Genomic DNA, 288,358 nt, shown 5'->3' on the forward strand with positions numbered 1-288,358 from the left:
AGAAGGGAGAAAAAATGGAGAGGTAGAGGGAGAAAAAGATGAACAAAGGAATAAAGACAGACATATCAAGAGACAGTGAAAATAATATGCCATGTTGACTTTTGTGCACAGACATATAGACCTGTGCCTGTGCACACAGTGATCCTAGAAAGGCAGATTCACGCAGAAAGATAGACTTTAATGGAGTTTAGGGTTTGTTATTAAAGGCTTCTAAAGTCATTTCTTTTTTTCCCCAACTACAAGATATAAATGGGAATAACAACATCTGGTACTTGCAAAGTGAGCCAAGACAATTAAATTAAAAGTAGAAGGTTAACCATCCTGCCTTGGAATGTGCTCTTTAGCATTGAAAAACATTTCAAATTTTAGATTTTTCTTAAGGTAAAGTCTTTCAAATTACTTTTCAAGATTACACCTACTTAGAAGATGTAACAATGTGTTCGGATATCATGATGTCCTTGCATGAATCAAGGAAGGTAAGATTTAAATAATGTTTTTAAAGTCATATATGAGACATATAGGAAGCAAGGAGAATAAATTAAGAGAATTTTGAATAATATAGAGAAAATTGAAACTAAAATTGTGCTAAAGTCCCTCCATGCCTGCCCACACCTCCTTTTGAGGAATCTGCCCTGCCCACCTTTGCTGACCAAGTGGCCATGTTTTATGCCACATGACCCTGCCTCTCCACTTCCACCCCGGTTGATGATGTCAAAAGATAGCATCTGGCCTAGGTACTGCCAGTTCAGTGACTTGATTGTGGTGGATAGAATGTAAACTCCATGAGGGCAGACATGTTTATCTGTCATTTTCACTGTCTTTACCCCAGCATCTAGATGAGTCCTTGGCACATAATAGGTGTTCCGTGAATATTTGATAAATGAATGAATGACTGTGGCTTGGCCCAAATAGATGAACTGTGTCAATTAGAGTTCTCCCTTACGGATCTGAAATTTGAGAAAAAGGAAGGACATAGTGAGGCAGAGTAAAAGGACGTCAGGGACTTGAATGATAGCCAAAATTCACAGGCAAGTTACCAGGAAATTGAAAACAGATGGAGCTCAGCGAAAAACACTACAGCACGTACATAGAAAGATGCCACAACATGACAAGAGATGAAAAAGCTGCTCTGTACCAGCCCCATTTCCCATGAGGCTTCCTGTGCTTGGATCACCACAGGATCACTGCAGTGTCTTAAAAATACTCACAGCCGCAGCCCTTCCTTCCCTTGAGTTAGCTTAAGTGATTATCTGTTCCTTTAAATTACAAAAGTCCTGACTTCAGCAATAATGTATTTGATACAGTAATGATGCCCCAAGATAAGGTTATTATAACTACTTATACGAATATCAAAAGAAAGATGCTAAACTGGTATACATAAATGATTAAATCCTGTGAAAATAGAAAAATAAGATGGATAAAATGAAACCAGCCCAGGGGTTAAGAATACTAAAAAATATTTATTCATGCAACAAAGAGAGATTGTTAAGTGTTTGTTAAGTGTTTACTAGGTGCGGGCATTGTGCTGGGGCTGGAGATGGCAACATAAAAAGACATGATCAACCCTCTTTAGGTATCAAAGGTCTAACAGGGACACAGCAAGTACAATGAAGAACCATAGAGAAGATGCAAACAGAGTGGGAAAGGAGCATGTGAAAGGGGACATTTTGAACTGAGATGTGAGGAGTAAGTAGGATTTTGCCAGCAATGAATGAGAAGATTCTGCAGAAAAATTGTACTAGAGATGCTGAGTGGGAGGAGGACAGTCTAGGCGGGAGGAGTAAGTGTGCAAATGCAGAGAGGCAGGAAGAAAACAATCTTGGAATTATGAGTCTGTGAAGGGCAAAAAAGAGCCCGCAGAAAATGAAGCTTGCTGAACAGGTAGGCAGGGCCAAATGGTGAAAAACTTGAGATTTTATTCCGTAGGTGACTGGGAGCCATAATGCATACCAAGCACTGGGAAGGCATGGTTACATTTGCCCATGGGAAATTTCACCCTGATGTGAGGGTGGTTTGATTCGAGCCTAGCAATAGCTGGGGGAAGGGAGTGAGGGGGTGATGTGGTGGTGAATGGCAATGGTTCCTGTAGAATCTACGGCAGCAGAGGTGGGATACAGAGAAGAGCTGGATATGAGAGTTTTGGAGTAAAATCATCGAGACTTAATAATTGATAAAGTCAAGATTGATAGGTTTGTATAGACAAAAAGGAGCAAAGATATGAAAAACCGTCATTAACATTTGGAAATTACTGTTCCTAAAGAAAAGTTACACACTTTCACTTAATCATCACTGTGGGAGAGGAAGAGCTGCTGCTATTATCAAAAGCTCCCACTTTATAGAAAAGAATATGTCTTAGAGAGCTGAATTGGCTTGCCCAAGCTCACTCCTACTTAAGAGGCAGAGCCAGAGTTAAAGTTTAGTTTCTCTAACTTGAAGCCCACTCTTTCTTTTTCTTTTCTTCCTTTCTTTTTCTTTTCTTTCTTTCTTTTTTTTTTTTGAGACAGAGTCTCGCTCTTTTGACCAGGCTGGAGTGTGCAGTGGTATGATCATGGATCACTGCAGCCTGGACCTCCTGGGCTCCAGTGGTCCTCCCACCTCAGCCTCCCAGGTAGCTGGGACTACAGGTACATGCCACCACATTCAGCTAATTTTGTTGTTGCTGTTGAGACAGGGTCTCATTATGTTGCCCAGGCTGGTCTTGAACTCCTGGGCCCAAGCGAGTCTCCTGGCTTGGCCTCCCAAACTGCTGGGATTACAGGCGATAGCCACCATTCCTGGCTGAAGCCCATTCTTTTTCACTCATTTGGGCTGTCTCTAGGAAAATCAGATGAACAGACAAGAGACCACATAAAAAGATTTCTCAGGGTAGCTCTATTATTGAAAAGGAAACAAAAGGCCCGGCACGGTGGCTCACTCCTGTAATCCCAGCACCTTGGGAGGCCGAGGCCGGTGGATCACCTGAGGTCGGGAGTTTGAGACCAGCCTGACCAACGTGGAGAAATCCCGTCTCTACTAAAAATACAAAAATTAGCTGGGCATGGTGGCGCATGCCTGTAATCCCAGCTACTCGGGAGGCTGAGAAGGAGAATCGCTTGAACCTGGGAGGCGGAGGTTGCAGTGAGCCGAGCTCGCACCATTGCACTCCAGCCTGGGCAACAAGAACGAAAACGAAACTCCGTCTCAAAAAAAAAAAAAAAAAAAGAAAAGAAAACAACAACAACCATAAAGAAGAAAATAAAAAGGTGAAAACGTCTGTCAAAGTATTTTTATGTCATTAAACTTATTTTGTATTTATTCACTAAGACGCTGAAGGAACTAAAACATTCAGGACTCAGAACTTGATTCTTTTGTATATTAATTTTGTGTTGAAGTTCAGTGTTAGGAGTCTTAATTTTTCTTATTTTCGTCTCTTTGAAGAAAAATGACACTTTATAATTTTGTGAGCAGGGCTATTTGTCTTGTTATGATTTTATACTCTATTTTAAAAACGGCATAGAGTACATTTCATAGTGCCCTTGTAGCCAGTTTCGCGTGATACTGAACCAAGTCTTTATATAGCACTACTCTTCTAAGGAACATGATATTCTTTATCAACTTTCAACTCACTAATCTTTATGATGTCCCTGGCATTTCAACAGACATAAAAAATTTTCATTCCTTCCTTGCAAATAAAGAAACTCAATCTTAAAGTAGTTAAGTCTGTTTCCAAGAGTTTTACAAAGTAGATCAATGCCATTCTCTTTAATCTACTAGAAACCTCAGACTCCAACTGAAAAAAAAAAAGTGTTTTCTTTTTCAGATTCATAGTCATACCCATTTAACCCATTTTGAAAGCCTCCTATGGGTTGAGTACTATGTAAGTTATTTTGTTTAATCCTCAGGAATTCTCTAGTCTTTGATCTACTTATATGATGATTAATGACATTAATTTAGTTGTACGGTAATGCATCAGTAAATTTGTTTTTTCATCTTAGGGGCAGAAGCCCTGAACCTTTTTTTCTTCACTTTTTATTGAAAGTGAGTTGCATTTACAGAAAAAGGAAATGCAAAAATTTTAAGCGTACAGCTAAAAGACACGATTGCTAAGACGAAATGTTAATTCTTATCTGAGAAAAATAATTTTTCATTTACGTGTGTTTTCAAAAATTGTAGTAACTTCACAAAAAGCCTTACTTAATTTTTTACTATTTTTAAAATTATAATGCCTAAAATGTTTTGCTCAGGGATTTGAGAGGCAATAACCACCATTTTAAGCTGGTTTCTCTAGTTGCAAGACCAGAGGGGAAACCACTAGGGGGCGTGCAAAACTGTCATTTCCAAAAGTATTCTGCAATTACTGAATCGGAATTTTAGAGAGGGAAGTGACCTGGAGGTCATCAAATCAGAACTTCATATTTTTTGGACGCAAAAACTGAGATTCCATGAGATTACCTGATTTGCCCAAGATCACACAGCCATCTGTAAATCTATAAGAGACAGTTTAGAGGGCAAGCTTTTTTTGCACCTGTCCAGCTCATATTCTTCCTGGTAGTAGTGAGATTTCAGTTCTTTCTATAATATCACTTGTCGAATATTTACCATCACTTGGTAAACCACTTCACTGAATTTCCCATCCTTCCAGCTTTTGCTTCCTAGGTGGAAAAACCTAGAGACTTGTTTTAAGTGTCTTGGAATATCTTCTTGTGGGGCTGGTGATAATAATAATATTTTGAAGCCAAAACAGTAAGCACAGCATGAGCACTCCCTATTATATCATTATTCAGCAAGGAAATCATCATCATCTTAAATACATGTTCTGTGAATATGGTAGTTTGGAATTGCTTTGAATTTTTATTTTTCATTGATTGATTGATTGATTGATTGATTGAGATGAAGTCTCACTCTGTCAGCCAGGCTGGAGCGATCTCAGCTCATTGCAGCCTCTGCCTCCCTGTTCAAGGGAATTCTCCTGCCTCAGCCTCCTGAATAGTTGGGACTACAGGTGCACACCACCACGCCCTGCTAATTTTTGTATTTTTTTAGTAGAGATGGGGTTTCATCATGTTGGCCATGTTCAAACTCCTGACCTCAGGTGATCCATCTGCCTCGGCCTCCCAAAGTGCTGGGATTACAGGTGTGGGCCACCGTGCCTGGCCTGATTTTTTAATATAACTATTTTTCCCCATGGATATTCTCTCCTCCTTCCCTCCCTCACTCCTTTTCTCCCTCCCTCCCTTCCTTCCTTCCTTCTCCTTCCTTCTTTCCTTCCTTCCTTCCACCACATACAATCATTCCCAATTTCTTTCTTTTCTTTCTCTTTCTTTCTTTCTTTCTTTCCTTCTTTCTCTTTCTCTTCTTTCTTTCTTTGTCTCTCTACTAGCAAGTAAAAATTGTATATATTTATGGTATACTACATGATGATGTATTGATAGATATATACATTATGGAATGACAAAATCAATCTGTTTAACATAGGCATCAGCTCACATACTTACATTTTTGTGGTGAGACACTTAAAATCTACTCTCTTAGCAGTTTTCAAATCCACAATGGATTGTTACTAACTGTAGTCACCATTATGTGCAATAGGTCTCTTATACTTTTTCCTCCTGTCTAACTGAAACTAATCTATTTAGATGATAATTAAACTCTCCACTTCTAGATTTATACTCCAGAGAAACTTGTGCACATGGACACCAAGAAATGTAAATAAAAATGTTTACAGCAGCATTGTCCATGAAGAGACAAAACACTGGAAATAGCCCATTCGTCCTTCAACAGTAGAATGCAGAACTAAATTGTGGTCTACTCATACAATGGAATGTTACAGACTAGCAAAAGTGAATGTTACAGCTTCATATATCAATGGTTGATGAATCTCAGTAATGGTGAACAAAAAAGCAAATCACACAAACCTAAATATGTGTGATTGCATTTATATAAATTGCAAAGCAAGTAAAATTAGATAACATATTTCTTAAGGACACACATGTATCATAAAACAATAAAAGCAAAGAATGACTAAGAAAGTTTCAATGTATGGTTACCTAGGGGTAGGCAGGAAAAGGGACATAATTAGAGGCATAAAGGAAACTTCTGAGGTACTGGTAACATTCTATGCCTTAAGATGGATGATAGGTGCATAGCCATTCTTTTATTATTCTTCTTTATTATTCTTTTTAAAATGGCACATACACATATATACACCCTTATGGTGGTATGATATATTTCACAGTAAGAAAGTTTCAACAAGAAAAAACTAATAATTTCTGAATTAACTTGAAAATTCTATATTGCAGTTGCAAAAAATACATTTTAAATAACTTTTTCATTTAGAATCAAAGCCTGGTTTTAACTTATATCTCAGAACATACTGAGAATTAAACATAGTATAAAATATTCCAATTAGGACCATGTTTTTGAGCAGTATGGGGGCCAGGCATGGTGGCTTATGCCTTAATCCCAGCACTTTGGGAGGCTGAGGTGGGAGGATCTCTTGAAGCCAGGGGCTCAAGATCAGACTAGACAACATAGTAAGACCCTGTCTCTACAAAAAATTTTTAAAAATTAGCTGAGAATGGTGGCCTGCAGCTGTAATCGCAGCTACCCAGGAGGCTGAGGTAAGAGGATCAAGGCTGCAGTGAGTTATGATTGTGCCAATGCATTCTAGCCTGGGCTACAGAGTGACAACCTGTCTCTAAAATAAATAAACAAGTAAAAACTGAAAACAAACAAACAAAAAATACACTTAGTAAAAGTGTATTTCTTAAGGATATACTCAGATTGGGTAGGTTAAATATGGCCAGGTCTGATATTGTTGGATAAAGCTGTATTTATATTGGGCCAAAACATCTGAAAAACTAAACATCCTATTTTCATTGATGTTTCAGGAAATATGCTATCATGTCTAATAAGCCTTACATCGAAAATGAAATAAACTTGGTAATTGTTTGTTTGTTTTAGGCATGATATTATAAAACTGAAGTTGTCAAAAAGAACAGTAGAGCCAGGTGTGGTGGCTCATGCCTGTAATCCAAGCACTTTGGGAGGCTGAGACATGTGGACCACTTGAGGTCAGGAGCTTGAGACCAGCCTGGCCAACATGGTGAAACACCGTCCCTACTAAAAATACAGAAATTAGCCAGACATGGTGGCGCGTGCCTGTAATCCCAGCTACTCGGGAGGCTGAGGCAGGAGAATCGCTTGAACCTGGGAGGCAGCGGTTGCAGTGAGCGGAGGTCGCGCCACTGCAACCTGGGTGTAATGAGTGGAACTCCTTCTCAAAAAATAAAATTTAAAAAAAAGAAACAGAGAATTGCTTCACTCTTCAGCCAAAAGGCCTTGACTTTACTCTTGCAGATTTTAACAAAATGCTAGTGAGGACTAAGCTCTGATTTTTTTTATCTTGCCCAAATTCCTATCTAAGGAGTCCAGGGAGTCATGCCCCACAAACCATAAATTCTCATCAGATGAGTTTTATTTGACCCTGTATATTGTGACTGACTTTTGAATCTGATTCTGGCATAACATTATGAGACAAGGAAAAAAATCAAAATATTTAACCCCAAAATATATTTCCTTGCCATACCTTGAAATTTCCCTGCAAAGTCTCTTGTGGGGAAAATCCACATCCTATAGAGAATCCCCTTTCCCCTTTGTTTTCTTTCCTTCCTTTCCAGATCCAGGAAATAATCAACTAAGAGCCAGGCACCCTTTTAGGTCTGATAAGAAACATTTTACAACCTGCTTTCTCTGAAGTCTGCTATCTGAGAGCTTCCTCCTGCACAATAAAACTTGGTCTCCATAATCCTCTATCTTAATCCGAACATTTCCTTTCTACTGATCCCAGGCCTTCAGATAAACTCAACCAATTGTCAACCAGAAAATGTTTACATTTACCTATAGCCTGGAAGCCCCTCTTTGAGTTGTCCCACCTTTCTGAATCAAACTAATGTAATTAATGTAACCTCCACCTCCCGGGTTCAAGAGATTTTCCTGTCTCAGCCTCCCGAGTAGCTAGGATTACAAGTGTGCACCACTATGCCTGAGTGATTTTTGTATTTTTAGTAGAGACGTGGTTTCACCACGTTGGCCAGGCTGCTCTCAAACTCCTGATCTCAAGTGATCCACCCATCTTGGCCTCCCAAAGTGCTGAGATTACAGCATGAGCCACCACGCCTGGCCAGCAATTCTCTGTTTCAATTCCTAGGGGAATTGGTAGATCCTTAGGAAATGGGACCTGAGAGGATAGGCTCTGGGAATGAGGTAACAGATGAGGGGGCTGGTCTCTCTTTCTTTTGATCTAGATTTTGACTGCAGACATTCTGGTTATTCTACCATGGATTTGGGATTTCATATCAATCTGAAGCTAAATTAAATTCTCCATAGAGTCACCTTATATCTGTCCCCTGTGAGATGCCAGAGTGTAAGCAGTGTTTTATGTACCCCTACAGGGGAGGGGGGCACTTTAAAACCCACATATCAAGGTAAAAGAGCTTGGCATGTGCTCCTGGAATCAGGAGGAATCAGGAACCTGTCATATGTCTGAAAATGGCTAAACAGGAGGAGGCTCGGTGAAGGGACATGTGGTGGCAGGGTGAATAGACTTGGTGTGATGGTTAATTTTCCATGTTAACTTGACTGGGCCACGGAGTTCCCAGATATTTGGTCAGAGATTCTGGGTGTGTCTGTGAGAATGTTTCTGGATGAGTTTAACATTTGAACTGGTACACTAAGTAAAGCAGATTGCCCTCCCTAATGGATGGGTGGACTCCATCCAATCAATAGAAGGCCTGAGTAGAACAAAGAGATGGACCCTCATGTGAGTAAGAGGGAATTCCTCTTATGTAATTGCCTTTGAGCTGGAACATCAATTTTTTTCCTGCTATTTGACATGAACTGAAACTTTCCTGGTTCTTGAGCTTGCTGACTACAGATCTTGGAATTTTTCAAGCTCCATAATTGCATGAGTCAACTCCTAATAATCTCTGTCTCTCTCTCTCTGTCTCCCTCTCTGCATATACATTCTATTTTTTTTCTGGAGAACTCTGAATAATAAAGTTGGAAATAAGGGTCTGTGGGACAAACACACGTTTCCTATGGGATGCATGTGAATTACATCAAAAAGGGCTAGATTCTGGCTGTCTTAAAAGGGACTTCACCAAAATGGTCTTTCTAAAGAGTAGTGGTGGGCCATCTGAAGCTTCAAGCTGAGGTAATGTGGTTGGGGTGAGAAGTGGCAGAGAAAGCAGTTGTCAGCATGAATCATTTTCTATGAAAGGAAACTGGAAGTAAGAGGTCCTCAGAAATGGAAACTCAGAAAGTCTATTGCATCAGTCACAGAACAATGTTCTTGTCTTCTACTCCATCTTCGACATTGACTAGACCATAGAAGAGCTGCAAATAGCAGCTAGAAAATACAGGAGGTGGATCTAGGAAGAAACAATACCCCTACTGTATTAGTCTGTTCTTGCATTGCTATAAAGAAATATCTGAGACTGGGTAATTTTCAAAGAAAAGAGGTTTAATTGGCACACGGTTTCACAGGTTGTACAGGAAGCAATGCAGCATCTGCTTTTGGGGGAGGCCTGAGGCAGCTCTTACTCATGGCAGAAGGCAAAGCGGGAGCAGGTGTCTACATGGCAGGAACAGGAGCAAGTGGGTACTGGGACAGCAATGCCACACATTTTTAAACAACTAGATCTCACTCACTAGAATAGCACCAAGGGAGATTGTGCTAAACCATTTATGAGAACCTGCCCCCATGATCCATCCAATCACCTCCCACCAGGCCCCACCTACAACACTAGGGATTAGTTTGACATGCGATTTGGGTGGGGACATAGATCCAAATCATATCACCCACTTTTCTGCCACTTGCACACATCCACCCTAGCCTTTCCCTTTTTTTTTGGCTTGCAAGTTGATTCAGGCCTGTGGACTGAATGAGGGGGAGTGAGGGCCTAAAAAGAAGTGTTGAATCAAATGAGAATATAATGTTTTGCTATAAGATGGTACCAGGCTTCTTTTTTTATCATTTATTATTTTTTTCTTTTTTTAAAAAACTATTTTTTTTTTAAATTAGAGATGAGTTTTTGCCATGTTGCCCAGGCTGGTCTCGAACTCCTGAGCTCAGGCAATCCACCTGCCTTGGCCTTCCAAAGTGCTGGGATTACAGGTGTGAGCCATCACACCCAGCTGGCACTGGGCTTCTTAATTTTTGCCTGTGACCAGAAGAGCTAGGATCTCTGCCTAGAATTTCATCCAAGGACGGATAAGAATAATTTGACAGAAGGTTTAAAAGAGCAGTAGAGAGAGTTGCTTTCATTTGCCTCTGACTGAGTCCAGCCCATTCAATGAACCAGTTACATGCAGTTAGCCAAAAAAGGAGCCCTGGTTATACTACATTTTTGAAGTGCCGTTGCAAAACTTCCATATAACTGCCATGACTATTGTATTCCTAAAATTATAATGGAGAGCTAAAAGTTCCCTTGAGATCTAAGCCCTGGGGAATTCTCTTTCTTCTTTTTTATCCTTCAATGACTCTGCAATAGGCCAGTGAACTCATTTCCTGAGCCAATTAGATGATTCAAAGTTTCTCATCTTTCCCTAGCAAGCAGACTCAGATTAGAAAAAAAAAAAAAAACTTTATCATCTCCAAAATAGAGTCTTACAATTCTTTTATTTATTCATTTGTTTCTTTTTTAGGCTACTCAAGTGAAGCAGTGGGAGTGGAGAAGGAACAAAGAAATCTGTAATAGGTTGTGATCAATTACTTGTAAACATCACCGTTTACAAGACAGACCTGCAGCCTAAAAAATTCTGTAAGCAGAGGTTGGGTATTGTAGCTTTGTATGTATCATTGTAACAATATATGTATCAAAATGACGTCAAGACTTAATGAACCAACAAGGTATGTGATTAACTCAGGGTGGTGGAAGTCCCTTCAAGAGAAGGCAGATAAAAGAAAAAAAAAAGAGGGCAGAAGATGTGTTGGCAGTAACCTAAATCCCTTTTATCAAGTGAAAGAGACTTCCTCATGAGATGTAAATTCGTTTGTCCTTAAGGAAAGTGAAAGTTATAGGGCTATAGCTTTCAAACACTGCTCCTGTTTCCAGACAACAATACCTTTACCCCTAAGTATTCATAACAACCTCTCAGCTTTAGCAACTCACTGCTTTTTGCCAGTTAGCAAAGTTCTCTGATAAAATGTCGTCAGATCATCAACCCACAAGCTATAAGCCACCTACCCACCCGCTCTGTTCTTCAACACCAATTTTCTTTTAATGTTGGTTTGTTTGGCGGGGAGGGGGAACAGGGAGCTATTTTTATGATTTATAGCATCTGCTTGATCTCCAAGATTTGGTTCGTTTAAATATTGAGTCTGGAATTCTGAAAGCACTTGAAATATTTTGCAAAGAAGTGAATACCTTTTTCTTTAAATTGAATACCTTTTTCTTTAAATTGAAATGAAGTGAAAACCTTTTTCTTTAAATTGAAATGAAGAAGAAACTGAAATGGTTTCTTCTCATTTGCCTGTAAGTGGAGATCATGGAGAATCAGAAAACATCAAAAGGGGTGGAGCAGGGAGAGGGTACCTGTTATGCCAGCTTTGATTTAAACAGAGTATAAAGCCTCCTTAGAGTAATAATCTAGTTTTGGTTTCCAAAGCAGCCTCTGCAATCTCCTAATGAATTGTGGAATTTCAGGACCACCAGTCTCATCTTGAATTTTCCATAGGACACTACTTTTGTATTTCCACACCCTAAATCCTTTTTTTTTTTTTTTTTTTTTGAGACGGAATCTCGCTCTGTCACCCAAGCTAGAGTGCAGTGGCTCGATCTTGGCTCACTGCAACCTCTGCCTCCTGGGTTCAAGCGATTCTCCTGTCTCAGCCTCCTGAGTAACTAGGACTACAGGCCTGCGACACCACACCCAGCTAATTTTTGTATTTTTGGTTGAGACAGGGTTTCACCATGTTGGCCAGGCTGGTCTTGAACTCCTGACCTCTGGTGATCCACCTGTCTCAGCCTCCCAAAGTGTTGGGATTACAGGTGTGAACCACCACGCCCAGCCACACATCCTAAATCTTTGCCCTTTAAAGGAGAGCTTCTTTGCTCTGCCTCCATTCTCCTTTTTCTAGTCACAGGTAAACTTCCCTCTTAACTTCTCACATGCGGATAAAATGCTAATTGTTGCAAGCCGAAAGAGTGAGGGTCATGATCAACTCAGTATACCACTGGAGGCTATATGAGTAAACAGCAAACTGTTCTCATAAATGCAGAATTTTGGCAAACTGACAAACTGTGTCTGCCGCCCAGAACGAATGCTGAGGGCCGTCATGCCCCAAGTGCAGTGTTGCTTGTGATTAGGCACATCTGAAGCCTGTTAGCAATAACGTGAGCCTGTGATCAATTAAGCAGCTGACCAATCTTTACCTCCTCCTCCTTGCTCTTTCTATCCAACAAATACAAAGGGCTCTAAAAGCTTAGGGCTGCTGCCTTTACTCACTAGAAGCAGGGAGCCCTCTTCTTCTTCCCTGGACCCCTTTAGAACAGTTTCTTTTGTCTTAAGTTTTCATTTCTATGTTTGTCCCCCTTCCTTCTGTCCTGTAAGGATGGTCTCAAGTGGTAATAGTAACAGTAGTAACTGTCGTAGTGAGGGTCTCAAGTAGTAGTAGTGGCAGTCTGTCACAGCTAATGTCTTCTGGTTACAAGTCATTTTTATTTCAAAGTGGAAACATGAGAACTTCAGAATTATCAGTCATAATTGAGACCCTCACAAAGAGCTCAGTGGGCATTTTCTTTTGCATATCAGAAGCCAAACGCCTGGTTAGTGTACGTATTATTTTATCTCTTAGGGTCATATACTATATATACTGTAACATCATTATACCTTGCAGTTCTAGCCCAGTGGAGCTGAAAGAAACTTTTATTTTTGCTTGCTTTTGTTTCAGTTTAGACAAGGGGTCAGTAACCTTTTTGGACTAAAAGACAACAATGTAGCTATTGATGAGTTTAAGAGGTAGGCAGAGAGAAAAATGAAAAAGCAGAAAGTGACTTAAGTGAGAGTAAGAGAAAGAAAAGCAAGTAAAGAGGAACAGAAGAACAAGAGAAGGAAAAGAGAAATAGAGATGGGAGAGGAATTTATATAGAAGACTGGCATGTTACTGGTATCACATGCAGGGGTCAGGAAAAACTCACTTTTGCCTTCTGAAGGTTCACGAAAATTAACTGAGAAAAGGCAGATTAAAGGAGAAAAGGCAGCTGGGTGCGGTGGCTCACGCCTGTAATCCCAGCACTTTAGGAGGCTGAGGCAGGTGGATCACTTTAGGTCGGGAGTTTGAGACTGGTCCGACCAACGTGGTGAAATCTTGTCTCTACTAAAAATACAAAAGTTAGCCAGGCGTAGTGGCACTGTAATCTCAGCTTCTCAGGAGGCTGAGGCAGGAGAATCACTTAAACCTGGGAGGCGGAGGTTGCAGTGATCTGAGATCCTGCCACTGCACCCCAGCCTGGGCAACAGAACAAGACTCCACCTCAAAAGAGGCATACAAATTTATTGACATGTGTGGGGGAAAAAATCACAGTGATTATCCCAAATTCCCAGTGGGGTACAGAAGCTTATATGCCTGTTCTTTTTTTTTTTTTCCTTTGAGACAGAGTCCTGCTCTGTCACCCAGGCTGGAGTGCAGTGGCATTCTCTCGGCTCACTGCAACCTCTGCCTCCCGTATTCAAGCGATTCTCCTGCCTCAGCCTCCTGAGTAGCTGGCACTACAGGCATGTGCCACAACGCCCAGCTAATTTTTTGTATTTTTAGTAGAGACAGGGATTCACCTGTTATCCAGGATGGTCTCGATCTCCTGACCTCACGATCCACCCACCTCGGCCTCCCAAAGTTCTGGGATTACAGGTGTGAGCCACCGTACCTGGCCTATGCCTGTTCTTGATAGGGGAAGAAGGAAATGGAAAGTGTAGACAATTTTTTTGAAGGGCAGTAAATGATTATTAGGAAGAATAAATGGCCCCAGGAGACTGAAATTAACTTGTAAATTATTTTCTTTGGAATTTGAAGGAGGCTGAGAGGCAGGCATTAGCTTGTAAAAAAAAAAAAAAAAAAAAAAATCCAGGTGAGGTGGCTCACGCCTGTAATCCCAGCACTTTGGGAGGCCAAGGTGGGTGGATCACCTAAGGTGAGGAGTTCGAGACCAGCCTGGCCAACATGGTGAAACCCCATCTGTACTAAAAATTCCAAAAATTAGCCGAGCATGGTGGCAGGCACCTGTAATCCCAGCAACTTGGGAGGCTCAGGCAGGAGAATTGCTTGAACCTGGGAGGCAGAGGTTGCAGTGAGCCGAGAGCGTGCCACTGCACTCCTGCCTGGGTGACAGAGCGAGACTCTGTCTCAAAAAAAAGTCCATCCTGGTATGGTTGTATTCCTCAGTCTTCTTTTTCAAAGTAGATAAGACTTTAGAAAGGAGTAAAAGGCAATTGTTTCTTTGGTAAGATGCTTTCTTGGTCAGGTTAGGAAATTTCAGAGTTCCTCCCTGATCTTGGAGTGGGAAAAAAACAAGACAAGGTTAGGAGGACTTTGATTCTGAGCCTTATTTCCAAGGCCTTTTTCTTTTTCTTTTCTTTTCTTTCTCTCTTTCTTTTTCTTTCTTTTTTTTTTTTTTTTTTTTTTTTTTTTTTGTTGAGATGAAATCTCTCTTTGTCACCCAGGCTGGATGGAGTGCAGTAGCATGATCTCGGCTCACTGCAACCTCTGCCTCCTGGGTTCAAGTGATTCTACTGTCTCAGCCTCCTGAGTAGCTGGGATTACAGGCAGGCGCTACCTCACCCAGCTAATTTTTGTATTTTTAGTAGAGACGGGGTTTCGCTATGTTGGCCAGGCTGATTTCAAACTCCTGACTTCAGGTGATCTGCCCTCCTCGGCCTCCCAAAGTGCTGGGATTACAGGCGTGAGCTGCCATGCCTGGCCAGGCCTTTTAATTTTTAAAAGCACTCAGCATGCCAAAGTGCCATATTTTGGGGAATTATTTTCTGCTTCCCATTACACACATGCCAGGGATGACCCATTGCCTAATTTTAACTAATAAAATCATATATATCATACAAGATTTTTGCATGTTTCATAATGTGGAAATCACCAGAACATTTTATTTTCCTTGCTGCATTTGATATTTTTGGCCTCAGTCATTTTATTTTTGGAAAGGGAAGAGATACATACTCTTGGTTGTGAATAAAATCACATGAAATGAGTAAATAGTGTGACCCTAAAGGAAAAAACTGAGGCAAAATTAATATAAGTAGAAAGTTTATTTGGCCCAAGTTTGAGGACTGCAACCCAGGAGCATAGATTCAAGTTGCTCTGAATATATGCTCCTATTAGCAGCAGTTACAAATGATTTTTCTTTTTTCTTTTTTTTTTTTTTTGAGACAGAGTTTCGCTGTTGTCTTGTCACCCAGGCTGGAGTGCAGTGGCATGATATCGGCATACTGCAGCCTCCACCTCCCGGATTCAAGCGATGCTTGTGCCTCAGCTTCCCGAGTAGCTGGGATTACAGGTGTGTGCCTGGCTAATTTTGTATTTTTAGTAGAGACAGGGTTTCACTATGTTGCCCAGGCTGGTCTCGAACTCCTGGCCTCAGGTGATCCACCCACCTCAGCTTCCTAAAGTGCTGGGATTACAGGTGTGAGCCACCGCACCTGGCCACAAATGGGTTTTTAAAGGAAAAAGAAGATGCAGTTCCTAAGTTGTTTATCAAGAATTTGTGTTACAATCACAAGCTATTGGTTGGCTATACATTGTTCTTTGTATCACAAATTCCAGGAACATGAAGATAGCGGGTAAGGCAGCTGTCAGAAATAAAATGCTTTGAAATAATTGCCCCTGGCTACTAAAAATACAAAAATTAACCTGGCGTGGTGCTGCATACCTGTAATCCCAGGTACTCGGGAGGCTGAGGCAAGAGAATCGCTTGAACCCAGGAGTGGAGGTTGCAGTGAGCTGAGACTGCGCCACTACACTCCAGCCTGGGGACAGAGCGAGATACCGTCTCAAAAAAAAGTATTGCCCCTGGGAATGGGTGCAGTGAGATGTGACAGAAATCCTATACTCCTGTCTCTCCGGGCCTGATGAATTTTGCATACTTCACATATCTTAGGCTGCTCTGAGCTATTTTTCTCATTTCCTCCTTTTGATCAGAATGGTTCTCTTCTGAAAGCACTAATGATCAACATTTTAGATGTAAGTTTGTCCCATGTTGCTGGGAAGACTCATTCCCAGATAATCTTGTCCCATGTCAGAGGGAATGAGCAGAAGTACTATGGCTTAAGAAGTTCCAAGTCTGAATCAGTTGGCAAAAATTCAGGGATTGAATTGAACAATAGAGGGTCAGAGTAATAGGATCTTAGTTGGGCCGTTTACTTACACTGGAGTTGAGGCATGTTAGCTCATTTCTAAGCATCTAGCTATCATGATTAGTTTTTTTGTTATAAACTTTTGTGGTAGACTTTAGACATCTAGAAATACAAAGCATAATTAATTAAGGCATTTAAAATATGACACAAATAAGGACAGTTATCAACAAAACATCTTGAAATACAAATATGAAAAGTATTCCTATTCCTGAAGATAACCAAATGAATATTGTAACCTATTTCTTGTCCTGGTCTAAAGAACAAAGTATTGGAGATCTCCACGAGGAAGATGTCCACTCAGGCAGGGCTGCCTAATAGTGTCGCTTCTAATGTAGTTGCTGGAACAAGTCCTTTATTTGATAGCATTTTCTTTTCTTCCTTCTTTCCTTCCTTCCTTCCCTCCTTCCTTCCTTCCTTTCTGCCTTTCTGCCTTCCCTTCTTTCTTTCCTTCCTTTCTTTTCCCCTCCCTCCCTCCCTTCTTTCTTTCTCTTTCCTTCCTTCCTTCCCTCCCTCCCTCCTTTCCTTCCTTCCTTTCTTCTTTCTTTCTTTTCTTTCTTTCTCTCTCTCTCTTTCTTTCTTTCGGCATTTTCCATTAAACAAAATCTCCAGGTTGGAGTCCATGATCTTTGATGTTTTTGTCTCCTGCTGGGAGCTTGCTGTTAAAATAATCCTTAATTAATTTAGAATTTTCAGTGAGAAACTTATAAGGCCTTGCAATAATGAAGAATACCACCTTGTTAATGGAAAAACCAAGCTCTGTAAAATATTTTCAAGAGTTTTATTCTGAGCTAACATGAGTGAACATGGCCCAGGAAAACACAACCTCAGGAGTCCTGAGAACTTGCACCAAAGCCTGGATTACCGTTTTGTTTTATGTATTTCAGGGAGGCAAGAGTTATAGGTGAAGACATAAATCAATACATGGAAGGTATACACTGGTTCTGTATGAAAAGGTGGGATATCTAGGCCAGCGCAGTGGCTCACGCCTGTAGTCTCAGCACTTTGGGAGGCTGAGGCAGGAGGATCACGAGGTCAGGAGATGGAGACCATCCTGGCCAACATGGTGAAACCCCATCTCTACTAAAAATGCAAAAATTAGCTGGGCGTGGTGGCTCACGCCTGTAGTCCCAGCTACTCGGGAGGCTGAGGCATGAGAATCGCTTGAACTCGGGAGGCAGAGTTTGCAGTGAGCCAAGATCATGTCACTGCGCTCCATCCTGGCAACAGAGCAAGACTCCGTCTCAAAAAAAAAAAAAAAAAAAAAAAAAAAACAGAGAAGAAAAGGTGGGATGTCTTAAAGCAGGGGCTTACAGGTTAAGGGTGGATTCAGAGATTCTTTAATTTGCGTTGACCAAAAGAGTAGGGCTCTGTCTAAAACTTGAAGTCAGCACAAAGGGATTTTTTTTTTTTTGAGATGGATTTTTGCTCTCTCACCCAGGCTGGAGTGCGATGGCACGATCTTGGCTCACTGCAACCTCTGCCTCGCGGGTTGAAGTGATTCTCCTGCCTCAGCCTCCCAAGTAGCTGGGATTACAGGCATGCACCACCATGCCCTGCTAATTTTGTCTTGTAAGTAGAGATGGGGTTTCACCATGTTGGTCAGGCTGGTCTCGAACTCCTGACCTCAAGTGATCTGCCCACCTCAGCCTCCCAAAGTGCTGGGATTACAGGCGTGAGCCAACACACCCGGCCAGAAAGGCACGTTTTAAGTTAAGCATGCTATGTAGCAAGATCGATGGTTTGCAGACATGACTTAACCCTTTCCTTCCATAGTCTTAGGTCTTGTTTATAACTTGATATCTTATTGCCACAAAGAGTCTGTTTTTTCAGTCTTATAATCTCTATTTTAACATTAATGCTGGTCAATTGTTGTGCCTAAACTCCAAAAGGGAGGGAATATAATGACACGTGCTTGACCTCTCTTCCTGTTTTGACTGGGAGTTCATTTTTTTTTTTTTCTGATGGAGTCTTGCTTTGTCGCCCAGGCTGGAGTGCAGTGGCGTGATCTCGGCTTACTGCAAGCTCCGCCTCCCAGGTTCACGCCATTCTCCTGCCTCAGCCTGCTGAGTAGCTGGGACTACAGGCGCCCGCCACCACGCCCGGCTAATTTTTTTGTATTTTTAGCAGAGACGGGGATGGTCTTGATCTCCTGACCTTGTGATCCGCCTGCCTCGGCCTCCCAAAGTGCTGGGATTGCAGGCATGAGCCACCACGCCTGGCCCTTGGGAGTTCAGTTTTTAAGGTTTCTCTGGGGTCCCCTTGGACAAGAGGGGGTCCATTCAGTTGGTAAGGGACTTTGGATTTTTAGTTTACAACTGTTTTTGTTTTGTTTTGTTTTGTTTTTGAGATGGAGTCTCGCCCTGTCGGAGTGCAGTGGTGCGATCTTGGGTCACTGCAACCTCCGCCTCCCAGGTTCAAGCAATTCTCTGCCTCAGCCTCCCAAGTAGCAGGGATTACAGGTGCCTGCCACCACGCCCAGCTAATTTTTGTATTTTTAGTAGAGACGGGGTTTCACTTTCTTGACCAGGCTGGTCTTGAACGCTTGACCTCGTGATCCACCCGCCTCAGCCTCCCAAAGTGATGAGATTACAGGCGTGAGCCACCATGCCTGGCCCAACTCTTTTTTTTTTTTTTTTTTTTTTAGACAGAGTCTTGCTCTGTCTCCCATGATGGAGTGCAGTGGCACGATTTTGGCTCACTGCAACCTCCTCTTCCTGGGTTCAAGCAATTCTCCTGCCTCAGCCTCCCAAGGAGCTGGGATTACAGTTGCATTCCACCACACCTAAATTTTGTATTTTTAGTAGAGACAGGGTTTCACCATGTTGGCCAGGCTGGTTTCGAACTCCTGACCTCATGATCCACCCGCCTCAGCCTCCCAAAGTGCCGGGATTACAGGCGTAAGCCACCACGTCCGGCCTAGTTTACAACTTTTAAGGAGAGCTGGTTCATAGGCTCCTTTATCCAGGTGCATGGGTAGTCCTATTCCCATTTCAAAGGCAGAAAGCTGATGTTTTCCAAACAGGGTAGAATGTAAGTTAAGCAAATGGAAGATCCTTAGGCCAGGGAAAGTTAAAATTTTCTTTAAGCTTTCAATTGACTTTTCATTATTCCGTGTATTCATTCTACCAGTCTGGAAGATTGAGTGATTTGCACAATGGAAATGCTAATCCATCCAATCTCAATCATCTTTGACCACACAAAATAGTATTTCTGGCTGGCATAGTGGCTAATGCCTGTAATCCCAGCACTTTGGGAGACTGTTGTGGGAGGATTGCTTGACCCCAGGAGTTTGAGAGCAACCTGGGCAACATAGTGAGACCTCATCTCCACCAAAATAATTTTTTTAAATAAAAAACCAAGATAAGATTTCTATAAACTTCTCATAACCACTTACTTAGAATTTTTCACATTCTCTTTCTTTAATTTTCTGTGTTCATGTAGTTTTATCCATCATTCTTTCTTTTGTCCTTTCAACTTAAAACACCCTTTAAAAGCCTCTAGACAAAATTAGTTTTCCCTTAACAAAAACCTCACTCTCATATCTTCTTTATAACCTTCTTTACCAAAAACACATCCTATTTTTCTTACTCACTCTGTATACGGAATGGTTTCTCTTACATCTAGTAGTTTCAATTGCATATATGAACTACAATTTTAACTTTTAGCAACCTGAATTTCTGGTGGAAAACTTAGGAAGTAATTTTGAACTGTTTTATATCAATACTGATAGACAGATGAAAACCATTTTGTAATTTTTAGAAAGATATCTCAACTTATTTTTGTTTATTAACAGGCCTAAATATATTTAGCTTTTCTATACCATATAAAAATAAGATATCAAAGTATATAGATTTAAACTTATATTTAATGATTAATGTTTTAGTATTTTTACTTAGAGATGGCTCAGACATTTCATAAACATCTACTACTTAATTATAACATGACTTTAATATTAATTTACTGAAGCTGGGCACAGTGGCTCATCCTGTAATCCCAGCACTTTGAGAGGCTGAGGTGGGCGGATCACTTGAGGTCGGGAGATCAAGACCAGCCTGGCCAACATGGTGAAACCCCGTCTCTACTAAAAGTACAAAAATTAGCCAGGTGTGGTGGTGCACACCTGTAATGTAATCCCAGCTACTTGGGAGGCTGAGGCAGGAGAATCTCTTGAACCTGGGAGTCAGGGGTTGCAGTGAGCTAAGATCGCTCCACTGCACTCCAGCCTGGGTGACAGAGCAAGACTCCACCTTAAAAAAAAAAAAAAAAGGTTAAGTTACGGAAAAAGATTTTTGAAAAGTTCATTTATAAATTTCTCAAAAACTCACTGCTACACAAATGAGTACACTGATAAACTTTTGTTTCTATTCATTTAACTTACTCACTTTTAACAATTATGCTTGAATTGTTCATTAAACAAAGCTAGCCATCATTTCATGTTATTTCCGTGTTAATCATTTTTACAGCCTGCAAATGTTAGGCAGTTGCCACCTAAGCAAAAACCCTAAAGTTAAATACATGGGTATTTTGCTGATCCGAAGACATAGCTGTTTTCATTAAACCAATAATATTAAAGTGGTCTTCTTTATTAAAGATTTACTCAAGTCATATGAACTGAACATTTTAGTTAGTTTCTATTTTTCTGATAAAGTATTTAAGTGCTTACTTTTTTGTTTTTTTTTGAGACGGAGTCTCGCTCTGTCACCCAGGCTGGAGTGCATTGGCACGATCTCGGCTCACTGCAACCTCCGCCTCCCGGGTTCCAGAGATTCTTCTGCCTCAGCCTCCTGAGTAGCTGGGATTACAGGTGCGCGTCACCATGCCTGGCTAATTTTTTATGTATTTTTAGTAGAGATGAGGTTTCACCATGTTGGCCAAGCTGGTCTCAATCTCCTGACCTCGCGATCCGCCCACCTCGACCTTCCGAAGTGCTGAGATTACAGGCATGAGCCACCATGCCCGGCCAAGTGCTTACTTTTTTTTCTTAGATCCAATTAATTGGAGCTCTTTTGTATATTTTGGTAGTGAAATATCCCATACGCATAATATAAACGTATATACGTACAGATCTTTTTTTTTTTTTTTGAGACTGAGTTTCCCTCTTGTTGCCCAGGCTGGAGTGCAATGGCGCCATCTCGGCTCACCACAACCTCGGCCTCCCGGATTCAAGTGATTCTCCTGCCTCAGCCTCCCGGGTAGCTGGGATTACAGGCATGCGCCACCACGCCCGGCTTATTTTGTATTTTTAGTAGAGACGGGGTTTCTCCATTTTGGTCAGGCTGGTCTCGAACTCCCAACCTCAGGTGATCCTCCCACCTCAGCCTCCCAAAGTGCAGGGATTACAGGTATGAGCCACCGCACCTGGCTGAAAAATCATCTTAAACAAAGGTAAGGCTTATTACATAAACTTTAAGCCAATGTAGTTTAGGTGCAGAGAGGGAGATGTTCTTAAAAATGGACATTTCCTTTATAGATGTAATTATCTTTTATTTATTATTTCTTTTTTTTTCCATAAGCCTTTTGCACTCCTAAATATCTTTTACAAAAAGTTTCAAAATAACTAGCTAAATGTCAGAAAGTTGCATTTTGGAGACTGATTTAGTTCGATGGGTAGTCTTTTCAACTTAATGTTTCTTAATTAAATTACTGACTTTAGGGTGGAGCCCTTTAATGAATAGGGCAAATAAAACATTTGTTGTTTTTAGGGCCTAATATTTAAATATGTAAAAAGCAGGCATAGCTGGAAGGCAGAGCATCTAGATCTCCAGAAATCAAGGATTCCACATTTACTTTGAATCCCTGGTTTCTTCCAAAAGGGAAATGCCACAAGACCAGGCCCTGCAACATTTCCGCAGTGCTCCTCACTACAAAGACATTCCCCTAAGGCTGGTGGGCAACTCAACACTCAGCTCACTATGTGGTCAGCTCATCCTCCATAGGAGCCTTATGCCTTGGTGGTGAGTGTTTCCACAGCTTCCAAGTGTTCAAATAATATCTCTTTTACCTAAACGTGCAAATAAACAAGTAGCTCCCTGCAGTAATTACCATTCACTGCAGCTGCTGTCAGCCACTTCTGCAGGTTTCACCAGTGACTTGGCAGCTATTACACAAAGATCAAGTTCTCCCTCACAGTATAAATAACCCTTGGCATTCCCAAAGCCAAAGAGAACAGAAAACTCAATGCAGAAGAAAGCAAGGCTGTAGACCTGTGAGAAACCTGCGTATGACTTTTGAGACTCCATGAGAGACAGAGGATCCCCCAAAAGGGGAGAGGGTAGCACATTTTTGTGTGTTCCTTGAGTGGTCTCAGGGCTATTAGGTCTCATACATGGTATTGAAGATGGCAAAAGGAAGGAGTAGCAGAAGTGGAAGGAAGTGAAAGAACAAGTCCTGGAGGACCCAATTGAGGGAGATTTTTTTTTTTTTTTTTGAGTCGGAGTCTCGCTCTGTCACCCAGGCTGGAGTGCAATGGTGTGATCTCAGCCCACTGCAACCTCTGCCTCCTGGGTCCAAATGATTCTCCTGCCTCAGCCTCCCGAGTATCTGGGATTACAGGCATGTGCCATCATACCTGGGTAATTTTTGTATTTTTAGTAGAGACAGGGTTTCATCATATTGGTCAGGCTGGTCTTGAACTCCTGACCTCAGGTGATCTGCCCACCTCGGCCTCCCAAAGTGCTAGGATTACAGGTGTGAGCCACTGCGCCCGGCTTGAGGGAGATTTTAAGCTATCTAAAAGGCCAATGAAGTTTTACAGTTTTTTCTCAGCAAAAATCATGCCAACAAAATAGGAAACAGAGGGAACCCACCATTTTTTAAAATAAAGTTTTTAGTATATTAACAACAACAACAAAAAAACCCAGAAACAGAAAACAAAAGAGGAAAAGCAAAAAGACCTTCTTTATTTTTCACAAAGAAAGTTGTAGTCTGAATATCAGTTTTTAATTAAGCTAACTTCTAGCTGTTAGAACTCTTTAAAAAATATTTTCAAATCTTTTCTTATCAAATTTCAACCATGACAAACAATAAGTATGTCTTTCGGGCCAGACGTGGTGGCTCACGCCTGTAATCCCAACACTTTGGGAGGCCAAGGCAGGTGGATCACGAGGTCAGGAGTTTGAGACCAGCCTGGCCAATATGGTGAAACCCTGTCTCTACTAAAAATACAAAAATTAGCCAGGCATGGTGGTGCATGCCTGTAGTCACAGCTACTTGGGAGGCTGAGGCAGGAGAATTGCTTGAACCCGGGAGGAAGAGGTTGCAGTGAGCTGAGAACGCACCACTGCACAGCCAGGGCAACAGAGCAAGACTCCGTCTCAAAAAAAAAAAGTATGTCTTTCATTCAGTTTGTCTAGTTCAGCTTTTCCCAACTGTGGACACAAATGAATTATTTTACGCATTTCAAAGGATCCCCCCCCATTTCAGCCATTGATGCTTATGACCATTCCAGGTTATGTGGGTCAATTTTCTTAGATATTTACAAGAGGATGCCCCATAAGCATTGTACCTAAAACCAGCTAGTGTTTCTAAAGGTAGCTGTCCCTTTAAAGAGTGCTCAGATTTTGAAGCTTGATTTCCCATAATTTAGGAACTTTTCAAAAGTGATCAAGGCCAGAAATATATTTTGGGTCAAAGTGTGGTGCTTATGAGCATAAATTATCCGTATGCATGCTTTGGTTTGGAATCAACAGAAACTGGTCACAAATGAAAATACAAGCCCAAATTATAAGTAACAGAAAGCAGCTGCAGTTTTAAAAGCATGCTATAGAATTCTAGGCCAGAAGTGGTGAAACCACTGGGGCTAGAGTACCCATATGATCTATAACTTGAACTTTTTGTCATGAGGTAGAGGCAGAGAAGGCAGAAGTCCTCTGCATAACTTCTTGCCCAACTGTGAACTGAACCGTCTGCTTTGAGGCCGAAGAACTGTGAGGAACAAGAAGAAGGCAGCTCTCTGCAGAGCTTTTTACCTGAATCTCCTATCCAGGGAGAGAGACTAAAGCCCTCATTCTTAAAGGAAAGAGATGGTTTGCAGAACAGCTCAAAATCTAGACTGCAACTGAAAAGAAAGGAAGGTTCAGATTCAAAAGAAGTCACCCCCAGCATGTGGTAGGACCTCCAAAAATGGAGAATGCAATGGGTTCATGCTGGTACCAAGCGCTTATTTCAGAGGGAAACACCAGGTGATGGTGGGAAGTCACTCTGAATCATGCCAACCTAAAGGAAAAAACTGAGGCAAAATTAATGTAAGTAGAGAGTTGATTTGGGCTGAGTTTGAGGACTGCAACCCAGGAGCATAGATTCAAGGTGCCCTGAATATACGCTTTGCTTAGCAGCAGTTACAAGTGGGTTTTTAAAGGAAAAAAGAAGAGGCAGTTCCTAAGTTGCTTACCAAGAATTTACATTAAAATAACACAAGATATCGATTGTCTGCCACATTGTTCTTTGTATCTCAAATTCCAGGAAAATGAAGATAATGGACGAGGCAGCTAGTCAGGAACAAAATGCTTTTAGCCAATTGCCCGTGGGAGTGGGGGATAACGGAAGTCCCATACTCATTCCCTCTGGGCCTGATAAATTTTGCATACCTCACATAGCTCAGAGTGCTCTGAACTGTTTCCTCTTCTCAACAGTAAATAAGAAATTTAGTCTAATGCTTGTTGTACAGTAAGTGCTCAGTAAAATGTTAGAGTCCCTTCCCTTTGAAATGATAGATACAACTTTTCCAATGGAAGAAAAATGAGCAGGAGAAAAACAACCACCACCAGCATAACAAATGGATAAAATTTATAAATAATTATGTAACCTTTATCTATAGATATGAAACTCTTTCTCTACCATGAAACTGCCATTGCAAAATTATAACAGAATATAATTACAGTGAAAAAAATCTGACCAAACTGACTTCATCTTCCTTCTAACCTCCAAGTTGTCCTTGTCCATTCCTGGGCATAGGCCAAACTGACTTTGGGAGAAACTTAGTTTATAGTTTTAACTTTTTTTTTTTTCTTTTTTCTGAGACAGAGTCTTGCTCTGTCACCCAGGCTGGAGTGCAGTGGTGTGATCTCAGCTCACCACAACCTTCATCTCCTGGGTTCAAGCAATTCTCATGCCTCAGCCTCCCAAGCAGCTGAGACTGCAGGTGTGCATCAGCATGCTTGGCTAATTTTTGTATTTTTAGTAGAGACAGGATTTTCACCATGTTGGCCACACTGGTCTTGAACTCCTGGCCTCAAGTGTCTAGTTTAACTTTGAAACAGAGACAGTAACAGCCCTTTCCCAAAACAAACCCCCTTCCTGCCTGGGGACTAGACTGCCTTTGTGGGACTAACAAAATAGCCACAAGATTAGATATTATGGTTTAGGAGTCATGCAGCTGGAAGCTACAAGATTTTGACCCTCCCCAAATTTCTCATGGAGATAATATCATTATTGTAAAACCTAAGATCAGTGCTCAAGATATTTTGTAGACCCTGCACTTGATAGATCAGCTGGCACCACCCAGATGGATAAATTGGCTCATCTGATCTTGTGGCCACCACCCAGGAACTGACTCAGCACAAGAGGACAGCACTGTCTCCCTATGATTTCATCTTTGACCCAAGCAATCAGCACTCCCAACTCACTGGCCCCTACCCACCAAATCATCCTTAAATACTTCAATCCCTGAATTCTCAGGGAGACTGATTTGAGTGACAATAAAACCCCAGTCTTCAGTACAGCTGGCTCTGTGTGAATTAAACTCTTTCTCTATTGCAATTCCCTGTCTTGATAAATCAGCTCTATCCAGGCAGTAGGCAAGAAAAACCCACCGGGCAGTTACAAATCTGGGGCTTGTCCAGGATCACCCTTGTGGCTACCTGCCTGTGGCTCAGTATCCAACTCTAGCAATGGATCCAGAGGCCAGCCCAAATGGCCACTTAGTTCTGGATTCAGGGCTGACTCTGGTACTGTCTCTACTAATGGGATGCTGCCGACCCAATACACATGGATTTAATTGCAATGGAGAAATAGTACTGGGGAGACTGATTTGAGTAATAATAAAACTCTGGTCTCCTGTACAGCTGGCTCTGCATGAACTACTCTTTCTCTATTGCAGTTGCCCTGTCTTGATAAATCAGCTGTATCTAGGCAGTGGGCAAGGAGAACCTGTTGGGCAGTTACAAATTTGGGGGCTCATCCAGGATTGCCCTTGTTTCTACCCACCCACAGTTTGATAGCCCCCTACTGGTGACTGATCCAGAGGCCAGCCCAAGCAGACATCTAGTTCTCTTTGACTCTGGCACAGTCTGTATTGGCATGGCATTACTGACCCATGGTGCATGGATTTAATTGTGATAGAGAAATAATCCTGGGGAGACATCCCATAACTGTAGCCTCATCACAGTGTGTCTGTCTGTAGCTCCATCATGGGGTGTCTGTAGCCCCATCACAGGGTGTCTGATTAGATGAGTATTCTAGGTGTTGCTAACAGCCCCTTCCTTCTCCTGATTTGTTGGCCTCAATGAAAGGGCTGCTATCTGTAACCCCATCATGGGGTGCCTGTCTATAGCCCCATCATGGGGTGTCTGCTCTAATTGGATGGAGAATAGGGGACTTATCTGGAGGAATACTCTTGGTTTGTGATTTAATCTGGAATCTCTGTCTGGAAGGACTTCTGCTTGACTTTTTTGTTGTGTGTATTTGCATGTGTAGAGGAGATCTCTGAGGAAATTGCTGATGAAAGTCCAGCAGGCTCTTCTAGTTTGTCTGGTCGGTCACATTTGCTGAAACCTGGAGGAATTGTTAGTGGAAGCTCAACAGGCCTGACTCAGGGTGACTGTCCATTCTTCTGGAAGCTGCAGAGAAAAGAAACCTGGAAACCTTATATGCTGACAAAAAGGGACACAATTGGATATGATGGTTATTTTACCAAGGTTTTGAAATGTTGTGCTTTCAAATATAAACAGACTGCTTTAAGGAATCAAAGTTGACTTATAGAGCCAATAAAAGCCCCACAGGAAAGCTGTCCTCATACTTTGTCTACACAGTCTCTGTACAGGGTTCCTGACCTGCGGTAAGTAAAGAATGTCACCTTCTGAAAGTCCAGGGATCCCAAGTTATCTTGGGACCTGGAGAGGAGGAAAATTCACCCAACACATACAGGTATATTTGCAGCCATAGATAAATCTGTGGATGGGCTCCAAGGCTTTAAAAAGTATAATCTGAGATTCCTTATGGAACAAAGTTTCAGCAAAGCCAATTTTTTATTTATTTTATTTTATGACAGATTCTCGCTCTGTCACCAGGCTGGAATACAGTGGCTCAATCTCAGCTCACTGCAACCTCCAACTCCCTGGTTCAAGCGATCCTCCTGCCCCAGCCTCCTGAGTAGCTGGGATTACAGGTGCCTGCAACCATGCCTGGCTAATTTTTGTATTTTTAGTAGAGACGGGGTTTCACCATGTTAGCCAGGATGGTTTCGATCTCCTGACCTCATGATGCACCCACCTCAGCCTCCAAAAGTGCTGGGATTATAGGCATGGACCACCGTGTCAAGCCTCAGCAAAGCCAATTTTAAAAGGAGCCTATATGGTAAATAATTATTCTTGCTGCACTTTATACAAATAATCAGGCCATGCATAATATGACTAAAACTTGTTTTGCTTTAATAAAAATGGGAACTGGAAAGAGAAAAATTACATTTCAGAAAACTATAGTACACCTATTGTTAGTTGTTCTCAAGTTTTTATTATTCTCTGCAATTTGGACTAAATCCTAAATTCTTTGTTGGCTACAAGTCCCCAAACTAATGCTTTCAAATCTTTACTCCTAAAACTAGGATTTGCATTTCTTATCCTAGGACTCATTTACCTTATAGTATGCTACTCACTAAAACTGTAGATGAGAATACTGAAGCCTTTGTCAGGTAAGCCTTGGAACCCCAACCCAGTCCCTATGCTCAGACAGCTGCAAAGTGGTTCCACTCCTCTCACCTTGGGGTCAACTCCTACTTTCACTATGCCCCCTGGAAGAAACCAGTGCAGTTTTTGACCCTTTCCCATCTTCCTAGACACACCTTACGAATAAGGTCTTATAAAACCCAAACAGAGGGATTGAAATCACCATTGCAAAACTATAACTAAGAATATGATTACAGTGAAGGAGATCTGACCTAACCAATTCCATCTTGCTTCTAAACTCCAAGCTGTCCTTGTGCATTCCTGGGCATAGGCCAAACTAACTTTGGGAGAAACTTAGTTTATAGTTTAACTTTGAAATAAAGACAGTAACCGCACTTTTCCAAAATAAACCTCCTTTCTGCCTGGGGACTAGACTGCCTTTGTAGGACTAACAAATTAGCCACAAGATTAGAAATTATGGTTTAGGAGTCATGCAGCTGGAGGCTACAAAATTTTGACCCTACCCAAATTGCTCCTAGAGACAACATCACTTATTGTAAAACCTAAGATCAGTGCTCGAGATATTTTGCAGACTCTGCACTTGATAGATCAGCTGGCACCACCCAGATGGATAAACTGGCTCATCTGATCTTGTGGCCTCCACCAGGAACTGATTCAGCAAAAGAGGACAGCTTCAACTTCCTATGAGTTTATCTCCAACTCAACCAATCAGCACTCCTTACTCACTGTCCCTTACCCACCAAATTATCCTTAAACACTCCAAATTCTCAGCCGGGCGTGGTGGCTCACCCCTGTAATCCCAGCACTTTGAAAGGCCAAGGCAGGCCGATCACGAGGTCAGGAGATCAAGACCATCCTGGCTAACACGGTAAAACCCTGTCCATACCAAAAATACAAAAAATTAGCCAGGCATGGTGGCACGTGCCTGTAATCCCAGCTACTTGGGAGGCTGAGGCAGGAGAATCACTCGAACCCAGGAGGCAGAGGTTGCAGTGAGCCAAGATCATGCCACTGCACTCCAGCCTGGGTGACAGAGCAAGACTCTGTCTCAAAAAACAAAACAACAACAACAAAAAAAACCCCCTCCAAATTCTCAGGGAGACTGATTTGAGTAATAATAAAACTCCCGTCTCCCATATAGCCCGTTCTGCGTGAGTTCCACTCTTTCTTTATTGCAATTCCCCTGTCTGGATAAATCAGCTCTGTCTAGGCAGTGGGCAAGGTGAACCCATTGGATGGTTACAACTACTTCTTTTTCCAGCTCTGTCAGCTAATAACAATATTAACTGATTTGAATTTTTCCTCTTCTGCTTCCTCTAGAAGAGGTGATATTTATTTTGCTTTGATGGGAAAGAGTGAGGTGTTTTGAAAGAACCATTGTATGCCGTGCTAAGGAGAGTGGACTTTACTCTGCAGGCTGAGGAGCCAACAGTGTTTTTCAAGTGGGGGAAGGTGGGAAAGCCTTTTAATTTCAGAATATCCATATGGTGTAGAAGTGGAGAATAATAGAGTGAGGCTCTAGGCTGTAAATCATTTATTTACTCAATAGATATGTACTGAATGTCTACTCTGTGTTAGGCACTAGAAATACCAGGTCTCTGACCTTTTGGGGCTGACTGCATAGGAGTCTGTAGTCTCACACATGCTTCGGTAAATGCTGTGAAGGAAAAGAATAGGTCTTATGACTCTCTGAGGACATGATAGGTGGGCCTGAGAGTAATTAAGAGTAAGTTAGACAGAGAGGAAATAAGGACTCAAGGAAAGACCTCATTCAGGAAGGAGACACTTGAGCATACTTACATGCTGAAGGGAAGGATGAGGTAGAGAAGGAGGAGGAGAGGAGTGAAAGACAGATAGCAAAGAGGTGATCATTCATGAAGCAAGAACCCTCAGAGGGTAGAGGCAATAGGAAATAATTAGCCTTGGGCAGGAAGAAGGTTACCACTTGCTCTGGGGTAGGATGAAAGGAGGGAAAATGGAAGCAGAAGTTTATAGATGAAGAATAAGGTATGGAAGAATTTTCATGTAATGGTCTCATGTTCTCTGTGTAGTAGGAGAATAAGTAGCTGCTGGATATCAGGGAGTTGAAAGAGTAGACGGCTTGAGGAAAGTGGTATATGGGTTGAAGTGGCTCCCGAGGGAGACCAGAGGGAGCCACAGCTGATTGGTCTGGCTCTGTTCCAAAGGCTCTTATGATTCCTCTGAGGGATGCCCCCATAGTGTTTCCTTTCTGCCTTTAATTATTGCATTTTCCAAGGGATGCAGTAATGACAGACAGCAGCGGTGAGGACAAGCATAGGAGAAAGAATTTTCCCATTGCACCTGTGCCTCCTACACAAAAGAAATAATACATTTATGCAGGCCTGCTTTCATCCATCCCTTAAATGAAACCTGATAATGAGATTGGCAAAAATGAAAAATCTGACAATATTGAGTGTGGGTGTCAATGTGGGCAAAAAGGAACTCTTGTAAGTTGCTGGGAAGTGTAAATTGATACAAATACTACAAAGAACAATTTTGCAATATTTTGTAAAGTTTAAATTGCCACAACCTGTATATGAGTACACATAGAACTTAGAAGACTGTTTTGTAAACTACAGATGGAGACCCCAATAGTGGGTCTAGAAATCAATTTAGTGGATGTCAACTAGCAATTTAAATAACATAGATTTGGCCAGGTGTGGTGGCTCATGCCTGTAATCCCAGAAACTTGGAAGGCCGAGGTGGGCGGATCACATGAAGTGAGGAGTGCAAGACCAGCCTGGCGAACATGGCGAAACCCCATCTCTACTAAAAATACAAAAATTAGCTGGGTGTGGTGGCAGGTGCCTGTAATCCCAACAACTTGGGAGGCTGAAGCAAGAGAATCCCTTGAATCCAGGAGGCAGAGGTTGCAGTGAGCCGAGATTGTGCCGCTGCACTCCAGCCTGGGTGACAGAGTGAGACTCCGTCTCAAAATAAAAAATAAAAAATAAAAATAAAATAGATTATGATGCACAGCTGTAATCCCAGCTACTGAGGAGGCTGAGGCAGGAGGATGGCTTGAGCCTAGGAGTTTGAGTCTGCAGTACACTATGATCACCTGTGAATAGCTACTACACTCCAGCCTGAGCAACATAGTAAATAAATAAGTAACAGATTAAAAATATGTAACATCAAAGGCCATTTCTTTGTGGAAAGAATAAGTACTTTCGCTGGGCACAGTGGCTCACGCCTGTAATCCCAGCACTTTGGGAGGTCGATTCGGGTGGATTACCTAAGGTCGGGAGTTCGCGACCAGCCTGACCAACATGGAGAAACCCCGTCTCTATTAAAAATACAAAATTAGCCAGATGTGGTGGTGCACGCCTGTAATCCCAGCTACTTGGAAGGCTGAGGCAGGGAATTGCTTGAACCCGGAAGGCGGAGATTGCAGTGAGCCGAGATCATGCCATTGCATTCCAGCCTGGGCAACAAAAGCAAAAAATAAAAATAATAATAAAAAAATAAGTACTTTTCTCATGAAACTTTGGTTTCATTTAAGTATATATAACTGGTCACAATGAGATATAGGTTGGTCACAATGAGACATTTCTTATGGGCTGGGTCAAAATATCTGAGAAACAGCTCTAGAGAAACTCTTGCACATGTGCACAAGGAAACATGAATGAAGTTATTTGTTGTAGCTTTGATTATAATAGTGATTTATAATTTAGGAAATAATCTCCATCAATAGATGAATTTAAAGTGGTGTATTTATACGACAAAATATTTAACTAAGTCTAAATATATCAGCATACACAGATCTCAAAAACAATATTGAGTGAAAATGCAACTTGCAGAATATGTATGATACCATTTATGAAGTTTCTTAAAAATTCACAAAATAATACTATACATTATTTCACTATACTTACGTGTATGTAAAATAATAATTTTTAAAAGACGGGAAAGATATGTCATACAATTTGATAGTTGTTACCTCTGGAGACTAGGAATAAAATTGGGACTGGGCATAAAAACAAAGAAGATTTTATTTCTAATTTTTTTTTTTTTTTTTGAGATGGGGTCTCGCTCTATAGCCCAGGCTGGAGTGCAGTGGCACAATCTCGGTTCACTGCAAGCTCTGCCTCTCGGGTTCACGCCACTCTCCTGTCTCAGCCTCCCGAGTAGCTGGGACTACAGGCACCCGCCACCATGCCCGGCTAATTTTTTGTATTTTTAGTAGATGTGGGGTTTCACCGTGTTAGCCAGGATGGTCTGGATCTCCTGACCTCATGATCTGCCTGCCTCGGCCTCCCAAAGTGCTGGGATTACAGGCATGAGCCACCATGACCAGCCTATTTCTAATTTTTTTAATTGAAAATGTTCCTGAGAAAAATATAAGGTAATAATTTCACTGTCAATTTGGGGCAGTAAGTACACTACTATGTGTTATATTTTTCTTTCTACTCATTGTGGTTTAAAGATATATTTATAAATTCTGGCCAGGTGCGGGGGCTCACGCCTGTAATCTCAGCATTTTGGGAGGCTGAGGCGGGTGGATCGCTTGAGGTCAGGAGTTTGAGACTAGCTTGGCCGATATGGTGAAACCCCGTTTCTACAGAAAATACAAAAAATTAACCAGGTGTGGTAGCAGGCACCTGTAATCCAGCTACTCAGGAGGCTGAGGCAGGAGAATCACTTGAGCCTGGGAGGGGCAGGTTGCAGTGAGCTGAGATCATGCCATTGCACTCCAGCCTGGGCAAAAGAGTGAGACTCTGTCTCAAAAAAAAAAAAATAAATAAATAAAAATAAATAAAAATAAAAATAAATAAAATAAAAGATATAAATTATTTGATATTTCTCTCCTTATAGATGGAGCTTAATTTCCCTCCCCTTGAGTATGGGGTGGACTTGGTACTTGGTGACTTGCTCCTAGCAGATAGAAAATGAAAGAAATGATGGAATGTCACATCCAAGATTAGAGGAGTGGATACACCTACAAGATTAGGAGACTACAGCTTCTGTGTTGGGTTCTCTCTTTCTTTTTCATATTCTCTCATTCTGATTTCTCATTCTGGGGACCAGCTTCCAAGTTGTCTGAGGAGCCTTATGAAGAGGCTCACGTGGTGAGGAACTGAAATTTGCTGAATAAGCTCAGAGGGAGATTCTCCAGCTCCTTCAGATGACTGCAGCCCTGGCCAACAATCTGACTATAATCTCATGAGAGAGTCAGAGATGGAACCATCCAGCTAAGCCACTCTCAGATTCCTGACCCACAGAAATTACGTGAGACTAATGCTTGTTTAAAGCTGCTAAGTTTTAGGATAATTCATTACGTAGCATTAGATAACTAATATTAGTTCTTCTCTGTATTTAAATTTTTTCCCAAAAAAAAAGAGAAAAAGCATCTCTACGTAAACTTATTAGTCAATAAATCTTAAAAATAAAATGAAGTAAAATAATTTAGAAAAGAAGTCTCCTTCAAATATCAACAGTTATCAGCCAGGCACAATGGCTCACACCTGCAATCTTAAAATTTGGGAGGCTAAGGCGGGCGGATCACCTGAGGTTAGGAGTTTGAGAGCAGCCTGGCCAATGTGCCTCATCTGTACTAAAAATACAAAAATTAGCCGGGCCTGGTGGCAGGCGCCTGTAATCCCAGCTACTCGGGAGGCTGAGGCAGGAGAATCCCTTGAACCCTGGAGGCAGAGGTTGCAGTGAGCCGAGATCTCGCCATTGTACTCCAGCCTGGACTACAGAGCAAGACTCCCTCTCAAAAACAAACAACAACAAAAAACCCAGTATCAACAGGTATCAATGTCTGCTTCATGGTTCAGCTAAAAGATTAAATGAATCAATAAATACAAATCAATTAGAACAGTGTTTCAACATAGTAAGCACTTTATTACATGCAGCTGTCATTATTATTGTTGTTTGAATGAAAGGGACCTTAACAATGATCTAATTCGGCCAGGCGCCGTGGCTCATGCCTGTAATCCCAGCACTTTGGGAGGCCGAGGTGGGCAGATCACGAGGTCAGGAGATCGAGACCATCTTGGCTAACACGGTGAAACCCCGTCTATACTAAAAATACCAAAAAGTAGCCGGGCAGGCTAATTAGTAGTGGCGGGTGCCTGCAGTCCCAGCTACTAGGGAGGCTGAGGCAGGAGAACAGCATGAACCCAGGAGGTGGAGCTTGCAGTGAGCTGAGGTCCCGCCACTGCACTCCAGCCTGGGTGACAGGGTGAGACTCGGTCTCAAAAAGAAAAAAAAAAAGATCTAATTCAATTTCCTCATTTTGCAGGTGAGGAAAGTAGAGGTTTAGAGAGGTGACATCTCTTGGTTCAAGGTCTCAAAGTTATTTCCTTCTTGAAATGTTATATCCATGAGAATTTTCTTTTTTTCTCCTTTTACCTCAATTACATGCACTAAGCGTCACAATTTGCAAGGATCTCTGTTGGCTTTCTTCATGTATATTGCCTCGTAAGAATTATTAAGAATTATAGGTATTTTTATTATCTCAATTTTACTTAAAAAAACTCTGAGAGCTTATCACTTGCTCACAGAACTGGTCAATGATAAAGCCGGAGTTCAAGCTCAGGTCTTTTGAAAACAATATTAGTGTCACAAATACTTCTCTTCTCTTCTCTTGTCTTCTTTTCTCTTCTCTTGTTTTTTCTTCCCTTTCTTTCCTTTCTTTCTTTTCTTTCTTTCTTTTTCTTTCTCTCTTTCTCTTTTTCTTTCTTTCTTCTTTTTTTTTTCTTTTTTTGAAACACGGTCTCATGCTGTTACCCATGCTGGAATGCAGTGGCATGGTCATGGCTCTCTGCAGCCTCAAACTCCCAGGCTCTAGCAATCTTCCTGACTCAGCCTCCTGGGTAGCTGGGACTACAGGCACACACCACCACACCTGGCTAATTAAAAAAAAATTTTTTTTTGTAGAGATCAGCTCTCACTGTATTGCCCAGGCTGGTCTTGAACCCTTGGACACAAGTAATCCTCTTGCCTCAGCCTCCCAAAGTGTTGGGATTACAGGTGTGAGCCACTGCATCAGGTCCACAAGTACTGTCTTAACCACTTGGTGTTTTATAGACTGCTTTGTTGATAAAGGTCCTATAGACTTTCCTGCCTATGACCTTATAGAACTCTAGGGCAGGCATTTTCTTTGCATTCTTTACTGGAGATTATTATGGGCTGTTCTCATGTTTTTTCTAAGGATGATCATATCTGGGATCCTCAGTTCATTCTTCCAAAGAAAGAGATCTATTTCCCCATAATGCACTGGTTTATTTCAATAATATTCTTCTACTTGGTTCCCTGTTATATATTCAAAAGAGGAACATTCCAATCAACCACTAAAATTTTGCATGCCATCTAATGAGATTTAGCAGAATATGAAGAGGCTGAGGAAATACTCTTATTCTATTAAAATGAAACAAACTAATCTGAATCAACCATGATGCGTTTGCTTCATTACTTGATTTTCACAACAGTTCTATGAAGCACACTGAGATGTTTTCTCCTCTTACAGAGGAAATAACAGAATTTCAGGGAGTTAAAGTGACTTGCTTAAAGTCACACAAATTAGAAATCGCAGAGTTAAGACTGGAACTTGCATCTTCCTGAGTGTCCTTTTCAAAACATCACAGTATTTCCTCCAGTAATTCATCTGGAGCTGTAGCTTACAAAAAACACCAATTGTGCAAAAAATATATATACAAGAATATTCACTGTAGCATTGTTCATAAAAGTGAAAACTTAAGGACTACCTAAATATTCAACCATAGGAGATTATTTGAATAAATTTAAATAAATTATGACATATCCATGTTATGAAACACTAAGCAGCTATATAAAACAACATATATAGGTATACACACACAGTGACAAGGAAGACTATATTGTTCAATTTAAAAAGCAAGTTGTAGAAGAATATGGAGTATAATTCTATGTTTATGTGTTAAACACAAACTGGGAGGCTATTGTTTTGGACTGAGCTCCTGCACTAGGCCCCAACAGACCAGACCAAACCAGAATGGAGTTGTAACCCATAGTCCCTGGGTTTTTTTTGGTTTTTTTTTTTGAGACACAGTCTTGCTCTGTCACCCAGGCTGGAGTGCAGTGGTGCGATCTTGGCTCACTGCAACCACTGCCTCCCAGGTTCAAGCAATTCTCCTGCCTCAGCCTCCCAAGTAGCTGGGATTACAGGCACCCACCACAACGCCCAGCTAAATCTTTTTTTGTATTTTTAGTAGAGACGGGAGTTTCACCATATTGGCCAGGCTGGTCTCAAACTCCTGACCTCAGGTGATCCACCTTCCTCGGCCTCCCAAAGTGCTGGGATTACAGGTGTGAACCACCGCGCCCAACCGTCCCTGGGTTTTTGAGTACACACGGTGAAAAAGTACCCCCTTGCAACTATTGCACGTTGAGTTCTTGTTTCAAAGAACAAGGAAGAAGCTCAGCCCTGGCAAAACAAAAAAAAAACACTTAGATCCAGAGATACCTGAGTTGGTGATGAACTCTGGCAATCTCTCCTCATTACCATACTAAAAACTCCACCCAGAAAGGAGCTTATTCACCATTGCTTAAACGTGCGATGTATGAGGTCTGTAGAAGCATGATTGGCAACTGTATGGTGCTGCCTTTACACTGCTACATACAATGACTCCGCTAACCAGCCTAATATAAGGCCTGTTTTCCACTTTGTGTGGGGAGGGACTGCTTTGGGGAATTATCCCCAGTGTTCTTACTTGTTACAAGTAATAAAATCCCCTTGGAAAGACCTCGTCAGTTGTCGCCATTGGACTGTCACCTGCCAAGTCATGGAACCAATCCAGTGTGGGTAACAGAGTCACTCATGTTAAATGCCACATAATCAAATCGAAACTTAAAAAAAGAAAATGGATCCCAAAACAGACCACGTTTCCTTGAAAATGTGAGATTTCAATCTACCTAAGTTAATATAAGGAAATCCCCTCTGCTGTAAACCTTATGGAAAAAAGTAACCTGATGTTAACCAATCAGCTTTTTTCTATTGTTTTTTACCTTGTTCCCACCTTCCGAAGCCCACTGTTCTGCCATCGCCCAGGGGGAGCTTTCATTCTATTATATAAAAGAGACGCTGACCTGATTTATGAATTACACATAAAAGCCAATTAGCCTCAGCTCGGTGGCTGATGTCTGTAATCCCACCACTGTGGGAGGCTGAGGTGAGCGGATCACCTGAGGTCGGGAGTTCAAGACCAGCCTGACCAACATGGAGAAACCCCGTCTCTACTAAAAATACAAAATTAGCCTGGCGTGGTGGTGCATGCCTGTAATCCCAGCTACTTGGGAGGTTGAGGCAGGAGAATCGCTTGAACCCAGGAGGCGGAGGTTGTGGTGAGTCAAGATCGCACCACTGCACTCCAGCCTGGGCAACAAGAACATAACTCCATCTCAAAAAAAAAAAAAAAAAGCCAATTAGATCTATAATTAAATGCATTGTAATTTTTCTTTTGACATATACAAGGAAAAAAACTTACAAATTAGTATGTCTGTGCATTAAAAAGTCTGGAAAAACCCACAGCAAACTTAACAATGACAATCCTTGGGTAGGATAGTTGAGAGTGGGAGAGAAAAAGGTGTGTAACTCCAACCTACACTGTTTACATTTTTATAACATTATACATTACTTTGTACGTGAATCAAATGTTTTAAGTTGAATTACTAAAAATTTTTTTTGAGTTGGGGTCTCACTCTGTTGCCCAGGCTGGAGTGCAGTGGGGTGATCTTGGCTCACTGCCACCTCTGCCTCCCAGGTTCAAGCGATTCTCCTGCCTCAGCCTCCTGAGTAGCTGGGATTATAGACACAAACCACCAGGCATGGCTAATTTTTGTATTTTTAGTAGAGACGGGGTTTCACCACATTGGCCAGGCTGGTCTCGAACTCCTGACCTTGTGATCTGCCCGCCTCAGCCTCCCAAAGTGCTGGGATTACAGACGTGAGCCACCATGCCTGGTGAATTACTAAAATTTTTTAGAAGTTAGGCCAGGCACAATGGCTTACACCTATAATCCCAACATTTTGGGAGGCTGAAGTGAGAGGATCGCTTGAGCCCAAGAATTTGAGACCAGCCTGGGCAATGAGTGAGTCCCTATCTCAAAAAAAAAAAAAAAAAAAAATTAAAAAGTCATTAGCCAGGCATGGTGGCACCTGCCTGTAGTCCCAGCTACTTGGGAGGTTGATGTGGGAGGATTGCATGATCCCGAGAGGTTGAGGCTGCAATGAGCTATGATCACACCCCTGCATTCCAGCTTGGGTGAGAGAGGGAGACTCTGTCTCTAAAAATAAATTTTTAAAAAGTTTATTGAAACCTTGTTATGTGTGTGCTCCGCACTCTGCCAGGGGTTAGAGAACTCACAAGGAAGTTCTCTTGAGGAACTTGGTATCTGGTTAGAGAGAAAAGCAGAACTTAGAGAATGATATAAGACAACAGCTGGAAAAAATGACCAAAAAGTGTCAGATGCCTTGAATAAGTTATTACATTTTCTGTTGTAATAAAAAATGAAAACATCCTTACATAGATTACATTCTCTGCGGGAGTTTTTTTACAATGCAAATTGTCTCAGGTTCCAAATTTTCTCACACTGGGACCTAGTCCAACTTTGAGTATCAGTAAAAATCATAAATTGCTCAGTATCAGTTGGGCCAATTAAGCTGGAGTAATCTGTCCTCTACTGTATATCATTTATAGTTCTCAAAGACAGAATTTGGCTTGTCTGATGTCACTTGACAACAATAAGAATGGGGCTACTGGAGAGTAATTGGGTGAAGCTGAGGTATGAGGCAGGTGGGACTTACCTCTGGACCAGATTGAAGGCTGGCCACAGCCAGGAAGAAGCGCCTACCAGTGCCATGACAGTTTACCCTTGCCACGGCAACACTCGGAAGTTACCGCCCATTTTCTCACTATTTCTGAACAGCCTGCCCCTTAATTAGCATGTCATTAAAAGTGAGTATGGCCAGGTGCGGTGGATCACCTGAGGTCGGGAGTTCCAGACTAGCCTGGCCAACACGTTGAAACCCCATCTCTACTAAAAATACAAAAATTAGCTGGGTGTGGTGGTGCACACCTGTAGTCCCAGCTACTCGGGAGGCTGAGGCATGAGAATTGCTTGAACCTGGGATGCAGAGGTCGCAGTGAGCTGAGATGGCACCATTGCACTCTAGCCTGGGCAACAGAGCAAGCTCTATCTCAAAAAAAAAAAAGGTGTAAGTATGACTGCAAAAGTGCCCCTGGGCTGCTACTCTAGGCACACTCCCTATGGGGAAAGTGCCCCTGGGCTGCTACTCTAGGCACACTCCCTATGGGGAAACTCTCCTCTGCAAGAGCAGTCACTGAGCTCAGCCTCAGTAAAGATGTTTTCTTCTAATGTCTGCTTGCTCTTGAGTTCCTTCCTGAGTGAAGCCAAGAATCTGCCCTGCATCAAAGCCACCTCAGAAGCACTTGGTATCTTTTTTTTTTTTTTGTATAATGAGGCCTGCCTGAAATTATGTTCACATTACTTTGACTGGATTTTGGGTGCTTGCAAAACTTTTTTATTTTTATTTTTTCGAGATGGGGTCTCACTCTGTTGCCCAGGCTGGAGTGCAGCGGCACTATCAGGGCTCACTGTAGCCTGGACCTCCAGGGCTTATGCGATCTTCTGTCTCAGCCTCCCAAGTAGCTTGGGACTACAGGCATGCACCACCATGGTCAGCTAATTTTTGGTAGAGACAGGGTTTCCCCATGTTGCCCAGGCTGGTCCTGAACTCCTGGACTCAAGCCATCCACCCACCTTGGCCTCCCAAAGTGCTGGGATTGCAGGTGTGAGCCACTGTGCCCAGCCTTGTAAAACTTTTTTTTTTTGAGATGGAGTCTCGCTCTGTTGCCCAGGCTGGAGTGTAGTGGTGCGATCTCGGCTCACTGCAACCTCTGCCTCCCAGGTTCAAACGATCCTCCTGCCTCAGCCTCCCGAGCAGCTGGGACTACAGGCGTGTGCCACCACGCCTCACTAATTTTTTGTATTTTTAGTAGATACAGGGTTTCACCATGTTAGCCAGGATGGTCTCTATCTCCTGACCTCGTGATCTGCCTGCCTCGGCCTCCCAAAGTGCTGGGATTATAGGTGTGAGCCACCGTGCCCGGCCGCCTTGTAAAACTTAAATCACACATTAACTGAAAAATCTCTTAGGATTTGTAATTTCCAATTTTAAAGAATTTTGTTATTATACATAACATACACATTCATTATACTAATAAATGAACACCAAAGGTACCCACCCCCAACTTAAGAACTAGAATATCACCAGTATGTCCCATTCTCTGTTTCTAGACTCTCTCATTCCTCTCCTTTTCTCCCTTTCACCCATGGGTGTCTGCTACTCTGAGTTTTGTATTTATCATTCCCATGCTTTTAAAATAGTTTACCATAAAAGGATGTATCCTAAACAACAACTTTTTTAGTTTTGCATGTATTTTAAGCCTTATATAACTGGGATCATATAGATCTTTTCTCCTACATCTTATTCTTCCCACACTCAACATACAGGTTTATAAAGTTCATCCATGTTGATATATGTAGCTGTAATTTATTTTCACTGCTCTATTGTATTCTCTTTTACAAATAAAGCACAATTTATTCATTGAGTTTCTTGTCAAGGAATATAGGAGTTACCAGCTTTTGGTATTTGAAGTAATGCTGGCATTGACATAATTGTACATCTCCTGGGTGGGAATTTCTTTTCTTTTTTTTTTTTTTTTTTGAGTTGGAGTCTCACTCTGTCACCCAGACTGGAGTGCAGTGGTGCGATCTCACCTCACTGTAGCCTCTGCCTCCTGGGTTCAAGCGATTCTTCTGCCTCAGACTCCTGAGTAGCTGGGATTACAGGTGCCCGCCATGACACCTGGCTAATTTTTGTAGTTTTAGTAGAGACAAGGTTTCTCCATGTTGGCCAGGCTGGTCTCAAACTCCTGACCTCAAGTGATCTGCCCACCTCGGCCTCCCAAAGTGCTGGGATTACAGGCGTGAGCCACAGTGCCTGCCCAATAATGTATAATTTCACCAGAAGTATTTAAGAGCTCTCATTGATCCACATCCTCATCAATACTTTATATTGGCCTATTTTTACATTTCTGCCAGGGATTTTATAAATACATTCTACAGACAGCTGAACATATATTTATATTTTTATTTTCCCTGATGTCATTTTTGGGTTCAACTTTAACCTCAGTTTGAAGGTATCTTTTTGTCATGTCCTTATACACCTACACTTCTTATCTATCATTTTAAATAAATCTACTTTTCAGATGCCGAGTAAAGTGCTGTATGATGTTTAGGTTGATTGATTAATAACATTAATGATTCACCAGCATGGTATCATCTGGGTAGTGCACTGGTACAATTCGTTGTATTCAGCATTCCTTGTATCCCCTTTCCCTCAGTTCTATTTATCCTCCTCCCCAAAACATCAAGTTATTTCCTGGAGGATCAAGCTCATGTGACTTCCATGCTGCATTATCTAAAAGAAACTGGCCGCCAAAGTTTAAATATAATTTTAATATCAAGATTTTTTTTTTGGTATGTGTTTAGAATTTGGAGCCACTCACTGAATTCTGCAATTGCTGAAACTAAAATCTAAAAATTCAACTCAGCAATTATTTCTTTTTTTTTTTTTGAGACAGAGTCTCACTCTGTCGCCCAGGCTGATTATGCAGTGGCGCGATCTCAGCTCAATGCAACCTCCGCCTCCTGTGTTCAAGTGATTCTCCTGCCTCAGCCTCCTGAGTAGCTGGGACAGGTGTGCGACACCACGTCTGGCTAATTTTTGTGTTTTTAGTAGAGACGGGGTTTCACCATGTTTGCCAGGATGATCTTGATCTCTTGACCTCGTGATCCACCCGCCTCGGCCTCCCAAAATGCTAGGATTACAGGCGTGAGCCACCGCACCCGGCCAACTCAGCAATTATTTCTTTTTCTTTTTTCTTTTCTTTTTTTTTTTTTTTTTTTTTTTTTTTTGAGACGGAGTCTTGCTCTGTCGCCCAGGCTGGAATGCAGTGGCAGGAGCTCAGTTCACTGCAAGCTCCGCCTCCTGGATCCACGCCATTCTCCTGCCTCAGCCTCCTGAGTAGCTGGGACTACAGGCGCCCGCCACCACGCCTGGCTAATTTTTTGTATTTTTAGTAGAGACAGGGTTTCACCGTGTTAGCCAGGATGGTCTGGATCTCCTGACCTCGTGATCCACCCACCTCGGCCTCCCAAAGTGTTGGAATTACAAGCATGAGCCACGGCACCCGGTCCAACTCAGCAATTATTTCTTAGAGACCTACTTTATCAGTGTAATGCTGAAGTCCAACTTCAGGTTCTCTCCTTATGATAGCAACCACGTTGTTCAGGTACACATTTCACAGTGAATAAGAGAATAATTCCTACTTGGTGATTGTATGCATATTCACAGTTTCACTGGAAAACAAAGGGTCTGGTAAGTTTTTTTGTAGGGGGGCTGGTGGTGGGAGTTAAGGAGTCATGGGTATTAGTAGTGGTTAAGGCTAAACATAATAATACTCAAGAAAAGATGAACTAGGTCTCTGAATTGAAATTCAACCATTTTTAATAAGTACTATTAAATTCTTATTAACACAGTATTAATAATACTAGGTATTCATGATTAACACTAAATTCTTAATAAGATTAAGAATGTGATCCTCACAACAAAGAGGTAAGTACTATTATTATCTTCATGTAGATGAGGAAAGGGAGATGCAGAGATGTTAAAAGTAACTTGCCCAAGGATCTGGGGCAATGGCTGCAATGATATAGCGAATATAGAGATAAAATACAAAGGCAAATAGACTTTTTGTTTTTGAATGATGTCAAGACTTTGAAGTTCTTTTTCTTTCCTTATTTTATTTTAATCACATTTCTATTTTCTGTAAACCCCATTCTAAAGCCCTATTCTTAGATTTCTGGCAGCTTGGACATCTACCCAGATGATTGGTATTTCAGTCTTTTTTCTTTTCAAAGTACTTACTTGTAGGTGGCAGTGTTAGTTTCAAACTCTGCTTTGCATTTTTCTGGGGAAGATTAGAAAAAGCCATCTGGTTAGCATCAACCTAAAAAATTCTTCTCTGAGTGGAACTTCCTTAAGAAGAAATTGTAAGAGAAGAGAGTGTGGTATAAAGCTAGGCAGAAGACAAATAGAAATATTTAGAAACAGAAGCATTAAATTCTGATACCTGACCATGGAAGGTGGCTCACGCCTGTAATCCCAGCATTTTGGGAGGCTGAGTGGGGTGGAGCACCTGAGATAAGAGGTTGACACCAGCCTGGCCAACAAGGTGAAACCCCGTCTCTACTAAAAATACAAAAATCGCTGGGTGTGGTGGTGCATGCCTGTAATCCTAGCTACTCAGGAGGCTGAGGCAGTAGAATCACTTCAACCTGGGAGGCAGAGGTTGCAGTGAGCCGAGATCGTGCCATCGCACTCCAGCCTGGGCGACAAGAGCGAGACTCCCATCTCAAAAAAAAAAAAAAAAAAAAAGAATTCTGATACGTATGAGAATTACCTTTCTGTACAATTAATTCATTCTTCTTCCAGTGCTTTTCTTTTGTTTTCTTTTCTTTTGAGATGGAGTCTCGCTATGTTGCCCAGGCTGGAGTGCAGTGGCACGATCTCGGCTCACTGCAACCTCCACCTCCTGGGTTCAAGTGATTCTCCTGCTTCAGCCTCCCAAGTAGCTGAGACTACAGGCCCACGTCACCACACCCAGCTAATTTTTGTATTTTTAGTAGAGATGGGGTTTCACCATGTTGGCCAGGATGGTGTCAATCTCTTGACCTCGTGATCCGCCTGCCTCCTAAAGTGCTGGGATTACAGGCGTGAGCCACTGTGCCCAGCCCAGTCCTTTTCTTCACTTTATCTTTTGAGGAAAGGTTTTTTTGAATGAAACCTTGCTCCTTGGTAACATTTTTCTAGCTCTTGAGGTTTAACCTTGTTCACATACAACTTGTTTCGTCTTGAATTTTGGGCTTTCTGCTATTTTGCTGTCTTTTATATTCAGGTTTTCATTACTGCCACCTCCACCTCCCACATGGTGATATTCTTGATGTAGCTATTGGCATAGACCAGAATCTGGCAAATTGGTGGTGTTCGGTCCTAAATATCTGTTGATCGACGGAATGAATGAATGAATGAGTGAAGACCTTCTCAGGAAAAGAAACAAGATAAAAGCGAGTAAATGTGAAACATCCTTACTGATATATTTTGTGTTTATGATATTGATTTTATTCTTTTACATAACCCTAGGATTTATTAACCTTTACATAATCATAAAAAGTCTACAGATTCGTATAATTTCAGGACTCAGCTTAGGAAAATCAAATGCTAACCTAAAAGGGACTATTAGTTCAGTGAGAAGACTTATTTTGGTCAAACTAACTCATTTAATTGCAGTTATTCTTTTTTGTTACCTTTATTAATTGCAGTTATTCTATCTAGTTATTTGGAACCTACCACTAAGAAAGATTTTTTTAGATTCTCACTGCCTAGTAAATTACTCTTCTAATTGCAGAATTTGTCTTGTACTCTGAATTCTTTAGAATACTATCTTAAATTGTATGATTCCTTACAGTTTTCAAAGTAATAAAAGTTAAGAACTGTGATATTATTCTGGGCCACATTGAATCATATGTTCAATAAATATCCCTTGATGACAAAAAAAAAAGAACGAAAAATTGGGATATCAATTTGCATTTATTTTGATTCTTTTTTTTTATTTTTATGGCTACATAGTAGGTGTTTGTATTCATGGTGTAGATAAGATATTTTGATACAGACATACAACGTGTAATAATCATGTCAGAGTAAATGGAGCATCTACGACCTCAAGCATTTATCATTTCTTGTGTTACAAACATTCCAACATACTCTTTTTTTTTTTTTTTTTTTGAGACGGAGTCTTGCTCTGTCGCCAGGCTGGAGTGCAGTGGCGCTATCTCGGCTCACTGCAACCTCGGCCTCCCGGGTTCAAGCGATTTTCCTGCCTCAGCCTCCTGAGTAGCTGGGACTACAGGCATGTGCCACCATGCCCGGCTAATTTTTGTATGTTTAGTAGAGATGGGGTTTCACCATGTTGGCCAGGATGATCTTGATCTCTTGACCTCATGATCTGCCCACTTTGGCCTCCCAATGTGCTGGGATTACAGGCATGAGCCACTATGCCCTGTCCCAACGTACACTTTTAGTTATTTTAAAATGTACAATAAATTTTTGTTGATTGCAGGCTGGGTGCGGTGGCTCACGCCTGTAATCCCAGCACTTTGGGAGGCTGAGGCGGGTGGGTCACCTGAGGTCGGGAGTTCGAGACCAGCCTGAACAACATGGAGAAACCCTGTCTCTACTAAAAATACAAAATTAGCCGGGTGTGGTGGCGCATCCCTGTAATCCCAGCTACTTGGGAGGCTGAGGCAGGAAAATCGCTTGAACCCAGGAGGTGGAGGTTGTGGTGAGCCAAGACCACATCATTGCACTCCAGCCTGGGCAACAAGAGCAAAACTCCGTCTAAAAAAAAGAAAAAAAAATTATTGACTGCAATCACTCTGTTGTGCTATCAAACACTAGTTTTTATTCATTCTGTCTAACTATAGTGTTGTATCCATTAACCATCCCCACTTTCCTGCCCCCACTTCCCTGTCCAGACTCTTTCCTACCCATCATTATCATTCTGCCTCTATCTCCATGAATTGATTTGTTTTAATTTTTAGCTTCCACAAATGAGTGAGAACATATGAAGTTTTTCTTTCTGTTTCTGGCTTATTTCACTTAACATAATGTCCTACAGTTCAATCCATGTTGTTGCAAATGACAGGATCTCTCTTTTTTTTTTTTTTTTTTTGGCTGAATAGCACTCCATTGTGTATATGTACAACATTTTCTTTATCCATTCGTCTGTTGATGAACACTTAGGATGCCTCCAAATCTTGGCTCCTGTGAATAGTGCTACAATAAACATGAGAGTGCAGATATCTCTTCGGTATTCTGATTTCCCTTCTTTGGGGTATATACCTAGGAATGGAACTGCTGGATCATATGGTAGTTCTTTTTTAGTTTTTTTGAGGAACCCTCCAAACTGTTCTTCATAGTGGCTGTACTAATTTACATTCCCATCAGCAGCATATGAGGGTTTCCTTGCCAGCATTTGTTGCTGCCTGTCTTGGATAAAAGCCATTTTAACTGGGGTAAGATGACACCTCATTGTAGTTTTGTCTTTGTCTGATGATCAGTGATGTTGAGCACATTTTCATATACCTGTTTGCTCTTTGTATGCCTATTTTTTGAGAAATGTCTATTGAGATTTTCTGTGTATGTCGTAATCGGATTATTAGATTTTTTTCCTGTAGAGTTGTTTGAGCTCCTTATACATTCTGGCTATTAATCCCTTGTGAGATGAATAGTTTGCAAATATTTTCTCCCATTCTGTGGGCTCCCTCTTCACTTTGTTGATTGTTTCCTTTGCTGTGCAGAAGCTTTCTTAACTTGATTGATCGCATTTGTCCATTTTTGCTTTGGTTGCCTGTGCTTATGGAGTATTACTCAAGAAATCTTTGCCCAGACCAATGTCCTGGAGAGTTTCCCCAATGTTTTCTTATAGTGGTTTCATAAGTTGAGGTCTTAGATTTAAGTCTTTAATCCATTTTCATTTGATATTTTGTACATGGTGAGAGATAGGGGTCTAGTTTTATACTTCTGCATATGAATGTCCAGTTTTCCCAGCACTATTTATTGAAGAGACTGTCCATTCCCCAGTGTATGTTCTTGGCACCTTTGCAGAAAATGAGTTTGCTGTAGATGTGTGGATTTATTTTGGGGTTCTCTATTCTGTTCCATTGGTCAATGTGTCTGTTTTTATGTCAGTACCATGCTGTTTGGTTACTATAGCTCTGTAGTATAATTTGAAGTCAGACAATGTGATTCCTCCAGTTTTGTTCTTTTTGCTCAGGATGACTTTGGCTATTCTGGGTCTCTTGTGGTTCCATATAAATATGAGTATTATTTTTTCTATTTCCATAAAGAATGTCATAGGTATTTTGATAGGGATTGCATTGAATCTGTAGATTGCTTTGGGTAGTATGGACATTTGAACAATATTGATTCTTCCAATCCATGAACATGAAATATTTTTTCCATTTTTTGGTGTGTGTCCTTTTCCATTTCTTGCATCAATGTTTTCTAGCTTTCATTTTAGAGATCTTTCACTTCTTTGGTTAAATTTATTCATAGGTATTTTATTTGTAGCTATCGTAAATGGGATTACTTTCTTGATTTCTTTTTCAGATTGTTTGCTGTTGGCATGTAGAAATGCTACTGATTTATGGCATGTAGAAATGCTACTGATTTTTGCATACTATACTGATTTTCTATCCTGCAACTTTACTGAATTTGCTTATCGGTTCTAATAACTTTTTTGGTTAAGTCTTTAGTTTTTTTCCAAATATAAGACAATATTATCTGCAAACAAGGATGATTTGACTTTTTCCATTCAAATGTGGATGCCCTTTACTTCTTTCTTGTCTGAGTGCTCTAGCTAGGACTTCCTGTACTATGTTGGATAACAGTGGTGAAAATGGGCATCCTTGTTGTACTCCAGGTCTTAGAGGAAAGGCTTTGTTTTTTTTTCCCCTTTCAGAATGATACTAGGTCATATATGGCTTTTATTGTGTTGAGATATGTCCCTTCCTCATCCGTTTTTTTTTTGAAGAATTTCATCATGAAAGAATGTTGAATTTTATAAAAGGATTTTTCAGCACCAATCGAAATGATAATATGGTTTTTGTCCTTCATTCTGTTCATATGATGTATCACAGTGGCTAATTTGCATATGTTGAAACATCCTTGCATCCCTGGGATAAATCCCACTTGGTCATGATAAATGATCTTTTTAATGTGTTTTGGAATTTGGTTTGCTAGCATTTTGTTGAGGATTTTTGCATCAATGTTCATCAGAGATATTGGCGTGTAGTTTGTTTGTTTGTTTGTTTTTTTAATGTGTCTTTGTCTGGTTTTGGTATCAGGGTAATACTGGCCTTATAGAATGAGTGTGGAAGTATTCCCTCTGCTTCTGTTTTTTGGAATAGTTTTAATAGGATTGGTATTAGTTCTTCTTTGAACATTTGGTAATATTCAGCAATGAAGCCATTAGCTCCCGGGGTTTTCTTTGCTGGGAGAATTTTGTTATGCGTTCAATCTCATTATTTGTTATTGGTTTTTTTCAGGTTTTGGATTTCTTCATGGTTCAGCCTTAGTAGGTTGTATGTGCCTAGGAATTTATCCATTTCTTCCAGGTTTTCCAACTTATTGGCATATAGTTGCTTATAGTAGTTTCTAATGATCTTTTGAATTTGTTTTTTTTTCTTTTTTTTTTTTTTTTTTGAGACAGAGTCTTGCTCTGTTGCCCAGGCTGGAGTGCAGTGGTGCAATCTCAGCTTACTGGAACTTCCGCCTCCTGGGTTCAAGGAATTCTTGTGCCTCAGTCTCCCAAGTAGCTGGGATTACAGGCATATACCACTGTGCCCAGCTAATTTTTGTATTTTTTAGTAGAGATGGGGTTTCATCATGTTGGCCAGGCTGATCTCAAACTCCTGGCCTCAAGTGATCATCCTGCCTCAGCCTCCCAAAGTGCTGGGATTACAGACATAAGCCATTGCACCCGGACTGAATTTTATTTATTTACTTTTTTTCTTAATGCATTTCTGTATTTTCCAATTTTTCTCCAAGAAGACTTCATTCTTTTTACAGTCTTAGAAAACAATAAATTCTATTTAACCCCCACCCCACCTAATCAGCCATTAATCACGCCACACAAATAAGTACTCAAATTTATACTTTATTACAGTAATTCCTGACAGCAGTAATTTCAACTTGAAATTTCCAGAGATTCTTTCCAGGTGAATGAACAGAGAACTATGTTCACAGTATAGTCATGTAGAATTTGCAATTGGCTTCTTTGATTGTGTTGTCTACTCTCAGGCAATATCTAAGTTGAAATTACATGCTGACATACTTAAAATGATGTAGTGCATATTAATTTATTTCCTTTTCTATCTTTAATACATCTTTTTTTTACATGTAAAATGAGGAGTGCAGATAGTTGCCAAACTGTATCTTAGCTCTTATACTCTATTATCATTAGCTGAGATTGTTATATAATAAATTCATTAGAGATAGCTTGAATTCCTATGAACACTTTTTTTTTTTTTTTTTTTTTGAGATGGAGTCTTGCCCTGTCACCCAGGCTGGAGTGCAATGGCATGATCTTGGCTCCCTGCAACCTCCACCTCCCAGGTTTAAGTGATTCTCCTGCCTCAGCCTCCCGAGTAGCTGGGATTACAGGCATGTGCCACCACACCTGGCTAGTTTTATATATATATATATATATTTTTTTTTTTTTGACGGAGCCTTGCTCTGTCGCCTAGGCTGGAGTACAGTGGTGCCATCTCGGCTCACTGCAACCTCTGCCTCCCAGGTTCAAGTGATTCTCCTGCCTCAGCCTCCTGAGTAGCTGGGACTACAGGCGCCTGCCATCACGTCCAGCTAATTTTTTGTATTTTTAGTAGAGATGGGGTTTCACCGTGTTAGCCAGGATGGTCTCGATCTCCTGACGCTGTGATCCGCCTGCCTCGGCCTCCCAAAGTTCTGGGATTACGGGCGTGAGCCACCGTGCGTGGCCTAATTTTTTGTATTTTTAGTAGAGAGGGGGTTTCTCCATGTTGGTCAGGCTGGTCTCGAACTCCTGACCTCAGGTGATCTGCCCACCTTGGCCTCCCAAAGTGCTGGGATTACAGGCATGAGCCACTGTGCCTGGCATTTTTTTTTTTTTTTTGAGACGGAGTTTCCCTAGTTTCCCTCTTGCTGCCCAGGCTGGAGTGCAATGGCACGATCTCGGCTCACTGCAACCTCCCGAGGCTGAGGTTGCAGTGAGCCGAGATCGTGCCATTGCACTCCAGCCTGGACAACAATTCAAGCGATTCTCCTGCCTCAGCCTCTTGAGTAGCTGGGATGACAGGCACCCACCACTACGCTTGGCTAATTTTTGTATTTTAGAGACGGGATTTCGCCATGTTGGCCAGGCTGGTGTCGAACTCTGATCTCAGGTGATTCACCCCACTCAGCCTCCCAAAGTGCTGGGATTACAGGCATGGACTACTGACGCTGGCCATTTTCTTTTCAAAGACTGTTTTCAATTGCTCTGAAGGGAGCCAGTATAACTTGGTAGTTAAGCAGTTAAAAATAACAGGCTTGGAAACAAACAAACCTGTTTGTATCCTAGCTGTAGCTTTAAACTATTGTCAGGCCTTGGGCAGTCTACTTTATTGTTCTTATCTTCAACTTTGCCATTTGCAAAACAGGGGAAATAATGGAACTCCTTTTGTAAAATTGGTTGTGAGGAATAATGACATGGGTACATAAAGTGTTTTGCATCCCATTTGGTCGAGCAATGTTTATGGAGTACCAACCATGTGGCAGGCATTGTGCCAAGCTCTGGCTTATCTCAGGACTGTTTTCTTTTTTATCTCAAATTTTCACCTAACTTCTACTCTTCAAGGAAAGGTTCTCCTGAACCCTCTGAGTTAGTTCAGTTAGTTCAGGTTCTCCATGAAGTGAATGCCAAGAAGAGACATGGACATGTGAATGTACCAGTGCGCACTCATGCACAAAGGAAGTAGAGCTCCCAGATCTTGTTGTAAATTCCTTCCAGTGTTCTCAGTGGGTATATTCTTTTACCTTCTCTCTTCTGGGCCAAGAGAGCCCTGTAGGCTGGTGATTGTCAGCATCTCTCTAAACAATCTGCCTACCCACTCCTATCTCCTTTTGAAAAAGCAACATTTTCAGCAGACATAACAGAAGCATGTTGGGTATATGGGAATAGGGATGTAAATTAATAAATCCAGGATGAAGGAACCTAGAATTAGCTGTAGAATGACTGCAAATCACAGAAGAGCTCGCATGCCAAATACAAAATTAAAAATCACAAAAACCACATCAAAAGTCCCCAAGTCCCTCACTACTACCCTTCTTTGCTGATTCTGCCCCAAGGTTTGGGGTTGAGTGTGGGAGGAGGCTACACTCTGCTTGGGGAGAAGGCATGGAGCGCCGGAATCAGGCTATTGCTAGATTCAAAGCTTGTCTTTGGCATTATTTGTGGGACATTGAACAAGTTGCTTGGCTGGAGATTCAGTGTTCTCACCCATAAATTGGAGATAATTATAGTAGCTCTATTAGAGGGCTGTTAATCAGATTATAAAGGGTAATTGATGTAAAGTGCTTAGCAAGGTTCCTGGCATATAGTAAGCTCCCAATAAATCTTTCTACTATCAATTTTTTCAGGGCGTCTGCAATACCCTACCTACTTAAGCCATTTTCAAAATGTGATCCACAGACATTTTCAGGGATCATGATGTCAAAAACTATATAAAAATACTTAGAACTGGCCAGGCACGATAGCTCATGCCTGTAATTTCAGCACTTTGGGAGGCCGAGGTGGGTGGATCTCCTGAGGTCAGGAGATCGAGACCATCCTGGCCAACATGGTGAAACCCCGTCTCTACTAAAAATACAAAAATTAGCTGGGCGTGGTGGCTAATGCCTGTAATCCCAGCTACTTGGGAGGCTGAGGCAGGAGAATCGCTTGAACCAGGAAGTCGGAGGTTGCAGTGAGCCGAGATCGAGCCACTGCACTCCAACCTGGTGACAGAGTGAGACTCTGTCTCAAAAAAGAAAAAAATAACACTAAGAGTTTATTTACTGTTTTTTGTGTTAAAATTGGCTTTGATGGTTCAAAAGCAAACAATTGCAGATCACAATGTGATATCACTCTACAACTACCAAGACTGCTATAAGAAAAAAGACAATTATAAGCATTGATGAGGATGTGGAGAAACTGAAACACTCACAGGCTGCTGATGTTGATGTAAAATAGTGCAGCCACTTTGGCAAACAGTTTGGTAGTTCCTCAAAAAATTAAACATAGTGTTACCCTATGACCTAGCAATTTAACTCCTAGGTATATACCCAAGATAGTTGAAAACATGTTTAAACAGAAACTTATACATGAATGTTTGTATTAGTCTGTTCTCACACTGCTATAAACCTGAGACTGGGTAATTTATGAAGGAAAGAGGTTTAATTGCCTCACAGTTCCACATGGGTGCAGGAGCCTGAGGAAACTTACACTCACGGTGGAAGGTGAAGGGAAAGCAAGAGCCTTCTTCACGTGCTGGCAGAAGAGAGAAGAGTGAGTGGAGGAACTTGCCAAACACTTATAAAACCATAAGATCCAATGAAAACTCACTCACTGTCACAAGAATAGCACGGGAAAAACTGCCCCCATGATCCAATCACCTCCCAGCAGGTTCCTCCCTCAACAACTGGGGATTATAATTCAAGATGAGATTTGTGGGGGAAGGAGGGAAGACTAACCATATCAATGTTCATAGCAGCATTATTTATAATAGCCAAAAAGTAGAAACAACACTAATGTCCATCACCTGATGAATGGATAAACAAAGTGTGCTATACCCATATAATAGAATATTGGGCTGATAATACTTTTCGGTGGGAGGTGGGGGCACTGTCCTATGCATTGTTAGGATGTTTAGCAGAATCCATGGTTTCTACTCATTAGATGTCAGTGGTAACTCTCTCAAGTAGTGATAGCCAAAAATGTCACTGCCAAATGTCCTGAGGACAAAATCACCTCCAGTTGAATACCACTGATACAAATTAATAGTCCTTATATTCTTCACTGCCATTCACTTGCAGTTTTAAAAAACTTCCAGTTTAAGAATGTTCTTAATGAAGCAATGAAAATTGCAAATTGGATTGTCTTGACCCGCGAATACACATTTTTAAAAATATTCTGTATGAAAAAAAGAAGCATTTATAAAGCACTTCTGCTGCATACCAAAGAACTCTCAAACAAGTGCTTTTCTCTAAGCACTTGTGGGAATGAGTTGCAGGCTGAACTCACTGATTTTATCATGAAACACCATTTTAATTAAAAGATCTATTGACTGACAAGCTGGTTATTCACACTTAGGTACCTGGAAAACATTTTCATGAAAATAAATAACATCTATTTGTTGACATTGATATAACTGAACTTTCAAGCAAAAATAACAATTTGGTAAAGGTTGCATCATCACTGTGATCTTGATTGCTTCCAAATACTTACAGATTCTGGCCGGGTGTGGTGGCTCACACCTGTAATCCTACCACTCTGGGAGGCTGAGGCGGGCGGATCACCTGAGGTCAGGAGTTCAAGACCAGGCTGGCCAGCATGGTGAAACCCTATCTCTACTAAAAACACAAAAAAAATTAGCCAGACATGGTGGTGCACACCTGTAGTCCCAGCTACTGAGGCTGAGGCAGGAGAATTGCTTGAACCTGGGAGGTGGAGGTTGCAGTGTGCCGAGATCGTGCCACTACATTCCCCACTGTGCGACAGAGTGAGACTCTGTCTCAAAAAAAAAAAAAAAAAAAAAAAATTAAAGACTCTTCTTCTGATGAGATTGGAAGTGATATTAACAAATGTGATGTGTTTGATAATGTAGGGTAAAATGTGTCAACATTTGGAAGATCTGCATAACTCAGTGAACCAATATTTCTAAATGATGAGTGTAACATGTCACGAATCATGCATGGTTTGAGAGATTTATTCAAAGTGCAACACGCGGTCAGGCACGGTGGCTCGTGTCTGTAATCCCAGCACTTTGGGAGGCTGAGGCGGGCAGATCACCTGAGGCCAGGAGTTTGAGACCAGCCTGGCCAACATGGCGAAAACCTATCTCTACTAAAAATACAAAAATTGGCCAGGCTTGGTCGTGGGCACCTGTAATGGAAGCTGAGGCAGGAGAATTGCTTGAACCCAGGAGGTGGAGGTAGCAGTGAGCCAAGATCGTGCCACTGTACTGCAGCCTGGGTGACACAGTGAGACTGTCTCAAAAAAAAAAAAACCAAACCAAACCAAACCAACACAAAAACCAAAGTGCAACATCGACCAAATGCTTTTTTTCTTTTTAACAGCTTCTTTGAGGTATAATTGAGACATAATAGGTTGTACATGTTTTTACATATAAATACACAAATGAAACTACTGGAATAATCAAAATAATGAACATGGGTATCACTCCTAAAAGTTTCTTTGTATTCCTTTTATCTCTTCCTCCTGCCCTTCTTTGTCCTTCCCCGTCCCCTACACCCTCATCTTCCAGGCTGCCACTCACCTGCCTTTTCTCACTAAGGATTTGTTTGCATTTTTTGGAATTTTATATAAATAGGATCATATATACTTTTTAAAAGATCTTTTTCTTTCACTGATTGTAATTACTTTGAGATTAATCAATGTATCATTGCTTGTACAATAATTTATTTTTATTCTGAGCAGTATTGTACTGTATGGATATACCATGAATTGTTTATCCATTTACTTGGTTTTAATTTTCTTTTTTTTTTTGAGACGGAATTTTGTTCTTGTTTCCCAGGCTGGAGTGGAATGGCGCGATCTCGGCTCACTGCAACCTCTGCTTCCCGGGTTCAAGCGATTCTCCTGCCTCAGCCTCTCGAGTAGCTGTGATTACAGGCATATGCCACCCTGATCGGCTAACTTTGTATTTTTAGTAGAGACGGGGTTTCTCCATGTTGGTCAGGCTGGTCTCGAACTCCTGACCTCAGGTGATCCACCCGCCTTGGCCTCCCAAAGTGCTGGGATCACAGGCATGAGTCACCGTGCCTGGCCTGGTTTTAATTTTTATCTTAAATTTATTTTTAGTTTTGTTTTTAGAGATAGGGTCTCACTCTGCTTGTAGTGGTAGAATCAGAGCTCACTGCAGCTTCAAACTCCTGGGCTCCAGTAATCCTCCCTCTTCAACCTCCCAGAAGGGAGGAGCAAGTTTGTCCAAACCTCAGTCCACAGGCTGCATATGGTCCAAGACAGCTTTGAATGCAGCCCAACACAAATTTGTAAACGTTATTAAAACATTATGATATTTTCTTTCCAATTTTGTTTTTTCTAGCTCATCAGCTATTGTATTTTATGTGTGGCCCAAGACAATTCTTCCAGTGTGGCAGCCAGAAGATTGGATACTCCTGGTATAGGTAGAGATGGGGGTCTCACTATGTTGCCAGGCTGGTCTCCAACTCCTGGCCTCAAGCAATCCTCCCACCTTGGCTTCTCAATGTGCTGAGATTACAGGTGTGACCACTCTCAGCCCATTTGCCTGTTAATGGGTATTTGTGTTACAGGTCTTTTTTTTTTTTTTTTTTTTTTTTTTGAGACAGGGTCTTGTTGTGTCACCCAGGTTGGAGTGCAGTGGTGCAATCACAGCTCCCTGCAGCCTCCACCTCCTAAGCTTACACGATTGTCCTTCTTCAGCCTCCCTAGTAGCTGAGATTGCTATTTATTTTTAGTAGAGACAGGGTTTCGCCAAGTTGCCCAGGCTGGTCTCCAACTCCCGGCCTCAAGCAATCCTCCTGCCTTGGCCTCCCAAAGGGTTGGGATTACAGGCAATTACAAATACAGTTGCTATGAACATTTGTGTACAAGTCCTTCTGTGGACATGTGCCTTCATTTCTTTTGAGTAAATACCTAGGGATGGAATGTCTTAATCATATGCAAATAAATATATGCTTACCCTTTTAAGAAACTTCCTAAGTTTTTTTCCAAAGTGGTTGTACCATTTTATATTCCCATTAGTAGTGTATGAGTTTCAGTTGCTCTATGTTCTGACAAATTCTTGGTATGACTAGTCTTTTGGAATTTACCATCAAATAGGTAGGGTATGTTGTTAAGGTCTTAATTTGTATTTTTCTCTTAATCTGTATTTCTTCTAATGACTAATGATGTTGCGTATCTTTTCATGCCTTTATTTGTCATCCATATATGGCTTCTTTGATGAAATGTCTCTCTTGAAATCTTTTGCCCATTTTTTTGGGTTACTATTGAGGTATGAGAGTTCAAAAAATAGACCCTCTGGATATAAATTTTTTTTTTTTTTTTCGTGGACAGAGTTTTGCCCTGTTGCCCAGGCTAGAGTGCAATGGCATGATCTCGGCTCACTGCAACCTCTGCCTCCCGGGTTCAAGTGATTCTCCTGCTTCAGCCTCTCAAGTAGCTGGGACTACAGGCGCCTGCCACCATGCCAGGCTAATTTTTGTATTTTTAGTAGAGTCGGGGTTTCACCATATTGGCCAGGCTGGTCTTGAACTCCTGACCTTGTGATCCGCCCACCTCGGCCTCCCAAAGTGCTGAGATTACAGGCGTGAGCCACCTTGCCTGGCCTGGATATAAATTATTTACCAGGGCCCAGCATGGTGGCTCACACTTGTAATTCCGGCACTCAGAGAGGCCGAGGCAGGTGGATTGCTTGAGTTAAGGAGTTTGAGACCAGCCTGGGCAACATGGGGAAACTCCATCCTCTATAACAAATACAATAATTAACCAGGCATGGTGGTGCACACCTGTAGTCCCAGCTACTAAGGAAGCTGAAGTGGAGGACCACGTGAGCCTGGGAGGTTGAGGTAGCAGTGAGTTGTGAGCACGCCACTATACTCCAGCTCTTTTGAGACACAGCAAGACCCTGTCTCAAAAAAAAAAAAAAAAAAAAACCACACACACACACACACATTCTTATCAGATATGTGATTTGCAAATAGCTGCTTCAGTTTTTGGCTTGTCTTTCCATTCTCTTTCTGGGGCTGCAGTGAGCTATCATAATGCCATCATACTCCTGGGCTCAAGTGATTCTCTGCCTCAGCCTCTCAAGTAGCTGGGACTACAGGTCCATGCCACCATGCCTGCCTCAAATATTTTTGATGCTGTTGTAAATGGTATTTTAAATTTCAATTTCAGATTGTTTATTGCTAGTGTACTACAAATGCAATTGACATTTGTGTAATGATTTTATGACCTGTAGTCTTGGTCACTTACTTGATCTGATAGTTTTTTTGTAGATTTTGTGCCAGAGTTTTCAATAAATAAAACAAATAAAACCAGTTTTACTTCCTTCTTTGCTAATTTGAATGCCTTTTTTTTTTCCTTGCCTTATTGCACAGGCTAGAATCCCCACTACAATATTGAACAAAAGTTGTCAGAGCAGAAATTCTTGCCTTGTTCCTGATCTTAAGGTGAAAGCATTGTTCTTCACCATTAAGTGTGATGCTTTTTATAGACACTCTCTATCAAGTTGAGGAAGTTTCCTTGTAATCTTAGGAATGGATACTGGATTTTGTCCAATGCATTTGCTGCATGTATTGAGATTATCAAATGGTTTTTCTTTTTTAGTCTGTTAATATGGTAAATTACATTGCTTGATTTACCAATGCTAATTCAACCTTGCATTCCTAGGATAAGCCCCTGTTTGGCTATAATGTATTATCTTTTTTATATATTTTTTATGTATTTATATATTTATATATCTTTTTTATATAATCTACTCTTTTACTGCCTTGTGTCATGTAAACCTGTGTAATTTCCCATTGGGTCCACCTTAGGAAACAGTCTTTAAGGTTTTCTCCGTAAAGCAAGTACCAGTATACTCTTTTATGGTCAATACAATGCTAATTGAACCTTGCATTCCTAGGATAAGCACCTGTTCGGATATAATGTATTATCTTTTTTATATACTGTGAAATAAAAGTGACTAGAATTGTGCATATTATGTTTATGAGAGATATTGGTCCATAGCTTGCTTGTTTAATATCTAGAGTTTGGGTATTAGTGTAATGCTGGCCCCACAGAATGAGCTGGGAAGTATTCCCTCCTCTTCAATTTTCTGGAAGAGTTTATCGAATTGGAATTATGTTCTCCTCATATATACCATGTTAACACCATACAATAGAAAGCCTAAGTAGCTGTAATACTATCAGACAAAATATATATACTTCATAGCAAAGAACATTATCAGGAAAGAGGAGGGTCATTTGTAAAGTGGATAATTTCATAATAATGAAACTTTCATAAAGGATAAATTCATACAAATAAGAGAATAACTATGTTTATGCAACTAATAGCTGAGCTGCAAAGTACATGAAGCAGAAATTGATAGAACTACAATAGAAAAAAACCAGTAATAGTCAGAAATTTCAAACTCTCAATAATTAGTAGAATAAGTAGACAGTAAATCAGAAAGGATATAGATTTGAACACTAATATCAAACAACTTGACACGATTGACATTTATAGAACACTCCATGCAACAACTGCAAAAAACACATTCATTTCAAATGCACAGTGAGTATTTACCAAGACAGACTATACTCTGGGCCACAGAACAAGTGTCAATAAGTTTAAAATTATTAATAGTGTACAAAGTACCTTCTCTGATCACAATGGGATTAAATCAGAAATCAGTAACAGGCAGCTACCCGGAAAACTCCTCCACATTTGCAGACTAACACTTACAAAAAACCCATGGTCAAAAAAAGAAAGCAACAGGGAAATTACAGAGTATTTTGAAATGAAGGAAAATGAAAATACAATATATCAAAATATGTGGAATGTAGCTAAAACAGTATAGAGGGACACTTATCACACCAAATGCCTGTAGAAACAAGAGACATCTAAAATTAGTGGTCATCAGTTTCTGAGTTAAGAAACTAGAGAAACAAAACAAGAAATTTAAAAATTAAAAAATAGCAGAATAAAGGAAAAAATAAACATAAGAGCAGAAATCAATAAAATAGAAAACAGAAAACCAGTAGAAAAAATCCAAGAAAGCAAAAACGGGCTTTGAGATTTGAGATCCGTAGACCGAGAAGCCCCTCGCCAGATCGATCAGAAAAAAAGATGACACACAAATTACCAATTTCAGAACCTGAGGGGTCAGATTTTATAGACATTAAGTGGACAATAAAGGAATACAGCTAACAGATTTGCATTATTAAACAATTTAGACATTTCTACAAATAATTAAAGCTCACTCAAGAGGCGATATCAATAAATACTGGTTGAATTAGTGAATATCAGCTATTACTACGGGCAAGGCGCTAAGTCCAGGCTTTAGAGAGAAACAAAGCATTTTTTTTTTGAGGCACAGTCTCGCTCTGTCGCCCAGGCTGGAGTGCAGTGGCACGATCTCGGCTCACTGCAACCTCCGCCTCCCGGGTTCAAGCGATTCTCCAGCCTCAGCCTCCTGAGTAGCGGGGATTACAGGCGCGCGCCACCAAGCTCGGCTAATTTTTGTATTTTTAGTAAAGATGGGGTTTCACCATGCTGGCCAGGCTGGTCTCGAACTCCTGACCTCGTGATCCGCCCGCCTCAGCCTCCCAAAGTGCTAGGATTACAGGGGTGAGCCACCGCGTCCGGCCAAAGAAAGCATTTTCCTTCCAAAGAAGCTCTCAGGTTACTGGAGGGGCAAAAGAACAGATAAAGTTTAATGTTGCTCCGGGGGAGAAGATTAGGGGAACACTGGTTAAAGAAAGGCTTCTCTGGGGACAAGTCACTCGGCCAACACACGAAGGACCCACAGAAAACGTTTGTTACAGCTAGAACGGCTGCACGTGAGTTCACGCAAAGGGCCCAGAGGTGGCCCTCCGGCGACTGCCTGCTCCACTCCTCTTAGTGCAGTCCTAACCTTTTCCCAACCGGTGCTGGCAGCAGTTAAGAAACTAACTCCTTCCAAATCCGGCTGTCTTGCGCCTGCGCATTCAAGCAAAGCGCTCATAGGCCGGGGGGGGGGGGGGGTAGGGGAGGGAGGCGGCCGCCGGAAGTGTGACCTCTCGCTCCCCGCTGCCTATTCTCATCCGGGGTCACGTCGATCTTCCGGGTGTCTTTGACAGGGTTTTCTACGCCGCTTTTTCGGCGACTTTTTGCTCTTCCGCTTTTTGCCACCGCCCCCAACTTTCTACATCCTTGCAGCCCCTACCTTTTCTTGTGTTGCTCCTCCCCTGGCAGCCGTGCGGGGGGTTAGATCTCAGCCGGAGCGGGAGCTGGGCCTAGCTGTCCCACGGGCCACCACTACCTCCTTTGGTTCGGGAGAAAGCTACGACTGAGTACTCCCAGCCGTCCCCGCTCGGGCCTTGGAACTTCTGAACGGGCAGTGCGGGTAGACCCTGCTTAGCCCTTCCCAGAGGACACCTGTGAGTTTAAGGGGTTTCGGAGAGGCCGTGTAGGCCCAGGTTGGGGGGCGGGGCACGGGAAACTTTTCCGAAACGGTAGCGTTTTGTTTTGCGTGGGAGGTTCCAGCAGTATCTCTTGGTTATTCCAAATTTATGGGCGGCATCTGGGCTGCTGTACATTTTGAAGAATCTTAGGACCGCTTACTTTGCTTACTCGTTTTTCTTCCTCGCGTACTGCCTCGTCCACCACTCCAGGACCAAAAGAGGAAGATAGTCTTGGGACCCCTGCATGGTGTTTCAAAGGGTGGTGAAGAACTAAGGTAAGTAGCTGGATTAATTAAAAAATTTAAAAGGCATTTATCTTTTAAGCCTTAATTAAATGGCATGAAATTGCCTCAGCTTTTCACTTTATAGGAAGATGCACAGGTTAAGACTGATGTGTGCGTTTCTTTTCTTGTTCAGCCTTTGTAGAAAGGCTCTTCGTCTCTCGAGGTGAGAACAGGAAAGGCTTATATGTCTCAAAACTTATGGATTCTCTAAATTACTTGTCTTATCTCTTTCAACTCTTTGTTTAAAGTAGCAGATATTTTTCATCAGGGTGAACAGAGAAGAAGCAAAGGGAAACTAAAACACAAGCCAAATAACACATGTGCAGTGTATGATTTTGTGAAGAAAGAGATTGTAACTGACCACTAAATCTGTGTTTTTATATTACAGGTAACATAGTAACTTTTGTAAATACCTTCATATTGTATGGTTCAGTACAACCAGTCTTCTAACACGTACTGATTAACAGCCATAAGGCTATTAATTTATACTGATTAATAGCCAGTAATAGTGATGTTACTTTGTTGGTGTGAATAGCCCTAATTATGTATATTCTGGAAATGTCATGTAACAGGTTCCATGTGAAACAGGCCATTTATGAGTTGTTTAAGAAATGCTCATTTGGAGCCATGTGACTAGATTATTTTTTTGAACACTTGGGTGTAATTTAATTCTTAACCAAAAGGAATATCCTGTTCAAAACCTGGAAGTGGTTTTCACAGTGGGTTGGCAGGATTTAGGAATTGGATTTTTCGTATTGTGGAGAAAAGAAGTGAGTTTGAGATATCAAAGGTATTTGGACAAAATGGACAGTGTCTTGGTTTAGCCAGTACAGCTCTGGTTTTCATACTAGGTATATCCTTTCTGAAGAGTCCTGGTGAAGGAATTACATATAACCTTGAGTGTTCTCTCATTTGCTGGAGGAGAGGTCAAGTTGAGGACACAAATTCCAAGTTGCAAATTCCAGGATCAAATACTTTATCACGAGAAATTACTAGGAATTAATCTTTTTTTTTTTTTTTTTACAAGATGGAATCTTGCGCTTGTCACCTAGGCTGGAGTGCAATGGCACTATCTTGGCTCACTGCAGCCTCTGCCTCCTGGGTTCAAGCGATCTCCTGCCTCAGCCTGCCGTAGCTAGGATTACAGGCACGTGCCACTACGCCCAGCTAATTTTTGTATTTTTAGTGGAGACAGGGTTTCACCATGTTGGCCAGGCTGGTCTCCAACTCCTGACCTCAGGTGATCCATCCGCCTCGGCCTCCCAAAGTGCTGGGATTACAGGCGTGAGCCACTGTGCCCGGCCGAATTAATCTACTCTTTTACTGCCTTGTCTCATGTAAACCTGTGTAATTTCCCATTGGGTCCACCTTAGGAAACCGTCTTTAAGGTTTTCTCCGTAAGGAAAGTACCAGTATACTCTTTTATGGTCAAGTACAGATTGTGGAACTGATAACTTTTAAGGTAAGGAAAATTGGATGTTGCCAATATCTGGATTTTATGTGTCTATCATAAAATTTGTCACATAGGAGATGGTAGAAGACCATAGTTAATGTGGAGTAATGTTTTATATAACTAATCTCTACTTACTGAAGAAACCTTTCATTCAGAGTATGAAGAAAATGATTTAAAATTTTGTGGAGGTCCCCTTATTTCTGTTACAGTAATAGTTTTATTGTATTTTATTTTGCGAAACTCTACAGTCAGTTTAAAAAATGATGTTGTTTATGATAATTGTTTTGATGTCATTTTTATTTTCATCAAAATCAATGTGAAATGTATTAGAAAAAGGCATAGAAATTGATGGGCGTTTCATTTACTTCCTTAACTCTAGATGTCTTTCAGAATACCTATATTGGTGAACATAGAATGAATGCCTCAGAATGATTTTCCCCTACTTGAAGCCTACCTTCTTTAAGATTGAGCCTGACTTGAGGGCCAAAATTCATACTGAGGAGAGGCTGACAGATCCTTTGTTTTGCAGGGGCTCCAGAGCTTGATATATTTCTGGGAATTTGGGATAGGCTAAACTAGATTGCTGCCCTAGACTGAACATCTGGCTGTGGACTCATTCTAAGTTTTTAAGCTGGGGATAATTTGGTCATTAACTTGGTAGAGTAATTCTGAGCCACAAGTCATCTTTAGACTTATTCTTAGTTTGGATTTGGCTGTGTAAGGGATGGAAACAAGGTGAGGCCTGAGCTCTTAATGTCATTTTGCGTCTTCAAATCTTAATATACATGGACCTTACTCAGTTACAGAGGAAAAACAGCATATTTTTTATAGGTATAAACAAAAGTATCTAGGCTTTTTGCTATGAACCGATTTAAATAAACCTGAAAGTACAAGATTTTAATTGTTTTTCTGAATACTTATTTCTTCTATTCACTAGATTTGTAGTGTCTATTCCAACAAAATGAACTATCAAGCAAAATTTGTTACAGTGAATTATATTTAATATCATTTTCTCATAAACCCTATGAAGTAGGATCCTATGTTTTACGGGAAATTAGGTTAGGGAACCAGAGTAAAAAAGGCCAAGAAGGAGTGTGAGCCTGAGCAAAGGGTGAAAAGTGTTCGTTGCCAGTCTTGAATCTGGCAATCCAAGATTTTTCTTTTTTCTTTTTTTTTTGTTTTTGAGACAGGGTCTTGCTCCATTGACCAGGCTGGAGTGCAGTGGCACAGTCTCCTCGGCTCACTCCAACCTCCATCTCTCTGGCTCAAGCGATCCTCCCACCCCAGCCTCCAGAGTAGCTGGGACTTCAGATGCAGACCACCACACCTGGCTCATTTCTGTTGTGTCTTTTTTTTTTTTTTGAGACGAAGTCTTGTTCTTTCGCCCAGGCTGGAGTGCAGTGGTGCGATCTCCGCTCACTGTAACCTCTGCCTGCCGGGTACAAGCGATTCCCCTGCCTCAGCCTCCCAAGTAGCTGGGATTACAGGTGCCCACCACTACGCTAGCTAATTTGGTATTTTTAGTAGAGATGGGAATTTGCCATGTTGGCCAGGCTGGTCTTGAACTCCTGACCTCAGGTGATCTGCCCACCTCGGCCTCCCAGAGTGTTGGGATTATAGGCATGAGCCATTGCGCCTGGCCTAATTTTTTTTTTTTTTTGAGACAGAGTTTTGCTCTTGTTGCCCAGGCTGGAGTGCAATTGCGCGATCTTGGCTCACTGCAACCTCTGCCTTCCAGGTACAAGCGATTCTGCTGTCTCAGCCTCCCAAGTAGCTGGGATTACAGGCATGTGCTACCACACCTGGCTGATTTTTTTTTGTGTTTAGTGGGGATTTCACCATGTTAGTCAGGCTGGTCGTGAACTCCTGACCTTAGGTGATACATCTGCTTCGGCCTCCCAAAGTGCTGGGATTATAGGCATGCAGCCTGATTTTTGTATTTGTTGTAGAGATGGGGTTTTACCGTGTTGCCTAGGCTGGTCTCTAACTCCTGGGCTCAAACAATCTGCCTGCCTCAGCCTCCCAACGGATTACAGGCATGAACAACTGCCCAGCCCAGGATTATTGTATGTATTTTTACTAGGGGATTCCCTGGAATGCTGCTTAGTTCAAGATATTTGTCCATTTCCTCTGAAGAAGCTAGGGTGTACAGGTGAGGAAATATGACAGGATTATTTTCTTTTTTAAAAATCTCTTGTAAAAAAGACATAAGGGTCTGCTAAAGAAAGTTGACAGACTCTTGTTTTCTGGAGGTTAACCTTGTCTGTGGTTCAAATTAGAGTCAGGCATTTGGGATGAGGTCTGATGATGATTCATAGAATTTTGTCCACAATCTGTTATGAACCCTGGACTGGTGAGCCTTGTTATCTGTGGCCAACCTAGGGAATTTTAATCTTATGGAATTGAAAAAACAAGGAACAATGTTTGTGAGGGATTTATTAATTTCTTGCCAGATTTTTCTTTTTCTCCCGTGTTGTCTCTCATAGTTTTTCTGGCCCTTCTAGTCAAAATCCCCAGAGGCAGCTACTTCAATTCTTCTGGCTACCTAGTTTTATTTTTCTCTGTTGTTTAAAAAAAAAAAAAAAAAAGAATAAAGCTTCTATAGTTCATTCTTTTGATTTATATTTACTGAAAATGAGAATTTAGCACTTTTTGTACCCTCTGTCATCCTCCATATAAAACTTGTGATATATAAACACAAGTGTATAATGTAGTGTCATATATAAATAAATAATATATAATAAATTTTATATAGTAACTCAGTTTTTAAAAAATCAGTATATTCAATCTTTGTAAGAATCAGGTAACTGATTATATTGCCTTTTTTATATTACCTATTGAGTGTTTTTTTCTTTGGTAATATATTTTTAACTAGCTACTTTTCTGTATTTCTAAAATTATTTCTACTCTGTTAACAGAACTTATCTCTATGGTCAAATACATCAGGTAATCTACCAGTTGATTTTTCTTTTCTTAGATATCTTCTTGAAGCCCTGCATCCTCCCATTCTAATTTGAACTGTTAGCTTCCCATCACTGTCGTCTCGGGTAATTTACTTTGTTTCTGCCCTACATCAGATCTCCCTTTTTCTAGATTCCAGGTTTTCTTTTTCTTTTTTGATAACTTAAATGTCTAAGAATGTTTCTAGTTGCCCTTGCATTGATAGTACGGCTAGGTATAGAATTACAGCCGTAATTCTGAGAGCATTTCCGTCAGAGATTTGAAGTCATGAGTCCATGTCCTGTGCTATTGAGAAGTCCAAAGCCATTTTGATTTCTTGCCCTTTGTTTATAACATTTTCCCCCTTTGAATATTTTATAAACTTCCTTTTTTGTGTGTGATATTCTGAAACTTCAATATAATATACGTTGACATGTAACTTTTTTACTGTGCTTTGTACCCTTTAAATCCTTTCAGTCTGGGGATTGGTGTCTTTCAGTCTTTGGCTTTTTTTTGTTTTATTTGTTAGGTAATGTCCTGTATTTTTTCTGTTCTTCCCGGACCTTCTGTTACAATGTTAGATCACATAGTTTAATACTTTTTTGTTTTCTCTTCTGTTGTCTTGCCTCCTTCCTGCCCCTACCACCTTTTCCTTTTCGTTCTTTCTAATACATTTCCTCAAAGTGATCTTTTAACTTTCTGCTGGGTAGTTCTGCTTTCAATTTTATAATTTCCCAGAGCCTTTTTATTTTATTTTTTTGAGATAGGGTCTTGTCTTGTACCCAGGCTGGAGTGCAGTGGCATGAACATGGTTCACTACAGCCTTGACCTCCTGGACTCAAGCAATCCTCCCACCTCAGCCTCCTGTGTAGCTGGGACCATAGGCACACACTACTGTGCCTGGCTAATTTTTTTTATTTTTTTTTTATAGCGACAGGGTCTCACTTTGTTGCCCAGGTTAGTCTTGAACTCCTGAGCTCAAGTAGTCTTCCCACCGTGGCCTCCCAGAGTGCTGGGATTCTAGGTGTGAGCCACTGCATCTGGCCCCTTTCTTTTTAAATAGCATATTCTTGTTTTATATATGCAATGTCTTTTCATTAATCTGAGATTTTTTTTTTGAGTGTTCATTTGTTCCTGACATCGTTTCTGTTTATTCCCAGGTTTTTTTTTTTCTTCTGGTGATCCATGGATGCCTATTTTAAGTGAGAATATCAGGAGTCTGATTAGAAACTCTAAAAGTGTGTGGGGTAGGGCCTGTCAACTAGTAGGCTTCATGTTAAGTTGATTAGTTAGCTACCTTGACATTTTCTTGATGGACTACCAAGAATTATTATGTTCTCTTGTTACTATGTTACATAGTTTCTCTCTCATTTTGTTTTTTCATAAAAGAGTTTTCTAATTGCTTGCTTTGAGAAAGTGGGCTGAGGGGTCCTATTTTTCTTTGTAGACTTTACCTGATGCTCATTTTCAGTTTATTACCTTATCCTATCCTTTGCAAGACTACAGCCTTGATATATTGGTCATTGCAAAGAATAAATATCTACTCTCCTCCCTGGATCAGTGAAGGATTCTGATTGCTTTGTATAATTTTTCCCTATTCCTATGGAACATAGCCCTCTTTTATTGGAGGTCTTTTATATAAATTATGTAGACTTTGAGGTGAATCTCAGAATCTTATAAATTGTTAAGACAATATAAAATCCATTCCTTATTTGATCAGACCTGTAAGATCCAAATTCTAGGAATCAGGATGTCATGTGATGGTTTATACCTTTGTATAAATTAGTTTGAGAATAAATGTAATAATCTGTGGGATTTTATTAATGTCAGGTGATAACTTGGATTTCTAAAAGATTTGTTGATATGAGGGTAAATGTATTAGGGTAAATTCATCAGAAAATTAGAAATGTGCATATATCTTGCTGTTTGAATTATGTTAATCTTAGATTTGGAATTTATTATTAGTTTTCTTTTGTTACCTACAGTGGCACTTAGGAGACCTATTTAACTTTGCAAATAAAATTTGTAACTTGATAACTAATTAAGTTAGTGGATAATAGTTATCAAAGTGTTTAGTATCTTTAAGCTATGATAATTTAATACTGTCTTTTTAAATTATCCTAGGTAGAAGAATACATGTTCACTTCCAGTGAACAAGAGCATGTTCCCGAACTCAATTTTGGGTCGCCCACCCTTCACTCCAAATCATCAACAACATAATAACTTCTTTACCCTGTCACCTACTGTTTATTCACACCAGCAGCTTATAGATGCACAATTCAACTTTCAGAATGCAGAGTGAGTATGGTGATATTTTGGCCCATGTTGTTGGTAAATTTCATTTTCTATTTGACATAAACCCTTTTTGTATGAAACTTTCGAACGCGGAGAATATGTCGTCACATTTTTTTTTCATAGGGATGTATTTAATGTTTTTTCAGAGATTGGTTTTGTTTTTAAAGAAAAAAATATGTATAAATTTCTGTTCTTTTCTTTGATTTTGATAGCTTGTCTAGAGCTGTGTCATTACAGCAGCTGACATATGGAAATGTCAGTCCAATACAGACCTCAGCTTCCCCATTATTTCGAGGAAGGAAGTAAGTACTTCTTAATTATTTTAAAAGAATATTTTTGCATTTCTGAGAACTCTGTAACAGTGTATCTTGAATTAATATTGTATGGACCCTATGCCCTATGTTTTGTTTTCTGGGACCTGTACGATCAAGGAGTTTTAACATTTTTATGCGTTTAAAAATTTTAGGAGTTCTTTTGTTGATTTGTTCCTGCTTTATTGTATGCTTGTTTCTGCCCTACATCAGATCTCCCCTTTTCTATATGCCAGGTTTTCTTTTTCTAGAATAAAGCTGTTTCCTCAGAAAACCACTTTTTAGTTAAGATTTTTTAACTAAATGAGATGGCCTTCTGTATTCATTTGCTAGGGTAGGGTTGCCACAACAACGTACCACACATTGGGTGGCTTACACAACAGAAATTTATTTTCTTACAATTCTGGAGGCTAGATCAAGGTGTTGGCAGGGTTGGTTTCTTCTGAGGCTTCTTTTCTTGCCTTGTAGATGGCTGCTTTGTCACTGTGTCTTAATATGGCCATTTCCCTGTGTTTTCTGTGTCCTCATCTCTTCTAAGGACACCAGTCATATTGGATTAACGTTAATCTTAAAGACCCCACTTTAACTTACGTAACTTTTAAGAGGTGCTATCTCCAAATACAGTCACATTCTGAGCTACTGGGGCTTAGGACTTCAGCATTTGAATTTCTAGGGGGACACAATTATAACATTTTCTTTCTAGTAAACTTTATGTTTTTCTTTTGATTTATCTACATCTTACACAGGTAAGGTTCCATGATAACAGATATTGTAGTGAAAATTTCTGCGTGACATAAAACTTGTAGTCAAGTCAGGAGTCAATTAATTTTAATCTTTGATTAAAAGAAATTCATTTATTAAAAAATAGAACTTGAGACGTAGTTGTTAAAATAACATTCAGCAATATTTGAAAGATACCACTATTACTTAAAAACCTATATAAACATTCTATAACCTTTATGTCCCATTAAAAAAAACACTCAGTGAACAAGGTGCTGTAAAAAAAAATAACAACACTAGCTAGGAATTATTGCTTATTATGTAGTAATCATTATTCTAAGCCTTTACAATTAATGGTTTGATTAAATCACGTAACACTGAGGTAGATGCTATTATCCCTTGCCTGTTGAGGAGAAAGCTGACTCACACAAAGCTTAAGTAACTAGTTACTCAGAAGTGACATAGCTGGGATTTGAAATGTTGTATGTCTCTGAGTCATATGCTTATAAGCACTATAGGTTCTTCAAAATTGTCATTGATAAAAGTTTTATAATAATTCTAATAGTATTGACTTTATTCAGATTTTATTTTTTAGAAATTGCCTTTATAGCCAATTTGTGAATTAAGAGTGAAAATAAGCTCCCTTAGGCTGGGCACAGTGGCTCACACCTGTAATCCCAGCACTTTGGGAGGCCGAGGCAGGCAGATCACGAGGTCAGGAGATCGAGACCATCCTGGCTAACACAGTGAAACCCCATCTCTACTAAAAATACAAAAAATCAGCCAGGTGTGGTGGCACGTACCTGTAATCCCAGCTACTCAGGAGGCTGAGGCAAGAGAATGGCATGAACCCGGGAGGTGGAGCTTGCAGTAAGCCAGGATCCCCCCACTGCACTCCAGCCTGGGCAACAGAGCGAGATGCCATCTCAAAAAAAAAACTCCATTAATTTGTAGTTAAACATATTTTTAAAATTAAAATTGACATTCTCATTAGAAGATATTCAGCATATATAGCTCTAAAATACTTTTATGTTTAAAAGTATTAAATATACTTTTATGCATTTAGCACTGTATACTTTACCTGTGAGTAGGGGTTCCACTTATTTTGCAGATCTGTCAAGGAGAGGGGAATTGACATAATCCCAAAGGAGTGTTAAAAAACCTTCTATGGGCCGGGTGCAGTGTCTCATGCCTGTAATCCCAGCACTTTGGGAGGCCAAGGTGGGCGGGTCATTTGAGGTCAGGAGTTCGAGACCAGCCTGGCCAACATGGTGAAACCCCATCTCGACTAAAAACACAAAAATAAGCTGGGCATGGTGGCGGGCGCCTGTAGTCCCAGCTACTCAGGAGGCTGAGGCAGGAGAATAGCTGGAACCCCAGAGGCAGAGGTTGCGGTGAGCTGAGACCGTGCCACTGCACTCTAGCCTGGCAACAGAGCAAGACTCCGTCTCAAAAAAAAAAACAAACCTTCTATGACCCATAGAATTTTCAGGCTTAAAAGGAATTGGGCCATTTTCTGTGGCATAAAGTATTACCTACATGAACAACTTAATGTATCGATGAAGTAAATGTCTTTTTCCCAACAAATATTTACTCTTTAATGATTTTTCCCTTTTTATTTTGCAAATACTTAAACCTCCAGAAAAATTTAAAGAATAATATAGTGAATATCTGTATGCCTTTTGCCTAGAGTCATGAGTTAAAAGTTTTACATTTGATTTCTTTCTCTTTTTCTTTCTGCCCACCTGCTTTTTTTCCTGAACCATAAAAAAGAAAGTTGTTGACACCATTTTACCTCAAAACGTGTCGGCTTATTCCTCCTACAAAACAAGGCTTTTCTTCTATATAACCAAAATACATTGATTATTCTCAAGAAATTTAATATTAATAAAATACTATTATCTGAGTTGCAGCTCATTTTCGAATTTCTTCATTGTCCAATGTCTTTATAGCTTTATTGAAAAGTGTCTCTTAATTTGGTCTTTCCTGCTGATGAGTCAGAACATAGGTGTATTCAAAGAGCCCTTTTTTATAACTAGCACTCAGCTCACTTAATCGTATCTTCCTTATGTTATAGTTTGGATCTTCTTAGTAATTCTATAAATAGAACTTTTCCTACAAAGTTTTCACTACTGAGATGAAACATTGGGATAGTTCAAATACAGGAGACTAACCTCAATATATACATGTAGTTTTTTCTATCTGCATTATTACTATTTTTTTTAAGGTGTTGAGGCATTTCTTGTGCTGAACATGAATATTTTTAAGATCCATATAAAGCTAATAAAGTGACTTTATTGAAAGAATCATAATATTGTCATTATCTCTTACAATATTTTTATATATTTCATTGCTTTTTATTTGTTATCAAAAAGTTGTATCTTTAATTACTAAGGTATATTGCTTGTTTTCAGGAGATTAAGCGATGAAAAAAACCTTCCTCTTGACGGTAAACGGCAACGTTTCCATTCACCCCACCAAGAGCCAACTGTAGTTAACCAGATAGTGCCTTTATCAGGTGAACGAAGATACTCAATGCCACCATTGTTTCATACACATTATGTACCAGATATAGTCAGATGTGTTCCACCTTTTCGAGAAATTCCATTTTTAGAACCTAGAGAAATCACACTGCCTGAGGCCAAAGATAAGGTAATAATAATGTAGATTTTAGTTTTGCCTTTTGGGAATTTAGTATAAATAATGTATTAATCAAAAATATTTAATATCCTGGATTAAGTAGAACGTGCCTTTTTTGTTGCAATGTTTAAAGTACTATTCAGCCTAATTTTCTGTCTAAACATTACTTTGATTTTTGGTAGCTATTCTTTTATAGAAATGCAGCCACCAGGAAATCAGATTTTCCCTGATTTATGAAAATTTTATTAGAACCCAGACACTTTCTGCGTTTAGAGAACTATCTTGTTACTTGTTTTTACTGAAAAAAAAAAAAAAAGTTTTCATATAGCTATTGTAATACGGTGTTAGAAAACATTTTATTTTGGGATATTTGTGCTTAACATGAGGTTTTTTGAATGTCAAAAATAGAGAATCCAGGAGTCAGTGAGAAAAACAATACATTCAAAGTGATATAATCAAGAAAGATTTATCAAAAACATTTATAAAAAATTTCAAATAAGTGAAATGAAGCTATTTAAATAATAATTCTTGAAAATGGCATTGTCAGCATTGGGGAAACAATGAGTTATTTAACATCTAATACTAGAAACATATCTCTCCCCTCCCCCATATTTAGTGAAACCTAAAAAATCACTTTCTAGGTAATTGAGAGGGGTTAATAATGTAAATATCTGTATTCTCTTGGGTTGTCTGTGGTTTATACTTGCTGTTTTTGCATTTTCAAAGCTGCCACACTCTTGAGAAATAAGACATATGTAGGCTAAGGAGAATGACCCTGAAGAAAATATAGCAACTTTGTTTTACTCGTCTTTGGGTTCCTATCAACCAGCATAGGTCTGAAACATAATAAGTGTACAGAAATGTTGGGTCAGAAAAGCAACATCTGCTTCATTCCTTAGTTGTGCTGCTTTTTTATTCCTCTATTATTCTTTTGTTCTTTAATTTTTTAATTTAGTTATAATTGTACCATAAAATTCACCCTTTTAAAGTGTAGAGTTCAGTTGTTTTTAAATATATTCCCAAAGTTGTGCAACTGTACTATCTGATTCCCAAAGATTTTCATCACCCCCAAAAGAAACCTTGTACCCAATAAGTCACTTCTCCTGCTCCCTGGCAACAACTAATCTATTTTCTGTCTTTATCCCATCCGGACATTTTATATAAATGAAATCATTCAATATGTGGCCTTTCGTGTCTCGCTTTTTTCATTTAGCATGTTTTCAAGGTTCATCCATGTTGTAGCATACACATCAGTACTTCATTCCTATAGCTGAATAATACTCCATTGTATGAATATACCTCACTTTGTTAATACAGTCCTCAGTTGATGAATTTCTGGGTTGTTTCCACTTTTTGTCTGTTATGAATAGTGCAGCTATGAATATCTGTGTACAGATTTTTGCATGGACATATGTTTTCACCTCTCTTGGAATGAAATTGCTTGGTCATATGGTAACTCTGTGTTTAACTTTGTGAGGAACTGCCGCAAGTGTTTTCTAAAGTGGTTGCACCATTTTACATCCTATCAACAGTATATAGATGTTGCACTTTCTTTACATGCTTGCTGAACTTGCAAAACTTGTTACTGCCTGCCTTTTTGCTTATAGCCATTCTAGTGGGTATGAAATGGTATCTCATCGTGATTTGGATTTGCATTTCCCTAATGCCTAGTGATATTGAGCATCTTTTTATTTGCTTATTGGACATTTGTATTTCTTCTTGGGGAAATGTCTATTCATCTAGATCCCTTGCCCATTTTTAAATTGGACTATTTGTCTTTTTACTGTTGGTTTGTAAGAGTTCTTTATGCATTCTACATATTAGACCCTTATCAGATAATGACTTGTGAATTTATGCTCCCATTATGTGGCTTGTCTTTTTACTTTCTTTTTGGTATCCTTTGAAGCACAAAAACCTTTCATTTTGATGCAGTCCAATTTATCTATTTTCCTTTGGTTGGTTGTGCTTTTGGTGTCATATCCAAGAAACCGTTGTTGAAGGTCACAGAGATTAATGCCTATGTGTTAATTTTTAAATTTTATTTTTTTATTTTTTTATTATTATTTTTTCCCTGCCCCGCCTATGTGTTATTCTGAGTTTTATAATTTTAGTTCTTACATTTAGGACTTTGATCCATTTTGAGTTAATTTTTGTATATGATGTAAAGTAGGGGGTCCAGCTTTATTCTTTTGCTGTTGGTCCAGTTGTCCCTGCAGCTTATTGAAAAAATTGTTCTTTTCTCCCCTGTAATTTTTTTTTAACCATATTGAAATAGGAAAAACAATCAGGCAAAATCAGTGGGAGAAAGGAAAAAGGCAAAGGAAACTGAGAAAAGATTAACTTGGGTTTTTTAGTTAGTTGTTTTTTTTTTTTTTTGAGATAGAGTCTAGCTCTGTCGCCCAGGCTGGAGTGCAGTGGTGCGATCTCAGCTTACTGCAACCTCCACCTCCCGGGTTCAAGTGATTCTTCTGCTTCAGCCTCCTGAGTAGCTGGGATTACAGGTGTGTGCCACCACGTCCGGCTAATTTTTGTATTTTTAGTAGAGACGGGGTTTCACCATGTTGGTCAGGCTGGTCTTGAACTCCTGACCTCGTGATCCACCCACTTTGGCTTTTCAAAGTGCTGGGATTACAGGTGTGAGCCACCGCACCCGGCCTAGTTTTTGTTTTTTAAAAAACTTTAGAGACGAGGCTCTTGCTGTCATGTCCAGGCTGGAATGCATTGGTGGGATCATAGCTCATTGCAGCCTTAAACTCATAGGTTCAAGTGATTCTGCTGTCACAGCCTCCTGAGTAGCTGGGACTACCAATAGGCGTGGGCCACCATGCCCGGCTAATTTTTTTTTTTTTTTTTTTTTGAGACGGAGTCTCACTCTGTCGCCCAGGCTGGAGTGCAGTGGCACGATCTCGGCTCACTGCAAGCTCTGCCTCCTGTGTTCACGCTGTTCTCCTGCCTCAGCCTCCCAAGTAGCTGGGACTACAGGCGCCTGTCACCACGCCCAGCTAATTTTTTGTATTTTTAGTAGAGATGGGGTTTCACTGTGTTAGCCAGGATGGTTTCGATCTCTTGACCTCGTGATCCACCCTCCTCGGCCTCCCAAAGTGCTGGGATTATAGGCGTGAGCCACTGCGCCCGGCCACCTGGCTAATGTTTTTAATTTTTTTTTTTTTTTTGGTAGAGCCAGGGTCTTGCCATGTTACCCAGGCTGGTCTTGAACTCCTGGCTTCAAGTGATGCTCCCGCATTGGCCTCCCAGAGGGCTGGGATTACAGGTATGAGCCACTGCACCTAGCTGTTTTTACTCATTTTAAAGACTATCGTGTAATGCCATAATATGAAAGCCTATGTATATATTAAATCAGACCTTTGAATGAATGTATAAGAATCTTTTTGCTGGGTGTGGTGGCTCATGCCTGTAATCCCAGCACTTTGGGAGGCCAAGGTAGGCGGATCACAAGGTCAGGAGTTCGAGACCAGCCTGGCCAATATGGTGAAACCCCGTCTCTACTAAAAATACAAAAATTAGCTGGGAGTGGTGGCAGGCGCCTATAGTCCCAGCTACTTGAGAGGCTGAGGCAGGAGAATCACTTGAACCCGGGAGGCGGAGGTTGCAGTGAGCCAAGATCATGCCACTGCCCTCCAGCCTGGGCGACAGAGTGAGACTCCGTCTCAAAAAAAAAAAAAAAAATAAAGAATCTTTTACTGGTTTTTTAAGCTATGTATGCTGGTAGCCCTGTTTTCTGTGGAATTCATAATGATAAACTATTGAAAGCTCTCTATTTTTACTTTTATTTGTATGTTGTGATAGTTAACTGTTAGAACTAACTAACTACTAGTTCTGCATATGGAGTAGGCAAATTTTCAGTTTCATTAAATTTAATAACAATTCACATTAGTGTCAGCATAAACCATCTGGTAAAGTACAGTTCTGTATCAATAACATTTTAAAATTAGTCATATGGGAAGAGATACTCCTAAATATTTAGAATTAGGGATTTATCTCAGAAGGCTAAAGATAGTGTAATTGCACCAATTTCTTTTTTTTTTCGTTTTTTGAGACAGAGTTTTGCTCTTGTTGCCCAGGCTCGAGTGTAATGGCACAATCATGGCTCACTGCAACCTCCATCTCTTGGGTTCAAGCGATTCTCCTGCCTCAGCCTCCCAAGTAGCTGGGATTACAGGCATGTGCCACCATGCCCTGCCAATTTTGTATTTTTAGTAGAGGCGGGGTTTCACCATGTTGGTCAGGCTGGTCTCAAACTCCTGACCTCAGGTGAACCACCTGCCTCAGCCTCCCAACATGCTGGGATTATAGGTGTGATCCACCACGCCTGGCTGGAACCAATTTCTTTGAGTGCTACTCTCTATCTGCCAAGTTGTGGGAGAAAGAAGGCAAGCAGTTAGTTTTGTGTTTATTTTTTAAGTGAACACTTTTTAAGAAAGCTAACGTTTATTGATGTTTCTTCTAGGCATTCTATATATGCTATCTCATTTAGTCTTTTCAGCAACCCCATGACATGGGTATTATCCTAATGTTATTGAGGCTCAGAGAGCTAAATAACTTGCTCAAGCTTACAGCTAGTAAGTGGTAAAACCAAGATTTGATCTTTGCCTCTAAAAATATGAAGAGAAGGAGCTTAAGATACTTAAAATCAAGGGTAGGCAGATGACATTCTAACTCTAATACAAGGTAATCTGTGACAGTGATAACTAATATTTATTGAGAATCTGTCATTACTGGCATTGTGCTTGACTGTTTGGTTTACCTCTGTTTCCTTCTGTAGAGTATAAAGTGAATGAAGGGTTCAGTGTGAGATAAAGTGGGGCAGTGGTTTGAAGCCTTGAATGCACAGTAGAATGCTGTTGAAGGTTTTAAAGTAGAGAAATAGCACAGTCAGATTTGTATTTTTAGAAAGTCCTTGCTGTTTAGTGAGTTTGGTTTAGAATGAAGTGGGTTTGGAAGGTGGTGATCACCTTGAAGGCTGTTAAATTCACCCTGAAGATGATTGATCCCCTTGAAGGCTATCCTAATGAGAGGTGCTGAAGCTTTCAGTTATGGTAGATGGTAGTGAAAAAGATGTGGGAGATAATGTATAAGGAAAATTTAGAGAATGTGTGGAATAACTGAGTGTAGAAGAGAGAGAGTGAAAGAGACATGAATGACTTCAGTGATTTGATTCTGGGTTACCAGCAGAGATAAAGAACCTAGATTTGGGGTGTATAGTCTGATTGAGGAAATACTCGAGTTTTTTGAACTATGAGAGAATTTACTATAAAACATTTGTGCTCCTGAGAAACTTCATGTTCTGCAAATTGCACACTAATCATATAGGGCTTATGGGAAATAGGGTTGGAACAGACTACTCAAAACCTAAACAATTTTGTAACGAGAACACTATCAAGAATAATAATTGATATCTTGGGAAATAACTTGGATAGGCAGGCAGTTTGGCATGGCTACATGCTGCTGCAGGGGATATTAGAAATACACAAAATAGAGTTGAGATGCTGGCTTGTGTTGGGCATTGACACAGGCAGTTAAAAATGGAGCTCTGAGTCAGTGAGGCTGCTGTTAAGGTAGAGACAAAAGGAAATACACCAGCACAGAGCTGTCTGAGGCTAGGAGTATGCTTTCTTGAGCAGGAATCTTGGATGAAAATGCTTTTTAGTTCCTTTAGATCTGAAAGGACTCCATACGGAGGGGTTTTTTCTTTCTTGTGACAGTTATAATTCTACAGTTACAGCTCCATGTACAAATCACATACAAACCCAACTTTTATGTTATATTGGTACCATTCCCCTGTTTACCAATCACATATAAGCTAATTGGTATTATAGAAAAATGTAACTGTATTGACAGTATATGTTTGGAGTTCAGAAGTGAGGTCAGGCTAGAGATACGGATCCTTAAGAGATCTGAAACAAAAGTGACAGTTGAAACTCCTAGAGTAGATAAGATTTTTAATTTATTTAGCATTCAAATATTTGTGAGCTCTAGGCATGGGAGATACACTGTTTTGCTAAACATACATGGTCTCTACCATTTAGGTACAGCATAGTGAGAGGGGGAGCCATTAAAAAATAACCATACATAGGCCAGGCACAGTGGCTCACGCCTGTAATCCCAGCACTTTGGGAGGCCGAGGCGGGTGGATCATGAGGTCAGGAGATCGAGACCATCCTGGCTAACATGATGAAACCCCGTCTCTACTAAAAATACAAAAAATTAGCCAGGCGTGGTGGCAGGTGTCTGTAGTCCCAGTTACTCGGGAGGCTGAGGCAGGAGAATGGCGTGAACCCGGGAGGCGGAGCTTGCAGTGAGGCGATATTGTGCCACTGCACTCCAGCCTGGGCAACAGAGCGAGACTCCGTCTCAAAAAAAAAAAAAACCATACATAGGCCAGGCACAGTGGCTCACGCCTGTAATCCCAGCACTTTGGGAGGCCGAGGCGGGTGGATTGCCTGAGGTCAGGAGTTCGAGACCAGCCTGACCAATATGGTGAAACACCATCTCTACTAAAAATACAAAAAAATTAGCTGGGCGTGGTGGTGTGTGCCGTAGTCCCAGCAGCTCGGGAGGCAGAGGCAGGAGAATTGCTTGAACTTGGGAGGCAGAGGTTGCAGTGAACCAAGAGCGCGTCACCGTACTCCAGCCTGGGTGACAGAGCGGGACTCCGTCTCAAAAATACAAAAAATTAAAAAAAAAAAAGCAGATCACACTTTTATTTATATAAACGCTGTGCAGGAAATTACTGAGTGCTGAGAGAATGCATTTGAGGTCTCAGGGAAAGCCTCTTAGAGGAGGCAGTATTTGAGTCGAGATCTGAAAGATGAATGAGTTAACTGGTTAAAGAGTGGTGGGGAGCCAGGCGCGGTGGTTCATGCCTGTAATCGCAACACTTTGGGAGGCCAAGGTGGGTGGATCGCCTGAGGTCAGGAGTTCAAGACCAACATGGTGAAACTCCATCTCTTCTAAACATACAAAATTAGCTTTGTGGCAGGTGCCTGTAATCCCAGCTACTCGGGAGGCTGAGGCAGAGAATTGCTTGAACCTGGGAGGTGGAGGTTGCAGTGAGCCAAGACCACGCCGCTGCACTCTAGCCTGGGCGACAGAGTGAGACTCTGTCTGAAAAAGTAGTGGGGATGGGGAGACTGCTTTAGAGAGAGGAAATAGCATGTTTGAGGGTGTTGATGCAGAAAGGAGAATGGAGTGTACAAATAACTGAAAGGAGGTCAAGATGGCTAGTGTTTGGTGAATTGAGGGAAAGTGGTTGAAGGTGTGGTAGGGGAGGTGGGAAGAGGGGCATATTTTGCAAGGACTCTTAGGCCATTTTGATCTTTAGCCTGAGAACAGCAGTAACCTATTCAGAGTTTTTTTTTTTTTTTTAATGCAGAGGACAGATGAGTTAAAAAGGTTATTTTCACTGCACTATGGAGAGTAGATTGAAGTTTAGCAAGCATGGATGTAGGGAAGTTGTACTGTAGTATTTCAAGTGAGAGGCAATGGTACTTGAATTAGGAAATGCTAGTAGTTAAGATGAAGAGAAATTGATGGATTTAAGCTGTATTTTAGAGGTGGAATCCGTAAGATTTGATGATATATTAGATTACAGTGTCTAAGCCTCTGCAATATCGACATTTTAGGCCAGCTTACTTTGGTGTGGAGGGGCTGTCCTGTGTACCCTACTACGTTTAGTAGCCTTCTGCCACCAATCCCCAGTTTTGACAACCCAAAATGCCTATGGACATTGCCAGTCATCCTCTGTGGGGCAAAATTGCCCTAGTTGAAAACCATTGGGTTTGATTGAGAAGGTTTTGAGGATTACACTCTTAAGTTTCTGGCTTCTACAGCTGGTGGCCTCATTTGCTGAGACAGAATAGAATGGAAGAGGAGGAAGATTTATGTGTGTGCTTAATAGGGATTGACTCATGAGTCTGTGGACATGTGCCTTTAAGATGCTTTTGAAGCATCAGAGTAGATATTTAGCATTGATAGTTGAATATACTGTGTATAGATCTGGAATTCAGAGGATAGTCATTGGCTAGAAATGTGTATTTGGCCATCATCAGCGTACAGATGGTAAGTGAAGCCCCAGGAAGAGAGTCTATGTCCAAGACTCGTTGAAATAGGTTGAGGAAAGAATAGGAAAACAAATGCAAACTAAGATTATACACAACTGTTTTGGGAAATTTGGCGGTGAAAGGGTGGAGCAAAAGGTGTGAAGTTAGGACAGGCTTTTTTTTTTGTAAGGTGGGAGAAACTCTGGTCACAAGTAAATGTTTGTGGGGAAGATTCATAGAGAGGAAAGAGGTTGACCACTCTGGAAAGAAAAGAACAATCATGAATAAGATTTCCTACAAGGTGGAAGGGGAATGAGTCCTGTATATAGGTGGAGTGATTGGCCTTAGGTAAGAGAAAAACTTTTTTGAACTGGCTGATAGGAGGAGAGGATAGGTATAGATACAGGGAAATTTGTAGATACGGTAGGGAGAAGTTAGTGGAGTTTCCAGGGTTGAATGGCATCTTCCCGTTTTCTCTCTGAATTACTATGCAGGATAATCTGTTGAGACTGGAGAAGATAAAGTAGGATATCAGAGGTTTGAGAATAGTGGAGAATGTTTGAAATACCATTTACTGAATGTAGGGAATCAAACTGACCAGAGAAACAGAGTGCAGAAGGTTCGAAACATTATTTTCTGGGTAGTATAGAGGGCTCACTTAAGATTGGTAATAATGAATTCATTAATAATAATAGTGAGTCAGTCAGCTCAATCTGCCAGCTCCAGGGAAAGATTTTGTTAGAAGTTTTTTTTAACTACTTTGAGGATAAACCTAAATAATTGAATTTTGAAAATGAATACCCTCTGAGTTTAAATTTTTTCATCAGTTTTTTTTGTCTTTTTTAAGTTACTGTGTTAACAACTCTTTAAAGTAGAAATCTGAGTTATTCCTGAATTTTAACTTTTGTTTTTACTCTAGGTTTTAGAAGAATATATGGTTTTCTGCACAAAAACGAGAATGTAATCAGTTATCTAAGCCCCTGAATTCCATCTACAGTATTAAACTGTTCTTTGAAATTTCTGGTTAGTAGAAGGTATTATGTGAATTGACTTATTTGATTTTGAATTTTGAGTTGAAATGAGGTTAGGCTGAGGTTTTTCTTGGTATTGATTGTAAAATAAAAAGACGATTATTAAAGAATTGTTAAATTTCCTGTGTAATGTTAAATTTGAGAAGGGGCAAATTTTATGGAGCTTCTTGGCATCCTTGGAAGAACAGTTTGGGGATAGTTATCTTACAGATCTCTAAAGGACTCTGTCTTTTTAATTTATGTGTTTGTCAGAAAAATTAAAAAACCACTGAGATATAAATTTACATAGAACACCTAAGAGAGAACTCAGACAAAAGAAATCAAATAAAAACTTATTTTTTTCCTATCCTTCTGTTTTGGGCAATTCTTTGGCCAAGTTCAGGTAATAGTAGGCACCTAAAGTAATCAGACTTCAGGGGGAAAACAATCAGTAATCCAAACTGCCTTCTCAACCCACTAGTTTATAAATTAAGAATACTCCAGCTTTGTCTGTACACAAAAACATAGTAATTGAACACACAAGAAGTGGGTTGTTTTAGACATGACATTTTTCTGGTTCTATCTTATTTCAGAATTGGTTAATTTGATGGGAAGGGGAATTGACTGTGAAGAATGAATTTAAACTTTTATTACACATCTGGCTTTATTTTACTCAGAAAATTAATACCAGCTCTTTCTATAGCTACATGTAACAAAGATTAAGGCAGTGAGAGAGCCTGAGAAATTGCCAGTTTTTATTGCAATGTTTATATGCTGTAATGACCTGTTTTCTGGACCATAATTTAATTTTATTTCTCCCATTTTGAAAGCTCATTGGTGATTTGTGTTTGTAGATAGCACTTAGGCAAAAAAAATTTACATTGTGGTATATGATTAGGTCTTGGTATTTTCAGCTAAAAAGTTGTTTTTTTTTGAGACAGAGTTTCGCTCTTGTTGCCCATGCTGGAGTGCAGTGGCGCGATCTCAGCTCACCACAATCTCAGTCTCCTGGGTTTAAGCGGTTCTGGGATTACAGGCATGCGCCACCATGCCTGGCTAATTTTGTGTTTTTAGTAGAGACGGGGTTTCTCCATGTTGGTCAGGCTGGTCTTGAACTCCCAACCTCAGGTGATCCACCCACCTTAGCCTCCCAAAGTGCTAGAATTAACAGGCATGAGCCACTGCGCCAGGCTAAAAAATTTTTTTTTTTTTTCCACTTTCTTTTACTCAAGAGCCCAGCTATCAGGGACAGGTGGTGAACTGCTGAGAATACCATGTGAAGGTTATACAGTGTTAAATACCATGTGAGAGCTTTATGTATTGGTACATATAAAAACTTTTCTGGGGCTGGGCGCAGTGGCTCACGCCTGTAATCCCAGCACTTTGGGAGGCCGAGGCGGGCGGATCACGAGGTCAGGAGATCGAGACCATCCTGGCTAACATGGTGAAACCCCGTCTCTACTAAAAATACAAAAAAAAAAAAAAAAAAAATTAGCTGGACGTGGTGGCGGACACCTATAGTCCCAGCTACGTGGGAGGCTGAGGCAGGAGAATGGCATGAACCTGGGAGGCAGAGCTTGCAGTGAGCCGAATCACGCCACTGCACTCCAGCCTGGGCAACAGGGTGAGACTCCATCTCAAAAAAAAAAAAAAAAAAAACTTTTCTGAATCCCAGCCAGTACTTCACGAGTCCTTATGGCTTGTGTTGACTTCAGACAATGGTAATTTTATTGGTATTTAATTTGACCTTGACTTTGAGGACAGGTTACAATATTTTTTAGGAAAAATGAGCATTCACATTTGGAAGAAATATTTATTTTTATTTATTTATTTTATTTTTTGAGATGGAGTCTTGCTCTGTTGCCCAGGCTAGAGTGCAGTGGTGTGGTGTCGACTCACTGCAACCTCTGCCTCCCAGGTTCAAGTGATTCTCCGGCCTCAGCCTCCCAAGTAGCTTGGACTACAGACACCTGTCACCATGACTGGCTAATTTTTTTGTACTTTTAGTAGAGATGGGGTTTCATCATCTTGGTCAGGCTGGTCTTGAACTCCTGCCCTCAAGTGATCTGCCCGCCTTGGCCTCCCAGAGTGCTGGGATTTCAGGCGTGAGCCACTGCGCCTGGCCAGAAATATTTATTTTAATATTTTAGACTATGTATAAGTAAATTTTTTGTGTAGTGAGAAATAGACTAATTTTATAGTGGTAGATCTTGGTAGGTAGCCTAAGCAGTTAATTTTATAGTGATAGATCTTGGTAGGTAGCCTAAGCAGATAATATTGTAGTGATTTAGACAAGTTTAAGAATAATCCACTTTATATATATGTTGTTGGAGGGATTTTTTTTTTTGAGATGGGGTCTTACTAGTTGCCCAGGTTATTCATGAACTCCTGGGCTCAAGCCATGTTCTGCCTCAGCTTCCTGAGTAGCTGATACTACCGGCATTTGCCACTGTACCTGGCTTGGAATAGTTTTTTTAAACTAAAAATTAGGAAAAATTTACCCCAGAATTAAAGAATATTTTTGGAGTGCCATTATGCATGGTCAGCTTGTTATTACTTATATGATCTAAATCGTATATGATTTTTAGCCAAGGATATTTCATATTATACATTCCTCCTCTCTGTTTTTTTAAGAACTATAAGAACAGTGAACCATCTCCTGGAATATTTCTCTAAATTAAAGCACCAGAAATCTTGTTTCAGCATATATGTGCATTTCTCTTTTTGTCTCATCTGAACTCTCAATGTTTGTTCTAGGATAAAGTAATATGATTTGATAATGTGAATCCCCAAGTTAATGGGTAGATAATGAGGAAAATTCTTTCACATAAAAACTCATTAAGTCTCCATTATAGTAGTCCTTGGGAAAGAAAAAGTGTTTCCGTGCATGTAAAAAATGGAGAGGAACAAGAATATGGAATTTCATATTTTCCAAGTCATTGTAAATTTTTTAACGTGACTGTTTCTACATTAACAAGGTCATTCAGATGAAAGAACTTTATAAATATAATAACATTTCACTTGGGCATTGTGAAGGAATTTTTTTTTTGGAGACAGAGTCTTGCTCTATTGCCCAGGCTGGAGTGCAGTGGCACGATCTTGGCTCATTGCAACCTCTGCCTCCAGGGTTCAAGCGATTCTCCTACCTCAGCCTCCGGAGTAGCTGGGACTACAGGTGCATGCCAGCACACCTGGCTGATTTTTTGTATTTTAGTAGAGATGGGGTTTCACCGTTGTTGCTCAGGCTGGTCTTGAACTCCTGAGCTCAGGCAGTCCACCCTCCTCGGCCTCCCAACGTGCTAGGATTACAGGCGTGAGCTACCTTGCCTGGCCAAGAAATTTGTTTATTTTGCTATTCAACAAATACTGAGTACCTACTGTGAATTCTAGGATTATGTTGATCTGATCTGCCTGATTTTCTAGATCAGGGGTTGGCAAAAGGGCCAGATAGTAAATATTTAGGCACGTGGGCTACGTAAGTCCTCCGTTGCGTATTCTTTTTTCTTTTCTTTTTAACAATGACTAAAAGTAGAAATTATTTAGCTTGCCGCCTATACTTGGCCTAAATAGTTTGCCAACCCTTGCTCTAGGTCAGTAAAACTTAATCCTTCAAGTGTCATTTAAAATTTTATGTTAGCCACTTTTACTGGAGATCTTTTTCACATTTGTTACAAACTTGGACACTTTTCTTTTTAGCTTTTTATTATGGAAAATATCAAACCATATACTAGAGAGAAAAACGTATCATAAATCCTTATGTTGCCCACTTTTAACAATTGCCAACATACGACCATAACAATTAACAACATATGACTAATCTTATTTCACCTTTACCTCCCTCCCTCGTTAGTTTGAATCAGATTCCAGTTATTTTATTTGTAAATATTTCAGTATTCTGGTATTCAGTTGATCTTTTTTGTTTATCCTTCTGCCAGGGTCTTACTATCTTGATTACTGTAGTGTTATATTAAGTACAGAAGTCAGGTAGGTTAAATTCCCTAATTTTTTTCTCAGCTATTCTTGGACTTTTGCCTTTCTAAGTCAAATGTAAAATTCTTCTGTTAGTTTCTAGAAAGAAGCCTTCTGGGCTTTTGATTTCTTTTTCATTTCTTGTGAAACAAATATCAAATGGGCTTTTGATTTTGATTGCATTGAATCTAAACGTCAATTTTGGGAGAATTGACATCCTTAACAATAGTCTTTTGATCCGTGAATGTGGTGTATCTCTCCCTTTATTTAGGTCTTTAGGTTCTCTCAATATTTTCTAGTTTTAAGTATACAAATCCTGCACATCTCTTGGTACATAGATTTCTAAGTATTTCATGCTTTTTGCTGCTATTGTGAAGTTTTTAAAAAGTAAACAATTAATGTTTGTTGTTAGTATGTATGCTTTAAATAGTGAATTATCTTTTTAGAAAATTAAAACATGAGAGAAAAGGCCTTGGTTTTTTATATTATGTTAAAAATATTAGTTTTGTTTACACATTCTTCTGGTGTGCTTTACTGTCTGTGGAAATGTTACTCTACAACCTGGGCAAAATAGTGAGAAACTGTCTCTCAAGAAAAAAAAATTAACCAGATGTGGTGCTGCACACCTTTAGTCCCAGCTACTTGCAGGGCTGAGATGGGAGGGTTGCTTGACAGGAGGTCAAGACAGCAGTGAGCTGTGATTGCGCCATTGTACTCTAGTCTGGGAACACAGTGAGACCATGTATCGAAAAAAAAATAGTTGCTCAATTTATTCTCGTTTTTCTTACAAATACTTTGTATGGGAATTGATTAGAATACTTTCAGGCGTTATTTCTTCAATTTTTTTTCTGTCCTCTCCCATTCTTACCTCTTTTGAGATTCCAGTTCTTTCTTCCTGTTATTTGTCTTTGAGATGGCTTTTTCTGTACTACTTTCATTTTATTTTATTTCAGTGTTTTTGAGACAAGGTCTCCCTCTGTTGCCCAGGCTGGAGTACAGTGGTGTGATCATGGCTCACTGCAACCTCGACCTTCCAGGCTCAAGCGATCCTCCTGCTTCAGCCTCCCTAGTAGCTGACACGACAGGCACACACCACCATGCCCAGCTAATTTTTAAATTTTTTGTAGAAGTGAGGTTTTGCCATGTTACCAAGGCTTGTCTCGGATTCCTGGGCTTAAGCGATGCACCTGCCTTGGGCTCCCAAAGTGCTGGGATTATTGGTGTGCTCAGCCACCATGCCCAGCCGTGTGCTACTTTTATGTGGAGAGGGTTGAGCAGGCTAGCTTTGTAGCTCTAGGACTTCTCCTCTTTTGCTTTTTTTTTTTTTTGGTGACGGAGTCTCATTTTGTCACCCAGGCTAGAGTGCAGTGGCACGATCTCAGCTCACTGCAATCTCTGCCTTCCAGGTTCAAGTGATTCTCTTGTCTCAGCCTCCCGAATAGCTGGGACTACAGGCACGTGCCACTGTTCCCGGCTAATTTTTTTTTATTAGAAATGGGATTTCACCATGTTGTCCAGGATGGTCTCGATCTCTTGACCTCGTGATCCGCCTGCCTTGACCTCCCAAAGTGGTGGGATTACAGGTGTGAGCCACCACGCTCAGCCCTCTTCTGTTCTTATGTGGTATTCAGAAATATACTTCCTGAGTGCTTTTGCTTTTTTCCTTTCCTACTTTTATCTAGAGTAGAATTTTTTACCCTCTGTACTATTGGTATTTTTGGCCAGGTAATCTTTGCTGTGGTAGACTTGTCCTCTGCATTGTAGGATGTTCAGTGGCATCTTGGCCTCTACCTACTAGATGCCAGGGACCTTTCACCTGCCCTGCCTGGTCCTGTTATAATAAAAAATGTTTTCATATTCATATGTCCGCTGAGAGTCAGAATCATTTTACACCTTTCCTTTTCTCCTGATGGCTTTGTACTGTCCAGTTTATGTTTCTCTTCCTGGCAGTTTCTGCTGTTGCTTTTTCTTGGAAGGGAACCTCATTTTGTTTGGAGGTCTCTGATCTTTCTGTGGTCCCGTTGCATTTACCTATGAATTGTAGCCTATGAAGCTGCTTGCCTATTTTGGTTGTGGTACATTGATGTGGGCTGCTTAATTTGGTGAGTGAGGGGGAGAAGGTATTACCTATAAGCAATTTGATTTCTGCATGTTCTGCTTTTAAGCCTGTTTCAAATCCCATTCCCTTTTCTTTTATTGTGTCTGATACTGTGTGAATCTTGCTGCTGTTGGTATTTGTCCCACTCCTGAGTATTCATGATGAATACTCGGTCAGTCAGTTGTGTTTTATTTTTTGGCCACACTTTGGTTTGGTTTGATCTCTTTGATTTATTCTCCTAGTTGCTCTGTCTTTTGTGGGGTGGGTATTCAGAGATTTAAAAAAATGTTATGCTTCTTTCATTGCCAAATTGCCCAGAATGCCTCTGCCTTCTTAAAATGAGGATTCTAAATATGCAAAAGACAACATTTTACATGATAGGTGATGCTTTTGCCTCATTATGGACTATAAGGTAGTCCTAGAGAGGGAGAGATTAAAAATACAGGAGCAGGACTGAAAAACTGTTAGATGTGTTTGTGCCGTTAAGGTGACCAAAAGGCTTGAATACAAAATTATTGGTAGAGAGATTAGCTTTGAACAGGGGGAAAGGACGCCTTTTTTTTTTTTTTTTTTTTCCCCCAGATATGTTCATTTTTAGGTCTGTGGTTAAGAGGCTGAGGAATATCACATTTGGTATTCTTAATTTTCTTAGTAAACTTTAATTTAACTGTATTTGCTAGAGAAAGAGAAATAAGTTTAGAGGGCTTGAAGAAGGTAGTAAACATTTTGGAATGGTATGAAAAACAGAAGCGCTATCTAACCAAAGACTTGGAAGTAATTGCTAAGTGATGCTAAGGGCCAACCTAAGACTATAAACTTGAAATACTCCAATTTTATGATTTTTAATTTTTTTTTCAGTTTTGTCTCTTAGCAACTTAGATGTAAGAGCAGTGAAGGTGGTTTTTATTTTATATTGACCTAAGATTAGGGTTTTGTAGGACAAATATTAGAACATGACAAGGAGATAATGTTGTTAAGGCACTATAAGAGAGTGGTTCAAGGGATGCACTGTGTAGTATGGACTGCATAGGGAAAGAAATAACACCATTTAGGTGCTGATGGCTTGGGAGAAAAGGGAGGATTCAAGGGAATCTAGATCTCTTGTGGTTCTAGAGCAGGTATGAGGAGAGTGAGAAAGTGTGAACTGGATAGGAGATTGAAGCCAAGATAGTATATTGGAATTTAAAATTTCACAGCTAGAGCAGTTCCAGTTTATTGTAAAGACCACATTATAGGAGTGTATACTGATGAAGAATACTGGAGGAAACAAAAGTCCAGAAAGGGAGTATGTTGTGATATGTAGCCCATTTCAGATAGGGAGATCACCTATGTTGATGGCAAGAGTTGGGCTGGAGGGAAAAGTGTGAACCAGATCAGTAGATAAAAGGCTGGTAGGGCCGGGTGTGATGGCTCACACCTGTAATCCCAGCACTTTGGGAGGCGGAAGCAGGCAGATCAGTTGAGGTCAGGGGTTCGAGAGCAGCCTGGCCAACATGCAAAACCCTATCTCTACAAAAATTGAAAAATTAGCTGGGTGTGGTGGCACATGCCTGTATTCTCAGCTACTTGGGATGCTGAGGCAGGAGAATCGCTTGAACCCAGGAGGCTGAGGTTGCAGTGAGCCGAGATCGCACCACTGCATTCCAGCCTAGGTGACAGAGTAAGACTCTGTCTCAAAAAAAGAAAAAGAAAAAAAAAGGTGGTAAGTAGGTGGCAACATGAAGTTAGGGTTCAGGGCATTGTTAGAAGAATGGGACGGAGGGTGGTTTGCATGAGCCCAGAAGACCGGGGACTGGTGACATCTCTTATATTTGGTATTTGTGGGTGTGAATATTAGGGATTGGGCAAACTTCTTTAAAAAGCCAGATAGTAAATACTTTAGGCTTTGCCACTCACATATTGTTCGTTGCATATTTTTATTTGTTTGTTTTCATAATCCTTTAAAAATGTAAAAAAATTCTTTGCTCAGGGGCCATACAAATAAAGTGAGCAAGTGTTAAACAGTTTGCTGACCCGTGGATTATTTTTATTATGAAGTTTCTGTGACTTGTATATTTTACTTTGTAAAATTTATTTGTGGTTTTTCAGACCATTCTCTTCCTGTACTTGAGTAATAGTAGCTTTGTTTTGGGAAATATTAAGAAGATAATACATATTCCCTTTTAAAATAGTGTCAGTATAATTGATTTGTACTTCTCCATATAGCAATTACTTTTACATTGCTGAACAAAACTTTTACTTTTTTTTGCGGTGGATTCAAGTTGAGTCAGCAGATACTGGAGTTATTTGAAACATGTCAGCAGCAAATAAGTGATTTAAAGAAGAAAGAACTCTGTCGAACACAGCTGCAGAGAGAAATTCAGCTGTTATTTCCACGTATGTTTCCCTATTTTGCATGTCCTTTAGGTATATGCATTCCTATTTTAAATTTTATCTTTTTTTTTTAATAGGCACAGAACCATGCACCTACTTTAGATTTTAAATACTCTTATTACTTTCTTCTGTTTCTTTAGAAAGCAGACTTTTTTTGGTTGGGTCCTCTTTAAATGGATTTGGTACCCGGAGCAGTGATGGTGATTTATGCCTAGTTGTTAAGGAAGAACCAGTAAGTAAGGAAACATTTATTCCAAGTGTGTTTCTCATGTTAATGAGTTAAGAAATTTTACATAAAAGTCATTGAGGGAAAAAACTTGCTTTGTTGTGATTACTTCTTTGAATTTTGTTTACCATAATTGCAGGAAACCTAGGTAATTTTTTATTTTTAAGGCATGTGCACAATAAGCATAACAGGAAGTATAGCATTAATTTAATTCTAAGTTTTTAAAGTATGTGTTTTTTTTTTTTTTTTTTTTTTTTCAAGAGCTCTACCTCTGTTTTGAAATGTCATTAGTTTGGATATGTTATCAGGATACAGCAAAGAAGAGTATGTGGCAATATTATCTTAATATATTTCCTTTCCATTTGAATTCTCAGTGATTCTATTTTTAATCTTTACTTTTTTTCTCTTTGAAAATGCTTATTAAGGGAAAATAGATTTCACTAAAATTTAAAATAAGACTATCGTGTTTATTAAATTTACAATATTTTTCTCTATGACATTTTGCCTTTGGTTTTTTTTCTTTTTCTTTAGCAACGATATTGTGTTAATTTAGTACAGGTTGAGTATTCATTATCTAAAATGCTTGGGACCAGAGTTTTTTGGATTTTAGATTTTTTTTTTTTTTTTTTTGGAATACTTGCATTATACTTAACATTTGAACATCCCTGATGCAAATCTGAAATGCTCCAATGAACATTTCCTTTGAGTATCATGTCAGCACTCAAAAAGTTTCAGGTTTTGGATTTCAGGTTTTTGGATTAGGGATGCTCAACCTGTAGTATGTTTACCTGAATTTCCTGTTAACTGATACTCCTGTGTATAATACTGTAGTAATTGGTATTCATTAAGCTGACTTGAGGCAGCCTTTTTAAGATGCTGAGGTTTCTTCTGAACTACCAATGATTAATTAAGCTCAGTGTAATTTTAATATGCATTATTATGTTTTACATCTTTAAAGTACAAAAAATTATTGAGTGTTAATGTATATTTTTACTATTCATATTATTCCACTAGCAAAAATGACTTCTAGTTACTGCAAATCAGAAAGAGATTTATTCCAGGAAGAATGATATTTTTCTAGGCTTTGAAATCATATAAAGAGAAAGTTTTAAAAAACCTCACATTATAAACAGTGGAGAATACAAGGGTTGTAATTAAAACTTTTTCGTGCTGCTAGATTATACTCAAGCACATCCCACTCATCCTCTAGTCTTATTCACATGTCTAAATCATGTTGTCATAGCTTTTACACAAACTGAGGCACCGTAGATATGAAACTATCCTTGAGCAGCTTACAATCTAGATAGGGCTAAAATTCTGTTTATTTTTGTTGGAGGTTGCTTTTTGTACATTTATACTGAAGGGGAAAATGACATAGATGGCTATTTCAGAATTTCTTTGAAAATTGTGCTTTAAGCTTAAAATCAGGAATTGATTTAGAAATGTAGATGTGAAAGATAGCATTAAAGGTAGACTTTTTCTGTAATTTAGAAAAATAAATTGAATATACCTTGAGTATATTGAAAAATAACTCCAAAGGAAAGTATATCTTGTATGTTTTCTTTTTGTTGAGATACTTTAGCAAAATGAAACATTAAACTTAGAAAGATAATGAAAAAACACTTTATTTTTAACTTTTCAGTGTTTTTTTCAGGTAAATCAGAAGACTGAAGCACGGCATATACTCACCTTAGTCCATAAACACTTCTGTACTAGACTTTGTAAGTCTGACATGCCTCAAGTTTGTATGTCACCTGACATAACTTTACTTAAAATGCCTCTTACATTATCTTCTGGTAAGAACTGTTTATTCTGGTCAGGATCGGTATAATATGAATCCTTTTTTCCAAATGAATTTCTTTTAACTTTTGATTAAAAAGAAGAGTGATCATTTATTCAGCGTATCTTTATTGCACTTACTGCAAAATATACCACCTGCTGCAGTGGGGGGGATTCAAAGATATATAAGTTTTAGTTCTTTTTCTCAAAAGTCTATAGGTTGTTAGAGAAATTAAAGCTTGAATATAAATAGTTGTAATACAGAGTATCTGTGAAAAGCTAAAAGCCCTATAGGACTTTATGTGTGTGAGAGAGAATTTCATCTGGCTTGCAATGATATGCATCTTTACTTGTTTTAAAAATATGATGACTGAACATGAGACCTAAATGTATTACTTCAACAGAAAGCTAATTGTTGACTTAAGCCATTTTATTTTACGATTTTACTTTTTGAATACACTGACTCTAAACAGATTTTAATCCACATGTTAAGCCATCTCAAATAATTTCTTTTAAAAACTTCCATAGAATTTTATAGAAAGTTGAAGTTTATACTGTGTGCTATTGGAAAGACACTTGTTCATTTGTTGAACAGACATTCATTATGTGCCAGGCTTTGAGCTGGAAAATACAAGTCAAGTAACAAGTCACTGTCTTTGAATAACTTACATCTGTTCTAGGAGAGAAATAAATGATTTATTTCAGTGGACCTTCTGCATTCTGAATTATTCTGTAAAATAAAGTAATTCATACCTACTTGGATTTTTAATAGCTATTTGAATCAAAATATTAAAAATGGAAGTGACCTTTAAAATCATGTAATTCACATGAATTTTTTTTTCTTTTTCTTTTGGTTATTTTTAATAGTTAAGGAAACTGGTGATCAATGGATTTAGTAACTTGCCTGGAGTATAGTTTGTTGGTCTCAGAACCTGTACTTATTACTCAAAACTTTTAACTCCTAATTTTATTTTTCTGAATTCCTGCTCATAAGTTCTATTTTGAAGCTTGATATATTCTTTTTTTTTTTTTTTGAGACAGAGTCTCGCTCTGTCATGAGGCTGGAATGCAGTAGCACGATCACAGGTCACTGCAACCTCCGCCTCCCTGGTTTAAGCGATTCTCATGCCTCAGCCTTCTGATTAACTGGGATTACAGGTGTGTGCCACCTCACCTGGCTAATTTTTGTATTTTTAGTAGAGACAGGGTTTCGCCATGTTGGCCAGGCTGGTCTTGAACTCCTGGCCTCAAATGGTACATCCACCTTGGCCTCCCAAAGTGCTAGGATTACAGGCATGAACCACCAAGCCCAGCTGATATATATTCTGTAATTTTGATGGTAAAACATTTTAACAGAAAATTTTCAGGTTTTAAAAAATCCTGGTACTACTTTTTCTGTAGTTAAAAAATTAGAAAATTGCTCATTTGGGAAAGATTTTCAGAATTTCATTTTTACACACTTCTGTATTTTCCTAATTTTCTATGATAAGCATGTATTACTTTCAACTCAGTAATTTTTTAGTTTGATGGAATAAAAATATGTATGTACATTTTATTATATGTTGTATATGATATATGTATATATGTAATACATATATGTATGTGTATTTGAATTTCCTATCAACTGATACTCCTGTGTATAATAGCACAATAATTGGTGTTCGTTAAGTTGATCTGAATTTTTCACTTGTAGAGATCATGTGTATAATAAATATATGTATTTTTCACTCATAGAGATCACACTTATTGAATGCATCCAAGCCCTGTGTATCATGTTGCAAAGCATTTCCACACATAAGACTCTGTAATTATGATTTCTACAGTTACCATGATACCTTACTGTGTGCTGTACCAAAATTAGCTATTCCCTCTGCTGCTAGCCTAGATATATTTTCACTCTTACAGTGGTCTAATGAACTTCTCTATAGATATTACATTAGACCACGTTCCTGAAAATAACCTTAATATAAAGCCCCTTAAATGGTATTACTGGAGCCTCCAACCTTAGAAGAATTTGATAATGTCCTCACTTGTATTCTTTTTCAAAGACGTTTTCTTAAATTATTTTAGCTTAGTAAATACTATTTTTTAAAAAATGTGCATTGGAACAGTGTGAATTCTAGAAACATTTGCAGCTATTCACATTATCTTTTGTCTTTCAGCGGGCTACATTGAGAGACCTCAGCTGATTCGAGCAAAAGTGCCAATTGTGAAGTTCAGGGATAAAGTCAGGTAAATAATTAATGAGCTTTCTTTTTTTAGTTCCTTTAGATCATTTTTAGATACTCATCTGATAAAGATAATTAAGAAGTGTATGTTGTAGCATTACAGTTTATTTTAATCAGTTTTTAGAAATCATTTGACTTGGTGTTTGAAATGTTTTTTTAAAATTGAGCAATACTTTATGCTTTAACTGTACTTAGCTATTCTGCTTGACATTTTGAATATGTGAGACTATCTAATTTAAAGAGTACATATTTGTATTTTAGATTTTTAAATGATCTCTTGTCTTTTGGAAGTGTAATGCATTCTGAAGAACATAATTAATGAAATCTGACATGTACTAATATCAAGGGGTTTGTTTTAAATACAATTATGATTAAACAAGTTATGTTTCATGTTTATGAAAGATACATATAATACCTAGAGTAATAGATATGGAAGAAAAACAGCAAAATATTCTTGTTTCATTTCAAAATTTACATTTATATATTCTACCAGCTTGGGTTCTGAATTTCTTATGGGCATTGAATTGGGATCTTTTGAATACAAAATGTAAATAGATGTTGATTATTTCATTAGTTAAACTGATTTGTTACTGTTTTCTAAAAATAGAATTGTGACAGATTTCATAAAACTTGTCCAGTTTTACAAAATTAATACTGAAATTATGCCCCCCCCACACACACACATTGTTGATCCTTATCATTCATAGATTGTGTTTTCACGAGTTTGCCTACTTGCTAAAAGTTATTTGTAACTCCCCACATGAATATTCATACGCTTTTGCAGTCATTTCGTGGACATACACAGAGTAATGAAAATTTCAAATCACCCAATACCATGTTTCCAGCTGAGATAGAATTAGGTGACACACTGTCTTCTTCAGCTTCATACTGTAAACAACCTTCTCGCAGTCTAATTAATGCCATATTTTTCACATTTTTGTGCTTTTTTTGCTATTTAGAATAGCCCCCAAGCATAGTGTCGAGTTACTTTCTAGTGTCCCCAAGTGCAAGAAGGCTGTGATGGTGCCCTATGGAGAAAATATGTGTTAGGTAGGCTTCGCTCAGGCATGAGTTATAGTACTCTTGGCCATCAGTCCACTGTTAATGAATCAACCATATATATTAAATACAATGTCTTCAAACAGAAGCACAACGTAAAACTTGGTTACGTATTGATGAGTTTATGAAAATGTGACCAGGCTGGCAGATACCTAACCCTGTGCTTACCCTAGGAGCAATGGTATAGTATTCACTAATTCATTCTTTGCAGCAACTTTATAGAACGTAGCTACTATGAATGATGAAAATTGACTGAATATATATATTTTAAACTTTAATGCCTGGCTCAAGCCATTCCTTTATATATCTAAACATCAATCAGATCTATAAATACTTATTAAATTTCTGCCAAGTAAATTGTGTCAGATTTTCCTAAAGCAGATATAAAATATATAGGGAGATAAAACATAAAGTTATAATATTAGCTAATTATAAGTTTTTAATAATATATGGTTGTAGTTATAGTTACAAAAACAGTTTTATTCTTTTTCTATTTAAGATTATCATACAAACTTTTTTTGTTTCTAAGCTTTTTTTTTTTTTTTTTTTTTTAAGAGACAGGGTTTTACCATGTTGCCCAGGCTGGAGTGCAGTGGCATGATCATAGCTCACTGTAACCTCAAATGCCTGGACTCAAGTGATCCTCCCATCTCAGCCTCCTGAGTAGGTAGGACAACAGGCACACACCAACACACTTGGTTAATTTTTGTATTTTTGGTAGAGACAGGGTCTCGCCATGTTGCCCAGGCTAGTCTCGAACCCCTGGCCTCAAGCAATCTTCCTACCTTAGCCTCCCAAATTTTGGAATTACAGGAGTGTGCTGCTCCACCTGGCCAAATCTACTTCCCAACAGAACCATATCTCATGAATATTTGGTTATATCATTAAGTATTGTTCTACAGCATCATTTTTAATGGTTTTATAGTATTTCATTGAGTGAATAAATTGTCATTAACTTAACCATTCCCCTGTATTTGAACATTTGGTGTGTTTCTGGTTTTTAGATAATATAAATAAGTATTTTGTGCATAAATTCTTTCCATATTGAGGATCACTTTTTTAGTATTTCTAGAAGTAGTATTTGAAGCAGGAACTGTGGATATTTTTAAAGCCCTGAATTCAATTTTGGAAAAATTTTTAACTGCAGACTAGTTGCCATCTATGTGTTTTTCTTTTCTATTGAGTTACTACGTGGATGTAGTACAAATTGGCTTCAGTGTTAGAATTACACAAAGAATAACTCTATTGTTACTGTAAGTTTCCCAAAGCCAAATAACATATAATATCTGAAGTGTTAATACTACTGTCCATTTTTATTAATATGCATGGATAATGGAAAGATTGTAAGATTTCTTTTGTTCCACCAAATAAGAAAGACTGAAATGGTAGATTTCAAATTTTATACTTAAAAGCTATAATTAATATAGAAAGATTTGGTTTTTATTTTAGACAATCTTTTCACAGAAAAAATTAGTATTTAGAAGTTGGGATCTCACATGGGTATGAGTAGAACTGACTTACGTAAAGTAATCCTTAATTTTGTATGAGTTTAGCCATTTTTTGTAGATTGCATCATTATTGCCCTATTTTCTAAATTGTGAACTGCATATATTTGTTTTCAAAGAAGTAATCATTATGTGTTTGAGTATTATAGATAGCTCTTCCCAGGTATCAATAGCCAAATTTGACATGATACTGTAATTTACTAGCCTTTTTAGAGGAAATATAATGTGTAGACAGAGCTTTTAAATTATTTCCCCTGTATTTAATTTGGCTTTTTATTCCTGTTGTTTTAAAGTATATGATGCTGTAATTCCAGATTATTTGAAAATGTGTAACTTAATGGGATAACTTGCTCAGAAATGTTTTTGGTCACATAGTTTTGTTTATCTGGAAACGATTGTGAGATTTAAAAATTTTCAGCTGGATATGGTGGTTCCTACCTATAATACTGGTGATTTGGGAGGCTGAGGTGGGGGAATTGCTTGAGCCCAGGAGCTTGAGGCTGGAGTAAGCTATGACTGTGCTACTGCACTCCAGCCTAGGCCACAGAGCGAGACTCCATCTCTTTAAAGAAAAAAAAAAGGTTTAGAAATTTTATTTGGGGTAATTGGAGCCTTAGCAGTATGTTACTGATCTTTCCACTGGAATCTTATTTTATATTTTCAGTACTCATCAGATCACATTGAAATAACATACTGAGTATTTGTTCATTCTTATTTCTTTAGTGTGTCATTTTAAAAACACAGATCTATGGCCTTTGGGCCTGTGCTATTTTGCATCATGGGATGGATGAGCATTAATTTAGTTATTAGGAAGGAAGTTTTTTTGTTCTTCAGCTAAAGTTTATTGTTTTTTTTTTTTTTCTTAAATAGTTGTGTGGAGTTTGACTTGAATGTAAACAATATTGTTGGAATAAGAAACACATTCCTTCTCAGAACTTATGCATACCGTAAGTTTGTTGTTTGTTTATAAAAAAAATTAGCCTTTTTTTCTTTATTCATTTTTAAAGATGTTTGGCATAAATAGTGACATCTCTTTAGTTGTGTTTAAGTATAGTGTATCTTATTTTATTTATATATGTTGCTACACTAAAATCATATACTGTCAGTTATAGGTGAATCAAGTGGCATTTTAATAATTGATAATTTTTAAAAGGTAACTAAGGTAAGTTTTAGACATAAGACACATTTATAGTGAACAGACACAGTGTTTAATATACACGGAGACAGTGTTCTTTATTTTGGCATGGAGCTGGGAAATGATGTAAGCTTTCAAAGAAACTATAATGTCTCTTACCATGTTAAGTTTTAATTTTACTTTCAGTTGAAAATCGAGTTCGTCCGTTAGTGCTGGCGATTAAGAAGTGGGCAAGTCACCATCAGATAAATGATGCCAGTCGTGGTACTTTAAGCAGCTATAGTCTTGTATTGATGGTTTTGCACTATTTACAAAGTAAGTATAATGGGGTTTTACCCAATTTTTAAAAGTAAAAGACAGCTTTATTATGGTGTCTTCTCTGTTGACCCTATTTTCAAATAGTATTGTTTTAAAAGTTCTTTCTAAGGTCCATAAAACACATTTCCTGTTTTGTTGCTTTGGACAAATGTTTTAGAAGTGTTATTCCTTGGAAAATATTAAGAAGTTTCACTGTTTTTTTTTTATTTTTTGAAAGTTTTTCTATAGTCACTTTTGTTTTCAAAGAACTTTCACCACTGTATTGTGGACCCATTATCTTGAAGCAGACGAATGTTCAAAAGGCCTATAAAAGCTCAAGTACTATTCATCGTATTTTTAATTTTGAATTTGAGACAGGAATTAAATGATTTTCCTGTTGGTTAAAGAAGCTTTTAATCTCTGAGTTGCCCTCCTTAACTAGATTTTATCTTCATAGGGCTGTTGTATCAGATTGGCTCCCAAATTTTAATTTTGTTTGGTTAGTCATTGTTTATGAGGCCATTCTGGTAAAAGCCATACTTTTGTCGCATGCATAGTGGCAAACAGTAATAAGTGAACACTTGTAATTTGGACCATTCGTAAGATAAGTGTGAGAATTTTTACGGTATTGAAAATTTCCTAGACATGTAGGACAGACTGACTGGATCTATTTGAAACTCTTACGTTCATATTTCTCAAAAATATCTTACGTATATAACAATCCAAGAAATAAACATTAAGCCACTTTATACTTTCTGCTTAGCTGGACACCAAGAGTTGTTAAAAGATGGATGCATCTACTGTTTTGTAGTTATTAGACCAGGAGGCTGAGATGTTTGATGACTAACGAACTGAACGTATGAATATGTGGTGACATGAAGACCGAGTGAAAGACTTGGCGTGAATGTAGTAGAAGACCGTTTGCCAGGATGTCTGGGGCTTGATCTGTTCTGGGTTGGTGATATTTCCACAGTTTAGAGTCTTGGTTTCCAAAGATTAGAATAATAGGAGAAAACATGTTTTAGCATATATAATACTCATTTTTTCATTCCATGAATATGTATAGAATACCTACCAAATAAATGCTAGGTATTCTAGGATCTGAGAATACAGCAGTGAACAAAATACAAAAACAATTACCTTCTTCATGAAGCTTACATTTTTGACTTGTAAAATGTCACATTTTCATAGCTATTACCTACCAAAACGTGAATTATTAAACAACTCACAGATTACTAATAAAATGTGACATTTTTACCACCGTTGTGAATTGAGCTGCTGATAGAGCACTATCAACATGTGATATGCTCAATAATAAATTAATTATTACAGTGTAGTTATTAAAAAAAGCATATTGAAAAATATCCTTTTATTGCATTGTTTGGTGCTCCTTGTATTTAGATTCTGAGAGGGATAACAGATAATATTAGCAATTTTGTCAACAGCAGCTTGGGCTTGGAAAGTTGAGATGATCTGATGCCCTTACAGCTGTGTTTCTGTACTGAGGATACTGGGAACTGGGAAAAGAAGAAGGCACCCTTTCCTTGTGATATAGATCAGAAATGGTTAGGGTTGGGGATTACAATTTTGTTAACCTAGTTCCTGGTAGACTGGGCTTCTTTGGATAGGGATTGGAGGATGATACCCAAATTGAGAATTTCTTTATAGTGAGTCACTTTTACTAATAGGAGGATAGATAGAAGTGGTTGGGACAAAAACAAAGATTGTCTTACCAATGCCTTAAAAAAGAGCAGTTCAGGGGTAAGATTGGTTGTCAGGAATTCTCTATTTTGTTTCAGAATTATTATGTTTAAAATAATACTTAAAACGTAGTGATATTAAAATAGTTATTTTACATTTTAAAATTCATTTTGAGTAAGTTTTGTATACATATCATAGAAAATCCTGAGAATATACTAAAGTGGACAGAAAAAAATACATTTCCCATGAATTTTCACACCCAAAGATTGTTATTGTTAATATTTGTTTTATTTTTTCTGGCTTTTGTTTTTTTTGCAAAGGTTTCAAGATGTTTAGCCAAATATAAATACATAAATGTCAAGTTCAGGTCTTTTAATTCCAAAAGTTGGGGACAAATAAATAACTGTAAAGGGTGTGTGTTCTTTTTTCCTCTACAAAAACATGGTCTTCTTAAATAATGTTCTTACATTTTCTTTTACCTGTTCATTACATGATTCTCAGACTTTTAGATTTCAAGGAAGAGTAATGTCCAAAAAAAAAGAACCAAACTGGAGTTTTTATTTTGCTATGTTAAGTATTAGAACCAAAAAACTGCTACCAATCACTACCATCACTTCATAAAAGATGGTGCATAAAATACCAAAAAAGCAATGATATAATCTCAGAATAATGGACAGACCATCACAAAACAGTCTTAATTGTTACACCCTTTCCACTTTAGGCACACACACACACACGTCTTGATTTTTTTAGTTTATGACAGCTTAGTAACCTTTCCTCTATGGTGGAGAATTTGGGGAGCATTTTTTCATATTTATCTTAATTGAAGTAGTCTTAGAGCTAGCTAGTTCTCAAGAAAATCTTGATTCTACCTTTTGACACATCTTCATCCCATCTTTGTCTGGAGATAGGGTGCCATTATTTGACCAAAGTGTTTATGTTAATGTTCTTAATTTCATAGTGTGTCAACCTTGTCCGTTCTTGGTAATCAAAGTTTTATGGTATACTCCTAGGGTGAAATTGGCATTCTACATTCTTGACAGAATATAATCTTATGCTGTGTCCTGTTATTTATAAAATTTCACTTGAACATGTATTACAGATGTAGGGGATTAATATTCTTAAATTGGCAGTTTTTAATAATGACAAAATGGAATACACAGTCATGCTGAGAGTGTTGATTTGGTACAACTCTTTTAGAAAGCCGTGTTGTATATTTGTGTTCATGTCCTTTGACTCAGTTATTTCATTTCTAGAAATTTATCCTAATGTAATAATGAGTGGTGCATATATGGATGTACATGTAAGGCTATTTTTTTATGGTGTTACGTAAATAATAGAAGATTAGAAGTACTCTTAAATTTTCTAGAATAGGGGAATGGTTAAATTAATTACGATATACCCTAATATGAGATTCACATTGCCACTAACAATCATGTTTTTAATATATTTAATGATACAAGAAAATGTTCATGATATATTCTCATATATCATAATACCAATTTTATTTAAAAATAATAACTGTGTATATATATTTGTATATATACAAATACTGAAAAGGTAAGTGCAAAAATTGTATCGGGGTTATTTGTGGACAGTTTAGCAAAGTTCTCTGTACTTCACTATACTTGCAGATGTTTTATAATATATGAGAATATATTTTCCTTTGGATGCTGGTCTCAAATGATTTTTTTTACTTACCGAGAGAAACAAAATAGTTTAAATGGGCCATCATTTTATGAATCAGTCATCAGAGAGGTTTGATAATCTTCTTTAATGTTAAAGTAGTTTAGGCTAATCTTAATACATGTATTTTTATTGCTGACCAGTCTTGAATATATACTGGTTTGATGATTGATTTGCCCCTCTAAAAAATTTTGAAACATATGACATTGGCTGTTTTAGATATTTCTTTATGTGTCATTAATCAGTTTTGTCCAATTTTACAAAATATATGTCAATCTTGAACATATATTACTTTATAATATATGTCCAGGTGAACTCTAAACATTTTTTTTTCAGTGAACTCTGTTCTCTTGTGGGTTGCAGTTTACTTTCATTAAAAATGGAGTAGGATTTGTTATATATATAAAATATAAAAAATATGTAGCACTCACCACCATTCACTATTTATATTTTAGTTGTGATTTAAAAATGAGATTTGACTAAAGCATTTAGCATACATGATCATCCATAATATGTGCCCTACTCCTTAATTCTTACTGGTTACCTTAGAAATTTTAAGTTTGATTGACTTCTTTAGAAAAATGTACGTTAATCACAGATGCCCCAATGTGGTATTGAAAGCAAATTAAAAATTTTAAATTAGGGCCAGGCGCAGTGGCTCAAGCCTGTAATCCCAAGTGCTTTGGGAGGCTGAGGTGGGAGGATTGCTTGAGGCCAGGAGTTTGAGACCAGCCTGAGAAATATAGTGAGACTCCCCCATCTACAAAAATAAAAAATAAAAAAAATTAGTTGGGCATGGTGGCACATATCGTTAGTCCTAGCTACTCAGGAGGCTAAGGTGGGAGGATTTTTTGAGCCCAGGAGTTTGAGGTTGCAGTGAGCTATTATTATGCCACTGCATTTCAGCCTGATCAGCAGAGTGACTGTCTCTTAACAAAACAAAAAAATTAAACATTGCTATTTTGCCAGTCTAATAAAATCATATTAAAATTTAGTTTAGACTTTGCCAAACATTTTATTTTTGACAGAGTGGTCCCATTTACTGAAGTGGTTTGTAATTAATGGCACTGCATTCAGCCATTCCTAGGTCTTTCTTGAAGGACATCAGCTACCCAGAGCTAATGTGTAACTCTACACTGGCAAATTTAAGCTACTCCTCCCTAGAAGAAATGAGATGATTAAAATAGATAGTTGCTTTTCTTGGCAGTATCACATTATTGTGAGGGAAAAGGGCAAACAAGAGTCTGCAAGGTGTATTGAGCAGTTACAGCTCTGCCACAAAAAACTAGTTTGTGTGACTTTGGTCAAGTTATTGTACCTCACTGGCCTTAATCTCACCTGTAACACAAACAGTTGGATTAAATGACCTTTACGTTTTGTTTAACTTCTTAAATGCTTTAATATCTTTTCTGCCGTAAACAGAGAAAGGAAATAGGTCCTCTGTATGTAGAAAAGGTTAAAAAGATTAACACATTTCCTAGAATAAATTCCAGTAGTCAATAATTGACTACAGATACTTGAAAGATGACTGATCAAAGCATGAGGGGGAATTGAGAAAGGATTTTAATTATAACTTAAGAGTTAATGAAAAAGGAGGCCAGGCACGGTGGCTCACGCCTGTAATCCCAGTACTTTGGGAGGCTGAGGCGGGTGGATCACTTGAGGTCAGGAATTCGAGACCAGCCTGACCAACATGGTGAAACCCCGTCTCTACTAAAAATACAAAATTAGCTGGACGTGGTAGTGCACGGCAGTAATCCCAGCTACTTGGGAGGCTGAGGCAGTAGAATCATTTGAATCCGGGAGGCGGAGGTTGCAGTGAGCCTAGATTGCACCATTGCACTCCAGCCTGGGCAACAAGAGCGAAACTCTGTCTCAAAAAAAAAAAAGTAATGAAAAAGGTAAGATCATCAATTGGCTAGAAATAATGAATATTCATGGTATGTTTACCATATTCCTAGGCATACAGAGCTTTCCGGTAGACATTTTAAAATTGTCCTTGCAGAGCCTGGCCAATGTGGCAAAACCGTGTCTCTACTAAAATACAAAAAATTAGCTGGATGTGGTGGTGCACACTTGTCATCCCAGCTAGTGGGGTGGCTGAGGCATGAGAATCACTTGAATTCGGAAGGTGGAGGCGGCAGTGAGCCTAAATCGTGCCATTGCACTCCAGCCTGGGTGACAGAGCGAGACCCTGTCTCAAAAAAAAATTTAATAAAAAAGTAAATAAAGTTGTTCTTGCGTTTTCAAAATTAATGATTCTTAGTGTGATTGAAGATCTGCTATTTAAAATTTAAATTTTTGGTACATCTATATGGAAAGTTTATGGGTATAAATTTGTGGGGTCTCTACCAGCAAGCTGTTATGGAAACTATGGGCAAAGTAAAATTTTGTAGATTAGCTGTATTCAAGGCATTACCTATTAATCATGTACTCTAATAATGAGCTTTTGTTTTGTTTTTACTTTGCCTTTGAGAGAGAAATTTAAAAGACTGAACCTGTAGTCCAAAATTCTGAAGTTAAAATAGTTGTTATAGTCAGATTTTTCCAGAATTTACATTGCTTTGGAGTAAGATAAACATTTTAAAAACTACTAAACTCATTGAGACTAATATCAGGATATTGTTAATAAATAACTTCTGCAGTACACTAATTGCTTCTCTGATGACTAGTGTTTATAAATCTTTTAAGGTTGTAACATAAAGAATTTACTTAATGATAACGCTGCCTCCAAAAATTTCCAAATTGCTGAGTTCTAAAAGCTTTTTTGTCCATTGAAAGATCCTCAACCAGTAGCTAGTATTTGTTTTTCTCTCCTAGCATTCTAGTTATGGTACCAGAATGAGATAAAGGTTTTTTATTCTAATTCTCTATAATCTTCTCTTCATCCTTTGTTTTATTATATTTTTAGTATACTAGAGTATTGAATGGGAAAGGTATTCAAGTTTTTAAGTAAACTAATTTCTTGTAAGATTTTCCAATTTGACTTCTGTATTATAACCAAAATTACTAGAAAGCTATTAAAAAGTCTTATACAAATAGAGAGACATTTAGAATTAAAGTGAGTGGGGTTTGAGTTTACTCGGCAGGTCTTTTAGAATGTTGAGTATTTGAATGCCTCTTAGGGGAAAGGAATATATATATCCTTACTTCCTAAGAGTGATTCTGGTAAGTAATGATTGAGTTTTTTTTTTACTAATATTCTCAGTCATGTACTGAGAACATGCAGACATACCATGGAATTTTATTTTATGCCAATTTTCAACATGGGGATGAAATGTGATACATAAAGGAAATTTAAATAACGAATCCTACTTTGTACTGTGTGGTAAAAATTTATACCCTTTTAATTATAGTTGGAGACCGTGTAAGTTGGTCATAATGGTTCATTACATTTACAGTAATATATTTCAGAAGTCATTTTTAAAAGTTTTTGCTAAATGGTACATTAAAAGTGAATTAATATGCTTTGTTGTTGAGTTTATGTAGTTATACATAGTGTATTCCTAATTCTTAAATCCTTCCTAATTCTTAAATTTGAAAATGTATTACTTGTATTTTACCATACTCATGACATTATATTTTACAGTTATTTCTTATATCGTGAATGTTAGGTACTCTGCCTTTTTATATTGTTCTTTTCATATTAAAACAATGTAAAATTACTGTTAATGCATTTAATGAGATTGGATTTGTTTAAAACGATTGGTGAAGGATGACACAAATATGGTGATAACATGAGGATAATTTCTTTGTATGAAATTTTATTAATAGCAGATTGTGCCCCTAGTTTTCTAACTTTTGCTGAGCATTGTTTAAAAATGTATTAATGAGGTTAAAGATTTTTCTTTCAGTTTTATTTGATTTTTTTTGTTGTTATTTGCAGTATATCAGTTTCCTGAACGATTTCAATTTTGGTATTGCCAGTGGAAATTAAATAATAAAGGGACAATTATGAAAGAACTATTTTTATCTCCTAGTGTCATTGAACTGTATTTTTAAAATTGTAGTTTTTGATTGCTACATCCATCTTAATAATGTCTATTCAGTATCTGTAGAGCAATCCTTGTCTTGCTTATTGTGTGTGTATGTCTGGTGTTGGACAAATTATATATGTCCCTTTATTGATAGCCTATTATTCTAAAACCATGTGAGGAACATTGATTTACATAGGGATATATGTAGTTTATTAATAAAACCTTAGTTTGTCAACTTAAATATATTTTAAATACAAACTTAGGGATAAGAATTAATTTCATGAAATATTTGAAAATTGTTGAATTTTAGCATGAACCCTTATAGTCTTATACCTGGGATGTAGCTGACAAATTATTGCATTGTAAAATGAGTCACGTGAATCACGGAAGCTTTAAACTTTTTCTTTTTATAGCCCTACCTGAACCCATCCTTCCATCCCTCCAAAAAATTTACCCAGTAAGTGTTTCTTATAAATTATTATAATACATTTTATGTCAAGTGTATGTAGAACTATTATAAGTAGTATTAATGCGATTATAAAAGTAGTAAGGCTAAGTACATGATAACATTTTCTATATATACCAAGAGAACATTTAAAATGTTTCATATACTGTTTCAGAAAACTCTCTTACTTGTTATTTTGATATTGGCAGACAGTCTGGTCAGTTGTGTTAATGGTGGAATTTGTTTTGTGTGATGCTCAAGATTATCACTAATGGAGATTAAATATACTCAGTTGCCCATTTGGCTTTATTCCAGTTTTCTTCCTACTATTTTAAAATATAGCTTCACAGCATTTCTTTAGTTAGTAACTCAGAAAGTTTTTGGCCCAGTATATTTATACTTTGAGAAGCAGGGGGAAAGAAGTTGGACAATTGGATAATCTTTCTATCTTTGATCTTGCTAAGTAATACACCACAACAGGTAATATTAGTACACTATTCTTGTCTGCATAATACTATGAATCCTGCTGACATTAATTGGAAACATTCAAGAAATGAAGTGTGGCCACTAGAAAAAATTCAATATGTACTTAGTTTGAGTTTAGAGACACATAGGTTATATATGTATTCATAATCTATAAGAATCCTTGTGTTTCTTTTTCAGTTTTCATGTATTCTTTCTCCAGAATTCTCTGTTTCTTTGTTTTATATCATTAGTGTTTTCCTCCATAGTCATTCTTTTTCCTGTGTTTATTTGGAAATAATATTTAAGCTACTTGTTTAGAATGTTTGACTACTCTTCTGAAACCACATAATTTTTACATGTTGGTTTCATATACTTATAAGAAGAGCTGTCTCCTTACTAAATGGTCATATTACAAAGAGAAATATCACCAGCTTAGATGATTAATTTTCAAAAAACTTATTGTGTCACACAAAATATAACAAATTTACTTGACGTGGAACATCAATTAAATATAGTTTAATATCTGATAATTGAGAAGACCCAATGTTCTTGGTTTTGAACATAAGTTATTATTGTAATGCACACATGCAAGGTGCTGGATAATAAACGTTCATTTTAATACAGCCCTGCTGTGGTGGAGATCTCACATTCTGTGGAAGGTCATCTGCTAGGAGAGGCTATAACAAGAGCCTTTTAGAATCTTGCTATCTCATCTTCTTTTTTTTTAAAAAAAAACGAGTTTCTGCTATTATGAAGAATTATTATAATGAGTTTCCAGTATAGCTAAGGATCAGTCTTTATGGTCTCTTAAACATTATGAAAAATGAAAGAAAGTACAGAAATAGAGGTAACTTGAACTTTTTGGCCTTATTCTTTTTAATCTTTTTATTTATTCTTTTTTTTGTAGAGACGGTCTTGCTGTGATGCCCAGTTTGGTCTCAAATTCCTGGCCTCAAGTGAGCCGTCTACCTTGGCCTCCCAAAGTTCTGGGATTACAGGCATGAGCCACTACACCCAGCCTGTTGGCCTTAATTTTGAATGTTTTTCTCTCTCCATAAAGTATTGACTCTCTTGTTTGTACTGAAAGGTCGTATTTCATTTTATTGACCCAACCTCATCTTGCTTTAAGACGCAGGTGTCAGTGTAGAAAGAGCTGCATATGTTCTTTAGCAAAGGATCTAATAAACTTATCCCAAAATAATATTGTGTATTGAAAAATGCTTCTGCAGCAGTCTCACTTAAAACCCTATGCTACATGAAGCTCTTTTTACTAATATAGGAGACTGGCGAAATATCACTGTACTGTGGTTGGGGTCAGAGGGAATGCTTTTATAACACCCAGGTTCTTACTAATGGCCCCATTTTCACTTCTGTGTTCTGTTTTTCTTATCTAGCTTTCTCCCATGACAGAGTTCTGACTTCTGTTCATATTCACTACCTCTGGCCCTATGCTCTCCATCTGTTTTGCTTATAAGCTTATTTCTGTACCTGTAATGGGGAAATAGATTTAGCCCCAAGGTCTTAAAAAATACTAATAGCAAGACCTGCCAGATTAGGAATCTCCTAATTTGCATTTACATATGGTTACATTGCCATCATAAATATTTAATTAATTTACCTTTACTATAAGATTTTTGTTTACATGGATAGGGACTTATTACCTCTTCTCACACAAGATTTTTTGTTTTATATGAAACCTGTAAGCTGGTCAGCAGAACACATTTTTAATGGTCCGTTTGATGGAACAAACAAGTCAGCTTGTTTGCTATTATTAATAATAACTATCCGGGCGTGGTGGCTCACGCCTGTAATCCCAGCACTTTGGGAAGCCGAGGTGGGTGGATCACGAGGTCAGGAGTTAAAGACCAGCCTGGCCAAGATGGTGAAACCCGTCTCTACTAAAAATACAAAAATTAGCTGGGCATGGTGGCAGGTGCCTGTAATCCCAGCTACTCAGGAGGGTGAGGAGGAGAATTGCTTGAACCTGGGAAGCGGAGGTTGCAGTGAGCTGAGATTGTGCCACTGTACTCCAGCCTCGGCAACAGAGCGAGACTCCATCTCAAAAAAAAAAAAAAATATATATATATATATATATATATATATGTATATATATATATATATATGTATATATATATATATATGCATATATATATATATATGTATATATATAAAATAGCCATCGTTTATTTAGTATCCATTATATATGTCAGCATACTGTGCATTTTATACACAATTAAAAAAATCCTGAACAAATAAACTTGCAAGGTATTATCCCTCTTTCACTAATGAAGAAACTGTTTTAGAAATGTTACATGATTGATCCAAATGGTACTAACAATTTTTCCATTATACTCTTTCTTGGGGGAAGGCAAAATTACAGTAGTATTCATTAACATTTTATCTAATTTCTGTTGCTTATTACATTTTATTTGTATACATCTGATTGTTCATATACAGATATACCTGTAAGGGCAGCAGTTACGGCAGAATTTCAGCTTGTATAAATAAGTTTAAGATAAGTTAACAACAACAAAAAAACAACTTTGCTACTTTACAAAGGAAACCACAGGGTTCTTTTAAATTTTGAGCTTCTCTAATACAAAATAGGGTTTATTTTTAAAATAAGAGAAAACAATTTTGGAATGGAATAAATTTGTTCAGTATACTATGCTTTTTAGTCATTTTCATATTTTCAAAATTTATAACATTTTAAATATTTTTAAAATTGGTATATTTCAGTTCAGTTGTGATATGAAAGGGATAAGAGGCTATAAACATCATTGTCTCTAAAAACTGTATTATAGTATAGAATTACTGATTATTACTAAATTCTTATTGACTTAAACAACATAACTGATAGAGGGCAGAGTATTTATTATTCAGTTGAATAAATGAAGCTGAGAAAGTTAAATATATAAACAGATAGAGCTTATGAAAGAATCTTTATTTTAATGCAAGCATATTACTAGGAGGGTTAACTTAAATTTATGCTAGGTAGATATATCAATACAACTTGGTGTTTTTTAGCTATTTGTTTCCTTCGCTAAAAGTATCTTTGTACTCTAGGAAACATTTATGTTAATAGAGTTGCAAGAAAATAACCCTCTTCTTTTTAATAGTTGCGAAATAAAGAATTCTATAGCTTTTCTGTGTAGTTAAATGTTAAAAAAACACCTTAAATTATACATATATACATATACAGTAATGTGTTGCATAATGATGTTTTGGTTAATGACAGACCACATACATGATGGTGGTCTCATAAGATGATAATAGAGCTGAAATATTCCTGTCACTTGGTTTTTACTGTACTATACTTTTTATCATTATTTGTGAGTGTACTCTTTATGCTTATTTAAAAAACAAGCTAACTATAAAATGGCCTCATAGGTCCTTCAAGAGGTATTCCAGAAGAAGACATTGTTACATGAAATGACAGCTCCATGCATGATATTGTCCCCAAAGATCTTCCAGTGGGACATAATGTGGAGGTGGAAGACAGTGATAGTGATGATCCCGATACTGTGTGGGCCTAGGCTGATGTGTATGTTTGTGCCTTTGTTTTTAACAAAAAAGTTTAAAAGTAAGGAAAAAACATTTAAAATAGAAAAAATCTTATAGAATAAGGATATAAAGAAAGAAAATATTTTTGTATTGTTGCACAATGTGTGTGTATTGTAAGCTGTGTTGTTACAGAACAGCCTAAAAGTTAAAAAGTTTTTAAAGTAAGCTAAGGTTAATTTATTATTGAAGAAAGAAAAATTTTAAAATAAACTTAGGGTAGCCTAAGTGTACAGTATTTTTAAAGTCTACAGTAGTGTATAGTAATGTTCTAGGCCTTCACATTCACTCACTACTCACTCATTGACTCACCCAGCAACTACCACTTCTGCAAGCCCCACTCATGGTAAGGGTATACTGTTTTTTATCTTTTATACCATGTTTTTAGTGTACCTTTTCTATTTTTAGATATGTTTAGATCCACACATACTTATCATTGTGTTACAGTTGCCTACAGTATTCAGTATAATAACATGCTGTACAGGTTTGTAGCCTGTGCAGACATACCTTTGAGGTGTTGCAGGTTTGGTTCCAGGCCACCACAATAAAGTGAGTCACACAAATTTTTTGGTTTCCCAGTGCATATAAAAGTTACACTTACACTATCATGTAGTCTCTTAAGTGTGCAATAGCATTATGTCTAAAAAATGTACATACCTTTGTTTAAAAATACTTTATTGCTACAAAATGCTAACGATCAGCTGAGCCTTCATCACCAGTTGTGGAGAGTCTTGCTTTGATATTGATGGCTCCTGACTGATCGGAGTGGTGGTTGCTGAAGGTTGGGGTGGCTGTGGCAGTTTCTGAAAATAAGACAACAGTAAAGTTTGCCACATTGATTGACTCTTCTTCACAAAAGATTTCTCTATAGTGTATGATGATCTTTGCTAGCATTTTACGTACAGTAGAACGTCCTTTAAAATTGAAGTCAGTCCTCTCAAACCCTGCCACTGCTTTACCAGCTAAGTTTATGTAATGTTCTAAATCCTTTGTTTATACACTTAGAAATATTATCCCTCTTTCACTAATGAAAAAACTAAGTCTTAGAAAAGTTACGTGGTTGATCCAAGCAGTACTGGTATTTTGTTGTCATTTCAGCAAGATTCACAGCATCTTCACCAGGAGTAGATTCTGTCTCGAGAAACTACTTTTCTTTGCTCATCCACAAGAAGCAGAACTTCATCTGTTAAAGTTTTATCATGAAATTGCAGCAGTTCAGTCATATCTTCAGGTTCCACTGCTAATTCTAATTATCTTGCTGTTTCCACCACATCTGCAGTTACTTCCTCCACTGAAGTCTTGAACCTCTCAAAATCATCCAAAAGGGTTGGCATTAACTTCTTTTAAACTTCTGTTCATGTTGATATTTTGACCTCCCATGAATCATGAATGTTCTTAACGGTATCTAGAATGATGACTCCTTTCCAGAAGGCTTTCAATGTACTTTGTCCAGATTCATTAGTGGAATCACTATCTGTGGCAGTTATAGCCTTGTGAAATGTATGTCTTAAATAATAATACTTGAAAATGAAAATTACTCCTTGATCCATGGGCTGTAGAATGGATGTTGTGTTAGCAGGCATGAAAACATTAATCTCTGTGTACATCTCCATCAGAGCTCTTTGATGATTAGGTGCATTGTCAATGAGCAGTAGTAGTAGGTCTCAACAGTGGGCTTAAAATATTTAGTGTACCATGCTGTAAAGAGATGTGTTGTCATCAAGGCTTTGTTGTTCCATTTATAGAGCACTGGCAGAGTAAATTTAGCATAATTCTTAAGGGCCCTGGGATTTTGGAACGGTATATAAGCATTGGCGTCAACTTAAAGTCACCAGCTGCATTAGCCCCTAACAAGAGTCAGCTTGTCCTTTGAAACCTTGAAGCCAGGCATTGATGTCTCTTCTGTAGCTGTGAAGGTTCTAGATAGCATCTTCGAATAGAAGCCTGTTTCATTTACACTGAAAAATCTGCTATTTAGTGTAGCTGCATTCATCTGTTGTTCAGTGTAGCCATGTTAATTTAGCGAGATAACTTCTGGATAACTTGCTATAGCTTCTTCATAAGCACTTGCTGTTCACTTTGTAATTTTATGTTACGTAAATAGCTTCTTTCCTTAAACCTCATAACCAGCCTCTGCTACCTTCCAACTTTTCTTCTGCAGCTTCCTCACCTCTCTCATCCTTCATAGAATTGAAGAGAGTTAGAGTCTTGCTCTGGTTAGGTTTTGGCTTAAAGAAATATTTTGGCTTGTTTGATCTATCCAGACCAATAAAACTTTCCATATCAGCAATAAGGCTGTTTTGCTTTTTTTTAATCATTGATGGCGTTCACTGGAGTAGTACTTTTAATTTCCTTCAAGAACTTTTCCTTTGCATTCGCAGCCTGGCTGTCATTGGTGCAAGATACCTAACTTTTGGCTTGTATTGGTTTTCAACATGACTTCTTCACTAAGCGTAGTCATTTCTTGCTTTTCATTTAAAGTGAGAGATGTGTGATTTTTCCTTTCACTTGGACGGCCATTGTAGGGTTATTAATTGGCCTAATTTCAGTATTGTTGCATCTCAGAGAATAGGGAGGCCCAAGGAAGGGGAGAGGGACAGGAGAATTGCCTGCCAGTCAGTGGAGCAATCGGAATACACATAACATTTTTGATTAAGTTTGCAGTCTTATGTGGATACCATTTGTGGCACTCTAAAACAATTACAGTAGTAACATCAAATATTACTGATCACAGATCACCATAACATATAATAATAATGAAAAAGTTTGAAATACAAGAATTACCAGAGTGGAACACAGAGACCTGAAGTGAGCACATGCTGCTGGAAAAATGGTACTGCTCATAGACTTGCTAGATGCATGGTTGCCATAAACCTTCAATTTGTAAAAACTGCAGTATCTTCGAAGTACAGTAAAGTGAAGTGCAACAAAACGAGGTGTGCCTGTATATATACAGTGGGCCCTCTGTATGTGGGTTATGCATGCATGGATTCAACTGACCACACATCAAAAATATTCAGGAAAAATAAAAATACAACAATAAAAGTAATACAAATAAAAAATATAACAACTATTTAGTTGGAGTTTACATTGTATTAGGTATTGTAGGTAATCTAGAGATGATTTAAAGTGTATGAGAGGGTGTACATAGGTTATATGCAAATACTTCACCATTTCATATAAGGGACTTTAGCATCACCTGGAGCCCTGGAACCAGTTGCCTAGGAATGCCAAGGGACAACTGTACACACATATATAGCAACTTTTTCATTTTAAAAATTGACCTAATATAAGGAAAGGATCGATCAATTACCTGAAACAAGCTATAAATGAATACCTTTGAAAAGATTTAGCCAGCCGTGGTGGCTCATGCCTGTAATCCCAGCACTTTGGGAGGCCGAGGCGGGTGGATCACAAGGTAATGAGATCGAGATCATCCTGGCCAATGTGGTCAAACCCCGTCTCTACTAAAAATGCAAAAGTTAGCCGGGTGTGGAGGCACGCACCTGTAGTCCCAGCTACTCCGGAGGCTGAGGCAGGAGAATTACTTGAACCCAGGAGGCGGAGGTTGCAGTAAGCTGAGATCGTGTCACTGCACTCCAGCCTGGGCGACAGAGTGAGACTCTGTCTCAAAAAAAAAAAAAGAAAAGATTAAGAAATTTTGGTGGAGATTTTTTTTTAATGGTTATAAAACATTGTTTTAAAGTTGGCACTACTTGGATTTTGAAAGCATAGAAAAATTAATTTGGAAATAATACATGAAAAGTTTTAGGAGGTAACCACACTGTATTGTATAAATGTGCAATAATAATGATATGTGGCATATACTAAACAGTTAATAAATCCTTACAACAACCATCTGAGTATTTTTCCTTTCCTTGTATTATAAATGATGAAGCTGAGGAAAGCTAGGTAACTTGATTAAATGCCTGCAGCTAATAGAGGGGTGATGCTTCACTTCAGTCTGACTTCAAAGCTAATGCTCTTAGTCACTTCATTATAGTACCTTTACTTTATGTTATATACTTACCTTGATCTTACAGCTTGTAAAATCTACTAAAGTCAGATATAATTAAAGGAAATTTTATGGTGAATCTTTAACATACATCACCAGATTAATGATGACCTACCTGCGTGTAATTCAGATATCTTTGCAGAAACTTCAAGATATCACTTAGTTCTTTTTCTTCTCAGGCAGAAGTATTCCCTATCATGATAGTTTTTCTTTTCCTTGTAACCTTCTTTAACATACATTTCTAGGATCTCATAATTCATATCGTTAGGAAATTATGCTTAATCTCTTTTAATAACGTAAATTTCTGTTTACCTGGAGATGGAAAGTGATCATCTTTGACTTAAGCCTTTCATCATTTAAAGAACAGTTTTCAAATAGAAGGTTAGCCATTCTAACTTATTCCAGAAAGTGCTTAATTGTCCAAATTTCAGAGTTTGAAGGTAGCATAAGATATCATGGGACAGTCTCAGAAAAAAATGATGGAATCTGGCAAAAGGTATTTTTGGCATTATTATAGACAGTTCTATGAGCAGAAGTGGTGAGAGTTCTCAGATGTTTTCCAAGGGGTTTTCTATTTAATTTTTTTTAACTTGAAGAGAAATGAAAGATTACGTGTCTTCTAAAGGATCCACACTTAAAAATCATTTGGAAAATGTTTTCAGGAGTTAACAGGTTATACACTTGATTATCAGAAGCCCAGAATAAAATATCAACCTAAAAAATACAATTAATCTTCCCTCTATATAGGCACACAAGCAACAGTAAAAATTTGTAACCCAAAAATGTATTTATTAAAGAGATGGATGTTATCAGTTTAATTGCTATTCTGTGGACTGACTTTGTAATTTTAAGGCTGTTTTCTTTCTCTTTGACTTTTTGGTTGCTCTTTATGTACTTTCTAAAATATTAGTTTAAGTTCTGAACCCCCTTGTCCTATCTGAAGTAGCGTGTATTTTTCTTAAATACATAACTAAAGTGGGGAAGCTCCCTTTTAAAGAAATTCTTTTTTTTTTTTTTTTTTTTTATGAGACAGAGTCTTGCTCTGTTACCCAGGCTGGGATGGAGTGCAGTGGCGTGGATTCGGCTTACTGCAACCTCCACCTCCCGGGTTCAAGCGATTGTCTTGCCTCAGCCTCCCGAGTAGCTGGGATTACAGGCACCCGCCACCATGTCCAGCTAATTTTTCTATTTTTAGTAGAGACGGGGTTTCACCGTGTTGGGCAGGCTGGTCTCGAACTCCTGACCTCGAGGGAACCGCTCGCCTCGGCCTCCCAAAGTGCTGGGATTACAGGCATGAGCCACTGCGACAGGCCTTAAAGAAATTACTTGTTGAAATTTTAAAGCAAAGAATCTTTCTGTAATGTGAATGATCATTAAAAACTGGGGATTTCTTTCCTTTTTTTTTTTGAGATAAGGTCTTGCCCAAGCTGGAGTGCAGTGGTGCAATGATGAGCCCTCCTGGGCTCAGTTGCTTCTCTCGCCTCAGCCTCCTGAGTACCTGGGACGACAGCAGTCATCACCATGCCCAGTTAATCTTTCTATTTTTTTTAGAGATAGGGTCTCACTAAGTTGCCTAAGCTGGTCTCAAACTCCTGGGCTCAAGGATTTCATAATGCATATTGCTATGAAATTATACTTAATGTATTTTATTTGATAATAACTTAAATTTCTTTCTGTTTGCCTGGAGATGGAAAGTGATCATCTTTCACTTAAGATTTTGAAGAACAGTTTCCATATAGAAGATTAGCCAGTCTAACTTATTTCAGAAAGTGCTTAATTGTCCAAAGATTGATACTTCTGCCTTGGCCTCCCAAAGTGCTGAAATTACAAGCTTGAGCCACCATGCCTGGCTTAGGGGATTTCTTAAGGATAGATAGAATTACTGTTTACTGGTAGCTGCCTTTAGGTGTCCTCGTCTTTTTCAGTTTTGGTTTGGATTTCTGCTTCAGTTCTCCCTCAATAAGCATGACCTGACTCTCTGTGCATGATCGTGAAAAAGTACAGTGAAGCTAAGAGAAGACTGGCTAAATTGTTGGTCTCAGGTCATTCAGTATTTTAATGGAGTGGATCTCACGACTCTTCAGTTCCTAATGTCATAATTGCTGACCTTTTTCTTTAAATTACTGAAGAAAATAAAAATTTTAAAGGAGGTACAATCATTTTTAGACTTCAGATAAGAAAATGACTTCTGTTTTAGCATATTCAGTTCATAAATTGAATGCTAATTGTGCTTGGTGCTAGGAATCAAAATTAGTAAGAAGCTTTCAGAGCAGGAGCTATTAAACAGTGACCTACTTATTTGATCTACATTATACCTTTTGTTTGATTTGCCAGAAAATAACATTTAAATTTTATAATTTTAAATATTGTCACCCCAAGTTCAATTTTATACATAACAAGTAAGAGTTAAAGGGGAATAGAGGCACTGCATCTGTTCTTCCTTCTGCCTTTAGTCTTTACTAATTGAGGTTTCTTTCCTACCTCAATAGTAGCCCCTCCACTTTTAGACAATTAAAATTTCTACTTGAATCTTAAAATGTAATTAATACTACAGGTGTTAGAAATGTAAGGGGAAAGTCCCATGTTGAGTATCAACTTTATGAATTTGGTTGGAATAGAATTTTTATTCTGAGAGAAAGGTAATCACTTCATAGTAGTTAACAATTATTGATAGAATTATAGGTAATGGAACAAGGGAGGAGATATTTTTGTTTTCTTGCTCCTTTGTTTTTATTCATATTTTGGGGGCACTAGCATTAAATGATGCACTATGCTGTTTCTCTACTACCATTATTTAGAGTCTCCATTTTTTAACTTGGCATTATTTAGATGTCTTTAATTACATTAGTATCTATAAGCCCAGAGTTGAGGTAGTTTGGAATCTTAACCGTAGTTGTCATTCTGCTGCCTTAACTAATTGCTTTTTTTTTTTTTTTCACCAAAAAAAAAAAAAAATCCATTTCTATTCTGACGGCAGTGGAGAAATACAGAAAACCATCCTTGATGGCACTGTGCAAATTACCTTGCATTATTTTCTAATTAATATGTATAAATGACTTAATAATTTTGATAGTACATTTAGTATATTTGAGAGCCAGAACTTGCTGTTAATAGAGGAAAAATGGATATGAAAGTGAATGGGATAACATAGGAAAACAGAATAAGTACCCATTAGTATTCTTTCTAATAGTCATCTTTGTTCCTGGATTTCAGGCAAATAATTGAAATCTTTTACAAATATTATGGTAAAAGCTTGCTGAATATTGCTTGTTGGTATGTTTCCTATCTCATTTTCCCTGCCTTCTTTGTCTTTTCAAGCTTGATTGAGGTTGAACATCTCGCTTCTTTTCCATCTAAGATACAGAAACAAAGCAAAATTTATAAAATCTTAAAATTAGTATAAGTACTATTTCTATATTAAAGTTACTCTTACGGCCTTTGAGAGAAGTTTGAAGTGACAGAAAAAACTTACTTTGTGCTTAATATAGCCTTTATACATTAAATATAACTGCTCTTTGTAGGAATAATTAAGAATGAGATAACCTTTATGAAGAAATCTATATGGTATTGGGTAGATCTTGGTTTGTATAGTAAGGTTTTATTTATGAGTTAGAAAATCTTCTGCTAAATAGCGATCTGTTTGGTAACTGAGTGATATACTGAAGCCAAGGATTAGAATGTTAGTTTTTCAGGTACATTCTGGCCTACTGCAAATACTGGTGAAGTCTTTACTGGAAGAAAAATTTCAGGTTTCCAAATTGCCAAATAGAGTAAATTTCTTTCTTTTTCAAAGAGGAGCCTAGTTCAGGATTTATAAAGTTTCTTAGTGTGTGTTTTAAATGGCTTTACATTTTTTTCCCTTCTTCTTTTTGACAGGAGTCTTTTAGTCCTGCTATACAGCTGCACCTTGTACATCAAGCTCCATGTAATGTTCCTCCTTACCTCTCAAAGAATGAATCAAACCTTGGGGACCTCTTACTGGGCTTTCTTAAATATTATGCTACAGAATTTGAGTAAGTAAAACTTTAAATTGTGTTTCTTCACTTATATATATGTGTGTATATATATATATATGAATATGAATATATAAGTAAATGCTACAGATTTGGTCAGGAGCTGTATTTGTCACTTCTAGTGCTGTAAAGTTGTCCAGAAATGTATAGTTTATAAAATTTCCTATGTGACAATGAATTATTGGAAGCTAAATAGATTTTATATTCTTAGCTAATAAATATATTAATAGTTCAGTAGGCCCAGTTTTAGTTGATTTCAATAGTGATAGGCCCTATGTGTTGGTCCTGTGCAGGTGCTGTGTAGTTTGGAACATCCATTTTCTATACACTTAAAATGTATAGTAAAAAACACTGCTAAGAAAGACTAATGAAGATCTATTTAATACTTGGCATCTTCATAAATAGTTGTGTTAGTATGATATACAAATCGAGGAATGTGTCTTTTCCTTTTTTCTTTTCTTTTTGGAAGATGATATGTAAGCATAAAACAAAGAATGTATAATCAGGCTGGACAGAACTGAAAGTTCTTATGTGAGTTCTAAGTCCAGAGAGAATGGAGTTAGGAGTTACTTGCAGCTCTTCTGATCAATCTGGAAAAGCTTGAGGTGGGAGGAGAGAAGATTTAGGAATTGTACAGTATTAGAGGCAGGTACAGTTACCATTGGATACCACTTTGAAGAAGTTTGCATAGGGTAATAATAATAATAATAATAATAAATTGCTATTACTAGGTGGGAAAATGGTTCTAAACATATATTTATTATATTATTATTTATATTTATCATTTCATTCCGTTTACGTAATTGTTATCTGGTGTGTGGTGTATTATGCCCATTTTACCAGTGAAGCATAGAGAGGGGGAGTAACATGCTCCAAGATCACATAGCTAATAAGAGTAGTATTTCAGGCCAGGCACGGTGGCTCATGCCTGTAATCCCAACACTTTGGGAGGCCGAGGCGGGTGAGGGCGCGAGTTCGAGACCAGCCTGACCAACATGGAGAAACCCCTTCTCTACTAAAAATACAAAATTAGCCGGGCGTGGTGGCGCATGCCTATAATCCCAGCTACTTGGGAGGCTGAAGCAGGAGAAACGCTTGAACCTGGGAGGTGGCGGTTGCAGTAAGCTGAGATTGCACCATTGCACTCCAGCTCGGGCAACAAGAGCGAAACTCTATCTCAAAAAAAAAAAAAAAAGGTAGGATTTCAGATAGCTTTGACACAGAATTCACACTTAACTGTCATACTTACAAGTGTGAAAAGGTAAGAGCTTTTATTTATTTATTTATTTATTTTTTGAGACGGAGTCTCACTGTGTTGCCCAGGCTGGAGTGCAGTGGCGTGATCTCGGCTCACTGCAACCTCTGCCTCCCTGGTTCAAGCAATTCTCCTGCCTTAGCCTTCCGAGTAGCTGGGACTACAAGCACCCATCACCATGCCTGGCTAATTTTTGTATTTTTAGTAGAGATGGGGTTTCATCATATAGGCCAGGCTGGTCTCAAACTCTTGACCTAGTGATCCGCCTGCCTCAGCCTCCCAAAGTGCTGGGATTACAGGCGTGAGCCACCGTGCTCGGCCACGGAGCTTTCATTTATATTAAGATGAAGAAAGATTAAAGACTGGATGAGACATAGTACATAAATAGACTGTGAAGGTTTAATGGTTATTCTAGAGTTCTCTTTAAGATATTGCAATAACAATAGCTAATGTTTAGTGAGAATTTATCTAGTGTGCTCTAGTGAGCTGAGTGATTCCCATGGATTTCAGTTAATCCTCACAATAACCTCTGTCAAGCTTAGGGAATTTGTGTACATGAAACTTGCCCATGGCAATCTACAGCTAGATTGTGGGAGAGTTGGGATTCACTTTCAAGCTGGACTCCAAAACTACATTCTTAATTGTTAGACTGTATTGACATTGTTTATTATGTTATATAAATTAGGGACTGGGGGATGTTTGTGGAGGGGGAAAAGGATTCACAGAAGAAAGATACATTTCTCCCATGTATAGTGTAGGATTAGAGCATCTGTATACAAATACCTTGAAAATCACCTGCTTTGTTGAACAGAAACAAGATAGTAGATGTGTAGGTTTGTATGTTAGTTTAATATTAAAGGAAACTAGTCTGCTGGGTCAGATGATGCTGATGCTTGGAAAGAGGTTTCAGAACTTCACCATCTAGTACATTTATCGTTTCGTATGAGATATTTTCAGAAATTTGAATGTGGGGATCACAGCCAAGAATGTAGTCATGGTAATAAACTAGATGCTGTATAAAAGAATTATGGCAACTGTTAAAAATGTCTATAAGGATTTCTTCTGAACTTTGAGGTAATCATTTAAAAAGTTCTTTTTTCTTTTTCTTTTTTTTTTTTTGAAACAGTCTTGCTCTGTTGCCCAGGCTGGAGTGCAGTGGTGCGATCTCAGCTCACTGCAACCTCCGCCTCCTGGGTTCAAGCAATTCTCCTGCCTCAGCCTCCCAAGTAGCTGGGATTCCAGGTGCGTGCCACTATGCCCGGCTAATTTTTTTTTGTATTTTTAGTAGAGATGGGGTTTCACCATATTGGCCAGGTTGGTCTTGAACTCCTGACCTCAAGTGATCCACCCATCTCGGCCTCCAAAAGTGCTAGGATTACAGGTGTGAGCCACTGCGCCTAGCCAAAAGTTCTTTTTTCTGAAAGACAAAACATTAAGTGACTGTTAAGGGATGCTTGAGTATATGGTATAAATGTTGCAAAAGTTTTATATGGTCATTTAAAAATTACTATTTTTTGGCCGGGTGTGGTGGCTCATGTCTGTAATCCCATCACTTTGAGAGGCCATGGAGGGGAGATCACTTGAGCCCAGAAGTTTGAGACCAGCCTAGGCAACATGGCAAAACCCCCTTTCTACTAAAAATACAAAAATTAGCCAGGTGTGGTGGCACATGCCTGTAAACCCAGCTACTTGGGAGGCTGAGGCACAGGAATTGCTTGAGCCAGGGAGGCGGGGGTTGCAGCGAGCTGAGATTGCTCCACTGCACTCCAGCCTGGATAATAGAGTGAGACCCTGTCTCCCAAAAAAAAAAAAAAAAAAATTACTATTTTTCTTACCTACTTCACTCACACCTTGCTGCTGAAATACTTGTTTTATTTGTTACTTTTTGTGGGTACATAATAGGTTTGTATATTTATAGGGTATGTGAGATATTTTGATATAGGCATACAGTACATAATAATCACATCAGGGTAAATGGGGTATCCATCACCTCAAGCATTTATCGTTTGCATTACAAACAATCCAGTTATCCTGTTTTAGTTATTTTTAAATGTACAATTAAATTATTATTGACTATAGTCACCCAGTTGTGTTATCAAATATATATCTTATTCGTTCTATTTTCTTGTACTCATTAACCATCCCCACTTCCCCCTCTCCCTGCCACTGCCCTTCCCAGCCTCTGGTAACCATCATTCTAGTCTCTTATCTCCATGAGTTCAATTGTTTTTAATTTTTAGACCCCACAGATAACTGAGAACATGTGAAGTTTGTCTTTCTGTGTCTGGCTTATTTCACTTAATGTCCTCCAGTTCCATCCATGATGTTGCAAATGACAGGATCTCATTCTTTTGTATGGCTCAATAGTACTCTATTGCGGATAAGTACCACATATTATTTATCCATTCCTCTGTTGATGGACACTTAAGTTCCTTCTAAATTTTGGCTATTGGGAATAGTGTTACAAAAACATGGGAGTGCAGATATGTCTTCAGTATCCTGATTTTCTTTCATTTGGGTATATGCCTAGGAGTAGGATTGCTGGATCATATGGTAGTTCTACTTTTAGTTTTGGGGAAACCTCCAAACTGTTCTTCATAGTGGTTGTACTAATTTACATTCCCACCAGCAGGGTATGAGGGTTTCCTTACCAGCATTCATTGTTGCCTGTCTTTTGGATAAAAGCCATTTTAAGTGGGGTGAGATGATACCTCATTGTAGTTTTGATTTGCCTAAGTCTGATGATTAGTGATGTTGAGCAGCTTTGCATATACCTCTTTGCTCTTTGTATGCCTTCTTTTGAGAAATGTCTGTTGAGATCTTCTGTCCATGTTTTAATTGGATTATTAGATTTTTTCCTATAGAGTTGTTTAAGCTCCTTATATATTCTGGCTATTAATCCCTTGTGAGATGAATAGTTTGCAAATATTTTCTCTCATTCTATGGGTTTGTCTCCTCACTTTGTTGATTGTTTCCTTTGCTGTGCAGAAGCTTTTTAACTTGATGTGATCCCATTTGTCCATTTGCTTTGGTTGCCTGTGCTTGTGGAGTATTACTCAAGAAACCTTTGCCCGTACCAATGTCCTGGAGAGTTTCCCCAATGTTTTCTTGTGGTGGTTTCATAATTTGAGGTCTTAGATTGAATTCTCCAATCGATTTTGGTTTTTTCTATATGTCGAGAGATAGGGTTCTAGTTTCATTCTTCTGCATATGGATATCTAGTATTCCCAGCACTATTTATTGAAGAGACTGTGCTTTCCCTAGTGTATGTTCTGGGCACCTTTTTTGAAAATGAGTTCACTGTAGATGTATGGATTTATTTTGGCATTCTTTGTTCTGTTCCATTGGTCTATGTGTCTGTTTTTATGCCAGTCCCATGCTGGTTTGGTTGCAGCTTTACTGAATTTGTTTATCATTTTAAGATTGAGATAACTTCAAGGTATTCAAGTGGAGATACTGAGTAGACAGTTGGATATATAATCCCAGAGTCAGGAGACAGGCCACAGAACTAAATATTTGGGAGTTGTCACCAGGTAGATGGTATTTAAAGCTATGAAACTCTGAAAAAAACCAAGGGAGTGAATATATAGATGGAAAAGAGAAAAGGGCCAAGCATTGGGTACTCTAATGTTAAGAAGTTTACAGTTTACAGTTAAGAAGTTTACAGGAAATGCAGGGGATAAAGGAATATGTATTGTTAAATGACACAATAAACAGAGAGACAGACAAATGCAGAATGTAGGCATTCTGGGAAATACCTGGCCTAATCTCCTCAAAAGTCAGTATCATTAAAAACAAACAAGGCCGGGCATGGTGGCTCACGCCTGTAATACCAGCACTTTGGGAGGTCGAGGCAGGCAGATCATGAGGTCAGGAGTTGGAGATCAGCCTGACCAACATGGTGAAACCCCATCTCTACTGAAAATATAAAAATTAGCCAGGCGTGGTGGTGGGCACCTGTAATCCCAGCTACTCACGAGACTGAGGCAGGAGAATCGCTTGAACTCAGAAGGTGGAGGTTGCAGTAAGCCGAGATCGCGCCACTGCACTCCAGCCTGGGCGACAGAGCGAGACTCCCTCTTAAAAAACAAGCAAACAAACAAACAAAATGTGGGGGGAACTTTATTAGATTTAAAGAGAGAGAACAGTCATATACAATGCATGAACCTTGATTATAATCCAATTGGGGTGGGGGATCTATAAAAGGTATTTGAGTTACTGTTAATTTTCTAATTGTTGTTGGTGTTATAAAGGAGAATGGCTTTATTCTTAGGAGATATATACTGAAGGATACAGAAATGAACTTTGATGAGGTGTACAGGTTGCTAAGTGGTTCAGTTCAAAATACACACACGCAAATGTGGCAAAATGTTAACACTTGTTGAATTGTTTTTAAATTTTATACTTTTAATTTTTTTGTATTTGAAATTTTTCATAATACATAGATGATATAAAAATGAGATTGGGAATGAGAAGGAACTAATATATGAGTCTAGGAAGAAAGAATCATTGAGATAGGAGGAAATCCAGTGGAATGTGGTATCTTGGGAATCCAGAGGAGAAAAAAATGTTTTGAGGAAGGAGTGATTATCTGTGTCATTATTTTTTGATAGATTGAGTAAGAAGCTATATGGACTCCTCTGGACCCTTGACAGGAACAGTTTCTGTGGAATAATGGGGATAAAAAGCATAGCGTTATTGGTGTGGACTCAAGACAGAGGGAGAAGAATTCAAAATGGATAATGTAACTCATTCTCTAGAGCAGAAAAAAACAGGGTAAAATTAGCGTGTTAAGTGGAGTCCAGTTTTTGTTTTTATTGTTGGAGAGGAGAAATAACCCATCTTGATGAAAAATTGATGATACCAGAGAAAAGCATAGTAAATTTTTGGAAATAAACTTGTTTGAGTTAAGAATGGTTGGAATCTAGAGCACAAATAGAATAGGAGCACAGATAATTCATTAATAATGATTAAAAGTAGAATATATGGACACAGGTAAATGTAGCTAAATCAGTGTGGTTGGAGCTAGTAGGAATTACCTTTGGATTGTTTTAGGTTTTTAGTGAAATGAGTCAGGGACATGTGCAGGTAATGATTGTGAAGGTGGAAATTTGAGAAGTAAGATGAAAGTATGAATTGTCATATACTAGAGTAAAAGGGTGGATTAACTATGGAAAGACAGTACGGTTGGGGGTAGTAACATTAAGAGCCCTCTTTAGCTAAGTGATCATTAATTTAAAGTGTGATCATTCTGTATGGTTGCATCTCTCCACCCATGTTCAGCTGTGTGGGAAAGAATTGGAATAGATTTAATCAAGGTTGTGTTTCAGCCAACCAAGTTCAATGCAGCAAGCGTGGGTAAGAGTTGAGAGTATGTGAAAGGGAGTGATTTTAATAACTGACCACGCATGGGATGTATTACATTCAGTCTTGAAAATGTGGGCACAGAGATGCCTATAGGACATCCAGGTGACAGTTTCCAATAGCTGGTTGTAAATGTTAGCCTGGAACTTAATAGAAAGGTCAGAGCTGGAGAAGGGATTTGGGAAAGAAACATCAGATTATTGGAGCCTAAGGTGTGTACTCTAGCATTAGAAGATTCAAAGAGGCTGAGCCCTGATGGATACTAACATTTAAAGGTTCAGGTAGAAGGTGAGAAGCCAGTCAAAACAGAACTCTAGGATTAGAGTAAAATTTTTTCCCTACCTAAGACATTTGAAATTCCTAACAAAGTTTTCTTTCTGTTTGCTTCCCAGCCCATAACAATAAAACAAAATTATATATATTTGTTCACTTAATTTTACTAGTGTGTATATATATATATACACACACACAGCCATATGGTATCAGACTCATAATTTTGACTTTATTAGACTTGAATTTTTCTTTATGTCGCTTAAGACAGCATTTCCAGTTTAATCAGTTGCCTCAAAATAACTTTCTGTGGTCACAAAAAGAATGGGGCTGGGCACAGTGGCTCACACACCTTGGGAGGCTGAGGTGTGGGCAGATGGCTTGAGGTCAAGAGTTTGAGACCAGCCTGGCCAAGTAGTGAAACCCCGTCTCTACTAAAAATACAAAAATTAGCCAGGCATGGTGGTGGGCGCCTGTAATCCCAGCTACTTGGGATGCTGAGGCAGGAGAATTGCTTGAACCTGGGAGGCACGGAGGTTGCAGTGAGCTGGGATTGCGTCACTGCACTCCAGCCTGGGTGACAGAGCAGGACTCTGACTAGTAAATAAATAAAAAGAATGGCTAAAGAGAGTTTATTGATGAATGCCAGTCTGTTAACATTACCAAAGAGAAGAAGCAAGTACCTAACTTGCTTCTAATATAATTAGTTGTCTCAGTTTTATATTTAAAAGATGATCATGTATTATCAGCATATTTTAGATTAAATTAAGTCCCATATCTGTTCTTCTTTCTGAAACATCTCTCTTGTGTAGATTCTGTATCTTATTTTACACTTTAATTATTGAGTGACAATAACAGATTTTTACATGCTAAGCAAATTATGTTAGAGAGTAGATTAGTATGATAAAAGGCTTAGGTTATGGGCTGTGTTTTAAAGAATGAAATATTTAGGGAAGATATTTCTAAATTACCGTTTAAATTCAACTCTTGAGAAGACCATTTGAGTCCAGGAGATTGAGGCTGCGGTGAGCCATGATTGTGCCACCGTACCCCAGCCTGGGCTTGTCGACAAAGCCCTGTCTCAAAAAATATATAAATAAATCTACCTTTAGAGTACAAAGAATATAAAATTATATGTCATGTTTTAATGATTTGAAATGTTTAACAATCTAGAAATATTTAAAAGTTCTTTGAAAGTGCAGTAGATTGAATCAGTCCAAAGAGTAGTGATTCAAAATACTCTTTTTTCTTTTTGAAGCACTTCAAATGATGTAATCATTTTAATAACTGCATTATTTGGGTTTATTGTACATTGAAACTTAAATGATATCTGGTAAGGGATTATAATGAAATGAATATATCTCTTAACATATATCTCATACTGTTTCTGTGACCCAGTTTAGAACCAAGTAGTGGCATGTAGTGTAAAATCGGGATTTGTTTTAGTAGAAATACAGTGGTAAAGATAGAATTTTTGATTTAAGGAAATAAAAGTTGTAATTTAACAGCAGGATATAGTATTTCAATATTCCAAACTCTTCTGAAAGATAAAAATCAATCTATGCCCTGTAAAAATAATGTTTACAATTTTAATTCTGCAGATTTAGTTGTCCTATAATCTGTTATTAGAAAACGAATAGTCTCAAGGGAAAATTCATTTTATTAATAAATTTGACTTAACTAGTATAAAGTGAAGGGATGCAAACTGTAGTATGTAACCTTGTTTGCTTCAGGATTGTGGCTATATAACTCCCCTCTTTACATTGTTATTGTAAGGAAACAATGTAAGAAAATTGTTGGAAACATTTGTGTGGATTTTTTTGGTTTTTTTTTTTTTGTCTTTTTAAGATAGGGTCTCACTTTGTCAGCCAGGCTGGAGTGCAGTGGCACGATCACAGCTTACTGCAGCCTCAACCTCCCCTTGCTCAGGTGATCCTTCCACCTCAGCCTCCTGAGTAGCTGGGACTGTAGGCACCACCACGCCTGCTACTTTTTGGATTTTTAGTAGAGACATTTGAAACAATAGAGCAGAGTAGTCTTTCTGTTTGGGTCTGTACTAATGGAACTGCAATACATGAGGGATCTAAAACATTTTCCTGTAACCGATACTAAGTATTTGCATTTGACAACCCACTTAATTTTTAAAAAGCACAAATTCTGATATATATATATTTTTAAAGAACTTAAAACTTTCTTTATAAAATATTTACAAACTCCTCTTGATCAGAACAAAAATAAATTATACTTTCAATGTGCTTTACAAGAATAAAAATTCACAAGATGCAAGATTTTTCGTGCTTATTTAATATAGAAATTAATCAAATTTCTATAAACAAATGCCATACAGGACCTATGATTATATTCTTAGAAATTCTCTTTTTGATAAATAGAGGAGAAGTGTAGGGTAAGTGTTGGAAGGTCCCAAGCGATAATCTTTCTCTGCTTGCTTAAATGATAGAGAAAGCCAAATACTACTTAAAAAATGGTATCAGCTGTTCCTCTAATTTATTTTTCTCTCATATACAAGCTGGGTAGTCATATACTTTAAAATGTTCCTTGAAAAAAAGAAAATACTTGTAATAACCGTTAGATAAACCTTTTTTAAAAAATGTAAAGTTAGTATGTACTGAAGACTGGACAGTTTACCTTCAGGCCTGCTGATGAAATTGTTTTACTTGAATAAAATTTTACTCTTAACAGCTGCATCTGATATACAGCCATTAAGTATATTTTCATAGAGTATTAATTTTGCTTTCCTAAAACAGCTTCTACTTCTATTGGAAAATTTCAAAATTTTCTCCCAAATCATACACATAAAGATGTACCTGAACGAAAACTATTTAGTAATACAAGAAGATAACACTAGAAGATTATTTCTCTCTTAACAAATAACAGATTGTTACTGCGTTGTTAACTATGACCATAGTTGTTTTTGTTTGTTTGTTTACTTGTACTTTCTTTTCTTTTCTTTTCTTTTTTTTTTTTTATTTTTTTGAGATGGAGTCTTGCCCTGTCGCCAGGCTGGAGTGCAGTGGCATGATCTCTGCTCACTGCAACCTCCACCTCCTGGGTTCAAGCGATTCCCCTGCCTCAGCCTCCTGAATAGCTGGGACTACAGGTGCATGCTACCGTGCCTGGCTAATTTTTGTATTTTTAGTAGAGATGGGGTTTCACCATCTTGGCCAGGCTGGTCTTGAACTCCTAACCTCATGATCCACCTGCTTCAGCTTCCCAAAGTGCTGAGATTACAGGCGTGAGCCACTGCGCCCAGCCTGTACTTTCTTATTTTTCCAGTTACTTCATTTTTTTCAATAAATATGTGTTGAAAACCTGGTATATACTATGCACCTAGGTGAAGAGTGAAAAAAATAAATAACCAGTATCTTGGAGCTTTCATCCTACTTGAGGGAGACACAATGAAGAATAACATAATAAATAGTAAATGTAAGAAACAAATTCTTAGAAGATGATAAGTGTTGTGGAAAAAAAAATAGAGGTGAGAAATAGGGATTGTGGTGCTGAGGGTTGGGGCACAGGTTTCAGTGTTCCACAAGAAAATTGGGGTAGGCCTTACTACTGATACAATAAAAATAATATAAGAGAAATTATGAAAATAGTTAACATGGTTACTGTTTTTCTTCTTATAGCTGGAATAGTCAAATGATTTCAGTTCGTGAAGCCAAAGCCATTCCGAGGCCTGATGGTATTGAATGGAGAAATAAATACATCTGTGTAGAAGGTAGTTTTCTGTTGACCATCCACGTATCATCATGGTACTAAGAGAATTACTTGAGTAATTTCAGCTGTGTTTCAGTTAAAAGTAATACATTTATGTCTGAAGTGATTTGTAAGTCTTTTAGTTTAAAAATTTTAATTTAAAAAAATCATGTAAAATTTTTTAGGTATGAGAAATAATAAACATAAACTTTAGGCATTCACCCTTTCTAGCTGGTAAGATTCGAGCTGTCTTTATCCCTCTTACTTGTGGTTGATGGACAATTTCATGACTTACAGATGGAAGAAAATAGAATCTTTATGTGTGATTCTTATATTGACATAAAATGAGTTATATTCTTTTATACTTAAAATATTAGTGCAAGTTGGACTTTTATAAATAGAAATTGATTTTGCTTTAAAAATTAAATGATCTGAAAAAATTTTCTTCTCTAAAATTAATTTACATGTAGTTGAATATATCCTTGAGACATTTTGAATAGAAAACTGACTTCAAGGGATAAAATTATTCTCATAGATGCTAAATTGAAGACCTTTGTAAATCTGGAGGTTAAAAAGTATAAATAGTTGAGAATCAGCATTTGTAGAAAACATCAGATTTTGGATGTTTTAATCTTGAATTATATGCAGTATTTTAAGAGTTTGTGAATATGAAATTAAATCTCCTGCTTTGGTGTGCTAATAAATTGCACTGGGTGGGCATTATTTTAGTTACTTGTGTTCAGTTGAATACTAAACCCTGTTCTGAAGTGCTATGATGATGCAATTCGGTATAATTTGGCATATGACCTTATTCTGTTAAGGAAAAGAACCCCACAATACTGTGATAGTAAACTGCTTTTTAACATAGCCTTTCTAAGCAATAAAAAATAAGCAAAAGGAGTATTTAAAATTATGGGCCTGTGTAGATTATATGACAAATCTAAAAGTTTTGTCCTTTCCATCAGATTCCCTATTCTTCCATACTTTTTCTAGGTCTTTCCCCTCAGTTACCTTTCCTCTTACCAACAACTTCATTCTTTCTGCCTCCAGTCTTTTGCTTTCAGCTTTAAGACATATATAGGTCTTCTCATTCTTGAAAAATACTCTTTATTTGGTCCTACTGGTTCTTCTATGCATTTTTCCTCCTTTTTCTGTGCTAAAATTCTTAATTTCTAGTAATTTTTACCTACTGCTGGCATTATTTTAGACATTTCATCTCATTCCTGATGCCTTTAGTTATCCTTGTCTTCTCATTACTATCTTCAGTTTCCTCATACTCTTCTGGTTTCTTCCTATCTCTCTATGTGGATTCTTCTTTCTTGTGGGTGAAAGGTGAGTGGGATGGTGGTGTGAACATGGAAAGTATGTATATTGGAGACACACATACATAAAAACTGTTCCTTTGTTTTTTTCCTATCTTCTGTTTGCTTTTCTCTTTTTCTATTTTCTTTTTCTGCCAAATTTCTCATGCAAGTTACTTCTTTTTTCTTTTCTTTTCTTTTTTCTTTCTTTTTTTTTTTTTTTTTTTGAGATGGAGTCTCTCTCTTTCTCCAGGCTGGAGTGCAGTGGCGCGATCTCGGCTCAACTGCAACCTCCACCTCCCAGGTTCAAGTGATTCCCCTGCCTCAGCCTCCCGAGTAGCTGGGACTACAGGCGTGCACCACCACGCCCAGCTAATTTTTGTATTTTTAGTAGAGATGGGGTTTCACCATGTTGGCCAGGATGGTCTTGATCTCTTGACCTCGTGATCCACCCTCCTCAGCCTCCCAAAGTGCTGGGATTACAGGCGTGAGCCACTGTGTTTGGCCAGACTTCACTGTATCTTTTTCTAAACCATCCAGTTGGGCCATAACTCCCTGCATTGTCTTCCATTTTCTCCAGTATTGAACCTCTACCTTCAAAGGACAAATCAGCTTTTAAGTTAAAATTAAAGTTACCTTTCTGTGATATTTAACATTAACTGCCTCTCTTCGATATAATGCTTTCTTCTTTTTGATGACTTTTTATTATTTTCCTAAGGGTAGGTCTTTGACCCTCTGTAATTTTTCAGAAACCTTATCCACATTTATGATTTAGACTTAACACACCTATGCTGATGACTTTCATTTTTGATCACCCTCTCCCTTGAATTCCATCTACCTTATTAGGCAGTTCATAGTATATTAAGCTTTTCTTTATTTTTTTATTTTCTTTATTTATTTTATTTTATTTCTTTATTTCTTTATTTTATTTATTTTCTTTATTTATTTTCTTTATTAGATTTATTAGTATATAAATCTAATAAAGATATTAGGCTGACCCATCTGAAATTGCAATTTTTGTAGGTCAAAAACTGTTAACATATTGACAGCATCAAACCTAAAAAAGAAACTGTAGCTCTCATTTTAATATTTTTTTCTTTACATTTGCATTTAACATTGCAGAACCTTTTGATGGAACAAATACAGCCAGAGCAGTGCACGAAAAGCAGAAATTTGATATGATCAAGGATCAATTTTTAAAGGTAAACAATGCATTAGATCAACCCTAGAAACATTGGTAGACTAGTATGCTTTAAACAGGAAAAAATACGTGTGTAATAGAACAGAATGGTTTCTCTTCTGTGAATCCATTAATATAGCATGATAGGGAACTTATTATTTGAATTTAGTTAAACTTTTCCTTCAAAGAGATCTGGCTCTGTTTTTATTCACATTGCTTTCACTTTCATAGAAATAAGCATTTTCTCTTTTCTTTTTGAGACGGAGTTTCACTCTTGTTGCCCAGGCTGGAGTGTAGTGGCACAATCTCAGCTCACTGCATCCTTCACCTCCCAGGTTCAAGGGATTCTCCTGCCTCAGCCTCCCAGATAGCTTGGATTACAGACGTGTGCCACCACACCCAGCTAATTTTTTTTTTTTTTGTAGAGACAGGGTTTCACCATGTTGGTCAGGCTGGTCTCAAACTCCTGACTTCAGGTGATTCACCCCGCTCTTCCTCCCAAAGTGCTGGTATTATAGGCATGAGCCACCGTGCCCTACCAAAATAAGCATTTTCATAGTGACCTTATTAAATTTCTAAAATGAGTGGATAAAACCTAATGGACTCTTTTCCCTCCTTAGTATATTGGGGAATTTATTGTGGCCTTAGAAGGAAGCTGATGTCTGATCCATGCTTTTTCTAATGTATACCCCACTGTCACAGGAATTAGAGTGCTGTTTTATCTTTGTTTATATTTAGTAAAGTTAAAATTTATGTATATGTCTGTGTCTATAGTATGAATTTATTCATCAGTGATGTTGCTAGATGTGGTCTTAATCTTCAGGGACTTCCACAACACATTGTAGAAATGCCTTGATATATGTATTGAGACATGGAGGGGAGGGAAAGCTTTGTAGAAGAAAAAGATGAGAGAATTGCAAAGATCATTTTAGAGGCATACTTTTTCATTATCTACACATTCAAGTGGACTTTATTTTAATGATAATTTAAAATGCAAGTATTGAGGCATGAGTATCACTGGAACCCAGGAGTTCGAGGCTGCAGTGGGCTATTATCAAGTTGCTGCACTTCAAGCCTAGACAACAGAGTGAGAGACTCCACCTCTAAAAAAAAAAATGAATAAAAATAATGGCCAGGTGCAGTGGTTGACACCTGTAATCCAAACACTTTGTGAGGCCAAGGCAGGAGGATTGCTTGAGGCCAGGAGTTTAAGACCAGCCTGGGCAATGCATAGCAAGACATAGTTCACACACACGCACACACGCATGTGCGTGCACACACACACACACCCCCCCCCACCCCACCTCACCCCACCCCACCCCTGGGTGTAGTGGTATGCACCTGTGTCTTAGCTACTGGGGAGGCTGAGTGGAGAGAAAAGCCTTGAGCCCAGGAGGTTGAGGGTGCAGTGAGCTGTGATTGTGCCACCGCACTCCAGCCTGAGCATGAGTAATAGAGTGAGACCTTGTTTCAAATAAATAAATAGATAGATAAAATATAAGTATTCTATTACAAGCTGTCCTTCAAATGAGACTTTCTTAATTTGGCAACCAGAACAGAAAATTTGTCTTATAGAAATTCTTTAATTTTAAAACAAATATTCAAGAGAATATTTTTGTCTGTCAGATTAAATTGAGAACTCAAAAACAGCAATGCTACATTGGTGTTCTTATTGATGAGTGAGCTTTCATTTAGGATTGTTTAGTTGTAAAACCAGTACTTTTAGACAATTGAATAACTGACATGAGACTAGAATACAAAGATCTGCAGTCACCAAGTAGTGAGACAGATTTTTAGCTTGTGAACAAGTTTCTTTTCTTCTCCTTATCAATTCAAATCACCATTTGAATTTTCCAGAGGCATACATAAAGTGCCTTATTGTAAATTTACTCTCTCCTTCATAAATACGATATATTTTTTTGAGACAGGGTCTTGCTCTGTTACCCAGACTCAGGCAGCCTCAATCTCCTACGTTCAATGATCCTCCCACCTCAGCCTCCTGAGTGCTGGGACTATAGGCGTGTGCCACCATACCCAGCCAATTTTTGTATTTTTTGTACAGACAGGGTTTCACCATGTTGCCCAGGCTGGCCTTGAGCTTCTGAGCTCAAGTGATCTGCCCACCTCAGCCTCCCAGAATTCTGGAATTATAGGCATGAGACACTATACCCAGTCTCATAAATATTATTTTTAATGGAAAAAGCTAGTAAAGATGTAAGACAGTCAATCAAATAATTGAAATAATCCTCTCTTCTCAAATCCAAAGGTTTTGTCTTAATTACCTTGCTATTTTTAGATCGAATTAATCCGTGAATAAATATTAATATTGTCAGTTGTATCTTTCAGTACCACCTATGTGCCCATTTCTTTATTAATGAATTGGAACCATAAAAATATAGAGTTTTTAAATAACATTTTCTTTTCTGATGACAGAAACAATACTTACACTGTGTTAAAAACTTGGAAAATAAAAACTCAACCAGCCTGGGCAATACAATGAGACCTTGTCTCTACAAAAAAAGTTTAAAAATAGCTGAGCGTGATGGCACACACCTGTAATCCCAGCTACTCAGGAGGCACAGGTGGGAGGATCTCTTGAGCCTGGAAAGTGGAGGTTGTAGTGAGCCGAGACTGCACCACTGCACTCCAGCTTGGGCGGCAGAGTGAGACCTTATCTCAAAAAAAGAAAAAACTTGAAGGAAAAAATTATTCAAAATTTTATCACCTAGAGAGAACCAACTATTAACATTCTTTTAAACTCTCAGTCTTTTGTTCTGCATAAATTTTAGGTTTTAAGAATGATTTTTCTTTTTCTCCCAGTCATGGCACAGATTGAAAAACAAGAGAGATTTGAACAGTATACTACCTGTAAGAGCTGCTGTCCTGAAAAGATAACTGGCCTCTATTTCTTAATAAATTCTTCCAAGAAATAAAGAACAATAGTTTCATCATAATACATTATGTTTACCTCCATCATAGTTGCTTTTTTCATAGTTCTTGTTTTCATGTTTTATTTTTAAAAAGACATATAAAGATTGCATATTTTATTATGACATTTCCTAATAAAACCCTTTGATTTAAAAATGTATTTTTGAAAATGTTTACATTGATGATGAGTAATATTGCATGTGTTTTCAGGTGATCAGATAAAATATATTTTGGGAAATTAACTGAACAAATAAAAAGTTTTTGATATAACTTCAATTAATTGTACCACATGCTAATCCTGAAGAGATGTGTAGAATTTTGGAAAGGGTCTAATTCATACATGCTTAAAGTATAACCTACGTTAGATAGTTTGTTGTCAAAGTCTGTTCTAGTAAAGTGAAGATTCAAGTCAGTTGTTCAGTTACTTGAAGCAAAACGAAATCTTTCATTTCAGTCAAATCACTGCAGTCATGAAATACTGAACAGTTGCCTTAAGTCTTTGCTTGACTCACTGGGGTAGACTGAGGCTTTGGGTGTGTCTGTATTAGCATTTCATTAGTACTTCACATGCTTTTGATGTACTCTTGAGATTGCTTTAAATTTTGTATTGAAACAACAATACATTTTGCACTGTAGTAATAGGAGCACTAACTCTTACAACAGTTAGTGAATTGTTTTAAAGAATCAGTTCAGTGTAGACGTTTTGAAAAGATTGTTTCCTGTGCTTTATGATAGCTTAGTGCAATGTGCACTTCTGTTTTACTTGTCATTTTCCTGCTCTATTTTCTCTGTGACATGAAGCAACAGAAACTGAGATCAAAGTTAAGATTATATCCTGTTTGTAGTATCACATATTTTTCTGTGTACAATTATAGGATTGTAATCTAAACTGGAATTTTTAGGCAGTAAGCCACTACAAAATGTTTTAGATAAGACACAATAAAATTATTATAAATAAAAGCTAAATGTTTGTAAAAAAATCTCTTTTTTAGTATTTCTTTTTTCACGTGAAAGAAGTGATAGCTGCTAAAAAAAAGCTACAGTGTTTATTAAGGTTCTTTTTGATTTATGTAAATATTTGTAAATTGGTCAGTGCCTGTAAATTTAAATATAAAAAGTAATCTTGAAAACAGTTTTAACTTTTTCAAAAGGACTATGTCCAACATTTTTTAGACCTGCTGTAGTACAGTTTTGTACCTCTAATGTATTTTTTTTTGCAGACCAAATGCTAAAACTTTTGCTTTTCTTTGACTTGTAAAAGGTGCACATTTTCATTTTCTTCTTTAAGTTCAAATTTTTGTATGATGTCAAATGCAATAAAATTTATATATGGACATTGTTGAGGTGCTTTTTTTTTCTGTGAAAATCTTTGCTTTGAGATGAGACCGAGGCTATAGTTATCATCTAGAACTGAACTAAATCTACTTATTAGCCAGCTAACCACATCAATATCTTATGTCTCTGGCATTATGAGGAATGAAAGTTTACACATAGTGAATTTTTTAGATTCCTGATGTGTAACACTTTTTATGCATTTGAGCTTTTCATATTTTGGGAATTTTTCCTAAAATTGATACTGTGCATCTCTTAATCAGAATGTACTGAGTAGAGTTAATATTCTAGTGATGACTGGGTAATCATTATAAGCATTAGTCATAGTACTATTCAGTAATACTGTGCAACTTTCAGGGATGGGTAAGTATGTACCCTCTGCCTAATAAATGCATTTCCATTTATTAGGAAATGCCAGTATTATGACATTTCCTAATAAAACCCCAGAATTTACCATGGTGTGGGTTCCTTCACTGTCACTGTTTTCTCAGTTTTCAGTGGCCCCACCCTTACTACTGCTTCTTTTCATTTGTTTTACCACGAAAAACAGATCAAGAAGTCACTAAACTTAGACCCAATTCTGTATCAGTAGACTGAGGCCTGAAATTATGCACATGTGACTGGCCAAATATGTCAGATAAGTGAACTGTTAATATATGAGAGAATTTTCTAGACTTTTAAGTTATTAATCTCAATTATTTGTGTGGTGAGTACTAAATTATTTTCTGTTTGTGTTGATCTGTCCATTTCTGTATATAGTTGTCCCTCAGTATATTGAGGGATTGGTTCCAGGTCACCCTGTCCTCTTCAGATACCAAAATCCACAGATGCTCAAGTCCCTTATATAAAATGGTGTAGTGTTTGCATATATCCTACACACATTCTCTTGATACTTTAAATCATCTCTAAATTACCGGATACCTAATACAATGTAAATGCTATGTAAATAGTTGTTATACTGTATTGTTTAGGGAATAATAATGACAAGACAAAAAGTCTATACCTGTTCAGTACAGATGCAACCATTCTTCCTCCCTCTCCCTACCCCCTCCCAAATATTTTTCATCCTTGGTTGAATTCACATCCTACATGGATACGGAGGGCTGACTGTATTTGCATATGTTGTTAAAGTGGTGTTTAAAATGTGCAATCTGTACTACAATTCTAAATTTTAGATTGATTTGAACTAGGATCTTCGCAAATAAATCTCATAGACATTAATGTTTGTAAGAAATTTTTAATTAAATGATGGAAGGAACATAGAATGGCTACCTGTGATTTTGATTAGTGTTTAACAGATTGCCACAGCTGCGATTGAATTCCTTTTGTCCTTGGGGACATTGGGGATTACTGATGGTGAAGTCTAGCTGGTGTTAAGAGAATAAATATTGCTGATGCTAAACCTGGTTTAGTGAGCTGTGGAAGCCTTGACTCTGCTGTTTTCCCTCCTTATGCCCCACTAGCTGATGTATCTGTACTGTAATTCAACGATTTACAGTTCATTACCTCCAGACATAATGCATGCATACCAGCTAGTGTAACTGGTGAATAATCCCCAGCTTACAGTCATATTTAACAACTCTGTGACTTGCTATAATTAAAAATAAATGTTAACTCTTCTAGCCATCAAATCATTCTCATGAAATGAATATCTTTATTGTAAAGTTACCTCAATTTGTACATAGCAGGTCTGGTTCTGTTCTCTTCAGGGAGCATCCATTATATGTACCTGCTATGTGCTAGCTACTTTGCTAGTGTGTAGGCTTGTAAGGGATGAGGATGGTGGGACAAAGAAGAGTAGTAAACTTACAAAGTCTTCTGGGGAAGGAGATACAAACATAATTTGAATATAGCATTATGTGGGAACCTGGAAGAGAGGTACTGAGTTTAACTTTGGGATTTCAGAGAAAGGTGGTGATCTTGAATGATGGGTATCCTGGTAAAAATGGGACCAACTTTTGAGGCAGAAGGAATTGGGTTAATAAAGACACAGTGGAGTGACCTGACAATGTTGGGAACTCCTGACTTCTAAAGACACCTGACTAGCTGGGCGTGGGGGCTCACACCTGTAATTCCAGAACTTTGGGAGGCTGAGGTGGGCAGATCACCTGAGGTCAGGAGTTCGAGACTAGGCTAGCCAACATGGTTCAACCCCATCTCTACTAAAAATACAAAAATTAGCTGGGCATGGTGGTGCGCGCCTGTAGTCCCAGCTACTCGGGAGGTTGAGGCAGGAGAATCGCTTGAACCCAGGAGGTGGAAGGTGCACTGGACCGAGATCGCGCCATTGCACTCCAGCCTCGGCAACAAGAGCAAGACTCCATCTCAAAAAGAAAAAAAAAAAAGAGTAGACAGGTAAAACATGGCCTGTTAGGCAACCGTTACCTTTGTGAGGATGTTGGGGTTCAGTCTTTGAGCAGTGGGAAGCCATTGAGGGGTTTTAACCACAACTTGATCCGGGGAAAGGTTTGGGGCATTTGGGCCAGTTTCAGACAAAACTTAGCTTTTTGCTAACGTGGGGGAAATTGCTCCTCCTCAAGGTTTAAGATGAGTGGAGATAAAGTTTCTTGGCTCAATAACAGGGACCGCTGAGCAAGAAAATACACAGTATATTGACTTGCGATATAAAGAGAGCCGGGACGGAACACTGGTTCAAAACTGGGCTTTTGAGCATGGCACACCTAGCTTTATTTCTCATTGGGTCATTTTACTAGCAATGACAGCCTAAGCTGCTGGAGCTCTTCGGAGCCTCAATTTCCTCATCTGGGAAACCAGCACTACAGTAAAACCTTCTACAGGTACCACCGCAGAATCGAGGTAATGAAAGCGAGACCCTTAGCAGAGTGCCTGGTAGTTAAGTGCCCAGCTCAGGATATTGTTTGGGATAAAGGGTCCAAAAAGTAGCTCAGCTCAAAACCGAAAAGACTCACTCTGGAGGAAATAAGAGACGGGGCTAAGTTGCCTTTCCTCCTTCGAACCCCCTGGTGCAGCCGGAGCCCGCGCCCCTTAAAGTGATCTCCAGTTGCCCGAAAGGCCCGCCAGGGATCTGGCGAAACGGGGGCGGGGAAGGGCTCAGGGAAGAGGAGAAGCTGAGCCCGGGCCCCAGAAGGTTGGTGGCGAAACTTTGACGCCTTCTATTTAAAGTCGCGGGGCTCGCCCGTCCCCGGCGCCGGGAACCCGAGCCGCCCCCGCAGGGGCAGGGCTGGGGAGGGCAGGGGCCAGAGCAGTCGGAGGGAGAACACCAGGCGCGGCGCGGGCGGCTCCGGCTCCGGCCCCGGCCCCGGCCCCGGCCCCGGCCCCGGCCCCGGCCCGGGAGAGGCGATGGCGAGCCGCGATAGCAACCACGCTGGCGAGAGCTTTCTCGGCTCCGACGGGGACGAGGAGGCGACCCGGGAGCTGGAGACCGAGGAGGAGTCGGCGGGCGAGGAGGACGAGACGGCGGCGGAGTCGGAGGAGGAGCCGGACACCAGGTAGCGCGAGCCTCTCTCCTCGGCCCAGGGCCTGCAGGGCAGCTAGCAGCACCCTTGCTTGTTTGCTTTAAGTTTTTAAGCTCTGGGGTTCGTTTTCCTCGAGCTAGGCACTTTCTGGGTGCACTGTCGTTTAAAAGAACTTGAAGGTGAAGGTGCTCGCTGTCAGCTGGAGTGACAGGCCCGCCTGCAGCAGAGTTCATTACCCCCGCCCCCAGCTCCTTGTGACTCGCTGCTCTTGTTTATTCCTGAGGATTTACTTAGGTCCTGCCTAACTGCCGAAATGTGCTGGAACGCGTACATCTGGCCCGAGGCACAGGAACAATCGCGAAATCCTGCGCTAGAGGAGAAGGGGGTGGGGTGGAGGCGGTGAAGGCGCACTGGTACCTTCCGATAAATGGCGGTCTCCCTGGGGGCCTAGCAGTAGGCTAGGCTGCAGTAAGGTGACCTTATTTTGATACAAAGGCCCATAAATTCTGTGGGGGGAAAGAAGCATGAGTTTCAGTAATCCCTGTTCTTCAAGTCCTGGTCCCAAATATCAGTTTCCGTGAATGCAATGAAGTAATACTATGTAAAAAAGATGCACCTCCCACCCTTCCATCTCCCACCTTCCATCCCTTTAAGAAGGCCCTAAAATGAGAATAATATAAATCATCTAATCTCTATTTGGATTTGCTTCTACCTTCACTTGTTTTCCTTGAGTATGGGTTTTGGGTTGTTTCCTGACTGCGTGTCAGTCAGTAATGTCTCTTCCTCAGTCTGTTCGTAACAGTAGAAAGGCTTTGAAGGTGGCAGGTGGGTGTGTACCATCTCAGAACGCCCAGCTTACCTAATCAAAGCCAGCAGAGCCGATGTTGAAGAAGTAGCCCATAGAGGGGCATTGAGGAGGATGGATGGTCAGACAAGAAGTCCTGAATGTATGTCACCTGTTTATCAAACAACTACCAAGTGGGAACAGTCCCTGGCCTCAAGGACCTTGTGGAAAAATTTTCCTAACTTTTTCTCCTATGGGGAAACGTTTCCCTAACATGGGGAGTGTGAGACTATATAGAGGTGGAAGGGAGGACTATGGGTACTGTGCAAGGGCAGAAGAGGGAGTGTTGAGCTGGAGCTGCCTCGAAGTAGTGGGCAGGGACTACAAACAGGAAGAGCAGAGGAGAAGGCACCTGTAGGAAGTGGATCAGGGAGTAGGGGACCTGTGATCCCTTGGCAGTGTTGAGAAGGGGAAGTCTGTCAACCTCAGCTTTTATAACCTTTCCCTTACTGTTGCCTGGGATCCTCATATCCTTGCCCAACCACAATTTACAACCAACAGAATCTGAAAACTCATTTACACTAAAATGTGAGCAGCTGACAATTCACCACTTTGGGGTTGCATTGCCATTTGACAAAGGTCAAGGCCTTCAGAAAAGGATGTGATTTGTCTGCAGTAAACTTCAGCCTGTTCTGAGTACAGACAGTAAGGTGGACACCAGGGAAAGAGGTCAGAATAAATAGAGTGGAGGGAAACATGAGGGAATATGGAAAATGGAGGCCTGGAAAAAGCATCCAATTTATTTTTTATTGGATGATAAGGGTAACAGGAAGTCAGCAAAACTTCTGGATTTAGGAAAAACACATATCGACAAAAAAGCATCAAACTCTGTAAAATATTTGAAGAGATTGATTCTGAGCCAGATATGAGTGACCAATGGCCTGTGACACAGCCTGCAGGAGATCCTGAGAACATGTGGCCAAGGTGGTTGGGGGACAGCTTAATTTTACACATTTTAGGGAGACATGAGACCTCAATCAAATACATGTAAGATGTACATTGGTTTGGTCCAGAAAGATGGGAAACCTGAAGGGCATGGGGGCTTCTAGGTTATAGGTAGGTTTAAGTTTTTTCTGATTGGCAATTGGTTGAAAGAGTTAAGTTATTCTCTTAAGACTTGGAATCAGTGGAAAGAATGTCTGCGTTATGGTAAGGGGATGTTGAGACCAAAGTTTTGTCATGCAGATGAAGCCTCCAGGTAGCCAGCTTGAGAGAGAATAGATTGTAAATGTTTCTTATCAGACTGAAGGAGTTGTTCTATCAGTAATTCCAAAAGGGAGGGGGGTGTAGTGTAGTGAGGCATGTTCCATCTCCCCACCTCCACCATCACGGCCTGAGTGAGTTTTTCAGGTTAGCTTTGGAATGCCCTTGCTGAAAGGAGGGATCCATTCAGATGGTCAGGGGGCTTAGAATTTTATTTTTGGTTTGCAAACCTTCATTTTTAAAAATTCAAAAGGCACAAAGTAATCTGTAAACTTTACCCTTTCAGGTATAGTATATATAATTATCTATAGTTACCTTTCTGAATTGAGGAAAAATTCTCTTTAATTATAAAATGCTTTTGTAGTGCAGGAAAGCTCATCATTTACATACACCAACATGGATATTGGATCAGAGAACTATCCTTCTGATATATCATCCAGTGATATGAATGTGACATGTAGCATTAAGAGGCCTGTGAATCCTATTAGTTGTTCCATAATGGGCAAATCCTGTCCTCTTTGAGCCCAATTTTCTCATCTGTAAAATAATAAGAATTCCTAATTCATAAGGTTGTCATAAGGATTGCATAAATTATGTGAATGTGTGTAGGAGTGCTTGGTTCTTAGTAGGTTCCCGTTAAGGTTTAGTTTCTTTTATTCCATCAGATGACTCATTATTAGCAGGAAGGCTCTACCTTCTGCCCACCATTCAACCATGAAGGGAGAGATGGTCCCAGCTTTCAGTATAAATAATGATCCTATTTCACTTTGTATTCATTCATTCACTAAACATTCATGGAGTGCCTACTATTAATATTTGCCACAGACAATGCAAGGTGCTGGGGATACAAAAATAAGAATCCATTACTGTCCTCATGTTCACATTCTAGTTGGAGAAACAGAAGAACATAATTATGTCGTTAGCTGTTAGAAGAGATTTAAGGAAGAAAAGGTGTGTATGAAGCACCTCAAAGTCTTGGGATCCATACTACCTGGAAGGGTTGGAGAAGGCTTCATCATTGGAGCAGCGTTTTGAATCATAATAAAATGCCTCACAGTGCTTGTAGTATGTGGATATCAAAAAAGATTTTTATGTTTCTAAAACTTCACGGGAGAACTTTTGTGAAAGGCAGATTATAAAACTCACAGGATTTTAGAGCTAGCAGAGGCTTTGGAAGTATCTGTTCCCAACCGATCTGATTTTAGATTCAGAAACTGTCAGGAGTCATTTTTTGAAAGTCACACAACTTTTTTTTTTTTTCTTGAGGTAGGATCTCACTCTGATTGCCCAGGCTGGAGTGCAGTGGTGTGATCACGGCTCACTGCAGCCTTGACTAACCAGGCTCAGGTGATCCTCCCATCTCAGCCTCCTGAGTAGCTGGGACTACAGGTGTGCATCACCAGGCCTGGCTAATTTTTTGTATTTTTATAAGAGACAGGGTTTTGCCATGTTGCCCAGGCTGGTCTTGAACTCCTTGGCCCAAGCAATCCATCTGCCTCCAGCCTCCCAAAATGCTGGGATTACAGGCATCAGCCACCGTGCACGGTCAGCCACAGAAATTTTTGGAATAGAATTAGGAGTAGACCCCAGGTGTCCGGACTCCAATTTAATGTTCATTAATTTATTCATTTGGCAGATATTTATTGAACTCCTACAATGTGCCAGAGACTTCCTAGGCACAGGGAATACAGCTGTGAACAAAATGAATAAGGTCTCTGCCCTGCTAAAACTCACTCCAGTTTGGGGAGACAAATAAATAAAACATATAGTATGTCAAGTGGTAATAAATTATGAGGACAAATATAGCAGGATAAACGGATGGGGTATATTTGGATGAAGTGGTGAAGAAAGCCTCTCTGATGAGGTGACATTTTAGCAGATACTGAAGGAATGAGTTTCTAGGCAAAGGGATGACCAGGTGCAAGGGCACTGAGGCAGGGATATGTGTCTTATTTGAGGAACGCAAGTTGGTCAGGATGCTGGAACAGAGTAAGGTAATGGGGTGAGTGGTCAGAGTCAAAGCTAAGAGATAGTTGGGTTGCAGATCATGTAGGGCTTTGTAGCCCATGGTAAGGACTATGAATTTTATTCTGAGTAAAATTGGAAGCTATGTTCTGTCTACTGTACCAGTCAGGATAAAAACAAACAAACAAACAAAAAACAAGGAAAGCACAGTGATTGCAATATTCCTTTAAATAATAAGCACCTATACATTTGTATTTTCATTTGACTAATATTTATTAAACACTTACCATGTGCCAAACTCATGGTTTCCTGTATGGAGAGGAGACAGAAGTAAATAGGACTGTTATTTTTGTATTTCTTTTGCTGTAGACCAGTGAAAGCCAACTCTTTCAGCCTTTCCCACAGATCACTTAGAAACTTTTCAGCATTTTTATTTTGGGTCATTCTCTGTTGATCAATTTTCATTTCTCTATTTAAACACAGAGGATTTTTGCCACAGCAGTAACCAAAACTTAAAAATCACCTTCAATTGCAGCTTTGCCAGTGCTTCTATAAAACAGGTCTGTCTAAGCTGACAGAATTAAAATTATTAGTGACATTCACATTTAACTAGTCCTTGTAGGAATAAACCTTTTGGAAGGTGCAAGGAATTTGTAAATGGTTTTTGTTATCAGTACAGAGCACTCTGTTTCCATATATCTATTTATATGGTGTCTCCCACAGATATGCTTACCTAGGTGTTTTGACAAGTGTGTTATTTGAGCCAGCCTTCTTCTGAGGTCAGTGGAAAGAGCTCAGAATGGGAGGGGTGACTGCTCAGGATGCCAGAGGCTGAGGGAGGATAGAAGATAACAGAGTCACTTGTAGCCAGAAACTGAAGAGCTATTTAAGTGTTGGCTGCATGGATATTATATGTCCTTGGTAAGACTTTGACTCAACGAAGAGTTAAACTCAGCAAGAGTTGGAATTATTATTATTTTTTCTTTAAAAAGGCAAACTTACTAAAAAGTGTAGGACATACTGATAAAATTTTACACACAAAAAGTCCATAGTCCCTGGATATTCTGAAAACAGGCGTAATGAAAACCTTATTTTTTTTAGTCATTAAACCAAATTCCCCTTCCTACCAACATGACTTAAGAGAATCAAGTACAAGAGACGAGCTGTGGCTGTACATGAAAATAAGCTTTGATTTAGTCCAGCATTAGCATATAGAAATATAAGGTGAGCCACATATTTAATTTTAAATTTTCTAATAGCCACATTTTAAAAAGTAGAAAGAAACAAGTGACATGAATTTTAGTAATCACTTAACCCAATATCCAAAGTATTACCATTTCAACATGTAATCAGTGTACAACTTATTAGAGATATCTTACATTATTTTGTACTAAGTCTCTGAAATTTGATATTTTTTAAATACTTACAGCACGTCTCAATTCATCCTGCCTAACCACATTTTGAGTGCTTCATAGCCACATGTGGCTAGTGGCTATCATACTGGACAATGCAGGTCTGAGAAAACCTAGAAATCTGTTAGCTTCATTGGAATCTGGAGAACTGCTGCATTGGTAATAAATTCTATATGCCAGGCCCTGTGCTGGATACCAGGGACACAAAGAGGACTGGATGACACAGTTGTTTTTCCTCAAGGAGCTCAGCCTGGTGAGTGGAAGTGGTTAATTTCAATGTAATATCATAAGCACTACACTAAGGATATTAATAGAGGAATATCCAAAGACATTCTTCCTAAAATGAGATTTAGAAAGATTTCTGTAGAGTGACACTGCAGTTGGGTAGAAAGATATTCCAGGCACAATATGTGGTTAGGTATTCCTTTAGTTCCTGGTTCCAGTTCTTGTGCTGCTAATTGCTGCTGTGTCTAAACTTTCTTGTTATTATCCAGAATCATCTCAGGATTTTTTAGGGTTGAGAATATTTGTTGATTGGATAAGTGAATGGTGTGAATAAATAAATGAATAAATGAGTGCGTGAGTAAAGGGCAAGCCTTCCAGACTTCTACAAGAAGCAAGTTTAGTTGGAATATTGAACTTGTTAGATCAGGTAAGATTTTTGTTGGTTGTTGACAGCTCATTTACCAGGGATTGACAATGCCCAGTGAATGTGGAAAGTCAGTAGCTTGGAGGGAACAGTGATAAGTACTGAAGGATTGTTCAATTAAGGTGTCTGCAGTCATCAGTGCCCCCTTCTGTGACTTGTCAGAAAGCCACCCCTAGACTGACCCTTCAGCCAGATCATAGATGGAAAAATAAGAATAGGCTTTGCTTTTTGCTCAGAAAATTTTTCTATTAAGACAAACAAAGTGGATTCAGTTCCAAAATTCTTCATCCTAATCTGATAAAGTCCAAGATATGTGGGAAGATTAATTGATGCTACTGTTCAGTCCACCAAACTAAATATTCAGAGCCCTCTCAGGGAGCTGTTAATGTGTTTTCTTCCTGTTAAGTATGCCTCCTTTTAAGAAAAATTCACTTGCTAAATAGAAATTTACATTCACTGTTGTATACCAGAAATATGTACAATTTTGATTTAAAAAAACTTTTAAAGAAATTTACACTCACTGCAAATTTCCTCCTAATGGCTGATTTCACTAGGGCACTTAAATTGTTGGTTTATGAATAAAATTAATTTCTTCCATTTAAAGAAATGTTTTTATTGGCTGGATGCGGTGGCTCATGCCTATAATCCCAGCACTTTGGGAGGCCAAGACAGGCAGATCACCTGAGGTCAGGAGTTCAAGACCAGCCTGGCCAACATGGTGAAACCCCATCTCTACTAAAAATACAAAAATTAGCTGGGCGTGGTGGCAGGCGCCTGTAATCCCAGCTACTTGGGAGGCTGAGGCAGGAGAAGCACTTGAACCCGGGAGGTGGAGGTTGCAGTGAGCTGAGACCGTGCCATTGCACTCCAGCCTGGGCAAAAAGAGCAAAACTCCATCTCAAAAAAAAAAAAAAAATGTATTTACTGTAAGAAAAGAGACTTATTCATTCAAAAGATATTTACTGTGGGCCTACTGTGTGCCAGGCAATATAAACATGTAGTGAACAAACAGGTAAAGTTATTAATCCTCAAAGTTTAGCCTCTGGGAAGGGCAGGTATTAAATAAATAATCTCATGAGTAATTAGCTAAAGCAAATGCATTGGTACAATGAATCAGACCTAGGAAGCTGAGGTAGGGGCCTGCTAGGACCCTCAAGTCCCAGTCTCTGAAGACTCCTTGCTCATTCCCCTGGGAGTTTTCGGTCAGCCTCTGGGTCCCTCTTGTTAGTCCTCCTCCATCTGCCTACAGCAAAAGGTTTCACTGTCTTGTAATGAGTGTCTGGCAAGACAGCCTGGCTGCTGATGACTCTTATCCTAGAAGGGACTTCAGACGTTATCTCCCTTACCCTCATGCTTCTGATGAGTGAACAGAGGCCCAGATAAGAGGAGGGAAACCGTCACTTAGTCAAGGAACATCTAATCTCTTCCAAGCGCTATCACTTGTTATTTTGAGTTATTTTTACAATAGCTGTCTGATAAAGGCATTGTTTTCATTCCCATATTGAGTAATTTACCTAATTTCAGACAGCTGGTAAGTAGCACAGCTAGGACTCTAACTCCAGTCTACTGGCAGGGACCGTACTGGAACCATCATCATTTCAGGGCTCACCTCAAGATTACGTAATATATATATTATACACACCTGTTTTTATTAGCCAATTTATTTCTTTTACATTTGAGTACAATTTTGCTATTTTCAAATAATCATTTCAATTTACTTCAAACTTTTTTAAAGGCAGAAGCATCAAAGACCCAAAAAATCTGCATAGTAGCTAATCTTAGCAATATTAAGTTTCCTGATGTGTAATAAGGAGAGTAGATCTTATGTTTAAAATAGACATTAGGCAATCCAGTGTGATTGCATTTTCATAAGGCCAAAGATAGTAGCACCAAAATAACTTCCTTATATGCTGTATGGGATCATGTAACAAACTTGCAACAGTTATTTACCATAATATGTATAAAATTCAGATCCTCTGTTTAAAAGACAATTTATATTAGTTTTGGGGTCATGAACTTTGAAGTTTTTCTATTTATTTATTTTTTCCCTAGAGGACATGAGAAGAGATTGAGACAACTGACTTCGGCTCTTCTTAGAATTTTGGGAGCTCCAAGAAAAGCTTCAATAAATCCCCTAGTCATCCATCACCATTTTGGGCATAAATCAGGTTACATTGCATTAAAAAAACAAAAAACAAAAACAAAAATACTCCTGATAGAACTGAGAAGACCAAGATTATCATCCTGGCTGTGCCACTTACTAGTTGTGTGACGTGGGGCGGGATACTTCACTTCTCTGTGTGTATCACAGCTTTCCCACAGCTTTCCCACTTTCTCCCTGATTGGCCCCTGTCTACCTCTCTCAGCTCATCTCAAGCCACTGTGCCATTTTCACTACATGCCAGCCAGCAGGCTAGTGAGCTTGTTCCTCATCCAGGTCTTTGCTCTTGCTGTCTGCTGTCTCTGGAATGCTTCTTTAAATCCACTCTTCAGGTTTTGGTGCAAATGACACTTCTAAAAGAGGCTTTCCTCAACTGCCCTGCCGCATGGGCTTAGTTCACTCCCTTCGTGTCTTTCATGGTCACATCATTCATTATTTCACATTGCTCTTCATAGCACCTATCATTATCTGAAATTTTATTTATTATTGCCACCACCAGAATGTAAACTCCATGAGGGAAGGGGCCTTGCTTCTCTGTTGCATTGCCAACAGCTAGAACACAGTGCCTGCTACACAGTAGGTGCCTAATAAATGGTGCTTATGGCCGGACACGGTGGCTCAAGCCTGTAATCCCAGCACTTTGGGAGGCTGAGGCGGGTAGATCACTTGAAATCAGGAGTTTGAGACCAGCCTGGAGAACATGGTGAAACCCCATGTCTACTAAACATACAAAAATTAGCTGGGCGTAGTGGCGTGCACCTGTAATCCCAGCTACTTGGGAGGCTGGGGCAGGAGAATCGCTTGAACCCAGGAGGAAGAGGTTGCAGTGAGCTGAGATGGCACCACTGCACTCCAGCCTGGGTGAGAGAGTGAGACTCTGTCTCAAACAACAACAACAACAAAAAAAAAAGAAAGGAAAAGAAAAAAGAAATGGATGTTGAATGAATAAGTATTGGGTTTCACCATAACATTTTATCCCTAGGATCTCAGCTCCTTCTGTCTGATGAACACCATTCGTATTACCACCCTCCTAACAAATCATCTTGTTCTTTATTATCCTTGTGCCAAGTTAATAAAGGGCACGGAGAATGAAAACTGAGCAGTGGTCATTGAATCTGGCAAAACGCGAGTCCATAGGGAGAGATGAATAACAGAAATGCAGACACCTTTGAGAGGGTTTGAGCCTATCAGCATCTGCTTTAAATTGAATCCATTTTTGAATAGATCCTTTCAAATACAGGATCTAGGTTACTTTCCTGAGAGAAGAGGACACTAGAAAGTGGAAAGAGGGAAGTGGGTGCCTAGAAGAGGAGAGGGCACCCAGAGCAGACTGGGTGAACAGGAGTGAACCTGGGTATCACCCAGGAAACTGCAGAAAACTGGCTACAAACTCTTGGCCTCAGTCACTGATAACTGCAGGAGGGGTGACATTCTTATTTCCCTGACTCCTCAGAGAATCCGATACAGAAGGGGAAGAGGAGCATGCACAGAGTTAACCGTGTTGACTTATAAACTAGAACTGCCTGAAAACCAAATGTGGAGTTAAAACATCTGATAGAGTTAGGACCCCTAGTGTATTTACATACTTGACTCCTTAGAAGAAAATTCTAGTGGAGTCCCTGGACACCATCCTAGGTGGTCAGGGAGATGCAGGATAATACAGCCTTTGTGGCTGGAGGGCCAAGCCCAAGAGAGGAATGCTGGCATCTGAAGATCAGGCCTTATTTATCTGAATAACTGACTGGAATCAGTGGTCTACTTTACCTTAGAGAGAAATGGCAAGAAATGGCAACCACTCTTATATTTTTCTTTCTCTTTCTGTTCCAGTTCATACTTGCTGCTCAACCTGCTACAGTTTTCACTTGTCAATCTCATAAGTTTCCTTTGACTGAGTTTGCATAGTTTAACACTTTAGAATCATGAATTCAGAAACCCAGGCTTTAGTGACAACACTGCCACCGAAGCGGTTTCAGTTTGCTAGGAAAGCCTTATGTAAGTTATTTTCTGTAGGTGAGAGGTGCTGCCTTGGGTTCCAGAATCTTCGCCAGTTAGTTTTGATTTGCAATAGAAGTAAACTGTGATCAATTTATAAGCAGGAAATTGGTTGGTAGCTCATAAATCATGGGAAGGTTGGAGAACTAGTCATTAAACAGGAACAGCCCCTCAAACCATGCCTTAAAACTGGTCTGATGAATTATTTCAACTCAATTTTAAAAAGACAACCCAATTTAAAAATAGGCAAAGGATCTGAATAGAAGTGCTCTAAAGAAAATATACAAATGTCCAGTGAGCACATGAAAAGATGGTCAACATCATTATCCATCAGATAAGTGTCAAATAAAACCACAACAAAACCTGAGTGTCTATTAATGGATGAGTGGATAAGGAAAATGGGATATATAGACACAATGGAATATTATTCGGCTATAAAAAACAATGAAATTCTATCATTTGCAGTGATGTGGATGGATCTGGAGATCATTACGTTAAGGGAAATAAGCCAAGCACAGATAGACAAATATCACATGTTCTCAGTCATTGGGAGCTAAGAAAGTAGATCTCATGAAGATAAAGGGTAGACTGGTGGTTACTACAGGCCAGGAAGGGTAGCAGGGAGGCAGGGATGAAGAGAGATTGATTAATGGGTACAAATATACACTTTGGGCTGGGCGCAGTGACTCACACCTGTAATCCCAGCACTTTGGGAGGCTGAGGCAAGCAGATCACTTGAGGCCAGGAGTTCAAGACCAACCTGGCCAACATAGTGAAACCCCATCTCTACTAAAAATACAAAAAAAAAAAAAAATATAGCCGGGTGTGGTAGTGCATGCCTGTAGTCCCAGCTACTTAGACAGGAGAATCACTTGAACCCAGCAGGTAGAGGTTGCAGTGAGTCAGGATTACGCCACTGCACTCCAGAGCAAGACTCTGTCTCAAACAAACAAACAAATACACACTTAGAACAAATGATACCTGGTGTTTGATAGATCAGTAGGGTGATTGTAGTTAACATTAATTGACTGTACATTTCAAAATATCTAGAAGAAAATAAATTAAATGTTCCTAGGGTAAAGAAAAAATAAATGTTTAAGGTAATGGATATCCTAATTACCCTGACTTGATTATATAAATGTCTCAAATGATCACATGTACTGAGAAAATATGTACAGCTATTACATATCAATAAAAATAAATTAAAATCTCTCACACACACACACAAAACCACAATAAGATACCACTTCACACTTTCTAAGATGGCAAAGACAGATGTTGGGAGAGGATGTGGAAGTATCAGAATCCTCATATAACACTGGTAGGAATGTAAAATTGTACAACCACTTTAGAAAACAGTCTGGCAGTTTCTCAAACAGTTAAACATAGAGTTACCATATGACTCTGCAATTCCACTCCTAGCTATGTACTCGAGAGAAATGAACACATTTGTCCATATAAAAATCTGTACATTAATATTCATAGCAGCATTATTCATAATAGCCAATAAATGGAAACAACCCAAATGTCCATTAACTAATGAGGAGATAAAGAGGCCAGGCGTGGTGGCTCACACCTGTAATCCCAGCACTTTGGCAGGCCGAGGCAGGTGGATCATGAGGTCAGGAGATGGAGACCATCCTGGCTAACACGGCGAAACTCCATCTCTACTAAAAATACAAAAAATTAGCTGGGTGTGGTGGCGGGCGCCTGTAGGCAGGAGAATGGCATGAACCCGGGAGGCGAAGCTTGCAGTGAGCTGAGATCTTGTGACTGCACTCCAGCCTGGGTGACAGAGCGAGACTCCATCTCAAAAAAAAGAGATAAAGAAAATGTGGGCTGGGTGCAGTGGCTCACACCTGTAATCCTAACCAGTACTTTGGGAGGCCAAGGCATAAGGATCATTTCCACCCTGAGCAACATGGTGAGACCCTGTTTTTACAAAAAAATTAAAAATTAGCTGAGCACGGTATTGTTCTAGCTATTCTGGAGTCTGAGATGGGAGGGTTGCTTAAGCCCAGAAGTGTGAGGCTATGACAAGCTATGATCGGCCACTGCACTCTAGCCTGGGCAACAGAGCAAGACCCTGTCTCAAAAAAAAGGGTTATATTCGTACAATGGAATATTATTTGGCCATAAAAAGGAATGAAGTACTGATACATGAATGGACCCTGAAAACTTTATGCTAAGTGAAACAAGTCAGATACAAAGGAAAACATATTATATGGTTTCATTTATATGAAATGTCCAGAATAGGCAAATCTGTAGAGACCCAGAGTAGATTTGTGTTTGCCTAGAGCTGGAAGGGAGATGTGGAAGGGATTAGGGGTGATGCTTCAGGGGCGTGGGGTGTCTTTTTGGGGTGATGAAAATGTGCTAAAATTATCTGTGGTGATGATTGCACAACTCTGTAAATATACTAAAAGCCATTGAATGGTACACTTTAAAAGGGTGAATTTTATAGTATGTGAATCATACTACAATGAAGCAGTTTTTAAAAAATCATCTGGTGAGGAAACTGTTGCCATGGCTGGGGCACTAGATGTCACAATTTGTGTTATTGCCACATCTGCACCAGCAGTTCCATATTGCAGCAACTGGGACCCCTGCTACTGCCAGAGAGAACAAGGAGCTACACATCTATTTCTTTCCTCAGTAGCTCTCAAGTCAGTCTAAAAACGGATGTGAAGGTCTTCCCTAGGAGAGTATCTAGTGCTGTCAGCTCTGTCTCCCCAGGCCCCCCAAGGTGGGGAATTCATCAACTGGGAAGACAGATCATTTGCTCAACTGTCTTTTTGGATGTCAGATGTCTGCTGGATCAGCAGGGGGCCCCAGGCTAGACTTTTCTTCAGATTTTGTTACCTGACCCTCAGATCATTTAACACAGGATGCAGTATATTTTGCTATTTCTGTGGATGTACAACACTTTGTTTAAGCAATAGAATAAACTAGTTAATATTTCCCAAGGAAATTTAATTGAAAATACAACATAGGTCAGTGAACAGATAAAACCATATGAGGTTGAAGTTTTCCCCCATTAAATATCAGCTGAATCTGAGTATTCACTGTTTATTCCAGCATGGACATTCCATTTTACAATAAGAACAAAGAAGTCTTTCACTCTGGCCTCAATATGACCTGTATTACACACCTTGGTATTTCTGCTTTGGGGTTTCAAAACTCCTTTGAAATCCTGTCACTGTTTGCTATTATCAGGAAGTTAATTCCTTCTAAAGCCTTTTGGTCTGTATGCCTAGGGTAATCCTCCTTTGGAGAATTGTCACCATCTCACAGGTGGGCTATAATAGAGTGTATGTATGACCCTGGTTCAGGGGAGAAATCAGACTGCAGTAGTATCAGATTTTCTTCTCTGGTAAGTTGGAAATGGAGGCAGAGATTCTCTTTAGTTAGCTTGCAGGTTTGGAGGACGTTTCTCAACTTTTTGGAGATCTATTCAACTTTATTTTGATCTTTTCTTGAAAATATTAATTTTTCTATCAGTCAAAAAATATTCTAGGGCTGGGAACAGTGGCACATGCCTGTAATCCCAACACTGAAAGGCTGAGGCAGAAGGATCGATTGAGCCCAGGAGTTTGAGGCCAGCCTTGTCAACATGCGGAGACCCCATCTCTACAAAAAATTAAAAAATTAGCTGGGCATCGTGATGCACACCTGTAGTCCCCAGCTACTTGGGAGGCTGAGGTGGGAGGATCATTTGAACCCAGAGGTCAAGGCTGCCGTGAGCTGCGATTGCACCACTGCACTTCAGCTTGGGCAGCCAAGTGAGACCGTGTTAAAAGAAAAATTCTAAATGTACATCTGTGAAACTGTCCAAACTGTCCAAGATGTGGTAAAGAAGAGTATTAGCTAAAATTGCTGAGCATAATTTGGTATCTAAGATGGTGTCCAGGAAAAAAAAAGGTATTTAATGCTAAATAAAAACTCTCTGTCAAGGCAGGAATCCCAGAGTGTAGAAGGGTGGGGAGGTGACAATCTGTAGGGAAAGGGTATGACCCCCACTGTGGGTCTGAATGCTGTATCACACTCAAGTGTGTTTCTGAAACCTTAAAACAGTTCACCCAAAGTAGAGCGACCAGAATCCTGTGAGCAGACCCTGTGTGCAAGGGTCTGAAAGCCATTCAAACTGGTCCTATCACCCAGGAGAGGCTCCATCCTTCATCAAAGCAAGTCATGCCAACAAGCAGAAGTTTTCCTACCCCTTTATTTTCATTCTCTTGGATATAGAGATTAGAAGAGGGAAAAGCAATAAAATATCTTTTCTGAAAGCCAGGAGTCCCTGCCTTTGTTCTTGGTTGATCTCTTAATCTCTTTGGGAAATAATTTTCTGTTACTGAGGGTGCCATTTGGGGGATAGCCATGTTGAGAGAGAGAGAGGGAGAGAAAGAGAGAGAGAGAGAGAGAAAATACTTGCAGAGACAAGGAGAGACCAGAGCCAAATTGACACATCAGAGATAGAGTAGCTCCCTTGACTCCTGATGGTTTACCTGTTTGCCCTTCACTGGGAGGCCTAAATATACCTCTGGCCCCTGGAACCTATGAGAAGTCTCTATTTCTTTAAAATAAAAACCGTCTATTTAACGTAGCCTGAAAGAGTTTGTTCTTTACCACCACAAGGGCCTTAACCCCTTCTTAACATTTCTAACAGCTTTTAAAAATTTTTCTTCCGTCTTGGCACAGTGGCTCTTGCCTGTAATCCCAGCATTTTGGGAGGCCGAGGTGGGCAGATCATGAAGTCAGGAGTTCAAGACCAGCCTGGCCAATATGGTGAAACCCTGTCTCTACTAAAAATACAAAAATTAGCCAGGTGTGGTGGCGCATGCCTGTAGTCCCAGCTACTCAGGAGGCTGAGGCAGGAGAATCGCTTGAACCCAGGAAGCAGAGGCTGCAGTGAGGTGAGATCATGCCACTGTACTCCAGCCTGGGTGATAGAGCGAGACTTGTCTCAAATAAATAAATAAAATAAAATAATTTTCTCTTGCAGGCCTTGGCAACACATGTGCTCTAACCAGAGCTAGCCAAAAGAACCCCCTAAAACTGGAGTTATGCCCTACATGTCCAGAAATACTATAGATAGATAGATAGATAGATAGATAGATAGATAGATAGATAGATAGAGTATTTTTTTTTTTTTACAATCAGGAATGTTTTGGACATCAATAACCCCAACACTGAAACCCAAAGCTACCATTAGTCCTTAATCACCACAACATGTCTGCAGAAAATTTTTAAAAACCTGCTTCAGAATTGAAAGAACTTTTATTTCCCACCCACACATCTTCCCACTGCAAATATTTTAAACTTGATTGAAGAGAGTTACAGACCTGAAGAAATGTCTATATTGACCTAACACCAACTTAAGCATATATCATCCAGGAGCTGGTAGAGAAAAGGTCTTGATCAATCTCAGTTTGATCTCATGAATCAGAGTCTAGGACTTTCTTTCAGTCTCTCCTGGAGTTCTCTTGGAGAACTGAATACTAGCAGTTCTCTGGAATGCACTGTTGATAGCCACTTGACGTCTTTGAGCCTCAGAATCTGAAAGAAGCAGGTACTGCTACCTGCTTCACAGGTACTGCTACCTGCTTCACAGGTACGTGTGGGGGTAAATGAGAATGGAGATGCACAAGGACATCATATGTTCCTGGCACAGAGTGGGACATGGACGAGTGTCAGTTTTCTCTTCTCTCCCTTCCCCATCATCTACTAGTACCCTAAACTATTGCAGGATCTGGCCAGCAGCCCGCAATGCAACAGGGCTCTTTGTTCCCAGGTGGATCTGCAGGTCGAGAAATAATAGACACACACAAGATAGTGAAAGCTGGGTCCAGGGGAGTCACCGCCTTCTGGTCCTGCAATGCCACCAATGTGCTGGATATACCAGCATTTATTATTAAGTTTATTGAGGGCGGAGGTAGGTTAGTGAGGGATTTAGGGTCATTTGATTATGAGGTGAGATGGTCACATGGGGATGAAGTAATTCTTTAACATAACATCTGTATGCAGAAGTACAGTATACAGAGATAAGAATTTACAATATAGTGTGTGCATCAGTAATTTCTAACAGAGCCTTAAAACAGAAACACAGTCTTTGCATAACCTATGATTAGCAAGATATTAATCAGCAGTAACAGTTGCAGCAAAAGCTGGTTACAAACAATCCGTAGAAACAGGACTTGAAGCTAGACAACCGGTTAGACCAGAAATTCTCAGAAGGGAGTGTGCCTTAACCCTAAAGAGGCCTAGAAGAGCCATGGCAAGATCAGGGCGTTTATAGCCCTATCTTATCCATATGAACAGGTGCCCCTCATGCGTCCGTTTATAGGCTCTCCACAAGGGTCGCATGCCATTCCCAGAGCTGTGAACATCTGCTTTTCTGGGATAGGAATCTTGGTGATGTGAAACCTCCCTGACTGCACGTCCATTCATAGGCTCTCTGCAGGGGGAAGCACATCATGTGCTGTTGGCTCATTCTGGCAGTCCAACCTGGCATTGTCTTTACACAGTCCTGCATGCAATTTTGTATTTACAATAATCAGGAGCATTTCATCTTTTATTCCATAGCAATAGTTTCAGGGGGTCTCCCTACACTGAACATGAGTTGTTTCCTAGGTTCATGTTGCCATTTCTAGCAATGCTATTCCTCAGCCAGCACTCCTTACCCTGCACCCTCAGTTGAGCTGCACTCCTAGATGTACAAATAACTCTTAGTTTTTTTGCTTTGTTTTAATTTTAAATCAAAACTAGGTGTGAACTCCGGTGTGGACTGCACCTATCCTCATTAGTGTCTTTTCTCTAATTCTCTTGGTGTGGCTTGTCGGAAAATGTTAAAGCTTTCTAGTTAGTATTTGAATACATTTCAGGGTCCTAAATGGTGAGTTTTAAAGCCCCACTGCAAGAATTGTCAGCTTTGAACAGAATAGAGCCAGGAATGATGCACCTGCAGCCACTGAGACATACAACTGGAACAGCCCACTCAGCATAACTTTATGAATGTTTCTGGCACTAGAAAGGATTTCGTTTTACATTTCTGTTTGTTTAGGGACCGTGTGTAGCTTGCCTTTGGAACACGTAATACACACTCAAAGATGTTGACTAAGTTAATGAATAATAAATGATGATGAATCAATGAATTCAATGAATAATGAATGATACAGGGAAGAGTAATTAGAAAACATATTAATTTTGCTTAGTTACACTTTCCAGAGGTAATCATTATTAAAGAGGTACCTTTTGTCTTAATTATAGGCTTATTAATAAATTAAAGTGGGTTTATGTATCTTCAAAGTTTGGACTTCAGAAGGTTAATTCAACACTGAAAAGGAAAAGGAAGAGAAGAAAAATATTTTCATTTGTCATTTGCCAAGTATGACACCAGATGTTTTACATATCATTTCAACATAACTACCTTATAAAGTAGATATTAGCCACCTGTTGAACTGATGATGACCTTCAAGCCCCGGAAAGGAAGGGGAAGTAATTTGCCTGAGCTCACATAGTGCCTTAGTCTGTTCATAGTGCTATACCAAAATACCTAAGACTGAGTAATTTAGAAATAACAGAACTTTACTTCTCAGAGTTCTGGAGGCTGGGAAGTCCAAGATCAAGGCAGTGCAGATTCAGTGTCTGGTGAGGGCTTGAGCCTCCTTGCTGAGTCCTCATACAGTGGATGGGCAAAAGGCCCTAGGGTGCTCCCTTCAACCTCTTTCATAAGATTGCCAATCCCATTTGTGAAGCCTCCATCCTCGTGACTTAATCGTCTCCTAATGACCCCAGCTGTTAGTACTGTCACATTAGTGATTATGTTTCAATATATGAATTTTATGAGACACATTCAGATGATAGCACATAGCTAGTAAGTAATGAAGCCAGGATTTAAACCTAGGCTGCTCTGAAGTAAAAAATGCTATTTCTACCACTACCCCTTGCTGTTTCTATCCCATGGGCTTAGCACTGTGGTGTATATGAAGATAATGACACATAGTTTCTGCCTCAAGAAACTTATTGTTAAGTAGAAGACACATGGCAAATTTTAATCATAATAGAAAGTAACATTTGGCCGGGCATGGTGGCTCACGCCTGTAATCCCAGCATTTTGGGAGGCAGAGGCAGGCAGATCACGAGATCAGGAGATCAAGATCATCCTGGCTAACACAGTGAAACCCTGTCTCTACTAAAAATACAAAAATAAAATTAGCCGGGTGTGGTAGCGGGTGCCTGTAGTCCCAGCTACTTGGGAGGCTGAGGCGGGACAATGGTGTGAACCTAGGAGGCGGAGCTTGCAGTGAGCCGAGATTGTGCCACTGCACTCCAGCCTGGGTGACAGAGCGAGACTCCATCTCAAAATAAAAGAAAGTAACATTAAAAAAAATGAGCTGGGTGTGGTGGCTCACTCCTGTAATCCCAGCCCTTTGGGAGGTTGAGGCGAGTAGATCACTTGAGGCCAGGAGTTCGACATTAGCCTGGCCAACATGGTGAAACCCTGTCTCTACTAAAAATACAAAATAGTTAGCCAGGTGTGGTGGCTCACACCTGTAATCCCAGCTCCTCGGGAGGCTGAGGCACAAGAAACGGTTGAAGCTGGGAGGTGGAGGTTGCAGTAAGCTGAGATCATGCCACCATACTCCACTCTGTCACTCTGGGTGACAGAGCAAGACCCTGTCTCAATTTTTTTTTAAATTAAATTAAATTTAATTTTTAAAAAATGGTAGTTACCAGAGAAGTACTCTACTGAATTCCAGTAAATCTCAAGTATTGTATTTCATAGAAGAAAGTGAGATAAAAGCCGGCTCAGTGACACTTTGGTTTTCTACAAACAGGTATCAAGACAGGGCTCACATGGTACTCAGTGTTGCTAAGAGTATGGGTAAGAATGTGTGGATCTCGTACACACTACTGATAGGAATGCAAATTAATCAACCTCTCTGGAGGGAAAACTGTCAATATGTGTAAAAAGCCTGAAAAAATTATTTTGCTTTTGAGTCTCAAATTCTACTGCCATATTATTCTAAGAAAAAAAATGTGCTGAAAGATGTACCTGTAAGGATGTTTGTCAGAGTTATTACAGAGAAAACTTGGAAACAATCTAAATGTTCAACAACGGGGTACTGGGTAAAGAAAGTGATACATGATGGAATGCTATGTTAACTATTAAATAGGAAGTTGTGGAACTGCAGTGATCAAAGTGTGGTTTTCTTTCAGGGCATCCACAAGATCCAAACTATTTTTATAGTAGTTCTAAGACATTATTTGCATTTTCCACTTTCATTCTCTCATGACTGTATAGAGGATGAAAAGCTCATTGATTTTTTTTTTTTTTCAGATTCCACATTGCAACTAATCTTATAAAAAACTACTACTTTTTAAGTTTTGGTGTGGTATAAAGAAAATATCAGCTGGGCACAGTGACTCATGCCTGTAACTCCAGCACTTTGGGAGGCCAAGGTGGGTCGATTACTTGAGGTCAGGAGTTTGAGACCAGCCTGGTCAACACGGTGAAATCCCGTCTCTACAAAAATACAAAAAAAAAATTAGCTGGGCCTGGTGGCGTGCGCCTGTCATCCTAGCTATTTGGGAAGCTGAGGCAGGAGAATTGCTTGAACCCGGGAGGCGGAGGCTGCAGTGAGCCAAGATTATGCCACTGCACTCCAGCCTGGGTGACAGAGTTAGACTCCATCTCAAAAAAAAAGAAAAAGAAAGAAAGAAAAAGAAAATATTCAGAATTATCTAAAAATTACTCCTCCCTTTTCCAACTACATATCTCTGTGAGGATAGATTTTCTTTATATATTCCTACTAACAGAACATATTCACATTTTGAATGCAGAAGCAGATGTGAGAATTCAGCTGTCTTCTGCTAGGTCAAACATTTAAAAGATTTGCAAAAATATAAAATAATGCCATTCTTCTCACTAAATGTTTTTGTTTGTGTGTTTTGGAAAATAACTTTTTATAAAATATGTTATTGATCTTGACATGAAGTAGGTTATTATTATAATTTTTAGATGAATTAATAAAAATTTAAAAAATTCTGTTTTAATTGCTAGTACCCTAAATATTGATAAATATAACCCACATGAACAAAAGCTTTTTGAGGTCCTCGATAATTTTTAAGAGTATAAAGTAGTTTTGAGACCAAAAGTTTTGAGAATAGTTGTTGTGGACAAGTGTATTTAATAGCATGAAAAAATGTTCAGAATGTATTTTTTTATTTAAAAAAAGCACATTACAAAACATATCATTTGTGTAAAAGAGGCACATCTCAGGATAGACCGAGAATGAAGAATGCTGATATATTAAAAGTGGTCATCTGAGTGCTGGGATTACTGGTTGTTTTAATTTTCTTTTTTTGTGTGCTTCTGTTTTCCTATACATCCTACAGTGAAATTTATATTTGGTAATCAGAAAAATTTCTTATTTTTACAGATAGGACCTAAAAATCTTGAGCTTTCCCCTGAGTTCAACTGAGGAATGGGGGAAAATGTATTAAGGGTGGCCTGTATTATGGTTTTTAAAACATTTTACTGGATCAAATGCACATCATTTTTAATGGGTTTTTCTGTCTTTCTCTTTTGTGCGTGATTAGTAAGAGAATATTATGGGAAATTCATCTTAATTTTTAGAACTCCTGAAGAGATGTAAGTGCTATAAAGTCTTATAACAATGATTTTGGGGATGCAAAGTTTTCCAATAATCTCACTTATTCCAATACAATCCTCTATAAAAACAAACAAAGTTATTGAATCTCCAATTCTGAGGTTTTACAAGTCAGAAATCAAAAGGCTACTAGCAAGTTATTTCCTAATGTATCAATAAGGATTTTACTTAATCTCTTTGTTTTTCCTCCTGTGCTAGAGACTTCTTTTTATAAGTTCTGTTTTACTGTCGGTTATGTTTTAGGTAAGAGGTTTCTTGTGTTTTTCTGGTGGTGCTGTTTGAGCCTGATGATGGGTCCATCAGGTAGGTCTTTTGGGTGCTTTTCACTGGCAACTCCGCCAATAGCCAGGCTGCTGCTGATCTGCTTTCAACTTCAGAGGAGTCAGGCACCCCTGCCACTAACCGTACCTGGCAGAATTTGTCTAAAGTGGAATAGCCACTAAAGATGGTACAGAGAGAAGAAGAATGTTAACTATATAGACAATTGCTTGGAAAGTTGAAGAGGAGAGAGGCAAAGTTTAATTGTCAATATAGGTTTTGTTAGCAGACTTTGTAAATTATGTTCTTGAGAAATGAATCTTTCAGGTCGCAAAGGCTACATTGGAGAAAGAAATTAACCACTTTCAAAAAAAGATAAAGATTCCCGTACACCCTTTATAGATCACTGGTTTGAGAATAAAGAAAAAAATGGGGGCTGGGAAATTTTCTAAACATTTTCTGCATGCACAAAAGAACATACTTTCTAATACTGTACTTGAAGAAAACACAAAGTTAACGGCGCTAATAAGTTATCATCCAGAGCTGATCCAGCAGAAAATGTTTGAGGATTTGTCAGTAACCATAATATAATGATTAATTTTTCTTGATGAATTATTGGCGGCATTAATTGTGGGCCTAGATCAAAATTCAGTGGAGGAGCACCCGGAAATTAAAGAGAACGTGTATGGTTGTTGTTCAATCACAATTTTTTCAGTCTGATCCCCTTGCATCTTCACTCTCCCTTCGCATATGGTACAGCAGTATCTCAAGGATGCTTCTCTCCATAGCTGGAGAGTGCCATCACTGGGCCTCCAGAGGACTCTCTCTTAGGTTTATCCAAACAGGCCCGGAGAACCAACACACTGCCACCCAAGTCTCTCTGCTGGCACCAGGCAAAGGGGTCCTCTCTCCTGAAACTCCAGGGCTGGGATGTACTTCACCTATCCCTGTTCATCCCAGCAGCATCTGCTGGAGTGAGGCATTGGTGTTTTATTTACTTATTTGTTGTTTGTTTATTTATTTTTGAGTTGGAGTCTTGCCCTGTTGCCCAGGCTAGAGTGTGGTGCGCGATCTTGGCTCACCGCAACCTCAGTCTCCCGGATTCAAGCAATTCTTCTGCCTCAGCCTCCCAAGTACCTGGAATTACAAGTGTGCACCACCATGCCCGGGTAATTTTTATATTTTTGTAGAGATGGGGTATCACCATATTGGCCAGGCTGGTCTCGAATTCCTGCCCTCAAATGATCCACCCTCCTCAGCCTCCCAAAGTTCTGGGATTACAGGCATGAGCCACCGCACCCGGCTTATTTTTTTTCTTCTTAAAAAATGACAGAGAAAAAAAGAAGTGTTGCCAAACATTATACTAGGTATATGGACAAACCCCGATTCCATCTAATAGATGAGCTGGGCTTTATTTTTAAATGTATTACTATTATTATTTTCAAGGCTACAATGTAAGGGCTCTTTCTCTGTTGCAAATTTAATACAAAAAATTGCTGGAAGGCCATGAAGGAAATCTGATCAGATTTCTCCTACTTTTTGGACCAATTTGCCCTCATACTTCATGTTTTTATGGAGTTATAATTGTATTAGGAAAAAAAAAGTCAGTGTAGCAGGTGGGGAGAAGTCTATCGTGGCTCACTGGTTTATTTTAAAAAAGATCCCAACCTGACATATTCTATTCAGATGAAGTGCTCTGTCTCTTAGTAACCACCACTCAACATTCACAGGAATTTGACAGCAGTGGCTGGCTTCTGCTCTGTGCTAATACTCAGTAGTTGTTGAAGAATTCCAGCACCAAACAGTTAAGCCTATTTAACTCCTTTGCTGGGAATCCCAGGAACCTGAACATTCTCATCCTCCATGGTTTTTCACTTGTATCCTCAGCCAAGGTTGGTGTTGCCTATGGTTGAGTGTCTTTTCTCACTCTTGAGTCTGCCTACACCAGTGGTTCTCAACTATTACATATCTGGAGACATTTTTTATTGTCACAGCCTGGGATAGGGTACTAATGGCATCTGGTGGATAGGGGCCAGGGAGGCCATAAACATTCTCAGCACACAGGACAGTCCCCACCCCGCTGCACCACCCCCCCAACCCCCCACCCGCCATCACAAAGAATTATCTTAGCTCCTAATGTCAATAGTGTCACTTGCGGAGGTGGAGTGCCCACCTCCCAAGACCACAAATAATTGAGTTTCCTATGTTTTGGTCTGAAGCAGTCACTAAGCTATGTAATAATGCTGTCACGCCATAGCTTATTTATTTTGGTTCTCTGGACCTGGTGTCTCTTTGTCCTTAGTTTTTTATAATAGTGGAGAATTTGGTGGTTGAGTTTTATGTTTTTCGCTGGCAGATTTGGATGTGTGCTTGCAGTTTATGTAATTGAATAACAGCCCCAGCTCATGGCCAAGACCTGAATAGATAGATACTCCCTAAATATTTATAAATTGATTGTGCATGCTAAAGCCCAAATGGCTCTTTTTTAACTCTGGAGAGAGAAATGATTTCTGCAATTCCAGAGTTCTCAATGGGTCATGTTAACACATTTACCTACTACTATGTAGATACTTCCTACTTGGAATAAATGGAGTCTATGCATGTGGCCCACATGTAGTATTTTGGTTCAGGAGGAGTGGGGGTAGGAAAGAAGATACTCACTACTTCGAAATCTACCTCCACATGGATCGCATCTTCATCTTGTCCTGGTTGTAAGGACAGGCACATGTCTTAGTCACTCAATGACTCAAGTTACCTTGGCCGTTAATAACAAGTCTATGTGTATCCCACCGTTAGCTAATTATCAGGACTGTCCAAAGCCCTAGGAAAGAAAGAATGATGGTCGTTTTCCAGTCTGCTTGGAGGTTGGAATAGCATTTGGAAGCATCTGCATAATACGAACATATATATCACTGGGTTTTACAACTTTCAAGAAGATTACAGACTTGCAAAGGTGCCCCAAAGAATAGCCAGACACACCGTATGGTTTCACACCCCTCTTCTTTTGCACATGTTGTTCCTTTTACCTGAATTGCTTCTAACCACCTGCATCCTGGTTTTCCTGGAAAACTCATTTTTATCTTGCAAAACCTCACATCCGTCTGTCATACTCTGTGATTGTATTCCAGACCCCTCCTCTCACACATGTATTCAAACAGCATGCCCCACTCTATCCCAAAGTTTAAAGATGTCTTTCTCTGTACCACATCTGATGTCTTTTTTCTTTTTTCTTTTCTTTTCGTTTTTTTTTTTTGAGATGGGGTCTTGCTTTGTCTCCCAGGCTGGAGTGCAGTGCTGTGACCATGGCTCACTGCAGCCTTGAACTCCTGGGCTCAAGCCATCCTTCGGCCTCAGCCTCCTGAGTAGCTGGGACTGTAGGCATGTGCCACCACACCTTGCTGGTTTTTAGAATTTTTTGTAGAGATGGCATCTCACTATGTTGCTTGGGCTGGTCTTAAACTCCTAGGCTCAAGTGATCCTCCTGACTTGGCCTCCCAAAGTGCTGGGAGTACAGGCATGAGTGGCCATGCGCAGCCTCACATGGGACGCCTTTTGCACATTCTATTGAAGCATATGTCACACTGTATGATAACAGTCTGTTTTCAGGTATATCTCTATGCTAGTCGCTAATTTCCTGGAAGGCAGGAATTGTGTTATTCTTCTTTATATTCCCATTGCTTTGCATATTTTGGGTACTTCTTAGAACTTAAAAACAGAATTCTTATTATTTATTTTGCAAGGCTCATTTAAAAAATTTGTGAAATGTTACTAATTCACTGGGGTATCTCTGGTAATGGGACAGAGATAGAGGTGATGGTAATTAAGGGAGACTATGTAGATTAATTTTTTATAACAAGAATGTTTTTATTTACTTTTGTAATTGAAATTAATTATGTATGTGTATATGGAGGTTTTGTTTGCTGCTGTATGCTCATAGCCTAGAACAGTATGGTCCATGGTGGATGTTAAATATTTGTTGACTAAATCAAATAATGAATCTAAGAGCCAAAGGCAATAATATATGTGCAGGTATTTGGAGAGTCATTAAGTGATATGCAACTATAGCTTATTATTATTATTATTATTATTATTATTATTTTTTGAGACAGAGTCTCACTCTGTCGCCCAGGCTGGAGAGCAGTGGTGCGATCTTAGCTCACTGCAAGCTCCGCCTCCTGGGTTCACGCCATTCTCCTGCCTCAGCCTCCCAAATAGCTGGGACTACAGGCGCTCGCCACCATGCCTGGCTAATTTTTTGTATTTTTAGTATAGATGGGGTTTCACTGTGTTAGCCAGGATGGTCTCGATCTCCTGACCTTGTGATCCACCTGCCTTGGCCTCCCAAAGTGCTGGGATTACAGGTGTAAGCCACCGTGCCCAGCCAACTATAGCTTATTATTACTGTCTCTGGAAACTAGATGCCTGGTGAGTGTCAGAGCAGGGGTTAGAATCCAGATTTCCTTACTCCTGTTAGCAGATGGTAACAGAAACAGCTGTAGAGCTGGCAGGGCCTGAAGCTAAAGTAACCTGAGGCATTTCCTTTAAGAATACCAACTTTTATCTTTTTTGCATAATCTGGTTCAAATTGTCAACCCTATTTTTCCAACTCATAGACATTTTTGCAGTAGATATAATATGACTTATCACTCACTGGGTAATATACCTCTAAAACTGTTCTGTGTTGCTTACAGAGCGTTGTGTCAACCACTATAGTTCTGGAGTTCTTAAAGCTTATGCAAATAAAGATGTGCACATGCTGTGTGCTTCTGAGGGAGATCTGTATGGGATCGTGGCATTGCTGAGTTCTAACTGGTGGATTTCTCTTGGTCTGATTAGGTCCAGAGGTCAGTTTGTGGTGGATACTCACAAGCACGTAGATTATCTATTATATCTGTTCTTACTATCAAGTGGTGTCCTTTAGTTCCTACCAGCTAATAGATGGTATGTGTGGCCATTTATTTGTATTAGGATTTGACTAGTACAATTACTCTCTTTTCTTTGATGAAGTTCTGAAACGATAGATAAAGGAAGGGTAGCTAGAGATGAAAATATCAACTTCATCATTTATAGAGCTGGTATCAGAGAATGTGGCTTAGATACAGGACAACAGTGTGATTTCTACTACTGAATCTCAGAAATAGACAGATTGATATATCCAGTCACAGGCTGTGAAGAACCACAGCCTCTCTTCATATACTTCATAGCACAAGGAATATTTTATGTTGGTGCAAAAGTAATTGCGGCTTTTGCCACAGCTGAATGGGGAAGAGTGATAAAGAGAAGCTAGGCCAGCATTGTTGTACGAATAGATGTCCTTCTACTTGAGAAGAAACATCTGAAATGAGAAGTTAGCGTCTCAACTAACAAGTAAATTACTATCATGCATTTTAAGAAATTTTAACGAGCTAAAAGATATGAATCTTTACATCACATAGTTTACTCCTACACTCTTGTATAGATGACACAGGAAAATGTTCACAAACAACAACTAAAACTAAGCTGGGAGAACACTGATTGTGTCTAGTGATGCTGTTGTACAGGTGAGGGCTTAGGTAAGCACTCAGTTTGTTTTACTATGGAGCTACTTTCAGTAGCAACATCCATATACATCCTAGATTTCAGAAGATTAAAATAAGGCAACATTAATTTATATTTATATCACAAATCTATAGTGCAGACCAAATTGATTAATTTGAAGTGAACTTTTAAGACCTTTTAAAAATTTGCACCAAATGGTGATCTTGCTGTAAAAGACCACACCTAACATAGTGCCTACCTAGTACATAATTTGAGCTCAATACATACTTGTTGAGTGAATAAATCTTGACTTAAAACAGATGATGCCCCAGGCAAGCAAACCACTCCTGTTAGCAGGCTACTCTCTAATAATCATACTCACTCTTTTGAGTTGTATTTTTACTAAGGATCAGTTGTGATTGTTCCAGGACCTTTTTATACTAGTTATACTTGTTATTGCTATAACATGATTTAGTTAAATGTTGCTTAAGCTGATGAAATATGAGTACAAAAGTAAAAGAGCTGTTGTTCCTCTGAAAACAAAGGTGAATGTTTTAGAAAGACTTTATAAGGAGAACCACCAAAAGAAACACTAAAGGACGTTGATTCCTGCTTACAGAAAGTTTATAGTCTTGTAGAGGAGCTAAGATACACATACAAATAACTTGAATGTAGGATGAACAGGAGAATATTACATTAAGATTCCAGAAATTCAGAGGCAGAAATTTACTTTTGGCTTGCAGCATCACTGATGGATACATGGAAAAGTTGATATATGAGCTGGTCTCTAAAATAAATAAGAGATAAAATATACAAAGATGATTCATTCTAAGTGAAAAGAAAGATATCAGCAAAGGCATGAAGGGTGAAGCCTATGTTTGGCTGGCTTATAGAGTTAATGAATGGGAAGATAACCAGGTTTCAAATAGTAGAGAGCCCTAACTTCCAGGCTTCTAAAATACCTGATCGTTGTGATAACAGGATCCTTATTCTTTCCATCCACAATGATGCTGAATGGCCTTTAGTATATCTACAAAATGAACACTTTCTATTATGGCATAATTATGCTGTGTAACAATTTATTCATTCATGGTTTCATGAAATTTTTTCTTAACTCCCTAATGGCATAAAAGTTCCTTTTAACCTAAGCTATTTTATATTATAGTTTGCTGAACTTTTATTCAGCAATGCATATTTTTTTCAGCTAAACACATTAATATTAAATTAAATCTTGGTGAAATATTAATTGTGAGTTAATGATTGCTTTTAAGAATTCCATTTTTTAAAAGACTCACATAAAACACTAACAGTTTGTATTAAAAGATCACAAGCTTTCTTGGTGTTTTATGGCTTAAAATATATCTTTCAAAGCTTGTAATATAAGCAGGATCATATGTGACTTCCCCATTTTAATAACAATTGATATTTAATGCATTTTAAAAGACTTCATGAGAAAGATATCTGACCCATTACATTCTTTTGTTTTATACACTTCCTGTTAGTGCACTGTGATTGCTTGAGAGAATAAAGCATCATGCAAATCTAAGGTATTTTTCATAATTATATTCCTATAAAGAACTTTAATGTTACTTTAACTGCTGATCAGAGGAAGGAACTACAAGTTCCTAGAATACAAATCTTGAGCTCCGTAGAAACGAAGTATAATAATATAATCATGCTGCATAATGACATTTTGGTTAATGACAGACTGCATATACAACAGTGGTCCCATAAGATTATAATGCCATATTTTACTTACTTTTTCTATGTTTAGCTGTACAAATACTCACCATTGCGTTACAGCTGCTTACAGTATTCAGTACAGTAACATGCTGTATAGGTTTGTAGCCTAGGAGCAATAGGCTATACCATATAGTCTCTCTGTAATAGACTCTACCATCTAGGTTTGTGTAAGTACACTCTATGATGTTTACACAATGATGAAACTGCCTAATGATGCATTTCTCAGAATGTATCCCTGTTGTTAAGTGACACGTGTTATACAAACTTAACCTTCAGATAAAAATAGAGAACCCATTTCACTTCTTCAGAAGTGTAGGGGTTTTTTTAAGGAAAGAATGAGAGAATCAATTCAAACCAAAGATTGATGAAGAAATGTGGGAAACTTATTTTGGTAGCTCCTCTATGATGGCTACCCATTTCCCTCTTTAAAAGTTCAATTTGTACATATGTGTTACCTCCCTCATATTTTTTCACTTATAAAATGAGAAATATTATAAAACCACAAGGCTCTTTCCACTCATGATTCTAATAACTTAATTTTCCATAAGTTACTGGTTTCTGAGCTAAGATGAAATAGGTGTGCCTAGGAAGGCTGATCACAGCCTAAACAGGAAACAGGAAGTTTTGGCATGGTCATCATATTCCAGAACCTAATCCTTCATTTTGAAATATCAGATGTTATATTTTTTAGCATATTTAATGAAATTCATTTTTTGAGAACTGGTTTACACTAATACAACTCACAAAAAACACATTTAGAAAAATATGTCCATTTAACAGTTGGAGATAAGAAGATCACCAGCAAATGTATTAAAGCACCATTCATAAGTTATCTCATTTCCTTCCTACCATGCAAAGGGACATGAACACACAATGAAAATATAAATTAGAATTTATCAGGGAAAATTCAGAAAGGGAGAAGTAGTAGAGCACACACAATCCTATAAGCTCTCATCTCACAAAGAGTAATGCTTGCTCAGGGCATAGCTGGACTACTATGGGAAGGGAAGGGCTTCTGTAGAAGAATGATGCTTATGTAATGCTTAACTTATTTATAGGGATGGCAGATATGGAAATAAAAGACAAAATTGAACTTTGTCAGAGAACTGAAAGCAATGAAAAGAATGGAAATTCGAAAACTGAAAAATACAATAATAAAAAATGACACATTTGATTATGTTTAGTAAGCAGTTTAGACACAGTTGAATACAGAATTAGTATGCTGGTTGATAAATTGGAAGAAACATCCAAATGAAGCACACACAGGATACAGTGAAATGTTTCAATTTGTGAAAAACTGGGATCTCAGATGACAAGAGAGGCAATGAGGCAGAAGCAATATTTGAACAGAGTGTGGCTGAGGATTTCTGGAAAATGCTGAAGGACATTAATCTACAGATTCCAGAAACCATGCAAACTCCAAGCAGGATAAGATGTCTAAGAATATGACAGTAACTTCTGAAAACTCAAGACAACCACCAAATCCCAAAAACAGTTGTAGGGAGGTAGTGGGGGAAAAAAGTCCAAATCATCTTCAAAAAAGTGACAGTTACACTGACAGCCAACTTATCAATACAAACAATGGAAGACAGAAGACAATGGAATGATATTTTTTAAGTGCTAAGATAAAAATAACTGCCAATCTAGATTTTTTTTTTTTTTTTTGAGAAGGAGTTTTGCTCTTGTTGCCCAGGCTGGAGTGCAGTGGTGCAATCTCAACTCACTGCAACCTCCCCCTCCCAGGTTCAGGCAATTCTCCTGCCTCAGCCTCCCAAGTAGCTGGGATTACAGGCATGCACCACCACGCCCAGCTAATTTTGTATTTTTACTAGAGACAGGGTTTCTCCATGTTGGTAAGGCTGGTCTTGAACTCCTGACCTCAAGTGATCTGCTGGCCTCGGCCTCCCAAAGTGCTGGGATTACAGGCGTGAGCCACCACACCTGGCCCAATCTAGAATTTTATATCCTGAAAAAATATTCTTCAAGGATGAAAATGTAAAAAGACTTTTAATGAAAAAAGTAGGAAGAGCTTGTCCCCAGAAGATTCACACCAGAGGAAATACTAAAGGGAGGAGGAAAATGGTTCCAGATGGAATCTTAGAGATACAGGAAGGAATGAAGCACAATAAAAAGGTTCTGTATCTAAGTAAATCTAAATAAATATTGACAATAAAAATAATTATATCCCACATGGCTTAACATTTAGATTGAAAATACAGAAGGACATGTAAGTTGAAATTAAAGGATTCATGGTCTTTGTGTTGTCTGGGAATAGGTAAAAATATCAATTTATATTAGACATTAATGAGTCAAAGATGTATGTTGTAATTTTCAGGGTAATCACTAAAATAATAGTCAAATAGAATGTAGCTAACAAGCTAATAGAAAAGGAAATGGAATAATAAAAAGATTCAATCCAAAATAAGGCAAGGCTGAGTGTGGTGGCTCGCTTTGTGAAGCTAAGGTGGGAGAATTGCTTGAGTCTGAGAGTTTGAGACCAGCCTAGGCAACATATTGAGACCCCCATCTCTATTTTTAAAAAATAAAAAACAAAATAAGGCAAGATAGGAGAGAAAAAGGAATATAGAATAGGTAGGACAAATAGAAAATAAATAATAAGATGACAAATTTAACTCCAAACCTATTGGCAATTATATTACATTTAAATGGACTAAATGCTCCATTTAAAAGTCAGAGAGCTCTATTTAAATGGTCAGAATGGATTTTTTAAAAACTATATGCTGCTTATAAGCGACATATCTAAAATACAAAGATATAGGAAGGTTCCAAGTAAAAATGCAAAAAGATATATCATGCAAATGATATATATGGATGGATAATGCAAACATTAACCAAAAGATAGCTGGCATAATGCTATTAATATCAAAGCAAAGCTTTAATAGTATCAAACTAGACTCTAGAAAAAAATCTTTATTTACAGATAAAACGGACATTTCATTATTATTGAAAGTTAAAACTTCCAGAAAGATATAACTATTCTAAATCTATTATTACCTATTAATATAGATTCAAAATGTTTAAGTCAAATATTTACAGAACCATAAGGAGAGACAAATCCACAATTGTGTTAGAAAATGTTAACACATTTCTCAGTGTTAGAACTGGCAGACAAAAAATATAACTAAGGCTAAAAAAGATCTGAATAACACAATAAATAAGCCTGACTTGGTTAACATATATAGAACACTGTTGAAAAACTGCAGAACATATGTTCTTTTCATGAACCCATAAACATTTTTCTTAAAATGGCCATATAGCCATAAAGTTTCAACAAATTTTGAAGTATAACTTCATACAAAATAAATTCTCTGATCACAATGCAATTAAACTAGAAAGTAAACAAAAAGATAATTAGGAAATCCTCATGTATTTTGAAATTGCAAAATACATTTTCAAATAATCTATGGGCCAGACAAGAAATCACAAAGGAAATTTCAAAACATTTTGAGATTAATAACTTTTAAAATGCTATATATCAACCTTTAGATTATACATCTAAATGTGTGCTTAAAGAGAAGCACATGTCTTGACTTCACATGTTAGAAAAAGGGAAAGTTTGAAAATTAATGACATAAGAATCTATCTGAGCCATGTGCAGTGGCTCATGCATGTAATCCCAGCACTTTGGGAGACTGAGGTGGGCAGATCACTTGGGGTCAGGAGTTCGAGACCAGCCTGGCCAACATGGTGAAACACCATCTCTACTAAAAATACAAAAAATTAGCTGGCATGGTGGCGCGTGCCTGTAATCCTAGCTACTTTGGGTGGCTGAGGTGAGAGAATTGCTTGACCCAGGAGGTGAAGGTTGCAGTGAGCCAAGATTGTGCCACTGCACTCCAGCCTGGGTGACAGAGTGAGACGCTGTCTCAAAAAAAAAAAAAAAAAATCTATCTGAAAAAGGTAGTATAAATATTAAATAAAAAATTGAGATGACACAACCAATATCAAGAATGGCAAAAAAAAATGAGTAAAATTTTAGGTCTTACATACATTTAAAAGATCCTAAATGGATATTATGAACAACTTTAATTCAATGATTTCTAAACATTTAAATGAAATAGATAAATTCTTAGAAAAGTACAAAATAAAAACTAACACAAAACAAAAAGAAATTCTGAAGTCATATAACTATTAAATATTAAATTGCTAACTAAAAACCTTACCACAAAGAGGACTCCAGGTCCAGACTGCTTCACTAATAAATTCTACCAAACACTTAAGGGAGAAATAAGGTAATATTTTACACACTCTTCCAGAGGAGAATAAAGGAGGGAACAATTCCCAGTTTGTTCTATGAGGCATCATCATCTTGCTACAGAAACCTGACAAACACATTATAGAAAAGGAAATTACATAGGCCGGGTGCAGTGGCTCACGCCTGTAATCCTAGCACTTTGGGAGGCCGAGGTGGGCGCATCATGAGGTCAGGAGTTCGAGACCAGCCTGGCCAACATGGTGAAACCTCGTCTCTACTAAAAATACAAAAATTAGCCAGGCGCAGTGGCAGGCACCTGTAATCCCAGCTACTCGGGAGGCTAAGGCAGGAGAATTGCTTGAACCCTGGAGGCGGAGATTGCAGTTTGCCAAGATCACACCACTGCACTCCAGCCCGGGCGACAGAGTGAGACTCCATCTCAAAGAAAAAAAAAAAAAGAAAAAGAAAAGAAAAGGAGATTACAGGCTGGCCATGGTGGCTCACACCTGTAATCCTAACACTTTGGGAGGCCAAGGCAGGAGGATGGCTTAAGGCCAAGAGTTCGAGAACAACCTGGGTGACATGTCAAGATTCCTGTCTCTACAAAAAATTAAAATATTAACCAAGTGTGATGGGGCACACCTATAGTTGCAGGTACTTAGGATGCTGAGGAGAGAGGATTGCTTGAGCCCAGGAGTTTGAGGTATCAGTGAGCTATGATCGTGCCACTGCACTCCAGCCTGGGTGACAGAGTGAGACCCTGTCTCAAAAACAAAACAATAAAAAAAAAAAAAAAAAAAGGAGATTACAGGGTAATATCACTCATTAACATGGGAGAAAAATTTCTAAACATATTATTAGCAAACAAGAAAATCTTGCATTATATAAAAATATAATATATCACAGCCATGTTGAGTTCAGTTCAGGAGTTCAAGATTGGTTTGTTATTTGGATATCAATCACTGTAATTTATCACATTAACAGGATAGAAAAGAAAATATGATCATTTCCATAGTTTCATTAAAAAATTTTTAATCGGCTGGGTGTGGTGCCCCAAGCCTATAACCCCAGCACTTTGGGAGGCCGAGGTGGGTGGATCACCTGAGGTCAGGAGTTTGAGACCAGCCTGACCAACATGGTGAAACCCCATCTCTGCTAAAAAAATACGAAATTAGCCAGGCGTGGTGGTGCCCGCCTGTAATCCCAGCTACTTGGGAGGCTGAGGCAGGAGAATTGCTTGAACCCGAGAGGTGGAGGTTGCAGTGAGCCGAGATCGCACCATTGCACGCCAGCCTGGGCAAGAAGAGCAAAACTCCATGCCCCACCCAAAAAATTGTTTAATAAAACTTAACATTCATCATTTTAAAAAACTGCCTTAGCAAATAGGAATAGAAAGAAACTTCCTTCGTCAGATGAGGGTTATCCTCCAAATGAAAGGGGAGCCTTTGACATCTCTGGTATCCATCTGTTTGCTTGATCTAACTCAGATCAGCTGAACCTTCTCCTTGCCCAATGCTGAAAGTGTGGAGGAAGTGATCTTCCCAAGACATTATTTGTCTCACTACACTCCTATAGATAAATCTATGTGGGATGTTAACTGATAATCAGATGGCTGCTTTGTGAGAATGCAGTCAGAGGGGAATGGATGAGATGATTTTCATAGCCAGTATCTTTTAACTATGAAAAGCTGATATGTACATAGATGGGAACACTGAATGGTATGGTGACCATTTCTCTTCTGTTAATACATTGTTTCTTTAGACTGAGTGTAATACTGCCATGGCTTTACACATGCTAATACTGTATAGTCATTCTCTAGTTCCCGTTGGCTCTGTCATTCAACTTTGGGTCTCTCAGTGAGCCAGACTGTTTATTCATGCTACATTTTTTATATCCTATGACCTTTTCTCGGAATGACCTCCCCACCCTTACACCATCTCCTATCTTCATTCACTTAGCAAACTCCTATTTCTTCTTCTACAAACCAACTCAAGTATTTTTCCTCTGAAGTTGTCCCTTCTTTATGTTCTAATTGTATCTTGCCTATCTTCTGTAATAGTACTTATCACACTGTATTAAAATGTTCTTAACATTCAACTCAGCAATTCCATTGCTGGATATAGACCCAAAGGAAAATAAATCATTCTACCAAAAAGGCATGTACACTCATGTTCATCCCAGCACTTCACAATAGCAAAGACATGGAATCAACCTAGGTGCCCATCAACGGTGGATTGGATAAAGAAAATATGGCACATATACACCATGGAATACTATGCAGCCATAAATAAGAATGAAATCATGTCCTCTGCAGCAACATGGGTGCAGCTGGAATCCATTATCTGAAGTGAATTAACACAGAAACATAAAGCCAAATACTGCATATTCTCACTTACAAGTGGGAGCTAAATTTTGGGTACACATGGACATAAAGATGGGCACAATAGACACTGGCGACTACAAAAGTGGGGAGGAGGAAGAGGTAAGAGCTAAAAAACACACTGGGTACTATGTTCACTATTTGGGTGATGGAATCCCATCACCCAAACTCAGCATCAAACAGTATACCCATGTAACAAACCTGCACATGTTCCCCCTGAATCTAAAATAAAAATGGAAGCAGGGTGCGGTGGCTCATGCCTGTAGTCCCAGCACTTTGGAAGGCTGAGGTGGGCAGATCACTTGAGGCCAGAAGTTCGAAGCCAGCCTTGCCAACATGGTGAAATCTCGTCTCTACTGAAAATACAAAAAATTAGCCGGGCGTTATGACACGCACCTGTAATCCCAGCTACTTCCGAGGCTGAGGCAGGGAAATCACTTAAACCCAGGAGGCAGAGGTTGCCGTGAGCCAAGACTGCACCCCTGCACTCCAGCCTGGGCAACAGAGCAAGACTCTGTCTCATAAAATAAAATAATAAATAAATTTTAAAAACTGGAAATTAAAAAAGAATGTTTGGTTGTCTCTCCATATTAGATTTTGAATTTCTTAGAAGAAGGTTCTAAGTGCTTTATATTTGTACTCCTAGTATTTGAACTCAATGAAAGTTTATTAAGTAAAGAAATACATGAATGAATGAAAATGTGTAAGCAACTATTGAGTGAGTGAATCAGTAGGGCTCTCCTGTCTTGTGACCACCATGTGTGTTCTGTCCTCAGCACTCATTAACTCATTCTAGCTGGTAATGAAAACTTCTCTGGTTGGGCACATAGAATTTACAATCAATAGTTAACTCTAAATTGAACTTATAATTGAATTTTATAATGCTTCTACATTCATGGGCATTCAAAATGCTGACTTCCCAGATGCATGTCATAACCTTAATTTTTAATTTCATCCTATTTCTAAGTGACATGGAAGAGAGAAGATGTAGGATGAGTTGAAGGTTTTTTGTGGAATAGCTTTAATTAGGTACGTAAAAGAGCCTGAAAAAACAGTTTAAAATAAGATTCCGTTCAGGACCAAGATACAGTATGAATTCCTAATTAAGTTCAGCAGTTTAATACCCAAGCAAATGAGTGAGAGCACAGTTGCGGGGAAGTGGAGAGACTACTTCCTGACCCTTCACTCATGGCATGTATAGAAAAGGATATAATTTATAGTACACTAGGGTTGAATGGATCTGGCTGCTTGCTATTGCAGGCTAGTGGCCCAAGGGGTCTGGCTGCTCCAGACTCCCCGTGGCTGTGCTGAGAACTAAGGAGACCAGGATCTCAGGACAGCCATAACCCCTTTGCAGTAGACTGCTGGGGAAACTCTGAAGCTTAATAAGGGAAGTTGAGTGCACCTGCAAGGACTTATGGTCCTGGTCCCCACCCAACCTAACAAACCAGGAAGGGTTTACAGTGAGAAAGAAAGATATGTGCTATTTAAGTGTCAGAGCTAGGATTGTTTAGGCCAGTGATTTTTTTTTTTTTCTTTTTTGAGACGGAGTTTCACTGTTGTCACCCAGGCTGGAGTGCAGTGGCGTGATCTCAGCTCACTGCAACCTCCGCCTCCTGGGTTCAAGCGATTCTCCTGCCTCAGCCTCCCGAGTAGCTGAGATTACAGGCACCCGCCACCATACCCAGCTGATTTTTGTATTTTTCGTAGACATGGGGTTTTACAATGTTGGCCAGGCTGGTCTCAAACTCCTGACCTCAGGTGATCCACCCGCCTCGGCCTCCCAAAGTGCTGGGATTACAGGCGTGAGCCACTGTGCCTGGCCAGGCCAGTGATTCTGAATACATGTTGTAGTCACCTGGCAGCTTTTAAAATCTAAAAACATAGCAATGTGAAGACCAAACCCTTGTACAATTAAATCAGAATCTCTGTGGAGAAGGGTATGGGGCAGTATTAGTATTTTTTAATAAGTTTCCACAGGTGGTTTTTATAATGTTTCAGAGTTAAGAACCTCTGATATATGTAGAGACTGATGATAAAAACAGTTTACTAAGGGACATAAATCTAACTGTAGATTTTTTTTTCAATTGCCTTAATTTAACACTTATGTTTAGTGTTTTTAACAGAAGGTTTTTTGTTTTTATTGTTGTAGACAGATGTAAGCCAGTCAGTAGCTGGGCTTCATCCTGCATATTCCTAGGAGGAAATATGTTTATGAAGTGATGGCAAACGTGGCTGCTGCGTTGGTCAGGGATGATAACCGCAGAGGAATTGAAACCCAGCCTTGAAGAGTAGGTAGAATTTACAGTTGCAGAAGTGGAGTGTGGTCGGGGCTCTGCATTCTAAATGGAGGAACAGCATAAGTACAAGTGAGGAAGAGGTAGAAGACAATTTCAGAGACGAGCACTACAGAGTCTAAGATGGGGGCCCAATAGCAAATGAAGGGGCGGCCAAAGCCAGCCATCTCGGAAGGGATGTGAGACCAGTCCACGGACACAGCCTTTCCACACTTCTGTATCCTGTAGCAGCTGAAAATGATCATGCCCAGGCCCCTTTCATCATCTGTCATCAGGAAGGCCTGACTACAGATAACGTTTATTGAGTGAGCACTAACTACATGCCAGGAATGTTCCCTAAGCATTTCGTGTGAGTTAACTAATTTAATCTTCACAACAACCTCACAAGATAGGTTCTATTATTATCCCTGTTTTATAGATGAGGAAAGTGAAGCACAGTAGGTTGACATTTTTTGTGACCTCTCTCTATTCAATGATCTGTTTTCTCTTTATCATGACTCAGAGTTCCCAAGATCTATTTGCCAAACGGCGAATTATTGTCAAAACAGGAATTTACCTGTAGGGGTAGGGTGCAGGTAGATCCTTGGAAAGAATATCAGATAGAGATCAGAGAGCTAAGGATTTTGAACATCTTTTTTTTTTTTTTTTTTTTCTGTGGATATGAAGAATTTGCTGAGATTTTAAAGCAGGGGGTGGCATACTGAGCTGTTTAGTAAAGCCAGTCTGGGAGGATGGGGCACAGTAGGTTGAGAGTGGGGAAAAATGAGGTACCTGTGATACCAGCTGACCAGTTAGGAAGTTAATGGCAGTGACTAGGAGGGAAGTGGTGAAAAGCTGGGTGAGGTGGCGATCGTGGTAACAGAGAGAGCACAGATACAAGAGTTATTATGAAGATCCTGGTGACTAGAGTGGGCTTGAGTGACTGCTGAGTCCCGAGGAGATCAGGAAGTCAATCCTGATGAGAGAAGGTGGTAAATTTAACTTTAGCTTTTTTGAGTTTGTGGAATAGTGAGTCATTCCAGCCTGGGATGTGTCATTGTATTGGGTATCCTGACTTTGGTTTTTAAACTTTATTTGATATACATCCCTCTTTTTGACATGGATGGCAATATTGATGTCTGTATTTTAATTTCACATTAGTCCTTTACCTGGTAAAAATATATTTACTTATTCTATTAATTAATATTATTTTATTATGATAATATATAATTAATATTGTTATTTGCTGTAGGTTATCAGACCAGGATGAAGAGGGAAAGATCAAGCAGGAGTGTATCATATCTGACCCCTCCTTTTCCATGGTGACAGTCCAAAGGGAAGATAGTGGGATAACCTGGGAAACCAATTCAAGTAGATCTTCTACTCCTTGGGCTTCAGAAGAAAGTCAGACTTCTGGTGTGTGTAGTCAGGAAGGGTCAACTGTGAATTCTCCTCCTGGAAATGTTTCCTTTATTGTGGATGAAGTGAAAAAGGTTCGGAAAAGGACTCATAAGTCAAAGCGTGGTTCACCATCATTACGCCGGAAAGGCAACAAAAAAAGAAATTCTTTTGAATCCCAAGATGTTCCAACAAACAAAAAAGGCAGTACTATAACTTCAGCAAGCCAGGTACTAACCACGGAAAAAGAGAAGTCATATACTGGCATTTATGATAAAGCAAGAAAAAAGAAGACCACTTCAAATACACCTCTGATTACTGGGGCAATATACAAAGAACACAAGCCATTAGTGTTAAGACCAGTCTACATAGGAACAGTACAATATAAAATTAAGATGTTTAATTCGGTTAAAGAAGAATTAATTCCTCTACAATTTTATGGAACATTGCCAAAAGGCTATGTAATTAAAGAAATACATTATAGGAGAGGGAAAGATGCATCCATTAGTCTAGAGCCAGATTTGGACAATAGTGGTTCTAATACAGTGTCCAAAACAAGCAAATTAGTAGCCCAAAGCATAGAGGATAAAGTAAAAGAGGTTTTTCCACCCTGGAGAGGCGCACTCTCCAAAGGATCAGAGTCCCTAACCTTAATGTTCAGTTGTGAAGGTCAAAAGAAAATTTATGCTGATTCTCCCCTAAATGCCACATCTGCATTGGAGCACACAGTTCCCTCTTATTCAAGTAGTGACAGAGCAGAACAAGGAATACAGCTCAGGCATTCACAGTCAGTGCCACAACAGCCAGAAGATGAAGCAAAACCACATGAAGTGGAACCTCCATCTGTGACACCCGACACACCTGCAACTATGTTCCTGAGAACAACAAAGGAAGAATGTGAGCTTGCTTCACCAGGAACTGCAGCTTCAGAGAATGACTCTTCAGTCTCACCATCATTTGCTAATGAGGTAAAGAAGGAAGATGTGTATTCTGCTCACCATTCCATTTCTCTGGAGGCAGCGTCACCAGGTCTGGCAGCATCTACCCAGGATGGTTTGAACCCAGACCAAGAACAGCCGGACCTGACTTCAATAGAAAGGGCAGAACCAGTCTCTGCAAAACTGACCCCTACCCATCCCAGTGTCAAAGGAGAGAAGGAGGAAAACATGCTTGAGCCATCCATTTCTCTTTCTGAACCTCTAATGTTAGAAGAACCAGAGAAAGAAGAAATAGAAACTTCCCTACCCATAGCTATTACCCCTGAACCTGAAGATTCTAATTTAGTAGAAGAAGAGATCATAGAACTTGATTACCCAGAAAGCCCATTAGTTTCCAAGAAGCCGTTCCCACCACATATGTCCCCTGAAGTGGAGCACAAAGAAGAAGAGCTTATTCTACCATTATTGACAGCATCAACTCCTGAACATGTTGCTCTGTCTGAGGAAGAAAGAGAGGAAATTGCATCTGTTTCTACTGATTCTGCTTTCGTATCAGAGTATTCAGTACCACAGGATTTGAACCATGAACTACAGGAGCAAGAAGGTGAGCCAGTTTCCCCATCCAATGTAGAAGCTATAGCTGAACATGCAGTTTTGTCCGAAGAAGAGAATGAGGAATTTGAGGCTTATTCCCTAGCTGCAGCCCCTGCATCTGAGCGCTCTCTCTCACCATCCACAACTGAGAAGACTTCGGAGAGCCAGTCTCCACTGTTTTCAACAGTTACACCAGAACACATGGTCCTATCAGGAGATGAGGCCTCAGAAAGTGGGTGTTACACACCAGACTCCACATCTGCTTCTGAATATTCAGTTCCATCCCAGGCAACAAAAGAGTCACTGAAGAAAACAATTGACCATAAGTCCCCGTTAATATCGAAAGGTGTTTCTGAGTACATGATTCCAGCAGAAGAGAAGGAATTCACTGGATCATTTACTCCAGCTGTGGCCCCTGCTTCTGAGCCCTTTCTCTCACCATCCACAACCGAGAAGACTTCTGAATGCCAGTCACCACTGCCTTCTACTGCCACATCAGAATACGTGGTCCCATCAGAAGGAGAGGACCTAGGAAGTGAATGTTTCACACCGGATTCAAAGTTGATCTCCAAATACGCAGCCCCACTCAATGCAACACAGAAATCTCAAGAGAAAATAATCAATGAGGCATCCCAATTCAAACCAAAAGGCATTTCTGAACACACAGTTCTGTCAGTAGAAGGCAAGGAGGACATTGGACCATCTTCCCCAGATTTGGTTGTTGCATCTGAACACTCTTTCCCACCACACACAACCGAGATGACTTCTGAATGCCAGGCCCCACCACTTTCAGCCACCCCATCTGAATATGTTGTTCTATCAGACGAAGAGGCAGTCGAGTTGGAACGGTACACACCCTCTTCTACATCTGCCTCTGAATTTTCAGTACCACCATATGCAACACCGGAGGCACAGGAGGAAGAAATTGTCCATAGATCTCTAAATCTAAAAGGTGCATCCTCACCCATGAATTTATCAGAAGAAGATCAAGAAGACATTGGACCTTTTTCTCCAGATTCTGCATTTGTGTCAGAATTCTCATTTCCACCGTGTGTAACCCAGGAAGCAGAGAAAAGAAAATTTGAGTGCGATTCTCCAATATGTTTAACATCACCATCTGAGCACACTATTTTGTCAGATGAAGACACTGAAGGAGCGGAACTGTTCTCTCCAGACTCAGCATCACAAGTTTCAATCCCTCCCTTTAGAATCTCAGAAACAGAGAAAAATGAACTTGAGCCTGATTCACTATTAACTGCAATGTCTGCTTCAGGTTATTCCTGCTTTTCAGAAGCAGATGAGGAAGCCATTGGATCTATAGCTGCTACACCTGTATCTGAGCAGTTCAGTTCATCACAGAAGCAAAAAGCTGAAACTTTCCCTTTGATGTCTCCGCTTGAAGACTTAAGTCTGCCGCCTTCAACAGATAAATCAGAGAAAGCGGAAATTAAGCCAGAAATTCCAACAACCTCAACATCTGTATCTGAATATCTCATTTTGGCACAGAAGCAGAAAACTCAAGCATATTTAGAGCCTGAGTCTGAAGACTTGATGCCTCCACATTTAACCAGTGAAGTGGAGAAGGGAGAAAGGGAGGCGAGTTCATCAGTAGCTGCAATACCTGCTTCTTTACCTGCACAATCACCTATAGTAAAGGAAGAAACCAAACCTGCATCTCCACATTCAGTTTTACCTGATTCAGTCCCTGCAATCAAGAAAGAACAGGAACCCACAGCAGCACTCACTCTAAAAGCTGCAGATGAACAGATGGCTTTGTCAAAAGTCAGAAAGGAAGAAATTGTGCCTGATTCTCAAGAAGCTACAGCACATGTATCACAGGATCAAAAAATGGAGCCTCAGCCTCCAAATGTTCCAGGGTCTGAGATGAAATATTCAGTTTTGCCTGACGTGGTAGATGAGCCAAAGAAGGGTGTCAAGCCCGAATTAGTTCTAAATGTGACTTCTGAACTAGAACAGAGAAAGTTGTCCAAGAATGAGCCTGAAGTAATAAAACCGTATTCACCTCTAAAGGAAACATCTTTATCTGGACCTGAGGTTTTATCAGCAGTGAAAATGGAGATGAAACATGATTCCAAAATAACAACTACACCTACAGTGCTTCATTCAGCTTCCTCAGGAGTGGAAAAGCAAGTTGAACATGGTCCACCTGCACTAGCATTTTCAGCTTTGTCAGAAGAAATTAAAAAAGAAATTGAACCCAGTTCCTCAACAACTACAGCATCTGTAACTAAGCTTGATTCAAACTTAACCAAAGTAGTAAAAGAAGAAATCCCAACAGATTCATCTCTTGTCACTCCTGTAGATCGTCCAGTTTTAACAAAAGTAGGAAAGGGTGAATTAGGAAGTGGTTTGCCACCACTGGTAACATCTGCAGATGAACATTCAGTTCTTGCAGAAGAAGACAAGGTGGCAATTAAAGGTGCTTCTCCCATTGAAACTTCATCCAAACATTTAGCTTTGTCAGAAGCAGAGAAGGAAATTAAATTTGATTCACTTCCAAGTGTCTCCTCTATAGTAGAGCATTCTGTTTTGTCAGAAGTAGAAGCCAAAGAAGTTAAAGCTGGGTTGCCACTAATCAAAATGTCATCTTCTCAGCATTCAGAGGAATCTGAGGAAGCAAGGGTAGAAGACAAACAAGGTCTTTTATTTTCTACAGTCCGTGACTCTGAACATTTGGTTTCATCACAGAAGAAGAGCTTGGTGTCTACCTCAGAGGTGTTAGGGCCTGAACATGAGCTTTCACTCAGCCTATGGGGTGAGATAAAGAAGGAAGAAACTGAACTTCCTTCATCACAAAATGTGTCACCTGCATCCAAACATATAATTCCAAAAGGCAAAGATGAGGAAATAGCAAGTTCATCTCCTGAGTTGGAAAATTTAGCATCAGGTTTAGCCCCAACATTACTGCTCCTCAGTGATGATAAGAACAAACAGGCAGTGGAGGTATCTTCTACAGCTCAGGGAGACTTCCCAACAGAAAAACAAGACGTTGCTTTGGCAGAGCTGTCTTTGGAACCTGAGAAGAAAGACAAGCCACACCAACCGTTGGAATTACCAAATGCTGGGTCAGAATTTTCTAGTGATTTAGGTAGACAAAGTGGATCCATAGGTACAAAACAAGCAAAGTCTCCCATAACTGAAACAGAGGATTCTGTTTTAGAAGAAGGCCCAGCTGAGCTTAGGAGCAGAGAAGGAAAAGAAGAAAATAGAGAGCTTTATGCATCTTCTACAATGCCTGCAATTTCAGAGCTTTCATCATTGCTTAGGGAGGAATCTCAGAATGAAGGAATTAAACCTTTCTCTCCCAAGATCGTCAGCCTAGAGTCGAAAGAACCACCTGCCTCTGTAGCTGAAGGAGGCAACCCAGAAGAATTTCAGCCATTTACTTTTTCTTTAAAAGGATTATCAGAGGAGGTTAGCCATCCAGCCGACTTTAAAAAGGGAGGAAATCAAGAAATAGGCCCATTACCACCAACTGGAAATTTGAAGGCACAAGTCATGGGAGATATTTTAGATAAGCTAAGTGAAGAAACAGGCCACCCAGATTCATCCCAGGTACTCCAGAGTATAACAGAACCATCAAAGATTGCTCCTTCTGACCTCCCTGTGGAACAAAAAAAGACAGAAAAAGCACTTCATTCAGATCAAACTATTAAATTACCTGATGTAAGCACCTCTTTTGAAGATAAACAAGATCTGGGTATTAAGCAGTTTTCATTTATGAGAGAGAATTTGCCTTTGGAACAATCAAAATCATTTATGACAACCAAGCCTGCAGATGTCAAAGAAACAAAAATGGAAGAATTCTTTATTTCTCCAAAGGATGAAAACTGGATGTTGGGAAAGCCAGAAAATGTGGCTAGTCAACACGAAGAGAGAATAGCAGGATCTGTGCAGCTGGATTCCTCTGGCAGCAATGAGCTGAGGCCAGGGCAGCTCAAGGCTGCTGTGTCCAGTAAGGACCATACATATGAAATGAGAAAGCAGGTCCTGCCGCATTCTGCTGAAGAATCTCATTTGTCATCACAAGAAGCAGTATCTGCTCTTGATACTTCCAGTGGTAGTGTAGAGACCTTATCAAGTAAAAGTTACTCTTCTGAAGAAGTAAAGCTGGCTGAAGAACCAAAGTCTTTAGTCCTAGCTGGAAATGTAGAGAGAAACATAGCAGAGGGGAAGGAGATTCATTCTTTGACGGAGAGTGAAAGTTTGCCATTGGAGAAAGCAAACACAGAGTTTTCCTGGCCTTCCAAAGAAGATAGCCAGGAAAAAATTAAACTGCCTCCTGAAAGATGCTTCCAGAAACCAGTGTCTGGCCTATCAGTGGAACAGGTGAAGTCAGAAACAATCTCCTCTTCTGTCAAAACAGCCCATTTCCTGGCAGAAGGTGTGGAACCTGCATTGGGCAATGAAAAAGAAGCACACAGGAGCACACCTCCTTTTCCTGAAGAGAAGCCATTGGAAGAATCAAAAATGGTTCAGTCAAAGGTTATTGATGATGCTGATGAGGGAAAGAAACCAGCACCAGAAGTAAAAATACCCGCGCAAAGAAAACCCGTCTCCTCAATCCATGCAAAAGAACCTCAATCCCCAGAGTCACCTGAGGTGACACAAAAGCCACCTACACAGCCAAAGGTGGCTAAGCCAGACCTTCCTAAGGAAAAGGGAAAGAAAGGAATTTCATCTTTCAAATTGTGGATGTCCAGCTTGTTTTTTAGATCAAGCACTCCAGATAACAAAGTTGCTGAACAAGAAGACTTAGAAACACAGCCAAGACCATCTGTAGAAAAAGCAGTGACTGTGATAGAGCCTGAAGGTACAAGTCCCACCAATTTTAATGTAGCTGAGAAACCAGCTGATCATTCATTATCAGAGGTAAAACTTAAAACTGCTGATGAACTCAGAGGTACTTCAGTAAAATCTGGTGACGGTCAAAACGTTAAAGAAAAATCCATAATTTTATCAAATGTAGAAGATTTACAACAGCCAAAATCCATTTCTGAGGTGTCTAGGGAAGATTATGGAAAAAAAGAAATCTCAGGCGATTCAGAGGAAATGAACATAAACTCAGTAGTTACTTCTGCTGATGGTAAGAATCTTGAAATTCAACCTTATTCACTAATCGGTGAGAAATTGGTTATGGAAGAAGCCAAAACTATTGTTCCTCTTCATGTTACTGATAGTAAAAGAGTCCAGAAGCCAGCAATCGCTCCTCCATCTAAATGGAATATTTCTATTTTTAAGGAAGAGCCAAGAAGTGATCAAAACCAAAAATCACTCCTTTCATTTGATGTAGTAGATAAGGTGCCACAACAGCCAAAATCAGCTTCCTCCAACTTTGCAAGTAAAAATATCACAAAGGAATCAGAGAAACCAGAGTCAATTATTTTGCCAGTAGAAGAATCAAAAGGCAGTTTAATTGATCTCAGTGAAGACAGACTCAAGAAAGAAATGCAAAATCCTACTTCCTTGAAAATTTCTGAAGAGGAAACCAAACTCAGGTCTGTTAGTCCAACTGAGAAGAAAGATAATTTGGAAAACAGATCATATAGCTTGGCAGAAAAGAAGGTGCTGGCAGAAAAACAAAACTCTGTGGCCCCATTAGAGCTTAGAGATAGTGATGAAATAGGGAAGACACAAATTACACATGGATCTAGATCTACTGAACTGGAAGAATCAAAAGCCGATGCTATGCCACAGCACTTCTATCAAAATGAAGACTACAATGAAAGACCCAAAATCATTGTTGGTTCTGAAAAGGAGAAAGGTGAAGAAAAAGAAAATCAGGTATATGTGCTTTCAGAAGGAAAGAAGCAGCAGGAACATCAGCCTTATTCTGTGAATGTAGCCGAGTCTATGATTAAAGAATCAGGTATCTCCTTAGGTCATTCTTTGGGTGAAACTCAATCATTTTCATTAGTTAAAGCTACATCAGTTACTGAAAAATCAGAAGCCATGCTCTCAGAGGCTCACCCAGAAATCAGAGAAGCAAAGGCAGTAGGAACCCAACCACATCCTTCAGAAGAAAGTAAAGTTTTGGTGGAGAAAACCAAGATTTTCCTGCCGGTGGCTCTTTCTTGTCGTGATGAAATAGAGAACCACTCTTTATCTCAGGAAGGAAATCTAGTATTAGAAAAGTCAAGCAGAGATATTCCAGATCACAGTGAAGAAAAAGAACAGTTCAGAGAGTCAGAGCTATCGAAAGGTGGTTCAGCAGATATCACAAAAGAAAGTAGGAAACAAGGATTTCAAGCAAAGGCAGTAGGAACCCAACCACATCCTTTAGAAGAAAGTAAAGTTTTGGTGGAGAAAACCAAGACTTTCCTGCCAGTGGTTCTTTCTTGTCATGATGAAACAGAGAACCACTCTTTGACTCAGGAAGGAAATCTAGTATTAGAAAAGTCAAGCAGAGATATGCCAGATCACAGTGAAGAAAAAGAACAGTTCAGAGAGTCAGAGCTGTCGAAAGGTGGTTCAGTAGATACCACAAAAGAAAGTATGAAACAAGGATTTCCATCTAAAGAATCTGAAAGGACTTTAGCTCATCCTTTTGATGAAACTAAGAGCTCAGAAACACCACCATATTTGCTGTCATCTGTAAAACCACAAACTCTTGCTTCAGGACCTTCTCCAGAAATTAATGCAGTGAAGAAACAAGAAATGCCACAATCAGAATTGACTCCAGAAAGGCATACAGTTCATACTATTCAGACATCTAAAGATGACACATCCGATGTGCCTAAACAATCTGTTCTTGTTTCAAAGCACCACTTGGAGGCTGTGGAAGATACCCATGTAAAGGAACCACTGTCTTCAGCAAAAAGCAACTATGCTCAATTTATATCTAATACATCAGCAAGCAATGCTGATAAAATGGTTTCTAATAAAGAAATGCCCAAGGAACCTGAAGACACGTATGCAAAAGATGAAGACTTTACAGTGACTAGTAAGCCAGCTGGACTTTCAGAAGATCAGAAGACTGCCTTTAGTATCATTTCTGAAGGCTGTGAGATATTGAATATTCATGCTCCTGCCTTTATTTCTTCAATCGATCAGGAAGAAAGTGAACAAATGCAAGATAAGTTAGAATATTTGGAAGAGAAAGCCTCATTTAAAACCATACCACTCCCTGATGATAGTGAAACAGTTGCTTGTCATAAAACATTAAAGAACAGGTTAGAAGATGAAAAAGTTACACCATTGAAAGAAAATAAACAAAAGGAAACTCATAAGACAAAAGAAAAGATATCCACAGATTCAGAAACTGGTGATTTATCGTTTATTCAGCCCACAATTCCCAGTGAAGAGGATTATTTTGAAAAATATACTTTGATTGATTATAACATCTCCCCAGACCCAGAAAAACAGAAAGCTCCACAGAAATTAAATGTTGAAGAGAAACTCTCAAAGGAAGTTACAGAAGAAACTATCTCATTCCCAGTAAGTTCAGTGGAAAGTGCACTAGAACATGAATATGACTTGGTGAAATTAGATGAAAGTTTTTATGGACCAGAAAACGGCCACGACATATTATCTCATCTAGAGACCCAAAGCCAAAACTCAGCTGACAGGAATGTTTCAAAGGACACAAAGAGAGATGTGGATTCAAAGTCACCAGGGATGCCTTTATTTGAAGCAGAGGAAGGAGTCCTATCACGAACCCAGATATTTCCTACCACTATTAAAGTCATTAATCCAGAACTTCTGGAGGAGCCACCTGCACTTGCATTTTTATATAAGGATCTGTATGAAGAAGCAGTTGGAGAGAAAAAGAAGGAAGAGGAGACAGCTTCTGAAGGTGACAGTGTGAATTCTGAGGCATCATTTCCCAGCAGAAGTTCTGACACTGATGATGGAACAGGAATATATTTTGAGAAGTACATACTCAAAGATGACATTCTCCATGACACATCTCTAACTCAAAAGGACCAGGGCCAAGGTCTGGAAGAAAAGCGAGTTGGTAAGGATGATTCATACCAACCAATAGCTGCAGAAGGGGAAATTTGGGGAAAGTTTGGAACTATTTGCAGGGAGAAGAGTCTGGAAGAACAGAAAGGTGTTTATGGGGAAGGAGAATCAGTAGACCACGTGGAGACCGTTGGTAACGTAGCGATGCAGAAGAAAGCTCCCATCACAGAGGACGTCAGAGTGGCTACCCATAAAATAAGTTATGCAGTTCCATTTGAAGACACCCATCATGTTCTGGAGCGTGCAGATGAAGCAGGCAGTCAGGGTAATGAAGTCGGAAATGCAAGTCCAGAGGTCAATCTGAATGTCCCAGTACAAGTGTCCTTCCCAGAGGAAGAATTTGCATCTGGTGCAACTCATGTTCAAGAAATACCACTAGAAGAACCTGAAATCCTGGTCCCACCTGAGCCGAGTGAAGAGAGGCTCCGTAATAGCCCTGTTCAGGATGAGTATGAATTTGCAGAATCCCAGCATAATGAAGTGGTTCCTCAAGACATTTTATCAGAAGAACTGTCTTCAGAATCCACACCTGAAGATGTCTTATCTCAAGGAAAGGAATCCTTTGAGCACATCAATGAAAATGAATTTGCTAGTGAGGCAGAACAAAGTACATCTGCTGAACAAAAAGAGCTGGGCAGCGAGAGGAAAGAAGAAGACCAATTATCATCTGAGTTAGTAACTGAAAAGGCACAAAAAGAGCTGAAAAAGTCCCAGATTGACACATACTGTTACACCTGCAAATGTCCAATTTCTGCCACTGACAAGATGTTTGGCACCCACAAAGACCATGAAGTTTCAACGCTTGACACAGCTATAAGTGCTGTAAAGGTAAATAGATGTTGAACACACATAATTAATAATATACATATACACATTTAATTTGCTTTTACATTTTCTCAGTTTTAAAGATGATTAATATTTGATCATTGATCTTTAAGCAGAATGGTCTGAAAGCAAACTAAGAATATTTCTTCCAGAATTTAGTTAAGGTAGGCTTGACAGACATTCATGCTTAAAAATCATGCTTAGAATCAACCAACCGCAGATCAAACATATCCAGGAACACACACACGCACACACACACACACACACACACACACACACACACAAAACAATAAAAAACAATAAGAGGGGGCCGGGTGTGGTGGCTCACACCTATAATCTCAGCACTTTGAGAGACCGAGGTGGGAGGATTGCTTGAGTCCAGAAGTATGAGACCAGCCTGGGCAACATGGGAAGACCTTGTCTCTACTAAAAATACAAAAATTAGCTGGGCATGGTGGCGCACACCTGTAGTTTAAGTTACTTGGGGGGCTGAGGTGGGAGGATCAGTTGAGCCTGGGAGGTCAAGGCTACAGTTTGCTGAGATCCCGCCACTGCACTCCACTCTAGGTGACAGAGTGAGACCCTGTCTCAAAAATAAAATAAAAATAAAAATAAAAATAACAGCAATAAAAATAATACAAATAAAAGCAATATAGTACAGCTATTTACATAGCATTTATATTGTATCAGGCATTATAAGTAATCTAGAGATGATTTAAAGTATAGGAGAGGATGTATGCCGGTTATATGAAAATACTATGCCATTTTATATCAGAGACTTGAGCATCTTCGTATTTTGGTATCTGCTGACATCCTGAAACCAGTCCTCTGCAGATATTGAAGACAACTGTACACACTGTGTGCCACACATTTTTCTAGGCCTAGGGGCTAGCAAGAGAGACAACACAGGGTCACTGCCCTTGAGGAGCTTGGTATTTTATGGCAATAGCCCTTAACATTACCAAAAATGCCAAATAACTTGAAATTTAAAAAATTACCTTTGAGCAAAAAACTGCAAAAAGCATAGTTTCCTTCCTATTATCTACAATATCATCCTTTAAAGAGACACATTTACAATACATTGAGACATTTCATTGCAAGTTACATATAAATAATACATTAAGAGTTTAAAATTTTACTTTCTTTATATTTCCTTTTAATTTATAAAATTCATGTTAGAAGCAGAAATTTTTTTGCATTCTTTCTGGCTATGTCTGTAGGACCCCAGTGTTCCAGATAAGTTAGTCCCAACATGTATCCTCCTGTAAGTGACTACAAATACTCCACTTCCCTGAGATACTGTTGGAATGTAGTCTTTGAGACTCTCCTCTGCCTTTCCATAGCCCTCTTACTGTTCTCACCATTCTTACCTCTTTAATCCATTCTCCATAGGGCAGCTGGAATTATCTTAAAATTACTAAATAACAATAACAATTGAGGATTTACTCTGTGCCATGCACTATTTTTTGTTTTTGTTTTTGTGTTTTAGAGACAGAGTCTCGCTGTGTCACCCAGGCTGGAGTGCAGTGGTGTAATCACAGCTCACTGCAGCCTTGACCTCCCAGGCTCAAGTGATCCCTCCACCTCAGCCTCCCAAGCCCCAAGTAGCTGGGAATATAGTCATGCACTGCCACACTGGGTTAATTAAAAAATTTTTTTTTGTACAGACAGGGTCTCCCTATGCTGCCCAGGCTGATCTAGAACTCCTGGGCTCAAGCGATCCTCCCTCCTTGGCCTCCCAAAGTGCTGGGATTACAGGTGTGAGTCACAATGCCCAGTCTTAAGTTCTTTATATACAGGATATCTTTTAGTCTTTCTAACAGCCCTGTCACTGTCATTAGTTTGCAGATAATAAAATTGTCTCAGAGAGTTTAAACGATTTGCCCAAGGTCATGGAAGGCGAAACTGGGGCTGGTACCTAGATTTTTCTGATGCCAGAGCTCATGTTCTTGACTATATACGCATACTGCTTGGCTCAGTACCTTGCTAATGGTAGTGATTTTCAATATGATCATTCAATTAGGTCCTTGTTAAATAATTATCAGACTCATTTTGATTCAATAGGATAACATTAGAATCTTGGCGTTTTTTTAACTCCCAAATTAATCCTTCTCAACTTGTCTGATATTGGTTCTAGTTCTCCAGGGTATAATTTTGTTGAAACTTTACTTGTTAAAGTTTGGGGTTAGGGAGTAGGGCAACTTCTTTTGTGAAATCTCAGACATCAGATGCATGAGCTACAGTGGAAGTGGGCCCCATTCTGTGGTGACAATTTGTTTTAACTCACAACTACTGAGCACTGCCAGCAGAAAGAAGACTGAATTTTTTTGGTCTTCTTAATATGTTTTGTTTATCTCTATGAGTTTTAGATATTAAAAAATAATCATCTAAGTATTATCAATTTAAAACAAATTTTATAAGTAGAGAGATATGATATCTCCTGCCTTAAAATCATTTTTAAAGTTTTTTTTAATTCTTGATCTTCTCTAAACAGTATGAGAAGGAGAAGGTGGGAACCCAGTTGACTAAAGCCAAGCAGCTAGCTTCATTTCATTAAGTCAGCCATGAAGATTAGTAAGAGTTGGTTGGTTGGCAATTCCTCCTCCTACTCCTCCTTTCTCCTCCTTCCTCCTCCTCCTCCCGCCTCCTCCCTCTTTCTCCTCCTCCTCCTCTTCTTCTTCTTCTTCTTCTTCTTCTTCCTCTTCCTCTTCCTCTTCCTCTTCTTCTTCTTCTCCTACTCCTCCTCCTCCTCCTTCTTCTTCATCCTCCTCCTCCTCCTCCCCTTCTTCCTCCTCCTCTTCCTTTCCCTCCTCCTCCTCCTCCTTGTCCTCCTCCTCCTCCTCTTCTTTTTCTTCCTTTTTTCTTCTTTCTTCTTTGACAGGGTCTCACTCTGTTGCCCAGGCTAGAGTGCAGTGGCATGATCATCATAGCGCACTGAAGCCTCCTGGGCTCAAGCAATCCTCTCGCCTCAGCCTCCTGAGTAGCTGGGACTAGAGACACATGCCATCACACCCAGCTACTTTTTAAATTTTTAGTGGACACAAGATGTCACTATGTTGCCCAGTCTGGTCTCGAAGTCCTGGCTACCAGCGATCTTCCCACCTAGGCCTCCCAAAGTGCTGGGATTCCAGGCAGTAGCCACTGCAGCTGGCCAGTTGGCAACTTTTTAAAAATAAAAATCAATTTAAAAAATTGTAGCTTGAGAATTTTCTAGCATCTTAAGGGCAGGCATTTGTGCCTGTTCCAGGAGCCAATGGCTGCAGTTATAGATCACCCAAGTCCTTGTGTCTCCTCCCCAGTCCATCCCCATCATGTGCTGTTATTTATTTTCTTCATTTACTCACTCCCTTCCTGCATTCTCAGTGTTTATTTATCTCCCATTGTGTGTCAGGAACTGTGCCAATCATTGAGAGAGAAAAAAACAAAGGAAGATGGACTTGTAGATTCCCAAAATCAATACAATGTTGTGAAAGCCCAATGTTCTGAGAAACTAACCTTTTGGGAGTGAAATGGTGGGGTAGGAAAGGGAACGTTAGTAAAGGTGTCTCTAAAAGGTGACGCTTGGGTGAGCTTTAAATGAGATAGAGCTCTTCTAGCAGTCAAGGTCAGGGACAACATTCTAGAGCCAAGGAATACCATATGAAGGCACACAGATGAGAAAGAGTGCAAGGACAAAGTCAGCTTGTGTGATTGGAGCCTGGGGGCTGTGGAGAAGAGGTAAGGGCCATAGAGGGAAGTAGAGACCAGATCCTGAGGAGACCTCCATCAATGTTGTATCTCCATCAGTCTGTGGCAGTGAATCAGACAGCTGAAGCTCTGCTATTTTTTCTGCTTTGTTATTTTTTAAGTTTAGCAAGATTGGCTGTTGCTAGGTTTATAATTATGGCTAAAGTGGATACCATGCTCCCCTATCACCCCATACGTTTTCTAGTTGGCTATTACCCCTTGAGTATTTTAACCCTTTGAGGGTCATTAGAACTTTTAGGTCCCTTTATAGACAGTCTCTCTCAGTTGGTATGCTAAATTTTGGGCCTTGTAGCACTCTGATCACCTTCTCAGGCCATTGGTGTAAATGTGAAGAAATTACTCAGGTATATTGGACCAGTTTAGCAAAAAGACTCCTCTCTCAGAACATATAAAAACCAAGGCCTTACTAGAGAGAACGCATTCAAATCCATAGTTCATTAAAACAGGTATGTTTTGAGCTCATCAATTTATCAAGAAAGTCCATTCTTTCACTTAAGAAGATATACTGTCTTTGTGTAGTTGTTTTGAGGTTTTCACTCAAAACCTCCTAATTGTTTATCATACAGAATTATCTATAGTCAGATGAAGCAGTAAAGAAAATTTAAGAACTCATTTGTTAGTGGATATAGTATAGTAAGTCTCTACCAAACATACTAAATTTATAAGGAATTTGGAGCTCACTGGTTGAAGTTCTCTTCCTAAATGTCATATACTAAGGATATCTTAATTCTTTTCTTCAGGTTCAATTAGCAGAATTTCTAGAAAATTTACAAGAAAAGTCCTTGAAGATTGAAGCCTTTGTTAGTGAGATAGAATCCTTTTTTAATACCATTGAGGTAAGTTAACACACCCATTTTACCTTAACCTGGCTTGTTCACAGTATCAGAAGTAAATGATTCTGAGGTGAAGGGATCTGACTTGGGGATTTTATGCGCATGTGTTGTTTGCCATTGTTGGTTCGGTTCCATTCAAAGCAAGAATGCTTAAAGTCTTCTCTCTGTGCATAATGAGTGAGACTCCTTTCTGCCTATGGATAAAAGATTTGCCCTTAACAACAGACATGCATTTATTAGACACTTACTTTAATAGGGCAAATGCTTTACATGCTTTACCTGACTGAATCCTCACAATTATATGAGATAGGTGTTATTATTGTTCCAATTTTATAGATAAGAAACCAAGTCTTAGAGTACATTCCTCGTTTTCATGCCTCTCACTGGGTTAACTCTGCAGAAATGCTCTGAGTTACTGTCCAGTGTCCCATGCCCAGGGCCAGTGAGTGCCTCTCATAGCACAACTATCTCTGATGAGTTCATGCTCTCCTAGCTGCTGGCTCCTGTCCCTTCTGCAGGGAAGAGAGGGACTAGCAATGCTCCATCCTTATACAGAGATGGCCCAGGCACCCTCACCAGTCAATCAGGACTGGCAGAGGGCCTGAGGCCACTGCAGAGGCTGCTGCACAGTTTCCCTACTACTGGGGCCACTCCACATGCTGGTTTGCTTGTAAGAGGTCTGCTTAATTCATGTTGCAGATCAACTAGTACGTGCTAGTTATTTCGGGTGTCCCCTTCCCCAGGTGTCCTTTTTAGAGAGTAAATTATGGGATCATCTTATTACTAGCCCCACAAGTGAGGACAGCCAGGCATCTGGATGTGTCTGGACAGGCAACAAAGTTTCTCTCACTGTGGGATAACTGCCATCTCACTGGAGAACATTTGGGGAGGTAGCCCCCATTCCATATCTGGGCTTTCTGCCTTGCACTGTGATATTAGTGGAGTGATACCTTTCCACCTTCTGAAGGCCAGGGATGCTCACTGAGCGTGATGCCGTTTTCAAGTTTCATCATGTGTGAGTGCAGGTGGGCAAGACTTCCATAAGAATATATATATATTTTGTATTACGGTAGCTAAAACTTTCTTGATGATACTGTTACGGTAAATTCTATTGCTTTATTGTGAAACTAATTGTGGGAAAGGGATTGGTAGGTTAGAAATTTGAACTGTGCATGTGATGTCTGCTTCTCTGATCAGGATGCCAGAGGTCAATTCTTTAAAAGGCTGGTGTTTCCAAAAAAAAAAAAAAAAATGCATGCATTTCTTGTTTCATTCAGAAGTGGGCTTTTTTGCTTGTTTGTTTTCAGGAAAACTGTAGTAAAAATGAGAAAAGGCTAGAAGAACAGAATGAGGAAATGATGAAGAAGGTTTTAGCACAGTATGATGAGAAAGCCCAGAGCTTTGAGGAAGTAAAGAAGAAGAAGATGGAGTTCCTGCATGAGCAGATGGTCCACTTTCTGCAGAGCATGGACACTGCCAAGGACACCCTGGAGACCATCGTGAGAGAAGCAGAGGAGCTTGATGAGGCCGTCTTCCTGACTGTAAGTGCCAAGTAAAATGGGCTCAAACACCTTGCGCCCACTCTGGCACATCTACTTTTAAAGCTTCATTTTTCACTATTCCTTAAGATTATTTATATCTCTGTGTGGGATTTATATAATTCTGGCATTTAAACATTATTTGGGCATGCCTGATGCCTATAGAAAAGGCCCAGCAAACCCTGAAAGCCTCAATGCCCAGATCCAGCTGAAAGATACATGGAGACAGCCCACAGCATCATCATTCCATTGCGTCCCACTGGATTGATTGGTCATTGTCTAAGAGGGAGGGAAAAAAGCCTTGTTCCTGCCATGCTTTCCCTCTGAGGGCCAGCTGGCGTCCTCAGGCTGGCTCCTGAGGCTGTCCTCTTTACTCCCTAAGCTGAAGTGACCACTCATATGGGCTGTTCCCCCTCTGAGCCTGGCCAAGGGACTGAGAGTAACATTTGGGTGTGCGAAAGGATGACATAATGGGGTACCCCTCTCAGGTAATAAATATGTTGGTGTTTTTACAAGGGGTTTCTTGGGGACAGGATTCCTTAATTCAAGCAGGTAACTTGTAGACATGGAAATTCCCTTGAGTGCTCCCCAGATTGCACCAGCAGAGACACCTCTGTGCTCCCTGCAATTCCCTAGAATATTCAGTGAGGTGCTGGGTCTCCATGAAGCCAGGATTAAGCAGAAATAGTGGAGATGTTTTCCCTGAAGGCAGTTCCAAGCGTAATTGTCACACAGCGGGAAGCACTGCTCTTAGGATGACTGGGAACCTCCCTTTCAAAGTTCCCCATCCCCCTACCCTTTAGAAAACTTCGGAGATACAGCAAGGCAAAACGGAACAATGTTAGCCTTTTGATTTGCCTCTGGGGACAGCTCTTGCCAGGGTAAATTTGGGTGAAGTGGACATGGCCATTCTCAAAGAGAACTAAACTCATTACATTGTTTTGTGTGTAATTAAGGCAAAGCTTCTTATTCATAAATTGGGCACTGCTTGTGAAGCATAATGTTAATTAAGTGCTTTTTGTTCCCTGAGAACCTTATCTTTGTTCTATAAGAATAAGAATAATTTACTTCTTTCTAGAAGAGCAAACTGTAAAAAAAAAAAAAAAAAAAAAAAAAAAAAAGGCATTTTTCCTACTTATAAAAGTAATATTACTCATTTTTTAAAATTGGAAAATATAGAAAAGCACACAGAAAATATCACTCAGATAAATACTGATTACATTTTTGATATCTATCCCTCATTGAAAACATTTAAGTCATTTTTCCTGCTTTAGAGAATTCTATTCTGGAAGCTAAGCCATTGGTTGATGAATAGAGAGAAGCAGAGCATAAGCAACTCATTGCCAGTCCCGCTGATCACAGAGACAGAGCCAACTGCAAATGAAACCACCCTCCATCCCTGTCCTGACACTGCTCATCCCACTCATTCCCCCTCTCCTGCATTTTGCCTTCTGAGCACTTATGTCCTTGCTGCCCAGGCTGAGACAAAAACAACCTCAGGGAAGCTGAGGGGTTATGATTTTCAAACGTGGGTAATCTTAATGCTCCTGGTTGTTTTTTCTTTCTGTTGTTAATTAGCTTCTCTCTCTCTCTTTTTCTCTCTTCTCCTCCTCCTCCTTCCTCTGTCTTTCTCCCTAAGTCGTTTGAGGAAATCAATGAAAGGTATATAAAACATGATACAATGTAGTGGCAAACAGCATGACTGGATGCTTGCTTTTTAATATTTTGGTGCTTTATGGAAAATGAGCTGCCAATTAAAAAATGCATTTAGTGGGCTACAGTATTTTCACTTTTAGACACAGTGCTTTTAAAAGCTAAATGACAGCTTTGAAAGAAAACTGCATGTGCTTTAGTTAAATAACAATTATCATAATGTAGATTTTTAACTGCTTCCTCAAGATGTATTCTGCATTTTCAGCCTAATCTAGGCCATCTTTCCTGTCACTGCATATAGAACATTTTGTAGATACTTAGATGCATTGGTTAAATATGAGTATTTGAAAGAATCATTCATATCTGCCTTGAGTAATTTTATGATTTATGTAATTTTAATGGACTGTTCTATCATTTTCTCTTCAAAAGATAGTCATGCATTTATCTTCTCTTTCTGCTCAGCTAACCTAAATGAATCTCCCTCTTTTGATTTTGTTTTGTTTTGTTGGTGTTTTTAACACTTCATCTAAGAGAATTCTTCATTCTTTCCAAAAGCAAAACACTCAACAAGAAAACATGTTGTCTATAAAAACATGTAACATCAGATTTATGTTTATCTTTCAGAGCATCTCATATTATAATTCTCCAACAGATCTGACACGTTCTTCCTTTTGCCCCATAGCAAGACCTGAGGTCTTTCCTTCTGGTTTGAGCCTAATGTTTTCTCCTTTTAGTGTAATTTTAAATGTAAATTTCTAAATTGTAAATACCATCTTCAGTTTACTTCCATCCCAATTCAAATCGTGATACAGCATAGAGTAAAATCAGAAATTTGTATCTATAATGTATTATAATATAAAAAAGGATTTAGATTAGAAATATGATTTTTTTAGGTAATTGAAATCACACAGATGAATCCTATTTACCTAAAACAAATTCTATTCAACAGAATATTACCAGTTAGTTTTTGAAAATAATTTGACTTACTGACATTAATCAATAAGTGTTTTATAACAGTGGCTATGTTATGAATAGAATTCCCCAAGGAGCTTTTAAAAATGCTGATGCCTGAATCTTCTGAGATTCTGATTTAATTGCTCTGGGGTGTAGATGAGCATTTTTAAGGCTTCCTAGATGATTCTAATGCACAGCCAGGGTTGAAAGTTCTGGTTTATACAATCTATCCTTTGTCCGAGTAATTCCCCAAACTGGCTGTGCCTAAATCACCTGTGCAATTTGTTTAACCAAAGATCCTTTGGTCCCACCCCAGATCCACTACATCAAAATTTCCAGAGTGAGACCAGGCATCTGCTTGTTACCAATTCTCACAGACAAGTCTAAGATACCAGTCAGGTCTGGAAACTGATACCCAGGCCTTATTCTGAGTTTCCTATCTATCTATCTATCTATCTATCTATCATCTATCTGTATTTTTTTGAGCCAGGGTCTCACTCTGTCACCCAGGCTGGAGTGCAGTGGCACGATCTTGGCTCACTGCAACCTCCACCTCTCGGGTTTAAGCAATTCTCCTGCCTCAGCCTCCCAAGTAGCTGAGACCACAGGTGCACTCCACCATGCCCTGCTAATTTTTTTGTATTTTTAGTACAGATGGGGTTTTGTCGTGTTGCCCAGGCTGATCTTGAACTCCTCAGGCCAAATGATCTGCCCAACTCCAGTTTCCTTTATTTTAAACAAATTATTTTTTCTAAATATTATTGACATTTCTTTTTATCCAAAGAGCACGTGGATTTACAGTGCCATTCCATCTATACTGGACAGTGTAGATGCATATTTGCTTACTTATATTTTATCCATTCATGGAAGTTACTGCTCAGTAAGAAAATTTGGTGAGTGAAAAGTTGAAAAATGCAATAGAATGTTTTTACTTTTCTAACCATCAGAATATTGCAAATATAAATTGACATCCACTTAATACTAAATACTCTTTCTTCGGTTTTGTGCTTAAATGTGTTCATCTGTGTGTCATTTTAATTAATTTCTATTTCATTGTCCGGTTGACAGTGAATTAATTTTTTGCTAAAGCTGCCTGTCTCTTAAAGGAGAGTACACTTGGGCTAACCATTATTTTCCTGTAAAGAAAAAAGACAACAAAATTCTGGGATTTGGTGAAGAAAGATGAACAATTAAAGGAAGCACTGTCAAACATGTGCATGTACACGTGCACACACTTGATGAAGCTGGGCGCCATCACTGAAAAGCTTTCCATGTCCTCAAGAAAACTTGTTTCTCAAAGTCTCAATGTTATTGATATTCCTTTCTATAAGAAATGCTAATTATCTACAATTGGCCCTTGAACAACACAAGTTTGGACTGTGCAGGTCCACTTATATGTGGATCTTTTTCAATAAATATATTGGAAAATTTTTTGGAGATTTGTGACAGTTTGAAAAAAACTCAGAGATGAACTGCATAGCCCAGAAATGTTGAAAAGTTAAGAAAATATTAGGTTTGTCACAAGTACATAAAATATATGTAAATATTAGTCTATTTTATCATTTACTATCATAAAATATACACAAATCTGTTATAAAAATTAAGAACATCAACATTTGTGCACACAAACACCACCGTCCATAGCACCATATGCAGTTGGGAGAAATGTAAACAAACATAAAGATACAGTGTTAAATCATAACTGCATAAAATTAACTGTAGTAATACTGTACTACTCAAATAATTTCTACAACTATACTGCTACCATACTACTTTAATAATTTTGTAACCACCTCCTGTTACTGTTGTGATGAGCTCAAGTGTTGTGAATCTCTGCTTAAAATACTGTGTCATGCTAATCATCTCCCCGTGAGCAGTTAGTCTCTCCAGTAAATTGCATATTGCAGTAAAAAGTGATCTCCTAAGGTTCTTGTCTATTTTTTTTTTTTACCATATTCAATGTGATACCATAAACCTTGAATAACGCCATGATACCCATAGGAAGTGGCACTAGTGATCCTGGATGTGCTCCCCAGAAACAGAGAAAAGTCATGACATTACAAGAAGAAGTTGAACTGTTTGATCTTTTCAGTAGATCGAGGTCTGTAGCCACCGTTGCCTTCCATTTCAGGTGATTCATCTTGTGAAGAGATGATGTAAACTTAAGATATTAATAAATACAGTACAGTACTGTAAGTGTATTTTCTCTTCCTTATGATTTTCTGAAGAATTTCTCTTTTCTCTAGCTTACTTGATTTTAAGAATACAGTATATAATACGTATATAAAATATGTGTTAATCAACTCGTGAGGTTATTGGTTAAGGCTTCCAGTCAACAGCAGACTATTAGTAGCTAAGTTTTTGGGGAGTCAAACAGTACACATGGATTTTCAATTGTGCAGAGAGTCAGTGCCCTAAATCCCGTCTTGCTCGAGAGTGAGTTGTGGTTTATTTTACCTTGCCACTTTTTCTCCCTCCCTTCATATTATATCTCTAAAGGCAGTGCTTGTATATTAAATGATTTTTCTTAACACTAAAAATGCTTAAATTAAGAAATGCTGTCAAGCATATTTAGACTCTACATTTGCATATCTTGAAAAACACATTTGCTTAGAAAATGCTGTTTGTTGAGGGGATTCATTTTTTTTCTCCGTTTTGCTCTTTTGTGTTATAATAATGAAAAGGAGTTGCAACCATTGTAAGACCTGCTTCTAAAAGGATGTCTGCTTGCCTTTTCATATGCTGATGTTAAACTGGAATAGGTCAGTGCATAAGAGAAAACTCTAACATTTTGCTCGTGGTACCTACAATCAGAGCTTTTGTGCTACAAAATGTCCTACATTAATACCCATCAGTGATGTGTATTTTTAGAGGGCTTAGTGCATGTATGGGGCACCATTTTTGTTCATTCTGAGCCTATCATTTCCACCCTCTCCACCCCCACAGGCTTAATTTAGGCTCGTGCTGTCGTCCCTCACTAGACCCTTATGGGGTTCTCCCACCTGCCCTCAGACCTCTCTTCTCTGCTTACCCTGATCCTTCCTTAGACACTTGCCAAGATAGTCATCTAAATTTCCGTTTTATAACAATTTTGTGGCTCTCCCTGCCTTAAAAGACAAAATTGAACTCTCAGTGGGTATGAAAGGCTCTTTATAGTCAAGCCACAAACCACTTTTCTATTTCATCCCTGTCTGTGTTTCCCAACTCCCACAGTGCCCTCTGGCCCTCAAATGTGCTGTACTTGGCCACATCTCCATGCTTGGGTTCATGCCCTTCTTCTATCTGCAATGCCCTTACTTATTCTCTCTTCTGCCTAGGAAACTCCCACTCATTAAGACCCAGCCCAAATGATACCTCCTCTTTGAAGCCCCTTTGGAACCACCTCCCCTAAATCAAATGATAGTGAATTTTATTGTTTCTGACAGTAGTAAGTGTAGAAGTCACTCTTTAAATATTCAGTTTTATTTTATAATATTTTTCCTTCATACTGACCATAAATCCACCATCACTGAGATCCTGATATCCTCACCCCCACAAAACTATTGGCCTCTTATTTATTCAAAATATGTTTATTAAATGCCCACCATGTGCCAAGTAATGCATTAGAATACAGTAGTGAACAAAACAAAGTCCTTTCCTGCATATAAACGGTATTCTGGTGAAGCAGACAGACGAAAACTGAAGAGGCTGTTATAAGTCTGGGGAAGTAAAACAAAGCCTAGTGAAGAATGGAGGGGCAGGGAAGGCTGTATTAGTAGCGTACTTTCTGAGGAGTTGACATTTGAACAGAGATCTGAATTAAGTCAAGGAAGGAGCTGAGCAAGTGTCTGGGGGAACAAAATTCCAACAGCAAGTGCAGTGGGTCTGCTGGGAAAACCAAGACATCCATGGAAATGAAGCCGATGCGGTTCCTTGCAGCCGACTGAGTTGCTGGAAGAGAATTCCAGTCTTGTGTGAGAGAGGTGCACAGAAGAGAGCTGCTAATCTACTTGGAGGCCTCTCATGCTAAAAATAAATTCTTCTGCAAACTCTGTTTCCTCTTTCCCTTCAGAGTTAACCTTTTCGTCATTGTTTGTTTAAATCCACATTTCATCTGGATACAAATACTTAGACTTAGCATCAGCTGGCATTCCAACTAATGAGGGTGTTGAGTCCATAAAGCTGTTGATTTAGAAATTGTGGCTTGTTTAGTCTTTTACGAATGGTAGGCCTTATCCTCTCATTGCTCTTTCCCCAGTACCTAGCACAATGCCTGGGACATAGTAAGTAAACATGTTTTGAATGACAAAATGATTAGAAGCTTAATATCGAGGTTTGAGAACAAGGACATCTACAGTGTGTAAGTTTCTAGATGTGCTCTTAGCATTTTTATCCTTTCAAACCTCAGTGGGTATGAAAGGCTTTGGATATAAATCCTTTCCCTTTAGGAAATAAAGAAAATAATCACTAAAATGAAGTAATTTTTAGGACCAACTTTATAGGTAAAACACTTAAGACTGTATTGCTTGATAGAATCTTTCTAACTAGAGGATATAGGAATGAAATTTCCAATATTACCAGTTGCCTAAGAATAGATTTTAGACATATATTTCAAGACTTTAAAGCTTTAAATCCTTTTTTGGATAGAGTGAAAGGCCCTGCCTTATGCAAACCACCACTACCAACACCAGCTTCATTTTGAATAATTTTTTTCACTTTCATTCTGTATGTTAATAATTTTTTAACTTATGTAGAGCTCTATTCCCCTGATAGGTTGCTTTCTGCAATGGAGAGCACTGCTTCTTTAGAGAAAATGCCTGCTGCGTTTTCCCTTTTTGAACATTATGATGACAGCTCGGCAAGAAGTGACCAGATGTTAAAACAAGTGGCTGGTAAGCATTTTAATATATTAATTACCTAGATGAAATATGGCAGTTTTTGCTTGTTTGTTTTGTATGTAATGATATATACAAAAGATTTTGAGTGTAAAGACATGTAACTGGAAAAAGAAAAGTATTAGTTGTAAAATGTTACAGCTAGACTCTGAAATTGAGCATGGGACGAGCATCCCATTTCTGTGCATTTCCATCTGAAGCTTTATGACTTGCTTGAAGATTGAGGAGGTGGAAGAAGCCATGGAACCAAAGGGTCTCCTCTTTTTTTTTTCTTTGATTTAAAAATAGGATTTCTCTCCCTCTCTTCTCATTTGCCTCATACCAGCAGCCAGGTATAGAAGAAAAAAGAAGTCAAATGTTTTCCTACGTGTCAAACAGATTTCTTTTTATGAGTGGTTTTCCCCTCTTCAATTCAGTTCTTTTCCCCTTTTTTCAAACTAAACAGATGAGCTTAGAGAACTATCAGCTCAGCACCATGGTCTGTAGCCAGGAGCCTCCCACTCAGCTGTCAGAAGCATCCTGCCAGCTCTTCACAATATTTTTTAATGTGCTATTTTAACAAACAGGACAATGAAACTTATTTAGATTTTTCAAAGCTGCCATGTTTCAGTGAAGTTACCAAGTTTTTCTTACTGTACAACATGCTCAGATGTCCTCCTTAAAAGATGCTATAGTCTTTCAAAATCACCTTAAAGATTACAGCTATTCAGGAGGCTGAGGCGGGAGGATCCCTTGAGCCTAAGGGTTCGAATCCAGCCTGGGCAACGTAGTAAGACCCCCATCTCTAAAAACAACAACAATAACAACAGAAAAAAACCCAAAAAACAAAAACAAAAAAGATGGCTGTTGTGTTTAAATTGATGATTAACTTTCATTCCTGTACAAAGAGTTTTAATTTAGTAACTACTAAAAAGGCTACTGTATGTCTAAAAATACAAAAACAACATGACACCACACAACACACAAAAACCCAAAACTCCACCAGCCCTTTATGAAATTAAAAACTCAATCATTGATCTTAATGGATTTTCTCTAGAAATGTCTCAAAGTGTTTTCTTGTAATGTCTTTAAGAGGGATTAGGCTAGGGCAGTGATTGCAAACTAAGAAAGTTTGATTAACAGAGCTGGTCTTTTGCTTTTAAGGGATTCATTATATGCCATTGTTCATTTAGGAGGATATGCTTTTCAATACTTAATGGGCAATGAGAGGACATTTAATATATTTTAGAGGTCACAGAGTTAAAATGTCACAAAGTGTTAACAATTAACTCAGCAAGTGCACATGGCAGTCCCTGTGGCTGGAAGCCTTTTATGGAGAGACTGATCTCAGAGCCATAAATGTTACTTAGTGCGTCTGTTTCAGAAAATTGGAGCCCAGGGTGTTGACTTGCTGCTAAATAGTTTTTGTTCATTTTGTGACACCTCTCAGAAGTCCTCACCTGTTACCTGAAAAGTTTATCTGATGACCCCCTACCTAAACTAAGCAGATATAATGAGAAAAGGATGTGAGTTTTCCAATGAGAAGTAGCAGCCCATACGATTTATTCCATGCTTACACGATGGCTGGCATTGTGGAAAACATTAAGCATATCAAATCATCTAATCTCACCACAACCCAAGGAGGTAGGTTTTGTTATTCCCATTTGACAGGTGAAGAAAGGTGAGGAAAGAGAGGAACAGAAATATGTTATATTTTCAAGACAACACAGCCAGTTGGGGTGTTTGGCAGGGGAGTTTGGCTTCAGAGTCTGCCCCCCAACGAAAAGGCGGAGTGCTGCTGAGAAAGATGAGAGAAACAGATCATGATAAACAAACATGAATCTAGGCTTCCTTGATGCTGGCACCTGGGGATTTTTTTTTTTAATTGTGGTAAAATACACATAACAAAATTTACCATCCTGCCCATTTTTAATTGTACGGTTTAGTGGCATTAAGGACATTCACATTGTAGTACAACCATCACTGCCATCCTCTCCAGAACTCTTCATCTTGCAAAACAGAAGCTCTAGATCCATTAAACACTAACTCTCCATATTCTTGCCTTCTCCTGGCTCTGGCAGCCACCATTTTACTTTCTGTTTCTGTGAATTTCATTACTCTAAGTACTTCATCTAAGTGGAATCATACGGTATTTCTCTTTTTGTGACTGGTTTGTTTAACTTAGAGTAATATCCTCAAAGCTTACCATGTTGTAACATGTGAAACTTTTCCTCCTCTTATCTATTCATCCATTGGTGGATACTTGGGTTGCTTCCACTTTTTGGCTATTGTAAATAATGCTGTTCTCCTGAGGACATTCCAAAGGCCAGGTTGAGTGGAAATCTGTTTCCGGCCACAGATTCCGAAGTCCAGTTTGGTTAATGCTTAACTCCCCAAGTGTGGCGGCTCTTTTTGGGCACATTTCATCAGGCAGAGGGGTGATTCTTCTACCCAATTCCTTAGCCTCTTATAATGAAGCCCTAAACTTTCATTTTGGTATTTTTTGGTATCATACCTTTTTTTCCCCCCCCAACACAGAGTCTCACTCTGTCGCCCAGGCTGAAGTGCAGTGGCACCATCTCGGCTCACTGCAACCTCCGCCTCCTAGGTTCAAGCCATTCTTATGCCTCCGCCTCCACAGTAGCTGGGATTACAGGCACACATCACCATGCCCGGCTAATTGTTGTATTTTTAGTAGACATGGGGTTTTGCTATGTTGGCCAGGTTGGTCTCCTGCTCCTGACCTTAAGTGATCTGCCCTCCTTGGCCTCCCAAAGTGCTGGGATTACAGGCATGAGCCACCACGCCCGGCCGGCATCATACTTATTCAAGTTTATTACTGTAAAAGTGTAAACAGAGTTGCTAAACTCCGGGTCTCTGATGTTGTTCTACCACATAAGAATTGTAAATCCAGCCATTATTATTAGATTATATCTATGGAATATTCTTATTGCCTTTTCATTTTAGAATTCTTTGAAAAGTAAAAGTATTTCCTGTTTCTGAAAAGAGGTGTTTTACCTTTAATGCTTTTGGGGGAAGGAGCACATTAAAACAAAATTTCTAACCTATATACTTTGCTTCTTCCTTGAAATTAAGTGATTTTCTTGGATCAATTAATCAGTTTTTAAGTTTGTTAATTTACCCGAGAAAGAGAGAGAAATGTGAAAGATGTTTTCATTTTTAAAAAGCAGATACAGCTCCATGTATAATTCATAGGATAAAAGGGGGAGCATTTTCACTGTTCGTGCCTCAAGTAATTCTCAAATACTGCTTCAAAGATGATCGACAATCATTGAAACATTCTGCTTGGTCCTTTCATAGACCTGGGTGACATGAAAATTTACTGAACTACATTTATCTGGACAGACTCATTTAGAATGTGACATCCATTCCTGCTGGGAAGACAAGCAATAAATTCCAAGACAGTATCAGGGTCTCTGACCCATGATCAGTTCCTGGGGAGGTGCTCTCACCAGCGGCCTCTGCCTCAGCATGCAGTTCGCTCCTCAGGTCTTACCTCTGTAGCTTCTGTGGCTTTCCAGATGATGGGCCCCTCGTTCAGCCCTCATCTTCAGGAGCTTCCTGCCTTGCCCCTCTGTTTCCTGTGCTCCTGCCAAGGCCCCTTTGCTTTCTGAATGTTAGCACTGCTTACCGGTCAGCCACTTTGCTAAGCACTTGATAGATATTATTTGCTTCCTATAATGACACTGGGAGGTAATACTATTATTATTGTTTTCTCATTTTAAAGATGGGGAAACTGAGGCTAAGTTAACAGAGGGGACGGATCTGGTGTTTAACCTTGGGCCAGCCACTCTGCATTGAAGTCCATGAACTTGACCCTTCTCCTCTTCTGCTTCTCATTTTTCACAACTGTGTATTTCTTCAGCTCTTTATCGCTATTGCATCTTCTCAGTTTGTCTCTTTTTGTTACATTCTTTAGACCCATTTATGTTTTTCTCATTTTTACCTTCTTGCTGAACTGATCTTTATTTTTCTTTTCCTTTGGTGTCCACTTTTAATAAAGTAATCTCATAAAATTTGACCCATATTATTAATATTTCAGTAAACTTATCTCTCAGGAAATTGTTGACTGGAAAAAAATAACCATAAAAGATAAATGTAAAAACATGCTATTGGGCCAGGTGCAGTGGCTCAAGCCTGTAATCCCAGCACTTTGGGAGGCCGAGGTGAGTGGATCACCTGAGGTCAAGGAGTTTGAGACCAGCCTGACCAACACAGTGAAAGCCCGTCTCTACTAAAAATACAAAAAAAATGAGCTGGGCGTGGTGGCGGGCACCTGTAATCCCAGCTACTAGGGAGACTCGGGCAGGAGAATTGGTTGAACCCGGGAGGTGGAGGTTGCAGTGAGCCGAGATCACACCACTGCACTCCAGCCTGGGTGACAGAGCAAGACTCCACCTCAAAAAAAAAAAAAGCATGCTATCTTTTCAACTATGGGAATAACCTTTTCCTCTAATCTGTAAAATATGTTCAAAGATTTTATGTCATACGTTTTGGGGGAGAATTGCATAGAAGCTTGATTTATGGCGTTGCATATACCATTAATGTTTTTACAAATAATCATGAACTTTACAAGTTTCTAGGAAAACATTCAAGGATTTTGTTGTCATTAAAATTCAGAACAACAGAGTTATACTAGATGTCTAAAATGTATGCTGAATCAGTAGGCTACTTTTTCTCTAGTTTTTATATATTTTGTTTAATTTTTAAAAAGTTAATAAATAAAAAAATTGATAGGGATAGCCATGTTGGAAAGACAAAATGGGATAGTCGTTTCAGAAAGTATATTTTGATATTTTATTTTTACAAGTATTTTTCAGGCTTGAAGATATACCAACTATATCTTAAAATGGTTTCATTTGCCTCTATTGTGAATATAGAATCTATATTGATATAGAATAATACAACCTTGGTTATTTAGTAAAGCATGCATGTGTTTTGTTTTGAAGGATAAGCAAGTCAGTTGTTGCCTCCTCTAACCTACATGAGTTTATTGCTCCAACTATAGGACTATAGAAGAGTATTCTCAAGTGATCCCATTTTGGAATACATTTTTGTTTATTTCTGTGTGTATTATATATGTGCACAAACATTCAACTGCAACAGTGATTGCATCTAAAGAATATGGCTGGGCGTGGTGGCTCACGCCTGTAATCCCAGCACTTTAGGAGGCTGAGGCAGGTGGAATCCTTGAGGCCAGGAGTTCAGGAACAGCCTGACCAATATGTGAAACCCCACCTCTACTAAAAATACAAAAATTAGCTGGGTGTGGTTGTGCATGCCTGTAATCCCAGCTACTCAGGAGGCTGAGGCAGGAGAATTGCTTGAACCTGGGAGGCGGAGGTTGCAGTGAGCCAAGATTGCGCCACTGCACTCCAGCCTGGGTGATAGAGCAAGACTCCGTCTCAAAAAAAAAAAAAAAAAATTGGCCAGGTGCGGTGGCTCATGCCTGTAATCCCAACACTTTGGGAGGCTGAGGTGGGTGGATCACCTGGGGTCAGAAGTTCGAGACCATCCTGGCCAAGATGGTGAAACCCCATCTCTACTAAAAATACAAAAATTAGCCAGGTGTAGTGGCGGGTGCCTATAATCCCAGCAACTTGGGAGGCTGAGGCAGGAGAATCGCTTGAATCTGGGAGATAAAGGTTGCAGTGAGCCAAGATCGTGCCACTGCACTCCAGCCTGGGTGACAGGGTGAGACTCAGTCTCAAAAATAAATAAATTAAATTTAATTTAAATTTAAATTAAAAAATTAAAAAAAGAAAAAAGAATATAATTGGGGTTGGGGGTTTGGGGAAACAAGAGAACCCTTCTACTTTTATACCATGTATTTCTGTATTGTTTGAATTTTTTTCAACAAGCATAAGTAACTTTTGCCCCAAAAATTAATAAAAACAGCATTAGTTACAATAAATCTTGTTTATATTCCAGTTCCACAGCCTCCTAGATTAGAACCTCAGGAACCAAATTCTGCCACCAGCACAACGATTGCAGTTTATTGGAGCATGAACAAGGAAGATGTCATTGATTCATTTCAGGTTTACTGCATGGAGGATCCACAAGATGATCAAGAAGTAAATGGTAGGATTGCTAACACAAATACAAATGCATCTTCATGCATCTTCGTGTGAAGTATTTAAATATACACCTGTATTATGACTCTTCCCACAAAGCATTTATAGCCATTTACAAAACAACAACAAAACCCCAACAATGATTTAATGAAATAATAACTACAGAAGCAAAATTTGGGAGTCAAGATCAGGGAAAACAAAATGGCATAAATATTATAATAGTCAACACGAATATTGTAATTGAGATTCACATTTGGCTTTGAGCTCTCAGAATAACAGGAGCAATGAAGTGGTTCTCATTTTCAGAAAGGAGGTAACATACCAGAGTTTCAAGGAAAATAAAGTTTTAAACAGTACGAAAGCCTGAAAGACAAGTGTCACATGTTCCACTTTTAGGGAAGAAGCCATAGAGAGGACAGTGTGTTCCACAATGGCCTGAATGCAAATGAAGCATGGGATGTCATGGGTGGCAGTTTCTCAGGTCTGTCTTTGCTAAAAGCCACCAACAAGCCACGAGGTTCATTCAGTGTTCACAGTTCCCAAGGCATGGGCCTAGGTATGGTGTAGTCTTCCTGTGTCCCAAATTAATGTGTGGATAGAAATGAAAGTGCTTAGTAGGGTGAATGGATGGTATGTTTTACAGCTGAGCCTCTGTAAGTATCTCTCGGCTCAGAAGGACTTCTAATAAGCCCTGGAAGCCAGGCAGTTTGAGGTTGTGCTTCCTGATGAATCAGAGCTGGGAGTGCTGCCATTCTGTGTTGCTTGTTGAAGACAGACCCACATACTATGGGAAACAGATGAGCATGTGGCAGGCTTGGCGTCCTAACTCAGGCACCCAATTTGTAATCAGGAATGACTGGTAATATATTATACTATTACTAATATTTAAGTCTTTTGAAATGTCATGTGATAATTAATTTAGAAAAAAGTTTAAAAAAGCAATTATAGGCATGGTGTAAAGTTGGCTAAATCTGTCTGTAATGTAATTACTCCTGTTTTATTGACCTATTTCCATATGCCTGTCACAGCACAACCAAGTAAGTGTTACTATCCCTATTTGTAAGTGAGAAAACTAATGTGAGGTTAAGTAATTTGCTCAAGGCCTTGCAACTTGTACATGACTGGGGGCAGGAGTCAAACACACATCTTTCAGGCTCCAAAGTTTATTCTTTTGTTTGTTTGTCTCTGTGTGTGTTTTGTTACACCATACTTCATCTCCATCTATTTCTAGCTGTTTTCTGAAACACCATGGCCCTCTGAGACCCTTCTTATCAAATAGTTATTGCTTGGCGTACTTTTTTTTTTACTGGGTTTCACCTCCACTCCAAACACTTCCCTATCCTGTGTCTCATTGTTTCTGTGCCCTGAACTGTGTTAATAACAGTTAGCTAATCTGATAATCTAGTCTGTGATACCATGCCATGTTTAGTAGGGTCTCTAGTCACACGTTATGTGCACTGTTAAAGGGAGTGCCAGGGTAATAGGATGTATTAGTTCATTCTCACACTGCTATAAAGACATACCTGAGACTGGGTAATTTATGAAGAAGAGGTTTAACTGGCTCACAGTTCCACAAGGTGTACAGGAAGCATGGCAGGGGAGGCCTTAGGAGACAGAATCATGGCAGAAGGTGAAGGGGAAGCAAGCACATCTTCCCATGGCTGGCAGGGAAGAGAGAGAGAGTAAAGCAGGAAGTGCTACACACTTTCAAACAGCCAGATCTCTTGAGAACTCATTTATGAGAACAGCAAGGGAGAAGTCCACCCCCATGATTCAATCACCTCCCACCAGGCTCTTCCTCCAACACTGGGAATTACAATTCAACATGAGATCTAAGTGGGGACACAGAACCAAACCATATCATAGGACCTTGCCTGAAAGAATGATTCCAGTGAAAACTGCAGACACAGATTCTGGGATATGGGAGAAATATTCTTCAGTGTACAAGTCCTTATGAGGTTCTTTAAACTGAACTTTCTGTCCAGAAAGTACAGCTCATTGGAAAGGAGAGAGGCAATTGAGAAACCTGCTATAAGTTGAAGAGCTCCCGATTTTCTTTTAAAGAAACAGTCTGGGTTCTTAAGTGGAAAAGTTTTGAAGATGTGACATTCAAGAGTAATAAGGGGGGGGATAACTGAAATTACCATAGACAAAATTTACAAAGAAAATCATATGTTTTAAAGGAGATAAAATTTCAGTAAGAATAATCAAATTGGCCCAAATTGGTAGGTTTGTTCAGAATGGTATTGGATAATGTTTACTATTAAAATATTCAAAGTAAAATATTTTTTTAAAATTTTAGGAGGAAAATGTCTTAATTGGACAAAGTTACTTCTTAGAGTAGCTTATGACCTATCAAAGTTATTTAAGTATTTCTATAGATTGTGGAACTCTCTAGTGGAAAGAATTCATGAATTCATGAGAAGGAACCAGGATTTGAAACCTGGAAGGTCACACTGAATACCAAAATAGTTTGCTAATCTGTAAAGACGTTTAAAAACCTTGAAATTGTCCTTTTTTAATGACATACTCTTCTGAAATATTGGCACTGGTTCTTAAGATTTTCTTGAGAATGTGTTACTGAGATTTAAGCTAACATATGCATTATGTAATTTTAATATTCGTTACTGAAATAAGTTACTTTAACTGTGGTATATGAAGCTCAGAATCTTACTAATATGCTATTATTTTCTGATAAGTGTTAACAGGTATTACTATGTCATCCTAAGTATCTCTTTTCAGAATGCTGTTGCTTTCACATGTATTCTAAGGAGCTGGTTTTCACATAATGGTATCTGTAAGGTTATCAGTTTGCGTTTTCCACTGGAAGAAAATCATAGATGACTTTCTCCAGTAACTATAACTTTTAATTAACTTTGGAAGACGTCTTAGATTTTAATTGTGTCTTATGCTAGAGTTGGTAGAAGAATACAGACTGACGGTGAAAGAAAGCTACTGCATTTTTGAAGATCTGGAACCTGACCAGTGCTATCAAGTGTGGGTGATGGCTGTGAACTTCACTGGATGTAGCCTGCCCAGTGAAAGGGCAATCTTTAGGACAGGTAAGGAGATGGATGCTAAGGGTGCGTTAGAAGACAACGCTCAATTCTTCACAGACTCTTGAGATCAGCCAGTAAGTGTTTATTAAGCACCTGTTGTGTGTTGAGTGTTGTGCAAAGTGCTGGTTATACAACAATGACTAAGACTGGGGTCCTGTTCTCAAGAAGCTCATGCTCAGGTGGGGAGATGGAAAAACAGAGGGTCATAGAAAATGTGTGGTAAGGGCCATATCCAGATATACACAGGTTATTATGAGAACACTCCAGAGGGGCACCCAAGTTGGCCTGGGGCAGGGGCAGGATTGGAACTGCTTCCTAGAACTGATGCCTGCAGAAAATGCTTTAAAGGATCAATAGGAAGTAATGCGTTAAAGAAGGATATTCCACTTGAAAAAGACATGAGCAGAGGCATCAAGGCAAGAAACAGTATGGAGTGTGCAGGACACTGTAAGAAGTTTGGTGTTATTTCTTAGACTTAAACAAAGGAAAGACAAGATGAGAAAGGCTAACATAGAGAGGCCGTGTTTGCAAGGTAAGAAGCTTGGGCTGTGTGTGGGTGCTGGGAACCCCCAAAAGGTTTTAAGCAGTGGTATTTAACTGGAAATGCATTCTCACGATGAAATCTTTTCACAGGGTATGAAGCCTAAACCAAGGCTGCACTGCCTTTAAGATAATGGTAACCTGCCTCAGGGGAAGAAATAGTTTACTCCTACCCTTTATCCTTTCCTCTTGCCTTTTAAAACAAGCCTTTATTGAGCACCTACTGAGGACAAGATCATCGCTAACTTGTGTGTACTGGGACAGGGGAAAGAATCTTTATTTTGATTTGCTTGTATATGTATAAAGAAAGTCTAGTGGGATTTATAGGAAGCTACTATTAGGGGCTGTTTGGGGATGGGTGAGAACTGGGCAATGTGGAAGGCAGAGAAGGGAGAGAGACATCACCATCTATATTTGATCCCTTTTGGGTTTTTAACACAGAATACATTTTCTGATAAAAAATTAAAAACAGAATCATGCCGAAGCCGTGGAAGATCACGTGCTTCTTAGGTCCCAGGAAAGCAAGCTGGCATTGCTCCACGACTGTCCTGACTCTCTTTCTGCAGCACCCTCCACTCCTGTGATCCACGCTGAGGACTGTACTGTGTGTTGGAACACAGCCACTATCCGATGGCGGCCCACCACCCCAGAGGCCACGGAGACCTACACTCTGGAGTACTGCAGACAGCACTCACCTGAGGGAGAGGGCCTCAGGTAAGGGGCCCTCTCCATGGGAGAGACTGCCCAGAGCCAAGTAACCAAGCTCTGGGCCCTAAACTACCCTCTAGCTTCTGCTCACCAAGGGAGAAATGCAGCCTAAAATCCTGCTGAGCTAATGAAGCCACTGACTTGATTTGCAGCTCTATCACAGTTCATCAACGAACTCCAAGTTTGTAATAAAACACAGGCTACAATACAGAATAACTCCCTTGTAAGAAAAATGTATGTGAATTTTAATGATAGAACATTCTTTGAGGTATTTAACTTCAGTCATTAGACAGGATTTATGCATATTTTATGGGTTTTTTACTAGCTATATCAGAATCCGTACCACCTAACTCAGGAAACTAATAGTGAGCTTGTGTATAATGTAAATCCGAATGTCTCCATGATAGATTGGTAACATAAAGGAGCTAATTACATATATATTATCATGGAGACATACCTGCCTCTCCAAAAGCATGAAATATGTAAAGAGATTCTTCTAGGAAAAAAGAAATGTGACGCTGTCTCACCAAGATGCTGAAGCTGACATTCATCAGTAAGCGGCTGTGCATCCACTAGGCATTTGGTAAATGTTAACTTATCTACCGAGGTGGTGTTTTCTTAACCTCCCACCTCCTTGCTGTGGAGCAGCTTCGTGTACCATGATGCACATTCAGATCATTCTTAATACTCATATTTTGATAGAGAGGTTTTTAGTTTTTCTTTTAAACCAAGTTTATTGAGATAAACTACTTTGGTAGGATATGGAACTTAGGAATAATGGTATGAAACTAGACAGCTTTTTTTTTTTATTACACTTTAAGTTCTGGGATATGTGTTCAGAACATGCAGGTTTGTTACATAGGTATACACGTGCCATGGTGATTTGCTGCACCCATCAACCTGTCATCTGTATTTGGTGTTTCTCCTAATTCTATCCCTCCCCTACCCCCCCACCCCCCAAAAGGCCCCAGTGTGTGATGTTCCCCTCCCTGTGTCCATGTGTTCTCATTGTCCAACTCCCACTTATGAGTGAGAACATGAAGTGTTTGGTTTTTTCTTCCTGTGTTAGTTTGCTGAGAATGATGGCTTCCAGCTTCATCCATGTCCCTGCAAAGGACATGAACTCAATCCTTTTTTATGGCTGCATAGTATTTCATGGTGTATAAGTGCCACATTTTCTTTATCCAGTCTATCATTTGGGTTGGTTCCAAATCTTTGCTATTGTGAATAGTGCTGCAATAAACATATGTGTGCATGTGTCTTTATAGTAGAATGACTTATAATCCTTTGGGTATATACCCAGTAATAGGATTGCTGGGTCAAATGGTATTTCTGGTTCTAGATCCTTGAGGAATTGCCACATTGTCTTCCACAATGGTTGAACTAATTTACACTCCCACCAACTGTGTAAAAGTGTTCCTATTTCTCCACATCCTCTCCAGCATCTGTTGTTTCCTGACCTTTTAATGACTGCCATTCTAACTGGTGTGAGATGGTATCTCATTGTGGTTTTGATTTGCATTTCTCTAATGACCAGTGATGATGAGCTTTTTTTCATATGTTTGTTGGCAGCATAAATGTCTTCTTTTGAGAAGTGTCTGTTCATATCCTTTGCCCACTTTTTGATGGGGTTGTTTTTTTCTTGTAAATTTGTTTAAGTTCCTTGTAGATTCTGGATATTAGCCCTTTGTCAGATGGATAGATTGCAAAAATGTTCTCCCATTCTGTAGGTTGCCTGTTCACTCTGATGATAGTTTCTTTTGCTGTGCAGAAGCTCTTTAGTTTAATTAGATCCCATTGGTGGATTTTGGCTTTTGTTGCCATTGCTTTTGGTGTTTTAGTCATGAAGTATTTGCCCATGCCTATGTCCTGAATGGTATTGCCTAGGTTTTCTTCTAGGGTTTTTATGGCTTTAGGTCTTACGTTTAAGTCTTTAATCCATCTTGAGTTAATTTTTGTATAGGATGTAAGGAAGGGGTCCAGTTTCAATTTTCTGCATATGGCTAGCTAGTTTTCCCAGCACCATTTATTCAATAGGGAATCCTTTCCCCATTGCTTGTTCTTGTCAGGTTTGTCAAAGATCAGATGGTTGTAGATGTGTGGCGTTATTTCTGAGGCCTCTGTTCTGTTTCATTGGTCTATATCTCTGTTTTGGTACCAGTACCATGCTGTTTTGGTTACTGTAGCCTTGTAGTATAGTTTGAAGTCAGGTAGCATGATGCCTCTAGCTTTGTTCTTTTTGCTTAGGATTGTCTTGGCTATGCGGGCTGTTTTTTGGTTCCATATGAACTTTAAAGTAGTTTTTTCCAATTCTGTGAAGAAAGTCAGTGGTAGCTTGGTGGGGATAGCATTGAATCTATAAATTCCTTTGGGCAGTATGGCCATTTTCACGATATTGATTCTTCCTATCCATGAGCATGGAATGTTTTTCCATTTGTTTGTGTTCTTTCTTATTTCTTTGAGCAGTGGTTTGTAGTTCTCCTTGAAGAGGTCCTTCATATCCCTTGTAAGTTGTATTCCTAGGTATTTAATTCTCTTTGTAGCAATTGGGAATGGGCATTCACTCATGATTTGGCTCTCTGTTTGTCTATTATTGTTGAATAGGAATGCTTGTGATTTTTGCACATTGATTTTGTATCCTGAGAGTTTGCTGAAGTTGCTTATCAGCTTAAGGAGATTTTATGCTGCGATGATGGGGTTTTCTAAATATACAATCATGTCATCTGCAAACACAGACAATTTAACTTCCTCTCTTCCTATTTGAATACCTTTTTTCCTTTCTCTTGCCTGATTGCCCTGGCCAGAATTTCCAATACTATGTTGAATAGGAGTGGTGAGAGAGGGCCTCCTTGTCTTGTGCAGGTTTTGAAAGGGAATGTTTCCAGTTTGTTTTATTTATTTATTTATTTTTGAGACGGGGTGTCGCTCTGTCACCCAAGCTGGAGTGCAGTGGCATGATCTCGGCTTACTGCAACCTCTGCCTCCCAGGTTCAAGTGATTCTCCTGCCTCAGCCTCCTGAGTAGCTGAGATTACAGGTGCATGCCACCAAGCCTGGCTAATTTTTTTGTGTATTTTTAGTAGAGACGAGGTTTCACCATGTTAGCCAGGATGGTCTCAATTTCCTGACCTCGTGATCCGACCTCCTTGGTCTCCCAAATGCTGGGATTACAAGTGTGAGCTGCCGCGCCTGGCGCTTCCAGCTTTTGCACATTCAGTACAATATTGGCTGTGGGTTTGTCATAAATAGCTTTTATTATTTTGAGATACAGTCAATGAATATCAAGTTTATTGAGAGTTTTTAGCATGAAGGGGTGTTGAATTTTATTGAAGGCCTTTTCTGCATCTATTGAGATAATCATGTAGTTATTGTTATTGGTTCTGTTTATGTGATGGATTATGTTTATTGATTTGTGTATGTTGAACCAGCCTTGCATCCCAGGAATGAAGCTGACTTGATTGTGGTGGATAAGCTTTTTGATGTGTTGCTGGATTTGGTTTGCCAGTATTTTATTGAGGATTTTCACATCGATGTTCATCAGGGATATTGGCCTGAAATTTTCTTTTTTTGTTGTGTCTCTGCCAGGTTTTGGTATCAGGATGATGCTAGCCTCATAAAATGAGTTAGGGAGGAGTCCCTCTTTTTCTGCTGTTGGGAATAGTTTCAGAAGGAATGGTACCAGCTCCTCTTTGTACCTCTGGTAGAATTCGGCTGCGAATCTGTCTGGTCCTGGGCTTTTTTTGGTTGGTAGGATATTAATTACTGTCTCAATTTCAGAACTTGTTATTGGTCTGTTCAGGGATTCAACTTCTTCCTAGTTTAGTCTTGGGAGGGTGTATGTGTCCAGGAATTTATCCATTTCTTCTAGATACTCAAGTTTATTTGCATAGAGGTGTTTATAGTATTCTCTGATGGTAGTTTGTATTTCTGTGGGATCAGCGGTGATATCCCCTTTATCATTTTTTATTGTGTCTATTTGATTCTTGTCTCTTTTCTTCTTTATTAGTCTGGCTAGTGGTCTATTTTGTTAATCTTTTAAAAAAAACCAGTTCCTGGATTCACTGATTTTTTGAAGGGTTTTTTTTTATGTCTCTATCTCCTTCAGTTCTGCTCTGATCTTAGTTATTTCTTGTCTTCTGCTATCTTTTGAATTTGTTTGCTCTTGCTTCTCTTGTTCTTTTAATTGTGATGTTAGGGTGTCAATTTTAGATCTTTCCCACTTTCTCTTGTGGGCATTTAGTGCTGTAAATTTCCCTCCAAACACTGCTTTAGCTGTGTCCCAGAGATTCTGGTATGTTGTGTCTTTGTTCTCATTGGTTTCAAAGAAGTTATTTATTTCTGACTTAATTTCATTATTTACCCAGTAGGCATTCAGGAGCAGGTTGTTCAGTTTCCATGTAGTTGTGTGGTTTTCAGTGAATTTCTTAATCCTGAGTTCTAATTTGAATGCACTGTGGTCTGAGAGACTGTTTGTTATGATTTCCATTCTTTTATATTTGCTGAGGAGTGTTTTACTTCCAATTATGTGGTCAATTTTAGAATAAGTGCAATGTGGTGCTGAGAAGAATGTATATTCTGTTGATTTGGGGTGGAGAGTTCTGTAGATGTCTATTAGGTCTGCTTGGTCCAGAGCTGAGTTCAAGTCCTGAATATCCTTGTTAATTTTCTGTCTCATTGATCTGTTTAATACTGACAGTGGGGTATTAAAGTCTTCCACTATTATTGTGTGTGAGTCTAAGTCTCTTTGTAGGTCTCTAAGAACTTGCTTTATGAGTCTGGCTGCTCCTATATTGGGTGCATATATATTTAGGATAGTTAGCTCTTCTTGTTGTGTTGATCCCTTTGCCATTATGTAATGGCCTTCTTTGTCTTTTTTGATCTTTGTTGGTTTAAAGTCTGTTTTATCAGAGACTATGATTGCAACCCCTGCTTTTTTTTTTCTTTCCATTTGCTTGGTAAGTATTCCTCCATCCCTTTATTTTGAGCCTATGTGTGTCTTTGCACGTGAGATGGTCTCCTGAATACAGCACACCAATGGGTCTTGACTCTTTATCCAGTGTGCCAGTCTGTGTCCTTTAATTGAGGCATTTAGCCTGTTTACATTTAAGGTTAATATTGTTACGTGTGAATTTGATTCTGTCATTATGATGCTAGCTGGTTCTTTTGCCCGTTAATTGATGTAGTTTCTTCATAGTGTCGATGGTCTTTACAATTTGGTATGTTTTTGCTGTGGCTGGTACTGGTTTTTCCTTTCCATGTTTAGTGCTTCCTTCAGGAGCTCTTGTAAGGTAGGCCTGGTGGTGACAAATAGCATTTGCTTGTCTGGAAAAGATTTTATTTCTCCTTTGCTTATGAAACTTAGTTTGGCCAGATATTAAATTCTGGGCTGAAAATTCTTTTCTTTAAGAATGTTGAATATTGGCCCCCACTCTCTCCTGGCTTGTAGGGTTTTTGAAAAGAGATCCGTTGTTAGTCTGATGGGCTTCCCTTTGTGGGCAACCCGACCTTTCTCAGGAAACATTGTTTCCTTCATTTCAACCTTGGTGAATCAGATGATTATGTGTCTTGGGGTTGCTCTTCTCAAGGAGTATCTTTGTGGTGTTCTCTGTGTTTCCTGAATTTGAGTGTTGGCCTGTCTTGCTAGGTTGGGGAAGTTCTCCTGGATAATATACTGAAGAGTGTTTTCCAACTTGGTTCCATTCTCCCTGTCACTTTCAGCTACACCAATCAGACGTAGATTTGGTCTTTTCACATAGTCCCATATTTCTTGGAGGCTTTGTTTGTTCCTTTTCATTTTTTTCCCTCTAATCTTGTCCTCATGCTTTATTTGATTAAGTTGACCTTCAGTCTCTGATATCCTTTCTTCCGCTTGATTAATTCGGCTATTGATACTTGTGTAGGCTGCACAAAGTTCTCGTGCTGTGTTTTTCAGGTCCATTAGGTCATTTATGTTCTTCTCTAAACTGGTTATTCTAGTTAGAAATTCCTCTAGCCTTTTTTCAAGGTTCTTAGCTTCCTTGCATTGGGTTAAAACATGCTCTTTTAGCTTGGAGGAGTTTGTTATAACCCACCTTCTGAAGCCAACTTCTGTCGATTAGTCAAACTCATTTTCTATCCAGTTTTGTTCCCTTGCTGGTGAGGACTTATGATCCTTTAAAGGAGAAGAGGTGTTCCGGTTTTTGGAATTTTCAGCCTTTTTGCACTGGTTTTTCCCTCATATTCGTGGATTTATCTACCTTTGGTCTTTGATGTTGGTGACCTTCAGATGGGGTTTCTGTGTGGACGTCCTTTTTGTTGACGTTGATGCTATTCTTTTCTATTTGTTAGTTTTCCTTCTAACAGTCAGGCCTCTCTGATGCAGGTCTACTGCAGTTTGCTGGAGGTCCACTCCAGACCCTATTTGCCTGGGTATCACCAGCAGAGGCTGCAGAACAGCAAAGATTGCTGCCTGTTCCTTCCACTGGAATCTTCATCCCATAGGGGCACCCACCAGGTGCCAGCTGGAGCTCTCTTGTATGAGGTGTCTGTAGACCCCTGCTGGGAAGTATCTCCCAAGACAGGAGGCATGGGGGTCAGGGACCCACTTGAGAAGACAGTCTGTCCCTTAGCAGAGCTCGAGTGCTGTGCTGGGAGATCTGCTGCTCTCTTCAGAGCTGGCAGGCTGGAACGTTTAAGTCTGCTGAAGCTGTGCCCACAACTGCCCCTTCCCCCAAGTGCTCTGTTCCAGGTAGATGGGAGTTTTATCTATAAGCCCCTGACTGGGGCTCCTACCTTTCTTTCAGAGATGCCCTGCTAAGAGAGGAGGAATCTAGAGAGGCAGTCTGGCTAGAGTGGCTTTGCTGAGCTGCGGTGGGTTCCACCCAGTTTGAACTTCCTGGCGGCTTTGTTTACACCGTGAGGGGAAAACTGCCTACTGCCTACTCAAGCCTCAGTAATGGTGGACGCCCCTCCCCCCACCAAGCTCGAGCATTCCAGATCGACTTCAGACTGCTGTGCTGCCAGCTAGAATTTCAAGCCAGTGGATCTTAGCTTGCTGGGCTCCTTGGGGGTGGGATCCACTGAGCTAGACCACTTGGCTCCCGGGCTTCAGCCCTCTTTCCAGGGGAGTGAATGGTTCTGTCTTGCTGGTGTTCCAGGAGCCACTGGGATATGAAAAAAAACTCCTGCAGCTAGCTCGGTGCCTGCCCAAATGGCCACCTGGTTTTGTGCTTAAAACCCAGGGCCCTGGTGGTGTAGGCACCTGAGAGAATCTCCTGGTCTACAGGTTGTGAAGACCATGGGAAAAGCATAGTATCTGGGCTAGAATGCACTGTTCTTCATAGCTTCCCTTGGCTAAGGCAGGGAGTTCCTTGACCCCTTGTGCTTCCCAGGTGAGGTGATGCCCCACCCTGCTTCTGCTCGCCCTCCATGGGCTGCACCCACTGAGATGAGCTGAGTACCTCAGTTGGAAATGCAGAAATCACCCACCTTCTACATTGATCTCACTGGGAGCTGGAGACCGGAGCTGTTCCTATTCGGCCATCTTGCCAGCCACCTCTAGACAGCTTTAAATAAAGTGTGTTATTTAAGCTCTTGTTTATCTTCATGATCAACAACTATTTTTTAGTTATGATGTGAAATTTTATATGACTGAGCAATGATGATAGTTTCTTTCAAGTTGAAGACAGGCTTCGCAAAATAATGATCAAAGGGTGAATTAATATCAGGTGGGGGACATTTTGGTGGGATGTAGGCATTTAAGCAGAAGTGTAAACATAATAAATGTTCAAGAAACAACATCTCTTTTAATGTGCCAACTGCTGGAAGGCAGGCTTCCGTATTAGCAAATAGCTTAGAGGTGAACTCTGGCCAAAACAGGGAGAGAGGGGAAAAAAAAAAAAAAAAAAAAACCAAACCAGACTTTTATTGAGCATTTACTATGTGCCAATCACTAGCCGAAGTACTTTAGGTATGTTGCCTCATTTAATCCTCACAAAAACTCTTAAGATGAAACAGACACTTTGAGAGGCTACTCAGCTCGTATTAGCAGTCAGGATTTAAACCTCATTTTGTAAGATTTCAAAGTCTAAGCTGTTAACCCTTGCTTTATGTCACTTAGGGGAGTCCTGGACCTTAACTGTGAAAACTCATTGATGCTATATGAGAAGAACCCTGTATCAGAAGTGCCAGAGTCCCAGAGTAATCTCTCCCACCGTTTTCTACCATCAGTAAGGAAAACCCAGCTCTTTCAGAGGCAAGATCAGCCTGCTAATGAAGGCTCTGAAATGACTCATTCCCTTTATGGCATCCGTCCCCGGTTGGTATTTGCATAAATCACATCAGCACAGTTGGATACTTAAATCAGCAGAAATCTGGAAACCCTGAGACCTAGTAGCCATCTTACTAGGGAACAGTGATGTCATCTCATAAATATGGCTACAAGGAGAAGGGATGGGGGGATGGCGTTCCATTGAGGGCCTTCAGCTGGCCGGGAACTTGCCTACTCTCAGTGAACCTTCTCAGCAATCCTATGAGGCAGTTAGTGATCTCCACTAAATCAGACTCAGAGAGGTTAAATAATCTGGCCAAAGTATGAAATGATGGAGTGAGGGTATGGAGTCAGGATTCAAACGCAGGCCTGTCTTCTTCTTTCCACTAGTTTTAGAACTGCTGCCCTGAATAGACTGAGGGATCCCTCAATAGCCTGATGACTGGGTGGTACTGTGCATCCTTAGTTTTCTCTGTCCCACGAAAAACATAGATATGAAGAGAGAATGCACTACCATTCAAATCCCCTCTCGTTAATGTTTTTCCCTTCCCTGATTATCCTGGGGCCTTTGCAACTAAAAAAAAGAAAAAAGAAAAGAAAAGACTCCTTCTGATAACAACAATGCATTCCAAAAAATCCTTTACGAAAGCCAAAGAAACCAATGACAGTTCCATTTGTAGGTAAAAAAAAAAAACCATCCACCAATTTCATTAAGACCAACATCGAGCTTATTAAAACATAAGGCTTGTCATTAGCTTATTCTATTTGAGATCTTGCCAATCGATTCATTTTTATTTTTCTTGTTGCAGGCAAGCATATTAGGGGCTGGCTAAGCAAAAATTTATAGTAGTTGTAGAACAATACAAGGGGTTCTTTGCTATTGAGTGGTTATAGTCCAGCAAATTTAGAAATAAAGGGAAATTGCACATGCGAAGCCTTGTTGATAGTTTAATGCTGTGTTGGAGATGGAGTTGCTTTCCATTTAGGTACTAAGAGGCCCCTCAGTGCCAGGAGGTGCAACGATATGTTCAGTCCATAGCCCAGGTTTGACTCCAACCTCTGGATCCCTGCTGAGTCTGACAATGGATAATTTTTTGAGGCAGGAAAAAATTTATTGGCCACAAATTACTACCCTGTTCATTTGCTAAGTCTACTGCTGACACACCACATCAGAGCCATCCGCCATCAATACAGGCCTCAATATCTTATTCCCTAGGTTGGCATCAACAGACTGAAATAATTCATCTTTAATCTCAGAGTCCCAGGACTGCAAAACTCATTTTTATATCTCTTTGGTTCTTCAGTGTAAGAGTTCAAGACAGAAGGAAAATTCTGCTCTTTGGGAGTGGCCATGTGTTGTGGTTCTTTTGACCATCTGGTTTTCACAACCAACTTCAAAACATTCTTTACACAGTCCGATGCTTCAAAATTCTGTAAAACATTTAACTATTTAACTACGGTCTGTGTAGTTCAATCTCTAAGATGTCAGCTGTGGAGAACAAGTCTTACAGTAGAATTGATATATAAAGAAGCTCAAAACTTGATCATCTCTAGTCAATAAATGCAAACAATTCCTCCTTTTTGTCTATTATATTAGAACCCCATTCTTCACTTTGATTCTCTGTACAGCAATGGATAAAGTTACTTTGTCTCTGAGAAAGAACAGCAAGCCAAGATTTGTTTTATTTCACTCCTTTGTTGGTTCCATGAAGGGATCATTGTGTGAAGTTGTCATCTCAGTGCCTATGACAGTGCCTGGCATATTGTAGCTACTCAATAAATATGTGTTACTGGCATGAGTAAATATCAATTAGCATCAAACACATAACACTGACTAGTAAGAAAAGTTAGTCTAGCTTTGAGGATAATCTCTTATTTAAAATGGGGACAAAAATAAATTGTGCCAGCAAAGTAAAGAAGAATGGATGGATTAATTGTAGTGCTTGGATATTTAACCAGGAGATAGGACTAGTCTAATCTGTGGACTGGAAACCTTCCCATGGGTAACTCATAGGGAAGGACTTTACAAGCTTATTTGTCCATTGGTTATATAACCCTTACATAGGTTCTGAATTTCATGCAAAAACTCTATAGTACTAAACTAGATCCAAAAGGTCCCTGAGGGAAATTAGGGGGATCAAAGATTACTTCCATTTGTTGTGGCTTAGTTTAACTGAGCCTGGACCGTAAATGGGGTATGAACGGGCAGCTTATCTGTGTAGATACTCAATAAATGTCTGTTTCACGAATGAGTGAATGAATGAATGAATGAATGAATGAAGTGGGTTAACCAATCTCTTTTTGTCCTTGCCCACTTCAAGCCATCTAACTGGCTGGATCTCCAGCGAACAAGACAGGGAGCAAGAGCTAAATGAGTTCACATTTCTTTTCCACCCCCAATCCCCCGATAAAACAAGCAGGCTTCAAAGCTCTGGTATGGTGTAGGAAGACAAGTTGAAAGGAAATGAAAAACAAAAAGGCAAAAAAAGATGAGTAATATTAAATCACACGCACACATGAAGAGAGGGCATTGGTTGTCCTCTAGACTGGAGAATCTAATTTTGGTTGCCAGAACAGAAACACATCCATCTTCAGACCTGCAGTCCTTCCCCAGGTACAATGGCCTCTGGTGATTCCAATTTAAGACTAAAGGTGCTAGTTGAACTTTTATGGTGGGTGTTTGAATGGAGTGAGCCTACTGTGCCCCCAAGTTACATGACGCAGTGTCTGAAATAGCTGAGCAACTGCCTCCATTCCATAATCCTCACAGAAAACATTTGCATATTTTTGCATGTGGGCACCGAGGCTCGGTCCCAGCAGTCGGCCCCTGTTGGGTTTGGGGTAGGCGGGAGTGACAATCCCCGGCTTGTGCGCGGGGGCTGAGGGAGCTCCTACTCACCTTCTTCCTGTTTTTCTTTGAATGCTCTCCTCAGGTTGGGTGGGCTCAAAACACTTTCAAAAATTTTCCACCGTTCTGCTGTTTCCTCAGCTGTTCTGTCTCTCCTGTGTGGAGAGAAGTCAGAAGAAGTGTGGGTGGAGGAGGGAAAACTGAGAGAAATATAGTACAGGGATTAGCTGTGTGGGCTGCAGCGAGAGAAGCCGTGTATTGAATGACAAATCTGTGCGAGTCAATACGCCAGAAAGTAGCTGGGAGTGAGTCTCCTGCTCCCTGGCCCTGGCTGAGGCTATGGGCTGGGGAGACCCTCCCGGGGCCATCCTCCGGGGCAAGCATTTCCAGGGAGTTGGGCTCAGGGTGCTGGGCCTGTGAGCTCATATTCCTCCTTCTTCCAGCTTTTGGGGCCCCACCTGGTGGAGCAGGAACAGAATTGCCTGTCACAGGTGGGTGGTTTCAGCTGGGGACACCCACTGCTCTGTCTGTGGAATAAGGACAAATAAGGGTAAGTTTCCTAATGAACTTAGTGCACAGTGAGGAATCCCAGCATTTTTCTTTTCTTTAAATCTTTCTTCCTAAGCCTTCAGATGGATAGGTGATGACTGACCAGTGGTCAACAGCCAGAGATTGGAGCTTCCTTGCACCCTGTGGCTAAAGGAGGCAGTCATTCCTGCTCCTTGCTTCTTCACAGGGTGACAGGAGGGTCACTGACATGATTGGGCCAAAATTCTCATTGAGTAATTAAAAGCTAGTCACCAATCTGTATGTGAAATTGTTTTCCTGACCCAGTTGTCATATCCCTCTGTAGGGAGCCTTTGGGAGAGGGAGTTATGTGAAGATGATTCCCCATCGCGCCCCCCAGTGTCTTGGTGTTTGGCTTTTCCTAAATGAAATCTTTCTTCCCAAATGACCCTTATTTGACTTTGATCATGTACAACACCTCCTAGTTGTACAGTAAAACCTCAGTCAATGGAAACCCAATCAGTTCCTTCACTTCTAACTTAGGCCTGTCAATTTCCAAAAGTATTCAGGTTGTCCACAATGAAAGACCCAAACAGTAGAACCAGTAAAACAATCCTGTGAGAACAAGAGCCAAATAATGCAGGACTGAGGAGACCGAAAGTGAAGAACTGAACCTCAATGGAACACAAAATTTAAATCTGAACTTACTGGCAGCTAAGGAGAAAACAGGAGAGAGGGGGAGACAGCAAGAGGAAAAAAAGAGATTACATAACTCATCTCTTTTTTTAAAAGGAAGCACATTTCACTAAGAGAGACAATTATATTTCTTGACATTCAGCTCTAAGATGAATTTTTCATGTAGATCTTTATATAAGGGCTATTGAACAAGATAATAGTGATTGTCTTTAAGAGCAGTTTTACAAAAGCTGCAAAAACATTCTCTATATAACCATTATTTTAAACAGGATCTGAAAGCATAATGTGAAGTCACCATTCTGGGCAGGCAGTTTTATGAGGATCTCAAGGAATTGTTTGCCTGTGTGACTGTGGAGGGGTAAAGAAGGGCCTAGAGAATCCAGAGGAATGAATGTTACTAAGCTCCTAGGATTCTCTGCCTGGAATATAAATGATACCATTCAGCCTTTGGAGGGTAACTATAGAGAAAACAAAAATCTAGAATCTTTCTGCTGGGACCTTTGGCTTATGCTGATTTTGCAAGAATGTCTAATTATAGGAAAGCCTAAGCCCCATGGTTGTCAGGATTCAGCTCCCATATTACTTTTCTACAGTGTTGTGAACTAAGAGTGATGTTAGTTCACACCTGTAATCTCAGCGCTTGGGGAGTCTGAGGTGGGAGGATCGCTTGAGGCCAAGGAGTTCAAGACCAGCCTGGCCATTCAGCCCCCATGTTATTTTCCACACTTTTATGAACTAAGAGTGAGACGCTTACCATCGAGTCTCATAATATGATCATTTATCAAAAGAAAAATCGTTCTGTTCAAAAATTTTTATTTACCAACTTTTTTAAAAAGGAAAATCTTCTCAATCCTGATTTAACCAAGTGTTTCACCTTAAACAAAAAGATCCATATTGACAGTTAGTTAAGATTTTGTAAGTAGCTTCACACAGCCATGGCTATTCAGTTAGTTTTTTATATTTAATGTTGCTCATGTTCTCAAGCAGTTTTTTTTTTCCTTCCCACACCTTCTTACCCCGCATTATCTTATGATTATTTTTCCCAACCTAAATGATCATAAAAATCAACCGGGATGCTTACTAAACACTTAGATTCGAAGGCCCCTCTTAAGATTCCGATTTAGAAGATCTAATATGCCCAGGCAGGCTTGGGGAACACTGCCTTACCAGCTGGTCCTTCAGGGCCCAACCGGGTACTCTGTTCACAGTTCACACTATGTGGTGTCGACTGACTGCCTGAATGTTGGTGCTGCCAATGTGAATGTCAGTAAAAGCCAACTGTGTTTTTAAAAAAACAATACCTACTTAGCCATCTATGGTACACTGCAGTGACGACAGTAACTGTAGGCTGCTCCTAGGAGTCACAGCACTGGATTCCTCCATATTGTTTGTACATAGGCCGCCCCCCTCCCCTGGGGAGAAAGCATGCTTAGATCCAGGGGTTGGACATGGTGGTGCAGAGAACAACTACACCCTGTAATTGCCAACCCCTCAAGTTACCTTAAGCACATACATACTCCTTTCCTTTTTGTCCATCCCATACAAATTGCTGAATTATCAAATTCCTGGAGAAGCTACTTTACAGTGTTCAAATTAACGTCCCCTTTGAGATTGTGCAAACACATTCAACCAACTCCTGAACTTCTGAGCTGGTAATATAGCTCTTAAAAGTAAGATATTTAATTAAATTTGGATAGAGAATATGTATTTATGGTACAAATTAAAAAGATACAAAAGAGAATACAGTGGAAATTAAGTCTCCTTTCTACCTATCATTTACCTACCCAATTCTCCTCCCCAGAAGCAATTACTGTTACCTGATTCATATTGTTCCTTCCAGATAGTCTATGCACATACAAACATCTATAGTTTTTAACAAATGGTAGCGTACTATATGTTTCACCACTTTGCTTTTCTTGCTTACAAATATTCCTTGGTGAGCATCCCATATCAATACATATGAAACTACTTCAATTAAAAAAAACAATTTTAGGCCAGGTGTGATGGCTCATGTCTGTAATCCCAGCACTTTGGGAGGCCGAGGTGAGTGGATCGCCTGAGGTCAGGAGTTCGAGACCAGCCTGGCCAACGTGGTGAAACCCCATCTCTACTAAAAAAAAATACAAAAATTAGCTGGGCCTGGTGGCAGGCAGCTGTAATCCCAGCTACTTGGGAGGCTGAGGCAGGAGAATTGCTTGAACTCAGGAGGCGGAGGTTTCAGTGAGCCAAGATTGTGCCATTGCACTCCAGCCTGGGAGACAAGAGTGACACTGCATCTTAAAAAATAAATAAATAAAAATAAAAATAAAATTTTGAAGTTTTATTGTATTGTTTTAAGAATATAATTTAGGCCGGGCACAGTGGCTCACGCCTGTAATTCCAGCACTTTGGGAGGCCGAGGCAGGTGGATCACGAGGTCAGGAGTTCAAGACCAGCATGGCCAAGATGGTGAAACCCCATCTCTACTAAAAATACAAAAATTAGCTGGGTGCAGTGGCAGTTGCCTGTAATCCCAGCTACTCAGGAGGCTGAGGCAGGAGAATCGCTTGAACCCGGGTGGGGCAGAGGTTGCAATGATCCGAGATCATGCCACTGGACTCCAGCCTGGGTGACAGAGTAAGACTCCATCTAAAAACAAAAAAAAAGAATATAATTTAACTTATTTACCAACTGAGAGGCATTGAAGTTGTTTCTATTCTCTTGCCATCACAAACAATGCTGCAGTAATAAACCTTGTGCATATATCATTTCACACGTGCAAATATATTTGTTAATTAAATTATTAGAAGTGGAATAACTGGTTAAAAAGTGTGTACATTGTGAATTTTGATAGATATTACTGAACTGTCTCTATAGAGGTTGTAGTTGTTTGACTCTGACTAGTGGTGTATAAGAGTGCTTAGTTCTTCATACCCTTGCCTAAACAGGGGTTGATAAAACTTTTGATCTTCTGACAATTTGTAGAAAATGAAATCTTATTTTAGTTTAACTGTGCATTTCTTTTATTAGGTTGAACATCTTTTCATATGGTTCAGAGCCACGTACAGTACTTCCTTTTCTATAAACTGTTCACTTCCTAGCAATTTTTTTTCTCTTGGATTGTGGTATTTTTTCTTTTTGATTTGTAGAAGCTCTGTTTTTTTAAGGAAGTTAGCTTTCCTATTAAGATATAAGTTTCAAATCTTTAAAATTTTTTTACTGTGCATATTTTTTATAATAATTGAGTTGAATTTATCAATCTCTTTTGAAAATAGCTTTTAACTTGGGTAGCATATTTTAAAATGCCCCCCTGCCCCCGCCACCCTCTCTCTTTCTCTGTGTGTGTGTGTGTGTGTGTGTGTGTGTGTGTGTGTGTGTGTGTGTATGTTTATTCACTCATGTTTTTTGTAGTAGCCAATACAATAATTTCATTTTTAAAACCAGGTATTTTATCATCTGGAATTTATCTCAGTCGATTGTGTGAAGTAGGAAATCCTACTTTTTTTTTTTTTAGTATGGCTATCTAGCTGTCCCATCAGGAAAACCCATCATTTTCCCTTCTGATCTGAAATACTTCCATTATTATACACTCAAGAGACTATATGTTTGGGTCTATTCCTGGCCTTTATAATCTGTCTAGTGATCCATCTATTTATGCCCCAGGACCATACTGGTTTTATTATTGTAGCTTTATAATTTAGAATTCGTGGTAGATTAGGTTGCCGCTTCCTGACTTTTTTCCTATTTGCTAGTTTGTATTTGATATGATCTTTAGAATCAGGATGCGTAGCTTCCTCCATCAGCCTGCTCCTGACAATTTGTTATTTTTAGAGATCATGTAAAATTTATAGATTAACTTAGGGAGAATTGAAATTTTTATGATGTTGCATTTTCCTATCCAAGAACTGATGTGCCTTTCCCTTCACTCAAGTCTTTTTTTGTGTTTCCCTCAGTAGCATCTTAAAAAATATTCTTTATATAGATCTTATATATTCGTATATTTTTATGTCTGTCACTATTCTAAATAAGATTTTTCATTTTATCTCCTATCTAGTTATTTGTATATAAAGGCTTTTGATTTCTTGTATCAGTTTTATATCTAGCCATCTTACTGAATTCTCTTATTATGTAAGAGTTTTTCAGCTGATTTTCTTGGGTTCTCTAGATAAATGGTCCCATCATCTGCAAATGGTAGTAATTTTACCTCCTACCTCCCAGTGTTTTTAACCTCATGTTTCTCTCTGACTTAATGGGAATGTTTTTAATATCCCCCTTAACCATTATGTCCCCAATTATTTTTTACTTCATAAAAATCCTTTTCAGTTCCTACCAAAAATGATTCTCACCCCATTGTCCATCTTAATCGTGGCAAACTTTCCAGTTGCTCCTTGCCAAAACTCAAGAATAAAAGGGCCCAAGCTAGAGATGCTGCCCTCTCAGGCATCAGCTGCTGGGGGCTTCCACTCATTGCCTCTGAAACAAAAGAGAAAGAGACCGTCTCTCATTCGCAGGGCAGCCCAAGGCCTTCTGAGGAGACAGTGAGTCTCCTCTAAGTCATTTCTCTCTGCTTTGTAGCAGTGGAGCTACCAAGGGTGAAATGAGCAGGTTGAGAGGCCTCTGAAGCCTGCTGGGCACAATGCTCTGTGATAAGTTTCAGCTCCACTCGAGCTTATCATCCACCAGCAATCGACTTCATGGCTGCTGCTCAGAGGCTCTAGGTGCTGCGCTGCTCACTGCCCTCACGTCTCTGGGACCTCCACACATAAAGCCATCTCTTTCCATTGCACTATGGCACTTGTAGGGAGGATCCCATGCTTAGGGCCCAAAATGAGACCATTTGAGTCAAATTTCTAATTGTCTTTCAAATTGTATTATTGGCTGTAGACTTCCAATCATAGTCACATCGGTCATGTTATTTACTGGTATAAAATCCCTAAGCACTGACTAAGTATCAACAATCGTGGCTTCATTTGCTGTCTGATCACTCACCTTAGTTTGGGTATTCTGTGAACTTGAATTCTACTGCAAACTATGCAATGCTTGTTATAAGTCATATGGACTTAGTTACAATTATGACAAATTTTTGTTTCTAAAATTAAAAAAATCATAATCTCTGGAAGAGTGCTACTCTTTAGATCTCAAATTCCATGCTTTTTAAAGCAGGGACAGCTGACGTGAAGACTTTGGTGACATCTGAGTGGAGTTAGAATAAGTAGACAAGGAAATGAACCATTTGTTCTAACCTTTTTTGCTTTGTTCTTGGCGCTTGAGCATAAGATGGCAACTTATATACAATAAAACACCACCACATTTCGTATTACTTTTGTTTGCGTGCCTGCTGCTTTTATTTCACAGATTCGATGAGGACATTGTGCACATTTGTCAAATCTGCCTGACCTGTTTCATGCACTGAAAGCAGGACGGATCCCATATTTTGACTTCAGTACCATGTAAACCTTTATTCTTTAAATGAGCAATGAGACAGAGCATGCAGTTGACTATATATGTGGAATTTTCTCCTTGACAGACTTCATCATCTTAAGGGCAAAAACTTACCTAAAAAACAGTATCCTTGCTATTTAACAACTGTGTTGTTATAAAATGAAGCCAGTGTGTTCTCTTTGTCTCTAAAGCTAAAATTTCCCCACCAATCCTTGTCACTTTTCCCCTTCCCACCCCCGCCTCCTCAACAAGCCCTCAGAATAACAGGCAGAGACAGGGCCTGGGCACATGATAAGTGATCAATACATATTTATTTAGGGAGCGAATGAAGTCTGAAATTCAGTTCAGGCTGACTATGCTTAGTGAGACAATAATTTTGTTACTAATTATAATTAATGTTCATTTAAAACATTTCTTCAGTCATCAATTCCAATAAGATAAGCAATACATCTGCCCCAGAATAATATTCTAGATATTAATTAGAAATTACATTCTCAATCATAGGACATGGTTTTTCATTAATTAACTGAAGCCTAATTAGTTGTCAGTGGACGTGGGGCTCAATGTCATTGATCCAGTCTGAGTGTATCTAAGGACAGTCCTCTCCTGAGGGCCTGGTCAGGTGATCAGTTCTAAACTAACAACCAATATGATTCAAGGAGTTTGCACTGACCTTTTCCAGACATGGGCACTAAACAGCAGTTACACAAGCAGGTCCAGGGTGCTTGCTCCCCTTGCCCCTGGCCTTCTGAGGGAACACAACATGAGTTTTGTCCTTTTAGACATGGGGTCGGGATGGGGTGGTTATTCTGTACAAATGTTTTGCTTTTAAGAAGTTTGAAATTTGTTTGTTTTCTGGGCCAAGAACACTTTTTCCTTTTTCTGGTTCTCCATGTTATTCTCTAAGACAGGTATTAGGAAGTGAAATAAATCAGCAAAAGTAGAAATAACCTGGAAAAAAATTCATCTGTGGATGAACAGTGACCACTCTTTGATTCTGATGCTTTTGTGGTATATTCATTAGTAACAAAAAAAACAAAGACAAACAAAAAACCCTACCCTTCTGAGAATGAACATGAAGGCTGTTGTACTATTATATTCATTGACAATTATATCTCCTGGGAGCAGGACTTTGGCTCTCCAGCACCCAGGTTAGGAACTTTCATTAGCAAGGAATCTAACTTGTAACTCTAAGGACTCTCCAAATGGAAGTTTAAAGAAAGAGCCCTGCTTGCTTTTTTTTTTTTTTTCTTAATTCACGCTCTAGGCTATGATATCAAACAGATTAAAGAGAATAGGAAAGAAGCACAAAACTATTCTAGCTTGTTGGCAGATTCAGAGAGCTCCATCTTCAAATCCAGCAAGTCCATTTGTATTAAGTGGTAGGGCTGTTACAGTGTATTTGCCAAGCCCACTGCCAATTAGACACTACTATCAGCATTTTTCTTTTAATTTAAATAGGCTATTTAGGAACAGCAACTTTGAGGATTTTTTTTTTTTTTTTGCAATTAGAATTCTCTTTTCTTGCCAAGATCGAGTTTGCTTTAAAAGATTTCATCTTCTTTAAAGATCTTTGATTTCTATTAACTCTGGTGGCTTTAGCGTGATGATCATGTACAAAATAATCGTAGATTGGTTTAATATCATCTTAATCCAAAAGTGCCCTCTGGCCAAAAATTGATAAAGAAAATGATATATTCTTGGAGATTCACTAACCACAAGAGTAGTCTGTTTTCTGAATTTTTTTAAGTGTCTGGTTCTGTTGCAAAGAGCATTCTGGAAGGCACATAATAGAAATTATTTGATAAAGTAATCTTAGTGGACAATGGCCATTTTGTAGGACCTGGCTTGCTAATCCAGTGGCCACAAAAGGGGAAGAAAATAAGTTATTTGTTGCTAATAAAAGATGTTCATTCACTACCAAATTGAAATAGGAATCATTTAGCACATGGCATTATATTTAAAATTATTATTTTCCTCTTGTATTTAGATCTTTCTCTGGAATCAAAGGGCTCCAGCTGAAAGTTAACCTCCAACCCAATGATAACTACTTTTTCTATGTGAGGGCCATCAATGCATTTGGGACAAGTGAACAGAGTGAAGCTGCTCTCATCTCCACCAGAGGTACTTTCTCCTTTGCACACAGTGAGCTATTTCCAAGCTATTTCTTCCCTTCCACCCCTCAGAGAAGATGTCCTAGAGGGCAACTTTATAAACTCCCAACCTACTGTCGGTAGGTTTTTGTCATGAGGACCCAAGGTTGGTCAAAGGTCAAGATATTTCTTTTGTTTTTCTGCTTTACAGGTTCTCAACCTTGGCTACCTATTAGCAATCAGCCAGGGTGCTTAAAAAATACTGTTTCCCTACCTCCACTCCTGAAGATCCTGATTGAATTGATCTGGAGATGGGCTCAAACACTTATGTTTTTAGAAATCTCTATAGATGATTTTTTTTTTTTTTTGAGACAGAGTCTCACTCTGTCGCCTAGGCTAGAGTGAAGTGGCATGATCTTGGCTCACTGCAACCTCTGCCTCCTGGGTTCAAGTGATTCTCATGCCTCAGCCTCTCGAGTAGCTGGAATTACAGGCACGTCCACCATGCCTGGCTAATTTTTAGATTGTTTTAGTGGAGATGGGTTTTTGCCATGTTGGCCAGGCTGGTCTCAAACTCCTGACCTCAGGTGATCCGCCTGCCTCAGCCTCCCAAAGTGTTGGGATTACAGGTGTGAGCCACCACGCCTGGCCTCTCCAGATGATTTTTATCGGACTCACAATGTGTTATAATTTGTGGATATGGTGTGTGTATGTGTGGTAGGTTGGGGATATTCTTTGAACTGTGTGAGCAAGTTACCAGCCTTATTCTGTTTATTCTTGATGCCTGGCACATAGTTTGTGATAGTTAATGTTTGTTGAACGAATGACCAAAAGAGTAATTCAAGGAAGTGATAAAACTATTCAATGACATTTTTGGGAAAATACCTAGATGATGCCAACAAAAAATGTTTGTCTTTGCAATTTTTGTGAAAGGAAGTGAGGAATGGAAAGAGGACCATTTTATTATCTTATCCTAGACCCAGAGCTGGCACAAGGTTGAGTGGGCGCAACAAGCGATCGGCTTACCCAGCAACATCTTGTGCTTTTGCCTCGTTTGTGAGATAGTCAGGGCCAGCCTGATGTTTATGAAGAGAAGATGCGAGGGCTGTCTTCCCAGCAGTGTTCTCCCTGCAGTCCCAATATGGTGCCTGTCCTTCCATTGTTAGAGTCTCTCCTTTAGGTTATACCAGTGCATCCCCCATTTTTTTTCTCAAGACGGAGTCTTGCTCTGTCGCCCAGGCTGGAGTGCAATGGCGTGATCTCGGCTCACTGCAATCTCTGCCTCTTGGGTTCAAGCTATTCTCCTGCCTCAGCCTCCTGAGTAGCTGGGATTACAGGTGCGCACCACCATGCCTGGCTAATTTTTTGTATTTTTAGTGGAGACGGGGTTTCACCATGTTGGCCAGGCTGGTCTTGAACTCCTGACCTTGTGATCTGCCCACCTTGGCCTCCCAAAGTGCTGGGATTACAGGCGTGAGCCACCTCACCTGGCCTGTATCCCCAAATTTTAATATGCACACATATTTCCTGAGGATCTTGTTAAAATACAGATTCGAAGTCAAGAGGGCTGCGGTGGGGTCTGAGAGTCTGAATTTGTAACTAGTTTCCAGGTGATGTAGATGCTACTGGTGCAAGGAGCACACTGCACAGCAGGTGAGCACTAATAGAGGGTACACCATGAGGACGTGCCTATGGCACCACGTAGAGGTAACCAGCCACCAGCATCCACGAAGGCCTTATCATGAGTGAAATTTTCAGCTGTGGATCTGAAGACACTGCATGGGGGATTTTGACATCAGGGGAAAGAGAGTCTAGGGTCTGAAATGTGGGGCTTAGCCTAGGGACAGCACTGGTCCTCGTGGCAATGTTTTAATCCTATTTTCTCACCTGCAATAGGAACCAGATTTCTCTTGTTGAGAGAAACAGCTCATCCTGCTCTACACATTTCCTCAAGTGGGACAGTGATCAGCTTTGCTGAGAGGAGACGGCTGACGGAGTAAGTAGAAGAAGAAAGCACAAGTGGGCTGATGGCCCAGCAGTAGGGTCTTAGGGTGTGTCGCCTCAGGGTGGCCTCCCTTGAGCATATTCATGGTGCAGTGAACATGTTGGGATGTGGTCTCAAATATCAATGTGTGCACATCCACACTGTTTGGCTGTGGTTCCCTACCGAGCAATAGTTCATCACTTGGAGCAAGTGTCAATATTTTTATTGGAAATATAAGCACAGATGGTTTGGTTAAAACATTGGCTATTTTAAGGTATGATCTCTGGTTCAGTGGGGGAGAAAAAGGGTCCAGTAATTCATTTATTATTTTTCTATAGCAAATCAGATATTTTATCAACCCTCTTGAAAAGGCATAGAAGAGGCTGGGCACAGTGGCTCACTCCTGTAATCCCAGCACTTTGGGAGGCCAAGGCAGGCAGATCATTTGAGTTCGGGAGTTTGAGACCAGCCTGGCCAACATGGTGAAACTCCATCTCTACTAAAAATACAAAAATTAGCCAGGTGTGGTGGTGCATGCCTGTAATCTCAGCTACTCGGGAGGCTGAGGCAGGAGAATCACTTGAACCTCGGAGGTGGAGGTTGCAGTGAGCTGAGACTGTGCCATTGCACTCCAGCCTGGGAGCGAGACTCTGTCTCAAAAAAAAAAAAAAGACATAGAAGAGAAGGACATTTTATTGAGTTCCTAGTTTCTGGCCACAGAATCTTGCTTCCATAGTAGCTCCCGCAAAAGGAAGCATCAAAGAAAAGAAGAGGGAAAGGCGGAGGACAGGGTGGAGGAAACTGCCCTGCGATTTGCCTGCAAGCTCTGGGGGTTATTTTGCAGATCAAAATGGCAAAATGGGAGAAGGTATGTGAAACTCTTGAAAACTGTAACACATGTGAAACACAGGCTGCTGATGGTGCTGCTGTGCCCTGGTGTCGGTGGCTGGCAGGTGCTCCCAAGAAGGCACTGAGCCAGCCAGCAGTGACTTGCACTGTTTCCCTGTCACATTGCTACTTGCCTGTCTGTGGCCAAGCTCAGGTGTTACCTGCTCCTAGTTCTGGCCAAGGCTTCTCTGGACCCTGGCACCCTTTGATCTTACCTGTGTAAAAGAACAGATAACTTGTGGGGTCATTTGTCAGCCACTTACTCATCATCATCTTCAAGCAGCAGCCCTGTCTTGTGCATCTTTGAATCCCTCAAATCTAGCATGGGGCCTGGAACATTGCAGGTGCTAAAAATATACAAATGAGTGAATTCAGGGAAAAAATAGATTGAAGAAATAGATTGAGCTTTTCTGTCTTTTGGATTCCTCAAAACATCAAAAAGAAAATAAATAGATTGGAGGAGGGTAAGAGTTCACAGATAATAACCGATGATAACTGTAATGTGTTTTATAGAATTTTATATATTATCAACCTGAAAATTAGCTCATAAATATCAGGCAGCTGGGCCTTGCTCCAGAGTGAGGGCTTGTCGGTAGCCACCTCTCTGAAATGAGGTTGAGTAAAGACATGAAAAGTGAAATACATTCCCTTGCATTAATCATTTTCTCATCTGTTAAAGGGGAGAGGGAGAGAGTGCTGACTGAATATTAACACTGCTTAAATTAAAAATGCTTCCTTGCTGTCTCAGCCATTTCCAAGCAAAATTGAGCAATTCTTGCAAACAAGGTCACCCATCAGCAGTTGAAAGTGCTTTTGGTTCATTTCACTGAGGTGCTTATAAAAATAGCTAAGGTGAGACAAAAAGAAACCTTCAACCAACCTCTTAAGGGCACCTACTACAGTTCAAAGAGGCCAGAATCTTGCAGACTGTTGACCGCTAATTATACTCAGTTAATTCCACACTTGGCTCTGGCCAGCACTAGCTGTCATTTAAGAGCTGCACCTCATTTGCTGGCTGTGTCCAGTAAGGTCAGGAGGCATAGAACTCATGGTTAAGGTTTTGGAGATTTCTTTTTTTGCAAGTTTTGGAAAAAAAACTATGCAAATTATGTTTCCTACCTGCTTCCCTTGTATTTATGAAGAGAAGTCGCCTTAAAGGCAGAGACTGCAGCATTTCTTTTTGTCCTACCATTATTCTAGTTATTTCCTGATTCCCAGCTCTTTTAAGAGTTGCAGTGTACAACATGCATGTTGTATGTATGTAACTGGCAATATGTCAAATGCCTGTTGAGAGTTTGGAGAGTTCTGTGGTGATCTGGTTAAGGTTAGGGATACAATGAACAGAGTATCTTTAGTTAAATTCCAACAGTTTCCAAGGGCAGAATCCTGCCTAAACTGTGTGAGTTTGTGAATGTTTATGCTCATGAGATACAGGCCGGCGATTCCTGCACTGAGCATACTCTGATTGACTTCACCCGCAGAATCCCGTCAGTGCTGGGTGAGGAGCTGCCTTCCTGTGGCCAGCATTATTGGGAAACCACAGTCACAGACTGCCCAGCATATCGACTCGGCATCTGCTCCAGCTCGGCTGTGCAGGCAGGTGCCCTGGGACAAGGAGAGACCTCGTGGTACATGCACTGCTCTGACCCACAGAGGTAAGCGAGCCCTTCCCCTCCCCTCTTCATCAAAATATTATGCTTGGGTGTCCAGGCAGGGCTCTCTGAGGGACCTGATAAATAGCACCCACTTCCATGCTCAACTTCTGAGCCAACTAAGAAAGAAAACAAGAGTCAAGTATATGGAGATGAAACTCTGACTCTGATTACTGAGGAAGCTGATTTTAGAGTGTGTGAATCATACCTGAAGAGGGTTTCTTATATTAAACCCTATTATGAGGCAGACTTACCCAACCAGAGCCTGGGCCAGGTCAGCTTCCTTGCTCTGCAGGGCAGAGTTGGTGCCTGGAGAAGCAGAGAAGGATGTGTGTCTCCCTGGTAGCTAGTGAGTAAGAGATAGGGAAGAGGGAGGGGCAGCTGGGCTTTGCATCACAGTTTTTCCTTCTGAACTCACCACAGGGAGGAGAGACACCACAAGGGTAATGCTAAAAGGAGTCCCTCCACAGAGAAGGAATCAACAGGAGTGAGGAAGAAGTGGATCTCCAACACCTCCCTCCACATTGGTCCATATCAGGGGTTGGCAAACTGTAGCCCACAGGCCCCATATAACTCGCTGCCTGTCTGTGTAAATAAATTTGCAGAAACACAGTCATGCTCTTTTGTTTATGTATTGTATTACACTACAGTGGCGGAGGTGACAGATGTCTGCCAAATCCTAGGATATTTACATCTGTCCCTTTACAGAAAAAGTTTGCCAATCTCTGTTCTATATTACCTGTATTGTTTGGTTGGTTGATGTGAAAAAGCCATTAGCCTGTGTTAGCCTCAGAGCGATCAGGCAGGCATATTATGATCTGAATATGCTCGCAGTATGGTTTAATAGAAAGAACACTGGACTAGGAGCCAGGAATCCAATTTTAGGTCTGGCTCCATCCTCAATTAGCCTCCTGTTGGCTGTTTGCCATAAGTGGGTTAACCCTTTGAGCATACCTTAAATCAGCTAGCTCAGCAGGGGACAGTAATGCCTGGCTTGCTACCTTTTGGGGTTGTGAGGGTCACATGAAGTCAGGTACAGGGAAGAGCTTAGGAACGGTAAAGTATCATACAAATGTGAGGCATTATTCAAATGCAATCCTTTAAAAAGAAGCCTTCAATGCTTGCAAGTTCCCAGAAAAGGCCCACAGATTGGGATTTTACATATCTCTGGCTGCACATTTCTCCCTGCATCCTACTTGACAGTTTGATTCTCTGAGATGGTTCATAAGGACACCATCTCCAAGCACTACTTAAAGTCACATTTCATCAAGTCAGAGCAATTATGATCAATTGATATTCAGTGCTGTGCAATGCATAAGGACCCAGCCCCTACCCAGAGTTTGAAATCACTCAAACTACATATTAATTTCATGAAAATGTCTGTACACACTCAAATCTTTAAAAAACCCACACCAAGGGCTAACCTCCAATAACAAATTCCTAGGCTCTAGAAAACAAAATTGTATATTTTGTTGACCAGTTCAACCTACAGCTTTGGCCTTTGGCTCTTTCAGGCTTGGAGTGGGTGCCATAGATTCTGGGAGGAAGAGTGTGTCCCTTTGTGTGGTCTCAGCACTGAGAGGCAGCGTCTCAGGGCCCTCATGTCATCCTTCGAGGGCTTCGCATGGGCCACCCTGGCCTCTGGGACTCTGAGAACGCTCCTGTGGCAGCCCCTCCTGTCTTCTACTTTTTCTGGTTTAATGATTTTAAATCAACCTGTATCACTCTTGATTCTACTCACAGAATCTAGGTTTTCAGATGTCACAATTGGGAAGGAGGCGTGAAGATCATCTCAGGAGAGTCTGCTGGTTTCCTTCCTGTCCGTTCCTAAACTTGCCATGCTAGCTCAAGGCTTCCGCACCTCCTCTGCAGTTTCAGCAGCAGCCACCCAGCCTGCACCCTCACTTCTAGTCTCTACCCACTCGCAACTGGGAAATATTTCTAAAACATCATTTTCATCATGTCCCTGCCTTTTCTGCTCAAAAATCTACAAACATGTACAGTGGTGTCAGAACTTGGGTGGGACCACCTGCAGGACACAGTGAAGAGGGGCAGCCAGGGAGAATGTGGCCAGGCTGGGGCAAGGAGCCCAGAGAGGAGTTACCACCAGAGTCCAAAGGGGTCTGGGCTGAGTGCGGGCCAGAGGTGGGACTCAGGGGAGTAAGGGTCCTCAGTCCACCAGGAGGAGGGGAGGCAGTTCCAGGATCATGCAGGTGTTTAGAGCCAGGCTTCTGGATGATTATTTTTTGAACAGAGACCAGCCAGGCAGAGAGTCAGGCCCCACGCAGGCAGGCTTGGCTTCAGGCCAGAGTTGAGGTTAGTGGAATGTGTGCTCCGCCAGAAATGGAGACAGAAGCAGGGCTGGTCAGGTTCTGTGTCCTGCAGAACTGGTGGAGACAAGGATTCAGGAAATACCTTTCCCCACTTGGCCTCCCGGGTAGGGATTGGCTCAAGGAATAACAAACGCTGGGCCTGCAGGGACCAGGGACCTTCCAAACAGGGGAGGAGAAATGACACATTTAGGCATTCAGAACCCTCCAGACCAGCGTTATGCAATAGGACCTTCTGCAATAATAGAAAAATGGTGCCACACGTGGCTATTAAACACTAGAAGTGTGGCTGGTAGGACTGAAAAACTGAATTTTAAATTTTGTTTAATTTTAATGGAAGTGGCCACACTTGTCTAGTGGCTACTGTATTAGACAGGGCAAGTCTAGAGCCTGGCCCCTGACTTACTTATCCACGTAACATCCTAAAAGTCACCCCCGTGTCCTGTCCAAACCCAACAGGCCAATGGTGATGTTCTCTGCCACATATGGACTTCTTCAGCCACCTTACCATCACTGCTGCTGCCCTTACTGTGTGGATTTTTCTCCTTCTTTTTCACCTATTCAAGTCCTGCCTGTCCTTTCTGGCTGAGTGTGAGCCCTGTGCTCCCAAAGCCTTCTGTAAGAGCCCAGCTCACACTGCCAGTCCCCATCATTGCTACCTGAAACTTTTAGTCTGTCCTGCAGGTTCCAGAACGTCATAGTATTCTGGCATCTCTCTCATTAGCAAGGCATTGAAAAGGTCCTTTATCAACTCAAAAGTCTCACTTATCTCCCCACCACCGTGAACCTCTGCCCTTCCACGTGAGCTTCTTTCTGCAATGAAGTTGCCAACTTGCCATCCCCTAAATACTTGCACTTGAGCTTCTGGGCCTTAAGACAGATGTTGCAAGTCTTGAAGATACTCAGCCCTCCCTGCCAGACCCGTCGCTTACCCAGATTCTTAGGTCCAAACTGCCCTGGTGTTGCTGTGCTCCCACCCCTCCAGCCTACACATCCATAGACCTTTCCCTCATCTCTCTTCTTCCATCTCTCATTCCATTCCTTCCCCTACCTTCAGGGCCCCATTCTCAGTTTCTAAGACTACTAGGAGAAAACCCCAAACTTGTGTTACTTTTTTACATAGAGCAATTTAGCTTTGCTGGTCAGCAGTTTTCTCCTTTCCAGCCTGGCCTTGAACCTTTCCCTTCACAACCAAAACAGCTTCATTAAATGTGTCTAGTAAACACTTGAAGATCTACACCCTGAGAGGCATTCCCAGCTGTGGTCCGAGTTTCAAATGTGGGCAGTTTTTCCTTCCTGCCCCATACAGTATGGGATCCCAGAGGGCAAGGACAGCACTTCCTGTCCTTCACACGCCCCAGAGCGCCTAGTAAAGTGCTGGATACATGGATATGCGCCAGGAGTAGTCGTTGAGTTGAATTTGTCTGAATTAAAGAGAGGAATCAAAGGCAACCCCGCTGGTGGCAAGGCTGCAGAAAACCTTGAGAAAATAAAAAGGAGAGTTGGTTTGGGGAAGGGGGAGTGGAAACAAAGGATGAAGTTGGCAAAAATAATGAAATATTCCTTAAACTTCATAAAGGCCTTTATGTAAGTTACCTATAAAATTTTAAAACTGTAAAATTAATACATTGTATGGAAGGCAAGCTTGCGGTACTTTTAAAAATACATGGCAGCCTCAAAGGAGTTTTATTCAAAAGAATGACATGCCATGAATGCGGTAGTTAAAACATGTGGGCAGCTGGGAGAGAATTAGAATGTGGAGAAAAATCACAAGGGAGGCATATGTTGGCTATTCTGGGACTGCCTCCTAATGTAGAAGGAGCAAAATTATTAAACATGCTCATCTGTTGGGATAAGCTCTGCATTTTAGCATCTAGAAGAAATCTAGTGAAAGTATTTGGGACAGCATTATTGCAACTCCTTATTGTGAAGTGGAGTTAATAACTGAAGAATTGGTTATTCCCAAGTGATTTTCCTTATCAAATTCTTTGAGATTTCCAGAGTTTTACGTTTCCCATTCTCTTTCATTTCAGATACACATTTTTCTACAGTGGTATCGTGAGTGATGTTCACGTGACTGAGCGTCCAGCCAGAGTGGGCATCCTGCTGGACTACAACAACCAGAGACTTATCTTCATCAACGCGGAGAGCGGGCAGTTGCTCTTCATCGTCAGGCACAGGTTTAATGAGGGTGTCCACCCTGCCTTTGCCCTGGAGAAACCTGGAAAATGCACTTTGCACCTGGGGATAGAGCCCCCGGATTCTGTAAGGCACAAGTGATCCTTGGCTTTCAGAATTTGCAAGAGCAGCGATTTAAATTTTGCGGGGGGGGTCTGCTGTTCATTCCTTTGGGTGCTATACATTATTCAAAAAGTCTCCCACACATTTGCACTAATGATGGCTGCATGCGTAGCAATCAGCACGTGAGCAAAATCAACAAGAAAACCTTGACTTGACAGAGCAGTGTGTGAGTAAACAGAATGAAAAAAACAACCTCCACTCTTCAGTTTATATAAGTTTGAGTTCTTTCCTAAATTAAAAGATCTACACTTGAGTTGGGAACCAGAAGAGAGAAATGGACTTCCATCTGTTTTACTGGTAAAGGAAATCCTCTGATGGACAGGTCAGAGTGAAGGAAGGTTGTGCTGGTAAGACATCTCCTCTGACGAAGAGCCATGGACGCTTTCCACAAAATGTCACCTCACTGCACTAAAGGATGATGAATCCTAATCATTAAAGAAAGCGTTTCAGCTGATTTAAATGTATAATTAACTCTTTTGTAATAATGTATACTGTAGAACATGAGTCTCTCCTCCCTAAAATTTTAAATGTAGAAAAGTGCTATATAGTAGAAATATCCATTTCGTTAAATAAATGGTTAGAGTCTATAAAACCAGTCGTGTTATGTGAACTTACTCCATGTAACTTACTGGTCTGGCATCTCTGGAGCAGGACAAACTGCAGAGTAAAACTCATTACACTTCAGTGTGGTGCACTACTATTGATTTTCCTGTGAGAATTTTACACACACACACACACACACTTTAAAATCTAATCACTCTCAGACCATAGTTATAGTCAATTAACAGAAGCTGGGAATCTATTTTTACTAAAATTAAGTGGTCATTTTAAGATATTATATTGAATCCCTCAAAATCTTTCTAAAATATGTGTGCAAAGTGGATAAATCTAGAATGTATGTCAAGATGATTGTGCTTGTCTTCTATAATGTAAATGTGTTGATCATACTTGTAGTTTTTAAAAAATACTTCAAAACTTGAATTCAGATGTTTTATTTTATTTTCTTTTTTCTTGTTTTTTTTTTTTTTTTTTTTTTTGAGATGGAGGCTCACTCTGTCACCCAGGCTGGAGTACAGTGGCATGATTTCGCCTCACTACAACCTCCGCCTCCCAGGTTCAAGCGATTCTCGTGCCTCAGCCTCCTGAGTAGCTGGGACTACAGGCATGTGCCACTACAACTGGCTAATTTTTATATTTTCTTTTTCAGTAGAGATGGGGTTTTGCCATGTTGGCCAGGATGGTCTTGAACTCCTAACCTCAGTTGATCTGCCCGTCTCGGCCTCCCAAAGTACTGGGATTACAGGCATGAGCCACCGTGCCCCGCCCAGATGTTTTCTTGAATTGAGAAATAATATCCTCCTTTCTGAATATATTCTAAAATCTCTTGTTTAATAGCTAGAAAATCTGAACTGGATCTGTAACTGCCTTACTAGAGCCCTTGGAGGCCATTACCGCCCTGACTGCAGTTCCAGCAGTTGCTGGCAAGATGCAGTCTTGGTGAAACTGGAGAAGTAGCTTGCTGCTTTGTGGAGAATGTTAGCTTCACTTTTTCAATCCTTGAAAATGTTAACCTCAGGTTCTGACTGCTCAGCCAGCCATGCTCATTATTACTGGTGGTTGTTGTTGTTGTTTTGGTGTGAATGTGTAACCACATGAATTTTAGAATTTGTCTCAGTTTGGCTTTCTCCAAAAGTAGACCAACTTCAAGGCTCAGTGCCTGTTTTTTACCTAGGAGGTGATTCCAGGAAGAACATTTGAGGAAGCGGGTAAAGTCATTAAAGGACATGTGTTATGAGTGGGTTATTACCACTGTGGGCAGCTGGGCTCTCCCGTGCTGGAGGACCCTCTGGAAACCACACAGAGCATGCCAGAAGCTGACGCTCAACTCCTGTCCAACCCCTATTGTTGAAGGTGGCCTGGAGTCATTCCCATCCCCCACCTTTCCAAGCTGCATTTCCTGGTCCTGAGAAAGCCCTCATCAAGAGTAAATGAGAAACACAGACACCTGAGAAGGTATGTCGAAAACTGCCTAATGCAACTGCACATGCACCCTCGCTAGCCGGGGGTGAAGGGGACCAAGTGCCAGCAGCATCTGCCATCAGGTTGGAAGCAGCTCTGGTATAAAGGAGAAAACCACCATAATGGGAAGAACTAGGTTTGAATCTTGATTGATCCCCTAATAGATAATCGCTTCGGGCAATTCAGATCCTATAGTTATGCCTTTTCTCAGGATAATTATAAACACCAGGTTAAATGAGCGTGTGGAATGACACAGCATTTTGTAGTTTATATGACATGACAAAGGACTCCAGAAATCCTCTAAGTCCAGCCCTCCACTCCCCAGTGAGTGACCCTCCTGTCTCTGACTTTGTGGCAAGGGGACTGTGGAAGGTAGGGCTCTGGGGTCAGGAGATCCATGTGTCAGCAGCCTCTGTCTGCCGAGTGATAGGAGGTTTCTTGGTTGGTCCTTGGGCATTATTCTAGTACAGACAAGTAGAACTAAATTAATACAATTTCCACATTCTATTAGAGAATTGTCAAGCATGTTTTTCTTCCTTGGCCCTTCTCTGATGTTCATTTCCCTTCCTTCTTTCCTTCCTCTTCATATAACACAGAGCCTCAGAGGGAAGGAAGGAAGTCAGCAAATTTTGGTCAAAATTGCTCCCCTGGAAATCTGTCAATGATGTTTATTAATTTAATAACAGGTACAGCACATGAATTCTCTCTTTTAGTCCTCATCAAAACCTTGCGGAATAAAAATTGTTGTCATTTTCTAGCTGAGGAAACTAGTCTCAGAGCAGTTAAGTAACTTACCTTGTTCACAGTCAACAGCTGGCAGGTGGCAGAGTGCAGATTTAGATACAGCTCAAATTCTGACCTAAGATTAGAATGATTATATTTTGCTTCATTCCTTACATAGATCATTTCCCCACATATATGTGGTGTGTGAGAATTATGTGTGTGCACACACTTGCATGCATATATACACTTTCTCTTCCCCCCCGGAACTGACTTCCTTCCTAAGCTTCTGTTTTGTTGTTGGTGCTGTCATAACTCTTGGAAGATACGGGGTTACTTTGATTTTTATTTCAATAGCAATGTGACCTTAATTCATGTATGCCCAGCGCTATTTTCACATGGTTGTTTTAGAGTTCAAAAGAGTCTACACCATTCTGTTTGTGGAGAAAATACTTTATCATACATGAAACACAATTCTGCTTCTAGAAGATATGGGGTCAAAATAAAGGAGTTTGTGGGGGGAAAAATGAGGATTAACACTGGGGTCATCCTCTGTTTGCATACACACCTGGCAACATTAGATGGACATATTCTTTGTTAAAGTCGGAAATATTTTTCTATTGGAGCAAACCAGAACATGTTCCTGTTGTTTTTCTGGAGGTACTTCCTCAAAGTCCAACAGAATTAAAGTATTGTACTTCATCACACACACTTACTAAGATGTGTGCTTAAAGTCCAAACACAACACTCTCCCATCAGAAGCATCCTTAAGGCCTCTGAGGGCTGTATCTGAAGTCCCTTCTCATCCTCACTGTGCTCATTACCCATTAATCATCAGAAGTGTTGAGTCGCTGAAAGAACCCACACAGTTTACACAGGGCTCAAAACAGTTTATATTGGTAGAACAGCTTTATTACAGGCAGAGGAAACAGTATGGCCACACAGAAGAAGGATAGGCATGGAAAGGGGTCCTGAGATCTCAGGCACAGGCCTCTTTGGCCTCTCACTACTGGGTTGCACAGTGTGCACATTGTTTCCAGGCCTCTAACTGCCAGCAGTGTATGTGTGTTGCAGCTTGATGCCAGGAAGCTCAACTTTTGTCTGTGGTGGTGATGGTCTCTCATAGAAGGTGAGCTGGTCACAGACACTTTCTAGCTATGTGATAGGCGTAACCTGTGAAACTCACCTTCCTCACTCCTGCAGCCTCCACCAAAACCAGGTGCAACATCAATCCAATGATTTTTACTAAACAGTGCTAACAGGCAGATACATCCTGCTCTGAAACAACTGATGGATCCATAATATAGAATGTCACTTATTGCCAATTAATAGATTCCATGGGCTGGGCACAGTGGCTCACACCTATAATCCCTGCACTTTGGGAGACAGGCAGGCTGATTGCTTGAGCCCAGGAGTTTGAGACCAGCCTGGGCAATGGGGTGAACCCTGTCTCTACTAAAAATACAAAAAAATTAGCCAGGTATAGTAGCACTCACCTATAGTCCCATGTTCGTGCCACTGGAATCCAGCCTGGGTATCAGAATGAGACCCTGTTTCAAAAAAAAAAAAAAAAAAAAAAGGATTCCGTGTCATTGTCCAAGCCTCAGTGGTTCTCTAGGCATGCAAATTGGCAATTAACATCAGGTGAAATTAACTCACACTAAGTACTTCTTGGCTTGAATTCCTGAGCCCAGCTGCTAAGGGGTGTTTCAAGAATACTACTAGGAAGAGCTGAGTGCCTCTGCTGCCAACAGCCATCCTCTTTAGGTCCCTGATTTGGTGACTTTTAGGGCTAGGGTGTGAGTCCAGGCACATCCCTGAACTGAGTGAAGTTGGAGTTGATTTCCACCCCTCACAGTGCTCATGAGGGAACATATATCCTGGGCTGTTTTTAGAGCAGGAGATCAATGCATCTCATTTTCCTTTACTACACCTGAAGTGTGCCTCTCTTTCATGTGCCCCTGTTTTGGTCCTAAGTGAACTCTCTTTCTATGCTGGACTTGTTTTTACTATTAATATCAGTAATTTCAGATCTCCAAGTAATATATGAGCTTTATAATAGTTTGAGAATAGTTAAGAGAATGAGGACTATTTGGCTTGGAACAAAAACACCTTAGGGAAGGATATAAGAGGTCTTCGAAGATTTGAAGAGCCGTTACACGGAAGGAATTAAGCTTAGTTTGATTTTTCTACTAAGAGCAGTGGGTAGACGTCCCACCAATGGGTAGAAGTTGAGGAATTCAGTTGAAGAGAAGGAAGAACACCCATCAGTGACAGCTAGCTAAGGGGCATGTTGCTTAGCGGGTTATGAGCACTCAGGCAGAACGATCAACTGTCTGGAATATCAAAGAGTGGATTCCTGCTTTAGGTTCTAGATAGGTGGTGTTTAAACTGTGTTTCTGGAGTACTGGGATTCCATGGAGGTGCCTGAAGGTCAATGTGGGATCCAACAGGAAGGCCAAGTGGACATAAATTCAAACCCCTATCTCATTTCATCACAGTAGCTCAATTTTTATCTATATTACACATTGGATTCCATATTATAATTTATTTGATAAAACACCTTCTATGGTTAAATAATGTTTGAAAACTAGAAAACCTCTAAGATTCAAGTCTGAATATGTGACCCAGGGTGACCCCAAAGCCTACAAGTCCTCCATTCTTTCAGGGTCCCCTTTCTTTTACTATTTAAATACTGATGTGATGTTGCCTGCAAGACATTCTGTTTCCTATCCCAAATTTCCAAGAATTCCTGTAGGCAATTACATGTTCCTGGTTAACACCTCTGACCTCCTGCTTCCAAATGCTCCTCCTCACCCCTAGCCATCTCATCATTACTTCTTAATGTTCCCCTAGGCCCATTTGGTCTGCATCATCCCAAAATATGGACATGGTGCTCCTTTGATCCCTTAAGGCAGTGCTAACACAAGGCTGCCATCGTTAGTGGTTAACATGGCTTTTGTTGAAGACTTGGGGTGACTGAGGGCAAGTTTTCATACGTAAAACTTCATACATAAACATGAAGCTGGATGGAAAACATCCAGCATTGTGAGGAGCCCTTTCTGAACTTTTCTTCACCCCATTTTCCTGCATATTGAACAGACTACTCCATTTTATATTATTCTGTAAGTTTTAGCCTCTGCTCAAGCTTTGGTTTTTCAGAGCAGGCAATGAAATGAGAAAACACCAAATATAAAAACACCTCTCTTACCAGTATAGACATCTTTTATAATTTTATGACAGCAAAATTTTGTACCCCTTATCTGTGTCTCTGCTATCCTTCCCAAGTGTTAGGCTTCTCTCTACAGAACTAAAAGGCCCGTTAAAGCAATTCTCCCAACCAAAGCACATTTCTCTTCCCAAGATGAATTTGGTCATTACCTCTGAGGATGGTTTTAGAATCCCCTTAGCATCTCCCCTTTTGTGGTTTTCTGTAGAACTAGCCAATGATTGAAAATTCTTTTTCAACCTAACTGGACTTCATTTTGGGTTGCCCCAATACCATGAAGAACTTTACTCTTTGAAGGATTTCAAGGAGAAATGATACCTGTCTAGAGTCAACATGCTACTTTAAGATTTTATAACTTAGAGGGAAGTGGTTAAAATAATTAAGAAAAAGAAAAAGTGGTGAAGGAGAAGCACCAATCATTCAGCACATCTGTAGTTGTGTTCACTATGGGTTGGGCACCATTTAGGCCTTAAGGAAATGGCAGTCATTAAATCAAACAAAATCCCTGCTCTCAAGGAGCCTGCATTCTAGTGGAGGAAGACAGACAATAAATACAGGTATTGTATGTCAGTGGGGAATAAGAACTAGGAAGAAAAATACATCAGAGAAGAGAATAAAGAATAATAAGAAGTACCAGCTGGGCACAGTGGCTGACACCTGTAATTCCAGCACTTTGGGAGGCTGAGGTGGGAGGGTCACTTGAGGCCAGGAGTTTGAGAACTGTGTGGGCAACATAGTGAGACCGTGTCTCTATAATAAAATAAAATAAAGTAAAACAAAATTTTAAAAAGTAATTGCAGGTAGGGGGTGCTGTATATTTTAAGTATGATAGGAAAGTATCTCTGATAAGATGATATTTGGCTAAAGAGCTAAATGAAGTGAGGGAGCAAGCCCTGTGGATGTGTGTGAGGGAGGAGCATCCCATGCAGGAGGAATAGAAAGCATGGAGGTCTTGAGGAAGCAGGATGCGGGTGCATTAGAGGAAGAGTGAAGATCCCAGTGGGGCTGCAGTGGAACAAGGGGGAGAGAATGGTAGTGGATACAGTCCGAGAGTAGCTGGGGACTGGTTCACAATGGCCTTGAAGGCCAGGTAAAACCTTTCTGTTATATTCTGAGTGAGTTGGAAAGAAGTTATAGTCATGAGGAACAGAGGCAATGGCAGTCAAAAAATTTGCTTTTCCAGTGTTTGGGTATCAAGTTTTTCAATATCAAATGGGGGGTTTTATAAGGGCCTCCTGGCCTGGCCTTTTGCCATTTTCAGCTTCTGCAGAGAAGTGCCAAAAAGGCTGTATGGGTGGGAGAGAAGTGCCAAAAGGGCTGCATGGGTGGGAGAGAAGAACAGGCATTCTTTGTCTCATTCTCAGCTCTGTCCAGGATCCCTGTGGCCCTGCTCACTTCCTGCTTTCAAGAGGAGCAGCTGCTGCTGATTGGTTGCTATTAGGACCAGCCTAGAGCCAAACTGGGGGGAAAAAAAACCCTGCTATTTTACCCGGGCTGACTTTGGGCTGAATTGAGTCTGTTTGTCCACTATGAAATGTTGGCAACCACCAAGAGTGGAGAAAAATAGAAGCACATTTGAAGGTTTCATATCTTTTTAACTGTGTGATTTTACAGTTACAGAGAAGATGAGATAATGACATAATCTAGGGAGCCTGTCTGGCCAAACAGGCCTCATATGTGTGTATCTATGTGTGCATGTGAGTGTGTGTGTATATTTCATATGTGTGAACATGTTTGTGTGTATCTATATGTATATGTGTGTGCACTCACGTGGGGAGGTAGCGGGGTGGGAAGAGGTAAATTATCATGACAATTCAGGGATGGTTTTCCCATTGAAGAGTCCAAAACTGGACTTGGGAGAGCTTTTAAAGGTTGTCAGATCCATGGTACTCAGTCACATTAATCAAGCTCACAAAAGACTAATTAATAATTCAGAATGCCAATTGCTTAATTTATAGTGAGAGATCAAATTGCCAAGGGGGCTGGGGAATGCGTATCTGCTAGTCAGGGGATTCTCTCACTAGGACACTGGGCTCCAGGACCTGCAGGCACCCACATTTGGGGCTGGGCTGCACAGACTGCTTGAGGCTGCCTACCTGTCAAACTCCACATTCTCAAGAGAACAGATGTATCTTCACAAGAGAAGCCTGTGACAGTCAAAAGATTGTTTGGTGATCAAGGCAAGGCACGTGGATGGTGTGAATGGCCAACATTATTGAACTGCATGGCCAGCCATGTGGCCCAGATAGTTGGTTTTGCTGGTTGGAGTACTTTCTTCCTGCATCAGCACTGGGCTTCCCTGAGAAATCCTGATACTTTGCCAGGGTCTATCTATTCAGTCTGACTTCTTACATTCACAATTCCCTAAAAAAAAGATGTCTGAGGACTATTTCCCAGACTATAGTTTTCTTTTTTATTTAGTGAATACTTGATTAGATTTCTGGGCCCTCCCCCTCCTGCTTTTGATCTGAAAACTATTGTGCCTGTTATGGTAACCCTTGTGGATGATAGAACTTCATTTAGTATGTGAAGATCCTGCTAACTTAATACTCAAAAGAAAACCATTCTTGCAAATGCACATGTCACATTTCACCATCTCCCATGGGTTGACTACAGGTGGGAAGAGGAGGACATTTTCATTCAAGGATTTGGTGTAATTGATGAGACAGAGCAGTTCAGAACCAGAACCACTTGAAGATCTGGGCTGAGACACGGCTCTGCTCGTTCATATCTATGTCTTTAGACAAACTGTTTAGTGTCTCTTAGAGTCATCATTGTAAAATAGGAATAATACTTGCTATGGTTTGAATGTGTTCTCTAAAGGTTGTGTTAAAAACTTAATCCCCAGTACAACAGTGTTGAAAGGTAATACCTTTAAGAAGTGATTACGTCATGAAGGCTCTGACCTCATGAATGGAGTAATGTCATTATCTTGGGAGCGAGTTTGTCATTGAGAACAAGTTTAGTATGAAAGTGAGTTTGGCCCCCTTTTGCTCTCTCTTGTGAACTCTTTTGCCTTTCTGCCTTCTGACTTGGGATGATGCAGCAAGAAGGCCCTCCCCAGATGTGAGCCCTCAATTTTGGGCTTCCCAGCCTCCAGAACCAAGAGCTGAATGCCAATAATTTTAATTAATAATTAATAATAAATTTATTTTAAATATAAAGAATTATATAACTGTAATTCTTTATAATTATATAATTATATAAATAAATATATAATTTATATATATAAAATTATATAATTTCTTTATTATAATTCAATTATAAATTACTCAGTTTCAGATATTCTGTTATAGCAGCACAAAATGGACTAAGATAGGTGGTTCATTCAGACAACAAATATTAATCAATTACTAAGATGCCAGGCACTGCAGTAGGTACTAGGCATACAGCAGTGACCAAATTTAACAAACATTCATGCCCTCAGGTAGCTTATGTTCTAGTGAGAGGAGCATACAGTGAAGGAGGTAAATACATAAAGTGTTTACTGTCAGAAAGTGACATATGCTGTAAAGAAAAATAAAGCAGAAAAGGGCTGTTATGACAAGTAAAGGAAAAAATTAATGTATGTAAATTCTTGGCAGAGTGCCTGGCATAAAACAACAGCAAACATTTTAGCTGTTCTTACTAATTCAGCTACAATTATAGAGCTTGGTGTACCCCTTGGAATGGCACAATGTCGTCTCACACACCTCGGCATGTAGTTAGGCTACCCATGACCACTATATTCTCAACGAAAGTTGAATATTTTTCTATTTTTGCTCAGGGCAAAAATTCAGGAAAAGTATTTAGAACAACACATAAATTATCCTTAATTTCACCACTCAGAGATAACTGGTATTAACATTTGATGTATATTTTCCCTGGCTCTTCTTTTTTCTTTAGACACACATCACACGTTTTTAAAAATGCAAATAAATTCCCTGCTATCTAATCTGCTTTGATCACTTAACGCTGTTATGAATATCTCATGTCAACAAGCACAGATTCACATCATTATTCTCATGCCCAGGTATAGTCCACTGAAAAGGTCAACCTTAAACCTTCCAACTGTTCCCTCACTGATTGATACATATCCAATTGACATCCCAAGTTTTCATTTCTGTGCAAATGCTTTGGTTTTAAAGGCACCAACTTCACTATTTGGCCCCGAGTTTATCTTGATTTTTATCATGGGAAAGTGTATGTTGTTTCCATATTTACTATGAACTTTAATCAGTTTTTATAAACCCAGCAGGGAAGATTGAGTAGAACTCTTTCATAGGGCAAGCTTGGTGCCCACTTTCGTTTACAGTCAATTCAATGTCATCATATTCAACTTAAATATATTTTTAACATTCACCATGTTAGGACACCACACTGGCTCCTTTTGGAAGCTGAGATGAGTAAGACATAATTCTTGTCTCCAAGGAGGCCGTGACAGATACACAGACATCTGTGATACAGTATATAGGTCAGAAGAATCATGACGTTTCAAAGTAGAGAGAGAACATACTGGTTTGGTGTTCTCATGAAAGGTTGTGCAGAGTTCAGAGCATTTGGGACATGCTTTTATTGTAGTAGGTGGTGGTGAGGATTAGGGAAGTCTGGACAGAGGCAAGAGTGTGAGACAAATGGGAAACAGGATGAGTTTGGGGAACCATCCAATCGGACACAGGAAACAAGTAAGGAATCAGTAAGCAGCAAACCTGGAAGGTACCTTGAGCCCAGTTGATAATAGGTGTTGAGATAACAGGCAGGAGTGTTTTTACTTAGCACAGTACATGATGGGGAGTTATTAAAGATCTTTGACCTGTGAATAAAGTGGAAGAAGTAGGAGTGATTATTGATGTGAGTTGCCAGCTAGCAGGATAGTTATGTGGTTATGAAATTCTGAAGTGGAGTATTGGCTAAGGGAAGGGAAAGCAGGGAATAGACCCCAGAAGACTAGGTTATAGAATCTAGAGGCCAGAAGGGGAGATGAAAAGCAAAAGTCCCAGAGTACACAGACTTTTGAACCTGGGTTCCTGGGAGCATGACTGTGCTACTAGCAAAAGAGGCAACAGAGAACACACAGCGGGCTTGTGGGGAGAGACATCATTTCAGCTGGGACTAGTTGAGTTTGGGGTCATCCAAGTGGAGCTGTCCATCAAGTCTCAAGCTCATGGACAAGCTCAAGGTCAGGGGTCCATATTTGGGCATTTTATGCATTCCAAGACTCCCTTACCAGCATTGTGAACTTGGGGAAAAGTTACTTAACCTTTTTATACCTCAGTTTCTTCATCTGTAAAATTGGAACAATAGAAGGCCTACTCATCCCACTCTTAGGGCTGTTGTGAAGAATAAATTATTTAATACCCCCCAGGCACATAGAGTAATGCCTGGCATGTAATATGTACTTAAATGTTTGCTTTATGTCATCAGCATGTTGATTAAGCAGGACTCTTTAGATACAGTCTTAAAAGACATTTTATTTTTGTCTCCTTTGTCCTTTAAAGGTTATTCTGGGGAGAAGTTCTAAATAAAAATGTAGGCAGAGAAACTCAGGAGGACTCAGGTGGCGTGCCTTTCTCAGAAGAAATGTCTGGACAAAGTCCAGATGGCTGAGTAGAAGTTGGCCAGATTGAGGGAAGTGCATTGTAAGGGCAGGAGGAAGGAGAGGAGAGTGTTTCTGATATACAGTAAAGGTGACAGGGTGAGAGCCTGATGTCTTGGAGGAACTAAAGATGGATCTTTACGGCTGCGGAGGTGGTTGTGGGAGGTGACTCTGGGTGGTGGCTGTGGGACGGCTGCGGGGTGATTGTGGAGATATCTGTGGGGGTGACTGTGGAGGGTGTGGCTGTGGGGCTGGTAGTGGAGAGGAATGTCTGTGGGGGTGGGGGACTGTGTGTGCCTGTAATTGTGGAATTGTGGAGGTTCCTGTGGTGTGAGAGTTCTTCTCTGAATATGGCAGGTCTTAACACAGGGGCTCATACAAAGTGGGCAGGAAATAAACATTGTTGAAAGTGAAGTCTACAAACTATATAGGTTTTTCATTCTTCTTTAACACAATTTCCCTTCTCACAATTTAAAACCATCGTGCATCAACTTCCTGCTTTTATTCACTGGAAAATTTTAGGTCCATCTTCAAGTGGTTCTTGACTTGGAAATCAGAGGGAGAGAGCTCTTTTGGGTTCTTCATATAGAAGCTCTCATGGAGTTTGTTTGCTGCTAACCACGTTTTCCCAGATAGTAACAATTGAAGGCAAGTAAGGGATTGAAGCCTAGGGCCAAGAATTATCCTTTAGATACGGTGAATAAACTTGACTCTGTTCAAAGCACAAGATATCTCAAAGGTCGTTATCTTTAGAAAAAATGTTGATCAATGATATCTTTCAGGCAATCAACTGTGTTGAAATATAATTTATACTGCTTTTTACTTTCTCTTCTTTCAGTGAATTAAATTATAACCAAGCTTATTTCTTGATTTACATTTCTCCTTAATTATTCTGAGCTAAGCTCTACCCTGCAAAGCTCCAGAAAATGGATAAAATATGCATTTGAGTGTCGAACAGCAGCGGCAGACACCTACACACCAAACCCTGGCTGTGTGGGATGCTGCCATTTTCCCCAAGTCGTTTCAGGTCAGAAACACCTCTGCTCCCAAAGAATACTGCTTAGGGGCCCACACACACAAGGTCTCTATGCATCTTATGATATGAGAATCAGGGAGAAGCTCATTGTTCTGCATCCTCTTGAGAATAAGACCAGGGCTATTTTTCTGCCCCTATAGGCATAGAAAAGATTCTCCAATTATTCAGCCCAATAGGACCTCTACAGGGCTTGAAGTTCAAAATCAGAGAATAATTTTGCTTTATTGCAATCCATTTAGCAGAACCTTCTTTTTAAAATAACATTAATACATATCATTGTGGAACATTTGGAAACTAGAAAATTATGATGCCTAAAATAAAAAAGTACCCTCAATTCCACAGAGTTAGTCTCAGTTGGCATGTTCTTTGGCTTTTGGCCTTTTGCTTCCTCTCTTCCCATAATGCAGATGTAATGCCTAGAAATGTCACAGGCATCTTACAACCTTGAAGACTAATTCACAGGCTGAACATGAAGGAGCATGAAGGTGGAGCCTGGGTTCTCAAAGACATTGTTGAAGCACCGTTCTGGTTCTCTACTGCTACCTCCAAACTTTCTGTTGCTTGAGTTAAATAAACCTCTATCATTTGAAGCCATTAAAATAGCTTTCTATTGAAGTATAACTTACTTTTGGAAAAGTGCATCACAAGTTTACAGCACGATGGAGTTTTTCATAGCTAATACACGTGTAGACAGTTCCCAAATTAAGAAAAAGAACATTATCATCCCTGAGAAGTGACTTCTTGTCACTCCCACTTCTGAAAGTAACCAGTATCTGAAAGTGACCATAGATTAGTTTTGTCTGTTTTTGAACTTTATACGAACCAAAGCACATAGTTTTCCCTTTCTGTCTGGTTTCTTCTGATTAACATTCTATTTGTGAGATTTATTCATGCTACTGTGTATAACATTATTTGTTCCTTCTGCTTGTTGTGTGATAGTATAATTTATAAATATACCACAATATATTTATTTATTCTTCTGTTCATAGACATTCGAGCTGTTTCCAGCTTGAAGCTATTTACAAGTAGTACTGCTATGAGCACTCTTGTACGTATCTTTTAGTGAATACATGTACACTTTCTGTGGGGTAAGTAACCAAGAATACAATTCCTAGGTCATGACATAGGTATGTCCAATTTTAGTAGATACTACAGGTATCCAAATAGTTTCCAAAGTTGTGTCAATTTACACTCCAACCAGCAGTGTATGAGAGTTTCAGTTGCTTCATAGCATTGCTACTACTTCATACGAATTGTCTATTTCATTTTAACTATTCTGATGATATGTAGTAGTATCACATTGTAGTTTAATTTGTGTTTTCTTGATGGTTATGCAAGTTGAACATCTTTGCATATGTATATCAGCCATTTGGATATCTTTTTTAAAATTTCCTGTTCAAATATTTTGGCCATTTTTCTATTACGTTATCTGGGGTTTTTTTTTTGTAGGGTTTCTGTATATATTTTGAATATGAGTCTTTTGTTGGATATATGTTTTGCAATTATCTTCTCCCTTTTCTGTAGCTTAATTTTTCACTCTCTTAATAATTTTTGTGAAAAACAGAAGTTTTTAAGTAAAATTCAATTTATCCTTTTTCCCCTTTATGGTTAGAAACTTTTGTGTTCAATATAAGAAAGTTTGCCTACCCTAAGGTCATGAAGATAGTTTCATGTGTTTCCTTTTAAATATTTTATTTTAGTTCTCACATTTAGGTTTTATATATTGTATGTATATATACATAAATAATTGATATACATAAAAGCTATATAATTGATTTTTGTGTGTGGTGTGAGGTAGAGGTCAAAATGCATTTTTTTTTCCTCATGGAAAAAAATTGATCTGATCCTATTTATAAAAAGACACCTGTTCTCCAATGCATCTTAATGTCACCTTTGTCACAAATGCTTCAGCTATTCAAATAGTTTTTGTTATTACTAGCAGCCAGATAATCATATTTGCTCTATGTGTACATATATGTGTATGAGCGGGTATACACATATGTTCTCCTTCATTCCTTCAACATTCTTTAAGAATATAGTTTTTAATATGTGCTTAATGTTTCCTTGTATTGATGTACCATCATTTATCTAACAAATACTCTGATGCTGAATATTTAAGTTGTTTCCAACTTTTGGTTATTATGAGTTGAAAATGAATGACCTTGTCCATAAATATTTGCACAGGCATCTCATCTTCCTTAAATAAGTTCTCGGAAATGGAATTATGGGTTAAAATGTACAAAATGTTAAAGGCTTTTGGTAGATACTGCCAAATCAGCATAGAGTTAAACACTACCTGAAAAAATGGGGAGAATGTGCACTTGAAGTGCCTAATTCTGCAGCTGAGAAGCCAATAATACCACTTTAAAATATAAATATATTTATTTGACTTTTTTCAAACAACTTTACTGAATTTTCTACTATTTACTTTTCTAATGACAACCGAAGTCATCAGATTGGAAATTACTTGACCTAAAAGTGAGATTGGCTGTCCAGGGATACCAAAAACAATTTCAATATAAATGCCTGCCTATTTATTTCTTGTAGTTGAAGCTGAGAATGTGAGCACTGGAGGCAGGCTGTTTTCACATGCCACACATTATTTCTGCTTTCTCTTTTAGTTCATAGATTAGTTTTTTTTCCCTTTCTTTTGCTATTGTCATTTTCTTAAAGTGACTGTCATACAATTGTTCTTTTTCTTCATTCCCTAAACACTGAGTACAAGCCTGAGTCTTAGTGAATGATTCTCTCTCTCTTCAGGGTACAAGGTTTACATTGAGTCAAAGAGGTTAATACGAGCTTTTGGATTTTGGAATTAAAATGAGATCATCTCTTAGCAACTACGCTTGAAGCTAATGCCATGTGTTCGTTTGCAATTGTATGTTAAATTGGCTTTGGTCAATCAATGCTAGGTTAAAAAATAGAGGCCATGTAGAACTTCTTGCTCCATTATGATAAATGCTGTGACTCTCAAGGATTCTGCTGTGGACAATGGGATATAGAATTCAATCAATTTGGCACAATGCCGATTGCTTTCTAGACTGAGGAAAGAATTGACAGTTGGATGAAGAAAGGTTTTGTGGAGGAAGTGCTAATAGTGTTGACCTACAGGAAGAAGTCCTATGCTGTTGTAGGCAATCCTGGGTTGGTTACTATAGAAAGTGCAGAGGAGATCACTGGATCAGAGGACTTAGGCAAAAAGCACAAGTGGGCATTCCTGAGGAAGCCAGCAGATAAACTGCCCCAAATCAAGGAGGACTCTTGCAGCCTATTCTGAGCTCCATCTCAGTTGGTGTACAGAACCTCACAAACCAAGATAGGTATGGAGGGAGACAGGGAGAGGTCCCCTGGCTCTCAATCTTGCTCAGCATTCTGAGTCTGAGCTTTCTTTTGTTGTTTCTTCCTTTCTTTCTCTTTCTTTTCCTCCCCTCCTCTCTCCTCCCCTCCTCTCCCCTCCCCTCTGCTTTCCTCTCCTCTCTCCCCATACCAAGTTCTTCCTAACTGTCTGAGCCCCCTCCGTCAATGGCCTGAGTTCTTGACACTGAGGCTCATCAGCCAGGGCCTGTTGGAAGTAAGCAGCACAGACACAGACCTGCACTCTTCTATCATCTCCTCTGGTAAGACATCTCATAGATGATGCTCAGCTCCTGGACATGGCATTGGTGGGTGGGATAATGATTACTTGTCTAGACTGTGGCCTGACTAGATGGGGTTATATCTAGTCACTTGCCCAGGAAGGGACCAAGACATAGTCAGGTCCAGCATCTTCTCATAACACGAGACACCCCCACCCTGTAGTTCCGGTCCCACTGCTTTTAATTTCAGTGATGCCGACAAGAGCTAATTGGTTCTATTTAAAGTATGTTGGGGAAAAAAGTCTCTGTTTCTTTAGTTAGGATAGGGTAGGTTATACTTCAACAACAAAGCCCTGGACAGCTCAATAGCTCACAGACCAAAGGCTGTTTTCTTACTTTTGCTGTACGTCCATTGTGGGTTGGCTGTGGCTCTGTCTCATGTCATCCTCACTCTAGGACCCAGGCTGATAGAGCAGGCTCCATCCAGAACATCACTATCTCTTGCAAGGTGATGGCAGGAGGAAAGGGGTGGGGGGTGGGCAGTGGAGAGCTCAGTGAACCACTTATTGGCTCTTAAAACTTCTGTTTGAAGTGATACAAGGTTCTTCTGCTCAGATTCCGTTGGTCAAAGTAAGTCATGTGGCCAAATCTGCTGTCAGTGGAGTGGGGAAAGATAATCCTCCCCCAGAGAGCAGCATGGAATGTTTGTGAAAAATAATACAGTAGACCACACGTAGTCACCAGAGATTTAGAGATCATCTGTATGCTGAAGACCCTTAGGCTGGAGGTTCTTAGACTTTTTGTGCATCAGAATTATCAGAATTCAGTAGGTCTGGGATGTGTGCTGAGAAGTTGCATTTCTAACAAATTCCCAAGTGATGCTGAGATGCAGATGCAGCTGGTCAGGAGGCCACACTTTGAGTGGTTTCAGAACCACTGCCTTAGGCTTTTAGGGAGCCCCTCGAGCAAGCACCTCATCCATGCCCCAGGGCATATCAGCTCCTGTGTGGAGAGGCCTGGCTCACATGCTTCTCTGATTGCTGAGCACTATTTTAACAGAGGGCAACCAGATATTTATTTCCAAAGATGCTGAGAAAATAACCCTGTAGCATTTTATTTCCAAGCGTCGAATGTCCTGAAGGAGGTCCAGAACCAAGCAATGGGGGCATCACAATCAAGAAAGTTTCTGGCGGGAGCCAAGGCTCGGTCGGGGTGGGGGAAGCAATCCTGAGACCTGGTGGCTCCATCATGATATAAATGGATTGTAAGTGTCTTTTAATTTTTCTTACACCAAAATGTTCTTCAAGAAAAATGAAAATGATCTTTTGGCTCAGGACAGACAGGCAGACCAATGGAGTGGAATCAACTGCCCAGAAATTGACCCAATATGAAAACTTGAAATATGATAGAAAGTAGCATTGATGGCAGTAGGAAAGGATCGCCTATTCAATAAATAGTACTAGGACATTTATCTATCTGGAAAAAAAATTAGATCCTACAAAGTTCTCATTTATACTTAATCCAAGCAAGAACACTTATTTTCCTTTATAACCACAACACAGCCACCAAAATTATGAAATGAATATTAATATATTATTATCATCTAATAATGCTCAGAGTCCCATTCAAGTTTCATTAATTGTCCCAATAATGTCATTTATAGCAAAAGAATACAGTTCTGAATCATACATTGCATTTAGTTATGTCTCTTTAGTCTTTCTCAATCTGGAACAATTCTCAAGTTTCTTCTTGTCTTTGATAATCTTTTATTTATTTATTTATTTATTTATTTATTTTTTGAGATGGAGTCTCGCTGTTGCCCAGGCTGGAGTGCTGTGGCATAATCTCAACTCACTGCAACCTCTGCCTCCCAGGTTCAAGTGATCCTCCTGCCTCAGCCTCCCGAGTAGCTGGGATTACAGGTGCCTGCCACCACGCCTGGCTAACTTTTGTATTTTTAGTAGAGACGGGATTTTGCCATGTTGGACAGGCTGGTCTCAAACTCCTGACCTCAGGTGATCTGCTGGCCTCAGCCTCCCAAAGTGCTGGGATTACAGGCGTGAGCCCCCGCGCCTGGCCAATAATCTTTTTTTTTTAAATCCTACCTTGGTCCAATAGAATTGACTTTGATAACCTTGACCCTTTTAAGCAAGTTATTTTATAGATTCATTTTATATTTGGATTTCCCTTGTGTCTTCATATGATTCCATTCAAGTTATTTCCTTTTTGATAGGAATATTGCAAAAGCAATGCTGTATTCTTCCTGATGTATTCTATAAAGTGGCACACAATTTTGATTTTGTTCCATTATTGATGTTAACTTTGATCACTCAATTAAGATGAGATACGATTTTAAACTCACCTATCTGACAAACATGGAAAAGTCGGATAATGTCAAATATTTGCAAGGATATGGAGCAAGAGAAGCTGTTTTACACTGCTGAGAGGAATATAATATGACATAACTTTAGAGAGTAATTTGGCGATCCCTACTAATTTTAAAACGTGCATACTCTATAACAAGCAATTCCACTCCTGGATATGTTGTTAGAAAAACAAATGCACATGTACCAGGAAACATGTATAAGAATATTCACAGAAAACAACCTAAGTGTCCATCAATAGGACAACAATGCATAAATTATGGGGTAGTGGTACAGTGGAATATTATAGAGTACCAAAAAGGAAGAAAGAGAGCAACAACAGGCTGAAAATCAATCAATGTGGCTGTCCTTTGAAAAATAAATATCTTGGGCAAAAAAGGCTATAGAAGAATACATACTGAATGATTCCATTTACCTAATGTTAAAAAAGCATATGATACTAAACAATGTTTTGTAAAGCTATCAAGAAAAACAAGGGAACAATAAATACAAATTCAGGATAATGATAAGCTCTGGAAAGGAGAGGAATACATACTTCCAGAAGGAGTATGTATTAGTCCATTTTCATACTGCTATGAAGAAATACCTGAGACTGGGTAATTTATAAAGAAAAAGAGATTTAATGGACTCACAGTTCCACATGGCTAGGGAGGCCTCACAATTATGGCAGGAGGCAAAGGAGGAGCAAAGGCACTTCTTACAGGGTGGCAGGCAAGAGAGCATGTGCAGGGGAATTGCCAGTTATAAAACCATCAGATCTCGTGAGACTTACTCACTATCATGAGAACAGCACAGGAAAACCCATTCCCATGATTCAATTACCTCCCACCGGGTATCTCCCATGACATGTGGGGATTATGGGAGCTAATTCAAGATGAGGTGAGATTTGAGTGAGGACACAGCCAAACCATGTCAGAATATTTGGGGGTTTCAACTTTTATTCTGGTTTTTATTTTTATTTTTTTGAGACAGGGTCTCCACTCTGTCATCCAGGCTGGAGTGCAGTGGCACAATTACAGCTCACTGCAGCCTGGAACTCCTGGGCTCAAGTGATCTTCCTGCCTCAGCCCCCTGAATAGCTGGGACTACAGGTGCACATCAGCACACCTGGCTAATTTAATTTTTTTTTTTTTTTGAATGGAGTCTCTCTCTGTCACCCAGGCTGGAGTGCAGTGGTGAAATCTCAGCTCACTGCAACCTCCGCCTCCCAGGTTCAAGTGGTTCTCCTGCCTCAGCCTTCTGAGTAGCTGGGATTACAGGCCCAGCTAATTTTTCGTATTTTTTTTTTTCAGTAGAGATGGGGTTTCACCATATTAGCCAGGATGGCCTCGATCTCCTGACCTCGTGATCCACCCACCTCGGCCTCCCAAAGTGCTGGGATTACAGGTGTGACCCACCATGCCTGGCCTAATTTTTAAATGTTTTTGTAGAGACAGGGTCTTGCCATGTTGCCCAGGCTGGTCTTGAGCTTCTGGCTTCAAGCCATCCTCCCACCTTAGCTTCTCAAAGTGTTAGAATTACAAGTGTGAGTCAGCATGCCTGGCCTTATTTCACTCTTTATAAGGGAAGAGGGGAGAATGGGTTCAGGAAAGAGTTTATGAGGGCTTCAGCTGTTGTCTTATTCTTTATACCTTATACATAAATTGTAAATCTCCTTTTGTTTGCAATAACTATTTTATAATTTTTTAAAAAAATATGTAACATTTCACACCCTCAGTTTTCTGTTTTTGCCATGGGCTGATGGAAGTTTCTTCTGGTCTTGGGCTAGCATTTGAAAACCATGCCCTAGCTCACATTGTTGGTGCAGAATCACATCCCCCACTCACCAATGCTGGCACTCATTTTAGTCATTCTCAGATTGACCATTTCTCCTAGTTTGCCCATGATAGTCTTTGCATATACCTGTAAATATGGTTTGTCTGTGTCCCCACCCAAATCTCATCTTGAATTGTTGCTCCCATAACTCCCACGTGTTGTGGGAGGGACCCAGCAGGAGGTAACTGAATCACAGGGGCGGTTTCCCCCATACTGTTCTCATAGTAGTGAATATGTCTCACAAGATGTGATGGTTTTATAAGGTGTTTCCCCTTTCACTTGGCTCTCATTCTCTCTGCTGCCATGTAAGACGGGCCTTTCACCCTCTGCCATGATTGTGAGGCCTCTTCAGCTGCATGGAACTGTGAGTCCATTAAACCTCTTTCCTGTATAAATTACCCAGTCTCAGGTATGTCTTTATTAGCAGTGTGAAAACAGACCAATACACCTGTTACCCAGTCTAATTATGAATAATGCTTTCAAAAGTGTTCTGGTTTGGAAGGTAAATTATATCAAGTCCTACCTACATGTATATAACATCTTTATCCTCAAGAGTTCAGATGGCTAAAGAACTCACAGACCTCGTCCGTTTTACAGGTGAAGGGAAAGCATCCCTGAAAGAACATGTGATTGAAGTTGGCCCAGCCACTGGCCAGTCTCAAAGCTGGGGCCGGATCTTGAGTTTCCCCATTTCCTCCAAGTGCACTGTTCTTGTGCTGCTTCTGCCTTAACTAAGTCTTAGAGTAGACCTGGAAAATGCTGACCCCACACATAGGAGTGATTTCATTAACATCATTGATTCTCATGTCTAAAACAAGATTTAGGGAGATGGCCTTTTGAGAGTACACAGCAGATTGCTGGGAGGTTGGCTGCAATTCAGCATGACAAGTGCAGCTTATTTTTTGATTTGTAGTATCTCTGGGTTATAACACATAGAATAAGTCTTTGGCGTATGAACCTTATGCAAAAGTTATCTGCCACGATGAGCTAAAAATCCACAAAACCACAATAAATGCCTCTTGTGTGAGGACCTTTGTCCATCTCACTCAATATTCTGTCTTTAGCAGCAGTCACGCTCATGAGGGCATCGTTGTCCTTCCTGGCATGAGTGAGGGTGGTGGGTGAAGACAGAAGGTGCAACAGTCTCAAGTTCTCCTTAATAACAAAGGATGCACTAATTCAGATCCCTGAAGGACTTAGTTTTAGCCTGGATATAAAGAATTCTCTTGGTTTATTATCAACTATGTAGTATATCGTAATTCATTTGTCCAGAGGACCACCTATTAGAAGCTTCAAAAGGTTCCCACTGTTTTTTTGCATTTTGTTATTGAGGTATAATTAACATATAGTAAACTGCACATTCTTACAGTATACAGTTCGATGAGTTTTGACATATCTGTAAAACTATCATCACAATTAAGATAGTAAACATATCCATCACCCTTAAAGTTTCCTTGTGCCTCTTTATAATGAATCCTCACTGCCTACACAACCCTGTCCACACTGATCTGCCCTCTATCAGTACAGATTAGTTTGCATTATCCAGAATTTAATATAAACAGAATCATACTATATATACTCTTTTTTTTTTTGGCCTAGTTTCTTTCATTCCATGGAGATGCCATCCCTGGCATTGTGTGTACCAATAGTTCATTCCTGTTCATTGCTGAGTAGTGTTGCATTGTGTGGCTATACCACAATTTGTTTATTCACTTGTTGATGAGCATGTAGGTTGCTTTTAGTTTTGGGCTATTACAAATAAGCTGCTATGAACATTCACGTACAAATCTACGCATAGACAGATGATTTCATTTCTCCTGGGTAAATACCTAAGAGTAGAATGTCTGGATTATGTGATAGATGTGTGATTAAAGTTTTAAAGAAGTGCCAAATTTTCCAAAGTGGTTAAACTATTTAAGATTCCCACTAGCGGTGCATGAGAGCTCCAGTTTTTCCATATTCTTGCCAATATTTGACTTGATCAGTAGTCTTTGTATTTTAGAAATTCTAGTGGATGTATAGACATATAGTTTAAATTTGCTTTTCCCTGGTGATTAACGATGTTGATAATCTTTTCATGTGCCATTTGCTTTTTTTTTGGTGAAGTATTCATTTTTAAACTGGATTATTTGGCTGTTATTAAGTTGTAAGAGTTTCTTTTATATATTCTAGATAAAAGTCCTCTGTCCAAGATATGTTTTTCACATATTATTTTCCCAATCTGTTGCTTGTCTTTTTCATTTTCATAACAGTATCCTTTTTTTTTTTTTTTTTTTTTTGAGACAGGGTCTCACTCCGTTGTCCAGGCTGGAGTGCAGTGGCGTGATCTTAGCTCACTGCAGCCTCCACCTCCCAGGTTCAAGTGATTCTCCTGTGTCAGCTTCCCAAGTAGCTGGGACTACAGGCATGTACCACCACACTCAGCTAATTTTTGTAGAGACAGGGTTTTATCATGTTGCTCAGGCTGGTCTGAGTTTGGTCCTGGGCTCAAGCAATCCACCGCCTCGGCCCCCCAAAGTGCTGAGATTACAAGCATGAGCCACCGTGCCCAGATATAACAGTATATTTTAAAGAGCAAAAGTGTTTTATTCTGTTGAAATCCAGTTTATTGATTTTTTCCTTAATAGTTCCTACTTACATCCCATTTAATAATCCAAAGTTACTAAGACATTCTCTTGTATTTTCTTCTAGAAATGGTATAATTTTAGTTCTTATGTTTGAGTCTATGATCCATTCTGAGTTAATTTTTGTATATGGTGTGAGATAAATGTTGAGATTCCTTTTTTAACATATAACTATCCAGTTGTTCCAGCATAATTCATTGAAAAGATTATCCTTTTCCATTGAAAATGTCTTGTCATCTTTGTTGAAAGTCAATTGGCCATATATGTGTGGATTCTCCATTCTGTTCCATTAATCTCTACGTCTATCTTTGTGCCAGTACCACATGATTTAAATTATCTTTAAACTTTATATATATAGTTTATTTTACTTAATTACTTTATAATGTTTGAAATCAGTTCCTCTAATTATTTTTTATATGAAGACTATCAAACTTTTTTTTTTTTTGAGAGATGGGATCTCACTCTGTCTGCCAGGATGGAATGCAGTGGCATGACACAGCTCACTCCAGCCTTGACCTTCTGGGCTTGAGCAATCCTCCCACCTCAGCCCCCTGAGTAGCTGAGACTACAGGCATGAGCCACCGTGGCTGGTTCATTTATTTTATTTGTAGAGACGGGGTCTCATTATGTTGGCCAGGCTAGTCTCCAGCTCCTGGCTTCAAGTGATCCTCCTGCCTCAGCCTCCCAAAGTGCTGAGATTACAGGCATGAGCCACTGTCCTGGCCTCAAATTTTTTAGAATTTTGCAAACTTTAATCGAAACCCTATCTAGTCTTTGTCTCTATAGACTGAGAAGTCTTGATTTTTTTCTACATTTTCCCTATCTAGAGTCTTGATAATTATTTTAGTGGTTCTTTATTCCATTGCTTCTATTCCGGATGTGTTTTCTTTGGGTGTGTAATATGTGTGTGTGTGTGTGCATGCGTGTGTGTGTATGGATGTAAGGCACAGTGCTTGGCACATGAGTGAGCACAGAAAGAGTAGCTTCTCTTCCTCTTACTATTGTCATTGTCATTGACGCAAATGCAGTTTGCTTTCCAACATCTTTCCAAAATATATAAAGCTATTCACTCTAGTTTTGGTCCCGGCCATTATCCCACGTTAAATTCTTCAATAAATTTAACAATGATTCCTAGGTTCCATATTAGCTATTCTAGTGGATGCATTGAGGTATCTCATTATGGTTTTTATTTGCAGTTCCCTGATGATTAATGATGTGGCTTATAATGATGTTGTACACTTCTTAGGACATAATAGAAAACTCAGATATTATTATTATAATTTAAATTCTTTCTCCCTAATTATATAACTGAACCCTTTTCACACTGATTTTTTTTTTCAAGGATCTTGCCCATTCACCTGTCTTTGAGAGAGCATTCTGTGGTTTGCCCTGATCAAATTAGCGTTTAATTACCTGAAAAGACACGCAAAAACTGGAGATTTCCTTATTTTCAGAACCAGTGATTTCCCTGGTTACTCCCTTTTAGATTTTTAAATAAGAGTTGTCCTGCAGTGACCCCAAGACCCTGCTGGGGCCTCTTCTCCATTGAGAGATACATTTACTTGTCTCTATCCTTTGTTTGCTTTCTTAAATTTGTGTTCTATTCATGACAAAACTTTCCAATTCCTAACCACAACACCTAAAAATACAATCTTTAAGAGTGGGGGGTGTGTGTGTGTGTGTGACTAGGTCAATGGGTTGGGAAAGTTCAAATCATGAACTCACGTAGCAACATGCAACAGTAGGCTTATATTCCTGCCTCCCTTGCTTGATGAAACCAGTCAAATTTCTGTTCAAGTTTCAGCAAAATTCCACTTTAAGTGATGATATGACTTTAAGTGGAGGAAACTATCTTATAGCATTTTGGAGGAAAAGGAAGGGAGGCTGACAGGCAAAGTTGTTAAATGTTAAATCAAAAGCTGAAAAGTCATTGAATGCAAAATAATTCAAACTCCAAGTGAGAGAGTTCAGGAGGGACTTCTCAGAATGAAGGGGAAAAAAATGTCAAACCAGCAGTAATTGAAGGAAAAGTCAAATGGAGGGTGGAAGTCTCCCTTCTCAGAAGCAAAGGGCTACTCTGTCTTTATTGCCTCCCCCAGTCTCCCGCCTTTTTAAACTGGGGACGAGGAAGGTGACAAAGCCTAGAGAAGACAGATGGAGGGAGGGCAGGGCAATCTGCTGGCTGAGCAAGAGCTGCAGGGGCAGAGGCCGAGAGGCCCCACCTTAGGCTAAAAGGGTCTGAGAAGTGGGCAAAAAGCTGCCAACAGCAGGAATATGAATTAAGGAGGGTGACCTTACAGAAATAGAAAAAATGACCTCTCTCTAAAATCTAGAGAGAAACGATGAGGATATTAGCTAGTTAGGAAAAAAAAGTCATTGCAGATTGAGGTATGAAAAGACCTTAGAGATTGCAGAACCCACCCTGTGTTTTATGGATGGCCAACAGCTGAGAAAAATGAGCCCTGGGTCCAGACTAGTCTACCAAAGTATAATATGTTTGTGTTTGAACTAAAAAAAAGATAATGCCCCCAGTCTTCAAATAAATTGTACAGTCCTAGAAGATACGCTTTTTAAAAATCTTGTGGTTTTATGTAACACTTAGCACCTTCAGATCTCTGTTTGAGAAGCACCAGTTTCATTATCTTGCCCTAGGCCACAGCTTGTTTCATGAAATTTGTTTTTTTTGTTTGTTTGTTTTGTTTTGTTTTGTTTGAGATGGAGCCTCGCTCTGTCACCCAGGCTGGAGTGCAGTGGTGCGATCTCAGCTCACTGCAACCTCTGCCTCCTGGGTTCAAGCACTTCTCCTGCCTCAGCCTTCCGAGTAGCTGGGATTACAGGCGTGCATCACCACGCCCAGCTAATATTTTGTATTTTTGGTGGAGACAGGGTTTCCCCATGTTCGCCAGGCCGGTCTCAAACTCCTGACCTCAAGTGATCCACTTGTCTCAGCCTGCCAAAGTGCTGGGATTACAGGCGTGAGCCACCGGGCCCAGCCAGAGATTGTTTTAAATGTTGTTTTAAAGTCTTTTGAAAGAAATAATGGCCCTGAGTGGTGGTTCACACCTGTAATTCTAGCACTTTGGGAGGCCAAGGTGGGAAGATTGCTTGAGACCAGAAGTTCAAGGCTGCGGTGAGCTGTGATGACACTATTGCACTCCAGCCTGGGCTAGAGGGAAAGGGAAGGGAAGGGGAGGGAAGGGAAGGGGAGGGGAGGGAAGGGAAGGGGAGGGGAGGGGAGGGGAAGAGAAGGGAAGGGAGAAGGAAGGAAAGAGAACGGAAGGAAGGAAGGAGGAAAGAGAGAAAGAAAGGAAGAAGAAAGAAGGGAGAGAGAGAGAAAGAAGGAAGGAAGAGAGAGAGAAGGAAGGAAGGAAGAGAGAAAGAGAAGGAAGGAAGGAAGGAAGGAAAGGAAGGAAGAAAGAAAGGGAAGGAAGGAAGACAAGAAAGAAAGAAAAGAAAGAAAGATCATCATGTTTGGTGCTTAATCAAAAGTTCCATACATTTTAATTTTTAAAAAAACAGATACGCTAGTTAAACAGTGTTGTGACATGCAAGTTCAATGGTATATACCAGAGGCAGAATGGATCAGGGCCAAGGAAGACAAGGGTCTTCACCCCTGCCACCCTCATCTCTAGCCTGGGCCTAGCTTGGACTGCTATGAGAGCCTTCAGCTGGTCTTCCTGCCTCCTGTCTTGCCCTCTTCCAATCCATCTTCTGCACTATGCCTCAGAGTGACCTCTCTAAAATACAACCTAACCATATCACTCTCTTGCTGAAACTCTTGGTAGCAACTCACTGACCACAGCATAGATTCGAAACTCCTTAGCATCCCTGCCCTCTTCTCTGTCCTTCTGTCTAGTAGTTCCCTTCCTAACAGACATTCAGGCTCTAATGATTGCTTCTTACCTTAGCTCATCAGGCCAGCTTCATCTCTGTGTCTTTGCTGGCAGTTCTCTTTTGCCTAGAATGTCCTTCTCCCCTTCCTTCTCTACTTAGAGAACATCACCTCAATGCTCGAGGTTCAAAGCAGGCCGGGTCCAGTGGCTCCCAGCAATTTGGGTGGCCAAAATGGGAGGATCACTTGAGGTCAGGAGTTCAAGACCAACCTGGTCAACATAGGGAGACCCCCATCTCTATACTTAATAAAAAAAAATTTTTCTCATACTCACAGTTAAAACTGATCATCCCTGTGATGATGTCTCACTCCTTCTTGCACACTTATCATAACACCTATAATATTTTATTGCACTTACTTATATACAAATTTATGTTAGAGAAATCAGTGGTTTTCAAACTTTAATGCATATAGTTTGCATTAAGACTTATCCAGTGTATAAGACTCATCCAGGAAATTTCTTTAAAATGCAGAATTCCTTGGCTTCACCCTCAAAGATTCTGCTTCAGTAGGCTGGCATCAGAGGGTTTCACAGACACTTCTGAGCCTAAGGAAAGCTTATGCTAAAGAAGGTCTGTCTTTACCTGAGCGAGGCACCATTTGGCCAAGGACAGAGGGCACTGCTGGTTTGTTTGACTCACAGGAGTATGAGCTTGAGAGGTCCCAACACCCCCTTCTTCCCCTCCTACTCTCTCAGGGGTAAAATATGCAAAACTCATTTATATTCCCACAAGTAGGTGAGAATAACATTCTGGGCCATCACCATTCAGTAATGGAAGCTTTCTGCAAAGTAGTGACAGGTGAGAGGAATGATTTCATTTTTCACTTTGACAATTGGGTGAAGCAGATTCCTGGCAGTTCTGCAAAGGTTTTATGCCCACATAGTTACCCAAGGGATCTGCTTAGCAACCAGGAGATGCTGCAAGGAGAAGAAAAAAGCAGCGGCGTCTTGTAACTGAGATGCTGGAGTACAGAGAGGAGAGAGGGGACAGCCCTGCCTAGGGGCTACTGCTTGTTCTCTGGTCTCCAAAGAGACTGGTCCTGAATGTCCCAGCCCCTCTCCCATACCCAGAGCCCATGCAGAGCTCACCGTGCTGGCAGCATCGTTCCCCAAGGGGAACTAGATTACTAGATTGCTTCTTTGTACAACTGTTTTTTTCTAAGTATAAAATTCAACCTATTTGTTGGAAGTTTTGAGGGAGTTCAATAAATAGCATCTTCTTCTATGCCTGGGTTTTGTACTGAGAAATAGACCAAAAAGGAGGCATTTGGCAAAGTAAATATGACCAGTTCCCTAATAAAGCTGATATTGCAGAATGAGGTTTATATCTGCAGGCAAGGGGGCTTTTTAATATTGAACTCCAGAATGGAATTTAACCCCCCGCAAACAACAGCCCCTCCAATCCTCCCCGTCTCCCACAGGGCAGGGCCCTACCCTCTAATACTACCACGAGCTAGGACAATCCAGAAGACTTGCTCTTGGCCGGTAGGTTGACTCCCTAGAGGAAGGGGAGTGGTGGGATTTGGGCAATCCCAGTGTCTCTCCTACACCACCAAGCTAGTAACTCCTTCAGCCTCCCAGGGCAGATTGAGTCAGGGGCCTAGAAAAACCTCAGTGTTACCTTCCCAAGGCAGGAAACATCAGACTTGAATCCAGGCATTTCCCCCAACCCAATCATGTTTACTGTTAAAAGATTTGGGAAATACAAAAAAAGTAAAAGAATAAAATAAAAATTGTAAGATATACTATATTTTTTCTATTCTAAGGCACATATCTCTTACTTTATCATATTTCTTAAATCAGGATAGGTTTTACAATTGATGCATGTTTAATATTCTATTATTATTTCTTCTTAAAAGACTTTTATTAAGCATCCAGTGCCTCTTTGTTAGTATCTTAGAAATAAAGAAATATGGTAAATTTAATTTTTTTCTTAAAAGATAGCTATTATACTAGCGCATCTTCCTGTGCCAATAAGTAGTGAAGACTTGATGTATAATAACTACAAAATGTCTCATCATCTGAATGTACTAGAATACACTCAACTCATCTCTACTCCTTGGCATTTAAGTTGTTGTTTTGCTTTGTTTTAGTATTGTAGATAAATTTCCTTGTGTCTAAATCATTGCTCCAAATATTATTTCTTCCCCTTAATAACAGGTCCTCCACTTCAGCATATTAGCCTTTTTAAATCTCTTGGCTTCCTATGTCCATATTGTCCCTCAAAGAAGTTATCCAGCTTAACTTCTCATCGGTATTGCCTGAGAATCCTCCTAGGCAATTGTGCTGAAAATTGTCTCTCAGCACAGTCGGCAGCTCTGAATATGATAGGGCTCTGTTATAAGGTGGCTAGTCTTTTTACAAATTCAAAGATTGTCCACCTTAATGTTTATCCTGTCACTCCTTGTCAACCCTCCCTCCATCAAGTTCAGTCCAGAGCGTCCTGGAAGAAAATGAACAAGCACAGAGGACAGGGTCAAGCACACACATGCTCACTGTTGTCGCCAAGCTTTGCCACCGGATCCAACACAGTACCATACAGTGTGCTGCTAGGCTAGGCTGGCTGATGTGGAGAGTGCTTTTGCCTAGGTGAGAGACAATCCCACAGCCAAAGCAGGCAAAGAAGCGCCCACAGACAGCCTCCCCTCTGTCTACACCCATGGCTTCCCCATGGCAAGGAGGCACCACGGAGCAGAGCACTGCCCAGGCAGTGGCAGGCACAGCATTTGTCTGGACGCCTGGAGCACGCTGGTTTTGTTCCTCCCTGCACCCCCTTCTCTCTCTCTCTCTCTCTACCCCACTGTTCAGGATTGGAAGGACCTTCTTCCTCTGGAGGCCAAGGAGCACCACTGATGTGGGTGCTGGGCTGTGTCTTGGTCTCCAACGAGCCCTCCAGATGCGGCGGCAAGGGGAGGTGCAGGCCTGGGTTGGATGGGGCCACGCAGCACATCTTAAGCAGCAGCTACCCTGGAACAGGCAGCACTAAGTGCTGGAGGAAAGACAAGATCTCATTTCTGCTGAGAGCTGCTTATGGCAGTGGTTCCACAGAACCCGTTCCCATTCCGACCCAGCTGCTCAGTCCTTGAGTATAGGCAGGGGACTCTGCTGGGGAGGAGCGCCATGAGCTCGCTCCTCAGAACCATGGGCAGAAGCAGATTGGACCGTCGCAAATGCAAACCTGGGTGTTTAGTGGAGAAAAAAATCTTTTCAACTCTTGGCTCTCCAGAGAATAATGTACCAAAACAAAATGGATCCTGAGGATATCTCTCAGCAGGATGACTTCTACCCAGGTTAAGCAGAAAATTCCAGGAGCTTAAAATGCCCAAATCACAACTTATTGTTCACCTGCTTCTCCACTGGGGTAGAGATTCTCTTGGGAGCTTCAGCTCAAGTGTTTTAAAGTAGAATTTGTTTGGACTATTCTGAGTTAGATGGCTCACAGATGGGCTAAGCTCCTTCAAGCTATGGCAGTTTATGTTTAAGCAGTGTCTAGAATTAAGGGGGCTTATAGGATTTCCCAACCAGGTAATGAACTAGGGTAGGGTTCATTGGTAAAAGAGCCCAAGGAGAATTCCCAAGGGTCACTGCCAGGACAGTGGATTTAGACAGGAGAGAAGGGCAGTTTGAATGGCCAGTCTCTAAGGTCTCAGGGTCTAAGGAAGAGACTCTTTCTTGACATAGGGCAGGAGAGCAGGGTGTTTGATTTGCAATAGTGGGGCAGATTCTGCAAATCAGGCAGATTGCTCTCTCTGAGGGCAGTCCCCCTCAGAGAGACTACAGCCTTCCCTGGGGCTTTCCTTCAAAGGGACTCAAAGGAGATTTGGAGGGAACTCTCCAAGGGTCAGCATCTTATCAGTCCAGTAGGGCTCTGAGAGTTGACCCAGTCATTTTATTCAGCCCTGTCAGAGCAGAGAAGATTGGGGAAGTTGAGTCAGACACAATCCCATGCCCCATAGATCCTCACAGGAGAGGCAGAAAGGGGGCCCATGGGCTTATTTTTCCTGAGGTTCCATCTGTACGATGAGACTTCCTGCCTGGGGGCAGGATGGGGGAATAACCTGAGGGTCTCTCCAGCCAGCTGGGGAGAGGAACTTGGTCAAGTCCCCTGGACTGGGTTGGTCTCTGTGTTAGGAGAATGGGGGGAGCCTGCAGAGGCAGCTGGATGGAAAGTGGCCTTCTGTGTTGGGGCTTCCCCACTATCGACACTGCAGAGGCTGTACCTTCTGCCCACCATTTGAAAGAGACATCATGGAACGTTAAAAAAAAAAAAAAAAGAAGAACTCAAAGGTAATAAGGAATATTTAAATCCTATAATCAAAGAAAACTAAGAGGTTAAGATGGGCTGAAAGCCAAACATTTTAAACAAGAAAAGACATTTAAAAATAAACTTTAACATAAGCAAGTTTGTTTAATATTTCAATATAAAAAAGGAAGAAAAAACCTAAAAATAAGTTTGTTTTTTAAAATGAGATAAATAAAAGCCCTCAAGTTCAAAAAGTAAAATTTAAGAAATTTTTAATCTATGAAGTTGGAAGAAGAGTTAAAATCCCAATGAAAGAACATTGAGTTTTTTTTTTTTTTTTTTTTTTTTAAGACAAGATACAACTAGATGAGATTTAAAATAAGATAAATGGCTGGACTCCAATAGAGATTAAAAACCTAAAAATGAAGCTATACATGATTAAAATAAAAACCAAGAGCCATTGAGGCGAAAGTTAAAAACATGTTAGTAAGTGAAGCTAACAATATCGTAAGAATTGTAAACACTATAAAATAAAAGGAAAAAAAAATCCAAGATAAAGTGAAAGTGAAGAGTTTTTAAATTTGGAGAGAGGGTAAAAGACCAACAGGCTGAGGAGCAAGTAGCAGGCGCCTTCCAGGGCGTGCAGGTCCCAGGCACTCCTGCTTCTCCTGGGGAGTTGCCTCCAGGTCAATGGGGGGTCATTTATTTTGTGGGGTGAAGAGTCAAGACGCAGGAAATCAAGAGCTCCTCTCCCCCTCCTTGTCCTAGACATCGTCCCCAGAGGCTCACGGCTTGGTCTGACTCTGATGGTAATTCTCCTTGCTCCTCCATTCATGGAGGTGCAGAAGGAAAAGAATTTTTCAGAGCTGCTGCAGCCATGAGTCAGGGAAAACTGTCTTAGATCCTGCTGGGCCCCGCCTCCCCACAGGAAAAAGGAGAAGACATGGAAATGGGTGGAGAGAAAATCAAACATGGATTGAGGGTACACTGTCTAGAACTGTGAACCGTTCACTTCAAACGCCTTCTTTTCGTGTCTTCTGCATCAGAACCTGAATACCAGTGGCAGGAAGTTCATCTTCTGCAAAGTTGCTAAAACTATGCCATATGTAATTATATATTCTTACTGTATTGGCTCAAAATTGTGCAGAATAAAGTGTAACCTAAAGAGAAACCAAAAATAGTTAACTTGATTTCCTTTGCCAAATTGCCTTGAAAAATGTAAATGCGTGAAAATTTAAAATTAGGTAATCAGCTAACAAGTATTTGTTGAGTATCCTGTGTTGGGAGCCTGGCAAGCTTCCCTGGAAGCAATGAAGACAGACTTCCTAGCCTCAGCTGGGCACAGAGGGCCACAAGCTGAATGCAGGCTGGTGTTCATTATCGTGACCTACTTTTCATCAGTCTGATAGCCAAACAATATAGTTTGTGGATGCTTGTTCCTCTAGGATCTCTCTTTGGCCCACTGCTAAGGCATCCAGGTTTGTTCGTTTTTTTGTTTGTTTTTCTTTGAGAAGATATCATTACCGCAAGCAAGTGGGGATTCTATAGAAGTGCTGTGCTTTATATCTACTCCTTAACTTGCATCCTTCTGCCTCAGACCATGCTGCACGTCTGATTACACAGCCTCAGCGGCAGCAGGTAGGATCCTCTTGGAAGAGCTTGGATGACATTTTAAAATTAATCTCTGACTTTCATGTTTCTGTTTACTATTGTGTGTCTTAGTTCATTCAGGCTGCTATAACAAAATACCTGAGACTGGATAATTTACAAACCACAGAAATTTACTGCTCACAGTTCTGGAGGCTGGGAAGTTCAAGATCCAAGTGCTAACAGATTCAGTGTCTGGTGAGGGCTCACTCTCTGCTTCATAGTTGGTGCTTTCCTGCTGAGTACTCAACGGTGGAGGGGGCAAACAAGCTCCCTCAGTTCCACACAAATCTGGGAAGAACACCCACTTCCTGCACTGTGGACACATTTCATTACCTGCACTCAGAAACAGTGTGCTGAGCCCTTTCCTGAGTTTCTTTCTGGAGCCCTTTCCTCCCTAAGTTTTGGACACAGAGCCAAGGAGTCAGCTCCAGGGCTAACACATGACACAGACACCATGCTGTCCTCCAAGTGGAATGTACCCTCTCCTCATTCTTTTCAACAAAAATGATCCTCATTCAGATCATCTTCTAGCAGGGCCTCTGTCAGTCAATCAGACATGATCCCTAGTGCTGGATCCTATCTGGGAGTCTTCCTCCAAACATAAAATTGACCCTGTGACTAAGAGTGAAGCATTTGTCCATCCTGAGTCTTCGTTTCTTCATCTAGAAAACGTGACTTGTGGCACATATACACCATGGAATACTATGCAGCCATAAAAAATGATGAGTTCATGTCCTTTGTAGGGACATGGATGAAATTGGAAATCACCATTCTCAGTAAACTATTGCAAGAACAAAAAACCAAACACCACATATTGTCACTCATAGGTGGGAATTGAACAATGAGAACACATGGACACAGGAAGGGGAACATCACACTCTGGGGACTGTTGTGGGGTGGGGGGAGGGGGGAGGGATAGCATTGAGAGATATACCTAATGCTAGATGACGAGTTAGTGGGTGCAGTGCACCAGCGTGGCACATGTATACATATGTAACTAACCTGCACATTGCGCACATGTACCCTAAAACCTGAAGTATAATAATAATAAATAAATAAATAAATAATAAAGATAGAAAGAAAGAAAGAAAGAAAACGTCACTTTCCCTTTTTATGTCAGCAATGAGTATCCAATGAGATGATGACCAAGCACTTTTGAAAGGTGTAAAGTCATAGATGATGCTGAGTTGGGGAAGACCAGGAGTTGATTGCTTTGAGTTCTTTCAGCCCAGAGTGGTAAACTCGTGGCAGAGTTGATTTCCATTTCCCGAATTACATCTCCCTGGCCTTGTTTACACTTTCTTTAATAAAAGATTAAACCTTACATGAATTACTTACATACCTTAGTGGTATCTTGCCAAGAGACTTAAAAATGTCACAGATACTGGGGGTGGGGTATGGTGAAGGATTGCCTAGGTGGGAAGGCACTCAGGGAAAAAGAGAAAGAAAATCAGAGGCTACATGCTGTAAAATAAATCCAAACATGTAGGCCCAGCAGTCCCTATACAGAATAGACTGGATAAATGAAGCTAATTAGTTCACTAGCTTGTGAAGCAAAGCTACAGCAAGGATTGACTGTGGAGTTGGCAGTTATTCATCCTTGCCCTTGCCCTTGCCTGCAGCCACAGCAGACATTACTAATGGATTATAGCACTCTTCTGTCTGGGCTGACACTTGACCTCCCATTCCTTCTCAACAAAATGCTTAATGGTTTGGATTGGAGTTAGCCTCTTAGATGAAGCTAATTTTTTTAAGCTAGTAGGCTTGAAGACTATAGTTAGATCAGGAGGGCCCACATAACAAGAGTACATGGAAGCTACATTCATTAAGGAAAAAAAAAAAGCTTTGTGGCCATATGCTGGAAGAAACTGCTTCATGAGGGGTTTGGGCAATTGGTGGTGGTTTGTGGAAGGACCATGGACCAAGTGAAGACCAGTAGAGGAGGGAGAGGGTCAGAGCCTGCTGCTGTAGGATCCCTGAGCCTGCTGCTCATCTCCCCTGAAGCCTCCCCTAGTGTGTGTGTGCAGGTGCACAAGAGAGCGTGCACACACACACACACGCGCGCACAATTAATCTCCTAAACTGTGACACCTATTTAGATATTTGGTTGCTTACATTTAAATTTAAATTAATTAAAGTGAAATAAATCTAAAAACATAGTTCTTCAGCTGCACTAGCTGCATTTCAATTGCTCAGTAACCACCCATGCCTACAGTATTGGGCCACAGAGATAGAGAGCATTTCCATCACCACAGAGAGGTCTCTTGGCAACCTAAAGCAATCCCATGGTATATCTTACTTATAACTTTGCTTAATAGCCCAGCATCACAGGCCCATCCTCTCCTGGTGGGAGTTAGTCACACAGGTTTATTAATAGAAACTCACCTCTTGAATCCCTCCCTCATCTGCGCAGACAGAGGGATCAGGCAGGGGAAAAGAAGGAGAAAACACACAATTTCAAGAATTGAAATTATTTTTCTCCAACATGAAAGTTACAGGAAGAACAGATGGCACTTTTTGAAAAATGAAAATCTGGGATCAAAGAGAAGAAAAGAGCCAAGAACGAGTCTCAGGGCTGCTGTTGATTTTTCCTGACCACCCCAGCCAACTCAACGTGATCATTGTTGTTTCTGTTAAACACACAAATGTTCTGAGTTTGAAGATTCTCTCTGCGTTGCAGAGAGAACTCTTACTTTTATATTCAGTTGAAAAGAAGGTACTATGGTTTGCCCAAACTTTTTATGATTCTGTGATTTCCTATTCTGCCTGCCTGTCGGCCGTTTTGTGTATGAGGCAGAACAGATAGCTTTGACCTTGGAGCTGCTCCACGGGAGTTTCTGCAAATGGTTCTTAATAATAAGGTGTTTGCTCATTTGTTCCTAGGTTCTTTTATTTCAAAATAAAAGTGCAGCCAAATTGACTCATGGGGAGAAACAGATTAGGCAGAAAATAGCATCTCTTTAGATTTCTTACTCTAACGTACTGATCCCCATCTTCCCGTGAAATTGCCCCACCAGGATGCTGGCAGTCACAGACGCGGGCAGGCCAGAGGGAGGTGAAACAGGACCCTTAGTTCCGGGCAGGCACCTGCTGAGGGCCAGGAAAGTCAGCTGAGGCTGAGAGGACAGCCTGAGAGGCCAGGATCCAGAGTCCAGGGGGTCAGCGAGAGGGCAGGCCCAAGCTGTTCCAGCTGCCGGGCAGGCGCCTCGGAGGCGGGCACAGGCCATTTCCCCACCAGCCTGGTCCAAGTGGCCCCAAGCCTACAGGGGGCATCTGGGAATGGGTCCTGCCCCTGATTAAGACAGAGATGAAATCTGGGTCTATCAGACCTGAGGGACTTTCAGGATCATCTTCCTAGGTCCCCACAAAGTGCCTGAAGATAGGAAACACTTGATGTGCTTGTTAAGCACAGAGCCCCGGGGCCTGAGCTTGGTTGCGGGGGTATTCAACAAGCTCCTCAGTGACTCTGACCCAAGGAAAGTCTAGGAAATACTCCTCTACCCGGTGGTTCTCAAGCTGCACCCAACAGAGCCCTGAGGCCTCTCAAGGATTCTTCAGCACTACAGGTGTGGCATAAAACTGGGAGGGAAGGATGAGTGTGCGAAATTCAAGGCCCCCACCCCTGCTGCAACCTGATAATGGTGAATCATGGTAGCAAATGCTCACTAAACCCTTCTGTACTAGGCACTATACATGCATTATCTCATTAATCCTTACTGTAACCCTAAGAAGTAGGTTTTTTTTTTTTGAGATGGAGTCTTGCTCTGTTGCCCAGGCTGGAGTGCAGTGGCTCGATCTCGGCTCACTGCAAGCTCTGCCTCCCTCATTCACGCGATTCTCCTGCCTCAGCCTCCTGAGTGGCTGGGACTACAGGCGCCCGCCACCATGCCCGGCTAATTTTTTTGTATTTTTAGTAGAGACGAGGTTTCACCGTATTAGCTAGGATGGTCTCTAACTTCTGACCTCGTGATCCGCCCGCCTTGGCCTCCCAAAGTGTGGGGATTACAGGCTTGAGCCACCGCGCCCGGCCTGAAGTAGGTTTTATTACAATCTCTATTTTATGAATGAGGATAAGTAGCTTGTCCAAGGTCACACACCTCATAAGTGGCAGAGCTGGAATTCGAATTCTGAAACTCCTTCCCATTATGTCATGCTAATCTTGAAGAAGCTCCACTTATTTTTGTTTTATCTGTTATTGGGGGCCTTGTCTACAGAATGTATTCTATTGCTAATATAAATGTGAAAATATTAACTTAAAAACACACACACACCATTTATAAATTTAGAATAGGAGAGGAGGCCGGGCATGGTGGCTTACACCTGTAAACCCAGCACTTTGGGAGGCAAGGGTGGGCAGATTGCTTGAGCCCAGGAGTTCAAAAGCAGCCTGGGAAATATAGTGAGACCCCCCCCCCCTTAAAAAATTTTAAAAAAAAAGAAAAGGAAAACAGACTTTATTTTTTATAAGGTATTATAGTCCACAAGGTAGCCATCCCACAGGCTGGGAAGCACAGCCTCCAGCCAAGACCAGAGAGACGGGCACTTGGAAGGAAGAGAAGTTGGGGTAGGAGCTTTATGCCAACCTGGTTGGCTAAACATACATATTCAACAGGTTGCAGGAAGTGCTATGTATACTCATGAAGGTAGTCCTGACACGCGCGTATTGAAAAAATATGTATATAACATACGACCCATGTTCCCCTTGGGATGCAGACTGAACATTGAAATGTATTATAGCTAGGCCCTATATGTCAAAAGGTCTTTTTAGGACATGATGGCACTCAAGTGCACAGCCTCTGTAAGCCAGCCGGGACCAGTCCATGTTTGGTGGTCTTCCTATCAGGAGAAAGTTACAGAAATCAGTCTTTTATTCAATCACAGATACGATACATCTGGTAGAACAGGGGATCAGTTAGTCAGTGTCTGCAAGCTGGACGAGCTGTAATTGTTTTAATCTTGCTTATCTTTAGGCCAGTTCTTGTTCAGCAGCTAGAGGGGGGAAAAAAACCTCGTGGCAGTTAGAACATATTCTTTTTTTTTTCTGCGACAGCGTCTTGCCCTGTCACCCAGACTGGAGGGCAATGGCACAATCATGGCTCACTGCAGCCTTGACCTCCCTGGCTCAATTGATCCTCCTGCCTCAGCCTCCTGAATAGCTGGGACTACAGGCGTGTGCCACCATGCATGGCCAATTTTTTTATTTTTTGTAGAGGTGGGACTTTGCCATGTTGCCCAGGCTGGTCTCGAACTCCTGACCTCAAGTGATCCCTCCACCTTGACCTCCCAAATTGCTGGGAATACAGGCATGAACCACCCACTGGGCCCACAGTTTATTCTTTAAGGCGTGTGTGACTTAACCCTTGCCTGGCATAGCCTTAGATCCTGTGTATAATTTGGTATCTTATTGTCACAAATAGTCTGTTCTGTCAATCTTATGGTCTCTATTTTAACCTGAACGCTGGTCAGTTGTGTTAAAACCATAAAAGAGAGGGGGAATAATGAGGCATGTCTGACCCCCTGCCTCGTCATGGCCAGGAACTCAGTTTTAAGGCTTTTCTAGAGCCCCCTTGGCCACAAGGGGGTTTGTTCAGTCAGTGAGACACTTAGGATTTTCTTTTTAGTTCACAAAACATACCTAGTCTGATCCCTACCTTTTATACAAGAAAAGTCAAAGGCCTGGAGAGGTGAAATAATATGTGGTTACAAAGCTGGTAGCTTCCCCAAGAGAGGCTAACTCTGAACCGGCTTCTGTCCCGAGCCAGAGTGTGCCCAAGGTCAACATGGCCTGCGACATTTCCACCTGCAGTCTGGAGGGCCTCCACCCGGATTCCTAAGGCCAGTGGACACCATCTGCTGAGAAAGAGTTATGGTCCCGGCTGAGGGCTGGATCCAGTACTAGGGGCACTTAGCCAAAGGAGAAAACAAATGTCACAGTTTATTGTGAGCAAATTTATCATCTTGTTACATGGGACCATGACTTCTTTGTCAGCCTGCCTCACATCCCTGCAACGGCAACTGAATCTGATCCTCTTTCACTCCTGTTCTAATGAATGTCCCTGTGGCTTAGGGCCTCCAGAAAGGGTGAAATACTTTTTTCTCAAGGTGGCTGTATTTCATGTGCTGGTGACATTTCTTTCTTCCCTGAGACTGGTTCATCAATCACTTGGAGATGTTTTGTAACCAAAGGGCAAATGTATTTCTCAGAGGAGCAGCCTCCATTCCAGCTCCCTAAGCCAAGGCCAGGTGATCAGGGAAGGGTTTGGGGAGCAGCCAGCGCCTGTCTTCCCAAACCAGCCATCTGGGAAGTGAGCATGCTTGCCTTTTGCTCCCCCTGGGGAATGGATGAACCACAAGATGCCTGTGAGTCCTGCTCCTGGAACATTTGGGTTTTTGCCAGGCTACTGTCCCTCTGAGGGGGAGAAGGAAAGTTTTATAAGCTTCACATGCACTCTTTGCTTGGGGAATCCAGTTGAGCCTCCAAGTTGATTTATTTGATTAAGTATTCAAGACCTAGTGTTTTAGTTAGTTCTCCCTGTCCCCCACCCCAGGGCTACTGCCAAAGCTATCTTTCATGTTGAGAAATCAATTTTCCTCACTTTGCTGAAATGAATTCACATAGTGCTCATTTTGGAGAGGACTTCACCCTGCAGGAGACGTCTTGAATGATGTACCTCTTGACACTGCGCTCTCGGAGGGGCTTAGATTCGATGGGGTAGTCTTGGCTCCTTTTATGGGCTCCTGGTGCTCTCAGGTTTCTTTTTTTTCTTTCTTTCTTTCTTTTTTTTTTTCCCGAGACAGAGTCTCACTCTGTCGCCCAGGCTGGAGGGCAGTGGTGTGATCTCGGCTTACTGCAAGCTCTGCCTCCCGGGTTCATGCCATCCTCCTGCCTCAGCCTCCTGAGTAGCTGGGACTACAGGTGCCCACCGCCACGCCTGGCTAATTTTTTGGGGTTTTTTTTTTGTATTTTTGGTAGAGAAGGGGTGTCACCGTGTTGGCCAGGATGGTCTCGATCTCCTAACCTCATGATCTGCCTGCCTCGGCCTTCCAAAGTGCTGGGATTACAGGTGTGAGCCACCGCGCCAGGCCCTCAGGTTTCTAAAGAAGGCAGTTCTACCAGACAGCCTTTAAGCATCCCTTGTCATTGCATGGCAGATGGATCGCAGAGAACTTCTGCCTGAATTTCTCGCAGTCGTAACATCTCTGATAAATCTCAGCAGAAAGTCCCACACTAAGCAAATCTGACCAAGGAAATCTGACATTTGCAGCAAGAGCAGTACTGCAATGCCGCACGTCTGTAGAAAAGTCTGGGAAGATGGATGAGCAGTTGAAATGAGGGCGGGAGAAGCAGGGACATTGGGAAGGGAGCAGTGCAGCATGAAGGGAGGCAGCACTGAAGGGAGGGTGGGTAAGAGCCTCAGGCTTCCCCCGGCCCAGGTTTGAATCTTGGAGCTTCTGCTTTCCAGCTGTGTCTCCGTGAGCAAGTCTCGGTGACTTCATCTGAAAATAAAAACTACATCATGGAATTGTTAGAATTAAATTAGTTAATAGAAAACACAGTGTTAAATGAATAACACCAAGCCTGGCACATAGTATATGCTCAGTAAATACTAGCTGTTATTATTTACCTCTTCTTGGGAAACCACAGTGGAACCCCTGGCTTTGTGTGGGGACCTGACCAGTGAGGTTTGGATTCTCCCTGTGATTTCCCCACCACTTGGGCCACCATGTTTCCAGGGACCTTGGCAAGTGGAGTGGAATGCTTAACCTGCCATGAGACATGGGGTTCAGCTTCCTAAAAGCAAGGAGGCTGGAAGGCAGGTGATTTGCTCAGGGGTGAAGTGCTCCTCAGTCTCCTGCCCTATTCATTCGCCATTTCAGAAGGGATTTTTCTCTTAATTAAAGAGAAGGGAGACCAATTACATTCACCTCTGCTGCAAGGAGAGGAGACCCATCGGTGTCTTTGCAAGCCCAGCCTCATTCCAGCACCGTCCTCCCTAACCTCGTTAGACAGAAGCCTGGGTCTCTTTTTCAGTCTCTTCAAAAGGAGGATGAAGGACTCTCAGATAAATACACAAATGGCAGGGATAATTAAATCTGGCAGTGTTTGAGGTAAAGCCCTGGCCTCTTTCTGTCCTTCTACCCCCACAGGCGCTCATTCCTGGCCTGTGCAGTCCTTGAGCAGAAAGAAATAACAAACACTCTTGGCTCTGCAGCGAGGTGCAGCCAACCATGTTTATGAACTGCAGGGAAAGTTCCCCAGCTAGAGCCTCTAAGGGCTGTCCTATGGGCTGGCACAACTGCCTAACAAAAGACCATTTTCATAATCAGTGTTCAGTGAAAACGTGCCATTTTCATTTATAGAAACAGTGAAGCCACCTGCTTCATAAAGGCGCCTTCCTCCTCTTCTTCCTCACCCCAGGGCTGAATCTTCCAGCTCCCTCCCTCAACCAGCTGTGTCTTGTCAAAGCTCCAACTGCCTCCCTGAGAAACAGAAATCTCTCTGACCATCCACCCCAGGTGCATTGCTTTTTATACTCTAGAGTCTAGGATTAGGGGCTCACCCACAAAAATAGCTTCCATGGAATGGTCAGCCTAGCAGGAGCTGGGGGTTCTCCATCAAGTGAGAGTAAATCAACAATGAGTCTCCTTCTGAGCCTTGACTCCCTGATGCACTCCCTGCCGATTCCCACACAGCCCTGGCTGAGTCAAGCACTGACAACTGAGAGGGTGGGAGAGGAGAGAAGAAAAGGCTGCTGCAGAGACAGGAGGACAGGAACCTGGAGTTGACAGAGAGCCTGGGAGCAAAGGAAAGGAAGGAAGCAAAACAAAAAGACGGATGCATCAGAACCTCCATTAGCCAGCCAGCTTGGGGAATGGGGCATTATGGTTAATGGAAGTTTCTAGTTAACTGTGAATGGAGCCAAAATCTCTTTTGTCTTAACCCCTTAATTTAGAAAAGCTTTCCACAAAACGTGACTTCACTTTCTTATCTCTGTTACAGACGGGGACTATGAGATCTTACGGCATCTCAAAGGGCAGAAATCCGGATAGGAAGATCAATTGCACAGTGGAGGGAAGTATCCTAACCTGGATTAAATATATGCTGAATTCCTCTGTTTATCCTAAAAGCTAAATCCCTGATATAAACTTGCTTTTTCATGTTTTTATGATGTAGGTTTATTTTAGGGATTTAGCTTTATTTTAACCATGGGTTACTGAGAATTTTTGTTAAAGTTTAATGGCATTGTGTACTCCTATTCACTCTTCAAAATCTCAATTCAATATCACCTCCTCCATGAAGCCTTCCTGATTACTTTTTCCTTTCTTCCCTCAGGCCCTCCCAGTTATTTCCCTCTCTAAGGAGCATACTATGTTTAAATAATTTGTTAACATGGGCTACAGGGGGCAGGTGGTTGAGGGAGGGCTTTCTCTGTGAGTCTGCTTATTAAGAAGCTGAGCTCCTAGTCCTTGCCTTGTGATAATAATCAAGCCCAATTACTTGAGAGCACTCAGAAGGCAGAAAACAAGTGCTGCTTCGCTGTTATATGCACAGGCCATGGCCAGAAACAAGGAAGGGAAGGAGGAAAAAAAAAACGGGAGGACAAATTCTGTAAACAGGTCAGAGGAGAGGGAGAGACATTATTTATAGACTTGGTGATTTCAACTTAATTCTGAGAAGACTTAATTCAGATCTGTTTCCCTCTGATCTGTAAAACAAAATGCCTTCTACAATGTTTCTGAGTTGTTTCATAACTCAGAAAGATGATATTTCTCTTTGCCATAAGACAATACATTTCCTAAATGTACTGTAGTGGGTAAGGGTAAGGTGGGAGTTTAAAAGAGAAAATCAGCAGCTATGAAGAGCCAAATGGACACAGTGTCAGATCTGTGGAAGTTGAACCTAAGGGTAGACCTGAGAACAACAAGAGTTAAATGGTCAACTCCACTCGACATTCGCCGAGTCTCTATTCTGTGGGCCCTAATAGAAAGTCACCAAAACAGTTCTTGTGGGGCCAGTACCTGTTGCTGAGAGTGGCAAGTCAGGAGTAAAGCAAAAAGAGATCAGGACTGGCCTTATGTCCAGTTGCACAGCCCTGGTTGTGCCATGTCTCTGGGCTGGGAGACAGCTGCCTGGCCACTGGCCCTTGGGCCATTTAAAACACAGGGCCATGGAAGGAGCAGGCAGGGCTCATATCTGGGGGATTAGCTCCATCTGCCCTGAGTGCAGTGGAAACCTTGCATCCTTCCTCTTCCCTGGGCCTCATCCTGGTGCCTGCCCCCAGCAGTCCCTGGCAGCCTCATGTCCGCCTGGCCATGATGTGAGGTCTAATTTAAGCCGGGGACCTGGTGATCCTTTCCACAGCCCACTGGGAAGGCCTATGTGTTGCTGAAAAACAAACAAACCAACAGCTCTCTGCCACCATGGGTTCTACAGACCTGGGGATACATGGCAAAGGCCTGTCGTGGAGGTTGTAACTCTTTGTTCTTTAGGAAGCCCAAGGTAGACCACATGTGTGCCAGCCCAGCAGGCAAACTGCCCCGTATGTGTTTGTCCATCAACTGTGCGTGCAGAGCTTTACTCGCATGCATGACAGAGGAAGCCCACGGGACACTTCCCCAGCACGCCCCGCTTCCTCTGCACTCCCGGAAGGAAGACCTGTTCTTGCTTCTTCCGTACTCTCAGAATATGGCACAGAACCGGACAAAGGGTAGGTTCACAACAGATGTTTCCCAAATGAATATAATAATTCTATTTTCAGGACTCAGTGATGATGGGATGAATGTCTGGCTCATGGTCCCTCTGCTTCTTTGAAGGGATGGGCTCACTGCATCTCCTTAGGGACCCCATGAGCTCACCTGCTGCTCAGCCGCCCCTTCCTTATGCCAGCAAGTCAGAGCATGCAGGGTTCTGCCCCAGGTGGGCTTGGACTAATGTACTTCACTCTTCCCTCCCTCCTTCCAGCCAAGGTGACCAATTGTCTCGGGTTGCCAAGTCTGAGGGGTTTCCCAGGACACAGGACATTCAATGCTAAAACCAGAGATGCCTCAGGTAAATGTGCACAAGTCGGTCATTCCATGCCTCTTTTCCTTTATAGAAATATTTAATGAACCATGGTGTAGGCCTGGCCTTGAATGAGACCCTGGGGACCCAGCAGCAGCAAGGTGCAGCTTCTGCCCTCAGCAACCTCCGTGTCTAATGGACACCGCACAGCGGGCAGGAAGCGACACCAAAGAGCATCAGGATTAGGAAGTCTGTTCGGATTAGCATGGAATCAGGTCAGGGAGACAAACATTTCCTTAATATTTGGAAATATTTCCTCAACATTTGAGTGGGAGTTTACAACAGTATTCACATTCTGGGAGTACCACCGTGTTCCTGAGGACTCAGGAGATTCACACGGGCTAACAGTGTTATATGTGGAATGGGGTTGTTATACTCAGGAAAGTACAGACCCAGGCTGTAGGGATGTGTTGACTGTTTACTTGGGGAAGGAAAGCTAGCTACAGCGCCAAACTCCCCTTGCTGGGGAGTGAAGAAATGTCAACTGCATTTCCACCCTGTCTCATCAGCTTTGTCCCTCCCTTCTCTACTCTATGTGTCCTCCCACATCCAAAACATAAACACAAGTAAGGATCTTGGCCCAGTCACAAGATCATTTCAGTTCCTTTCTTCTTGCACCTCTGCCTTGATTTCCAACACATCTATAACACAGAGCCTGTTGAAGCCAGGGCTGGGAGTCACCATTGCCTCTTGGTCTAGGATGTCAGAGTCCGAGTTCCACACCCCAACGTAGGCAGCTCTGGGGAGCAAGCGTAGAGCATTTAAGTCCCCCCTTTATGGCCATTTCTCAGATAGCTGGGGTAAGGACCTTCAATAGTAGGTGGGAGTCTGCTCACAACCTGCTTCTTGGTTGATCACATGCAACTCTTGAAATGGAGATAATGTCTGGCCTCTCTGATTTTTCTGGCTTTAGAGACTCCCTGCCCTGGGAATCATTGCTGGCCACGGCAGTTGCTAAGACTGGGAGCTAAAAGGTGCATCTGAGTTTGAGTCTTGTCATGTTCCTTCAGGTCTGTGTTGGACCGAGCTGCCTACCATGTGTACGCATACTGCCCACACATGTGGTTGGCACCCTGGATGGTTCGATTCCATGTCAGCTTGGCTGTTGGTGGGAAGTGGATGAGTGGTCCATGGTGAGTTCACTCATTTCAAAATGGCAGCCTATGTTTACTAATGGATCGAGGCCTCTTGGGTTTTTCTAATTGACTGTGTCCATTATTTATCTCTAGCACTCAATTCTGGGGGTAACTAGAAGTGATGACTTATAATCAAATTTAGGATTTTTATCTTTTATTATTATTATATTCAAGTTTAGAATTTTTATCCTATTTGTTGAAGTTTCACTTTGTCTTATATCTGTCTTCTACACAGACCTTAACAACATAGTTGTTTCTGACTGGTTCACTAGAGAAGCCTTGGTATGAGTCAAGGGTGGGATGTCTTCCTCAGCCTGTCATGGAAAGATTCCCGTGAATCTTCTTCAGGAGGGTAGGTTGTCATGTTTCTGGCCCACCAGCTCTGATGGTTGCACTATCTAGGGCCCATTAAGCTGCCTTAGAAGAGCTTGGCACTGCAGGAGGTAGGGCCGAGTATCCTGTTTCTTGAGGGCCAGAAAGCCCTTTCAGAGGCTATTCTTCTCATCTGCACACTTTCAGCAGACTCTCTGGAGCAGCCCAGCTTCCCAGAACTGAGATCACCAAACCAAGAAGAGGAGGCACCTTGGACCTGGGTAAAGGCTCCTTTCCAAGCTACTGCACAAAGAGGCCCAGGAGAAATCAAAAGATCATGGACTGTTTTTGCTATTGCATATGTTCCACCTTCAGTATGGACTGTTGCCCTCCTTGCAGGTACTTCCCTTTAACTTTTCTTTTTGGCTAAGATCCTTTGCAATGTATTGTAGAACTTCTGCCTGCCAGATGTTTTCCCCTAGAGTCTACATCAATGTCAGTAGTCTATTCTTATGGATTCAATAATTCATTATGATTCTGAACTGGGTTTGTAGGATCACTCTATTGTTATAAAGGAGAGAAAACCCTATACCAAAAGGGGCAATGTACATAGCATTTTTTCTTTTTTTGAAACATGTTCTTTTATGATTGGAAGGACAATAAAAGAAAAGATTATGCTGAAATCATTAGGAAATAGGTTTAGTCACTGAGGCTAAAATATGAAAGTATGGAATGAAAGCCCTCTACAACCCTGGTGGAGTCCTAAATAAAAACTAAAGGCCTTCCAATAAAAATAGCTTAAATTTGCACTGTGATGACATGTATAATGATGATATTGATGATGAAGACTAAGAAGAGGAAAATGTCAACTATAATGATGTGGTTTGAGTGCCTGACCAAGTGCCATGCATGCATTGATTAGGTTACCGAAATCTTTATACCAGAATGTTCAACAGTTTTAGAACAATTGGCATTTTAGCTTGACTGGTATCAATTTGTTCAAGCTGGGTCAAGAAGGATTCTGGAGTCACATGCAGGGTCATCAGCAAACTATGCAATGATCAATTTTAGTGGTGTCAGATACAGCCAAGAAAGGAGGTGGAGAGCAAGTATGTCATGCACTTACCATCCATGCAGCTGAAACTATGGTTCATTTGTGTCTCTTCTCATTCTGCAAGGGGTTGAGTCATCTCAGCTGTTGTATTTTGTATAGGGTTATTCATAAAAGCACTGTAGCGGGTTGGCTACCCTCTATTGCCTTCCTATCATACGCCAGGCGCCCTGCTGCATTCTTTGACTACATTATCGCTAAACTTCAGAAGGGCTAGGACAGTGGCCTTTCTTGGAGTAACCTTGTGCCCCATCGCCCACCCTTCTTTCTGCTTCCTGTGGGTGCATAGTCAGTTTCTGTGACAGGGCTGATGTCATGATGATTTCAAGTGGTGAAATCAGAGAGTAGGTGTTGTCTTTGGGCCATTTCATGATTTGGCCCAAAGACAACACCTACTCCCTGAATAATATCCATGAAAACTTAAGACAGTCACTCAAGTGAGTCACATTTTCCCTGTGGATATGACTTGCAGATGTCGAGATGGAACCTCACCAGGGCTTCCTTCTGAAATGAAACTTCCAGAAAGCAGCAGACAGACCACAGAACATCCTTCCTAGAAAAAGAAAAGCCGTCTGTAGACCAGCAACAGCTCTGATCACATGACTGCAAGCGAGGTTTCCAAAGAAATCAAAATGATAGCTTAAAGAATGAGCATGGACAATTTCTTTGTAGAAAGATTCAAATTCACAATGTGACCAATTAAAAGGAATCCTAGCTTACATTTTTTTCTCAAAAAATATTCACAAATACTGTCTTATTTGATTCTCATATTAACCTGTGGATATGAGCTGTGAATATGAGTCATGAAGACATTCTTCTCCAATTTACAATTGAGAGAAGGGAGGGAGGGCATCAGTGACTTGCACCTCAGGGTACATGACAGTGAGTGATTGAGACAGGCTCGGGTCTTTTGGTTACTCCTAGTACAGTGCTCTCTCCACCTCATCCTGCCTTTACAAACTGGAGGCAGGTTAAGTAACAATTCATTTATTTTTCTTTCAGAAAGAAATGTATCTTTAAAAGAATGAGGATCAAAAGTTGTATAAATAGATGAGGCTGGTGCGGTGGCTCATACCTGTAATCCCAGCATTTTGGGAGGCTGAGGCAGGTGGATCACCTGAGATCAGGAGTTCGAGACCAGCCTGGCCAACATGGCCAAACCCTATCTCTATTAAAAATACAAAAAAATTAACTGGGTATAATGGCAGGCACCTGTAATCCCAGCTACTCGGTAGGCTGAGGCAGAGAGAATTACTTGAACCCAGAAAGTGGAGGTTGCAATGAGCTGAGATGGTGCCACTGCACTCCAGCCTGGGCAACAGAGCAAGATTCTGTCTCAAAGAAAAAAAAATTGTATAAATAAATGTAAAAAAATTCAAGTATTTTCATCCTATTTTATAATACAGTCAAGGTGTTTTTTTGTTTTTTTGGTTTTTTTTAGGTAGAAAAACTGAGGGGCAGAGGTAAGTAGAGACAAAGGAGCAGAAAAAGACACACTGTAGTGCCATACAGGCCCAAGGCTCACAGGGAGTAACAGCCCCATAGTGTGGCTTTTTTAGGATACAAAAGTGTGGTCATGTTTTTACAACTCTATGCAGAAACACGGGCAGTACTTCTGTGACCTGGTGACACTGAGGATAAAATTCGAGCCAGGAGCCAGAGGTCCCATAGTACTGGCCTGAAACCAGGGAGATCAATTCTTGTGATGCTATAATGTTTTAACTTCTAGAATGAGCCTATTGCCCTGGCTTTAGTTCTTTCTTTATAATAAGGTACAATAATGACTATGGAGAGCATAGAATATGAAGAGTAAGGGAAAGCCTGCAGGAGGAAACCAGTCACAGCCCTCTAATGGGCGCTCAGCCTCCCTGCCCATCAGAATCGCCAGGGAAGCTTTAAACATGCAATTCCCAAGCCCACCCCGAACAATGGAGTCAGAATCCTGGGAGTGGGACCCAGGCATCAGTACTTAATGCTCCTGGGGTGCGTCTAGTATGCAGTCAAGGTTAAGTACCTTCTTTAAGAGATTTGTCCAAAAAGGCTGACTGAGGAAAGGAAGAAGCACTGAAATGGGAAAATTCGGACGTGAGATTGAGGGTGGCCAAACAAAACCTTCCCCTGGTAAACAGATTGAGGACAAAAGATGCAGGGACTCACGAGGACAGAACTCTGGGCACGCAGTGGTTGAAGATGGTCTCTCTTTGACTGACTTTCCATGGGTGAAGATAAAGGAGAGAATTGAGGGACTTCCCTGGAAAGTTTAGTGTAAGAACATCTTCTGCCTTTTTGTATTTAATTAATCTTTCTTCTAAATAAAACATTTTGAGGGCTGGGAAAAGGTGCTAAATCTGCCAATTTGTTTGGGTTTTGCCTTACTCTGCCTTACACAGCAGCGGTATGGGAGGAATACTCACCTGAGGGAGCACACTCTTAGGTAGAACTCCTAAGCTTCTCTTCCTCTTTTTCTTTCTTTTTTTTTTTTTGAGACGGAGTCTCGCTCTGTCGCCCAGGCTGGAGTGCAGGG

General features: G+C 40.0%; 2 protein-coding genes and 1 long non-coding RNA gene across 12 annotated transcripts; 2 read left to right on the forward strand and 1 right to left on the reverse strand.

The window, feature by feature from the left end:
- Nucleotides 1-59,147: 59,147 nt before the first annotated feature.
- Nucleotides 59,148-59,970, reverse strand: LOC129059441 (uncharacterized). The gene is made up of 2 exons (XR_008525325.2): nt 59,809-59,970; nt 59,148-59,687 (listed from the first exon to the last, which is right to left on the reverse strand). It is a non-coding gene; the product is annotated as an uncharacterized LOC129059441 (long non-coding RNA).
- Nucleotides 59,971-60,016: 46 nt separating this feature from the next.
- Nucleotides 60,017-134,038, forward strand: TENT2 (terminal nucleotidyltransferase 2). 9 transcript variants are annotated; one of them, XM_024247345.3, is made up of 16 exons: nt 60,017-60,420; nt 60,655-60,719; nt 67,246-67,419; nt 67,629-67,718; nt 70,862-71,099; nt 88,486-88,600; nt 88,738-88,829; nt 90,466-90,544; nt 92,765-92,834; nt 96,265-96,341; nt 96,716-96,844; nt 104,604-104,647; nt 116,553-116,689; nt 127,226-127,317; nt 129,719-129,798; nt 132,597-134,038. In XM_024247345.3, exons 3-16 carry the CDS (start codon nt 67,283-67,285, stop codon nt 132,669-132,671), a joined length of 1,455 nt encoding a protein of 484 aa, XP_024103113.3. In that variant the 5' UTR covers nt 60,017-60,420; nt 60,655-60,719; nt 67,246-67,282; the 3' UTR covers nt 132,672-134,038. The 9 variants fall into 9 exon arrangements, with proteins under 9 accessions (XP_024103113.3, XP_024103115.3, XP_054411641.2 ...); XM_024247347.3 differs by having other exon boundaries at nt 90,478-90,544; XM_054555666.2 differs by having other exon boundaries at nt 60,065-60,420; nt 90,466-90,619.
- A 96-nt stretch (nt 134,039-134,134) lies between these two features.
- On the forward strand, nt 134,135-240,039 carry CMYA5 (cardiomyopathy associated 5). Of its 2 annotated transcripts, XM_002815688.6 has the most exons (13): nt 134,135-137,506; nt 176,015-186,506; nt 190,991-191,086; nt 192,391-192,624; nt 194,261-194,283; nt 199,981-200,099; nt 206,034-206,183; nt 209,092-209,238; nt 210,342-210,489; nt 230,193-230,326; nt 232,192-232,291; nt 234,649-234,822; nt 239,183-240,039. In XM_002815688.6, the coding sequence occupies exons 1-13, from the start codon at nt 137,358-137,360 to the stop codon at nt 239,427-239,429; spliced, it is 12,213 nt and encodes a 4,070-aa protein (XP_002815734.4). In that variant the 5' UTR covers nt 134,135-137,357; the 3' UTR covers nt 239,430-240,039. The 2 variants fall into 2 exon arrangements, 1 of the variants encoding a protein (XP_002815734.4); XR_008525323.2 differs by lacking the exons at nt 194,261-194,283; nt 209,092-209,238; nt 210,342-210,489; ... (2 more) ...; nt 234,649-234,822; nt 239,183-240,039 and having other exon boundaries at nt 206,034-206,125.
- The last annotated feature ends 48,319 nt before the right edge of the window (nt 240,040-288,358 follow it).

This window comes from Pongo abelii, chromosome 4, assembly GCF_028885655.2.
Source record: "Pongo abelii isolate AG06213 chromosome 4, NHGRI_mPonAbe1-v2.0_pri, whole genome shotgun sequence".
Taxonomy (NCBI): domain Eukaryota; kingdom Metazoa; phylum Chordata; class Mammalia; order Primates; family Hominidae; genus Pongo; species Pongo abelii.

What these genes read in the sequence shown, in the direction of transcription:
- CMYA5 (XM_002815688.6), top strand. Translation starts at nt 137,358, where the DNA reads ATGGCGAGCCGCGATAGCAACCACGCTGGCGAGAGCTTTCTCGGCTCC. An exon ending in AAGGGCAATCTTTAGGACAG is followed by an intron (nt 209,239 to 210,341) that starts GTAAGGAGATGG and finishes CTCTTTCTGCAG; the next exon opens with CACCCTCCACTCCTGTGATC. An exon ending in GAGAGGAGACGGCTGACGGA is followed by an intron (nt 232,292 to 234,648) that starts GTAAGTAGAAGA and finishes CTTCACCCGCAG; the next exon opens with AATCCCGTCAGTGCTGGGTG.
- TENT2 (XM_054555666.2), top strand. Translation starts at nt 67,283, where the DNA reads ATGTTCCCGAACTCAATTTTGGGTCGCCCACCCTTCACTCCAAATCAT. An exon ending in TTCAACTTTCAGAATGCAGA is followed by an intron (nt 67,420 to 67,628) that starts GTGAGTATGGTG and finishes TGATTTTGATAG; the next exon opens with CTTGTCTAGAGCTGTGTCAT. An exon ending in CCCTCCAAAAAATTTACCCA is followed by an intron (nt 104,648 to 116,552) that starts GTAAGTGTTTCT and finishes TCTTTTTGACAG; the next exon opens with GAGTCTTTTAGTCCTGCTAT.